The sequence below is a fragment of the Bombus bifarius genome, unplaced genomic scaffold (assembly GCF_011952205.1).
Source record: "Bombus bifarius isolate JDL3187 unplaced genomic scaffold, Bbif_JDL3187 scf7180000007993, whole genome shotgun sequence".
Lineage (NCBI taxonomy): Eukaryota > Metazoa > Arthropoda > Insecta > Hymenoptera > Apidae > Bombus > Bombus bifarius.
Window position 1 is genome coordinate 1 of NW_022884374.1, and position 288358 is coordinate 288358.

General features: G+C 38.5%; 14 protein-coding genes and 2 long non-coding RNA genes across 35 annotated transcripts in view; 7 read left to right on the forward strand and 9 right to left on the reverse strand.

Moving 5' to 3' along the window:
- Nucleotides 1–791: 791 nt before the first annotated feature.
- LOC117205840 (tudor domain-containing protein 1-like) lies at nucleotides 792–15830 on the reverse strand. 3 transcript variants are annotated; one of them, XM_033444603.1, is made up of 16 exons: nucleotides 15573–15830; nucleotides 15296–15344; nucleotides 14828–15105; nucleotides 14561–14746; nucleotides 14351–14483; nucleotides 14105–14271; nucleotides 12904–13998; nucleotides 12613–12826; nucleotides 12364–12537; nucleotides 12133–12247; nucleotides 11848–12035; nucleotides 11527–11761; nucleotides 11285–11451; nucleotides 10973–11213; nucleotides 10692–10878; nucleotides 792–1126 (listed from the first exon to the last, which is right to left on the reverse strand). In XM_033444603.1, coding segments are annotated over exons 1-16 (3480 nt in total). In that variant the 5' UTR covers nucleotides 15623–15830; the 3' UTR covers nucleotides 792–1125. The 3 variants fall into 3 exon arrangements, with proteins under 3 accessions (XP_033300494.1, XP_033300493.1, XP_033300495.1); XM_033444602.1 differs by lacking the exon at nucleotides 792–1126 and having other exon boundaries at nucleotides 10684–10878; nucleotides 15573–15829; XM_033444604.1 differs by lacking the exons at nucleotides 792–1126; nucleotides 15296–15344 and having other exon boundaries at nucleotides 10684–10878; nucleotides 15573–15688.
- On the reverse strand, nucleotides 1031–3303 carry LOC117205843. The gene is made up of 6 exons (XM_033444608.1): nucleotides 2689–3303; nucleotides 2384–2597; nucleotides 2135–2308; nucleotides 1905–2019; nucleotides 1614–1798; nucleotides 1031–1528 (listed from the first exon to the last, which is right to left on the reverse strand). The coding sequence occupies exons 1-6, from the start codon at nucleotides 3051–3053 to the stop codon at nucleotides 1295–1297; spliced, it is 1287 nt and encodes a 428-aa protein (XP_033300499.1). The 5' UTR covers nucleotides 3054–3303; the 3' UTR covers nucleotides 1031–1294.
- Nucleotides 4792–5821, reverse strand: LOC117205846 (oxysterol-binding protein-related protein 11-like). Its single transcript, XM_033444616.1, has 2 exons — nucleotides 5495–5821; nucleotides 4792–5390 (listed from the first exon to the last, which is right to left on the reverse strand). Exons 1-2 carry the CDS (start codon nucleotides 5727–5729, stop codon nucleotides 5038–5040), a joined length of 588 nt encoding a protein of 195 aa, XP_033300507.1. The 5' UTR covers nucleotides 5730–5821; the 3' UTR covers nucleotides 4792–5037.
- LOC117205842 lies at nucleotides 5989–9889 on the reverse strand. Of its 2 annotated transcripts, none has more exons than XM_033444606.1 (7): nucleotides 9377–9889; nucleotides 7905–9318; nucleotides 7614–7827; nucleotides 7353–7538; nucleotides 7140–7254; nucleotides 6855–7042; nucleotides 5989–6768 (listed from the first exon to the last, which is right to left on the reverse strand). In XM_033444606.1, exons 2-7 carry the CDS (start codon nucleotides 8276–8278, stop codon nucleotides 6535–6537), a joined length of 1311 nt encoding a protein of 436 aa, XP_033300497.1. In that variant the 5' UTR covers nucleotides 8279–9318; nucleotides 9377–9889; the 3' UTR covers nucleotides 5989–6534. The 2 variants fall into 2 exon arrangements, with proteins under 2 accessions (XP_033300497.1, XP_033300496.1); XM_033444605.1 differs by having other exon boundaries at nucleotides 7614–7833.
- On the forward strand, nucleotides 9936–14665 carry LOC117205849. Its single transcript, XR_004487301.1, has 2 exons — nucleotides 9936–10058; nucleotides 14398–14665. It is a non-coding gene; the product is annotated as an uncharacterized LOC117205849 (long non-coding RNA).
- Nucleotides 15831–16271: 441 nt separating the features above from the next.
- Nucleotides 16272–26689, forward strand: LOC117205839 (dedicator of cytokinesis protein 1). Of its 7 annotated transcripts, none has more exons than XM_033444597.1 (21): nucleotides 16272–16498; nucleotides 16964–17205; nucleotides 17282–18027; nucleotides 18150–18303; nucleotides 18378–18548; nucleotides 18610–18990; nucleotides 19068–19283; nucleotides 19358–19680; nucleotides 19786–20134; nucleotides 21114–21212; nucleotides 21479–21669; nucleotides 21765–22115; nucleotides 22199–22475; nucleotides 22543–22790; nucleotides 22883–23294; nucleotides 23368–23591; nucleotides 23667–24273; nucleotides 24339–24448; nucleotides 24736–24861; nucleotides 25753–26011; nucleotides 26119–26689. In XM_033444597.1, exons 1-21 carry the CDS (start codon nucleotides 16456–16458, stop codon nucleotides 26575–26577), a joined length of 5988 nt encoding a protein of 1995 aa, XP_033300488.1. In that variant the 5' UTR covers nucleotides 16272–16455; the 3' UTR covers nucleotides 26578–26689. The 7 variants fall into 7 exon arrangements, 5 of the variants coding, with proteins under 5 accessions (XP_033300488.1, XP_033300490.1, XP_033300492.1 ...); XM_033444601.1 differs by having other exon boundaries at nucleotides 16422–16498; nucleotides 18147–18303; XR_004487299.1 differs by lacking the exon at nucleotides 26119–26689 and adding an exon at nucleotides 25207–25655 and having other exon boundaries at nucleotides 16456–16498; nucleotides 18147–18303; nucleotides 25753–25830.
- Nucleotides 26690–27582: 893 nt separating this feature from the next.
- On the reverse strand, nucleotides 27583–30605 carry LOC117205844. 4 transcript variants are annotated; one of them, XM_033444612.1, is made up of 7 exons: nucleotides 30456–30605; nucleotides 30096–30272; nucleotides 29415–29787; nucleotides 28891–29346; nucleotides 28587–28670; nucleotides 28451–28528; nucleotides 27583–28368 (listed from the first exon to the last, which is right to left on the reverse strand). In XM_033444612.1, exons 3-7 carry the CDS (start codon nucleotides 29766–29768, stop codon nucleotides 28276–28278), a joined length of 1065 nt encoding a protein of 354 aa, XP_033300503.1. In that variant the 5' UTR covers nucleotides 29769–29787; nucleotides 30096–30272; nucleotides 30456–30605; the 3' UTR covers nucleotides 27583–28275. The 4 variants fall into 4 exon arrangements, with proteins under 4 accessions (XP_033300503.1, XP_033300502.1, XP_033300501.1 ...); XM_033444611.1 differs by having other exon boundaries at nucleotides 29415–29806; XM_033444610.1 differs by lacking the exon at nucleotides 30096–30272 and having other exon boundaries at nucleotides 30456–30604.
- A 251-nt stretch (nucleotides 30606–30856) lies between these two features.
- Nucleotides 30857–31798, forward strand: LOC117205847. 2 transcript variants are annotated; one of them, XM_033444618.1, is made up of 3 exons: nucleotides 30857–31245; nucleotides 31325–31479; nucleotides 31558–31798. In XM_033444618.1, the coding sequence occupies exons 1-3, from the start codon at nucleotides 30934–30936 to the stop codon at nucleotides 31655–31657; spliced, it is 567 nt and encodes a 188-aa protein (XP_033300509.1). In that variant the 5' UTR covers nucleotides 30857–30933; the 3' UTR covers nucleotides 31658–31798. The 2 variants fall into 2 exon arrangements, with proteins under 2 accessions (XP_033300509.1, XP_033300510.1); XM_033444619.1 differs by having other exon boundaries at nucleotides 31325–31424; nucleotides 31558–31663.
- LOC117205845 lies at nucleotides 31787–33338 on the reverse strand. 3 transcript variants are annotated; one of them, XM_033444614.1, is made up of 4 exons: nucleotides 33230–33338; nucleotides 32973–33111; nucleotides 32554–32915; nucleotides 31787–32460 (listed from the first exon to the last, which is right to left on the reverse strand). In XM_033444614.1, the coding sequence occupies exons 2-4, from the start codon at nucleotides 32974–32976 to the stop codon at nucleotides 31891–31893; spliced, it is 936 nt and encodes a 311-aa protein (XP_033300505.1). In that variant the 5' UTR covers nucleotides 32977–33111; nucleotides 33230–33338; the 3' UTR covers nucleotides 31787–31890. The 3 variants fall into 3 exon arrangements, with proteins under 3 accessions (XP_033300505.1, XP_033300506.1, XP_033300504.1); XM_033444615.1 differs by lacking the exon at nucleotides 33230–33338 and having other exon boundaries at nucleotides 33018–33169; XM_033444613.1 differs by lacking the exon at nucleotides 33230–33338 and having other exon boundaries at nucleotides 32973–33165.
- Nucleotides 33339–33358: 20 nt separating this feature from the next.
- Nucleotides 33359–38348, forward strand: LOC117205848 (coiled-coil domain-containing protein 142). The gene is made up of 13 exons (XM_033444620.1): nucleotides 33359–34072; nucleotides 34733–34950; nucleotides 35013–35145; nucleotides 35374–35522; nucleotides 35601–35788; nucleotides 36191–36382; nucleotides 36466–36605; nucleotides 36787–37071; nucleotides 37183–37299; nucleotides 37377–37530; nucleotides 37587–37704; nucleotides 37822–38009; nucleotides 38094–38348. Exons 1-13 carry the CDS (start codon nucleotides 33902–33904, stop codon nucleotides 38228–38230), a joined length of 2190 nt encoding a protein of 729 aa, XP_033300511.1. The 5' UTR covers nucleotides 33359–33901; the 3' UTR covers nucleotides 38231–38348.
- A 428-nt stretch (nucleotides 38349–38776) lies between these two features.
- On the forward strand, nucleotides 38777–54501 carry LOC117205833. Of its 5 annotated transcripts, none has more exons than XR_004487294.1 (11): nucleotides 38777–39196; nucleotides 40374–40759; nucleotides 43760–44768; nucleotides 45171–46263; nucleotides 46602–49087; nucleotides 49222–49453; nucleotides 49701–49937; nucleotides 52243–52554; nucleotides 52793–53102; nucleotides 53276–53573; nucleotides 54001–54501. XR_004487294.1 is itself a non-coding variant. In XM_033444591.1 (5 exons), exons 2-5 carry the CDS (start codon nucleotides 40617–40619, stop codon nucleotides 48686–48688), a joined length of 4332 nt encoding a protein of 1443 aa, XP_033300482.1. In that variant the 5' UTR covers nucleotides 38777–39196; nucleotides 40374–40616; the 3' UTR covers nucleotides 48689–49130. The 5 variants fall into 5 exon arrangements, 1 of the variants encoding a protein (XP_033300482.1); XR_004487296.1 differs by having other exon boundaries at nucleotides 49222–49337; XR_004487295.1 differs by lacking the exon at nucleotides 52243–52554.
- LOC117205835 (dynein heavy chain 2, axonemal) lies at nucleotides 48910–86817 on the reverse strand. Its single transcript, XM_033444593.1, has 63 exons — nucleotides 86548–86817; nucleotides 85824–86281; nucleotides 81521–81657; nucleotides 81101–81443; nucleotides 80464–80983; nucleotides 78764–78906; nucleotides 78012–78157; nucleotides 77832–77925; nucleotides 76372–76542; nucleotides 76078–76267; nucleotides 75881–75977; nucleotides 75548–75799; nucleotides 74849–74976; nucleotides 74561–74679; nucleotides 74321–74435; nucleotides 74053–74186; nucleotides 73800–73993; nucleotides 73425–73653; nucleotides 73098–73249; nucleotides 72786–73036; nucleotides 71999–72219; nucleotides 71662–71776; nucleotides 71046–71217; nucleotides 70008–70183; nucleotides 69249–69411; nucleotides 66529–66753; nucleotides 66037–66325; nucleotides 65816–65953; nucleotides 65132–65302; nucleotides 64284–64575; nucleotides 64104–64195; nucleotides 63693–63896; nucleotides 63393–63598; nucleotides 63126–63311; nucleotides 62680–62899; nucleotides 62418–62584; nucleotides 62123–62343; nucleotides 61900–62009; nucleotides 61718–61833; nucleotides 61552–61652; nucleotides 61027–61205; nucleotides 60549–60848; nucleotides 60107–60394; nucleotides 59254–59444; nucleotides 58778–58953; nucleotides 58374–58525; nucleotides 57498–57662; nucleotides 57235–57401; nucleotides 56677–56848; nucleotides 55826–56038; nucleotides 55222–55437; nucleotides 54968–55118; nucleotides 54336–54485; nucleotides 54035–54167; nucleotides 53227–53571; nucleotides 52802–53074; nucleotides 52239–52583; nucleotides 51777–51914; nucleotides 51438–51714; nucleotides 50414–50821; nucleotides 49646–50164; nucleotides 49203–49353; nucleotides 48910–49064 (listed from the first exon to the last, which is right to left on the reverse strand). The coding sequence occupies exons 1-63, from the start codon at nucleotides 86795–86797 to the stop codon at nucleotides 48910–48912; spliced, it is 12972 nt and encodes a 4323-aa protein (XP_033300484.1). The 5' UTR covers nucleotides 86798–86817.
- On the forward strand, nucleotides 59689–62785 carry LOC117205836. Its single transcript, XR_004487298.1, has 3 exons — nucleotides 59689–59932; nucleotides 60020–60235; nucleotides 62664–62785. It is a non-coding gene; the product is annotated as an uncharacterized LOC117205836 (long non-coding RNA).
- Nucleotides 86818–88055: 1238 nt separating the features above from the next.
- Nucleotides 88056–96036, reverse strand: LOC117205837. Its single transcript, XM_033444594.1, has 4 exons — nucleotides 95014–96036; nucleotides 89897–89967; nucleotides 88899–88966; nucleotides 88056–88633 (listed from the first exon to the last, which is right to left on the reverse strand). Exons 1-4 carry the CDS (start codon nucleotides 95145–95147, stop codon nucleotides 88076–88078), a joined length of 831 nt encoding a protein of 276 aa, XP_033300485.1. The 5' UTR covers nucleotides 95148–96036; the 3' UTR covers nucleotides 88056–88075.
- A 1763-nt stretch (nucleotides 96037–97799) lies between these two features.
- On the reverse strand, nucleotides 97800–170223 carry LOC117205834 (photoreceptor outer segment membrane glycoprotein 2-like). Its single transcript, XM_033444592.1, has 6 exons — nucleotides 170001–170223; nucleotides 119492–119628; nucleotides 117306–117462; nucleotides 111349–111577; nucleotides 109319–109468; nucleotides 97800–98551 (listed from the first exon to the last, which is right to left on the reverse strand). Exons 2-6 carry the CDS (start codon nucleotides 119619–119621, stop codon nucleotides 98528–98530), a joined length of 690 nt encoding a protein of 229 aa, XP_033300483.1. The 5' UTR covers nucleotides 119622–119628; nucleotides 170001–170223; the 3' UTR covers nucleotides 97800–98527.
- Nucleotides 170224–188376: 18153 nt separating this feature from the next.
- Nucleotides 188377–288358, forward strand: part of LOC117205838 — a 133915-nt gene continuing 33933 nt past the window's right edge. The window contains exons 1-4 of the mRNA XM_033444596.1: nucleotides 188377–188780; nucleotides 280573–280778; nucleotides 286640–286775; nucleotides 287645–287778. Coding sequence (XP_033300487.1) covers nucleotides 188663–188780; nucleotides 280573–280778; nucleotides 286640–286775; nucleotides 287645–287778 — 594 coding nt within the window. The 5' untranslated portion in view covers nucleotides 188377–188662. The remainder of the gene's footprint in view (nucleotides 188781–280572; nucleotides 280779–286639; nucleotides 286776–287644; nucleotides 287779–288358) is intronic.

Consider the following 288358-nt stretch of genomic DNA (forward strand, 5'->3'; position numbering starts at 1 on the left):
CGTGTCCTTAACATTTATTCTTCGAGGGAATTGCAGTTTTGAACTTTTCCTTTTACTTCAACATTGATTATAAATTTGAAAAAAACGTTTTTTTACAGAATGTTATAAGTGTATTTCTTATACTGAAACATTTACGTTTTAATAACGAAGGCCTTGTTAATAATAATTAATTATTATACAGGCTGGTTGGTAACTGGTGGTACAAGCGGAAAGGGGGTGATTCTACGCGAAAAAAGAAGTCGGAAATATAGAATGAAAATTTTTTTTTTTAATTTTTCCATCGAGCAACGATCTACAGTGAGATCCGTTATAACGAGACGTGATATAGTGCACGCGTACCCAGCGAAAATTCAAAGTCGATTTCCTCGAAAACAAAGCCCCAAACGAAAAATTTTTATTCTATATTTTCGACTTCTTTTTTCGCGTAGAATCACCCCCTTTCCGCTTGTATCACCAGTTCCCAACCACCCTGTATATATCACCTGTATTGATGCATAAACGCTATCGTAAGTATTATACTTTAGTTACTATATTACACGAGCTTGTAAATGGTGAGGTGTTACAGTTGCTTACAGCGATCTGTCATCTGAATAGACACATCAAGTAGCTTAGTAAGCTGATTGTGAGATACGTTTTGATGGTAAATCATCCAATCAGCTATAACTTCAATTAAATTAGGTACTGAACACACAAAAAATGCCTATTATAAAATTACGAAAAGTTCATAATTTTTATTACTGAAAAGATTACCACAGTCGACAGATTTATCTTTCAGTATAGAATTAACTGCATTGGACGTACTCTTTGCTTTCGCTTCATATTTATTATAAATTGTACACAAAATACAAGTCTCGCAGGAAGTATGTTGAATATAGAGATTCACCGAAATAAAATATAGTACTGACAAAAGTAAATATAAAAAAAGTGTTCAAAAAGTACTGATCTTACATACTATTTGAGAAGATACAATAATATCAAAGAGTGGAATGTCTTATACAAATGTTAAAATACTTTCAAGAAACAAATTATGTTTTAACTATTTTAACTAAAAATATCTCAATTTTAGCTTCAAACATTATAACTAATATGTTCTCCTTTTGCATAATGAGATGCATGTTTTTTTTTTGTTCCTTTTTTTTGCCCCCGATGTGATATTAAACATTCACCAATTAATTTGGCTTTAACCAATGGTAATTACACTTTATAGACGACACACAGATACAAGTTCACGCTCAATAATTTTTGTTTTAATACAGCTATCTGGAGCAACTAATTCTGAGATTAATTTTTCTATTTACTCAGAAGTTATCTCACAATTCGTCTCGATACATTTACATATCATATCATTAAGGGTTTTTCCGTCACGAAATTTCAGATATACACCATCTATGGAAGGTATACCATCATATGTACATATCAGAGGAACTTTATTATCCACTAGGTTGTCCAGAAGATCAATTATGTCTTGTAGTGGTGGGATATCTGGATAAACACCTTGTAGTTTTAGTTTTGACATAAAATATCCAATCTATTTTAAAAATTAGATTAATAGATTAAATAAATATAAATACTTTTAAAATATATTATCAAATATATATTAAATTATAACCGACCTCTTCCAAACTATCAGGATGAACCTTAAGTTTCTCCGGATCTACATACTCTCTACGACCAAGATCACGGTAGATAACTTCCACTCCAACTTCATGTACTTCAAGAATACGTGCACGACAGTATTTTCCATCAGTGTTCATTGCTAATACCGTTTGACCAACTTTTGGATCTTTTAAAAATGGAGCTTTAGAAAAGAAAGAAAAATAGTTCTTTTTTATTTTATACGAGTTTATACAAAACTTTGTGTTTAAGTTTAATTCTTATAAAATGTTATCAACCATATTACGTACATGTTTCAGCGCATTTTCCAACAGTTTCCATAATAAAGTTATAGCGTGCCACACCTAGAGCATCTAAGGGACGAACAAATAGATGTATATGATTTCGATAACCAGTAATGCATACCTGTAAAAATGGTTGTAATAAAGAAATGATACTTTGACGAAAAGCAATAGCAAAGTAAATAAAGTAATAGTAAAATAATAACTATTTTTATCTAAATTAAAATCAAAAATCATACCTCACGTCCATTAGTCACATCACCACATAGTATTCCCACTTGCTCCACCGTTGGAATATAAGGCTTTACCGTAGCTTTTAACTCATAATCTCCATTAAGAATCAATATTTCAAATCCGTCTTGTTCTTCATTATCTGTTTGGCCTGTTACTTTAAATTCAAGCGCTTCACCTTCCTACAAGTTATAGTTGAGAAATTAAGAAGTAACATACAATATACTTAACAGCATATTAGATACTGTACATCTTACCTTCAGTTTATGTGTAGCATCAGTTAATTCACATAATCCACCTAATGCAGGCATATCTAAAAGCGGTGGTTTGCATGTAGCAAGCTGAAGAACAAACACTATTTTAGCTTGGTCTACCATAGCCATTTTTAAGTATGGTATCACACATACAACATATCCCCTAATCCAACGTGTATCAAAGTTTAGACCAAATACAAAATCTCCTATGTTTGGTCTAAAAATTAATAATTTTTGCAAAATATATTAACATTTAATTTGTTTAATTAATTTGTTTAAATAATGTATGGGATATTGCTATTATTTACCTACGATTCTTCCATACAGTAGTTTCCGGGATTACTGAACTCATTTGCTCGAAAAAGTCATCATAATCTCTCTCAGGCCACAATGTAATACCATATACACCCTCCCTTATTTCTGAAACAATTTCGAGAGTACCCACTTCTCCAACAGTTAGAGTATTAACTATACTATTTTGTTTGCAGAAAGAATAATTCGCTGGATCGTAAGCGAATAAATCTGAAGGAAGCACAGTTTCCTCATCATCTTTTGCAATAGTTGAGGTATTTGGATTTTGATCATTATTTGTCTGCATTAATTCCGATGTTGATACATCATTCTCATTTTTAACTTCAACATCAGCTACTTTGCTGGAATCAACCGATGTCATTTTTACACTTATTATATCCTCGTATTTGAAATTTGTATATTTCTCACGAGCTTTTCGAGATAACCGAATTTTAACACAAAATCTTGGAATATACTTGTATTACTCAATTTTAGATTAAATTATTCCAAACCCATTCTGAAAATTAGCAAAAGGATCCAAAAAGAACATAAAACAGTTTTCGGTTACTTACGAATCCGAAAATGGATAACATAGGTTGGAACATCATCACTATATTCACATTTTGAAACAGTATAGACCTGTGGCTCACTCTAGCGTAAATACCTTGTACTACAATACCTTGTACTACGGCTAATTTAACTATACAGCAGCCTGGCCGAGGAAATGAACAAACTTTATTTAACAAGTTTATTGATTAAACGTAGGAATTATTAGTCAATAATAACTGTGATCGCTCTCAAATTTCGTAGTCCATTTTGATTCATAAGACACACATTTCGAAGATATAAATCGCACGTTTCTTAATACCATAAACTTCAATGAAATTAATGTTTACTGGCATTAGTTAATAACTATTCGTGTTATTGGATAATGAATAGATCATAAACAATCATGTAAAATCCTAGCAGACGTATTCTCGTGTTTGATGATTTGATGTCCGACTTGACGTGTTTTCAATCTACATCCAACACAAACGATATGACCATGAACAAACCAAGGACTTGGTGGCAGTGAGATTTCCTGAAAAACTGAGCATTCTAGAACTCGGGTCTAGATGAATTTAATAATTAATTTTCTAAAATATCGCAAAGCGTCTGCAAGTTTACAGGCCACTTCTGGCAATGGTCCTTTCACTGCTACGCAAATTCTTTTACTCCTTCGTTAATGTATCTCCAGATAAATTATTTTAAATCACATCCTTCATAATGGTGGATTAAAGCCGTCATTTGTATTATTTTTAGTCCTATTAAATCCTTTCCATCGATAATAATTAAACAATCACCAACTGTAACATTTAACATATAAAATAAAACAGATTATTCCGTTGTTTTTCTTGTTCTTACCTAAGTCCAGCATGATCGTCAAGATACCCGGTTTCGATACAGCTTAGCCACGGATAACGATCCTACTTTGACTTTGTTAAATGAAATCCGCAAGATTTACCAATTGCTTTCGTTCTTTTTTTTTTTTTTTAATATTTTCTAATATTATACATATTTCCCCCGTAAAGGCTGTATCGACTGACGCACTGTTTTCCGTCATACAAATCTTACCACCTGCAGCTTCAGTTAAACGTTCCGAAATTGATGCAACAGACATAGTTCTCGCGGGACTTTCTATTAATTACATTTATCTAAATTTTTAAGCTATGAATATGCAAATGTATGATCTTTACCAGGGCCATACAATAATGAAACTGACGGATTCCGTTCTCTAAACACGTTAAAACACTTGCCTGTGCACCTTCACCTAATTTCGTGTCCTTAACATTTATTCTTCGAGGGAATTGCAGTTGTGAACTTTTCCTTTTACTTCAACATTGATATGATTATAAATTTGAAAAAAACCTTTTTTTACAGAATGTTATAAATGTATTTCTTATACTGAAACATTTACGTTTTAATAACGAAGGCCTTGTTAATAATAATTAATTATTATATATGTGAGTATATTTTTTTATTCATATGTCTACGTACAATAATTACAAACATTTGTTTAATTCTATATCAATCCGATTAGTATCTATATATATAGATTTAAAGGTTTGAAACAATGCCGCACCATAGCAAGACCTTATATTGAAAAATATTAGAAATGTGGTAATTATTCGTTTTTATCTAGCAATTAATAAGAAAGCAATATTTCACATGTCGCTGACTTGGAAGATCACACAACTGGATCGTCAATAACAAATCAAAAATATAACCTACCCAAATTAAATGGAGTGCACTTGATACATTTTGATAATAATTGATAAAATAATTCTTTCATGTTTTTGATGAATGATAACAAAATTTCTAATAAGTTACTGATATAATATATTGAGGCATTGATTTAATATATGTAAAGTAGTATGTGCAGTTGCTTTAAGTACTAACAAATCGGGATCTAAATTTAAACTTGAGTTCTCAATGGTTTGGGCTAATGCAAGATTATGCTTTTCTACTTTTCTTAATTGCTCTTGACAATTAGCAAATGCGTCTAAAACTTCCAGTTTGGCAACTGGATTTCTGTTGGTATTGGCAGAATGTTCTCTTGGAGGTAAAGGAGGATGACTACTAGCTATTGCTCTAGTATACATTTCTGTAACAGCTCGCAGTTTGTCAACCCACTCTTGACGAGCTCGGGCGTCTGTGGCTCTTAATTTTATCATATCACCTATATTGATGCATAAAAGTTATCATAAGTGTTATACTTTGGTTACTATATTACACGAGCTTGTAAAGGGTGAGGCGTTATATTACATGACAAGCTCTAAATACCTGTAGCAGAATTAACGGTGAAGGTATTAGAATCTTCATCACTCGGCGCAATCACTGCACCAGCTAAATATATCGAGCATCGTGGTCGTTGATTTCGTTCAGATTCGCTTAAAAAATAGTGCAATTCTCCAGTCTCTGGTCTAAGTATAAACCAACGATATTGCCATCCTTTCATGGCATTAGTATATTTATGTAATAGACCCTCGTAAGGGTGTCTTATTTGAACATTCATCATTTATTACTCCTATTGTTTGGAAGCCTCGTATTATTTAAACTGAACAGTTGCTTACAGCGATCTGTCATCTGAACAGACACATCAAGGAGGTTAGTCAGCTGATTGCGAGATAGGTTAGAATGATAAATCGTCAAATCAGCTATAATTTCACTTAAATTAGGTACTGAACACGCAAAAAATGCCCATTATAAAATTATAAAAAGTTCATACTTTTTATTAGTGAAAAGATTACCACAGTCGACAGATTTATCTTTCAGTATAGAATTAACTGCACTGGGCGTACTCTTTATTTTCACTTCATATTTATTATAAATTGTACACAAAATACAAGTCTCGCAAAAAGTATGCTGAATATAGAGATTCACGGAAATAAAACATAATATTGACAAAAGCAAATATAAAAAAAGTGTTCAAAAGTACTGATCTTACATAGTAATTGACTGACATATTGCAATTTCTAATTTAAGATATCAAATTTTTGAATTGCTAAATAACAGAAGATACAATAATATCAAAGTGTGGAATGTCTTCTACGAATATTAAAATACTTTCAAATAACAAATCATGTTTTAACTATTTTAACTAAAAATATCTCAATTCTAGCTTCAAGTATTAGAATTAAGATGTTCTGCTTTCGCAAAACAAGGCACTTTTTTTCCCGAGCTGATATTAAACCATCTTCAATTAATTTGGCTTTGTCCAATAGTAATTCCACATTATACATTACAATTTCGAGCATACGGCCAATAATTTTTATTTTAATGCAACTATCGGGAGCAACTAATACTGAGATTCATTTTTCTATTCATTCAGCAGCTTTCTTAGATATCGGCTCGAGTAATTTACTTATCATTTTATTAATGCTTTTTCCATCACGAAATTTCAGATAAACACCATCTTTGGAAGGCATACCTTCAAATGTACATAACAGAGGAACTTTTGTTCCTACTATTTGAGCTAGATAATCATTCACTTCTTTCGTCACACGGACATTTTTAGGAACATCTTTTAGTACGACTTTTGTTGTACAAGAACGGAGCTTTTTTTAAAAATTAGATTAACAGATTAAATAGATACAAATACCTTTAAACTATATTATCATACATATATTAAATTATAACCCACCTCCTTCAAATTATCAGATAAAATCTTAAGTTTCTTTATATTTGTAACTTCTGTATTACCAAAATCAACATACAAAACTGTAATTTTATCATCTTGTATCTTAATAACAACTGCACGATAATAATTTTCGTCAGCAAACTGAGCTATTACCATTTGCCCCACAACTGGCAGTTCTTTTAAAAATGAAGCTATAGGAAAGAAAAAACAAAATGGTATTTTTATTTTATACAAGTTTATACAAAGTTAGTTTAATTTTTACTAAATCCTATCAACTATTTTACGTACATGTTTGAGCACATTTTGCAACATTTTGCATAACATGGTTATAGTGTTCCAAACCTGCAGTATCTAAGGGACGAACAAATAGATGTATATGACTTCGATAAGAAGTAAGGCATACCTGAAAAAATGATACTTTGTACAAAAGCAATGGTAAAATAAATAAAATAATAGTAAAATAATAAATACTTTTATCTAAATTAAAATCAAGGATCGTACCTCAGATTCATTTTTCAATTCAGCATACTGTAACCCTATTTGTTCAGGCATTGGTATCCAAGGCTTTACGGTAGCTTCTATCTTCAGATAGACATTCATCTCTTTTTTAAGAATTAATATTTCAAATCCGCCTTGTTCCTTATTATGTGTTTGGCCTGTTACTTCAAATTCACACATGTCACCTTCCTAGTAGTTATAATTGAGAAATTAAGAAGTAACATACATTATATTTAACAGCATATTAGTTATTATAAATCTTACTTCAAATTTATGTTTAGCATTAGTCACTTCACAAATTGCACCAAAAGCATTAATATCTGAAAAGAGTTTATCGCATGTAGCAATCTTATTAATTGGCACTATTTTAGCTTCCTCTATCATAGCCATTCTTATGGATGGTTGGTTAGATACAACATATCCCCTAAGCCAATCTCCATCAGCTCTTCGACCACATATTAAATCTCCTACATTTGGTCTAAAACTTAATAATTTTAAAAACTATATTAACGTTTAATTTGTTGAAATAATGTACGGCATATTGCTATTATTTACCTATGAGTTGAACATTTTGCCATTTGCGAGCACATTCTAGGCAAATCGATTACTAATTTTTCATAGTCAAGTTCTGCTCTATTAGGTAATAATGTAATACCATATGCATTATTCTTTATTTCTGTCTGAATTTCGAGAGTACCCACTTCTCCAACAGTTAGAGCATTCACTATACTTTTTTCTTTGCAGAAAGAGTATAATGCTTTATTGCTAGTGGATATTTCTGAAGAAACCACAGTTTCCTCATCAACTTTTGCAACAGTTGAGATATTTAGATTTCGATCATTATTTGTCTGCATTACTTCTGATGTTGATATATCATTCTCATTTTTAACTTCAACATCAGCTATTTTGCTGGAATCAATCGATGTCATTTTTACACTTATTATATCTTCGTATTTGAAATTTGTATATTTCTCACAAGCTCTTTGTGATAATCGAATTTTAGCATAAAATCTTGGAATATTCTCGTATTTATCAATTTTAAGTTAAATTATTCCGAACCTATTTTGAAAATTTGCGAAAGAATCGAAAAAAAAACATCAAAATATTATCACCTACTTATGAATCTGAAAAACATGCATGACCAGTATATGAAAATTGTGAACCAGCATAGGTCTGTGGCTCACTCTAGCGTAAATACCTTGTACTACAGTAAGGTAAAGGCTACCGCGACTAATTTAACTATACAGCAGCGCGGCCGTGGCAATGAACAAAGTTTATTTAAGAAATTTATCGATTCAATGTCAAAATTATTAATCAAGAATAAATGTGATCACTCTCAAGTTTCGTATTTATTTTCAATACATAAAACATACAATTCGAAGATATAAATCGCACGTTTTTTAATACCATAAACTTCAATTAAATTAACGTTTACTGGCATTAGTTAATAACTATTTGTGTTATTGGATAATACATAAATCACAGATTATCATATAGTATCGGAGCAGACGTTTTCTCGTGTTTGACGAATTAACGTCCGATTTGACGTGTTTTCGATCTACATCCAATACAAATGATATCACCATGAACACACTGAGGAATTGGTGGCATTGAGCTTTCCAGACAAAATGGGCATTCTAGAACCCGGGTTTAAATGGATGTAGTAGTTATTTTTCTAAAATATCGTAACGTATATCTAGAAACATTTAAAGAGCAATTCTTTAATAATAAAGGAACTGTCTATTATCGGAGTATACACATCACTCCAATTATTGCATTCGCAAGTTTGAAGACCACTGCTGGCAATGGTCCTTTCACTGCTACGCAAATTCTTTTACTCCTTCGTTAATGTATCTCCAGATAAATTATTTTAAATCACATCCTTCATAATGGTGGATTAAAGCCGTCATTTGTATTATTTTTAGTCCTATTAAATCCTTTCCATCGATAATAATTAAACAATCACCAACTGTAACATTTAACATATAAAATAAAACAGATTATTCCGTTGTTTTTCTTGTTCTTACCTAAGTCCAGCATGATCGTCAAGATACCCGGTTTCGATATAGCTTAGCCACGGATAACGATCCTACTTTGATTTTGTTAAATGAAATCCGCAAGATTTACCAATTGCTTTCTTTTTTTTTTTTTTTTTTTTTTAATATTTTCTAATATTATACATATTTCCCCCGTAAAGGCTGTATCGATTGACGCACTGTTTTCCGTCATACAAATCTTACCACCTACAGCTTCAGTTAAACGTTCCGAAATTGATGCAACAGACATAGTTCTCGCGGGACTTTCTATTAATTACATTCATCTAAATTTTTAAGCTATGAATATGCAAATGTATGATCTTTACCAGGGCCATACAATAATGAAACTGACGGAGTCCGGTCTCTAAACACGTTAAAACACTTGCCTGTGCACCTTCACCTAATTTCGTGTCCTTAACATTTATTCTTCGAGGGAATTGCAGTTTTGAACTTTTCCTTTTACTTCAACATTGATATGATTATAAATTTGAAAAAAACCTTTTTTTACAGAATGTTATAAATGTATTTCTTATACTGAAACATTTACGTTTTAATAATGAAGGTCTTATTAATAACAATTAATTATTATATATATCACCTGTATTGATGCATAAACGCTGTTATAAGTATGCCATCCTTTCATGGCATTAGTATTCTTACGTAGTAGATCCCCGTAAGGGTGTCTTATCTGAACATGCATCATTTATTATTTCTGTTGCTTGAATGCCCCGTATCATTTAAATCGGACAGTTGCTTGCAGCGATTTGTCATCTGAACAGACACATCAAGTAGGTTATTAAGCTGATTGTGAGCTAGATTAGTATGATAAATCATCAAATCAGCTATAACTTCAATCAAATTAGGTACTGAACACACAAAAAGGTGCCTATTATAAAATTATAAACTTTTTATAATTTTTATTAGTGAAAAGATTACAGCCGCAGTCGACAAATTTATCTTTCAGTATAGAATTGGACGTACTCTTTGCTTTCACTTCATATTTATTATAAATTGTACACAAAATACATGTCTTGCAGAAAGTATGTTGAATATAGAGATTCACCGAAACAAAATATAATACTGACAAAAGCAAATATAAAAAAAGTGTTCAAAAAGTACTGATCTTACATACTATTTGAGAAGATACAATAATATCAAAGAGTGGAATGTCTTCTACAAATGTTAAAATACTTTCAAGAAACAAATCATGTTTTAACTATTTTAACTAAAAATATCTCAATTTTAGCTTCAAACATTAGAACTAATATGTTCTCCTTTTTTGCATAATGAGATGCATGTTTTTTTTCAAGGTGATATTAAACCTTCTTCAATTAATTTGGCTTTAACTAATGGTAATTCCACATTGTACATTCCACACTCCAGATCACGCTCAATAATTTTTATTTTAATACAACTATCTGGAACAACTAATTCTGATATTCGTTTTTCGATTTGGGAAGAATATCGTCCATTGCTATCAGTAGGTGCGATATCTGTGAAATCATGTTAAAAAAACTGTAACTGTATAATGATTAAACAGTAAAATAATAATGATTGAAATATACACAATAGTCAAAATGTACGTACTAATAATGTTACAAATATTTGCAAGTGTATCTGGAGTTGTAAAATCTTTGGGCATAAGCCGTAAATCTTTATGACTGACGAACTCCGTATTTCCAAAATCGACAAAAAACACGGCACATGTTGTATGTGTGTAACTACGATTTATACATATAGCACGATACCACCCATCATCATAAAGTGCAAGACATAACTCATTATCGCGAGGAATATAGTAATCAGTTGTTTCGCAATATGCAGCCATCTTTAAAAGCGTTACACATATATATAAATTTATATTAAGCCAGAATATAAGTTTATGAAATCGAAGATTACCTTTTTTGGCATTATGTCAAAAACATGAGTCATTAAATCATAATCTAAGAGACATATTGCGTATCTGTAACCATTTTCAATAGGATGCAGTACAAGTGCTTCAATGATATCACCAACATTTCCCAAATCAACAGTATTTACATTCTCCGCCATATAACAGGTTTTATCTGCAAGGGGAATTAATATTAATTTAAATGATATCATTTATTAAAAATACTTGTTATCCATTTCTTAATAATTACCAGCTTCAGCAACTTCCTTAGATATCGGCTCGAGTAATTTACTTATCACCTTATTAATGTCTTCTCCATCATGAAATTTCAGATATACACCATCTTTGGAAGGTATACCATCAAATGTACATAACAGAGGAACTTCAGTTCCTACTAAGTGAGCTAGATAATCATTTACTTCTTTCGTCATAGGAACATCTTTAGGAACATCTTTTAGTACGACTTTTGTTGTACAAGATCGGAGCTTTTTTTAAAAATTAGATTAATAGATTAAATAGATACAAATACTTTTAAACTATATTATCATACATATATTAAATTACACCCCACCTCCTTTAAATTGTCAGATAAAATCTTAAGTTTCTTTATATCTGTAACTTCTGTATTACCAAAATCAACATACGAAACTGTAATTTTATCATCTTGTATCTTAGTAACAATTGCACGATAATAATTTTCGTCAGCAAACTGAGCTATTACCATTTGCCCCACAACTGGCAGTTCTTTTAAAAATGAAGCTATAGGAAAGAAAAAACAAAATGGTATTTTTATTTTATACAAGTTTATACAAAGTTAGTTTAATTTTTACTAAATCCTATCAACTATTTTACGTACATGTTTGAGCACATTTTGCAACATTTTGCATAACATGGTTATAGTGTTCCAAACCTGCAGTATCTAAGGAACGAACAAATAGAAGTATATGACTTCGATAAGAAGTAAGGCATACCTGAAAAAATGGTTTTCATAAAAAAAATGATACTTTTTCCAAAAGCAATAGTGAAATAAATAAAATAATAGTAAAATAATAACTATTTTTATTTAAGTTAAAACCAAAAATCATACCTCAGATTCATTTTTCAATTCAGCATATTGTAATCCTTTTTGTTCAGGCATTGGTATCCAAGGCTTTACAGCAGCTTTTATCTTAACCTCTTCTTTAAAAATTTCTATTTCAATTTTACCTTGCTCGTTATTAACTGTTTGTCCTATTACTTTAAATTCACACATATCACCTTCCTAGAAGTTATAATTGGGAGATTAAGAAGTAACATATATTATATTTAATAGCATATTAGATATTATAAATCTTACATTAAATTTATGTTTAGCACCAGTTACTTCACATATTACACCAAATGCATAAATATCTGAAAAGACTTTATCGCATGTGACAGTCCTATTAATTGGCATTATTCTAGCTTCATCTATTATAGCCATTTTTAAAGATGGTTGCAGAGATAAAATATATCCCCTAAGCCAATCTCCGTCAGCTCTTTGACCACATATTAAATCTCCTAGATTTGGTCTAAAAATTAATAATTTTACAAACTATATCAACGTTTAATTCGTTGAAATAATGTATAGTATATCGCTATTGTTTACCTATGATTTGAACATTCTGCCGCTTGCGTGCACATTGTAGGTAATTCGGCCACTAATTTTTCATAATGAGGTACTGCATTATTAGGCAATAATGTAATACCATAAGCATTATTCTTTATTTCTGCATGAATTTCTAGAATACCAATTTCTCCAACAGTTAGAACATTCACTATACTTTTTTCTTTGCATAAAGAATATAATGCTTTACTGCTAGTGGATATTTCTGAAGAAACCATAGTTTCATCATCAACTTTTGCAATAGTTGAGGTATTTAGATTTTGATCATTATTTGTCTCAATTACTTCTGATGTTGATATATCATTCTCATTTTGAACTTCAACATTAATTACTTTGTTGGAATCAACTGATATCATTTTTACACTTATTACATCCTCATATTTGAAATTTTTATATTTCTCATAAGCTTTTTGAGATAATCGAATTTTAGCACAAAATCTTGGAATATTCTCATATTTATCAATTTTACGAAAATCATTTGTTTCAACAATTTCTTCATTACCATAATCTATATAGTGTACTTTTACTGGATCTAAACATGTAACTATACCTCTATGCCATACATTTTCATATTCTACAGCATAAATATTTCCAACGATTGGTCCCACCTTTTGTGCTTTTTGTGCTTCATGTTGTAACTCAGTCATTAACTTTGAAATAGCATCCTGATCTTCTACTTTTTGAACAAAACATTCGCGATTTTGTTTTATAATTATTGTTACATCTTGAAATTCAGTTTTTGATAAAAATGTATTTTTAGAGAATGATATATCATTCTCCATCACTTGAATATCATTGGCACTAAAATTTTGCCATTTTTTATTGTTTTCCTGATCATTTACTTTTTGTGGACTTTTAGCCTTATTGTTGAAAATTTCTTCTCGAATTGGTTGTTTGTGTAAAGAGGACTTATTTCCTGTAGAGTTTCTTGTTTCTTCTATTTCATTTGATTTTGTTACTGCATTCGTCTTTGGCCGCCGAAGAGGTAATTGAATATTAGAAACATTTCTGGGAGAATTTTGCTGTTCGTCATTTGATTGTAGTACAGGCATAGAACGGATAGTCGTTACTAAAGCTCTAAAAATAAGATACCAAAATTTAAAGGTCCAGAAGTATTTCTGCCTTCTAATTGTATCATATATTTTTTAACTATCAACATGTAATACTATGAGAGAGTACATACGGGATAGCTTCACATTCAAGCTTATGTTTTGACCAATTAGTCACTTGGCAAGTTCTACTGCAATAAAAAGTATTGCATCTTTCACATGTATACTTTGTCTTTTTTGAACATACTTTGCATGTTCCAATTGCATCTTGAAACATGTCTTTGCCATATTCATATAGGCTCTATTACATCAAATCGTACATTATTAAATTATTATTGTAAAGAATATTTTTTCTTAATCTTTCATATTACTCTACTTACAGAAATACGTTTCTCATATACTTTATTAATGTGATTGTGTATTTCAGGATCAGGATCTGGGATTTCATACATTGTATAACCCCGACCAAGTGCAACACGTCTCTTGCCATCTGGAGTAATAGCTAATTGTCCTCTAAAATATTTTCAATAACTATTAATCCATATAACAATATATGATGTATGTACATTTTACTTAACCTTTAACAGTACCTTGCCCACAATGTGTTTGTACTTGCATAAGGCTCTGCATTTTCATATGGATTATACGTATATGGGTCAGAAGGATATGGATACAATAAATCATTATCTGCCGTATAAGCATATTTTGGTAATCCTGGATTCGGTTCTACATTTTTGAATACATCTAAGGGCCTGCTTCGTCCTCTTGTTTGTATCCTGCACATATTTATAAATTAATATTACATAACTTATATTACATAATTATGACAAAAACGATGACTATAAATATATACTTACAATTGCTTATCTGTTACTGTAACATTCATTATATTATAATTTTCATATTCTTCTGTAACATCTTTAGTAGAAAATGTTTTTGTATTTGCTACATCATTCCTAGCTCTTTCTTTAGCAAATGATATCTTCAGACGTAGTGGTAGTACATTATGTAAATCTTTTATAGCATTTTCAGCATTATGATATGCACCATAAGTAATATAAGCCCAATTAGCATTTGGGCGGTAAAAATATCCTTTAACTTCTCCATAATGGTTGAAAATTTCTAATAAACCTTGCTAAAATATTATAATCCATTTATAAGATATCTTATATCCAGATATTCACACAAATTATATACATTTCATTATTATTTTTAAATAAAATTTTTGCAAATGTGACAAAAGTCTTAAAAGTATTTAAATCAGTAAGAAATCAATAATTGTACATACTAGTAATAATAAAAAAGTTATTAATAATTTTACATACTTTATTTAGTTCTCCAGGTAAGTCACTTACATATAACGTAAATTCTCCGCTAAAAACAAAATTTCTGCAGTTTATATATGTAAAAAAGATATAGGAATTTACAAAATCAATAAAAATTATTTGATTATTGTTTAAAAATGTATACACCTGACATATAATAATCATGTAAAAGTAAGTAATATAATAATATAATAAAAAAACAAAATATAGGAGAATGTTTGAATAAATTTTAAATAATTGATTTCGAAGTTAATTGTTAAAAATATTTTAATCTTACTCATTAGACGATTTGTTTTCTGTCAATTTATCAACTTCGTGAAATGCCATCGTTTTATTATTAATATTGCTTAACCAATTATAGGTACATTTATAAAAATTTATAAGTGTATTAGATTTTATAAACGTGATTTATAAATTAGATGAAAAATATTCAATTGTAAAAATCCAGAAATGTAGGTAGACAAAGAGAATTTCAAACAGTTTATGCTACGACGTTACACGATATCTAGTATTACTTGTACATATATTAAAGTGCAATGAATAATCTACACCAAACAAATACAATGAACATAAAACTATAAGTTGTAAAATCAAAAAAATATATCTAATATATCAATTAGAAGTAAAAAAACCGTAATAGATTTATTTTGTTACAATAAAATAAATTTATTTTTGATTTTTTGTATTTCGATTATATTTAAATTAGCACGTGTTTTTAAATTAATCTCCAATAATATATAATCTATTGGTAACATAATTATACATCGTTTTTATTCAAATTTATGGCATATCTTTAATTACATATGGGGTTTTAATTTGTAAATATAAAAATCAATGCTTACAAATATCATATGAATAAATTTATTGAAAATTACTACAAATGTGGTAGGGTCAGTTTAAGAAACTCTATTTTTCGCGGTTTCTGATGTGAAAAAATATACAGTACATTTGAATATCTATAAGGTAGAACCTATTTCGTGGTGTACTTGTGGTCTTCGTGTTCTCATCATCGTGATAACATCCAAGCACTGGTCATCTTGTTTTGCATTATAGTTGTGTTAGATGTCAAGATAAAAAAGTCGTATTTTGTTCGCACAACAAATGTGCGTATCGAAATGTAATTAGTGTACATACCTTGTTATAATAAGCTTTTAATTAAAATGACAATGGCATGGAAGCAAGTTAAAGAACATTTAGGAGTTGGTAAGAAATAAATCGCTAATTTAGCCTTTGTAAGATCTAACATCCTGGGAGGTGCCCCAATCAGATAAAATTTTAGTTTCTGTTTGCGCGCGAAATATTAATTTATAATAATTTCGCTGGTTATTTTGATTACAAGTATCTAAATGTTAAATGTGAATATATTACTTAGATTTTTTGAAAATAGTTAATTAAATGGCGGATATTACCGAAACTATAATTGTTCATGACATTATCATTTATATAATAACTACATGGTATGTATATATATATGGATATATATGTACATATATATACATGGAAAGTACATGTCAATTGAATATGTAATATCTTTATTTAATATCTTTCTGTTTCTTGTATCTGTAATGAAAATTACATTAATGTTATATTTTGATTAATTGAAATATTAAAACATTATATTTAGAATAACACTTGCTAGTGCTCTTAACTGTTTATTATTAATTGTAGCCATACATAACTTTGTACATGGGACTCCTTATGCAATGCAATTGACTGTTGGAGAAATGGTACAGATATTAGAAGAATATGGAGATTGGTATTATGGACGTAGTAAATTTAAAGGGACATGTGGAATTTTCCCAAAATCTTATATACACATTTTACAACAATCAGTGAATATGGATTGTTTAATACATGAAATCACTAATGTTTTACGAGAATGGGGACACCATTGGAAGCATCTATATGTAGTTAGTATATACAGAATAATAAAATATTTAATTAGTAAAATTATGTTTAATATAACATAATTTTTGTCATGTATAGATTCACTCTATGCACTTCAGAACAATGCAACAACAGATTTTGGAGTTAATAGGATATAGAAGCAAAATTCTAAGTGGCACATTGACAGTAGATGAATTAAAGGATGTGAAAAGATTAGCAACAGCTAGAATTGATACTGGTAATCAATTATTGGGCATGGATATGGTTGTACGTGATGATCAAGGAAATGTTCTTAGTCCTGAAGAAACAAGTACAATTCAGTTATATTATCATCATGAAACAGCTGCAGAAAGAATAAGAAAGGCAGCTAATGATACAAAACATAAACCTTCAAAACCACAAGCACCAGTATACTCACATATCTTTTTTATTAGTGTAAGAAACTTCGTATGTAAAATGGCAGAAGATGTAGAATTGTTATTAACTTTGTACGATGGGAGAGAAATGAAAACTATTACTGAAAATTATGTTGTGTCATGGAGCAAGGAAGGACTTGCCAGAGACATAGATCAATTACACAATCTTCGAGTTTTATTTACAGACCTTGGTTCTCGAGATTTAACTAGAGATAAAGTTTACTTAGTTTGTTATGTAATTAGAGTAGGAGGTATGGAAGCTAAAGATGCTGATCATCGACGTTCAAGTGTAGCACAAACTAATCAAAAAGTCAAAAATACTGAAAATATGAGAAGACCATTTGGTGTAGCAGCAATGGATATTACTTTATACATTACTGGTAAACTTGAGGGTGATTCAGATCATCATCATTTTATTCCGTTTGTACAGTAAGTATGAAATTTTGTTAGGATTTATATTCTGAATATAAATAAACTGTTTCATAAGAAACCTCTTATGAATACAGTTAAAATAGATCGTTTTGTTGGGTTTCTTTTCATTGCTCCAGATGTTGTGAGAAAGAAAGTTTGGATGGTACATTACGTAGAATTCTTTCCCAAAAAGAAATAAATATTCAAAAAAGTAGTAATGGCAATAGTGGCAGCTCTGCTGGTGGTCAAGGTTTATGGGCTAGCTTAAAGTTGCTTAGGGGAGATCCAAAACAAGTAACTAGAAAATTACTTGATAAATAATGAGATTTGAAAATATATTTTAATATTTATGAAGAATTTAATATTAGGTACGTGATGAAAATCCACATCTAGTACTTGGTAATGTTGCTATTGCAAGAAAAATGGGATTTCCAGAAGTTATTTTACCAGGTGATGTGAGGAATGATTTGTACCTCACATTGATTAGTGGTGAATTTAATAAAGGATCAAAGTCTACAGATAAAAATGTTGAAGTTACAGTTAGTATTATTTAAAAATGAATGATATTTTCAAGTATATTATTAACTTATTTTTTGGTAGGTTAAAGTATGCAATGAGTTTGGTGTACCAATACCAGGAGTTATGACATTAGGTGGTGGAGCTTCACCTATTGATGAATATCATAGTGTTATTTATTATCATGAAGATAAACCTAGATGGTGTGAAACATTTAAAATTGCTATTCCAATTGAAGAATTTAAACAAGCACATTTAAAATTTACATTTAAACATCGAAGTTCAAATGAAGCAAAAGATAAATCTGAAAAACCTTTTGCCTTAAGTTATGTGAAATTGATGCAGCGTAATGGAACAACATTGCAAGATATACAGCATGAGCTACTAGTTTATAAATTAGACCAAAAGAAATATGAAGAAATTGATATTTCATATTTGAAATTGCCATCTACAAGGGGTGAATTGGTAAAACTAATATTGCAAAAAATTTAACTGTTTTTACACATAAATATATTACAAAGTTTATGTATTCTTAATTATAGGTTGAATTAAGTTTAGAAAAAAAACCGACATTAGGAACGCTTACTTTAAGTAGTAAAGACAGTTTTCTGATAGCGACTAATATTTGTTCAACAAAATTAACGCAAAATGTAGATTTATTAGGTTTATTGAATTGGGCATCGCACAATACAAATTTAAGAGAATCTCTGATTGCTTTAATGAAAGTTGATGGTGAAGAAGTAGTGAAGTTCCTACAGGTTAGTTAATTTTCTATATTATGTAATATATGAATACAAAGTATAAATATTACTATACAAAAATTTGTTTTTAGGATGTTTTAGATGCTTTGTTTAACATATTAATGAGTAATTCAGATAGTGACGTTTATGATGATATGGTGTTTGAATGTTTATTATATATTATTGGGCTTGTGTCTGATAGAAAATACCAACATTTTCAACCAGTAATGGATTTGTATATTTCTGAGAGTTTCTCTGCAACGCTCGCATACAAAAAATTGATTAGTGTATTACGTAAACGTATAGATAATGCAACTAATAATGATGGACAAGAACGTGATATATTACTCAAGACAATGAAAAGTCTTCAATACTGCATGAGATTTGTTGTAGAATCCCGTCTTTTATTTACTGCGTATGCTTTACTTTTCTTACATTATATCGATTATATTCATACATTATCATATACTAGAAATTTACTACAAATGTGTTATCATATATATTATTTATTTTACAACAGGTTAAATCAAGATGAAGAGGAATTCTCTCAAACTTTAACAGAATTATTGAGATCTATAGTTGAACTCATGAGGCACGAAACAGATAGTACTTTATTAGTTCAAGGAGCATGCTTGAAATATTTACCAACTACTATACCCCATTTGCTACGAGTATATAGTGGCAAGCAGCTGAGCACAATTTTGACTGACTTATTAGTTACTTTACCAGTAGGAAGATTAACTAAACAGAAAATGATGACAGTGAATGATATTGTTCATAGCCCCCTTTTTTTAAGTGCAGAATGCAGAGCAATTCTGTTACCTAGAATTACTATTTTGGTTCGTGATTTATTGGAAGCTAAAGAAGAGGTAAGATATGTCATGTCATTAATCATTACGATTTATTAACTTTAATGTGAAAAGAGCGAATTATTATTTATTGAAGTACATATAAAATAATTTAAAAGTGCTGTTACACCTAAATGTATCATGGTGATTTCTTAAATGTAAAATTTATTTTGAGTAACGTCATCTTTGTTAAAGCTTCGTTCATATTAATATTATTGTGATCAAGCTTAAAAAGCAAATATATGTTGCACATTTGATATAGCTAAAATGTGAGCGGAGCTTTCGATTTGCATTTAAAACATTCTTACACACAATTTGTGAATAGTGTCATTATTTGTGCTTTCCGTGCAGCCTGACATCCTCCCGCCACGCATCTTTCTGTGAATTTCATCAATCTTGTATTATTCTTTAAGCCAGGATGTCTTTATTTTTGTAATATATTTAATTATATTAGACATATAATATTGTAAAATAATATTCTATTAGATAGTAAATTTGAAATTGAAAGAACAGAAAGAAATATAATGAAATCAAAGACATCCTCTACAAAATTTTACTACAGCATGAGAATTAAATTAAATTTCCTGTTATAGCATGTAATCATAAAATAGTATTTCCAGCTACTCTAAAGGCATTCATAAAGTGTAAGTTATTCCTTTTGTGTCTATCTTCTCATCTTATTCATGTTCAGATTGGATATTATAAGAACATATATTCTCAAAGTAAGAAATTGAATAACTCTTTGAAAAGCATTAAACAAAGTATCTTTATAGGAATTCTAGTATTTGTTGTAGTTTCTCAGCTCTTTCATAACTGTTCTATTGCTTGGGGCACTGCATTCTTCTTGCATGCAGTCTTATAATGCAATTTTCCTTAGGTGATGGACAATGTTAAGGATGTAACTATATTTTTTTATGCATAAATTGGCATTATATTCTCACTAACATAGGGCTATTTCATTTTTGTGTTTGGTTTGGTTTTGGTTATTGGCCTATAAAAGGGGCTGTCAAGTACGCCTGGAAATAGCGTGGCGAAGGTAGCCAGGCTGCTCGGAGAAAAACGACACCGACTCAACCAGCATCGTGGCTACTCTGAAGAGGTAATTGTTGAAATATACATCGTGAACTCGAGCGCGTTACTTGCAAGTAAATTTTGGATTACTGGCACGATGGTTAATGATGTCATGAAAGATACAGTGATCTACTTATGATAAGTATTTTATGTTAGATTTTCAGGAATGGTGTTTATTGTTGTGTTGTTTAATTTTTTTCTTTTTTTTTGTTGTACCTAATTGTTTTTACAAGAATATTTATAAATAATCTATAATAGTGATGAGGAACATGTTTTTATTTTATGTTTATGTAGGTAGAATTGTGTGTTAAGATTTTATCTGACATCCTGGAATTAACATTTAGGAAAGATATAGGAAGCACTATACAGGATGTGAAAGAAATTATGCTTACTGCTCTACGGACCATTATACAGACAGTTATATCAATGGATAGAGAAAATCCATTAGTAGGAAATTTAGTTTCAGTTATGTTAGCAATATTCAGGTAAAAATAGTAAAATTTTTATTTAAAAACGTAAAAATATAAATTTTTTTTAAAAGAACAGGATCTGAGTGTTTAATACTAAATATATATTTCAGACAAATGACACAACATCATTACGAAATTTATATAAATCACTTTGGAACTAAATTTGATTTGCTTGATTTCCTCATGGAAATATTATTAGTATTTAAAGATTTAGTATCGAAAAGTGTATTTCCAGGAGATTGGTGCGAAATGATTATGCTTCAAAATAGTATAATTTTAAAGTCATTGCGTTATTTCTCGGGCACTATTAGAGATTATTTTTTTACTGATTTTGAACAGCAAGCTTGGTCCAATTTTTTTCATTGTGCAATTGCGTTTTTGACTCAGCCAGCCTTACAGTTGGAAACATTCACGCCATCAAAACGCAATCGTATTGTTTTGCGCTATAATGATATGCGAAGGTATGAATATAGATTGGGATATTAAATTAGTTTATTTTTCAAATGTGTAACAAGTATTAAAATATCTTCCTTTACTTCTGTAGAGAAACAGCGTTTGAAATACGATCAATGTGGTTTAATTTAGGACAGCATAAAATATTGTTTGTTCCGGGTTTAGTTGGAGCAATATTAGAAATGGCATTAATTCCAGAAACTGAATTAAGAAAAGCTACTATTCCTATATTTTTTGATATGATGCAATGTGAATTTTATAGTTCACGTATTGTTGAAGGATATGGTGATACTAAACGTGATCCGGCTCACATAAAAGCTAATTTCACAGAATATGAAAATGAAATGATTGCAAAATTAGATATATTGGTATGTTATAATGTACATATTTTTAATTTATTCATTCATTTATCATTTTTTATGTACATTCTAATAGGTTGAAGGAGGCAGGGGAGATGAACAATTTCATTTGCTTTGGATTCAAGTAATGGGTAATCTTTGTGAAAAGCACTCAACTATGCGAGAACAAGGATTACGCTTTGTTGATACAGTAGCTAAACTTATGGAACGCCTATTACAATATCGTGATGTCATACATGCAGAGTCTCAGGAACATAGAATGTTGTGTATTGTAAACTTACTAGAATTTTACTCTGAAATAAATAGAAAAGAAATGTATATTAGGTATATATGCAGTTAACAGTTTTTTTAATTAAAACTCATTACATTGTTTCTAAAAAATTAAACAAATGCTAAATGAAATGTTTATTTTACAGATATGTAAATAAGCTTTGTGAGCTACATTTGGAGTGTGACAATTACACTGAAGCAGCATATTCTTTGAAACTTCATAGCCAATTACTAGCTTGGAGTGATCAACCATTACCGCCACTTTTAAGATCGCATAGATATTTAGCGTGTCAAACGCATCGTGAATTAAAAGAGGCATTATATAATGATATGATCGAATACTTTGATAAAGGTAAAATGTGGGAATGTGCACTTGCAGTATGTAAAGAATTAGTTACACAATACGAAGAAGAGACATTTGATTATTTACAACTTTCTGTATTATTGACGCGCATGGCAAAGTTTTACGACTCAATAGTAAAACAACTAAGGCCTGAGCCTGAATATTTTAGAGTTGCGTATTATGGACGTGGTCACCCGGCATTTTTACAAAATAAGGTATGTCATGAAATATTTGTGTACCTTTTAATTAATTATTTGAGTATTATTAGTTATCGATAATTAATCATAGGTATTTATTTATCGTGGAAAAGAGTATGAGCGTCTCAGTGATTTTTGTTCACGAACATTAAATCAGTTACCAAATGCAGAACAAATGAACAAATTGTCTCCTCCTACTTCGGAAATGCTAGAATCCAATCATCAATACGTCCAAATTAATAGGGTAGATCCATTAATGGATGAAAAGAGGCATCGTCTTAGTGGGAAACCTATAACGGCAGAAGCAGTTTTGAGGTAAAATATGATTAAATAATATACAGTAAGCTTATAACATGAAATTTAAGGTCTGTTTTCTTTCTCACATTTAAGATATCATCGAGTGAACGACGTTCAACGTTTTCGATTTTCAAGACCAGCACCAAAGAAAGATTTAACCTCTACTACTGCAAATTCTGGTGATAAAGAAACGAATACTGTTACCAATAACGAGTTTGCTTCACTATGGTTAGAAAGAACAGTACTCGTTACGAGTCATCCTTTGCCAGGCATTCTTAGATGCTTTCCTGTTACATCTAGTGAAACCTATTTAGTTAGTCCTCTTCGCAATGCAATTGAAACAATGGAAGCTACAAATACTACATTAAGAGATTTAATCTTAGCACACAGAGCTGATAATAATATTCCGCTAAATCCGCTTAGTATGAAACTAAATGGTATATTAGATCCAGCGGTAATGGGTGGTATAGATAATTATGAGAAAGCGTTCCTTAATTCTGAATATCGCAGTGCTCATCCAGAAGAAAGTTCCGATCTTTTGAAACTAGAGGGGTTAATCGCTGAACAAATTCCATTACTGAGTGTTGGTGTCCAATTACATAAAGCACGTGCTCCGCCTGAATTGACTCCGTTTCATCAACGTTTGGAGCAATGTTTTACATCAATGCGGAATCAAGTAGAGGCGAAATATGGGAAAAGGGTAAATTTAGATATCATTTTATAAAAAGGAATTTTTTGAAAAAATTAATTATACATGAATTGCAGACATGCGATCTACAAATTGAAAGCTTAACTCAACCTGTTATGATGAGAAGACATCAAAGTTCGAGAGGCGAGAATAATCGATTATCTGAATCACATATTATGAATTCAGAGTAAGTAATGTATACACTTATTTGCGTAATTTGCTGCAAATATTGTTATTATTTGTAACTAACAATTTCACTGATTCATTACTATGATATTAAACGGTGTTAACTTTGATATGTGATTATGATCACATTTTTTTTAAAATACTATTTACATTAGTGAAGATTAATATGCATGTAAAACTGAAAATACCCTGAAATTTGTAACACATATTTCATATAAGAATAGGCAAAAAGATATCCTATGTAAGTTACCCCATATTTTTTTATTGTAATGTAATTATCTCGTTCAGCTGTGGAACTCACTCCAGGGTATCCTCTCTTACAAGATCCCAAGTTGCAACATTCAAGTCGCTCGCCTCATTCAATTTTAACAACAGTACACCTTCATCTGGTACTCAAAACGTCAGTTTGTCAAGGTAAAGATATTAGAATGGTGATGTGTAAATATAATTATAGCACTAATTAATTTCTGAAAGTCTTTTCATCTCTCATTTTTATTATTATCTCATTTATTATTATTTTATATCAACTATTTGTAGACCTAGCATCAATATGATTTATCAGCGCTATCATATATTAAATATTCATACTAATTGTTTGTTGATAGCACGATTATCATTAAATAAATGAATGATGTACCAATTATTTAGTTTGAAAGCAGAAATATAGTTAAACATTAATTAAGAAATACTTATATAATTTTATCTAATCTTCAATATTATGAATGAATATTAGAATAACACATACATATGTAATTTCAGGAATTTAGCTGTTGGGCCTGATAAACACAATATCCTATTATCCTTCCTTCGCGCATAGCAGTTTCTGTATATGTACATGTGTATATATATGTACAAATTTTTATTTATATCCTACTTATTTTTTTATATATTTATATATATTTTGCCTATTGCCTAATATATGTTAATCAGCTTATTATTCTACAATTATTTTAATTACTTTAGTATTATTTAGTTAAATTAATTATAATTTTATAAAAACGCTTTTAGAAATTAAGTATAAAACATTTAAGAAATACCACATATGTACATATATATTTAAAAAATTATATTTGTACATATTACTTCTTCTTTCTCTTTTACTATTTATTATTTATTTGCATGATATTTTTTTGTACTTTTGTTGTATTACCATGTATGTCCTTGAGTAAAACAACTTCTATAACACAACCGATTATCATGCTAAATAGGTAAATAATGTGTTATTACAGTAGAATTATATTAATACATATCTTTGATATATATATTCATAAAATTAAATTTGTAATAAAAATTTCTATTGTGCAGGAATTGTTCAATACGTTCACACATATTATCAACTGCATCTCTACAAAAGGCATTAGGAAGTCCAAGTCCAGGGACAAATAAAAAGAAAGATTCAAAACGAAGAAGTTCACGCAAGAGTGATTCAGTTGCATCAACAAAAAGTGATCAGCCGACGAGTCAGTGGTATACTACAGCAGATGTACCACAAATTACGTCGTCCCCTGTCACTCCATTAATGTCCAGTTTTCCTACTACTCCAATATTCGAACTTCGTCAAGAGGTAATATTTCAGTATAATGGCAGTTGGTAACATTATATCATAATAATAATGATGACAATGATGATTATGATGATAATAATAGTAATAGTAATATAATTCTTGTTTAGCTAACACCTAAACGTCCTTTGAGGTCGGAAGTAGAAAAGGAAAGAAGAATAAGTAATCGTTTATCTGGGCAATCTCAACATTATTTAAGGAACATAAACAATGGAATGGATTCAAGTAGTTTAGGGAAAGGAAATAGAGATAGTATTGGTACTACAGACAGTACAGCGTCTGAAGATGACCCGCCACCACCCTTACCTATGAAAACACGGGAGGCTGATTATTGTAATCTTCCAGAAGAATTGCCTGTTCAGCATTGTGGAACAGGTAGTCTAAATAACTTTAATCGATCTTTAGGACAATGGTCAAAAAACAAACTTCCAACCCCTACAGACGATCTTGACATTCAAACAAAGCCACCCACTCCACCTCCGAAGCCAAAAAGGCCGCCTTATAGCTTAAACAAACTTATTCTTTCTTCAGATATAGATAATTTTAGTCAAGACCCATCCGTAACTTGATTCAAATTATTTGATGATTATGTGTCTTGCCAGTATACTGAAAATTACATATAATGTTTATACATATAGGCTCTAGTTACAGTAGGAAATTAAAAAGTTACCATTTACATTTTATTATGTACCTTTTCTTTTTGTAAAGTAAAAAACTATCTATCACTGTTAAAGATAACAGAATAGTAGTAGTTCAACATATTTTCAGTAACATGACAAAAGTATTGAGAATTAGATTTAATTTTATACTTTTACCTTTATTCCATCCAATCGAGAAATTTTTGAATAAATTGAATATATTGCTATTAAATATGATAAAGGTATAACAATTTAAAAAAAAAATTTACAATTTATAATTTTATACTTATAAATGGAAAAACATCTTTATATATGCATATATATTATAAATTCTTCACTTTATATTTTATAAATACATTTATAGAAGTATAAGTTTGGAATATATCTGTATTCACAAATGTTAATTAACATATTGAGCATATTTACTAATGCCATTGATATCAAAGTCTTTCATTTATAGAAGACTTTATACTCATTACAATATATATATATATATAAAAGTTATGCATAATATGTTTATTAAGAAGCAGATATTAGAATTTTTACTGCGTATTTTTATAAATTTTTATAATACGTGTTTATTGGATTTTCGCTGTAATAACATTTTTGAACAAACACTGTTACTGTTGCTAATCTTTTTTAACATAGATAAAATTTAGAAAGCTGTTTTAAAATCTAAAATAATTTTTTAATATCTGTTTTCTTTGAAAACTCGATTTTATATATATACCATAGTATTATTAATACCTAACTATTACCTAAACATTACCAATTTATTGTGATGTACTAATATAAATTAAAAGCTTGTTCTTATGGATCAGTTGACAAGATGATGTTTAAAATGTTAAATTATTTAAAACAATGAAGACTTAATTTTATATAATCCTGAAATAAAAAAATAAGTCACTTTGTATGCAGTACACAATCAGTATACTATAGAGTTTATAGCATGTTTATTTACTCCATTTTTATATATCATGACAGAATATTTTATAATGAAACATTTTTATGTATTTTTACACAATTATACAAATTTGTTATAAAGCACTACATCATTCGACAGGATTATTGTGTTTTTGTTTTTGACATGCAAACGTATAACAAATTTGTAAGAAAAAGCAAACGTTTCTTTGATTATAAAATATTATACAATTTTTTAAATTGCGATTATGTGAGTCTCATACCAAAGAGATTAGTGCTTTATTTATTTTGTTAATAGGTTGTATGTGTCATTTAAGAAATGTTATATCACGCATTATTCACATAAAACAAAAACAAATAAATTCGTTTTTTTCAAATTAATGGTAAACAAGAAATTACTACGATTATATATTTATACAATTATACATTTGGCTATAATTGACTTTTTAATAATCATGTAAGAGAAAGTTAATTTATTATAATTCGTATTTATCGTGCCATTTACTCTCCTTAGTGTTCACATTGATTAACTTAAATTTAATTTAGGGACCAATGTAATAACGTATATTGTCAAAATTAAAATTTATTTACTGTTAGATATAATAAAATCCTTTATTTATCATTTATTGACAATTCTGGTTTTTATTAAAGTTAAAAGAATTTAAGAAATTATTTTATAATAATATTACAATTTCTCCATATGTTTTCTTATGATAGTCGGCAGTTATCTTTAGATACTGCAGGAATTTGATCTCCCTTGACATTAGAAGTTTCCATTGTCTTTTGTCTTGTGCTTGAAGGCTTTCATGAAAACAGGAAAATTTTAACAATTTTAATGATTCAATTAGATATTACGATACAATTGTTTCAAAAAACTGCTCACCGATGATGCCTGATTTCTTTGCAAATTTTCATTTGATATTCTAGACCCATTTTCCATCCATGACCATTCCTTTGTGTTCTAAAAATAGAAATCATTATTTAACTTTTATTCATTCTCTTTTTGTTTTAAATCGTACCAGTGTCTCCTGAGAGGTTTTGACATGATCTAATTTTGGATACAACATGTGGTCAATATCAGAAAGTGGTGGAGCAGTGGGATGCTACAAAAGAATTTTTTATTACTTTTTTATTTAGACATAAATAAATGATACAAAGAGTACTCTTTCATTTGTCATCATTACTTCTCTGTTGTAGATATACATTAATAGGAATATTTGTTTCCTTTTTTAAATTTATCAAAATAAAAATGTTATGTTAATAAAGTGAAGAAACAAGTTTAATACATATATTAATTAGAATAAATTATGGATTTATACATACTTCCATTTTTTCAGTGTCTGTAGGCTGAACTGGACAACAATTGGTGTTGTGATTATATTTGTAACATTTTTCACATTTAAGATCCCAAGCAGAACAGGCTTGCATAGGATGCCTCTGATTACATTTGCGACAGTTCTTTTTATTTTGTCTTCTTACCCATTCTTTATTCTTATTTGAATTACTAGTCTCTTTATCAGAATGTGTAACATTCTTAGCAGATACATTATCAATCTTAATATTATTGTCATCTATCTGTTTTCTATTTTGGTTTGTATCCTGTTTCCTCTTTTGCATGGCAGATTTATGTTCATTAAAAATTGATATAAATCCTGATAAATTAAGATTTTTTATATTAAACAGCTTTTGTCTCATTTGTTTATTATCAAATTCAATAATTAATTTGTCCCTAATTATGCTGTCTGTCATATTTCCAAAATTACAAGTTTTTGCTTTATTCTAGAAATTAACAGATACATAGAAAAAGTGCATTAAAAAATATATATAGTTTTTCAAAATTAACTTACTTTCAAATAAACAATATAATTTTCAATAGAGACATTGGAGTTTTTGCGTGACTTAAAAAAGTTATATCTTTCTATAACTTCATTTTTAGGGGAAAGAAAGTATTTATCAAGTTTTGCTAATAATATATTCATGTTATCTCCCTCTTTCAAAGGGTTTGAAACAATTTTTTCTATAACATCTTGACCAATCTTTCCTATGTAAGTCCTTAAAAGATAAGCTTGATAATCCCGTTCTTTGTTTATAGAATTACTTGCTTTCATAAATATCATGAAATCTTTTCTCCATTTTTGCCAATTTTGAACCATATCTCCATTATCAGATAAAGGTTCTGGAGGTCGTGCATATATATCCATGTTGATAGTAATTTATTATCTACAATATCAGCACAAAACTGAAAAAATTTCATTTTAAGTATGACATTACTATATAAATAGTGTTAACGTTAGAACTAACACACCAGTAAAAATGACTGATTTTACAATTTTATTTTAAAATTTCTACTTCTTGGTACTTTATTTGCAATGATGTAATGACTTTTACAACGACAATTAAAGGAATAATATAATGAATTTTATTGTATTTTTTTATTTACTTAAAATCAAAATAATTTTGTATCATGGCTATTTATACCAATACCAGTCATTGTGATTGGTACTTGTGAAAGTGTAAAAGGGTCCTACAATTTGTTTACCGAACCCGAATTTTCCAGCTTTCCCGTTTTGCACAACTTCCCACACATTTTTAGCATTTTTACTGTGTATCATTCAATATGATGGTGTCAATTATCAGGAAAATTCCGGATCGATCATGATTTAAGTTATTTTATTTGACATATTATATTATAAAATTATGAATACCTTCTCAGAAAAGATTTGAAAATATTATTAATTTATTTAACATTTATTTTATATATGTAATGTTTGTTATATTGTATATATTTTTATAATTATGTAACATATAATTTATTATTATACAATAAGAAATTAGTTTTTTCTACATATATTATATTTTATAATGATCAAAGACATATAATTACGTACCTGATTATCAAAAATGTGTTGCGCAGTGTCACATGAACACAATCTCTCACTTTTATAGCTTATTACAATATGACTTCGTCGTATCAATGATTCCTTTTCTGAAGGGTATTTCCCTACCTATTTAAGTGTGCCTTCTTTACGACTTGAAAAAAAATGATTGATCATGTGTGTCAACCTTATAAAAAGCTTTAAGTTGACTTATTAATTTTAATGTTGGTAACAAATTTAAATCAAATTACTATAAACTTTAAATAGCTTTAAAATATAATGAGAATAGAATAATATATTATTAAACATAGTTTTCTTAGTGATTATCATTTTTCTGTGAATATCAATTAATGTCAAAGATGATTATTTATTAGGTCAAGCTTATGTTTCATCTTATTTAATTTATGTTTTAGGTTAAGTTAGCAGTAGAAGAATCTCAAAAAGTATTTGGATTTGGAGTCACAATTTTGAATAGAAAAGTTAATATAAGATGGATGAGGTACATGATTTGGAAGATTGGAGAATTTCCTTATCCTCACGAAACAATGTGATATATAATGGTACTCCGTATGTTCCTATGCTAGTGGAGAATATTCTTATACATATTTCTTTCGAAGATTACGAGACAAATGGGATTAAAACAATACAAACAGTAGGAAAACTTATTCCAAAAACTGAAACGTTTGCTACACTTTTATCTGTGACACCTGGAAATAATTCTGCATTTTCTGTTAGCCTCAAAATTTTAAAAGTTGGAGATATATACATTAAAGATTCAAATGATATATATTGTCCAATATGGGTAAGATTTTTACTTTTAAGGATTATTTATCTCTTGCTTGTTTTTGTAATGTAATTATAACACGAATAATTTTTTTCAGAAAAAATGCAGTATATTTAAAATATATGGAACTTTAAAGAAGGAGGGATTAGAAAATGTTTTAGAGGCTTCTCATTTGGTTCCAGTACAAGATGTTGTGGGTACATGGAATCTAATGGCGTCATTAAGCATAATTGCACGTTCAGAATATCGCCAGTAAGAATACTTGTCTATAAGAAATGAGAATAAATAATTACTAATGCTTATCTCATTACTAATGTTACTAATGTTTAGCTACTACCGTACCAAAGGACAAAGTAATATGTTACAGTTACAATGGGATAAAATGAAAAAGGAAAACAAACGAGTTACAAAGAAAGACATAAACATTTGATAAAATATATTATTTCAAAATCAGTTGTGAACATACATAAATATATACTTGCGATAAAAAGTATACTATATTTTCTTATGTATTAAAGTATGTATAAAATTGTTAATAAATTGTTATGAACAGATACTTTGATTAATGTGCTTTTAGTGTTTAATATTTAGTTAATATTTTTGATGCATACTAAGTATAAGAAAGCATTCTTCAATTCAATTATATGAAAGAGTATTACCATTTTAATGTTTATGTGTATAAAATTTCTTATTACATTTTGAAGGAACATGCCCTATATGTTTGCAAATAGAGCAAACATAATCTTTTGCTGGACAAAGTGATCTAGATGCAGCATGGCTTAAACCACAAAAGTGACATTGTGCAATTTGAACAAGATGGCATTTCCACTTAAAATGATTTAATTTCTGGCATTTTGTGCAAATTTCATTAAAAGCTGGGCACTTCTTACGCATATGATCACCTCCACAATAATTGCAATTGTAAATGAAAATCGTTGGACATCGTCTTGGGAAATGATTCCATTTGTTACATTTTACACATTGTTTTCCCAATGCTGGACATTTTTCAGAAGAATGATTACCACCACAACATAAACAACTGATGATATCAGTGTACAATTTCCAAATAAATGCGATTTCCTTTAATGTTAACTTGTTGAAATCAGAAGAAAATATAAATATTGGAATTAATTGTTTAGCAGCATTTGTAAATTGATGTTCATTAATTTCTGTTAAAATTTTCTTTTTTATTAATTCTTCTTCATTTTCAATATTTTTTTCTTTGATTATCAACTAGAAAAGAGAATTATAAAGTGCTTAAAAATTTACTATACATATGTATGCAACTTAGAACAATTTTTGTTATAAATTTTTAAATGTCTTTACCTGTAGGTCATCTATATATTTATAAACATTTTCTAAAGGTATCTTCTTTCTTCCTGAAAATATGTAATATTCATCAAATTTTTCTATTAATATATCTACATTTTCTTTGTCATTTGGAAAATTGAATACAAATGTATTATGAATATCTTGTCCAACTGGACCCATTAAATTTAATAATAAGTTTCCCCATTGTTGCTTGTCAGAATTGTTTTTATTCTGCGCTCTTTTAAATGCAAGAAAATTATTTTTCCAAGTGTTCCAATTTTTGAAGAATTCCTCTTCCGTCATAAATGGCGCAGGTAGCTTAACGTAAGGTACCTTTGTAGTTCTTTCCGCCGAAACATTTTTATTATGTGAATTGCCTAAAAGTAAATGTATTATATAAAGAAACTACGTATTTATACATAGAAAATAGTTACCCATTATTGCAATGACTGTATTTAAAATTCTTTACAACTTTTAACCTCTACAATCATACCGTCACTGGCTTGATCTCTTCGATGATTATACCAATTCCGTTGGTGCGATTTTTTAATTGGCAAATAAGCGAGGAATCCCCTACAGCAATTCATTTCGTTAAAAACTGTCGTATATGAATAAATATAATTTATAGATACTGTATGAAAATAATTAAATGTACACACTTCCTGGCAAACTATTATAACTGATATGTTACCATTAAAAATAAGTTATCTGTAAGAATAGATTAGATATTTCCAGGCTGCGATGCAGTATTAATCTTATAGAAGTAAAAAAATTATGTTCGTTTTTCAAACAAAACTGAGTGCATTTGAGCTTAAATTTAAACATGTGGTAATTCCCACATGATTTGATCATGAAGAATGAGCTAGCATAGTTGATGCATTGGTTTTTGGACACAGACTGTCAGTCGTTAGGCGTTCCCCTGGCAACTCTACTCAGATTACATACGACTACTTTGCCATGCGATAAGATTTCCTAGTTCAACTTCTATCCTTTAACATTTCAACATTCTTTGTCTAAGTATTTTTGATTGTTTTTCTATCTGAAATATCTGTGAATAATCTCATAGTTCGCAAGACAGTTTTGTGATTCGGTGGAATTGAAAGATTACTAGGACAATTCAATCAGCTTCTTAAGGAATTATTTACAATGAATTTTTAATCATCATCGTCTAAAAGACGTTCGATTTGGAATTATTACATTTGGCTACGATTTAAAAAATAATGTGTTTGCATTCCAAAGGAGTCAAAACGACTGTAGTACATAGTACATGTATGATGAGCGATAAAAACGATACGGTTTTCCGAATGATCGATTGAAAGAGGTGTTGATACATATAAATTTTCGCTAGTGGAAGCTTAGCCACATGGATACCAATTACAGAGCAAATATCGGCAAGTGGCTACCACCTCCAGGCGACGTTCTCGAGAAATGGTTTCTCAACTCGTCGATGGTTACAGAGAGCATAGACAATCTTATTGAATCCATAGCCTTAATCATCCAGGACATCACAGATTCACAGATCTGTGAATTCGAGGTGCGAAACATGAGTCCTTATATGTTTTTCCATGGTAAAGTACTGGTCGTAGTTTAATTTCTCATTATGAACCGTACGATTAATGAAATTAGCCTGCAATATGCCCTTTGGTGTCGTGAATGAAAGATATTTCTACGGAAGCTGCTCGAATTAAATAAAGTGTTCTCTGCTTTTTTTGTTCTGTATCCAAAAAGAAAGAATTGAAATTTCATTTTCTATTTTCATATCGTTCAGAAAATTTCTATTATTTTATAGCATCAATATTTTTAGTATAGATGAAGTTTCATAAAGATGGTTTCGTAAGATCTTTGAAATTTTTCGTAAATAAAGAATAATTTAGGTAAAAAGGTACTTCTATTCCTTCACGAATAGACTGCAAATGTTCATGCATTTATGGAAAATTTAAAGGTTCAAAAATGCACAGAACGCATATAATATGTAAAAATATATATAACATCCAATTTATGCTATAACATCTAGTAGATGAACCGAATTTTAGATTCGATTTGGATTCTCTATTTAGGTTTTATTTCTTTAGTCAATCAAAATTAATTTGTAAAATTGTGTAAATATCCGCAGTATATTCACAAATAATTATGATGATTGTCAAATTATCTTTGTATTGAATTGAACGAATTTTTATTTGTATTTTATATACAGGTATATAAGAGAGTTGCAAACGATCTAGAAGAGATAACGAAAGGGTACAAATCGATCAGTACGACGAGTCTTAGTACACATCTGATTTACAAGTATAAGATGCGTCATTTCTTGACGATATTAAAACGAAAATTGAACGTACTCGTAAGGTTCACTTCTAATTTGATAAACGAAATCGTCGATTGTAAGAGTGACGAGTTGCTTAGGATTATTTTTAGGTGAATACCGTAGGGTCGTACGTTGAATTTTCATTCGACTAATAAAAACCTATTGGTTCTAGGTTGGTGAACATTTATAACGATGTATTAGACATGGATATCGAGGTTTCTGGTCCTTCAACAAGCGTATTCTGTAATGATTGTCCTTATATACTGGAACCAATGAAGAAGATATCCGTTACTCGAATATTGCAGGTGAAAGTTTTTCTCAAAATTGTACTACATCACTACGAAAATTTTGTTCGTTCAATTTTTCTTTCTGAAACCTATAGTGTTTCAAATTTTCAACGAACGAAATCGTGAATTTCTTGGTACAAATTCGACAAAACGAATAGAATGATATTAGAAGCTAAGTCGATAGATTGTTCGATTGATTTTCTAGATCAAAGTTCGAACAATAAATGATCTACGACTTGATTCCAGATGCTGGCCAAAAATAGAGCGGAAGAATCTTGCCACGAACTCATTGACTGCCTTTTAGCAAATTACAAGCCCCGCGAGAAAACCGATCCCTCTACGACAATATCTGGCGACGCCGACGTTTCCGAAAATTCGAGTATCGAGATTTATCGGTCAGGGCAGCCAGTATTAAATTAGTATAAAAGACTATTCTATTTTTGTCGCGTATTTCACGAAAAATTGTTTCGCAGAGCGCTTACGAGACATTTAACGCCGCCGATCGAAAGTTCCGCGTCGAGAACGGAGTTGGAGGTATCAAATATTGAGAGCATTCAGACATTAGTCAATACTCAAAATGAACAGGTACTGAGGCTGTTAAACGTCGTGCAAGATGTTTCACCGAAATTATTTGGCACTGATGCGTTAAAAACTAGCAAAGGTAAACAAGAAAATCTTTTTCATTGTTTAACTCTTGCCTGGCGCAGGTGTGGCCATTTTTATCATGTGTATCGAATGAATTAGAACTTTATTTTACAGTAACAAAGCGTAGGTTTAAATAAAAAGAATTTTTACCTTTACGTGATAATGAAATTCACTTAAAAAATAAAATTGCTTATACAGTTTAATAGAATAGTAACAGAGAAATATAATCTAGATAGTAATTAATGACGAATATTTCGTCGAATTCTCCCTGACTGTATGTGTCAGAATTAATCGGACCTAGCCTCCTGTGCTTGCGGACTAAATTTCATTCTTAATTACCAATCCGTCTAACATTGAAACCACCAACATTGAAATTACCAACCCGTGAAACATTATAAAATATTCACGGTCGTGAAAGGCGAGACAAGATTGAGAAGCAGTGCGATAAAGAAGGTGAAGAATTATTATCAAGAAGTTGCGTGGGGCGCTCTATCAGGTATTCTGGATCACGTGGTTCTCTGGTGGTCTTCGGAGGCTCTGGCTACTCGTCATAATCATGGAGCACAGCAGCTTAAAGACTGGCTTAGTCAATTCATCCAGAAGAATCATGGTATAAAAGAAATATCAATATGAAACACACACTTAAAAGTTTCACGTAATACAAACAATTACGTATATTTATTAAAATTTTAGTACCACAGACGGTGAGACCAGCGTTACAGAATCTTTGTGATGCACTTGGTTACCACGCCACGATTACAGAATGGGATCAGTTCTTTAGACTGGCTTATACATCAGCTTTTAAATGTCAGTCGAAAGCTTCCTTCACGGAGGTAAGTTCTCTTTTTATTAAAAAAAATACTCAAGTAAAGAATAAAATAATATTAATAAATTGCGATTATACATAGTGTTTAGGTTTAGCGATCGGGTACTCTACAAATTAAAATGCTACATACCATGCCTTTCTAATCCCAACACATAGAATGATTTAAAAGGGTTTGTGTGAATTTCCAGGTGTCTGACACGGGCCAAATGTTCGTAGAATTGTTCCAACTGCTCGTTAGGTTGAGCAACGAATGCGAGGCAGGCGGTGAATGGGTGATAGGAGCACCATTGATAGAGCTACCACTATCGGAACAGATCGTCATCCTCCATCGATTAGATCATTCGGTACATACAGCGAGACTATGGATTGTGCAGGAGGCGAAAATCATAGCTCATACGTGGGAACTTGACGTGTTCTTTCTTTTGGTAAAAGGTGACATAGTGAACTGTCTCGAAGAACTTTCATATTTAAAGGTAAAGCTTAGGCTCATTAAACAACTAGTTATTTTTTAATATTCTTCTTTAACGTATAATTTTCTTCATCAAAAGTTTTTACACTGTGTTAAATTATTTTCTATGTTTCAGCTGGCTGATCATACAAGTACATTGTCAACGGATTCTGTCAGTGTTCAGGTATATGTTTGCGCGAAAATGAGAGCGAAAATCGTGTCTGAAGTAAATGTCAACATAGATTTACTCCAGGTAAGCGATGATTTGTAAGCGTTCGGCAGCTCTGCTGAGGTTTCTGTTTTTATATACTTCCTGTTGTTTTTCCACAGAAGTGTACCGGAAAGTGTGTAGAAATTCTGGCAAAAATCTGCCGCGTGGTCAGCCTAGCGAATCTACACATGTGTTTTCCACGGTCAAGTTACTGGAGGAAAGGGAGCGACGTCGCTCCAGTGACTGCTAGTCTTTACGTGGAGTCGTATTTCGGTAAGCAAATCGCTCTTACACGTACGCTTGATTCTCTAAAGCTGTCTATTCCGCAGAGAAAGTATTGCTTCCGGTGTTAGAAGTTATTGAAGACCCCGAGACGTCGAATATGATTCTGAAAATTATGTGCGAGGCATGGCTGGATTACATCTATCTGCATCGTATTAAATTCAGGTAAATCGTCAGCTGATCCTGATCTTTATTTCCGGTAAAAAAAAGTGACAAGAAGAAGCGAAATAGAAACACGATACGATATAAATTAGATTTTACATTTTTAAAAATATCTTTTAGCGAATATGGTGCGTTGCAATTGCTTACGGACTTCGCATACGTATCGAAATGGGTGACAAATTGCCCGATTATTTCTCAGAATGTACGAGATCATCTTTTGAAAAACGAAGTGCTGCGACGATGTGAAGGAGTGGGTCGATTGCTCCTTCGACATCCTGGCGAGGCTATTTCTATGCGTAAAAGACTCAGTACGAAATAGAATTATCATAAAATTAGGGCGACTTGAATTCGAAATGGTAAGAAAAGATCTTTTACTCTATCTAATGTTTCAGCCAGAAGAACAAACGAGCATGGATCGCCCGAATCCCCGGGATTGGAACGCATGCCAGCGGAAATGTACGTCCCCAACCAGGAACAATGGCTGGAGCTTCGTGCCTCGAAAAGATACAACTTTTGTTGCACCGAATGACCAAAACATTTTAACGAATTTATTATATGAAAATAATCATAAGATTTTAATATTTAGATCCAGCTTACTCGTTTCCAAACCAACTATACTATAATAATATAATAACTAATCAACTAAATCAACTTGCTATAATCTTTATTAAATCGACTTAAAGATAGATGTCTCATCAGCTTATTCTAGTCGTTTTAGTAGGTTTTTGTGTTTGTCTTCGTTATTTTTTCACGCTTGCTCTTTCATTTGTCATTTAAACTTGAATAGGAATATCGAGTATCTGGATGCAACTGCAATGTTACGGACGAATTACGTAACGCATATAGGCTAATTCCGCGCGCGTATTGTTCCAACAAAGCCGGAAGATCCCCGGTGCGAATTCAAGCGAGTTATGCGTCTGCGAAGCCCGTTAACGGGAAGGAAACCTTTCGGCAAACCTTCGCGCGTCACGTATTAAGTTACGCATCTCCATACGTTACGAAATAAAAAGGGACAATACGTTGTATAAGATTTAATTAGCTGAACGTCGACTATTGACTGCCTGCTGGAAATTAGTCGAGTCTTTGCTTTAGAATCTAACGCAACGCTTTTTTTAAGTCTACCGTGATGAAACGGTCTAGATTATCGTTGGTCCGTTGATTTTCGTATTTGATCGACGGAAGGACTCGGTTAATTACACCCTGTCACGTTTACGACGCGTCGAAGATTGTAATTAGCGGTGGATGCACGACGATCGATGTGCCAGTTCAGCCGCTTTCATAATTACTGCCTAGCTATGCAGAGAGGAGTTGGATAATCAACAGGGAGCCCGTTGCTTGGGTTGATCGTCGATTCGACACGTGACAGCAGGCCATCGGATTTCCCACGATTATCACTGATGAATCGATTTTTCCTCACCTACTGCGGAAATACTCGTGTTCATCGCGTTGCTTTGCTAATAATCGTTTCTGGAAATGTACCAATGCTCGTGAAAACGTGAGTATAGATAGTTTTAACGATATAAGCGGTTTTGAAATTGGTCGTGTATTTCTTTGACGTCTTCCTAAGTTACATTTTTAATTATTATAATGTAGATTATCGCTATTTTAAGATGCAAAGATGTCGATTATCTTTTTCAAAACGAAGTTCCGCTTCTCGACTTCAACCCATAGACATCGCAGGATAAAAATGCGACGAGGCGACTTGTATTTCATTCTAGTCCGTCGATCCTCGATTCTTCTTACGTAACACGAATCGGTCAACTTGCATAGCTAGTGCACTGTATGTATAATGTATAGTGCGCTAAGCATAGAACGCTCGCGGGATAATAGATATCTCGATAGCAGTGGCCCGTCAAGGCGTTCGAACTTGCTTGACTCACTTGCTTGAATTGCTTGAATGTGAGGATTTGCGGATGATAAGAATAATCCCGATTTAATTGCCTTTATTTTCGACCGTTGCCCCCGTTGGTATTACGTTAATAGCCTATTTAGAAACTTTTATGCGTTCGTTTCCTTCTTTCGACATTATTCACGCGTTTACGATCCTAATTCGTAGCAATTCGAATTTTTCCAATTCTTGGTGCGCGAGTAAGTTTAGGAATGAGCTTTTGTGATTTTCGAATATTTTAGAATTTGATTGATTGCGTTAGAATGATTTCGTATAGTGGTGGATTTTGAAACGTTCAGGTGTTTGGCAATTTATATGATACTTCATCACCATATCGAGACCAGTATCGTTCGTATCGCGTTTCACCATCGAGTTGGAGCCTGTTTACTGCTATTCCATTCTTCATCCGTCAGTAGTTTTTACAATTTTTTGGCCAAAAGTGAGCATCGATCCTGTCATGTGATTCTTGTAAACACAACTATAGAAATGGTAGTTAAGTTCGTTTCCCTTGCTAAATATCATCATAAGTATTCTATTTTCGGTATATTTTACATATTTTTACATATTATATACTTTCCATATATTTTTTCATCTCTAAATTTCTCGAATCTTGATGTTGATACAAGATGGATCTTATTATAATCTTTGAATTCGATGATAATATATTAATAAATATCACAAATATATCTTCCATTTTCATGATTAAAGAATTAAAGGTAAAGGTAATAATATTTTTCAACGTTCTCAAACAATGAGAAATAGCATTAATAACTTTCTGACGAAGGGATGCAGCGTAGAGAGCGACAGAAAGCATCTTGCTGTGCCCAAGAGGACAGGAAGTTCCGATTTGCGTCGATTCCTCCGCGGTAAACCGAGTCGACTCGAACCGAACGGAGTCGAGCTGCGAAACTCGCCAGTTGGCCACGCCAGTTCACTTTTGTTCGTCATTGTGATCATCAACACACTACGAGTATTTTCCTCGAGATTTCTTTTTGTCGTTCGCCAGTGAGATATTGTCGTTCGGACCATGTACGCGGATAGAGGAGTTAATGAAAGGACGTCGCTTACGAGACCTCTGGATTCCCCGGACTACGTGGAATTCGCGAGCCTGCTGAGGACCCGGAAGACTCGAATCAGACAGTTTCAGTGCTGCATCTGCGCCGCTGTAATGTAAGTCTTCCTATATTCTCCAGAAAAAGAGACCTTGCTTGTCTTATATTTCTTTATCTTTTTCTTCTTAAAAAGATGTGGAGAGATGTTGGAAATACTGAGAGATCGAAAGAAGTATGAGAAGGAATTCTCTGTTTTTTAATATTTTCTTATTTCTTTATCCTTCTCTTTAAAGAGATGGGGATGGTCGTTGAAAATATCTGAAAATTGAAGTACGGGGACAAGTTCCCTCTAGCGAAGGTATTTCTTAATATTCCCATATTTCTTTATTTCTTTCTTTAAAAAGATAAAAAAACCTGTTAAAATTATAGAAAGGTTGGACTGTGAGTGTAAACTATCTTCATTCTTTTTATCGTTTAACATTCCTTTGTTAGTGTGACTTAATTTTTATCATTTTCTTGGAAAGAAAACATGAACACTCCTTTATTTATGTGATCTATTGGATCTTCTTATTCTTCGTATTTCCTTATTCATGCAATTTTAATAAAAATTGTCATAAACAATTTTTTATTTATCAGAGTGTATCTTTTTATATCAGATTGGATTTGTAATAGTTTTCCAGTAGGGATGATAAGCGTATTATTGCCTGTCGCTGGAATGTTCGATGCTTTGCATGTATTATGAGATGCGATTTGCAACTGGACGATGCCAATCCAGCGTTCGAAAGCATTAAGAATTTGCGTCTGTAATTAAGCGTGTTTATATAATTACAAGAGAAGGCTGCCTTGCATGCGTGATGCGATGTAACCAGTCGTTTAAACAAATAACATGCGGATGAGGCATACATAATCAATCACAATCAAATAAACAATATAAAAACCTTTTACTTAAAAATATTCGTATAATTAATTAAAATTGCACAATTAAACCAATATTATTAATGAAATTATACAAATCACGAATCAAAAATTACCAGTAATAATACATTTTCTTCTATAATAGCAACAAATTTAGAAATCAAATAAAACTTTACAAACAAATCTTACAAATTACCAATTAATTGATTACCTTTTTCGACGTAAAACTTTAAAATTATAAAAAGGAGCACTATAATTTACAACCAGTAGTTTGTCAATTTACTAATAGTATTAACTGGCAAATTATTGCGCAAGAGAGTTCTATTCGATAATAAAACGAAGGGAACAACAATCAGGAATTCATCAATTTTTTATGATACCGCACGATACCGAGATAATTGAATTTTCCAAGTTAACCCTTTTGTCCGGGACGGTTGAGACGACTTCTGAGCGCATTTTCGATTCGGAATCCACATAAAGGAACGCTGTACGAGTTCACTAGTACACCGACCATTACCATCGTCACTTCGTGTAGGGAAAAAAACCATTGTGCATCGAGTCCCCACCGTAAGCCGATACTTACGTAAAATCATCGCTCACCTCGAACCACCGCCTGACCGGCCGATCGTTTCAGTTCGGTCTTGGAACGCGTGCAACCAGGAATGCTTTCCACGGAGAAGACCTCGTTAACCGGCGACAAGCCAGCCAGGGTGTACTACGTGCATGACGCGTTGCCATTTTATTCCCATCACAGGAGGCAACGGCTGCAGCTACGATGTTTCACGTACACGATCGCGGTGTGAGTCACATTTCCATCGTCTTTGCTTCTATCCTGTTGTCCTTATTTGTGTTCTTGCGCTTCCAGTTTGAATCTCGCGCACCTTGTGATTTTTATCAAATGAGTAGAAATGAAAAATAATATTTAGAATCATATAGAAAATAATATAGTTCGGTTTGGTTTGATGTAGTCTCATCTTTTATCTTTTGATCGAGATTCAAATTTTGATTACTCGTCGATTATATGTACGGTATTTTTGTCGTAGGAGAACGACGTCGTCTTGTTTCGTGCGATGTTAATTTGACACCTTTCATCTTGCGTTTCTGTTATGTTTTTCGATTTCGGTTCATTTGACTATTCGTAGATTGTTGGTACTTTCGACGAATAACATTTGTAAAATGATTAGCTGCAGTCTATGTATCTGATTCGATTCTAACGTTTTGGAGAGTTTTCAGATTATATCGCAGTAAAGTTGATCCGTGCAACAACGAAACCGCGGTTTCTATGCTGCGGTTTCGTCTGGGCGTAACTCGAACACGTGAGACGGGTTTACGACAGGTTCATCATGGGGCAATTCTGTCTTGCTTATTAGAAATCATCCACTCTGTTTCATTTTACAAGCTTTCAAATTTCAATATATTCACTTAAATAGCCTCAGACAATAAGACAGTGGATTATACGTGTAGAAACTTCCGTTGTTTGGAGATTTTCCGTGACACAAACGAGCATTAAGAACAACAGCTCGTCCTTATCTCATATCTCATTTGCAGAGTAAAACACCTTGCAATTCGTTTACGAGGTACAAACAGTCTTGTATGGAACTCGGCGTCTTGCGCATAGGCTGATTAGCGTTACGTGATGCTGGCCTTGATTACATGCGCGATTGTACGGTGACAATACGGTTGGCCACTGTTACAACTTTTCAAACAGCTCTTATTTCATCCTGGTGGTATTTAAATCGATGCTTCTTCGATAAATTCACTTTTACGATTCGTCTGATTTATGTATTGAACGTCATTCTTAAAACGAAAGTTTGTTTTAATAGCCTTTTGTTATTATACAATTTATCGAAAAATAACTATCTTAATTGTCGAGGAATTATCGAAGGATGACTATCTTAATTTCTATGCACTTTTGATAAATTAAACATTTTGTAGGCAAAGTGACGAAATTTTATCCTTTTTCTTCGAAGCGAATTTTTATTTTTATTGAAAAAAGTTATAGGCAATTGACTTAACGAATGAATTGTATAATTCAATAAAGTCATCGATATCACAGAAGCTTTTTACATGTTTTAGAAGCTCTAGAACAGTACAAAATTTACCTTTGGATGTAAACAATCCAGTTTGCCTATGAAGGATAAAAAAATATATATCTAATTATCAAAATATAGCTCTTTAAGCTCTTGTTGCACTTTTGTTTCAGAGCGATCTTCACTATGGCCCTTATAGTGACAGTAAGCTACTCCGTGAGCCACGATATGATAGACGTCGGTCCAAACTTCACCACCTCTTCCTCTGAGTCTACCATGAATCTCACAAGCACTTTAAAATTGGGCATTGCTCCTGGATCTGGGTCCTACACCCTCTTCAGCAATCCTTCCATCGTCCCACCTTCTAATTCTATCTTTGTGTCTGACAAAAACACAAAAGATACTGCTACGCCAAAATTAACAGACGATGAGATAAAGATAGGGCTGGAAGCAGGTCGCCAAGCAGTAAATGAGCGACTTTTTGCAGACGTTACTGCGTTGATGTCTCCATTACCCTCACCATCGCCTGAAATGAGGCATCGTTACGCAGTAAGCACTTGCACGAGTGTTGGAACACTAGCTTTAGCGGCTGTAGCAGAACTTGCAGCGACTAAAAGAATCGAAAGTTCAAGGACAATCTTTGGAGCATCCTCTGCTATTGGAAGCTTCTTCGACGCAGGCTGGCAGTTTCTGGGTATTTGCAAGCAATTCACCACCCCAGAATGTCCATCTAGTAAATATAGAACCTTCGATGGAAGTTGCAATAGACCAATGCAATGGGGAGCCACCATGACACCATTCAGAAGAGTTCTAGCGCCTAACTATGCCGATGGTGTCGAAGCTCCTCGCAGAGCAGTTACAGGAGCCGAGTTACCCTCAGCAAGGGAAGTTAGTTTGAAGGTTCACAAGCCTTCACCAAGTAGCAATCCTCATTTCACAGTGATGTTAGCTGTTTATGGACAATTTTTGGATCATGATATCACCGCTACTGCGATTAGTCAGGGTATCAATGGTACTTCTATTTCTTGTTGTCCACCATCTGTTGGTCATCCTGAGTGTTTTCCTGTTCCTGTATCTTCTGGAGATCCTGTTTTCGATGTAGCTGGGAGAACGTGTATGGATTTCGTCAGATCTGCACCCGCACCCCAGTGCAAACTGGGCCCCAGGCAACAGTTGAATCAGGTGTGTACTTCCGTTGTTTCAAAGTTTAATGCTGGTCCGCATAAATCGACATTTTAACGCTATGAGCATTAATTCTTGACGTATAATGAGATTCCATTCGAAGGACGGTGTCAGTCGTGATACAGGGCGACGAGAAATTGCTATCGGGATGGATGAAAAATTCCCTTGGAACAATGCGCGATAGGCGCGTCGCGTTGTTAATTAACTCGATTATCGTCGCATCGATGAGGCGAGTTTTGATCGTAATTACGTATTCGTTATCTCCGTAATAATGATATCGCACAATAGTGATCTAGACAATGGGAACAAAATTACACTGTTAAATATACTTGTTCGTTTCTCTTTGATTCCAAAAAGTCAAACCTTTCATATTTCAAAGTGAATATATATTATTTTGCACAGGCGACTGCGTTTATTGATGGCTCAGCAATCTATGGATCTGATCAGGATACAGCTCGTAAGTTGCGAGAATTTTCTGGCGGTCGACTGAGGATGCAGTTGACTCCGGACAATCGAACTCTCTTACCACCTAGTATGAATCCTAACGACGGCTGTAATCGTGAAACTGAGAAGTTGAGGGGCAGGTACTGCTTCGCAGCAGGCGACGCCAGGGCAAACGAGAACCTGCACTTGACGACGATGCATCTGCTCTGGGCGCGACAGCACAATAGAATCACCGAGCAGTTGACTAAGGTCAACCCTTCTTGGAATGACGAAACGCTATACGAAGAGTCTCGACGTATAGTGGGTGCTCAACTGCAACATATTACCTATCAGGAATTCATACCTATCATCTTAGGAGAGCAAGAAACGAATCTACGTGATTTGAAGCCTCTCAGGTCCGGCTATAGACAGTGGACCGTAGATGATTCTAATACTGACCCAAGTATAGCTAATAGTTTTGCAGCAGCTGCCTTTAGGTTTGCTCATACTTTGTTACCTGGCTTAATGAAAATGACTGACGAACAAGAAGGAACCTCCTCTTATGTAGAACTGCACAGAATGTTGTTCAATCCATATAGTTTGTACGCAGAGGGTGGAGTGAAGAGTTCAGTCACCTCAGCTACGAGAAATATGATTCAGATGTCATCTACCCATGTCACTTCTCAATTGACCAATCACTTGTTCGAAGATCCTATTGCTAATGTTACTGTTCCCTGTGGCTTGGATTTGGTATCGTTGAATATTCAGCGAGGGAGAGATCATGGACTTCCTGGTTACATTAAATGGAGGGAATATTGTGGATTGGGGAAAATAAAAAGTTTCTCTGATTTGGAAGGACACCTGGATCCGCAGGCCCTTCAAGAGATTTCCTCATTGTATGGGTCGATTTATGATATTGATTTATATACTGGAGCTTTGGCTGAATTACCTAGGGCTGGTGGTATCGTTGGTCCCACTTTTACGTGTCTGATCGCTGATCAATTTGTTAGGTTGCAGAAAGGGGATAGGTTTTGGTATGAAATGCCTGGACAACCACATTCATTCACAGAAGGTAAGATAATTGTTGATTATACCTAAAATTTATATTCTGAGTACTAAGATGTCTGAGGAAGTTCTTAATCTTTTTAGAATCGAATTATTTTTAAAAAGAAGAGATTTTTTTATCAATTACTAATCGGTTAGAACAGTTATTGAATAAAAAACAAAGTACCTTAAACTTGACTGGAATTTATAACTGAATTTTTTGTTATTTTCCATTTTTCAATAAAACTTTCCCAAACTTTTAGGCAAGATTAGATAAGATTGTCACATGCAATTTCACAATGTATAATAAATTTATGTTGTATTGCAATATTTATTCATGCGTTTCCATTCTTCTTCTTTTTTCAGACCAGCTTACAGAATTACGTAAAACCTCATTGGCGAGGTTGATCTGTGACTGTTCCGACGGTGTAATACAAACTCAGGTGGAAGTGATGCGAGCAATAAGTGCAGAGAACCCCATGATGTCCTGTGAAGACATCCCAGGGCCATCCTTTGAACCATGGAGGGAATACAACTCAACATCCCCCAAATTACAAGTTCCTTTCATGCTAGTCAATTGGACGCTATTAAAGAACAATATTAATGACACAATCAGAGATATCGTGACCTATATCAACAGTTCTAGGACTATGATGGACACTGACTGGTTAGCCTTCAAGAATTACATAAACGATACATTCTTTGATCTTCAAAACCAACTATCTGGTTTGCATCCCCTGGAGGTAGATGATCCTACGTCCATGGAAAAATTATCAATGGATTCTGATAGTTTTATTTTAAGAGCACCACGATCACCAAATATGTATCAAGATTGGATCACATTTAAAAATAATCTGGTAATGTCATTGAATGATTCTATACAGACGATGGGCGGTGGACCAGCTGCAGTGACCAAATGGATAGCCTTTAAACAGAATGTTATCGATCAATTCGCTGATTTAAAGAACCGGATCTCGTCTTTGAAGGCAGATATTACTCCGGAATTAGAGACGAAGAAGAAAGAGCAAGAACAAGCTTTGATGAATAAGAATAAATTAATAGGGACTTCGAGTATCAAGAAGATTTCAGCAATTTTTGATTGGAAAAACTTTAAGGATAATATTATATCCTCTTTAGATGATAGTATTATGAATATAGGCGACAATATGCCCGCCCCTAGTGATCCAGCTTGGGCTACTTTAGGAGATGATATTAAAGACCGACTTTTTGCTTTTAGGGACAAGATCGATAGTCGGAGATCTACTACAGTTCCTACTGAATTAGCCATGGGGAAATCAGATACTAATGACGATTGGATAAATAATAAACCTGATATAATTAAGACTGTAAACGATGCTGTGAATAAGATTAAGAACGAAATGCCACCACCAGCTGATCCAGCATGGGCTATGTACAGGGATGAGATTATGAAAAGTTTCTCTGCTTTCGAGAGCACTCCAGCACGTATAGAACTCGCAACATTATCCACCATAAATAAAATTTCTCAACGTGAATATCTAGGAACTTCTTCAGCAGACAAATTTAGTAATATGGAATTATCTAATTTGACTGACGATTGGTTACAATTTAGAGCTCAAGTCAACGATTCCTTAAGTAAAGTGATCCAGGACATTCAGAGCAAGGAACCAACAGAGATTGATCCTATTGCTTGGGCTGTTTTCAAAGATTCAACTAAGTCTGATTTCGCAAAGTTAAAAGATGAAATTGGAAGTATGAAAGCTGAATGGATTGCAGAAATGAGCAAATTACTACCAAATAAAAATTTTTCGAATCTCCAAGCTAAGTTTAACAAATCTGAAGACTCGTCTAGGTCTGATTATATTAAATTTATTAAACCAGTCATTCCTCCTGATGAATGGGTCGACTTTAAGAAACAAATTAACAATACTGTGATGAATATTCTTAATACTGCGAATACAACAGATAGATGTAACTTTGATGACCTCCACGAAATGTTCAACGAATCTTTCACCGATCTGAAGAACGAAATATCAGCTCTGAGGAGTTTGGTCAAGGATACTTATAATAACAAAACCGCAGCTGATTGGATTAGCTTCCAAACGAAGTTGAATTTTACAGTGAAGGATCTAGTGGATAGTTTAAAGAAAGAAGCTCAGCTACAAACAGGGAATGTGACGAGGATTTTGTTCGAAGCTAAAGACAAGTTGTCTGATCTTGAACCACCAGTGAATTCAGGCTTGACTCCGTCCACAAAATGGATTCAATACGCTTTACGAATAAATAAAACAATTTCAGATGCTTTAGAAGGCATCGACAGCCAGAAACACGCAGCACTGATGATTAGTGCCGCTAAACCAGAATCATCATCATCAGATAATCCTAAAAATCTTACGAATTGGTTGATTGTTCCTTGTCTTGCGAGTTCGCTCCATGTGTTCACTGTGGTATCAAGGCTTCAAATTCGCATGTAAAGAAATTACTACTATTTTTTATTATGCTTGTTGTATATATTCTATTATTTATAGAAATTAACTTTTATTACACACTAACAAAGAGATAAGTATAGGAGGAAGGAATCAAAAGGAAAGTGAGAGTGTCATTGGAACTGACGTACCTTTTCAATGATCGCGCTTGAAGCATTAATCCCAATTAATTAACAACAACAACAATGATAATAATAATTAATATGAATCTACGTGGCGAGACTTAATAACAGGGCAGTGCCTCTTTTTACCCAGAAGTCCGATCCCCCTGGACCTGCGTTTAAATCGACCGCTACTACGAACGATGGTCTTCCTTGATCCCCGCTTCTTTGGGGGTAATAATAACAGGGACATGTGTAGAGTCCTGTGCAGAGAAATCGAAAGAAAGTATGTAATTACTTGAATTAATTAGAAAATCGTAATTTCAAACGAAAATTCTTTTCATCAATGTGGCGAACAATTTTTTTTCGAATAATTTTTATATCGTTGTCGTCGTTGTTACCTCTGGTTCTCTTTTTAAGCTCTTCCGCGGGTCGGAAGTGAATCACCGGCATGTTGCAAACAAGTTGCATAGGGGACGGTTCGACGAGGACACTGTTCCTCTTGTCCCAGCCAGCGCCTTCCAGAAAGATAGAGCGTATGTACACGCCGTCCTGTAATGGAATGTACACACGGTTAGAAGCATGCACACACGCCGCCACTTTCCTAGCTATATCACTACGATGAATTTTTTATCCCATCTATTTTTCCGCGGTAGGTTTCTTCTTTCATCGAAGGAACGCTCAAACGGCGACCGAAAATCAGAATAATTAAATTGATTTTCCGCATGTTTGATGTGTTTTGCTTATGTTCTTTTTGATTTTTAAAATTTCTTTTCAAAGTTTAAAATATGAAGTCGATTGAAGTTAGGACGGATATAACAAGATGTATTTAATATGAAATTACCATCGGTGGTTCGATTATGGCCGACTCGTCAATGGTAAAAACACTGAATTCCCAGGACAGGGAATCGATAGAGACGTTCCAGAGCCTGGCGGATGTCTGCAATACAGCGGTAAGGAAGCCGGTTGGGAACGTGAATGCGGCCAGCCAGAACAGCAGCGGCGGATGAGTAGTTCGAGCCCATTCATTGAAGTGTTCCACCCTGCTGACTAAATCCCTTGTCCAAGCACCCAACAGTTTCAACGACGGATACATTGTCAGCCAAATCGAAGGGACTCGACCTTCGTGTACACAGGTAAAGATTTCCTCAAGGTTTGATGACATCAACACCAAACCTTGGATCGCGAGTTGAAGATCTTTCAAGCTACTGCGAGTCTTTTGCAGCAGAATGTTGTAACGTTGTATTTCTTGAAGCAATACCACATCCAATGGTGATTTCTTTGGACCTATTAATTTCTGAGCTGTTTCGTAATCGATGTCGTTTGGTATTCTCGATAGTATGTCCATGGTTAAATGAGTAACCTTAAGAAATGAGAAGTTGATGTTGATTTTTATGTCTGTTAAATTTTTTATAGCGGAACGAAATTTGAGTTATTGCTCGATCTAGTTTGTAGACCTCCAGTAACAATTAGTGACAGAGCTGCTATGTTTTATTTTATCTTATTTCTAGCAGTAAAAATCTAGCGAATCTAGTAAAAGAAATGCTATGTAAACTGTTTGTTCCTAGAGAGTTTAGATAATTGAAATTTTCTATTGTCAGTTTTTACAAACCTTTTCCTCCTTAGTAGTTTCTTCTTTGGCAACTGCCTGGACCTGAAGTCCCATCAGAGTCTCGAACATATTTCTGGTTTCCATGATTAAACAGGTAATATCTGCGTTCGGGTGTTGACCGAACGCTTCCGGTTTGTCGATGGTCGGTAGGACCGTGATGAAATCGTGATAGGATGCCAACGAACCATCCCTCGGTATGTAATAGGTTGGTAGCGATGATAAACGATAATAGGGCACAGTCAGGGCCTCCTCGGTGAAATATTGTTGAATGTACGTCATTAGCAAACGACGGTCCCAGTCGTCGGTCACGTGTCCACCGTAACAAACACCTGCTATGAGATACTTCAATGATTCCCATGGCGTCACTGGGTATTCATCAAGATACACTTGCAAGAGATTTTCCGATACCTATGTTTAAAACGAAAAATCAATCGCACAGCTACTATTTTCCACCTTATAATTTTTCTCATATTATATCTTGTTTCTATATATCATTATAATTGAATTTAAAAAACATTCGAATAAAATTATTTTATTGTTTTGATGTTTAGTTGTAGGAAATAGAATCAGATCGATATTTTGGTCGTAGTTCTTAATTGCAGATTACACACGTCTTTAGATTGAATTTTTATTTCATTATCATGATCTGGTTAAGAAGTTTTAACGATCAAGTCTATATTTGTATATTATTGAACAAAGTACTTATACAATGGACTTAAAATCAAAGTGATGTAAGACAAGATTTTGAGAATTTCAAAAGTATCAAGTACTTTTAAAAATATCAAATTATTTTATAAAAACTGGCAGTAGACCGATTTACGCTATTATAATTTTAGGCTCTCGATACTGGATTAACTCTTATAGAATAGCGATTTAATAAATAAAATTGTCAAGTAATTTCAAAAACAGAAACGTCTGTAACTAAGAAATCGAACAAATGAGAAAAATCAGATTTTAGTAACAGTGTTAGTAGAATATTTCAATCTTGTCGATGGTCCAATCGCGAACCAGTCGATGAAATTACCACGAAGTCGGAGTCGTTGAAGCTGTAGATGACATTCCAGCCCAATTGCTGGAACTTTTTACGCTCGAGGAGAATCGCGTGGAAGAATACTAGGGCGAACAGAAGCTTCTTGTATTTGGACTTTGTTTGGCACAATTCGAACTGGGTCTCGGTTATTAAGCTGTAAAGTCGTTTCATGTTTGCCTTTAAACCTTTCGGTGGTTCCGTGGTCATCTTTATACCCGCCTGCAGGATCGATATAGGGAATTGGGGACTTGGGCTCGAGCTAAGCCACAATCTGCAATCGATTCGAGACCCTTTCATTATCAACTCAAGCGACACTTGCGATCAAACGCGAACCTGAATTGCGGGTGTATTATGGTTTTACTGGCCCCTAAAGTCTCCACAATCTTGTCCAATTTCGGCATCCAACTTAGCGATAAGTGACAATTCGCTAGGAACACCCAAGCCCCCTCTTTTGCACCTACTTCTATCATTCTGCAAGTAGATTTTTGTGAAATTTTTTATTATTAAATGATACTATTATTAAATTTAGTATTAAAATTGATATTGTTACTAAGTTTAAAGTATAAAACTTGTATCAAAGAAAACAAAGTGGAAATCATGTAAGAAATGAGTCTTCTTCTATATATTCATGCTTTATAAAATTTTATTTCTTATGAATACGATAGTTAAATTCCTATTATTCCTGAAATATAATATCGTTCGATTAATTCGGATTTTTTTTTCAAGTACATTAATCTACAGAATGACATGTTCCTTAAAAGTCTAAAATTCTACTTTCTTTTGTATAAAACCGACCTAGTGGCAATGGGCGCCTGTCCTTGACCCAGAGACAGAGTCATAAAGTGGTTAGTCATTTCCTGGCTGTCGACTAGTTGCATCAGGGTGCTCGTAGGATCCACGCCGGGCGAGAGGACGAATATAAGCGGAGTCTGTGCTACGGAATCGTCGAGCACTGCCTTCAGGTCGAGTACCGGTGGCTCGACGAACCTTTGACCGAGATTTAGCACGATGAAGTTCGCGATACAGAAGGAAATTCTGTCAGGACGGCAGCTACGTATTACTAGCATCTTCTGAAACACGTTGCAATTCGTCTCCCACTCTGCTACTAGGGGTGTGTTTTCTGGTTCCGTGTTAACGTACCTAAATATTATTTGATTTTTATTTTATAAAAATAGTAAATTTTTAAATGGTGACTTTTAGACGATTTACCAATCATGTGGTTTCGTATTAATATACCTAAATATTATTCAATTTATAAAATTATTATAACATTTTATAATATTAAATAAAATTATAATTAATATTTCACAAAAATAATAAATCGGACTGTTTGATATAACAATTTACAGGAAACGCACCAATTATGCCAATCTCGTGGGAACTGTTCAAACGAAGAAACAATTCCATGAAATCCAGCCAGCTTATCGAGTTCTGTGATATTATCCCAAGTTTCATCGGGCAACCAGCCAATCGGCTTATCTGGCTGATTCTCTCTGTCCAGAACGATTCCACCACGCAGCAAGAACGCATACTCGTTAGGAATCACCTTATCTTGTGCGTCCAAGATCTTCATACACATGTTAAAGGAAAAGAGTAATTTGTGTTGTTCGAAGAGACCTCGACACGTGTTCCTGATTCAACGAGAGTTGTCTTTGAGTGGTAATAGCGCAATATAAAATCAACATTTTTATACATGAATTTATTTCATCGTTTTGATTTTTGCGATCGAGCCTATGAACGTTACTCACATATTTCGTGACATTCTGTATAGGGCTATACGTACTTGTACAATGCATAAGTGTGATATTCGTTTAGATTCTCGATTCTTTCAGGGAGCTTTATACTTTTCGCACTCTTGTCGATCGACAGCATAAACAAGGTAATATATGCGTCCAAGGCGAATTGGTACATCGGATCAATAAAACTCATGTCGTTCAAGACGAAGAAGAGGATCGCGGCACGATGTGCACAGGACCTGTATTCTTCTCTGGCAAGGTCTATCTCCTTCTCTGTTTGTTCAGACACTACCAACGATTCCTCGATAGAGGTCGAGGTCGCCTTTGACGATTGCAACGTGCTCAGTAAATCCAGGTCGTCCAGTAGAGTGTCTCCGGCCACGTTCAGTAGACTGTATGAAATCACGGCACATATAAATACCTTATGCTTCCTTAACTCTTTGGAAGTTGTGAAATCTTTTTATGTCCTTAGATAGATATATCGTAAAAGTTGCTGACAAAGAACAGCTGTCGTATGAAGACCACAAAGACAGTCGTAATATCCTGTTACACTGTTAATTCTGATCATTGTAGTTAGATGTATCCGTAATTCTGTAATTGAAACATATCTTGTTAAAAACGAGCAAGTGTTTGATAATGCTTCTCAATAGTATCATGTATCCATTCGCAAAGATCGATGCTGCGATATAAAGATATAGATTTAAAAACATTTTTTCAAGTATACCGTGATCTTTGACCCAACTGTTAGTTCTGCAACTTCCACAGGGTTAACTCTCGTGTTACGTGCGCTTTATTTCCAACGTATTATTATCATGTTACAGAGGAAGGGATCAAAAGAAGCAAAGGATATCTTACTGGAGTATTTTGTCTTCGAGTTCTTTGAGAGTTCGTTTATTGGACGAGATCGTGAAGACCAGATTGTCCTTCTGTTCTTCGAGCTGCGGCTTCTCTTTTCTGACCACGATTCCCAAGAGCTGGTCTTCCAGTCCTGCGCACAGGATAATAAGGTTCTAGACTTTGTCTCCTCTGGCTACCTCTTCCTCTACCGCCCTCTCGATCTAGTTCGCCTCCCGTTCATCCTTCTCTCTGTGTCCATCTTTTTCGCTCTCTATTATCTACCCTTTTCCAACTGACGCACGATAAGACAATTAGTTACCCTGTTCCTTAATGGCGAAGTTACATAACGTCGTTTTAGTGGATATCTCCGGGGCGTAATGGGGGTTCGCGAGTTTCGTCGTGATGAAGAGCCGGAACTTGTCGTGGTAGCTGATCATCTTTTCGTTGAACTTGATCATCATCTGGTTCTCTGTACAGTCAGAGAACACGTACTGTAGATGGACGCGATTTAGCGTTGGAAGGTAAAGTTTACACGTTTCGAGTGCCAAAATATGCAATTGGAGAGGCCTTTAGAGGGATAAGGACTTTCAATTCGGAATTATCTCTTCCTGTTGCTCTCTAAAGTATACGTATTAATTTTTGACGATCATACAGCAACTTTCATTAATACGGAAGCTGTTATTAATTTACTAAGAAAAAAGTAATAGGGATTAATATCATATATACGGATTTAATAAAAGGTTATAAACAGAATATTTATTTGTAAATTATCATTGCAGAATTTAAATCTTCTCTATAAGACGAAAACGATTCTGAATACAGCCATTATACACAGAGCGCAGCGTTTTTATTGAATTTACGTTTAACTGCATTGACTGACAATGAGTCTTTGATGCTTCTTCCATTTGAATTGCTATTGAACTCCAATAATTTCATGATACTTTTACATACCTATTTTCACTATTGCTCGTTCAAGGATCGGGTTCAATACCGGATCGATCGTTTCACCGATATTTTCTAGTAGAACTGGTTTACCATATTGGATCGCGTATTCTAATACTCTGACGAAGTCTGGTTGGCCGAAATCGATCACTTTTAGAGACTACGACCGCGAAAAGATCGAAGAGATTTCGCTTAAGAATGTTTGTGTAATTAAGATTCTTTTGTAATTTGTTTGTTTCCTAGATTGGGTCGCAGATACTTACGTTCTTGGCCTCCATATTTTTCAGCCATTTCACTGCTTGGCATTGTGGATCGATTACTAATGGCCACCTTGTACCTCTGACCACAATGATACCGTTCTCAGTACTAAAATCATCGGATGGTAATCCTTGCATGTTCCAGTCTCTGATGACCGCAGGGTCGGCCAGGAATTGTTTCACATCGAGCTGGGGTGACGTTGGAACTTCTTTTTCTTGCACCTTCGAGTTCGTTTGCGGACACCATTGGAAATTAGAGAACAAAAACATCGATACATTTTGTTTATTAAATTTTATATCACTGCTGACTACTTTTCAAAAAAGTGGTCATTTTTCCAGAAGAATGTTGGACGATCACCCCGCTGTCGGAAATCTCAGAATAAAACTATTTTGCAATCATCCTTCTGGAAGAATGATAATCATATCTAAATAAAACTTTATATTAAAAGAGCTGGTATGGTTATTTTCACAACTGCACGGCAACATATATGATACACAATATCTAACCATCTTGGATTTAAACGGACGCGGAAGGTTTTCTGCCCTCTTGGACACATTCGCGAATTATGACGATTACTTTCGACCATTACGATGGAATCACTTAACTCACCTCTTTCATCCAGATGCTTATCAGTTCCTCTCTGTAATTGGATACGAACGGGCCCAAATAGGACACAAAGGCGGTGGATATTAGGCAATCACCTGGCAACCAGTCAAAAAACTCGGCCAGCGAAGCAACCGTGTTCTCCCATCGAATTCGCTCGCCTGAGAGACCGTCGACTAGCATCGCGGCTCGCTCCAGTTTCAACTTCAGTAGTTCCGCCTGAAAACACGCGGAACTGAAAGTAGAATCGAGTCAGCATAGTTGAAATTTAGTCGTTGGCTCGTTCGCGAAATAAGACCACCAGATCAGCTGTGATCGTTCGAGTACACCCTATCGATTCGACTTTCGTTGTGGAATTCTGGTCAGAGCTGAAAGAGCCGCGGAGTTATTTCGTTGGAAAATATATTTAAAATAGGATCGAAGAAGTAAATTGAATTCTTACCGAATTAGAAAGAAATAGAATAGCGCGAATGAAATTTAAAGCAGATATGTAATATTACAAAGCTTTCATTTTGCCAGTCAACCTTTAACTACGATATGATTCGTTATCGCAAGATATCGAAAGAAATTTTGAACTGCGAAAGAGCCGCAAACATGTAAGACAAATATCAGTGGAGGGACTTTCTCGGGTCAGGACCAAAAAGTAATTCGAAAATTCGCGCTGAACGCAGTCCGTGCAAATACGCGATGCTGATGATATCTGGTCTTTAAATAGCGAGCAAACGAAACTTTCTGCCAAAGCGCAAATCCGTGCAAATAAAACTATATGGGAGAGGCACAGCCGAGGCCACTAGACGTTCATGTAGTTTCAGTTTCGAGATGGGGATTCAAATCGAGACGATTATTCAGCTACTCGCCAGCTTAATTAACTCTTCTTTCTCCTTCATCTTTGCGTCGTACATCTCCTGCAGTTTCTTCAGCTTCTCTTGCAATTTCTGCAACTGCTGCATCGCTTCTTCTAACGCTTGTTCCTTCTCTTTGAGAGATTTCAACGCAGCCTGCAATTTTTCCCTCTTCGGTGCTACGATTCTGCGATTTCAATGGCGTATTTTTATCTAGTCTATCGCAATTTCTTTCATTTCCTTCGAACTGAGAATAGAAGAAGGAACTCTGTGTTTTAGAGCTTCTTCTGTTTCCGCGCTTCTTAACCTCTTTGCAAATGCGTGCTATTTACGAGGACATCAAAACGCGCATATACGGGCATACCAAGTAATCCAAACCAAACAAAGTATGCTCGATTTTAATAAATTGCTGCTCCACGAAAGATAGAAAATTTTATTCATCGTGAATTTCCCGTATATTCTCCGAAATATATCTATCTATTATCAGCTACCCTTCACGATACGCGTATCACTAGTTGAGAGCCACTGTTCTATTCCCATTCGAAATATTAATCTTCAAGAGAGATAGATTACCTGTAAAGTTTCCCATATTCTTCCATGGCGATGACCCATATGCAGAGTGATTTGGCTGCCACAGACACCAAACCTACTTTTTCTGGCTCAAATTCCGGGTTTGACGTGTACCTGCTAATTTGTCGAAGTGTCCTGTCGGAGATGTTGTCTTTGTCGAAATCTCGCAGCTAAAAATTAATATGCAAACGCAGAATATTCCGTGAAATTTTGTTTGGAATAGAAAAAGTAGGAAGAGGATCGTTGGTCTGTGTGCTTTTCCTTACCGTGTTGAGGAAGTTCACGTCGGCTAGTTGACGCTTCGACTCCGTCCAACTCGGTTCCGAGGTTTTCAGGATCATTACCGCTTCCATTACCATCTCCACTTTCGGCGGCGGACGCGTGAAAGATCTTATCTCCGCGATATCCTTCTTGCTCAGCGCGTCCAAGGCCTGTGTTACGGATAACAATTGATAGGGTGAGATACGAGGCCAGTATCGTACCGATAAATTCGACTATACATATGGATGAATGCGATTTCGAAGGCAGAACTCGTACGTATTGTGATAAGGGATTCGAATGGGAACAATCGAAATTTTACTTTGTACAGCGTGTACAACAGCCGGCGAAATTATTCTTACTACAGTTTAATTACTACATTTGACTAATATATGTTTGGAAATTCCATCTCTAATCGAATTGAAGTTTCCAATTTTCCCTCAACTAATTGAAATACTGTTATACGGGTCACGATCGATGATCGATCGAACGACGAAGCCGAGAGCTGCGTCGCCGCCATACATCCTCCAGGATTTTTCTTAACAAAGCAGTCCATGGAACGAATTTATGTAACACGTCCGGTGTTACTGTCGTCTATAAAACGTACCGACGAACTTTGGCGAGAAACTTTTTCGGACGGCGTGCATAAAACGCGAAGTTGAAGGAACCGAGCGGTCGTCGCGAGCAGGGAAAAGTCGGACGCGACGGCTGCAAATAATAAGGACGTATACCGGGGTCCGCCATCGAATTCACCATTTTACCGAATATTCGAGGCGTAACACCGTTCGATTCACGGCGAAGTAGCGCGCTGCTTAATCACCAGTAGCAAACGAACCGGAACGATATTACCGAGACGATAGAAGAATTAATGTTGGGGAAGGTACCTTCATGGCCTCGTTCAGAGCTGGTTCAACAGTTGCGAGATCAGCTCGAGCGATTTCTTCGAGCTTTTTGCACTCCTTTTGTTCTTCACCGATCCGCTGCGATCGCGCGGCCACTGTCTTCTGTGTCTCGTCCGCGTCGCGACGCTGATTCACTATTAAATCACGTGATAATTGGAACAGAGACGGATTTCCCAGCTTTAAGTATATTCTGAGTATTTTAAATATTTTAAGTGATGGAATTTTTATTATTAAATCACAATATATATAGTGTTAAGGTTTTATGTTTCTGAAAGGAAGATTAGCACGAGTGAATTATTACGTAAGTCAAGATCACGCGAATTTTCCTTGGATTGATCTAATTGCACTTAATGACGATACATCAGCGTTGAGAGGATGACACGTACCGATCGTTACCAGAAACTCTTCGCATTCCCTGGTAGATTTATGAACCTGCTCCTGTGTGACTTCCAGTTCCGTAGCCATTTCGTTCACTTTAACGCGGGTGTCGTCGATCTTCGAGAGACCGTTGCGAAGTTTGTTCGCCTGGATCGCCAAGTCCTCTCTCTTCTCCGCCAGCATTCTGAAACCGAGGGTCATCCAACTGACATGACGTGTCGTTTACCTTGCTGCCTTCCGTTTTCAAGTTATTTTCCATTTTTATACAAGTTTTATTAAATCACGTGCATCCTCAAAAAATATTTTTAAATAATTGCGACGAGAAGAAGAATATTTCAAATAATATCTACGAGTGTTTACTACGCAGAAAATTACAGAACTTTATCAAAGATTTTTGTGGTCTCACTTTCCAAGGAGATTCGTGAATTTTTCAACGAAAACCCTTGTTAAAGAGATTTTGTTGGCTAGCGTGGCAGAGACTCACGTTTTATAGCCAGCAACTAGTTCGAGGAAATTCACTGGTGTCACGTAATTGTAGCGCTTCATCTCAGCAGCCATTCTGCTGGAAAACTCTGACACGGTCTTATGGATCAGAGAGAAAATAGCCGCGATTCCATCCCGCATTCGCTCTTGAAGCGGTGGCAAAGGAATCGCTGTCGCCGATTGTCGAGGTTCCTGTAGAACATTTTGGTTTTACGATGTAAGCTCTAACATTGATCGTACAATTCATCAAATTTCTATTTAACCTCATAACTATGCTCATATGCTTAATATGCCTAAAAAAACACACGATACCAAGGAACAACATACAAATAAAGAAAAAAGAGCGAGGACAGAAAGACAGAATCTTTAAAGCGAAATGTTTAAAAATAAATATAATGTTTAAAATAATTAATAATAAATAATGTTTAAAAATAAATATACAAATAATTTGATAAATATTTAACTTGAAAGAGACTTAAAAACTACCAAGCAAGCAAATTACAACTAGAAGATAAGAACAAAGAGTAAGAGAAATCTGGGATTCCTGTCGCCGGTGTTCCATGCTCGAACACTCGAAGGAGGATACATGATCGAGGCAAATTCAAAAATATTAAGCGCCTGGTTGCCGGAAACGCTTGGACGATTGCATTTCGGAAGGAAGTTTGCCAGACGGGGTGAGGGTGAGTTGTCGAGAGGAAAATAATCGGATTCCACGAAATGGAGAGGACGTGAATGTGGTTCACCCTTCCTTCTCTCTTTCTCTTTAGAGGCGGTGTCTCGATTCCGGAGAAATCGGAATCGAATGGAATCGATCGGCCGGAAAGGAGCGGTAGAAGGCGCAGTCGAAGACCAACCGCTTTATTTTCGCCGGTGATAGTGAGCGTCAGATTGAGATTCATGAGGAACTTGTTGCCAACTTCGAGGAGGGCTTCCCTTGGCCATTCCACGAACCAATCGATGGTCGTGCAGTTGATCAGGCTCGGGTACTGGCGTAATCTGTTTCTGAACGCGTCTCCGATCGGGCTCATGCATACCACCAAGTGCATATTGGCACGCGCCCGCTCGATCAACAACGAATAGATCGCTTCTGTCGTTGGTACTCGCCCAGCACGTATTACTTCCTTTGTCAGTTTCTTTTTAATCTATCGCACAGAAGGACAGGAATGCGTGTACAAGTCTTTCGATTCGTTTTAGATCCATAATCAAGAATTTCATTATGGAAAATAGATATCGCAAATGAAATTCGATAGGAAGGAATAGGAAGTGGATGAAATTTAGTATCGGCAGGAAACATACTTCTTCTATCTCATCACTCTTGTAGAGATTGGCCACTTCTCCCGTGCTCAGTATACTGTTTATTACTTCTAGAAATTGCTCCTCGGTCACTTGCGTGTCGTTGAAGAGGAACGTCGTGGGTTTCTCTTCCACGCCTGTTTTTGAGTATAGGACCTTCAGGTCTTCGCGGAATTCGGGTAGTTTGTAGTTTTTTGTAACACAGATCTGGAAGGTGGCCAGTTCGCATATGTAGCTCGCGATTCGGGATAAAGATTGTCTTCCGCTTCCGCCGATCCCTATTAGCAGCATGTTACCACGGGGCTGTCGAAGGATATTTCATATCATTTTCTATCGTGATAATTTCATTGTTATCCTTTATTTTTGAAAATAATCATTCGTATCACGAATTTAATCAAATCGATTTCCACGTGACCTAATGCATTTTTTTAATTAGCTTAACTAGTTTTATTATTCTAGATTTATAAGAATCGTTACTGACTTGAGAGATCACGCGAACTATACGGCAGATGTGTTCAATCGCGTCATGGAAAAGAACTAAATTCATGCGAACCACGCCACTGGAAGCGTTATATTCGTCCATTTGATTCTCTATATACGTCCTTACGGCAGTAAGGTTCGTAAGGTCCTCGTATATGTCCCAAACGTTCATGAAACTACCTGCGAGTGTCGTGGATTAAGTCTGGATTAGATTCGAGTTACATTCGAATAAACTGACTTAGGTTTAACCCAAGTTAGACCTGGATTACACGGAGCTAGGGTTAAATAGTGGCCAGATTAAGTTCAACTTAGGAATACTTCGGTATCTTTCTTCAGAATTCATTAAGGATCACACCGCACTAACACAACATTTCATTTGCAACTTTTTTTTACAATCAATTTACATTCAAGAATCAAGTTCTATTTTTTAACATTGTGCCTGTGAGAGGAAATTCCAAGGATTCCCATAATACCTCTCTTATTAAATAAACTATCGTTTGGCCCTTGATGGGTCAATTCAACTTACCAAATAAGGGACATCGTTTTTCGGGGCAGATATTCTGGAAAGTCAATTCAAAGTGTTTCCCAAGTTGTTCGCCAATTTGATCTACGAACCATTCTCTGTCTCTGAAGAAGAAAAAGATTCGTTTCTGCGAGAAAGTGTTTGGGAGGATTTTTTGAGATTCGCTTACTTTTCGTCGATCAATCGATCGGAGAAGACTCTGAACGTCTCATGCACCCATAGACGAAGGAAGGTTTGTCTGGAAAATTGGTAATCCTTATGACTTCGTAGCAGACCTTGGAAAACCTGTTTGGCAAAAATATCGAAGGTTGAGTCACCGAGAAAATACAGGACCCAAAGTAACGCTTCTACCTTCGATATGTCCCTTAGATTGAACAGATAGTGTATCTTCGCTGGCGTGGGCAACATCTTGCTGATCACTTTGTTATACAAGCCGATGGTGGAAAGTGTTATTTCGTTGGCTGATTAAGAGAAACACTCTTTGTTTAATTCCTTACTTACGGTAGTTTTAAATTAAAAATGGAACATCTTTTTCAATAAGGACATCATAAGACGAAATGATACGTCTACTAACATATTCCCTTCACTTCTGCATGGAATTCACCAAAATGTTGATTCAACATCGACCCATATATTCTGATGATTTGCTTCTCGACCGGGAACGTCATATTAATTACATTAAACTTTGTCAATAAGCGATTCGTAATAACGTTCCGACCTCCACCGGGGGGACCCATGGCCGCCATTAATTGTAATTTCTGTATAAATTTCTGTGTTTGTTTCTCTCGATCGTACCTTGACACATTCATCAAATAATATTATGTAATGAAATATTATGAGCTCAATTGTTAAAATTAACGAGATTGTACCAGAAACCGTATCCTATCCACTGCCGAATTAATTCCAATGGCGGCTGCGAGCCGTATATTTCTTTCATAGGCATGTTAAAGTCGTCCATAAAGGTGATCAGAGTTTTACCGCCTGCAGGAATGTACACACGTATGGTCCGTTTCTCGAGTCTGCTCTCAATTGTGTCCTAAAACGCGCGAAACTTCGCCAACTTGTTCCGATGCAAATACATCGTTTGCATTCCTTAACGAGCGAATCTTTCGTAGGAAATCGCGGGTTTACCTGTACGTTCTTCGAATTCGTCTGGGCGGACATGTTCAGAGTCAGCACGCTGTATTTCTCCTCGTCTAGGAAGTTTAATACCGACTGGAGTATCGACGTCTTTCCCGTGCCTACGGGACCTACTATAAGAACTGGGAATTGGTTCTTTAGCAGCGAGTTCACGATGAACTCGTATCGAACTGTGTCTACGGTCGGCACTACTATCTTGTAGAACGGCATCCTGGTATGTCGAATTATTCATAGTTATTTTATTCGTTTTACTTTAATATCTTTATTTCGAAAAATATACGGTGATTTTAATTTTCTTTTTCAGAGAAATAAAATTTTTTTGGTATACGATAGTGTAATACAGGGGCACAAATAGAAACATACACTTTCGTTGGAAAGTCTTAGAAGAACCAATAAAGTCTTGGAAAGATAATAAAATGTAAATTGTTTAAAATTACCTTGACTGGATTCTCCATACCGGAGGCAATCTTTCTTCCCAGGAAACGAACGATCGTAGTCGAGAGTCTACAAAGTATTCGTATACAGTGTCTCGCAGTGGGAACGTGCCTTCAATCTCTCGTATGAAATTATCCACCTTAAATCTACCCTCCTCGTTAACCGACGCACAAATAGACCATATCAAACTAACACAAAATCAAGTCTCTGTAAAATTAGATCTAAAAATTGCGTCTTCTGGATGTGAGATCTTTTTTGAAAAATTATACCAGAAGAAGAACCACATTCTGCAAATATTGGCAAACATGTCTACGTCTCCCGTGAACTCAACCCCATTTTCAGCGGTGGCAAGCACTTCTAGAAGCTTGCATAATGATTGAACGGCGTTTAGTTCGGGAACTGGGACAAGATCCTCGCATTTCCGTCGTTTAAATTCTAAAGTATCGTTCACGTGGGCACTGAACAATTTTTTCATCTGCAGTATATATTTCACTTTAGTTGTCGTATCGATTTCACATCTCTAATTTGACTTTTTCTATCAAAGTTTGTAATAAGACTAGGCGACTTACTTCTTCCACGAATTCTATCTGTCGTTGAAACTTCTGAAGCCAGCTGTGCATGTAAGGTGTCCAACCAAGGTCTTTGTAATCGTTATATACCATTCCAGCCCGCGAAACCGTCGCTGGAGAGGCGACAGCGAGGTCTTGGACCTCGAATAATAGCAATACTTGATTCGGCAAAGTGATTCGATCGTTATTTATAAGAGTTAAAACCTATAGACACGTTTATTTCGTAATAACTTATACAATTTAGTAATAATTGTTAACTTATTATTTGTAAGTTTAAAAAAACAGAATTATAAACTTCTAGACCCTTCCCTTTAAATATAAATTTTCTTCTATTCGAAGGTTATTAACTAAGAGAAATTCTCTAAATAATATCTGGATTTTTGGAGAGAGTAAAGCTTTCAGGACGCGTACCTTGTTATCGTCCATTACGCTGTTCATGTTCTCGATCCAGTCAGCGTCCACTGGACCGTCAAAGAGGATCCATTTCGTGTCAGGGCTATCGTCTGTCAAAAGTAACGAGACTCTGTCGACTTTGTCCAATTTGCCGCGACCAAACCGTGGTAGCCAAAAAATATAAAGAATTCTGTGTACCGGAACAGGTTTTTCGCATGATCGACGATATAACGCCATCGTGCCATTCGCCAGTGGTGAGATTGTATTCGCCGTAAAGTTCAGCGAGGCTCAACGCCTTTGGATTAATGGGATAGACATGAACGGCGGTGTATCCTGGTTTCTTGTCGTTCTTCATGCTCGTCATCGCGTGCTGTAACACCTTCCATGTAACCGTCTTCGCTGTGTTCGACTCGCCCACTATCATCGTCGAGTGCCTCGAATTCATCGTCTCGTACAGCTCGATAACTTTCGTCAGTATCAGGGGAATAGGCTGTAAACAATGTTAGCTGTGCAAACTGGCGCGCGTGCACTTCCAGAAGTTCACGCAGCCTCCTAGATTGCGACGTTAATGGCGTCTGAAGACGATCGACTGAAATTCGGGACCGAATTGAAATACCAGTTGATTTTCGCCCGCTTTGACAGTCCAATTAAGGGTAATCGAACCTTTAGCGTGAAATATATTTTTAAAATTAAATTGAGGAGGAATGAATGCATATATACAGGCGCGTTGATCGTGTTCCTTGTTATAGCTGCTATAGAATTTTATGACACGATAAAATTCGTTTTTAAAAGTTAACGTGCAATGAAAAAATCGATATCTGTAAGGATGTATGGAGCAGTTTTGTAATTTATAGAGTACATTATTCTCAGCTCGAATCTATGGATTCTGATTGTTAGCGTGCAATATGCAAGTACTAAAGATTACTATTTTGACGAACATGGTAATATTTCCTCGATCGAAGGTTCTTTTATTAAAAAATAAACGCCTGTAAAGATCAGCACGTCGTTCTGCGTTCGATGTAAGGGGCCGAGATGTTCGAGATTACCTGGAGCTTCAGTTTGATGGCCTCCTTGATTATGTAACCGATAATTTCGCTGTAATCCACCGCTGGTATCTCCGCATCGGGGAAGAGATCGCTGGTGATACCAAGGAACAACGGTAAGTCGTCCGAGGTGAGTTTAGCAATGTTCATATCCTTCATGGCAAGAATGATCACCTGCGCGAATGATTCACCATATATTTTCATCGTTCCCTCGTTTTACCGATCACGTAACGTCTAATGCCGGATCGAACGATCGCGCCACGTTTATCGCGGTAAAGCGACCGGATAAACGTAGTCGCGTAAGTCTCGAATCTATCTCGAACACGGTGTGTGGCGACAGAGTAGAAACTGTTTTAGAGAGAGAGGAGTGTAAACAAAGTGGTAATCGAGAGAAAAATGGCAAAGTAAAGATATAAGCGGCGGGGATTGACTGTAGCGTAAAACGATGAAAGGCTGAGGCGATGGAAAATTGGATTTTTCTGTCCTTATGTGGTTTTGTTGTTGTAAAGAAAAGAACGAAAAAAGGGAATGGTTAAGCTATCGTTACAGTGGTTTCGTGTTCTGACGAACTCTAACGAATGAAGCATCTGAAGATTAAAATACATACATATACTAATAAGAATTTGAATTGTTATTGAATTATATATGCAAATTATTCATCAAAACACGTATTCTCTGCAATCTTACTTCCTCGTCCGGCAGATTCGGATAAAGCCTCTTCTTTTTTCCTGCGTATCTCGTTAAAGTCACTATTCCCCTCAAACCAAAGTCGTAATGAAATTGTTTGCTTAATTGTTGCTGAGCTAGCGTATATAACGTGAAAACCTACAAAGAAGAAAGTAGAAAAAGGAAAATGGATTAATTCGAGTCTCATAAAAGGATATATTTTACGGAAGGACTGTACGAACCTTCTTGGCGAGAATTCGCGTCTGTTCGAAACCCTCGCAGAACAAATTGATCTCGGCGATCATGCCGCTGTCAGGCACCATCATTGAAATTGGCCTGAACATGGATTTCAGATTATCAGGCAGTTCAGTGCGACCTGCGTAACCTGGATTCATCGTGATGAAGACGCCGCAGGTGTGCACCAGCGATATTTCATAGCCTTCGAACACGAACCTGGTGAGTTTCTGCGAGAGTGCAGAGAGAATCGAGAGTATCTGTTGTGCAACCACCGATAACACCTCGATGTTTATGCTATCGTGGAGAAAACGAATTCAATTGTAGTGGCCATCAAGTGTCATTGCACGAAGGCCAAACAACATCGAAACCAGCGAAATGTAGTTTTGGCAAAGTCAATGTTTCGAAAACACAACTATTTTCAAGATGACATAGTATTGCGTGGATATAACGAGAGGGCATAGGAAATATAAAGAAACTGGATGATCTTTCTCGTTTACCGATTAAATTCATCGAAGCAACCCCATGCGCCGGTCTGAGCCAGTCCAGAGAATAATCTGCCCATGCTTTTGTAATCCAGCCCTTCGGAGCAGTTCTGCACGATCACATTGAATCCCAGTGCTTTTCCTAGATCCTTCACGGTCTCGGTTTTCCCTGTACCAGCCGGTCCCTTGGGGCTGCCGCCACGATACAAATGTAGAGCTGTGGTGAGAGTTATGTAGCACCTACCATCGAAATAGAATTATTCTCAAAGGGTTGCTATTAATTTATTATGACAGTTATTAGATCGAGTCGATAATTCAAATCGTATCATGTTTCACATTATAACCATATTAAGCATGGCGCATACAACATTAAACTTGCTTTAACATTAAACAGAGTATAATCTGTATACCTTAGTAGCCTCTTCGTTTTTACAGTTTTACAATCTAGCGTGAAATAAGATAATTGAAGAATTTATAATAAATATTCGGCAAAATGAGCCAAAAATTCCAGACATTATAGCATCTCCGATCTCTCGTTGAACGTTTCTACAAATTCGAACATGCAGCGATTCATCGTTTAATCCGTTTCTAGAGTAAGGGGCGAGTCGACGACGGCTGCAAGGGTGGGACGCGACGTACTACTACGAGGAATCGTGCTTCTCGGAGGGCGCGTTGCGTTCTTCTTTCCGCAAGACAAATTCTCGGAACCGGAGAACAAATGTATCGGGACGGCCGGCCCTGTCCATAAATTAGAGCCGAGCGGCTCGAACCCTTTTATCGCGATTAAATCGATACCGCGTTAAGTATCCTCTCTGAGCTGGCGTTGCTGTCCTCCAAACCCCTCGATCCGTTTCCTTTGATGTCCCTTGTCGTGCAAACTGCTCTTCCCTCTCGATAACAACCACCATGAGAGATTGTATCGCATCCTGTCCTAACTGACGTATATTACGCGGTTCTGTACACAAGCTGAGCTTATGTCCGCATTGCTGGACCAAGGAAATTGCGTTTGGAGATCCGTAGGATTTTGTCGTTTTCTCTACTTTTCGTCTGGCAACGATAGACTCCAGATATAATTCATATACTACATGTAAAATCGTTGAGATCATATGTTGTTTTGTCAAACATTTCAACCTAATTCAACGCACATCCTCTAGCACAAGCTTTTAAAAATTCTACCATTTTTACTTTTTACTTACTTGTCATTTCTAGTTTTTAGCAATCGTTTTAACGGTTATTTCTCACAGTGGTGGATTGTTCTTCGAGCTAATTAGTTTTATTAATCGGCGCACTACGTGCAAACGCTAACCAACCTTGAACGATCACAGTATTCGATCAACTACGAGAAATAAACAATGAGAATAAACGATAGCAACATATTAATACAACCGATGTCGAAAACGGCGGAAAGGACACGAATTTGTTAAAAAGTCAATGATCGTTTTGATGTTTGTCGAGAGGGTAAGGAGGGTGGTTTAAGTTGCGAAACGTTCTCGAAAGGGTGTAATCAACATTAATCAACGATGGTTCTTGGACTCAAGACGACGAGTATGATCCTCGAAAGTTCGCGAAACTTCGTGGACATTCGCGAAGAAACGTTCAAGCGACAAATTTTCACCGGGGGAACATCAGCGGAGATGTAATTAACGTTAATCAACGAGATTCTCGCAACCCCGTAGAAGAGAAGAGACGAGCTCTTTGGATTTTAATGTAAGTTCATCAATTATGAGAGAAAACTCGGATGTCAGCGTTCGATCAGAGAACGACACATGCGAAACAGTCACTAAAAACGAATTACCTTCAACGAGTCGAAGACGCTTGTCTCCATAGTTTCGTTAATTTTCCTCCTAATAGACGATAATAGTAACGAAATTTTATTGCACGAGGCTTTCCGATTGTTTAAATATCTTCATTTAGCGATCCTTATTTTAAGTATTGTAGAATCAGTGGAACAGGACGAAGTGAATGACTTTGCGTATTCCACATATTGGTGGGATGAATTTTTAGAGAATTTCCTTGGACAAAGAAATTACTATATCCACGAGATTGTCAATCTGATTAGTTAGCAACTCTTCTCCGTTTAATAGTTTGAGATAGAGATCAATGGCGACTTCAGGTGAACCAAACCTCATATTGCGAGTAGTTGAAGTTTCAAGCAATTTAGTCCCGAATTGCAGTCGGTGTCATGTATGCTTTGTTTCATTACGTCTAACGAAGTTAATATTTCGAGGACGAGGGTAATAGAGTGCGAGTTACCGCGAGATTGCGCGTAATTGTAAGCTCGCACGCCATCGGTAATCGTCGCGACTTCTGACGTAATTATCCCATATTATAGCACCGACTCGCGTGTAATAGCCTCTCGAATGGTTCACGCATTCGTAATCGCTTTCACGCGTGATCCTGTTTCCTGTTGCCAATCGTGATGACGAGTAGCTTGTAAGTTTCCGCCTCGAGAAAAGGGTTGTTTTTAGGAGCGGTATTTGAACTGATGCGTTTTGTGTTAAATTAGGGTCGAATTTTGATATATCGATAATATGCATATCTTGTTTTTATAGAAAGTTAAAATAAATAAATTCTGTTGCAGGTACTAGACTTAAGACTATTATTATATGATTTAGATTTCCAGCATAGTAACACCGATTTGTTAAATACTTATTTTCTTTTCCCAAACGATTCGTTTCTTTATCCAATGCTATTCTTTTTTTTTACCATAAATCGCAGGAAATTGAATATCTTACCTATCGGTGAGCGGCGTTATCACCAAACGTCCCGTGTTTCCAAGATACTCGTATCCGTAGACAAAATACGTGTTCGTCTGCCAGACGATACAATCGTCGATATCTTTGTCCCAGTAGAATCTCAGCTGTGACAGCCATTCGAAGGCGGACACGTCTCTGCAGTCTGTAAACGAGGTCGAAAATCGGCTTTGCAACGAAAACGTATTTTCGACAATCCTGTTCGAATCGCGTCGTGCGTGATGAAACATCGAAATCAGTCGACCCCTCGTATATTAGTTTAATTCACGAAATCGCATTAATTGGCGACGCGTCCCCGGACAAATCGTTGACGCGCGAATTTACGGAATACATTGGACAAACGTTGCACCTGTTCACTTAGCAATATTTGCCGATGGCACGGGCTAAATTGTTTCCAGGGATACAAGGATAATACGCGCTCCAATCTATCTGGCTATTCATCTATTTTCGACTCGATACAGCCCAATGAATTTACGAGATTCTGGGGGACAGACGACCATTCGTTGAAAACCGCGTTGTCGTTCTAATGTTCTAACGCGAATATGACATCGTGAAAAAGTCTTAAGCTATACAGCAAAAGGGAACGTTTGTTAAAATATTATTCTGATATTGTGTGATATAGCTGTTTGTGATATGCTGTTTTTAAGAAGAGTTTGACCAAGGACAACAAGAAAGCGAAAAGGATACAAGATTTAGTTAGATTGGAAGCTGACTGGATTGGAAATTGGATAGATCACTTACTAGCTCGGTACATTTTCTCGATAACGTCTCTCGCGTGGATCTCAATCACCGCGATCGCCTTGAACTTTAATCGTTGAAGATGGGTCAGTTCGCCTCTGATCGCTTCCGTATACTTGCTTAATGCCTGGTTCTGTCGTTTTCGTAGCTTTTTCAGCGGCCTTCTCGAGTCCACCATCCTTGAAATACGTTTATTACCCGTTATTAGTAAATTCAAGCGAAACCCTTTTTCTCTTATCGTTACAACATCGCATACTTCTAATCTATCTAACGTTCGTTCTACGCAACCCATAAAATCGTTCGTAAAAAAAACTCAGACTATCCAAAAAAGAAAAGAGTCATTAATTATCCTCGTCAGACAGTATCACCTCTCCGCATCTACATTTAGCCTTCTACCAGTAAAGCGTCGTAGCTGAAGGAAATTTTTTCCCCTCGCAAGCGGCATAATCAGCCTCTTTGTCCGACACCTTTGTATCCCTTTATTTCTTTCAACGAGAGTAACATCCCCGTGGCCAACGAGAAGGTTCTGGGTGCACCCAGACCTGGATAGCTGTTCTACCCGCGGACGAACGTTGGAACAGGGTCCCGGGACGTAGGGATTTCCTTCTCCACCGTTGGGTGTGGGTTAAATTATTCGCAGTACGGCTAGTATATGCAAACGAGGGAGGAAGGGTGTTCAGCTAGGTCGGTGTGACCGTGGATCGTAACACGGGAGCCGGAATATGCAAAATTCCCCTTATTAGAGTAACCGTGTCCCTTTATTCGCGAATCCAACCCCCGTATCTTTCACTTTCCCTCTGTCCGCGTCTTCGTTCTCCGTTCTTCCCTCGTTTAGTCTGTCTCCAACAGAGCAGAGGCAGCCTTGAAGCCGTTAGATTTGGTTTTCCTTCTGTTCTATCCCTTTATCTTTATCACCCCTTTTCCTCTCTTTTCAACCATACCCACCACCCCGTCAATTTCAGGTTCATCGTTCTGGTTACAGACTGCTGTAACCAACGTCGTCGCTAAATTTTCATCCAGAGCAGCATGTGTGAGGCTCACTTGCAGTGTTGAAGGGTACGGGTGCAGTCGGTCGTCCACTGGATCTGAGTGGACGTAATTCCAGGCTGGCTTGGCCACTCTTTCACCCACCTGTCGCGTTTCGCGGACATTTTTCGCAGCGCGCTACGACACTGCTTCAGCACCTCGCGCAGACTGGTCCTCATCGCGGTCTCTGCGAAATCGCCATTTTATTTTTTCTTTCATTTCTATGCCCTTTTTTCCCGTCGTTCCATTGCACGATCTACCCCTACCGCTGTCGTTCCCGCGCTATGCCTTTCCATCCCGTACAAATTGCGTGCCTTTCATGAAAAATTGTTGCCAAATGGCCCCTTGAAAACGCCGGATAAAAGCGCCCCGAACGATACCAGGCTGACCTTTTTTTTTCATCGCCGGATGCACTCGTACAGTGCCAAATTTGATTTTCGAATGAGATGGATGATAGATGTTTGGGTCTTTTTACTTCCATACAGTTTGATTGTACGTAAAGTTGCTGCGTCATAGTTCCCATCGTTAAGATATTAATGGAGATAATTTTGAAACTGAGCTTTAGTTTATCAGTATTTTTTCAAACTGATTTTTATTGAAACATTTATCTATCATAAGAGAAACATCTTACCAACGTCGCAGAGCCATTTCTCGACCTGACCCTCCAGAACAACGGGCGCGTTAAAATCGATACATTCTCCTTCGTTAGAGTTCATCGCAATAGCCAAATTCTTTCCAATTATGGACTACAAAGTCACACGAAATATCATTAGATATATTATAATATACAACGTAATAAAATAAATCTACTAGAATGTACGAGAAACGTTATGAATTTTTCAAACAGTCCAATACTTACAACGAAGACATTTTTAATGAGAAACACGTGTAATTCGACAGATAAATATCCATATATATTTTTTTTTTTTTAGCAATGAATATAAATTCAACTAACAAGTTAAATTTACCTTAGTTGTGGTCAGAAATTTAATATTCTCGAAGAGCTTCTTAATATGTTGTTGTATCAGTTCGGGCCTCCTCGCATTCGCAAGGATCTCCAGTAGATCGTCGTTAGAAATGAAGTAAAATCTTGGAAACACGTGTCGTTTGGTTTCCAAGTACTGTTCCAGAGCACGTTGCATCGATTCGAGCTTGTCATTGAGTTTATTCAGAAGTTCCAGTAGACCAGCTACGAAGACAAGAGAGAAATTAGGTGAGCCGAGTCGGAGGAAAAATGCAAATGCTTCCGGTGGACCAGATTTATATTATTTTATAGCGCGGTCTTCGTGTTGGTACGCGACTTTGCCTCCCTTTTTTCCTTTTCACGTTCCAACAGACGACGACGACGACGACGACGACGATGACGACGTGTCGTACATTTTTCATTCTCCTTTTTCTTTCCTTGCGCTTGTTCAATTCGCCTGAATATTCCGAACAGCCTGTTCGAATTACAATGCATTACGCGCGTCTTATGTTTGGACGATTTTATTGGATACGCCTACTTTGTTTTTCTTTCGCTTATGTTCTTTCTTACAGCCGCTTAAGAAATTTTTCTTTAATTTTGTTCCATGATTTTTGTGAGTTAATTTTTTTAACCCTCCCAATTCCTTTCAGAAATACATTAAAATAAGTAAATATAAATAATTTACAACAAAGTGCGTTTTTAATTTTATCGTTAAGTCGGATACGCAAAATTCGATAGGTGTATGTAGACTTTCGTCACTCACCGTATGCTCGTTTTCTCACAATACATACGTGGATTATGAGTGGCTTCTAATGCCAAACCGTAGGATGCCATCCGCGAAGTAATTGCGATCCACTGTCTTGTCAGTTTGTCGTATTCGCTGGTTTCCTTAGGGAGCTGTTTTCGGATGTCTTCCGTGGTGAATATGTTGTCCATGTACATGTAACCGCGCTGAATTAACAGGGTCGTTTCGAGAACCTCCCCGATGGTCGAAAGGGTTCTCTCCCAGTAATCAACTTCCTCGGCAAACGGTTCAACGAACCTGTAACACTTACACATAGTATCCCATCGAGTTTCCCTTATAGCACGTCAGTTTATCAAACCTCGTTGCCTTCATGGCTGATAATTGAATTTGATGATCCTCCAAAGATTGCATTATTTCGTCGACAGACTTTATCCTGAATATCCCGCTGTCTTTGTAAGGAATCATCTCTAAAGGTATGTTTTTCCAGATCTCGGAAATATTTTTCAGGCCCTGATGAACATGAGACGGGATCCCTTTATCTACTTAGACATTCCTGAATTTTTCTTTTACGATATGTTATTCGAGATAAAGGTGTATTCAATTTATGATCGATTAAATATTTGTATATTTGCCTAACTTTTACTTTCTTACATCTAATATACCTTTTTCAACTTGTTACGCTTACGATTTCGATAGCTAATTCCATAGTAGCAGAGTTTGAGATATCGTCAATTTGGTCTGCATAATTTTGCAGCTCCATCTCCGCGATGGTATCGAGAGTGAAATCCTCAGATGTTTCATCGAAATCACGATCTACAATTTCTTTGACTTTCGTCCAGTGCCTAGGCCTCATCGCTGGATTCTTTAGATTAGTAATTAATGGAAGGGTACGCCTGAATCTATCCACTCTTCCCCTAAAAAATTTGTTATTCCACACATTTTGTTATCAGAGTAAGATGTCAAGAAACAGCGGTCTTCAAAATTTTATATCATTAATGAAAATGTGATTTCAAGAGAAGCAGAAAATGACAGAATAGAACAGGATAATTTCTATTGTTGCCTCGAGTGTTCCACGATCTCCCAGTTCTTTTCTTTGAGCTCCCTGCTAAGACGATTCAGCTTCCGGAAAAGAATATTCGCGGTGTTCTCCATATCTTCCATTTCAATCTTCCAGAAATTCTGCGTCCTGTATTTTTCCCAAGCATCGTTCCATTCGCTAGTGATCTCCCATACCAATTGGATGGCGTTCATGTCCTATTAAAATAATTTTCGTGCGTTTATACGAAAAGAATGGCGAACGTTTATCATTTTACCTGCTCTAATTGTATCAGTTTGAGGGAATCTGGTTGATTGATGTCGAACACTAAAAGCTGCGTTTTCAGCTTGGATTCTCTCTTTTTCAGTGCCGAAATTTCCCGTTCCGTATAACTTATCCAGGCGAACGCATCTGTATTTTCGAAATTAGAATTAAGATGGAGTTAAACACAATTAAAAATTACGCGAAAGATATATGATGACGAATATGCGAGGTTTATTTAGATTACTAATTCAGATAACTGTCCAAGTTACGAATACGTTCACCTTGCGTCGTCCAAGCAGACGTGAATGGCCCAGTATCGAAAAATTTCGCCACTTGAGCTAATACTTCGTCTTCGAACATGAGGGCATCTTGCAATAGGATCTGTTTGAATTCCTCCTAAAATAAATAACTATACCGTAAGAGTTTAATATATATATAAATAGAATATGCAGATATTTATGGAAATTTGTAAACATTTGTAAATTTATAAATCTTAAAATAATTTATAGACGAATACTTGCCTTCTTTGCCTTCAATGTCTCTCTGCATTCCTCAAGAAGAGCTAAATAGGCGGCCCAGGAAGGCTGTATGTCATGCAGTTTCCGCATGAAGTCGTACGTGAAGCTCACTTCGTACTTCTCTAGATCGAGAAAACGGAACGAATAGAAATTGCAAGGGAAAAAGAACAACACGTAACAATTAAGCCTATTGGGCGTTCCTCGATAAGAAGAACACTGTTGATCTCACGGGCTATCGGTCTCGCCACTGCCCTTTTGCACAAGAAAATTAAGAATTGTTTGGAGGTTTACCCAAAGTTTCGTATTGATAACGGATCTTTGGGAATTCGCTTTCTTCTCGAGGAATATCGGCGTTCAGCTTCTCAAACAACTGCATCGTGTATTGCATGCTGATAAGATCCGTCGGCTCTTTCGTTATTCTGCGAATGAATAAATTTACAGTTCCGACTAGTTGCTAAATGTAGTAAAAATCTGCGCAGGAATTTATTGTAATTATTTAAAGGACATAAGAGATATTAAAGATTTGGAAGATATCGAGTTGCATGATTTATGGAGAAATTTTGTAAATCGACTGCATACAGTATAGGTCGCGCAATTGAGATAACTTCGAATTGGGTTTGGGATAAGTTTGATTTAGACTCGTTCTAGATTTGATTCGGACTTGGTTATATCTTCCCGCAGGGAGGATCGCCGGGACACAGTCCGCGGTTTCGCGGCTGAATCCCGCTTGCGTGAGTCCTTTGGGCATAGCGAACCCATGGACAAGAGCTACACAGAGCCGCCATAAATTTCATTGTATTCAATTATATCGGCTTGATTATGTTATGGATCATTAATGGTCTCAGAATGTCTATTTTGGCTATGCGTTCACATTTTGATTAATATAAAGACGATTAATAGTACCGGGTGAAATTTAGGAAACTCCATGGAGATTTTCAGCCTCGTAAAGATTTTTGTTATTATTATGTGGTAAATTTATGTGGTACTAACTTCTTAGAATTGTCCGCGATATAGTGATACACGTGATGAACCATATTTTGGGTTTGCCGTAATAGAAGTTCAATTAACTTCTGTTGCCAAATCGAGCATTCTTCGATGATGGCACCTTTTAGTCGATCGGCATTCACGTCAAGGAAGTGCACAGTCATCACTGTTTCTTGCATCTGAACGTTATTGGCGATGATCGTGTATCTACTGATATCCGAGTCGAACGTTTCCGCGGTAGGCTTCAATTTTTCGTATCTAACCATGGATTTTATAAATTCATATAGCTTTCACAGTGGTCAACGACATAGGTGAATATTTGTGAAATTTTGTAAATACCTCTGAAGATACATGTCTCTATTTATTTCCCAAATTTCATGGAACGGTTCCCAATTTTTCATGTAATTTTGCATCTGAACGAAGCAGGCATTCACCTCTGAAAATTTGTATTAATAATTATTGTACTTAATATAGAAATTACAATAAAGGTCATTCCGAAGGAAAAGAACAAGTATGAACGAAGGGAAGAATACAACCGTCGTTGAGTTTTTGTTGAAGATCGAGCAATTCTGGATCTTTCTCGTATATTTTCCAGAATGGTGGAATTTGAAAATCGAACTTGAATTTGTCTATCAGTCGAGTTATTCTTTTCAAGGGCTCTAAAAGATTGTCAAAGATCACTGCAACTTCCATGGCGATGTTTGCCAGGTCCGGCAGGAATTTTATCTAGACATAGAAGAATCACAATCTCTTCCTCCAATCCTGACTCTTCCCGTTTTAATTTCTATTTCAAATAGGATAATAATAGTAAAAGAATATCGTACAACTACCTTGTTGTCGATTAGCTCTACGTGTATCAAAATGAGCGGCGATGGTGGCGTAGTACCATCACCATGAAGAGCAACGTACATGACCTCGAGAGATGCGACCAAGCACATTTTGAAAGCCTCGCCTATGAGCAGGTCCATCCTGCTTAAGTAAACCTTCCACTCTTGCAATGACTGTTAACAGATTTTTATGGAATACTAATAATTGTCATAAACTAACAATAAAATTAATAACTGTCAATTGTTATAAAATTCAGAATTAATTATAATGACTTTATTTATTTGATATTTGACAGATTTATTTAAAGCGATTGAAGCAGGAAGACGATAGTTATTTGATTAGAGCTATTTCTTAATGTAGTAATGTAACACAACTAAAATAACTAAATTGGTACAACTAATTAACTTCTGAGTGACAACTCACAACTCACAACTTATGACCAACTCTCAACAATCGACTTACCATTAACTAACTCTCTCTACCAAAATGTCCTTTTATACCAGTTTTAGTACCCCTACCACGCACACATGTATCATAGCTGTTAATGACCCAAGATGGTCACGTACACCTTTACAATAATAGGTAATTGAAAAAGGCCACGGGTATATTGCTGGGTCACATGGACCATTGGGATTTCCCATCCTTCCCGGCGCGTCAGCACTTACGCTTTTTGCTGTACTGTAGTTCATTGGGTTTTTCTCAAATGGTTTTTCCGCGATATTATATAATTGTCCATCGAGAAAAACTGACTTACCCATGTTTCCTGGTGTATCTTCATATCACAATGGAAATAACGCGTGTAACAGCAATTCCGGATTAACGAGTACGTGTGTTCCTCACGGCAATCGCTTCACGCAGCGATATATCGTTACGCGAATCGGTCTGGTCAGGGTTTTCGCGTCGGAGTGTCGTAAGAATTGCACCGTATAGCCTACAGGGATAACGCTAGAATGTTTCGTGCGGATCTTACTCTGTGAATGGCCGCATTTGTTGTCGATGCAAGGAAGAAACGAGCAGTTCTGGGTGAGAATGAAAATGTCGGGACAGAACGACGCCGTGTCTCGCTGTTATTTCATCGTGTTCAGCAACGTTTCTCTTCTATGTTCACCGTTTAAAGTATAAAGAGACATTTTAATAAAATATTTCGTATGATATATATTTTTTCCTAGTGGACAGACACTTGGCCGTGTAGACACACGAAAGGATGCTAAATATTCCGAATACTTGGACACTGAATGCCTGGAGAGATTTTATGTCGCCATAAAAGTTCGCATCTACGCGAACATTCTCCCTCTATGGCGATTTATGTTATCAAGATTGCTTTTTACGAGGACGGTCAGTTTGGCTTTCGACAACGAGTGATTCAAATTGAGTATTATAAGCTTTAGTGTTATAAACTGTAGGAATAAATATATAAAATAACCGGATAAAAAAGATATTTAACAATCTTTTGAACACTTACGTCTTCAAGAACATCCTTAAATCCATCCAAAATAACCAATATATACTGAAAGATGGTTCTGTGATAGCCCAGTAGAACTTCGAAAGTTTCGTCTCTTAAATAATTCATTATACGTATCCAATGATTCATTCTTTACCTTCAAAATTTACTATACTCATTTTAGATCTATTCAAATCGTACCTGGTTTTCAGTAACTCTTGCTGTAAATCCTCCAAAGCGTAAGTGTAATTCTGCCTGATTTTGATCATCGGCGTATCGCAAATCTTCTCACATAGTCTCATGATACCTTGATTCGATTCTTTGTAAACGTCAATGAACTCTTGAAGCTGCAAGAGAATACGTGCGATTGAAATCGACCTTTCCACTTCTCGTACATCGAAAAAGCTGTACGACGACATGTACGAGAGGAATCTTTGACAACCTTGACACCTGCTGTGTGTCGGTATATTTAAAAATTTTGCGAAATGTTCGAACGAGATATAAGTGTCTATACATTTACTTATCAACATTCATTCAGTAAGATTCCAGACCAAGGCAAGGAAGCGAATAAGGTCGAACAAGACACCATACCGAAAACGGGTGAATTTCGCACCGTTTAGCAAAAGGCAATGAAGTGTCCGGCTTTGTCCTTCGACCAAATTCCGTCGATTTGAACAGGGTAACGAATGACCGCAAACGCGGCCTCGGATATCCGCTATTGTTATTCCGTTTCGCCAGCACGCGCTCTTCTTGCTTAATTAAACAAACAAAGGCTACGGACAGATCCCACTTGGCTGGGTCAAAATTTAATTTCGCCAGGACAGAGCCGGACTCGTTGCATAAATTTCTGCAGCGCATAATATAGGCGTCGCCCTTTCCGACCGATTTAGGTTGGACGAAGAGGACGATAGCGACGGTAACCAGAAACGGAGGAGGGATAGAACGAAGCGTACATTTGCCGTTTGGTTAAAGCAATCCTCGATGTATGCGTCCACGTATTCAGTGTTCCATGTCAGCCTGTTTAAGCCGGGATTGATCTTCCTGTCTACGTGGCGAATTAGTTCGCGGAACAGATCGCGTTCTGTCATCGACAACGCTGAAAAACACAATATGCTATATGTACATTAATACGTATATGTACTCGTTTATGCGCGCATGTGTCCACTCGACACAGTTCACCGCAGCAGAAACGCGATTATCCGAATCTGTTCGTTCTAGCGTACATTCGATCGTTCGATTACCATTTGATGTATCAATTCAAAATTCTCGTTGAAACGTAGTCCTATTCGAGGATTTTTTAAAGTAGCGCGCAGGCTTTTCAGAGATACAAGGTTACGATGTAACGATGTACGATGAAATTATATGGTTACGACGCTGTTGGTTCGAGCTACTTGGCTGACAACGAACAAACCGATTTCCACTTTTATGTTACTCTCCGCTCTTATGATATAGTCTTCGTAATATAGATAATACGGTATAGATGAATGAAGTTTCAATGAAACTCTTTATTGAACTTTTTATTCGTAGATTGCGTTCCGAACTCGTTAAATTTATCGACGATTCCTCAGAAGGAAATTAATTTATCGGGGACCGATTTTCAGAGGAATTTCGAGGAGAGCGAGGTGCACCGTTTTAATTAACTAGGATAATCTAGCGTGTTCTTGTTCATAAACTTTGTACCCACCATCTTGATATTTTCTAATCATGGCCGGGATTCTCTAGTCGATAATAACACGTAGTGGCGTGTTAACAGCGAGCCGAAAGACGCGCCAGGTATTTCTGAGGGAAATGTACTTGACCAACTATTTCGCAATCTCCAGAACTCGAAATACAAACGGAAAGTTCGTGCACACCACAACGTTTGAAACTTCGAAACATCTGCTAGAATTTGTTCCAACACGTGTCTACGAGTTGTTCAGATTTATACAAATGATGAAGAAGAAACATCAAAAAAGAAAAAAGTAGATGAATAACATTCCAGATAAGAATAAAGTAGATGTGTTCAAATACTTTCGTCAGCCAGTGTATTTTCATCGATTTTGAAATATTTATCAATTGGTGGAAGTGTCAACCCATCGTGATAAATAGCGGACACGCCACGGTCTTTGGAAAATGAAGGTCCAACCGGAATTTGCGCCACGCCACTAATTATTGCTTCGTAACTCGACGTATTCACAGGGTTTGATGCATCAGAAAATGTATATACGTTTAATAGAATTTGCCATGACGTGGAGAACGTCAGTTAGTGAGTTTGGAAGAAGCAATTTAGTGAGTTTTAATTAATCACGCGCCACGAGTTCCGTAATCGAAGTATTCGGCATCGATGAAAGGAAGAAGAAAATTAAGAAATTGCGGAACATAGAAACATAACGATATTTCATTTACAATATCGTTTAATATCACTTAAAGACCTCGAGGTCCGTTTTATTCTACAATCTGCATTAATTCATATACATATGAAATTCCCATGACCGCTGTAATTTCTGATCGAGTTCGAAATATTAGAATAATCGAGGAGATAGTAGACGATCGAGGTTGGAAAAAATTTAGTAGAAAATTCCGAAATTACATGTAAAATTCCCAGTGTGGTATTAATGCATCTTTGGCGTATTGTTAGAAGCTTGTTAATAGTTTAATATTGCAACCAACTAACCTTTAATCACCTTATTGTAGCCAATAACTACAGCAAGAACGCTCTCGTAAACGAAGTTCAGAGTTTCCCATTTATCGTAAACGATTTGAACCTGAACAGGGATAGTGAATTTGAGAGTAATCCAATAGGCGGTTTCGCGGCATAAATTCAAAATGTCCGGGTTGATGTTGCAGCATAGTAATCCAGCAGACGAGTCGCTGCGTCGCATAAGGAAACGATCAAGCTTGACACGTGGATTCTCGCCAACCTCGTGTATCCATTTCATGTATATATCGATAACAAAATCCTCGATCGATTTCTTTAGCAGATCGTGCTGATTGTAGATATCCTCGCTAAGACCGCAAAAGGGCATCCACATGGCCTCCTCGAGCGCCTCTCTTGTTGATTGCAAACGAGCACCTTTCAGTCGTAGGTTCAATGCCCTGCCTGCATAATATGGAGTCATCGAAGGATACTCCTCCTTTTCGTCCAGTATCTCCTGCTTCGTTCGTTGGATATCTTCGCTGAAGAGTTTCCATATCTATGGAGGAAACGAAATCTTTCTTTTATCTCTCTTACCTTAAATTTTCGCTTCGATATAATTTTTATAAGACATCTTATTTAATTTTGAAAATTTGAGATTTTACTAGCTTCGTACCTCGATCGTTTTAGCATCGAACAGAGCTTTCAGTTTCTCGCGATTCATGTAAGTGTAGAAACTCTGAAAATCCTCTACTGCTTCCTGTACGCTGTTCAAGCGTGCGAAAATTGACGTGACTAGGTTTTCGATGATGACTTCTAGATCTTTCATTTCGTTGCGAAAGGTAAACATGTCATCGTGCCACATGCCGTAATGAACATCGAGGATTCTGTCGGACTCCTGCTCGATCTTCTGCAGTGCCTCGTGAAATAATCTTTCGATTTTTTGACACACCCTTTCGCGCTCTTCTCCCTTCGTTCCACCGAACAGCGGTCTCATTATTTCCGTTGTTTCGTCTATTCTGTGCTTAGTATGCCAATGGGTTAATCCCTGATCAAATCGTTGGTCGACGGGCGTGAAGAGGTGCAGACTGATTACCTGGCAAAATCGATCATCGCCTGACAGATCTCAATCATGTCGTGGCACCTGCTAATGAAAATATCAATATGCTGGAATATATTGTCCCTGTCTAAATCCCATGGTATGTCCGTTAGGTTATTATGGGCTTGCGCTATCTGCAAGACAAACACACAGAGATGACTGTTATTAGAAAGAATTGTCTCGTGAAAATATTACGCACGATCGAGTCACTCGTTTAATATCCGGCCTAGTGACGCATTCAAATCGATCCGCGATGGAGAATGTGACTTTAAGCCGTTAAATGAGCTTTTGTTTCACCCTCTATACGCTTATCCCATTTTATTCTGTATTATCGGCTGTTCTGCCAGTGAAAACAGTTCGCCACCATCTCCACGGGATGGTGTATACATTCTTTTCAGTCTATCAGGGGTGAATGAACAGGGAATGTGTCATAATTCGTTTCTACTATCCCCTTTTAGCGCCATCAACTAGTTTATCTCGCGTTAATGCTTTATCGTATGAATTATTAATACTATTTTTATTCTACATATTACGTACATTACATACGCATAAATATTTTTTTCTATTTTTATCTCCCTGTGGATAAAAGTTGAAAGATTGTATTATTCATATCAGAAACTTTGAGTATAAAGAATTAATTCTTCGTCAATTCGTCATTTTACTATCAAGCTGTTAGTCCTTTGAATTCTGACAATAAGTATATTCCATTCATGGTATGTTCTTATCTCTATACTATTATCTCTATTATGTCTATTTATATTATTCTTTTATTCGTTTCTATCACATATAAATAAATATTCTATATTTTCTATATATTACCTCTATATCATGGTATATATTTCATTTTGTTCATTTTAGTGAAAGTGATACTTTAAAAGTAGATATCTTCTAGATATGAAGTATTGAAGAAGCTTTTATGATTCCTCGAAATACCATGCGGGCTATAGACTTTTCTATATAAAATCGTGTCGCATTGTTACAGGGTGCACGAGAATTTTCTCTTGTCAAACATCATTCTAGGAACGCCATTGACACACCAGACGATTCAATTTCAAAGCGTTCGAGTGCATGACGTTGTTACGTCATTTCGTATCTTGTCAACAATCAGGCTGGCTTTCTTTCATTTTTATATTTTTCCCGTTTATATTTGGACGATCAATCGCGGGATCGCGATTCATTTTCGAAAGGGACGCACTTGATCGCTTTTCGAGAGCTTCATAAACAATCGGAATATCGAAATTGCAATATTATTTCGTTGCTCCATTGCTATCGTACTATTTTTTTCGCTGTGGCGCCTGTTTTTTAATAATTTGAGTTGAGATTGTTTTCGCACTATATTGCGCATTCTGTATATTTGCACGCTTTTAAATTTCTCATAAATGCGTTATCATCAGAAATCTGCTAATTAGATGTACAAAATCTTTTCTAATTTGCATAGCTTTTAACATTACGATGCTTTAACATTTACAAAGAATAAAAAGTATCGTTTGCCAGCCTCAATTCGTCGTCAGAACTCTTTGTGATCCCCTAAGAAACGTTGTTTCACTCTCTATCAATGACTCATAGTATGATCATTGAGATTTTTCACGGAAAAATCGAGAATTTCAGACTTTTTGACTACGATTTCTGCGCCCTCAGTTCGCGAGAATAATCACGATGCGATACGTAGCCCATGGCAATTCTAATCCCTGTCGACGCTTATCTAGCCACACGGGAAACGCCTAAGTCGAGGTTACTGTGACTTCCGTTTAACGCGAAAACTTGACCCGGTTCCAGAGGCAACCCTTCCTTCGGCGACAACACGTCACCCTCGTTGCGCAGGATAAAATGTTAATTTTGAGATTGACGAATTATCTTTAAACGTTTCCCTTTTTGCAGCCTTTTCTGTTACGAGGTTGTTTGATGACAGTTTAAGATGTGATTTGCTTTCTTTCTTAATTTTATAAATTTGTCTCAGTCATCAAGTACACCAAGTAGTATCAAAATCGAAATATCGACGAAAATAGATTAGATAAATATTCATGATTAGACTGCGATGTTATGCTAATTCATATTTTTATGAATGTAGATAAACTAACAGGACTCAAATAGAAATTTCGAAACATTATAACCAATGCCCCGGTACTTTGAATAATTTTTATGTTTTTGAATATTGTGTCCAGTTTGTAAATTTTTAAATACAAATGTATAAACATGTACAGTTTACTTATCGTATTTTTTCAACTGAGTTTTTCGTTTAATTTGTGACGATATTAAAATTATCAGTCGCGCAGTGGGCTTAGCAATACTTTTACGTTCATTTGCACGTAGCACGGGTGCTCGCGTGTTGTTTTACCACGATCCGTCGCGATTAAAGGAAGATAAGATTAATTGCAGGCTCGAGCCGCTCGCCTCGACGAATATTATTTTAACAGGGATGGGAGCGTGTTCCCGCGTTCACGGGGATCATTGTGAACCGGCCAAAGGGTGGGTACAATTACCGTGACTTCCGCTTAACGCGGGAACTCCTCACTTTGCCTAACGGCTCTTTCCTAAGTATCCAAAGTAACTCCGCACACGTCGTTTAATAGTCCCTTAATGCACCGACCGTCGACTGAATTTGTACGCGATAACACGGTGAACATTCAAACAGTCTTTCGAAAGCATTATATGTATTCAAAAAGTAAAAGCAAATATCGAACCATCAACGAAATATCAGGCATTTAGAGCAAAAATGGATTCTACTACAGTTTTATGAAGTACATAAGTTTATATATTATTGTTAAGATACTTTTTCAGACACTTGTTTATTTTTAACAAGATCTATTTTAATTATAATATTACGAATAAAATCAAATTGTAATTATATTTAGATCATGATTCTATCAAGATCACATATCCCAAATCCTGTATCCTATTCCATCTTCTATATCTTATATCTCATATCCCACATCTTATGTTATGTATCACGCAACCATTTTCTATACCTAACATCTCTAAAGTTACATATTAGGTTCCACGATTTCTACCTCACTTTCCATACTATTGACATACTCTGTATTTTACATTCAACATCTAATACTTACAATCCCAAAGCTATTCCACAATCCATATTTCCATCCCACATTCCATATTTCATATAGCTTATCTCATACCCTATATTCCACAACTATTAGTATTCCTAACATATATCCGTATCTTTCACCTTACTTCTCACACTTCATTTCATATTTTTTTTTGGTACTCTATATCCCACATCCCGTATCACTAGGAAATATCTTTTATCCTTGCTTTTGTAGCATATACATCTATTCTTCCTACATTTAACGTTTCATATGTCCTATTTCCTCTTCTGTGTCCCATATCCAGTATCCCTGAAACATATCTTCCATTCTTATTCCCACAGCACATATCTCCATCCGACGTCTCATATTTTATATTTCCATATCCTTTATCCTATCATACGTTTTCCACATGCCCTTTTTCTACCTTCTATGCCCATACCCGGTGTATTCTTCTCTGTATTCCAAATCCTGCACTCTACTTTTCCCTATATTCCAAATCAAACTAACAAATTTCCTAAATCTATGTTAGCGATCACGAATTTCAAGTATGGGAAGTGCCGGCCCTTGACGCGGTTTGTGGGAAATTCGTTGGGAAAAATTCCATTTTGTGGGAAAAGAATTTCATCTCGTGGGTTAGTGAATTTCGTTCGTGGAAAAGGAATTTCATTTTGTGGGACAATGAACTTCGTTTTGTGGAAAGTGTCCATCATTTGTGGGTTTTGTGTGAAATTTATAAGAAATGAACTTCATTTTATGTGATAGCGAATTTCTTTTGGGGAAGGTGACGGTTTCTTACGCGCTGCTTGTGCGATACATTTTATCTTTTGTAGGAAACATACTCTTCGTCGAAATTAGAAGGGTGAAATCATTGAACTAGGATAGGGAAAATGAAATAAGGAGTAAATACAATGACCGGTAGGGAATGTAAAGAATGGAGTAGTGATGTAGGGTAGGGAACATTAGATGTATGTATTAGATTGTGCATATTTGGTATGATGCACAGAATTTGAGAAATGGAGTAAGGAATGGGAAACGTGAAATATAGAAATTTACACATTATCATGAGTTCACGAGATATGGGGCTGAGAATATAAGATGTCGGAAATGAAATAAGGAATATGAAAGTATAATAGGGAATATTTCATAAATATAAATGTAGTAAGTGTTACTTATAATGAATTATACAACTTATGGAATATCAGAGTTAGTTCACTTTTGCTCTCAATGCCTCAATACGGAGAAAAATGAATATTAACCTTGTCATACAGTGCTTTATAATTTTCACAGGCGTCTATACACTCTCTGAACTTTTGCATGGAACTTCTAGGCTTCGCAGAAAATACTTCATTAAAGTCGATGTAATCTCGACACAGGATAATAATTTGATTACTAAGAGCCTTGAAGAGATTCTCTATTCTCTCATGACTGTTATAGAACGGTGAATTCAACCAGATTATTCTGAACAGATGTATGATTAACATCAGATGTTCCTCGATGCTTGATGGTGTAGTGCATTTCTCTAATTCTGCAGAAGGATCTATCAAGATTCGAAGATACTCGATGTTAGATTTGGCTTCCTGTACGCCGTCTTCGATCTCATCTATTAATGATAAGAACTGGCGAGCATAAGTCGAATGACTTATTAATAGGAATTCTGCTATTATTTTCACCGTTGGGTTCTGAAGCTGGTGGTTTAGACCGCAGAGATTGTCATCTGTTAGAGAAAGAATTTTTTGTGGTACAAATATGTTTAGAAGAAGGAACGGAAGCTTAGATTCTGGGAGCTGGAGTTATACACATTTTATTAGAATTTACATTGAAATATTCAAATTCGAACGTTCAGATTATAAAATATTAATTTAATATTTTATAATCAGTGTACAGAGATTTATTAAAGTGAACTGCCCAGAAATCCCAGATCTAATATGCTTTACAAGCAAATACATACTCCTGAAATATTTACGAAATGAAATTACTAACATCGATAAATCCAAAAGTCGTACTCGTCTTTTAGACACAACAATTCGTTGGGTGTCGCTTGCTCCTGGTCTGAGAGGGCTATCCTTATTTGGGTGGTCCAGTAGGCTACCACACTCTCCATCCTCTTGACCAACTCCTTATCGGTGCAGTCCTCTTCGGTCAGGTTGCTACCCTCACGAGGTACATATATCACCGTTAAGCCCAGCATTTTGTACGTAAGGTCTGTTAAGTTGCAGAAGAAGGTGTCCATGTTCGTGTAAAAGTCCGCCTTCACGCATGTATCTCAGGTTAAGGAAAACGAATAAGCTTCTCCATCGATATTTTCCCTTATTTTTATTTTCCCTGTTCCTCCAATACTTTCGTTATAACTTATCGCAATATAATTTAAAGAAAAGGACTCAGCTATTCTATTCCATTTCGTTCAAACAATTTCCCACTGAAATTTAATTCTTATGATTCCGAAAACAGAGATTAAGAATTATGATTCGAGAAACTATGAGAGATCCAGAACAGATTAATTCACAGAGATGGAAACCAGTAAAAGTGTCAGGTCCTGTTCATCTCTAGGATCCTCGTTTAAAACCATGTCCTCGCAATTAGAGGAGAACGACTCCTTCGATTCAGTTAGAATCGCGGATCCATTAGAAATAATGAGACGACTTCCAGCCAAACACAATGCAATCGTTTCTGACTCGAGGTGGACCTAATAATCCGTCGTTCATGGCCTTCCGTACATGTGCAAACATCGACGCCGAATTTACTAGCGGCGAGTTGCGCAGTGCATTTAGTCGAAAATTATGGTAATAATAACTTCGTTCCACCCTTCCTGTTTCACCCTCTCCTTTTAGTCCTTCTTCTCTTCTCTCACTCTGTTGGTCGACACTGGGCCGAAAGTTCGCGTGGCGCGCTGCGGTAACAGGGATTGCGCGGCCGAAGTTACAAATTCGCTTGGTAACGTCGTCAAGTCGGGGTTGTTGCGAGCTTAAGCCGAGGAGACTGTGCAAATGTTGGCCGATCGTCCTTTGTTCCAAACCCTCTTTCGTTACTGAAAGCTATTTGTTAGTTTCGATGTAGACAAACTATTAGTGGATCGTCGTTCAGTGCCTATTAATAGTAGAGCCGTAAATAAGTAAAGTCTAAATTGGAATCGAAGACACGAATAAAGTATCAGAGAAAGTTATGGAACTAGGTCGTTGTAAATTTATGAAATTTCCATGAAATCTGACCATTTGAAGTACCGCGTTAGCTATATCATTAACTTAGAAACTTCCTACTTTCAAGGGCTCAGGAACGTGGAAAATTTTAGACATCAGAATTAAAAGTATCGCTATCGAAATTGTTACCCTAAAGTGGCAAGATTATGAAAACTCCGTACCTAAACTATACAAAAGCTTCCGACAAGTTTCTCTCAAGTAGGAAGCTGAATTTTGTAGATTCGAATTTTGGAAAACGCCATTGACGCGGGACATTCGCCCACGAAGATTCTAGAGCGCCCACTGCTACCCAATTAAACTTATAGCTGGCGGTTTTACACCCACAGATTGTTTACCAGAGAGGGAGAGAAAAAGAGGGAAGAGGAGCAAAAAGAGAAGAAAGTCCTGGAGGAGGAGACAAGAAAGTTTCGTAGTTCAGCTCGTTGAAGTATCGTTACGATACCGTGCTCCCCGGAAAACTTTCCCCGACTAATTAAACACGAGTTAAGCCACTGAACAAAGCGGGCGAGAATCCTCTCTGGATGGATACTGTCTGGCCAGGTTTCGATCTTGAGGAAGATCGGCGACAACACGTTTTGAACAACCGACAGCACGTGCTGCTCTACTTTATCGTTCACCGAGCCGAACAACACGCGATCCCGAAATGTGTCCGCTCGCAGGATCTCTTGTGGTTCCCTGATGAAGTAGGTGAGCTCGTATACCGGTACAATAGGGAACGACAGAGAAGCAGCGAGCCTGTTGTATAAATAATAGATGGTCAGGGTGGTCAAGTTTGGATTTAGAAAGAACTCTCGAATTGTCAATTCCAAGTAGTAGGACCAGTCCTCCTTCCTTAGTCCGCCCAAGGTTGTCATGTCTTTCACACAGTTGACCTGGAAGAAGAGGAAGATTTTGTTCATTTATTGGCTGAATCTTTTAATTATGATTAATGTTAATATCAAAGGGTTGATTTTCTTTTTACTTATGATATGAGTTTTAATAATTAATATTATCATTTTCTTTTTTGCGAAGGTTGTAGTTGTTGGTATTTAGGATAAGGCTGAATCTATTCATAATCTATCTAGTATTGTGCATTAAGAAATTTTTCCACGATCGTTATCCGTCTTTATGTTCTAAGATCCGAGTTAAACTACTAACCAGGTTCGACAGTTCCTGTTCATCGTAGATCGGTCTAAGTTCCTCTTGAACTTCATCGACTTCATGTCCTGCAACAGAATATATCAACGTGTCAGTCAATATCCACTCCACCAAATATATAATTTTTTTCCTAACTTGTTTGTTTTCAGAAGCGCAAGATCATCGAATTTGAAAATTGATCGACAGCTGCGTTATCTATGATACTATATAAAATATCAAATTTACCATACTGCATGTATCTAACAATTTTCCCGAGTCTTTCTTCTCAAAGAGTTAAAGAACGACTCTGCACCGGGACCAAATTTTCTCCGATCGTAAAGATCGTTCGTTAGACGGCGATCGAAAGTAGCGATCGCGATGGGTCTCCTTAAATCCGACGGGAGAGTTAAATCGGACACATTCGTTTCTAAGAATCTCTCCTGTCCGTTCCGATATCGTTTTTCGTTAGTTCTCTTCTTCTCCGCCCCGCTTTCTCGAAGGCGCATACAACCAGAAGAGCACCAAGCCCACCACACCCTCTGTGCCACCCTCAGGATACGACTTCGCTGCTGGCAATCTAACAGGAACGATAAATCGCGGCCAGCTAGTGAATCGGCGGAAGAGGAAACACGTTGGGTGATCGAGGCGCCGCGGGAGGACACGTTGCCATAATTTATTAGACTATGATAGCGAGTATTATGTAGATAGTACCGATGCTCTCTCCCTCCCTCTCTTCTCTCTCTCTCTCTCTCTCATTTTCCTTTTGTTATGCTATAGGAAACATTCTCTCAACCCGAGGGACTTATTACTGTCACGCAGCTTTCCATGCCAATGATTTTTCACAAATTTTACATTCTAACCCTGTCACGTTCCTCATGGTATGCTTTTTCCCTTTTACTCTTCGTTCTTCGTCGTTCCTCTTTTCTTCCCTCGTTGGATCTATGCGAGTGACGCGAGGATTTCACGAATTTGTTCAGCAGTCGCGAAAGATGTATTCGTGAAAGGAGCACGTCACTTGCTGACGAGGCTCTGGGTTGTGAAGGTTGGTGGTTGTTGACTCTTCAAACGCCATCCAAAGACTTGTTGTTGGCTATTTTGCACAAGGGATGATAGGGCGGAAATATCTGCAGGAATTTGAACAGGAGCCTATCGCGCGGAAACGTTGTGCTTCGACCGTGGCTATTAGGCATCGGATTTTTGGTTTATCTTTGGATTTTGAATCATATATCTTTGAATCACGAATTCATAACAACAATTTGGATCATAAAGTTTTGGGTTATAGAACTTCGAGTTCTAAATCTTTAGATTATAGAACTTTGGATTACGCATCTATGAATTCTAGACCTGTGAAGTAAAAGATACTTCAGAAAGACATTAAAACGAACAAACATTTCTGAAATTTATTTTATCTTGTTTGCGCGACGACTCTGTTGCATCTGATGTATTGTTTACAAGGCTTCTACATCAAATATTTGTAAAATATTTGCACAGGTTGTTTTACGACGAAAGTGGTAGGAAATGGCGAGAACGGATAGTGTTTAGGATGTAACGACGGAGAAAGCTGGAATATGGGTTTTTTTTCAGGTTTGGAAGTGAAAATTTGTTGCCTTCGGCTGCTCGACAGTTCGTGTGTCATAAAACACAAGCGAGTGTTTCAACTTGCTGACTTTTACGATGCTCTACGTCTTAACAGGATTGTTTCGCCAAACCTGTTTACTGTTTCATTTCTTCTAATTTATTGTGATTGTCTTCCCTTAGATTTAAGTATCTTTTTGCTACTTTTTTACTTGGGGGTGAGTTCCATAATTATAATTAAGATACTTCCCCGTTTTTCTTGCTACTGCAAATGGATTATCCTTTTTTTGCCAGAGCCAAGTACTCATTTTATATTAACACCATGTTCCAGGCGAATTTTATCTTCTGGAAACTTCTAAAAAATTCAAGACATTTTGCATATTTCATTCTCAGCCGAAGGCAAATCTAACCAAAAAGATTCTAATACCATTCGTATGTAACAGCAGTTCGAAATTTTTCCTCTTTCTAAAAATTTTTTCTACAGCTTGGTCCAACTGCGACAATTCGAATTTTAATCGCTATCATTTTGAACATTTTTTTCCCTAAAAAGCATCGTGAGTGAATTCCCGGATCTCGCACGGAACATCGATAATCCGCGCAGCGTTACGCGGAATGCGCGATACGCGCGAAGCATCGGCCGATAATGGAAAATGTATTGCCAGCAGGAAGAACAGCAAGGCACACGTTCCAGCCGCGTTTTTCACCGGAAAAAGAGAGTGACATTCTCGCGACACGCATGGAAATGATCGGCCTGCCGTCAGTACGGAGGATCATCGCCGAATCGGCGAATTACCATTGAATTTTTCATACCAGCGTTGCGATTGCAAGGGAAAGGAATGTTATCGCGATGCTATGAAAAATACGTGAATTCTATTGCACTTTTTTTCAAATGAGAGGTTGGTATTTTCGGAGGTTTATTTGGCCAGTCATTTCATTAGAAACGCGATTATAGGAATTCTACATCAATGTTGGTGAAAAATTGTTGTGATTGCAAAAATATTTGATTTTTATCAATTTATCTGAAATAGGAGTTGGCTTTCGAGCGTTTATCTGGATAAACACTGGATTAACTGCGAAATTATGAGGATTTCTCAGTGACGATTACAGGAAGTCAATCTTTATTAAAAAAATTAATTTTCGCCATATATTTATTATTTTTTTTTTTTTTAAGAGCGGCTAATTTTCTCATAGTTATTCACTCGGCAATTAATTTAGCTGCAAAATTATTTATCAGCGATGATTAAAAAATGTCCTCTTCATTAAAATTCACGACTACTGATCGTAAAAACGCGACGAAAATGTTAATTATTTTTTGCGAAAGGAGGGCGTGGTTTTTCGAGGATTTATTCGGAGGTGAACCACTCGATTAGCAGCACGATTACGCGAATTTCCCAGTGGTGATCGTGAAAAGTCAGTCGTTCTGTTTATTAAAATTCATTAACATTGTATCGATCGGTGGATGAGTGGGGTTGGTCGGGGGTTGGGCTCGCAGGGACACGGCAATAACGATTCGCAATAAAATTCTCGTCCAGCGGATTAACCGTTACAATTTCGTTACGCGTTCAACGCGAAAGTAATTCCTTTTTTTTACCATGGTGCTACCGGGGTGAGACACGATCGAACCCCGGTGAATATCGTGGCAAACATTTTTGCTTGACCATGCTGGTGTATTAACACGCGTGCGAGCGTTACAGACATAGCGACCATTGTCGACGTAATTACGGGCACTTTGCGCGGTGTGCGAAATTATTTCGCCATCCTCTGCTAGCCATTGAGTCTGTGTAACAAGCTACGATTTCAAATTTTCTTTCCTGGAATAAAATCCAATTTTTTTCGCGATAGGAAGGATCAAAGTTGAGGAACATACGACAGGCACAATGCGTTTATTCTTTTGCAATTGATATTTGTGATTTTGTAGATTCGTTTCTGGTTTATTTCTAGATTGATTAGAGATTAGCCATAGATGATTCTCCTTAAAATGATGTTACTGGGTCCGAGGTAATAAGCATCGATTTCAGTCTTTCGCCCTTCGAATACAATCGGATCTTTTCGTGATAAAATGAAAATAGACATTTAAGAACGAAAACGTAAGATAAGAATGTGTCAGTTCCTTGTAAATGAGAGTTTTATAACTTTGCAGCTTTATTTCTCGTCTACTTAATTGACAAAGTTGCTGACTTGGAATATACGACAAGAAATACACTATACCTAGATGATCGTAATTAATGTGGTGTAATAGAAATAAATAGATATACGTATTTAATAATTACCTACTGTGTAATTACGTTTCAATTGAAAAAACAGGTAAACTTCTACATTGAATACGACTAATAACGCTACTGGTATCTCCTATTATACATTTGCTTCTATTATAATACATTTTAGAATTATCATAAGACAGGACTAAATAAATAAAAAATAAAAAAGTTAACAACCATAGATTAACGAAATTTTTCAAACGCACTAAAAAAGATTCTAGCACCTACGTAATTCACGATTTCATCCCCTCAATTACGAAGAGCGACTGCGAAGGGGTTAATATGAAATTAAATCCCATTGGCGATTTTGCGACGAGTCCTCGGCGCCGAATTGCCGTCCTCGATCATCCACAGCCAGTCCGTGACATTAATTGTTCGCAGGGTAGTTTCAACCTTCTCCCTTCCTCTGTTTCTCACCACCCTATGCTTGCTAAATCTCCTTGCAGACACCCGCTGGATATTTCGAATAAAGCCCCGTGCTCACAATTCGAATGCTCGTTATTCGACAGACAGGTATTGGTTTATCCAGTTTACCTACTTTCTAAACTAGCGACGAATTAGCCACGTTTCTCCTTCGAATCGGTTCGAGAAACGGGTCTCGAATTACCATAAACCCGGAGACAAATTAGGAACTCGGATACGCCGATTAATCGTCCACCAGAGCGGCCACCTTCAGCGTCATAATTCAACCCCTGGCGCACTCCTATCGATGCTACCTCATTGTCAGACTCGTTCGAATGATTTTCTCTCCAGTTTCTGTTAGTTGGAGCTACAAGGCCGAGAAAAAATCTTAGACCTTCCATTAAACGCTTCTGTCTCAATAAAATCTTACTAAATCCGTGAACGAAGGGAACCATAAACGAAGAACACCATATCTAAAATTTTATCTTTACATAATTACACGTTTTCTAAAAATATATATTATTTTCATTGTAATATAAAACCAATAACGTCGATCGTTTAAGATCTTTGCACATATGATCGATATAACGTTTTGTTGTACATGATCGATAGGAGTGACTCTAACTTTCTTTCGTGTCATACTGTATAAGAAAGTTTAACGGAATTAAACGATTTTAACGGGGGGGGGGGGATTAAAGGGGCGAATTATAAAATATTGGAAAATATTTGAAATAGCTTGAAAGTTTGTTAATTATAATGATTCTTTTGTGACTGAAAATATAGTACATAAAGTAGTTACAACGATCAAAGCAGAAGGTGTTGCAACATAGGATGAAGGAATGATCGAAGAAGAGTAATATTTAAGAAAAACAAAACTTTCCAATTTACTTGTTTTGAGTATCGGGCATTTAATAACGGTAAATTGAACATCGAGGAGCGAGCTATACATAATATTAGACCTGGTGGAGTTCCTTTCCGCCAATTACCACTCTTCATTTTCGCGGCTCGATATTGCTGTACTTTCATCGTAGTTTCACTTACATCGTAATAAAAATTCCAACGCAGCGAAAAAGAATTTACGAAGAATCTTTGCTAAACTGTTCTCTCTAATTTCATCCTCTTACTTTATAATGTCGCGCAACATTCGTGTTACGATTAACTTATTTAAAATTGGAATTTCAGTTTTAAAAAGACTAAAACGAACGATGTATCTGATAAATGCAACAGATGTAGTTAAATATTTCAGTTGAGATTTAACATTTATAGCGTGCTCTTTACTGGTACACGAGATCTAACTTTTTCTGATTGAAAAACATTTTCTGTACTGGCCGATCTTGAATCTTCTTATTAATTTTCTTTTTTTGTTACTGAATACGTCACAATTAATTCTCGTTGAGAAATGCAAGTATGCCGGCTGGAGTGTTACAACGGCATATCCATCTAGGGGCAGTTGTACGTAAATTCAGCATTCCATTATTTCACGGAAATTCATGTACATGAAATAATCATCTTTCAATCTTGAAAATACTACAAATTTTTCATACAATCTGATACAAATTCTACGCGATATTTAAATATCTTTCATCAAAATTCCATCGAATTTCGTCAAAAGAATATATTAATACCAATTTTCAAATACCGAACTAATATATCGTAAATCAGACGCGACAAAATTGTACAGAAGGTTAGCGAATACCAACATCTCGAGATAATTCATCGCGGAATAACAGGTTTGAAGAACCAAAGAGATAAAGGAGACTCCAGAAAGAATAAGAAAATCGGGGAGGAAAATCGGAAGAAAAATACAGGGAAACTAGAGGAATTGGCAAAGGGAGGAGAGCTGCATAGCGGAAGGTAGAAATGTAGAAAATAGAAGAAACTGGATGGCAGAGGAGAGTCGCTAGAAGAAGCCTTTAATATTTTTCTCGTAAATCTTACGTTGTCTCTCCTCCTCGTCGGTGGACTCAGCGTCCAAGTACTCTCTGTGTGGATCCGAGGGCGGCTTATCTTTAACTTTATCTTTCCGACTTTGCATTTTATTGACGGCTCGGCCTGCCGGCCCCGACACCTCTGCCGCTCGAGGGTCTCGTGCAGCTGATTTATGCGACCCGACCGACTGTTACCACGATCCACCGAACCCTTTCGTCGGTTTCCTTCTTGCCGTAGATATTGTCAAGAGCCACGCCAAGTCGCTCGATTCTCCACTGAGAACCACTCTGACGGACGGGATCTCACTCGATCGTCGCCTGTCCTCCTAATCGAGAGTCGACTTTCTGTCGCTGCTTCACCGCGTGTCTCGGATTCTCCGCTCGTTTTCCACGAATTCTTTCGTGGCTGAATTCACGATTGAAATTTCGCTATTTCGTCGAACAGAATTTAAAGATTATAGAGATTTTAAAGGTTACATCGAGTGAAAAAGGGGAGAAAAGTAATGTTACAAATAGTGTTTCTAAAAATTTGTCTGAAAATTTAGCAATGTTTGCGCCATCTTCTCGTAATAAATAACGTCTTTAAGATGAGTGGAAGTAAGTTATTTGCGTTTTGAGAGCTGAATGGAATGAATTTTTAATGAATATTCTTCAACCGAACCGTTTGATTTTTAAATTCCCATTCAGAGTCCTATCTTTTAATCGCTTTAACGCTTTCGCAGGCGTAACCTAACCCAGTGCATATCCTTTATCCGTAGAAAATCCTGTGACCCTTCTCAACGCAACGACACAACCAGACATCGTGTTATTCCACGGATTTACAAGACGTGGTTTCACCCTCTGAGATTATCGTTTCCGGTATACGGATGCCGATCCCTTGCACCGGCACCAGTAAACTCAACCAGAATATCGTAGATCTACATGCGAGGTGCGGTGCAAACCGTAATAACCAACGAAGAATTCATAAAATCGAAACTTAATGGGACGAAGACACACAAAAATGGAAATATCGTAAACTCAATGCCTTAAACAGAGTACAGTAGAATTTTTTATAATGTGGTGGATACATTGGTTCACGAAAATATTTGAATACTTATCATGAAAAATCTTTATGCTTGTATTGTATGTATTATACAAAACATTTTGAACTTTTGTTCGCGCTGTAATGAGACACGGCTGTCGTAATTGTACTGATAAAATTTTGAACCAATTTGAAAATGTATAGAGGTGGTTCTTTTTACTGAATCGCGAATTGCTCACATGTGCACGGTTCCCCTAAATAAGATGCAAAATGGCGCTACTTTCAGTCGACAATACCGATCGATCCCATCGGCTCCTATTCGAGGAAATATAAATCCTGTTTAATGCACCGGCCGGTGAAACGACGTGGATTTGCGAGCAACCGAACGGCCATTTGGGAGCTCGATGCGAGATTGATGCGCCACTCTAAATATCCTGATCCATCTCCCATGATCCCACGGAATCGTCGGGCCAATGATAAGCTTAAATAACCGGAAATATAGGGGAACAATGGACGTTACGTTTTCAGTCCCGATACGAATGTTTCTTTTTTCTATATTTGCGATATCGAACTTTTATCCGTGTTCCGATCATCGCGGATTACTCTAAAATTCAAAATTCTGTATTTTCACCCCTTCCGTCCATTTTCTATTTTTTTGCTTATAATAAAGCATAAATTGCGGTTATCGAGTAAGCTGCGCGTACAGAAACTTCATTTTTCTAACAATAGTGCTGCGTCGTAAGTGGTAGAATGGTTCTTGGCTGTTTAAGTTACTTCTAAACGCGCAGAGAAAAAAGAGCGGAAGAAAAAAGAAAAATGTTGCAAGCTTGAGTGGTCCAGGTGGTGTAATTGAATTTTTGCGTTCTACGTAAAAATTGTTCAGTAGCAAAGGAAAAAAGAACGAACCTTTGATTATCGGTGTCAATTGCCCGTCAAACCTGATCGCTGTCGGCAGCAACTTTTCAGAGGCGTCAAAGGGCGTGGATTTTCGATGCACGAGCCAGGGAAAGTGACAAAAGCGAGCTTTACAGACTCTCGCACGCGCGTCACACCTCGCCCCGCAAGTTTGGCGTTCGATGAGAAAAATCTGTCGCTGATGAAAGCACCGTCGAGGCTGCTGCCTGCAACAATTTCTCCCTCGAGGAAATTCAGTCTGCCCCGAGACGAACCTACTCTTCCAAATCTTCCCTGCAATCTTTCTCTTTACTGATACATCGTTTCGAAGCCTGTAAAAGATAGCTCGAGGAAGAACCGGAAGAAGCTTTGCGCATAGTATCGTTTCAAGGCGTTTAGAGGTATATCATCGGAAAAATTGAAGAAGATTCGAAGTTACATATGAATACGTGTACTTTAAGGTACGGTTTCACTCACCGAGAACAGTTTCTTTTTCGGCTAAAGCAAAGAATCGTTCCGGGTATTGAAGTTTTCTGATCAGAATCGAACTCTCTTCCGTTGAAGATCTCATCTGGCTGACGAATCCGTTCTCCGTTAATAAGAGGAGACCGAAGAAAATGTTGGTAAATGTATTATTTGTATTTTTGTTTCAGTAGTTTGGTGTGCGTTTAGAGCTGTAGAAGTTTGATAGGATATCGATGGCGAGAATGTGAGAGGCAATTGGAATTTTGTCGCGATCCTATCGAAAATGGTACAGTAGTACAGGAATTGATGATTCTTCTTACGTTTAAACTGTTCTTGAATTTTCTATGTCTGAAACAGGTTTTCAATTTAAAAACGACCAATGAAATTAATTTGATAAACAGAAATAAGACGCAATTATACATGGAATAATTACTATTTTCCAATCGTTACACGAAACGATGTTCCATCTTCGGTTCATCCGTCAAGATTAACGATTCTCATGCAACCAGCAGGTTTTTTCGTACAGTCGAATGAGCGATGATTTCGACCGTACGTACGAAAAGAGAAATTGCATCGAATGAACGAGTGGACGGGAAAGAGCGGCATGGAAGGGCGCAGCCGGTCGATGGAACGAGATTAAAAGAGGCAAAGCTACAAGATTAAAAGGCAATGCCGGACACGGGCCGAATCGAACAGCCCGGACGACTGCTCGCGGAGACATTTATATTCCCGGGAAATCGTTATTGACCGATCAGAGAAACTCGAGCGATCCCCGGCGTGTCGTTCTGCCCCTTTCTTTCTTTCCTTCTTCCCTTCCTCGATCCAACGTCCATACTGTGCGTCGTCACTGTCCTTTCAAAGCTGCACACGTATACACCGCCACCATCTCGCTTTGTTCCAGCTTCCTTCGGGAGTTTCATTGTCGTTTATGATATCCAGCCTTTTGTAGCTCCTCCCTTCATCCTGTCCACCAGTCCCACACCGATTCCTCTTCCATCGACTTCCTTTTCTCTCTGTTGAGACTGTCGTTCCATCATCGTTGTAACGAGCAATTTTACTAGTACCGTGCAGAGAACGTCGTTTTGCGTGGTATTCGATTGATCGGCATTATATACACGATGCTTTGGTTATCTGAAAATTGGAGATAATGGTAAGATATACGCGCAATAAATTTCTCGGTTAATGTATATGGTAGGAAGCGTGTTTGTGTATAGTCGTCGTATGGAATCGAGAACCGAAGCTTATTTCGTGCTGTTCAGTGATTTTATATAACAGAATTGTTTTGTCTTATCTTGTCTGTTTATTGGAATTCTTTAATAACGGACCAAATTAGTATATTATTATCTAAAACCTGTTTTAAAATCCCCTAGGAGAAATAAGATCTCCACAGTATCGTTAGTAATCGTTTAACGATCGAAGAGAATTTTCCAGTCTCTCTATTTGTTATTCTTCTGTCTTTCTTTTCGTGAACCGAGCTATATCGAAAAGGAATTCTGCGAAGCTGCAAAGCCACCACTTCCATTTTCCATCGTGCAACCCCAGTCAGGTTATTATTCCCTTAACGCAACGATCGGATAACGTGGCATCCGAATTACTCGGCCCACTTTTATTGCACCGCTATTTATCACCGGGACGAAACACCTTAGCGTCGAGGCTTCTACTTCTATCCATCATCCTCCATCTTCTTCCGTCGTCCATTTAACGCGTGGCGTGCTCCCCTTTAGCCTTTAAGACACCAGCCACGCGGACCAAACAACTTTATCCCTCAACGAGGTATCATTAATCCTACGAGTCAATGAATATTCGTTCTTTACAACAATTAATAAGAATCGACACTTATGCTACGTACAAATTAGAACGACAATCTTTTCGTTAACTGTTTTCCAGTCTTCTTAAGACCAGTAGCTTATCGAGCTTTCAACGAAACAAGCCAATGAATATTGATTATGTTATTATATTACCAACGATTATTGAGGAGTTTTCTGCAAGTAGAATTATTACGAAATTTTTCTTTGTTTTGTAAATATGAAAAGAACAAAGTCCTCCGAAAATTATTATAATTATCCATACAGAGTTAAAAATTCACGAATCGTTTTAACAAAACCATCAACAATTTTGCAAAAAAGGATTCTTTCGACGTACTAATGGTTCTGTCAATCTTAGATGGAGCAAAGATACTAGTAGAATCTACGAAGCTTCCCATCGCACACTGGTGAATCTGTTCTTGGTTTTCGAAGCTTCATCAGTCTTTCGGCTTATCGGAACCGGAAGGAATCTCGAAGAAGCGATCCTCTGCCAGCTGGAGCAGCATAAAAAAAGACATTCCTTGAAGGCCGCCGGTCCTATCTGGGGGAATGTTTCTGACCGCACATGGATCTTTCGGAAAAAATGTTCGGCAATGAACCAAGGGAACGGAAACCATTCCTTCCTCTCTGTGGTTGGCTCTTGGCCGATGATACTGAAAGAGAATCCTGGAAAATCGTGGCTAGTTTTTTGTACGCGTTTCTAAAGTGCCAAAAAAAAAAAAAAAAAAAAATACTCTGTACATTTGTGCGTGTAGCAACAGGACCTTGAAATAACAAAGCTAAAAAAATGTTTAATTCTTGTACACATACGAAACACAAGTGGTTGGAACAACTACTTTGCAAGATGGTCGGAGAAATTTTAAGCTTGTCCTTCTGAATGTTTCACGATGCTCGATCGGTCGAACGTGATCTGCACAATAAACATGATATTACTTGTTCCTCGACTTTCCTTTTATTTTATTCTATGATCGTCTCATTCGTGGTTCAATTACATTAAGCCGAACGCATGCAAGGCTCGGCTTGCAGCGGAAGGTTTATCGGTTGCTAGAGATCGTTTCGTAATTGCCGCCAGATGAATTTGCTGTGGTGCGAGGTAACTGCGAATATATCGTACCGGGGCCAAGCAGGAAGGCGGAAATTAAAGGAACGAGAACTGTGTACGGGCAACGAGTTATGAAATACGACACGGGTACACGGATCAGTCTGAAATTTACACGAAATTTAATCGGGTTGGGCGAATACACGCCTCCTACTAGTTGTCTATTGCCCTATAAAGATCGTTCGTGCTTTACAATCTTCTGTCAACGTTTCCATTGTTATTCATCATAGATAAGAACAGGTTAAACTACATTTGAGATATATGTATACACGTACAGACGTATGGACGAGTTATATCAATTAAATCATCTGTAAATTACACACTTAACTTTTAATTTCAGTCCCAAATGCACAAAGAGAAACATGCGTGAGATTTCACTTCAGCGAAGAGTTCGTAACATTTTAGAATTTAATCCGGAAAATCTCATATTGAGAAATCATATTAAGGGCAAATTATGAACGAATAAATACAATAAAAATCGTGAAATAATTTACGTAGGCTTTCCAAGTTAATTCGAAGATATACGTACACGTATGAGATCATTTTGCTTTCATCCGCAATCTCTCGTTTTTGTCGCAAGAGGATGTTCTATGGTCGCGATGGGATAAACACCGGGGGTTTGTGAAACAATCGAATGGGGCATTCGTGGGAATTTATCAGTGACGCGAAGTGTGTTGTAACGCAGCGATTTAAAATGTTAAACGCGTATCGTGGAATTATTGGGGGCAGCATCGAATCCAAATTATCAATAATGGGCTATTTAAAACGATTAGCGAATTTCCGCCGAGGCAAACCGTACTTTACAGGAAATCTGTATAATGAGATTGTCATATCGATATATTTTGTATCGCCTCTTCTTTTTTTAATTTTAAAGTCGCGTTCAACTGCGTATTGTACTTTTCAAAGTGTTACAGAGCAAAGTACCCGTGCAAAAGTTATTCTGTGTACGAAACACGAAGAGAGTAGCTTTCTTTTTAACTTCGAATCGCTTTTCCGAGAAAATCAAGTTCGAATGTTTATCAAACGCATATGAATTTGGAATTTATGGACTTTTAACGAGATACGAATGAATAATTGGCAAAAGATTATCCTACAAAAATAAGTTAAAAATGTAGAATACGAATTTTTCATGTAAAGCTAGATTTTCGACAAAATCCAGTTTGAACATTCGTCAAATACGAACTCGATTTTCACTAGAACGAAGCTTCAAACGAAAAAAGTTCAATTCCATTTTTTACTTATTTTCGTCTATAAAATAATCTCCTGTCGATTATCCACTTGTCTCCAATCTGGAACTAACCAAGTTGGTGAAATAACTTTTCAAACCTAATATTCTCCGAAACGGGACATCGAATGAAAGAATTACATTCTATATTTTTGTCTTACTTTTGCATGCCACACCTCGTATACAAACGATAAACGGTGAATCACTGAAAATCTTATTCGCCTGGTAACAATGGCAAATGGAAATTACTATGTAACTCCGATAGTTCAGTTAACCAGAGGTTCGCTAAAAGCCATCGACAGACGTCTCTTCTTTGTTTCTGACTGTTATTTTACCATGGTAGACAGCGAAACTTTTTGAAATTCCAGAAGAACCAACGAATGGTCCCAATGGTTCGTGAAAGTATGAAAACTTCGACTAGGAATGGCGGAACAGTTTGCTATATTTCGTCTGACAAAAGCACAAGCTTCTGGCGAATACGCAGGCGAAGTTCGTCGAAATGGTCGGACACTTAGAAAATTGCGATTCTTGTATTAATGTGTCTTTTTATACAGACACCTTGACGTGTATCAAGAAACATTCTGAAAGGCTGTCTTTAAAAGTAAAAGTGTACAACTAAAGTGAAAACTGCGTAAATCTTTCTATATGTATCATATGCATATATTTTTAGGGATTTCAAATAATCTACCTTTCTTCCTTGTCGTTATTTTCTTAAATGAAAATTGTCTTTTTATAAAGTGTACGAAAATTTTTATAGATGATTATACTATGTTTATCTAGCTAATCGATATAACTTGCGAATCATTTGCAAATATTGCTGTCTATCAATTCAACGAAGAAGTTGAACGAATTTTCAAAATAGTCGAAAGTGTTCAGGTTTTAACATACTCGAAACTTCGGATTGAACCAACGAAGTTGGCTCGGAAGCTTAATCCACATTAATCCAAACACACAACGCGTTGCACGAAGAACAGGAAGAAGAACACACGTCAAATCAATTAACGCGCGGGGGATACTTCTGTTTCAGAAGAAAATAGGTCGAAGGGCCGGCAGGCGACCGAAAGCGAGCGTAGCCATCGTATGTATGCTAATTGAACGAGGGGCAATCTGGAATGGACCCAGCCAGTGGCTTCCAGTTGATTACCATGGCAAGTACTCGGGCGGAGAGTTCCTCCACGAACGACAATGTGAAAACAGCTTTAATGTTCCTTGCCGGTTTCCCTCAGGATGGTTCAAAGAGAAAGAGAGAGAAAGACGAGAGGATGAGAAAATCCTGTTCTGGGATTACCGTGTCATAGAAAGTATCAAGCTTTTCGTCTAGATTGAAGTTACAGTGAATGCACACCCATTTTAAAAAATCTTGGGGTGGTTATTATTATATTTTGCCCCGAAACTGCATGGATTTAAAGTAATTTAAATAAAAAGATCTGACGTGGAACGTTTATGTAGAATATCTTTAGTTGTAAAGATATGAATCTTCATAAATATCTGCAATCTCGATAAAAGAGTAGTTTTGAAGACCTCTGAACGGTGTCGTAATTTAGTAAATATAACACTAAATCGAAGATTTATTTTTACGTTCTTCACAGTATAATTTTGCATAAATACGTAGAGTGTATCAATGGTTCTCGTATCAGAGTTAAAAGTACGCTTCGTTGGCCGGAAACCAGGTTGGTTACGGATAACGAAATGCTGGAGGGATGGTTGTATAAATTAAGTTTAGTGATTAACTGAAACATTGAAATATTGTTGCGTTTAAAAGCGAGATGCTTATTAAATTCGGATGGTTGAAGCTATACCGCTTGCTGAAATATTTACAAGCGGGAAATGAAACGGTAGAAGATTTAATGAGCCGATTCCGCCGCGGATTAACATGCAGTTTTTATATTTACTCGTTTTGTTAGGTCCTTCGTTTAATGCAACTTCAATCTACAAATCAAACGTAGATCGTAATAAATTTTATTATCGCCAAGCGTTATAGTTGTCCTTGGTATACAAATAATAAATTCTCTTAATATATACATATAAATATAATATATCGCCTATCGATTACGATTCCAACTACTGTACGATCACCACGGCTCATCTCAACACAGTCGCATTAGAGTATCTTTGTCACGGCGTATCACGCTCGGAGAGAATCCTGCGGGACACGGAACTGGTCTCTTTCCGCGGTGGAATCGAATTTCAATTTAGCGAGTGGCAGAGGGCGAAAGAGTGGCAAGACCAGGTTGATCGTGGAGGTCCGCGGTTGTTTGTCGACAGGCGTGCATCGTTCTCTCCTGGAACGCTTTTCTTCGGCAATCGATTGCCGGACAGGACCCGGCATCGAGGGATTTCCTCGAGTGCTTCCGCTGTCTCGTGCAGCTTGCACTCTCTCGAATCGGTTCGCTGGCTATGGGAATGGGACTAACTGTTTTCTCGATCGTGTCCGTTGATCGAATTCAACGGAAACAATGACCACCGGAATAACCGGTACACGTACGGTCTGCTCGAACTCGTTCCTCCGACGAGTACGTTCGATTTTCCGAAAATCGTTGACCAGTTTGGTGTATACGGGTCTCTGGCCGTCGATCCTGATGACGGTTCGCGAAGTACACGAGCGTCCATGGTGTAACCTGCGTGCTAACATTGTGAATTTCACGCGGAATCTACCGTTCTGTTGACGAGCAAGTGAATTGTTTGATCCTTTGCGCGTCACGGTTCGAAAGTGCTCGAACTGTTGCCCACTTTTTGGCGACGTGTAATTTCATTAGGAATTAAATTGGTTTTTCAGGAAAGCAGCACATTATTAACGGTTCGTCTATTTAGTAACGAACAAGTTTTTATTCTTCGCTGATTTTTAAAATGGCACTTATTTTAGTGATAAGAGAAAGAACGTAATGTAATAGGGTTAGTTGTGATCAGTTGAAGGTAATGTAGGAAAAGTATGAAAACGTCGTATAAAGACTTTACGTAATGTAAAAAATGAGAGTGCAGTATAAAAATTCATGATAAAGTAAAACACGATGGTTGTGTATGGAAATTCCATGTAAAGTAGAGAATAGAGATGCTTTGTAAAAATTCTAAGAAAAATGAGAGAGAGAGAGAGAGAGAGAGAAAGAGAATTTTATATAAAATGGGAGAAGGAAATTATATAGTATGAATATTCTGTGCAAAATAGAAAACAGGAAGATTGGATATGAAAATCCTCTAGAACAGAATAAAACAGAGATTTTGTTTAATGTAAACAGACAAAGTTCCTACATAAGAAATACGTGGAAAGAAATCACCAGACACGAGAGCAGACAAGAGACGAGAATAGCAGGATCGAAGAGAGAGCGTCTCAAGAACGAGTGAAGTGTTTCTGAGTCGGTCAAACACTGAATCCAGGTTTCTCGAGGCTTCCTCTTATATACCAAATCTTCCTCAAAAAAATCGACGTCACATGGATTACAGCACTGTCTCTTACAGTGTTAACTATAGTTACAAATATTATAAAATACCACCGTTTACTTAATAATAAAATATTCAAATATTATATATACCGAAAGTATCGTACAATTCTAAAATCGATATCCAAAGAAATTTCAAGCTCGAGAAATTTTATATCGAAATATGGATCTTATATATTTTTAAACTTTTACTGGAAATTTTGAAACGGGTGTTTAAATTATTCGAATTTTAAATAGTACGCTTTTTCTAAGTGAACGCATAAAGAACATACGCATAATTAATGTTTTGTATAATATTCAACTTTTACTAAAAGAAACGGGACCCAAATAACAGACGATGTATTTTCAAGTGTTCTCGAGAAATAATGGCGAGATTTTGGCACCATAACGACTTTCTGCACGACTTCCGGACAGGGTGGTGGCATGCGCTTGCTCCGTTAACATTAATACGTTGGACGTCGCGTAAAACTGGTTGCTTTACTGCGATACGAGGGAAACGTGCGGATCGTAAGAACTTCGTTACCACTGTCGCGGGAAATTGCACCAACTCGCGAAAAAACCCGTCGCACCCTGTAAATTTGCCATTATTAAATTCGACAAGGACGAACGAGGCAGGAAAAGCGGTCCGCCTACTTCCAGCCAGAGCGAGTTCTTGCTTCTAGAAACGGGGGAAAGATCCTTTCTGCTTCTTTTTCACCAATTTCTTCTCTTCTTTCATCTTTATCCAATATTTTCTTCCTATTCTAAGTGTAATATGTCATATATTCAGCGTTTTAATATTCCCACTGATGTTCCTATTCATAAGTATCACGTGTGCAAATTTACTGGTTTGCAAACTGTACAGGGACAAACTGCAGATATGTTCAATGATAGACGTGCAAAATACGGTCGTACTTCTTTTAAAGGGTAAATACACCGTTTTTGTGGAAAATTTACAAATATTCAGGCAAGTGTGTCGCATAGAAATGAAGTTTTAAGTTTCAGTAGGTAAGAGAAATCGGTTAAATATGCTTTTTACCTTTTATTTTTGATCAAAGAATGTGATGATTCAAAAGAGCCTTCGAGTCAAGATTGAAGCTGCCCTGATAGAATCATGAATATTGATGTTTGTCCCGAGTCGTCGCGGATGAAAATGATGGAGCAGCAAGCTGGTGTAATGAGTTATTCAAATTTTGTTTATGCCTTGTAAAATAGAGAGTATCAAACTAGGTTGCGAACCTTTGAATCCTGAAAACCTTTCACAGCAATATTCCCAAATTCCGAATTGCGATTTAACCACTACGTCTGAGTAAAAGAATAAAATAATAATAAAATAAAGTAGAATAAGCTCGGCCATAACAATAATATATTGGTTAACATATTTAACACTCGTTACACTAGCTTCTCTACTAAATATACGCTTGCAATAAATATCTTGTAATATCTACGTATTTTTAGATTTGTTCCAAATTTTTTGCTTTCTAAAAGTATTCCAATATTTTCGTGAGTTACTGTAGCTTGACTAATCTATACGAAGTTTATCGATCGTTCGTTTTACGCGCAAGAAAGCCTCGATTCGCTTGACACGAGCGACGGAACACAGCTGTAAGCTGCAACGAAAGAACCGCACCCTCGTCAGTTTGTACGCGCGAAACCGCTGCGCGAAACGAGGCGTATTCGCGAGAATCCCCTAGGGATTCTACCGTTCTTGATCCCTGTTAGTTTTCGTTGCTTCTTGCGAGCTATGCGGCTAGCAGTTTAAATCGAGTCCGCGTCATCGGAACGAGCACGCAATTATGCTTTTTTCCGCTAGTCGGTCGCTTCTCCCGCCTCGGGACTTCCCGATTCCTCCACGAGAACCACGAATCTCGAGCTTTCTCTAAACGTGATGAGGGTGGAGTGAGGTTTTTCTTCACTCCCCCTCCCCCTGCTGTCAGCCTTGAGGAACAAAAAGCTAGATTCTCGAATTTTCTTTAGCAGACGCTCCAGTCGAACTGTTTCGCCTGTTTCCGACGGAATTTTGGCCATTTCTCTACGCTTTTTAGCGTTTCATATCCTTCTCGGTTATTTTTGTCGTTGACAGATATTATGGTATTATTGATTCAACTTTTGTCAGTTAATTAGTTTCAAATTATTTCACGATCGTATATCGGAAGGAACCTCTGTATTTCTTTGATGTTTTATTATACCTGAACTTACAGATTGATTTGACAGTTTTTAAATTTTCTATTCAGATCTTACTTTATCAGTCACGAGGAAAATATTCTTTCATATAACAAAGGATTATAAAATTTTGACTATCGTGTTTTATCGTCCATCGATACGATTCTTTTACGTAATAAAAAAAAAAAAAAAAAAGAAGAAAAAGAAACGGAGCAATGTAAGCTTTATTCCATTTAACCATCGGCATCCAACGATTGTACTCTAGTAATTACATCTGTTCTTCAGTTTCTCCGATTCCTTTATCTATCGCATCGAATATCTCGATTCGTCGGGGGAGGAACACGATCGAGCACAGTGAACGCGGCTTTTTATCATCGTCGCGGTCCCCGGTCGAGATTTTCGAAGCTTCCGTACCATCTCTCCTCCATCCGTTCCTTTCTTTTGTTCAGACCCATCGATCGTTCGACTCGATACGACGGGGAAAACGAGCGGTTTAGTGGCGCGACTCGATTAACCGATTCCCAGTAATCATAGTGAAAGCTATCGTCGAATCTTGGCGACGTACTTCTGCGAGAAAGAAACTCTACGGACTCTTATCTTATCGTCCGTTGCTCTGGTCTGCGTCTTTATCGTCTTTCTCGTTCTAAACGAAACTTGTTTGTTCCTCAGAGGCCGTTTCGAGAGTGTATCGTAATCGATGATCGATTAATCCCCGCGGAGGACGCGCGCGTTGCTTCGTTAAACGCGCCTGTCTTCCGGCGATGGCTTTTCATTTCGATAAAAGCTTCGAGAAACGTTCCTCGATTCTTATAGATCTCTACGATTGAAGTTAAACTTGATCGATGCTTACACGGAACCGTATTATATATTTGCGTTGAAAGGTGGGGGAATTTTTGTTGGGCTTGTGAAGGAAGTGTCTGACGTGGAAATATGATTCTTCTTCGACGGCTTTGGTTTTATTTTCTGGTTTGTTTCGGCTTCCAGAGCTCTCAGTCCGTATCGCTGGAATATACAAGCGGACGTAGATCGATCATCGTATCGCCTTGTCCGCTGTTTTTCTATGGGGAGATTGAAAATGGAATCGTTGAATTAGGGGGAAGAATAATTAGAATTAATTTAGACTGTTGGAAGAAAGTTTCGATTTCGATAAATAGAAGAAGCAGTAGATAAGAAACGAAGACTGGACGAATTTTTGATAAATAAGTCTCGGTTAATCTGTATAACTAGCCTTACTAATAAGATTATAATTTTTCTACCCGAATTGTTAATTTCGCGCAATTTACCCGTTGCACGTGTTTCTCCATAATCCACCTACCCATTGATTAATAAAATAGCAACGTTCGCGCGGTGTCTGCGTGATATAAGTAAGAAATGTCAAGAGATAAAATTTCAGCCAACACTCGTAGCTACAAAGTTTTTAAACTTTCCTTCATCACGTGGTCGCCTTTCTAATGAAAGTCCGACGCGGGTCTCCGTTTCTTTCAGTGGCGCGCGTGCGCTTCCATTCTAACTCGGAGAAATTAGAAAATTAAACAAATAAAGCCGGAGCGGCGCCGCTTGAGCAAAGTGTTCCACCGACAACACATACAGCTGCATATACATAGATGCAGAGGCGCAAACTTCATTCCGTGGATATTTCTAGCAAAGTTAGAAAGTTACTGTAGCTTCCCTTTAACTCTTTTCAGCTGGCAGCAAGTTGCTCGGTCTACACATGTAGGGTTTGAGAATTAGCAACTCTCCGGCGAAAAACGAGACAGCAACGAGCGTGCTCGGATGAAACTGTCTGAGAGAGACATTAAAAATGTACGAACGAGTAGTCGAAACGTTAAATGCAGTGAGGACAGTTTTTTCTGATTTGTTAATTGAATTTTGGGGACTTGTTGAAATTTTGGTACACGCGTAAAGTGGTTGAAGGAAAGTTTGATTTTTATCAGTTGTTGTTTGATTATGAGAGAAAAGTACTTATTATAAAGAGGTGTAAAGTACTTATTATAGCCACGAGCTAGACAAATATTGTCCGAATTAAATTATTTTATTTTTCTCAATCGATCTAAAACCTGATCGTCCGAAATTTTCCTCGTTCATTCGATTGACACCGATTTTTCGCACATTTACGAACAGCATCGTTCGTCGAGCGACTCGCTGATGGCTCATCCGGGGAATCGATTGATTCAATTCAGCCGGTCCACTAACCCGATCGATCTGGCAGAGATTAGGTCCGCTGGCTAAGCCAAAATCCAGACGGCCATAGAGCCAACCCGGTGAAGCTGCCCACCGATCTCCAAGCGCCACCGCGTTCCTCGCGGCAGTGAAGTCGAACCTCGACAATACGCTCACCGAAATCTGAAAAGGAATTTCCGTACGTTAGTTGTATGTATTTGTACTATAAAATTTGTTCCCCTTGTCAAGCCTTTCCTTATGTTGCAAATTTTTCTTTGCACTTGCAATGCTGTTCGTAATTAATTTTATATATGTATCGATATAACAAATATAATAAAATACAAATATAATGAATAAATGTAAAAATATGTATAATATAAATAATAACGACTACGTGTTATAGAACTCAAGAATTTGAGAAAAGAGCTTCAATTTTACTTTGTCTTGAAGCAAGTTTTTAACAAAAAGATCTGCCAGAATATGGGCAATTTCTATTGATACAGTCTATTTAACAAGAATGTGAGTGGCGTAATTTAGTAACTGTTCGATATGGCAGTACAAATCCTATTTACTATATATTAAAACGCTTTCATATTAATAATCGGCTCGACCAGCACGATTGCCTAAAATCTATAGCATTAATTTCCGATTAATAATAAAATTAGCTAACATCGAATTTCAGGACTTACATCACTGGAATAGCGATGTTGTGGTAGTTGAAAGTAAACCGACCAATAAAATGAAATTTTTGAAACATAATTAAACATAATGAAAACAGCAAAAGACTATTGTGCTTATAACAAAGTATAGGTATTAGAACATGAAAACCCCGCCATTTTACGTTCAGCAAGATACCAATATTTTAACAATAAGTAATATGGTGCAGATAATTTCCAAAGCGATGAGAGAGATCGATAAAAGACAAAACGGAGCGAGGACACATAATGAGGTGCGGATTAAATGTAATGTGCAGTGGAAGGGGTGATAGTGGTCATCAGTCGAGGGAAACATTAATGTTCCTTATATTTCATATGTTATAGGTTGAACACTGCGCGTCATGATTCTGAGAATTCGTGGACAGCTAGCAAGACAAAACTTGGAAAGCTTAGTGGTCAGTGACCAGGGAGGCGTGGAACAGATGATAGTGGCCGTCAGATGAGGGAAACATTTATGTTTCCTTATATTTCATGTTATATTATAAGTTGAACTGTATAAGTATTCGCGACCAGTTAGCAAAACGATTGGAGATATAATATTCACGAATTTTTACGTTGATTATTTTATCACATTATCTTGTTACGTTATCTTAGTCGAAGGACATCAGATTTTAAAGAATTTTTCTTGGATCAGAATAATTTGCCGCGCGAGCTTTTCTTCGCATAGTATAACATCTTGTCAATGAAGGTATAATGTCTAAGATGGTCTTGTTAGATTTCATAGAATATTTTTGTCGGATGAATACGATCGAGGGTTGAATTACTAGAGCAACGAAACGATGGAAATTTGGCGTGAAAAGCAGCCTTTCACCTTAAAATATTACGCGTTTGCGGGCTTCGATGACACGTGGTATCATCGCGTCCAGGCAATCAATAATTCCGAACGAATCTGATAATCCACCGCTATTTCAGTCCGCCTCTCGTCGACTCGCTTGCAGCTCTCCACTGTCGCGCTTGTTTATTCTAGATCCGCGAATAGCTGCAGCGATAAAATTGCTGCTATCTACGCTTGTAATTTTTCATTCGATCATCTGTCAAAAAAGAGCTTTGGAAAATCCGCGAATTACGTCGACTTAATCCCTATGGTCATTTTTCTTCAGCAGATTTTTAGGAATTCCCTCTGTTTAAATAGATCAATATTTGATTCGCAGTGTAGAAAATCAAATATAGTCTTTGACATAAACGTATCTATAAATTACAATGGAAAGAATAATCTACGTTGGTTCGACGTTGTCCAACGATCATTTCGATAACAAATTTGATCCATCGTGAAACGCACTTGATCCCAGCCATCCCGATTCGACTAAGCAATTGTTTGCGCCGGCCGGCGCGTTATTATTGATTTACCTGTAACACAAACAGAAACGCGATCAGGACTACGGTGGAATAGAGCGTTCCGTTTAGCACGCTGTTGATGGCGACGAGACAGCCCCGAGGGTTTAGGCTGTCGTAAGTGGAGTTTTGTTCCGAATTTGGCAGCTGAAGCGGATCGTGATAGCACGGACCCTTTACGTTGATTCGGCAGCAACTCCACGGCACCACCGGCGGTGTCACGCGACCATCCACTTTCGCGTACCTGAAACAAGATTCCTACGTGTCGGATCGCCTCCACACGTACAATCCATTTTCTCTCTTTTACGTTCCTCTGCTTCTCTAGCCCTCCTTCTTATCCCGGTCTCTACGGTGTCGTTCAGAAGAATCGTTATACTTTGGTAGAAACGTGTTTCCAAGATGTTGGCTGCTACATCGGTACAGCTGGACAAGGGAAAGATGGTTATGCCGTAAATGGACTGAGTTTGTTTTAAGGAAGTGGCGATTTTGAGTTGAGGTTTTTCTTTTGCGGGAATATTTTTGTCCCCGATTATGAAAGTAATATCAAAATTAGAAAGTAAAAAAGATCGTTACGTACGGTTGTAGAGCGATTAAGAAGGGAGTTAAAAATTAAAAGAAATTGTCACGTACTTTCGCAGGTATTGACAAACGCTTCAATTTTTTTCAATTACTTCTTGGATAGTCATAGCAAAAAGCCAGGATCAGTGGACGCCAGGCGTAGGAAATTATCGGGGAACGTTGATAGCGAACATTAAACGAGCCACCGATTGGCATTCCGCAAGTTGTTGAACTTGCTAATTCGAACTTGTACGCGAACAGGTCTGCGAAGTACAGAATGAGCTACGAACCGTGTCGCGTACCCTCCTGGACCGGCGACACCATCTCGACCGTGGCTTTTCGTGGCAAGTTTTCGTGCGAAAAGCGGTCATCGACCACAGGACTTTCACGTGTCCTATACGGTGGCTACGTTCGGGTAATTAAACGCGGTGGCATCGATCTGCGGCTTGAATCGGTTCATGGACATCGATAGAGGCGAGCTTGGATTTCGCGATGCGAAATTGGAGAAAGATCATTTCGGAAAGTTGCTTCCATGAATTATAGATTCCGTCGAGAGCTAATCGGATGTAGGAGTCTTTTCAAAATTGCTGGCAAATCTGGGATCACTGTAAGAATTCTTTAAGGAAAGAGCATTACCATCGTTATAATAATCGATATTTTTGAAATGTACCTGACAGATGGTAAAGATAGATTTTTAGTACTAAAGAAAAAAAAATGAAAAGGCAATATCGATAACACGATATTAGTTGCAAAACTATTGCGAAAAGTAGATTTTAAATTAGATTAGGTATTTTAAGATGTTTCAATTATACAGGCTGAAAGCGGCGATAAGGAATTTAAGAAACTCTTGCCTTAAAATTTAGGTATCCAGGACGTTCGAATAATCGATCGAGTAAAATGGTAGTTCTCATAATTAAAACGATGTTATATCACGTTAAACCGTTAACAAAGAATCAAAGAAACGACTGTTTTGAAATTTAGGTATCTAGGTCATTCGAGCAATCGACCGAGCGAAATGCTGCCTCTCATAATTGAAACGATGTTATGTCACGTTACACCTTATCGAATTAACCCGTGGCGTCAGCCATTTTGTCGCGTGCATATGATATAATCTCAATGGATTTTACGAGATCAACGTGGAGAAGGGGGTGGTTGACGCTTGGGGAATAGTTGCGGCGACGAGGAGAGACCCGGGGCTCGATCCTAGTGGAAGGTATAATTCTGCAATTAACATAACGAGAAATCGATAACCCACTGTTCTATCTGCGATTACCAGCCACGACACAAAGGCTTCTATTCGGAACGCGCTATTAACCCTTTATTATCGAACGTATTACCGCTACCACATAATGCACACATACGTCAGCCTACAGAAACCTAACTATTAGGCAATTACCGCGAAACTACTCTAAGCAACGCGAACTCGCCCCGACTGCATGAATTGTTTCATTCAAATGTTTCGCATCCGTTACTTCCGCTTCTCTACTCGCAGCCAGCAAAATTCGTTAACCTCAACAATTCCAGGTATCAAGCGCACGGTATCTGTACCAAAAATCCTAAAGATAGTTTGCTAACTGTCAGAAATTTATTACAATCGGAAAACTCTATAGAATAATTACAGAAAGTGCAAGATTTTTGCGGAAATTTCTAATTTTTAATTCTTCGTTGGACGCTGATTCGAACGAAGAACATTGTTGCCAGATATTTTGCAATTTAAGCGGTAATAATGATCATGAATTGTGTACTTCGGCATTCCACAAGGCGATCGATCTTCACAACAATCGAGTTTGAAATACGGTAATTTGGTACGATAGAAGTTTTACAAAATGAAACTAGAAAATTATAAATATACAAAACGATATCAGAGAATTAAGGGAAATACGCGTATCATTAATTAATTATTCATGCATAAATATTTATTTTCACCTAATGTACCAAAAAGAAGCACATATCGCCTACAGAATGATCGTGTAGCGGCACTCGACAGCAAACTTTCCAACGGTTTCTGTCCTGTGACTTGCTACACAGAGACCCTATCCTTCGGACAAGATGATTGCCAGATCATCGACGGAGCCGAACGTACGACGACCGCGTACGACAACATAGACGCGGTGAACACACCGTTCCGCGTACTACCGTTCTGGCCATACGATGTTACACTGTGGTTCGCGATGCTGGAAGCGCAGTTCGGAACTGCCCAGATTACGGGCGACAAGACGAAATTTCAGACCGTTGTCGCGAATATTACCGCGCCGCACGTGCAGCTATGCGCGTGCCGCCGGGACATACTACTCGCCCCGCCGGTAACGTACCACGACGTACGCCGGAGGGTACCTCAAGAAGGAGCTCATTAAGAGATTGGGAGACTCGGACTCCAAGAGAGTGCGAAAGATGCTTGAAGATGAACACATAGGCGATAGGACGCCGTTCCAATTCTACCTGGATCTAATAAATCTTGCCACCCCGTCGACATCGAATGACTTTATCCTCACGCTCTGGGAGAGCCGACTACCGGTACATGTGCAACACGTTCTGGACGCCATGGACGAAAAGAAAGCTGAAACGCTAACCCGGATCGCCGATAGTATACACAAGATCCTCCCGGAGGCAGGACGGATTGTCGCGGTCAGCGCAGAAAGAACGGCAACGGACAGCGAACGACTAAACCGCGTCTTGGACGCGATGGAAGACGCCCTTTACGAAGACGAAACCGGAGTCGTCGTAGATCGACTTCGAGAAACAGACTGCAGCAGTTCGGACTCTGTTACTACCACGCGACGTTCCTAGAATGCGCGAAGAAGTGTCGTTCCCCGTGCACCTGGAATACGGGAAACGGGACCAGCCGTTCGTAAGCGCGGCAAGCGACGACGGCCTAGTATCCCGCCGCATATTCGTCATGGACAGGCACTCGAAGATCTCCTTCCTAGTGGACACCGGCGCCGATATATGCGTGTATCTGCGCAATAAAATACGCGGACCCGCGAACAGAAGCGGATCGCAACATACGGTACCATCGTGATTAACCTGAACCTGTCCCTAAGACGAGCCTTCAAATGACGCTTTATAGTAGCCCATCATCGGCAGACTTTTTGAGCTGCTATGGGTTGCTATGGACCCGCGGAACAAACGACTCCTCGATACGACAACCCAACTGTCATCAATGGGATACGCTGCCACGGCCGACCAAATATCAATAAAAACTATAATCAGTGAATCAGTTTACCATCGACTCTTGGTGGAATTTCCGGACCTAACTCGTCTACCGGTTTTCGAGCGAGAGGAAACTCGACACGGCAATCGCAAGCTCTACGCAAAGTGTACATCGAAAGTTTGTTAATAAATATATTGTTAACTATACTCTAGTTTTTCTTTAGCACATATCACGACTTATCCACCTCAATCCAATATTAATATTCCGATGGCCAGACAGGCCAATCATCCTCCTATGTGATGTAATCATATCGCAAACACGAGACATATAATTTTAACGATATGAAATAAATAGTGCGGAAATGATAGTCAAAATTTATTTAATATATTCACAAATTCTCATATGGATATCTAGGTTGGTTTGAAGAATATAACGGTTCACGACCTCGCTTAAAAATTCCTCCATGTTACACACAACTTTCTTTCTAAAGAAACAAACGAATCTGAGCGATCGAGGAGCATTAACGTGCAACATTTCACCGGCCGTAAACCATTTCTAAATCCAGATGGAGAATGCTTTCGCATGGGCGTAACGTGTGGCCGGTAAAAGCACACACGAAGGAGCCCTTAGAGGGTGAGTTAGGTGGGCCAGACCTGAGGTGAAAGGCCCTTTCCACGGCGTGGAAATAATCTGGCCATGGAAGGGCACTTTGCCGAGGAGCCAGCAGTGTTTTAAATCCTTTTCTAGGAGCATCTCGTGGAGGGCGTAGAATCACGTTTCATCTCCTTCACGCTCTTCCTTGTGCTTTTTCTTCTTTCGATATACAGGGTGTTAGAAAAAAGTGGACGATATATTAGGTTCATGTAAACTAGTTGGTGGAGTGCAACGAATCACGTAGGAATTAAGCGTAATTTAATCAGCGGATTAAACGTATGATGATATTTTCAACGCACGATTAAAGTTTGAATCCAAAGAAACATCCTACGTGCATCAACCTATAAGTATAAGGCGTATATTTAATAATCAAGACCACGAACACGTTCTTTTAACACAACGTATAGTTTCATTAAGAAATGGAAACCTCTAAGAAACAACGACGTCGATGTAGCGAGTATGAACAGCTTTGCAGAATCGTGGATGGCCGCTTTAAAATCGTATGACGGGACCACCCCTCTCGGTCAACTACTCCCGTTAAAATTTCGTTTCTACGCGGTGGGAACGCGTATAGTCGTAATTAAAATCCTGGCATACTTTCTGCGTTTCCATTAAAGTTCCTGGAAAATTTGTTCCTCGCCGTCGGTGGACAGAAATGGCTTGGGTATTACGTGTAATTATTGCGCGGATGCTCGTGGAAAAAATGTTACCAACACGATGGGATGGGTGTCGTGATTTGTTGAATTTCAATGCGCTTGATCGTGTGATTTCTGGTATTCTATTTTATATTCATAGAATAGTAATATTCTCCTGTGTTTGCCTGCAATTCAGGTTAGGGTTCATGTTCCATTCATAGTTTTATACAGGGTGAATCATGAATTACTTTACATTCTTTTGTTGTCAGTGAAGCGACTGGAACTCTTTCCGTGTCGTATCATATAATTGAAACGGGTATTTGGGACGATTGGAGTTCCCTTTTTATCAATCCTGCTTTTCCCAAGAAAATGAAAATGATAACAATGAAATTGTAACCTGTTCCCGCTCAGTTTTTAACTAATGTTCAGACAAGTTTCCGTAACGTTAAACACGCAGCATGCAAAATATACAGAATAATAAAAATATTAAACATATCAAATAAATAATACATAGTAGGATATATGTATGAAATAAATAATCGAAAATATATAAAATAACGAAAGCAAAATTCCATTTTTTTTTGTTACGTTTATAAAAATATGGATTTGTACGGACATTAAGTTTGCATTAAATTGCAGTTCGTATCTTTTCGAAGAAATTCAATTTCCGGTTACAATTTTAATTATAATTATAACACGTATGAATTCTTATGATAACAGTTTAATAGCCACGATAAAATTTCGATATACTACTTTCTTGGGAAGATGTTCCACTTGGGTTAAGCAGGATCACTTCCTTGGAAGTAACACGACTATCGTAAGACGATAAAGCTCACATTGTCCATGAACCATGGTGGAGGGTAGGTGAGAAGATAATAGTCGATAAACGCGGATAAGATATAGATTTTATGGTGTATCCGATCGATAGGTGCTATCGACCCTCGATTGTCTTGACATAATTAAGCGATAATTACCTCAAGATATCCGGCGAGTCAAGCACAAGAAACTCCCGTTGCAGCCAATATGTCTTGTGCCAATCGTCGGACGAATCTATTCCACAACACTGCATGTTAACCTGCATGCTGTCTATTTTTCGCTTCCATGACACATCTGTGAAGTATCTTTTCATACCTATTTCACAGAATACGGAGAATTTTGACGATGAATTTTGATGAATTTTAGAAGGAACTAATTCTTTAGAATACGATCAAACACGATTCATTCGTATTATCTTAAAAAAATCATAATTATTAAATGGCACTAAAGGAGAGACGCAAATAATATTTAACCTATGCATGATCATTGAATCTCCCATGGGTCACCAATAAAGTGACTCCTGGGAACGAGACATACGGTGTATGAAAAAGAATGGCAGAATCGTCGGGCGTACATGAATCTCGATTATTCTCACACGAGATGGGACGGTATTCTGTGGAAGCGCCGACAAATTCCACGGAACGGTGGCCGGTAGCCTGGAATATTTTGCATTAGCCTACGACTTTCCGATATTTTATATCCTATCGAAGGAATTTGTCGAAGTGGTTGGATCCGTGGAAAATTGAAATTTTCATTTTCATTTCGCGGTCGAGACCTTCGGCGTATTAATTAAAAACCCATGATCGAAATAATCAAATGTCGATTCTAGTTAAATACTGGCGATTGAAGGTTCACGCGAGATCGAGCAGTTTATAGCGATTTCATTAGCGGTTTGGGAGATTTCAAAGTAACCACGTGGATCTTTCCATTTTAACGCAAGTGTAGAATAACGAATACAAAGATTCCCCATAGATAATTTTATTTTATTACAATTCTGTTTTTTTTATAACTTTGTCATGCTTCATTCTACATTTATTTTGTCAAAGGAAGATAAAGAAATAGTAAACGCACGATGATCTTCGTATGGTTCGCGGTTCGCGGATAATCAAAGTAAAATATATGTTTATCGTGGACCAAACAACTGTTAATTCGATCACCACGAAACATTTCACTGGTACATTGTTTCTTTTTGTATAATTTGTCAGTGGTATTAATGTTTGGACTATTCTGAATTCTGTCATTACCACTAAATTCACGAGATACAAAATATACAACACATGTCCTGCACCATAAACGATTCTTCACCAGCACTCACCCAGAAGCACTAAGTCGATCGCGATCTCCATATCTCTCACAATTTACAGCTAATTAGGGTAAATTTGCGTAGAGCACGCAGCGGAACGCGACGCATCAGCCTGCAAGTTTATCGGGAGCAAACGTTTCGAATTTCGAGGCCCGGAGCAAGAGGATCCACAGAGTCACGTATCTATTCATTAAGTAGCTAGACACCAAACGAGATTTCCATCGGTAATTTCGAACGGGACAGCCGGTGTGCGTCGCGTTCGACCGTCGATTTGCATATTACATAGTCGGATACTATTTCGCGGAAGCGCACCGTTTCCACCATCTGCCTGCCATATTGAGACAACACTCTGCTGGATCTAGCGTGCCTCGCGTGCCTCGTATATATCCAATCTTTCCGCTATTTTTCTCTTTCTTCTGTTTGCTTTGTTAAATATTCAAATTCGGAAAAACGACGGGCCAGCGGAAAATGAAGAAGGGAGAGGAACGTGGAAGGGGAAAAAAGGATAGGCGACAACGGATAGGCGTTCACGAGGCGATCACGCGGACAAAATGAATTCGCGTACAGCCACCTGCCGATCCGCGAATATCGCTCGCATACATCGTTTGTCGATGAATATTTCACGATTCCGGCGTTTGCCTCGGTTTCGCTTTGTCTCTCTGTTTTCGGAAAATGGGTTATCCGCGCTCGGCCACCGACGAATACCGTTTGCCTTGCTTTCGTTTTCGTTAATGGAGTTATCGTTGGCTTCGTGCAACGCCTGCGAGCGTTTATTGTTCCAATGGATGGAAATTAGGGAAATCGCGAAGCTCGAAGATATTATAGATCTGTTTGGGATTAATCGTTCGGCGAAGAAAGAAAATCACTCGAGAAATTAAAAATTTAGAAATGAAGACAAAGCGATATAAAACCGGGAGAACTCAATGTCCATAAAAAATAAGCGGCAGAAAGTAATTTTCCAGTTAGAGTCAAATCAAATAGACATAATCGATTTTTCCCCAATTTTCCCTCCCCAATATTATTTTAAACTCTGGAACTCACCCTCGTGAAGAGTTTGCCTAAGTTGAACCGTTAAAAGATCCGCTGTAGAGAAGCAGATGCTGGCCATGAAGCAGCCAACGAGCACCACGAACAAGCCTATCAGAGTCCATAGGAACAGTCTCAGGTTCATCCCTGGCCTGAAACAGACGAATCGTCCGTTATCACCAACTGGATGGCTTAATCTATAATCTTTATTTAAGACAGCCTAGAACCGGTCCATTTTTAACTCAGCAAGGAACCAGTCGCGATTAATTTCGTCTTCCAATTTTCACACTTTGATGCAAACACGGGTGCGTCTATGTGCGTGTACGTGTGTGAATTGAAAGGAGGCGGAAAATCATTCTAACCACCGACTAGATACCGCGGAGATACATTAACGAGCGAAAGGGTAATTAAAACAAATGAAGTTTGGCGGAGTATTGGTGGAATTACTTGAAAATTCTGACAAATCGATCGGCCTTCGGCAAGCGGCCGTTTTCCAATTCGTACTCGGCCGGTCGACAGAGAGAAAGAAAATTAAGAAAAACACGCTAGGGGTTAATTCTCCGGTCGTTCTCCAACGAGGTTACGCTCGAATCCACTTTTCGCCACCCTCTTTTTCCTCCTCGCCCTTTTTCGTTGTCCATTTATCGTTTCTTTTCGTCTCGTCTATAAAGAGTCGAATGAACTGGATGTTCTCTTCGATCTTCGTTGTTCAGGCTAGATACTTTTCTTAGACTTAGATGATTGTGAAGTTTAATCGATAAATTCGTTGATCGATATACCATTGAGATTTTTCGTCAATTTTATTCGACGAGTATAGCGCAAAAGAATTCTTCACCTTTCTGAAAATATATACTCTACCATATACGTTTAACGTTACTTGTTTAGATGAATTTGTTTAGATTTTCACCATATAATTTTACGTACATCCGATTTTCTTCGGGGAAAAATCCTAGTTTCCAATTTTTTAGCACTTTTGTCTCCATCTCCCACGGATTTTGTATAATAGCAACCGAGACGCACATTGTGCTCGCGTAGATCCGATTACAAGGACCAATTGATTGTATTCACGCACACTCGACATCCCTAATGAATGCTTCAATCCGGTGAATTTCCGTTCGCGGCGCGGTTTCCGCAGGGAAATATCAAGAATATCCTGTCGTTGTTCTCGTTAACTAATTTACGCGAAATCACAGCTTCGATCCGGCTAATTCGCAATTTGGCCGGTATTGTACCACGAAATTTAACCTTCCAGCCTTTTTCAGTCTTCTGATTTCTCTAATTGTACTAATTCGCGTACCGATGAAACGTTCAAATAACTACATGGAAACGTATTGCGGCAGAGAACAAAGTTACAAATTAATTAATTACGAAGCTAAAGGGATGACACTGTGAAGAATTGAAATACGCGATTAAATCGAAAAATTCTCCGAACCTTTACACATGCCACAAACATGTTCAACCTACTAATTAATACGTAAATTTGTTATGGACAGAATCGACATAAAATTACAAAAAGCGACAGAATGTAATTTGAAAATTTGTGTTACGACAATAATTGGTTTACCGTTACATTTTAGTATTTCTGGAATATTTTATCATAAAATTAAAATTCGGAAAGAGGTTACTTTTTGGTGATTCGTTTTCGAAGCCGGTACACGTGCAACGAGTGAACAATTTGCAGAAAAATGAACTTATCTTTCTTACAACGTTTCTCTTCCACGAGGCTATCGCAAAAACCGAAGAAATTAAAGGAGGAATGTCGCTCGCGGTACCTTTGATCGCGTGGATGTTGTGGGTCGTTAATTAAGCCGCGATGTCATCTTCTTCTTCGTGTACACTTCGTGATTGCGCGTTTCCACGTTGAATATTGTAAGTTAGAGTGATGTACGTTGATTACTATCACGATTACTTATGTATTGCGTACAAAATGTTTACCAATGTAACGATTACGAATGCATTTTTAAAGGAAAATAAAAAAAGATCAAGATAAGGTTACAGACGATATAAATGAGATTATATACGAGATATGAGACAGACAATGTAGACGATGTAACAGATGTAAATTACAAAAGTACCATTCAATTTACTTCTGTTAGTCATTTTAATATTAGGTGAAGTAAAAAGTTCTGAGCGCTTTTTCGCTTTATTTCGACGATGAAATTAACATAGTCAAGATTATTCGATTTAGATTAAATATGCGCCGTTTTGTTCGATTACTTTTGTCCATTTTGAAGGCAATTTCATAATTCCGCGGTTGAAGAAGTCCTCGTCCCTATTGGTAAAAAACTTGACCAGCTCATTTTCACAAGCCTCTCTTGAGGCCAGTTTTGTACCATCAAGAAAATTTTGCAAAAACTTAAAAAGGTGATAATCGCTTGGTGCCAGGTCTGGACTGTACGGCGGATGCGATAGAACCTCCCAGCCAAGCTCTCGGAGCTTCTGACGCGTCGTTAAAGATGTGTGCGGCCTGGCGTTGTCTTGATGGAACACAACACCTTTCCTATTGGCCAATTCTGGCCGCTTCTGGTCGATCGCCTGCTTCAGTCTGGTCAGTTGTTGACAATAGAGGTCCGAATTAAGTGTTTGCCCCGATGGGAGCAGCTCATAATGGATGATTCCCTTCCAATCCCACCAAACACACAATAAAACCTTCTTGGCCGTTAATCCACGCTTGGCGATCGTTTGGGCCGGCCCACCGCGATTGGACCACGATCTTTTTCGGCTGTTGTTCTCGTATGTGACCCATTTTTCATCGCCAGTCACCATCCGCTTCAAAAATGGGTCGATTTCGTTACGTCTCAACAAAGAATCGCAGGCATCAATTCGGTCCAAAAGGTTCTTTTGCGTCAATTCATGTGGCACCCATACGTCGAGCTTCTTCTTGAGACCAGCCTTATGCAAATGGTTCCAAACGGTTTTCTGGCTAATCTTCAGTTCCTGGGCAATGGAATAAGTGCTCACATGCCGGTCCGACTCGACGATTTCCATGATTTTATCCACATTTTCGACGATTGGCCTACCAGAGCGTGCCTCATCTTCGACGTCCATATTACCAGAACGGAATCGTTGGAACCACCGCTTTGCTGTTGCATTCGATACTGTACTGGGTCCATAAACAGCACAAATTTTTTTGGCCGCCTGCTCCGCCTTTTCACCTTGGTCGTAGTGGTACTGAAGAATGTATCGAATTTTCTCTTTTTTTATCTCCATTTTCGAACGCTGTAACACACAACTGGCTTCACCGAACACAAAACTGACAAAGAACCTTTTTGATGCGTAATATCACCTTGAAATCGGTGTATACTATGACTCGATGCGATGTGCACATCGTGAGATATGGCTCACTAAAGACATCTAGCGAAAAACGCTCAGAACTTTTTACTTAACCTAATATTCCAGAAATTTGTCTAAAAAGCTTCTCAAATGATACAAATTTTCTAACCTAACCGCAAACGCTATAAACTAATCAATTATATTCTTAATTGTATCATCGATTCATTAATTATTCATTAATCCCTACAATCCATTATATTAATAACTCAAGGATTACATAAAACAATTAATCTTCTGAATATAATATACGAATAAGGAATAAAAAGATTAAAAAAAGAGCATTTCGTTAATTATGTCACACGTTTCCCCGGTACAGAAGGCACAGAAAAGTGAAATCTTATTAATTCAACTACAATTACCCTTCGGCATAGTGGAAGTAATTATAGCACAGCTTCACGCCCACCAGATTATGAGCGAGCACGTAAAGACCGTATAACGTCAGGGTTTTAAACACAAGCCCGAAGAGATTCTCGTCGTCGAAGCGCAGTTTCGTCGCAATCACGAACGAAGCAATCACTCCCATGAAAAACAGCAAGAATCCGATAAGAAGACTCGCTAGAATCGCGAGCACCACGTATCGATGCAGATATTTCCTCTGATTTTTCGTGAATTTTATATCGAATACTGCCATTTTAATAATGTCACCGTGTTTCCTTTCTTTTGTCCCATCAACGCCCTCTCGTACGATTTAATATTATCGGCGAGTTTTGTTTCTTTGATAATTATTAAAATTAGGTATTAAAATAGAAATTAGTCGTCTATTTGAAATTGACATGGATATTTCTATTCGCTGGAAGAACCATGGCTATTCGGCGTAAAATAGAATAATTCTGTTGTTAAGAATATTGTTAAATAAATTATTGTAAGAGAACCCAAGGATGACTGGAATAAATCGAAACGAGGAAGGATCTATAATCTACATCGTCGTCGCTAATTAGTCGTTGCCATGTCGCGTAGTTCGTTCAGAATTCTGGCACTTGTGTCGAGGCCGGTTTGCTGCCGTGTTAAGGATCCGGAATTTCCTCATTCCTGCGACGGAAACTGTACCCGCCGAGGTATTTCTATGGTATCTAGGGAGTCTTCGTAGTGAATCGCGTCCATGTCTACAGGGTGGAACACGCCACCTTACGACAAATCCCTTAACACTTACAGCAGTTCACAAAAATATTCCAAAACTTACGAAAATCTTTTATGAATGCGTTGCTTATGTTATTGTGTACCAATGAAATTTCAAAATGTTTTATATAACACGTTCAATACGGACATATAAGTTCTTTACGGTAAACATTCAAATACATTTTTTAATTTACTACGTGTATCTTCCATGCATTCAAGTCTCTCCTGTTTATTTCACTATCTTTGTTTATTCCTCTTTAAACACAGTTTCCGATAGAAATTATAATACCCACTCTATAGTAACTTTACGTTAAGCAACTATTACGATATAAAGAATCTTGAATTTGTTTCAACGTCGAAGAAATAAAGCCACGGAAACTTCCAAGAAAATTTTAGTCTTCTGCTATTACCTACTACATTAAAACTACCACTTGCGTGAAGGTTAAAACGCAAATTTCCAGTATGCTTAAGCTATCGAAGTTTCTGGTGGACGATGCAAAATCGTAGGATACACGGTAAAAGCGACGAATTGAAGGGAACACGAACAACGATCCTCCCTTTCTCTTACACATTCTCCCTTTCTCTCTCTCGGGGTGAAAATCGTTTAAAACGCGCCGAAAGTTTTTTAATTCCGCGAGAGGATCGTGCAGCCAGGGTTTTTCATTAACAGAAACTACGAAAAATCTGACGATGGGCGGCTAGCAACGGCGTGCTGGACGATTACTTCCAGGTCACCCGGTAAGTGCTAACGCGCGATACCAGCGTTGCTGTAACGGGCATCGTTGCAGGACGAGAAGAACGAGTAAACGAGGGAGTATGGAGGCATTCAGTGTACTCAAGGGTGGAAGTTGCGAAACGTGTACGGTCTCTCGCCTTTTGCTCCCACCCTTTTCTGTTGCCTATCAAAACAGTCGTTTCGTACGGAAATTTCACTATCCTAGTCCGAATGAATATTAATTCAATTCCTCCTGTATCTGATAAAAATCTCAGCGTACACTCCGGTGGGAGGAATTCGTTGTTGCGTGCAATCGGATGGCAGAGTTTTATTTCCCCTTTGTTCGTGGCCACGACGTTTTAATTAATTTTTCCCTTTATCGGAGTGACCGTATTTATTTAGAATTTCTACGTACCTTTTAGCTATCGTATCGGATCGAGGTCTTTTTTATGGCCATGTTACTGGAAACTGCAATGTTTTGGAGAGTAGAATCGAATTAACTACCCATCTCTTTCAAATGGATTATTTAATTCTTAATACGTGGACACGAAATATTAAAAAGACAATGCGCTCTACATATGCTATTTGCGAACGATTTTTTAAAATTAATTCCATCAACAAACGAACTTCTATTAATCTGTAACAAAGTCAAGTCAGAATTTGTAATTCTACCTGTCAATAATTATTCCAACAACATTGAAAATATTCCAAGCAATCATTCACATCGAAACTCTCGATATTCGATATTTACGTCTTACATTTCATAGCACGTTTCGATTAATCGAACGATCTACTGTGGCTGGTCGTATCGATAGCCGCAATACCGGTTGGAAACGCGGGGTAAAAAGCTCCCCTCATAACCGCGATAAATTCATTGACAATGTATGGCCACGGCGCGCCTCGTCCCTCCGGAATAATCAATTACCACAGGATCATTAATTAACTGGGAAAAGTGCAACGATTTAAAGGCAGAGTAACGATGCAAGTGGTACGGTGCCACGGATGAAAGAGGAAGTATAACTGGATGAGCATAAGATGCCCTATAATGAATCACCCTCAGATGATTCAAGGATTTAATGGGAAAATATTTTGTGGAGATAGTTGAAGAATTTTTTTTTCAAATTTGGAAATTGATGCGATTATGGAATTTAGCAGAAGTATCGATTAAATAAATATTTTGCGAAACGTATCGTATTTCTTTAGAACAGAGAATTTTGATTCGATTACTATTTATCTGTATCTACATAATCTTAGACTTTATAATTATTTCTCGAGTGAATATGTAATAAAATTATCAAACGTATACTTCACAATTTCCATCCAAATTCAGAACGAACTAAATCATCCGTTTGCTAGGATGCAATAAATTCTCCATAGAATTCATCCCATATTTGCTACTAACAATAATTCATATTCCTCACAATCAAACCATCAGAGGGTTCTAATCGATCTATTATTCAATCTGTTTATTTCATCAGGCGTAAAACTAAATCTATCACACCTCCGAATAAATCCAAATTCAAATTTGCCAAAATTAACTATCGATCGTTCATCCGTGATAATTCTTGCATTGCGTAATTCGTCGTTGCTTTTTCCCTCTTTTCACCTATTTTTTAACCTTCCCTTTTTCCTCTGTTTATCACGGTAGACACAATTCCCGTTCGCTGGTTAACAACGGCCAATGAAAACGTTTCATTACGCATCGGTGTTCCGTTGTTCGTCGACCAGGACCAGCTTTATCGCGTTTGTTTGCTCTTCTCAGCACGCTGATTTCCGGAAATCCGCGGGAAATCATCGAGCCACCAGTTTAAACGCGGCTTCAGCGACATTCCCGAGAGGATTCGAAGGATCCCACGGTTTAATCGAGCATTGCGACTGCTAAGGGCCGATTCAGCGGGCTCTTTGGTCCAAATTCTGACGTTTCAGAGATTCGATTTTAGGGGCAGAGTTTTATGGAGATTCTGTGTGCTGAGATCTAACCTTGTTACCTGAGATCTACCTAGCCGTATTTGAGCTTGCGAAAATTGAAAAATGTTTAATCCATATTCGAGGATTTTTCGTTATACAGGTTTTTTTATTCCCGAGGAATTCTATTATTTAGAAAGAGATGTGGGAAAGTAATTTGTTATATGTCCGAGAAGTGAACTTGATGACAGTCACTGCACAGGATTAATCACAAGCATCGCCGAATAAAATTGATTTGTTTTATCTCTCAAAGATTATTCTTTAACAATCGTACCGTTATTTTCCCAGCTTATAAATCTTTTATCTCAGAATATCCCATGCCCTCGATATTTACAGAAATCAATGACAAAATGCACAAAATATTCGCGCAAATAGTGGCGTCGTAATCATACAATTTCACGTTACAGGTTTTGTTACCTGCTGTAATAGGAGAGAAATAACGTAAGCTGACAGATCGGAAGCGATCGATTCAATTTTCAATCAATTTTCTCCATCGATATAGTTAGGATCGAGGCGACAAACGCGTGTGGCAACTCAAACAATCAAACGGAACAAACGGCCCGCCTAAATCGTGCCAATCGATCGGTCCTGGTTGACCAGCGGATCTATGCCTCAATTAACACCTGGCTGGTGCGTGCGCACCGGTCGCAATACATCGGAATCAATCCTCATTAGCATAGGTTTTAATTTAATTGCCGCGGGGAACGAGCAGCGCCACGATACCTCGTTATTTTTCTCGATCGAGTTCGTTTCTACCGGACACCCTGTTACTTCGTGTCCAATCCGGTGACCGTGTTCACCGTGAAATGCTAAATAGCTTGGATTTATCGCTTGCAAAGAAATTCTCCGAGGAAAGTTGCACCTTTTTTTTTACCTTATTTTACAATCGAAATTTTTATCAATTTCTTCTTGCGCTTCAATATTACGCCGTTAATCTTCTTGTTCGACTGTATTTGGCGGTTACATTTTTTTACACTTTTGATTTACATTCTTTTGTAGATTATATCAGGACATTTTCGATTATCAATGTTCTTAGTTTATACTTACAATGTTGTACGATGCTAGTTGAATTTTCTTCTTTTCCCTGATTGACCAAAGTTTTCGTCAACGCAGAACGTTCTCTTTTTTTCTTTTCTTAGGTATTATTTCATGATCGCACAGACTGACGACAGACGGCAGTAAATTACCACGAATTCAGCTATTCTTCGCGCGAGCTGGCGGAGATCCGCGCGCATTTTATGAAATCTCGCGGGCTAATAGCTACGGGTGGATAAGATGCGGGCCTCACGAGCTCGTAAAGAGGAAAGACGGTTCTTATGTAGCAGGGCGGGGGGTAAAGAAGCCGGCTCGCGAATTATCCTTCTAGCGAGAATGGTGAAGCGAATTCAGGCGGGCGATCGACCGTGACGAGTCACGCCTTTCCGTCAGAGAATCGGGAGAAGGGAATTTTTCTCAAAAAATATTCTCTTTTCCTTAGATCGGGATCCTCTGATCTCGTGATTTAAAACGAGCCAACTGGAAATGTCGGAGAAACGAGATAAAAGGATTCGACGATCGAGAAAGATTTCAATATTCTGCTATTAATTTCCGACAAGATTTCTCGTAATAGCGAATTCTCCCAAAATATATTCTCAGTCGAAGCGTTTGGAATTACCACGCATTTGAGAATTAGAAAGACGAATAAATTTAGAATTTTCTTTATCTTCGATCCAGTATGGATTTTTAATTAAGAATGTAACAAAGTAAAAAAGGATATATGGTGTTTGTTACGACCGTTCGCGGAGAGACGCGGTCGCGAGGAAAACGCGTCAGCGAGAGGCGTAAATTCTCGCTACGATTCGGGTTAATCGACGCCGCGAAGTAGTCGTTCCCCTGTTTCGGTTAAGATAACAGAGGTGGTTAAATGAATATGACACAGTAGAGTAAGTTATATTTCACCGTTTATTCCAACAACTTATAACGAAGGCAGTTGCGCTGGTGCGTATGTACGAGATGAGTGAGTGACTGATCTACGGGTGTGTATACCCGGTTAAAGGATGTTGACCGTTCGAAGGATGTAAAATCAGTACTGTCTTGGGAGACGATGCTGTGTCGGAGGAAAGCTAAGGATGGGTGTGTCTAGCGCACGGGGCCATCGGATTTGTTGGTGACGATTTTAGTTAAGAGAGTGAGGGAAATAGGCTTCGTCGTTAATTGGTTAAACGAAGGGTCTTAACCGCCCTCGAGAGAAAGTGGGTAGTAGGAGGAAAGTTGCATCATCCCTTGTCACGCCGTGGTAGACAATAGTCTTTGGAAATTCTTCGGAAACAGACGTTTGTTTGGTTTGAAGGACCTTTACTAGGAAATCTATGAGATTTATGGAAGGTACTTGAGACTGTTGAGGGTACGCAGTGAGTATCCGAAGACATCTGGTTGCCATCTTGCCCGCGGTGTGTGGCCTCGGCTAGGTAGAGTGTTACGCGACGTAACAGTATTTATTTTGCGAGGAATTTATTGAGAAATCTACAACAACAAAGAGAGTTTACAACATCTACCTTAAATTGTAATTTTTATATGAAAAAGTCATATGTTCTACTAATCAATAAATGAATAAATCAAATAAATGAATAATGTCTGTTTTCTGGTATTCCTGGCAAGAGTTTAATAATTAAACAAATTAGAAAATATTAGACAAAAATGAGAGATGTTAAAAAGCTAAAAGATTATCAAATCACAAAAATGAAGCTTTCAAGAACGAATCAAGAAGAATCAGCTAAATGACTATAAATTTAACAACAAAAGGACTATAGTGAACGTACACGTATAGAGGCAGTCCGATTATAGAATACTAACAGAGGCTTCCTTTTCCTTCATGCAACAGTCGAATCGTGTCACGATTCCCTCGTCGAATTCGACTCGCATTATGCACGCGTAGAACGTGGAAACGCTGACGAACATAATCGCATTAAGGTCGCGACAAATTTCGACGCTGCCTGGATGCTTATTGCTTTGCACGTACCAGGATGCATACACGAATACGTTGAATCAAGCGCAAACGCGATAAGGGAATCCGTGCTCCTTCAAAATTTCGACGAAACAACCTGCACCACGAACTTTCCAAATAAGCTTTAAGCTTATTAGCTGTATTTTAAACGGCGTTCGTTCGTTTTGTTTATCTATCGCGAATGTAACCGGAAAATTTCTGGAAATAGATCTTTCACGGAAAAAGGATAAGATTCTTCCAGACATTTTGATAGGATGACGATTTTTCTATACGCGCGACACGTATAAAAAGTTCTTAGAGAAAGATGCATAAGTATTTTATGAGAAAAAATTCACCTTTTAGATACAGTATTCTAATATATCGATGTAAAATTTCCTTTACAGTTGATCCAAGTCATAACCGAAAGAACTGTTGCGATAATCAGGCAAGTAGCACTTTCCATTAAGGTAAATAAATAACTAACTGACCAATTGAAAATCAATCACAATCAAATGAGTTTTAAACACGCGGTATAAAGTTATAATTTATGGAACGTTTGTCACGTATCGCAGAATGCGACATTCGTTTCTACAATGAGTAATGCTCGTTCCGAGCTGCGCTGTTACTGTAGAATCCCGCGTGGAAACTTTGTTCATATATATCGGATGTTATTGATATTTTAACTATTCTGCTGTTCATTTCGTTTCCGATAAAGCTGTCTCGATTTGATTATAAATTCTGGTTAGCGTTGTTTATTTGAAGGAAATTTGTTTCCAGTTGTTCGGCGAAATTAATATTAAATTTATTAACAAGTTGCTCGAGGATTCTCCTACAAATTGCATCTTGACATAAACGGGGCTAAAATTAAAAAAAGAACCAAAGGAATGAAGTTAATGGAGCTGGAACTTGCAAGCATAAGTTTTCAAAGCTCTCGGTCGACTGCTTGCTTTTAAATACACTGCCGCTCAAAAGTTTGCTATTATTGTTTGATAAGAAAGGAACTTGGATTCGTTAATGGAAAAAGTACGAATGTTCTAGCCTTTGAGTAAATTAGTACACGAAGAAGATTGAACTCTACAGAGTTAGACAAAAAACATACATATTTAAAGAAAACGATGCTGATATTTCAACTGTTGACCCCCGTGGTTGATCGAATATCGTTGTATCTTGCGCGTGACGCGCCGATTAACTAAAAATAGCTATCTATCGATGAGTGTCGATACTGTGACAAATGACGACCAAAGAGGACAACTAGCAACTCAAAATGACGATTAACCATCAACTAGTTATGTCTAAGAGACAACCAATTTCGCAGTCACCTCCTCCAGTCGGTCTGTAGCGAGACGTACTGCTCGAACAGGTGTAAAAAAGTTAGTCGCTGATGGATGACGGTTTGGCAATAGGATGATTCCGCCAGGTCAAAACTCGGTGTTACGTTACGATACGTTTTTTAACAAGAGAACGAACAATGACCGGCTTCTAACGAGACGAATTTCTACTAACTGCCGTGCATAGTGTTATGTCGGCCGACTCTTTATCCAGATCGGGACACACACCGCGGTCAAGATAGCACCCAGATGTCTTCAGATCACTTACTGCGTACCCTCAATAGTTTCAAGTACCCTCCATAAATCTCAGGAATTTCCTAGTTAAGATCCTTCAGACCGAACAAATATTCTTTCACTGAACTGTTTTCTAAAGTTTATTGTCCACCACGGGTTGACACGGGAAAGTTGGTTTTTCTCAAGTATGAGGCCTCCCACTAGCAACTTTATATCGAGGGAGGTTAGCATCCTTCCTCACCCACCAACATAGCAAATAACCAATTAACAACGAAGCCTACTTCCCTCACTCTCCCAGCCAAAATTGCCATCAACAAACCCGATGGTCTCGTGCGCTGGACACACCTATCCTTAGCTTTCCTCCGCCACAGCATCGTCACCGAACTTGACTGATTTTCCATCTTTCAAACAGTGAACATCTTTTGACTGGGTTTCCACCCTTAGATCAGTCACTTACTTAACTTATACATACGCACCAGCGTAACTATATTCTTTACAAATTTGTTGGAATAAACTGTAATTTATAACTTGTTAGATCAGTGTCATATTTAATTTAACTACCTCTATTATCCTAATCGAAATAGGGGATCGATCATTTCGTGGTGTCGATTATCTAATCGTAACGGGAATTTACGACTCCCGTTAACGTGCTTCCTCGCGATCGCGTCTCTCCGCGAGTGGTCGAAACACGTAGACTAAGGAAATTTGTCGAATAGCGAACTAAAATGTATATGATGCTTCGCTGTATCGTAAAGTCACCGCGTTGCATTCTTCAACACAAAAAAAATCATCTTAATCCGAAAAAGATGACGCGCAGAGTTCCGAATGTATCTGTCAAGGAGTTCGGTTTCCACCCACAGAAATCATTCGTTGCTGATCGTCGCGAGTTATTAAAGTCAAAACTAGATTGTCACCAGACTTCACTGGCATGTTCCTCAAACGCTGTTAAATATTGAGCAGTCGCCGGGTGGTCGCTTAACGCGAAGGCTATAGGTTCGTTTGACCGTCCTCGATGGTTCCTCTGGAAGACCTTGGGGAGCGTATCGCGGGTGGCAGTCATTTGAATTTCGAAACATCTCCAGAGGGGGATTACGTTTCGCTGTACATGCAACTTTCCGCTCCTACGAGTTCATGCCGGTCGGGACGCGGATCCATTCGATGATGAGATCGGCTGGAAAGCAGTCGATCTTACCAGACGAGGAGAATAATTCCGTTCCACTGTTCTTTCCCTGTGAAATAATGGCTTTCGTCGGAGGGACGACAACGAAAGAAGAAGCGAAACGTAAATAGGAGATGTTCCTTTAAAAGATGAGGACAGAGAATGTCTGGTTGATGAGGTGGAGGAAAAGGGTGAGTTTCAAAAGGAGGAAGGGTGAATTCTGGCAGACTAGTCTGGAGGCCGCGTCGTTTGTTCGCAGGGTGAGTGAGAGTGAGAGTGAGAGAGAGAGAGAGAGAAAATAGAAGCTAGTCCGCGAAATGTAGCGTTTCCACGTGAAACGAGTATCGGCTGGTGTTTCGTCCATTTCACGGTCCACAGTACGTCGACGTTACGTTCTCATACGGTTCTATGAACAGCAGAGGATTAGTGTGGTTTTGTCGAAGGCGAACGTCGACGAAAATCGCTCGATAAATGTGAGTTCATATAGAATAAAGTTTGTCTTTATTTTATGGTGATTTCTGCCGCAGACGAGTGTGCGACTCTAATGGGATATCATGCTGGAAAGATAAATTGTAATCACTGGATTGTAATATTCGTATACAGTTGTAAAATATAATATTCGATCATTTATCGACACCTTTTACGAATATATCGTGTGTGTTATACGAAACATTTTGAAATTTGGATAATTTGGAAATCCTGTATAATAAGACGTATTTTTCTATAAAAATTCCTGTCTTGTAACGATTTTGATACAAAAGTTTGAAATTAAATTTACTGGGTCTCGCGCAAACTGTTTTCAAGAGATACAAAAACCGAGCCGCGTTTCTGATTGTTTTATCAGCTCTCTGTTACGTATCACATCGGCGATTTCCGATAACTCGTTCGGTGTTTAAGCTCCGCATGCGTCTACTTCTTCTGTCGCTACTGATTCAACTGATTCGAGGTTTTTTTTCGTTAAACCGAGAATCGAGAATGTTGAAGGTTTCGTACAGAGAGGCCACTCCCTCCACCTCTGCTTCCTCTTTCTCTCTCGAGTGTTTCATTTTGCTTTTCTCTTGTATTTATTGTTTCACGTGAAAGCACAATCGACTACGTGAAATATTTTTCCACGCTGCCATGCCAATTTGCAAATCAATCTATCCCCTCGTTAAATATTTACCTATCCGAGGATGGCTACAAAATAAAACCTTCTAAATTCTATAAATAACTTATTGAATTAAGATCAATATGTACTCAGATATCCAACTCCATTTCAATATAAAACTTCTGCTTCAAAAGTCAGCGTACGTATTTCTCCAACGCTTTTCATTCTACTCTACTCTTATCTTTATTCCTTCAAAACACGTTCAAAAAATCTCCAAATTTTATACAAACACTCCCTCGCGGGTAGAGGAAATCATATTCTTTAAAGCGCATTTTGTTTCGTCCCGATATCACGATCCGTTACGGAGATACAGCCTTTGAAAGCGCGCGGTTTGAAACGCACGAGACGGCGTGAATGGCAGCCGAAATTCCCGGAAATAGCGTGACCCATTTTTCCCCCACGGCATACGCACGCGGCGTAGTAGTAGTAGTATTGGATAGTAGAAAAAAACCGCTGACTCGGCGTCCGTCACTGACCAGCGCACAAGTGCCAGGCGTGAGATAGGTCAGTGCTCGGGAGTGAGGGAGAGACGCGAGTCGCGCGACGAGGATGGAGACAGCGAGACGGCAAAAATTACGTTTGGATTTAAAGGACGATATCTCGGGAACGGAAAGTCGTATCGACTTGGGACAAAAAGCATTTTAAACGACAGAATTCCGTGCTTCTTACCAACTTCGTAACAGTTGGCTCTGAATTTTATTCCTTGAATTATGCAGCTTCTCGTTTTAGATATTTTTAATTCGTTATACGTAGTTGTTGACGTTATTTGATCGATTATTTATGACTGTAAATGGACTTCTCATGTGCAGCATTATTATCAGCGATGGGAACAAGGGTGATACAAGTTTGAGTCCAACTGTAGAGTTTGGAACGTGACAAGAGTACGGCATAAGCTCGGTTATTAGAAATTGTGATTAACGAAAAATTTGCAAATGGTATCTTGTATGAAAGATTGAGAAATAAGAATAGTGTTACGTCGCGTAACACTCTACCTAGCCGAGGCCACACACCGCGGGCAAGATGGCAACCAGATGTCTTCGGATACTCACTGCGTACCCTCAACAGTCTCAAGTACCTTCCATAAATCTCATAGATTTCCTAGTAAAGGTCCTTCAAACCAAACAAACGTCTGTTTCCGAAGAATTTCCAAAGACTATTGTCTACCACGGCGTGACAAGGGATGATGCAACTTTCCTCCTACTACCCACTTTCTCTCGAGGGCGGTTAAGACCCTTCGTTTAACCAATTAACGACGAAGCCTATTTCCCTCACTCTCTTAACTAAAATCGTCACGAACAAATCCGATGGCCCCGTGCGCTAGACACACCCATCCTTAGCTTTCCTCCGACACAGCATCGTCTCCCAAGACAGTACTGATTTTACATCCTTCGAACGGTCAACATCCTTTAACCGGGTATACACACCCGTAGATCAGTCACTCACTCATCTCGTACATACGCACCAGCGCAACTGCCTTCGTTATAAGTTGTTGGAATAAACGGTGAAATATAACTTACTCTACTGTGTCATATTCATTTAACCACCTCTGTTATCTTAACCGAAACAGGGGAACGACTACTTCGCGGCGTCGATTAACCCGAATCGTAGCGAGAATTTACGCCTCTCGCTGACGCGTTTTCCTCGCGACCGCGTCTCTCCGCGAACGGTCATAACAAATAGAGAGATGTTATTTATGTTGATTTGAAAGCTCTGCTGTCTGTTCGATAAATTAATTAATAAAATGGTTCGAAGTAAATTATTTTCTATCGTACGAAAACGAAGCCTCTTTGATCAATCGAAAAATTCGATTAGTTCATTCGAGGAATTTGGAATGTTTTAGGCGTTTGAACCTCTGTTGATAGAACATCAAAAGAGTTACGTTATACACAGACGATGAATATAACTGGATAAAATTTTCAAGAGAAAGATTACTAGAGAAGTTCAAAGACAATATAACGAGGGAATTGGTTTTCATCATTTTCGTACGTGAGCCAACTATATTTGAATTTCTATCTAATCTTTCAATCACCGATTATTATACAATCACAACGAGCGAAATCATTCAAAGTTTCTCAGAGAAAGAAAAATTCCAGAGGATCTGCAAGCTACGGTTCGTCAACGCTCATAGTAAGACCCATCGTAGAACGAGAAATTCAAATCTTACAAAAGCTTTTACATTCCCTCACTGTGTCTGCAACTCACCTCGCGTTTGTGATTCGCTTCCTGGCTCTAGCTCACGTTGATGGTAAAGTTTTCATCGGTATCACTCTCGATGGATGCGGCTGCGTCTCCGTTTTCCGCGGCGAACTTCGATCATTCCCAACTTTGTCCCTGCCATCGATCTCGTCTTGGCGTCCCATCGACATAAATTAACCGACATGGAATTTCGTGATATTCTCCGTTTCCCTTAAAGCGTTTCCTCCTCTATCTCTCTTTCTCTCTTTCGCCACTGTTGGTCAACTACAAATCACAAGATGTTGGGTCGTGGAGAGCTTTTCGTTCCTTCGACGATGCAACAAACAAATAAAGTAATAATAATTGGCCTACGGATATTTATGTAAATTCATATTTTTGCACGATCGAAGAAATGAGATTTCGGAGGAAACTGAGTTCTTTTTTTACCTTAATAAAACATGTTTATCACATTTCGCCAAATTTCTCCGTGATACCACGAATCCTAGTCTGCCAATGCATTTCCCAAATTGTTTCCCGCTTGCTTCGCGATACTTTGCTATCGACACTTTGGTACAAAGCTTTGGCAATTCGCTTAGTTCTCTGTACAATACGAAGTTTACGAAATGTTTACGAAGGCTAAGAAGCGTAGAAGATCGATACGCTATTTCGTAAATATCCATTTCGTAGAGAGACGTTCCCGAGTCCCGTGAATTTTATTGCATGGGCGAAGTGCTCTCGCCAGTTGGTTTCCTCGGTGTGCAACCCTCGACGACCGGGGATGCTAAGAAACAACGGCCGGTAGATTATCGTTCTCGCGTTTCATTGTAATTCAACGGTCCTCTCGTGTTAAGCGCTGCACTAGCTGCTTCCTGGCTGTGAACGGAAGCTATTTGGGACCGAGCAACTCGAGAAAATAGGCTAAACTTTTTCGTGTTCCTCTAGGAAGCCGTTAGATCTCATTTTGAAGGATTCTGATCCAACTTGATGATTTATAATTTCAGATAAAATTTGTGGAAAGCGAAAACACCATCTTTAATCGAGTATTCTCGTCGGATTCGATGGAAGATTTTCGAATCTTCACTTTATCGGACACTGCAAATTTTCAATTCCTTTTTCACTTTGTTCCTTGAACGTAAAACTAATGCTTTTTTTTAAACAAAATATCCACACTTATAAGCAGTTAATCAGGAAGATTTCCTGAAATATCTTCGAAGATGCGTCCTTCATTCTTGCTTTCCTTTCTCGTGTAAGACCGTAAATCATCGATGTCCGCGTATTCTCGTGATTGCACTCCGCTAATCGGCCAGCACTCTGCTCGGCCAATTATCATTAAATCGCATGTGCACACACGCGACGTTCAACCGGCGCGAAACGTGGAACGGCTGGGAAAATTGTTTAACGTTGGAAAATTGGTGCAGCGTGCAAGTGTTTCTGATTCAACGACGTCCACGAAAATTGCCCCGGATACGGTACATATTTACCAGGGAGGCCAGACCAGAAATTTATCGTTCGATCGACCATCATCGCCAGAGAAATACACTTATCCTGATTTATCGCGCTCGCGAACAAATACGCGCTAGCAAACGTGTAACACGCGTCTCTCGTTAATCCGCCTCCTGGCAGCTGACGATTTTTTCGTCAATTAAACCAGCTACAACACCCCTTCCCCCACTCCTTTTTGATCATGTGTTCGTTCATCCTTCCGAATACAGCTTTTAATTCACTCGTTTAATCCCCTTTGTCACTCGAAAACTCTCTCTTCACTTTTTGCTTCATTGTTTTTTATCTTGTCTTTTTTTATCGGAGTTATATCGATAGTACGGGGGAAACTGTAGAGCCTTGTACAGAGATTAAGAGTTTTCTGTCTCCTGTTACAGAATTATCCTCTGTGATCCCGAATTAATCTTTAATTACAGGGGGACACGAAAGTCGAGCATAAGTAGCAAATGTACAGGGCAGTTTTTTGACTGGTTTATCATTACTCTTTTACTTAGATTTATTCTCTGTCGAATAGTTTGGTGATTTTGTTAGTGAGTAGACCACGGATATTTATGCAAATGAATAATATTTCGTGGATAAACTTAAAGAAATGGAACGTAACAGATTTGTCTCGTTTACTAAATATTACAATAAATATGCATCGTACTTGGGAGATTTTATATATTACCTGTATTTTTCTAATTTCAGAATTCCCATAAATAGTTTAGGTAGAGATGAAGGGTACAATGGTAGGTTTCGTCAAGATAGTCCATCTCTTCTCCACATTAATCATCCACAGTCGCTAGGTTTTGGGAAGAGATTAGACATCAAACCGCTTCCATCTTCTCTACGATTCCATCTCAGTAGACCATTCGGAATGTTCTTCCTTATCCGTCATAACGACGATCGTTTTCCTCGATCTTCCCAATTTACGATATTCATCGCGACTCTATGAACTCGATAAACCCTCGTTCTACCGAGATTGCATTACACGACCATGACGAACTGAATATTTCACAGAAAGACGACATTCGTGTAACCTAATAAGGACGATCGTTCCTTTTATCGGATGTTTAGTTGCAGACAATAAATCATATTTATAGAAAAAGAGAAAATAGATAGTTAAACAATTTAATTTAATGTTCGAGCATTCTTTTATAAAATGCGTTTGTTTACGTTTAGCAAATAAACCAGCGTTTTGCAAAAGTTATTGGAAAACAAATTAATATTAATAATATTGAACCAAATAAATAGTTCAAATTAATACCAAATGTTTCTAAATTTAATGCATTTATTCCTTAGTAAAAAATTACGAAATGATACGAAAGTAATCCCAATTTAAATTAATCTTAAATTAGGTCTATAATACAGGATCGTTACTGTGATAATGACTAAGTATTCCTAGCTTAAGAGTATTAGAGCCTTGAATTTTCAAGTTATAGTGAAGACACATCATATATCTTTTACCGCAAGATAAGTCTAAATTATTATACGCGAACGCTTCATTAATCATACGAATACAAGATTGTTTATCGTTTAGTCTATCTAAATAAATTTCACCATCATCAATCTAATACGTTAATAGATATTGATACTTTTCGTTATGTAATACCATGCATTGCAAGGTAGACTTCACTACCAACTTCAAGAAAAACAGTATTCCTTGTACTTATTTCAATTAATAATTATTCTTCTCTTTATCGTAAAATTGTTAAGCTTCAAGTTTTTAGGTTTTCAAGTTTTCGAAATAATACTAGATCTTAAGAATCTTTTCTATAGAAAAATTTTATCTTACCTTACCAAAGCACGATTCACGATCAACGACAAACAATCACCCCCATAAATATCCAACTCGTCCTTTTTCACTTAGAACCGGACAACCTATTTCAGAAAAATTCTCAAACAGCTTGTTATCTTGCCCACCATCAATTTCAAACAATAACGAGGCCAACTAGCTACTTTTCTACTTAATCGGAAGGAACGTAGCGCGCACGCAGGCTGTTTCCAGTTTTCCAGAGAAACTCTCGTAGAATTCGTAGGAATTGTACTACAACTTGTGCCTTTTGTTTTTCTTCAACCTGCTCGTCGTACGTTTCTCGTAGGAGAGAGAGAGAGAGAGAGAGAGAGAGAGAGAGAGAGAGAGAGAGAGAGAGACAGACAGACAGAGAGAGAGAGAGACAGACAGAGAGAGACAGAGAGAGACAGAGAGAGACAGAGAGAGAGAGGGGGGGGGATGAAAGAATAAGGAAAAGGGGTGGTGAAACGCGAAAGGAGTTGGCTTGTCCGCGTGAATTGCGAGCACGCAGACGTTACAATATCCAGCGGCAACGATTCTTCCGCAGGCCGCTAACTGGAACTCACTGCATTAAAGTTTACCCCCGCCGGTTCTTTCTTATCATAATCGCATTTGTGGATAATGGGCCAGGGATAATTTGTTATCGCGAGATGTCATGGAGCAGAAACTTTTTAAATTACTTCGTTCCTTCGGACCAACTTTTCTTCCCGCCGCCATGCACTCCCCCCACCCTCAACCTCCACCCGTTATTCCACGTCTTTCTTTCTGTTCTCGCACAATTCCACACCCTTTAGTCTCGTTCCGCTCTGTCTAACCCCGCACTGACTTTTCCACACGAGTTCAGTTGCCAGAGATATGAAATCACCGGTTAGTACATTCGGGTTACATTGAAATCATCCACTAAGATTTCACCGATACAGATTTTATTCAGTAGAACTCGCTAAAATTAGTCTACACCGATCACCATACTAAGGAACAATTACAAGATATTAATGTTAATGACATTACGATACGTCACATTTTCTACTTATTACAAGAATATTTTTGCACAATATTTACGCAGCTTAATTTAATTTACGCAGCAAATTAATTTAAATTAATAAAAATTATCGGATAATACTTATATCAGCCTAATTGTTTCAATATCGTTGTCGGTAGAGATTGTTTGTGAATTTCGCTCGATTCTCTGTTGTGAAATTCGCTCTGTCACTGATATCGACGTAACACGAAACGTTCACGCATGGAATACAATACGGAGATATTTTTCTACCCATTATTCTACCTTAACCGCTGCTCTTTTCCCATTTCTTCTCTTTCTTGTTCCAATCCTTGTCTCAAACAAGGCAGCGGAGACGCATTCAACTCGAAGACGTCGCGTTCTTAATGCGTCGCGATGCACGGGCAGCTGGTTGTTTGCCTCGAAAACGCGGCCCGTTTAGCCAGCGTGGTTCGACGCGTAAATACTCGCCGCATCCGGCCACTAGCTTTTACACGGATTGTTTCGTTGCCAGACGGAAGAATCGGTATAAAGTGGAGGACTTGGTACGAGGCGAAGACAGTAGGAGGAAGTTGCAGAGTCGAGAAAGTTTCGGCAATTCGCGATGGTTTCGAGAAACGAGCTACCGTCTCATAACTTCCGTCATGGCAAACGTTTCACAAAGGAACACGCCGTTTCCTGGATCCTTTTCCACTTCGAAAGGACGACGCACTTCGTGAAGGTTCACTGGGACGTGGCCGATTTTAGGAAACGGCTGAAAATTGCGCGCTTGTTTCCGGTTTCCGTAGTTTCGTAGATTCCTTAAATTCCTTGGCTGCAACTAGCGAGAGGTTTACTTTCAGCAGTAGTACGAGTCAATAATTCACCGGGCAATATTGCCGGTGCTTGCGTTAGTCAGTGGTACGACCAGATGATTTATCGAACGCCCCTCCGGCGCAGTTGCTTATCTACGTCGCGGCGGAACTAGTCAATGCTCTTTCTCTTCCGCCGTGTCTCTAAACCGTCGCTTTAACTGTGACGGCAGTCGATAATTTAGCGTACACGCTATAGCTTCATTCTTTTTCTGATATTTTGTCATCGTATGTTTTCTGCTAAGGAATATTGAGCTACAGCTAATTTAATCCGCGAGTGTAATTGATCTCTGTATTGAGAATCTTGCCTCGATAAGCAGTTGAGAAACGAGCAAATCGTTCTACGTTATCTCCGAATTACTCCTACATCGAAAACTATCGTTCGCTGAGAGCCTCTCGAATCAAATATCCACCGGAAGTGAAAATGACCAACGACGCGGAATATCGTCAGGGAATATTGTGAAACATTCCCGCGTACGCGCGCGTCAGAGAGAGAGAGAGTGTGTGAGAAAAGCTGCATAGTGACCTTTCCAAGCAAAACCGGGAAAAAAGAGAGAAGAAAAAAGCCGGGTTGGAAAAAAAGATAGAAAAAAATGAGAAAACAATCGCTGCCGGACGAAATACCTTCCAGGATCGCTTTTTCATCCCTCGATCGTGGCTGTCGAACCGTCGGAACGAGACGCAGGTGACCGGCCGTGAATCGAATAATCCGGATAACGGCGGATGCATTTTTTTTCCATTTTCCCGATAACCCTGAAAACAATGTTGTATCAGTGCACGTGCGCGCGCGCTCGTCTGCAGGAACGCACTGTAGCTCGTCACGAGCTACGTGAAATCGGTGAATTACATTTTTACACCTTTTGACGAGGCTTTTCCTCCCTTTCCTCTCTCGCTTTCGTTCTGTCTCTGTTCGTGGATTACGATCCGGTCGACCGACCGGCAGAGAAATAACGCGGATTTCTCGTCTGTTGATTCGGCCGCGCTGATTGTGCCTGTGATTTACATCGGACGGCCCTGTAAATTTTTCGTGCGACGGTACGTTCGCCTGAAACTCGTACTCGTCCTGTATTTCGATCGCAACTGAAAGAAACACCGTGTTTTTTCCCTTTATTGCTGCCCGCTCTCGAATCGTCGAATTAGCGATTGAACGCGGCGGCGAGTAATTGAGTCGTACTACTTGCAACTCCATACTGATTTGGTGGATTATTCCTGCTATTTGCTGAATGTAATTACAAATAAAATACATGACAGAAATATCATTGGAAAGTAAGAATGAGAAAGAAGAAAACTCGTTTTTGTAGCGTAGAGATATCCGTCGACCCATATTAATTGCTTAATTGACCAAATTAATTGGATTATCGGTATATCGGTATTACCTGTTTAATGTAGTTCCAGATAGAATACATACCTTAAATATAATGGAAAATTAGAATTAAGAACAAGAGAAAACGTTTTTCTACTATAGCGTAGAGGTAATCGTAGACTCGTACTACTTGCAACGACTTTTCTCCGATTAGCGAAGCAATCCAAATCGAAACGATTCGAAGTTAAGGAACTTGAAACTGATTTGCTAGCGCGGAGTTGTTTTATTTTATTTATTTAAAAAAGATACGCTTCTACCATTCTTCCACGCATTGAGCTCTTTATATAACATCAAAATACACGACCGCGATCACCCTGAAGGTATAGTAATCTGAATTCGATCGTGGTCCACTAATATCGCGGCCAATTTCAAGGTGAATTAAATCAACGTGATCGAAATTTAAATTGGCCGGAGCGCGGCGTTACAAACTGCGCGTTATCGAGAACCACGGTTCCTCTCTCTCTCTCGGCATTAGAATATAAATTAAAAAACACACGTGCATATACTACCACTCTTGTTCTTCCTGCAAAACTAATTGAGTTTCTTCTCTTATATTTTAAATAAACTTCCCATCCCTTTAACCTGTGGTTATATAAATTCGCATCAATTCAAAAAAAGAAAAATCCTTAGGAAATTTTCAATCTTATCTTTCCTGAGTAATTTTACTGGCTCGTTTATGACAGTCCTCGTCGGTTTATCAGATGGAAAAGGCAGGTCGGTTTATCGAAGTTACGAAAGTAAAATGCCTTCCGTTGGAACGCGAGGGAGTGGAAAAATCGCGAGGGGGAAAAATTACACGAACGCGAAATCACTCGACCCTCGGTTTAATAGAGGCAATGGGGGGCTATAACAACGGTTATGGCATCGTTACACGAAAGATGTTCATTGCAAAGCGAAGGAACTCGCTCTTGAGGCATGATTTACGTGGGCCAGCTTCCAGATATCGAGCCACGCGTTCCAGCTTTCGCTGTAACCAGATCTTGAGGACACTATGCCTTTTAATTGCCTCGAATCTGGTTACCATTATTCGCCTGTTACCTTACCTCCACTCTAGTCGAACCTGCCTTGCACTTTCCACTGTTACTCCGTCAAACGAAATGTTCATTACGAAATGAGAGCTATTACTTAGATTCCCTATCGGAGAGTTTCAAATGCGTGGCATTTGTGATAACGGGGCGAAACGAGCTCAAAGAAAATTTAGTACCCACCATTATTACTAAGCTTTGTAACGCATGAAATTTTTGATAATGGGATTACACGATGTCAAGAAGAATGTGGTTAGAAATTGAATTAGAATTACGTACGATTAGAGAATTTGTCTAGAATTTAAGATTCGTTTCGTTCAATTTTAGTTACAATACACTCAGACATCTCTTTTAAAATATAAAGCGCGATGTCTATGTGTCTAGAAATTTTTTCATACCTCTGTCTATTAAGCAAGAAATTGCGCACATTATACTTTAGCATCTTTACACGGACACTTCTCAAAGTTACCATAAACTCACCGCAAAAGTTTTTCATCCCCAATTATCCCAATTATCAAAATTGTTCACGAATGAAAATACACAAAGTGAGGACGAAATTCGGCGCTCCCATCTTGGCGCATAGGGGCAAAGTAAATATTTGAGAGGCTTAATTAACATTTCTAAGCAGGACCAGACCAGCTATGCGAATAGAAAAAAGCGAAATCCCTTGGCTGCGTGTATGTCTGGTCTCTTTCGTTATCCTTATTTACCATGGCGCCGACGGAAAACAACGACTAATCCGTAAGAAGAGAATTAATTGGCTGAACAAACAATTAGCGAGAGGAAAGGTAGTTGGGGATGGGGGTTGGTTGTGTGCTCGAGTTTAAAACAACGAGCCTCGACGAAGCCTGAACGGAGAAGTTAAGATCGTGAGATAAACGCGTAAACCACAGCCGCGATCTCGTAAATCAGCTCGCAACGCGGTATAAACGGATTATCAGCCGGGAAAATTTACTGCACGCTTGCCACTTTTCTTTGCGGTGTAACTTTCGGGGAGAAGAGGGCGTAACGAAACGCGTGCATCGAGTTTGACGGCCGTGTTGATTCGTTGACGGAAGTTTCCGCGGCTTGGATATAGGGCTGCGGTATTAGAAATAGGATTATACAGGGTTGGAGAAGTTTGGAGACGGTGTCTTCGGGGATTATGTTGTTTACGAACTCTCTATTGTTACCCAATCTGCCTATGGATTATGTAGTAGCTTGTAACGTATGAAATGCGAAATTTCAAGATTTTAACGTTACAAATTCTTTATATAAATTACACATTACATTATTATTTATATCAACATGTACAATTATACAACGCACGAATACGTTATTGTCCATAACTACCTATTTCAATATTTTCGATAATACGTAATTAGCCATTCGCTTCTCATTAATTTATATATTTCAGTAATAGCTATCGCGACAAATCAGCTGCAGTGTTACTTCGATCGATGTTTAATAAACGATAATTTAACGATAATAACGAGCAACGAATACAGAAATTTATATAATTCAAAGAAAAAAGCCAGGCATAATATATAATTTAGAGAAGACAGTACTTTTATCACTGTAATTAATGCAAATTAATTCGTAAGAATACCAGTAAAATAAAGCAATTTCAAGAGAGCCCTCCCTGGAGATTTTCTCGAATTCTAAAATGTAGAAGTTACGGGTATCCTATGAAACTAAATTAAAATTTCCATCTAGAACAGAGTACTCGTCAAAGACTCCTGTGGGTTAATCGAAGCCTCGCGATTCACCCAGACAGTCATAAACTCGAAATCTACCGCACCGACGTCCAAATGATTCATCTCTGAACCCGAGACGCCGAAGGAATCGCGCAATAACCTTGTTGGACGTGTTTCAGCCACCGACAGTCAGAGAACACAAGACAATCTTACATTTGCATCGCAAAAGTCGTCGTCTCCATCTTCCTGGGAGCAAGTCCGTGGAAGATACACGTTCATTTCGAGGAATCGATCCTTACTCTAAGGGAATGAGAGAGAAATCCTAGATCGCAAGGGTGAGATTCGTGATATCGGATGTTATCATCACTTTTAAAGGAAACGACATACGTTCGTACGAACATACGCATTGCTACTGCAAGAAGTATAATAAATAATGTCACGATATCAGTTCTTCGAGGAACTTGAAACACGAGATCTGCCTCGAAGAAGTAGATTGCAACGTCTAGGAAGACGTCTACGACTGCGTCAATGTCTACGTTGGCGCGAAGCGTACGTGCATAGTGCAAGTACAACGGTTGCACGATTGTAGCCGAAAATCAATATCGTGACACCCCGCCATCGTGAAAATTTGAAATCTAAAATATAATAAATAATATGTAACTGAATTTTGAATGCAAATTGCATAATATAAAATCATGAGCTTCATAAGACAAGAAATCGATGGATTTACGTTTCTCGAGTTGTGCCACTATCGATGCCAAGCAGCGACGTCTAAACTCTAACTATTTCTCAATACTAATTAGGCGATGCGAAACGAAGAACTTCATTAAACGAGCAACTGTTCGGTTTGATTTACAACAAGCACATATGTTACTTTAAATTTCTTATCACTTTCGAGATTTCACTATATCTTTTTCTCTATGCGTGACGGACAATACGTGACCACGTATCGCGCTTGAATTCCACGTATCTGTAGCAGAGATTAGACGAAAAGAGCGAATGCTATAAAGAAAGAAAGGGGGTAAAGAATAAGGGAAACGCGATGCACGGGTTGATTTCTTAGCAGCGCGTCGCAAAAAGGCTTGACGCCATTCCAAGAAACAAATCGATCCGACTATACTCGCTCGTCGCTTTCCTCCGAGTCCTCTGCTTCCTTTTACCCTCTCGCTTCGATATTCTCTTCCGTGTTTCATGGTGTCACATTTTTATTATTTCTGCGACTCTTGGGGACGAAGCGAGTGCGAAGCGAAGCGTTCGTGCCTCGTACGTGGAAACGCTTCGGGGCCCGCAGTAGAATCGTTCTGTAATGGTTGGACGTTGTTTTGAAAACGGACGTAGGGAGAAAGCTGGCGTGATCGCGTTTTCGTGACACGTTTCCTGATGCACGCTATTGTGTCTCTTGTGCCATAGTCGGACAGGTTGCACGGGAATGATATCGTTTTCAAGAGTCGCCGCGCAACGTGCGTCCGACTATGAACGGGGTTAATCTACTGGCACGAATCCATCGGGTTATACGGTGCTTGGGTAAGATTTTACTGCACTTTTTCTCTCGTATTTTTGTTGCGTTTTATGAGGCTAATTATAAGATTTGACAGAATGCATACGGATTATTTAAATTTAAATCAAGTTTCTAATTTCTCGGACAATACTCGTTTGATTCGTTTAATTTTCATTTTTACTTTGTATGCTACTATATTCTTGATTGTGATTTGTGAGATCTCATAGAATGTAAATTATTTGTCTTTTACTTAATCTGTCACAGACGAAGCACAGGCTTCGTATGCTACGTATGATTTCAATTAGAAATTCCGTTACTTGGAGTAGGTTTACTAACAGTTGCTAAATTTTTTACTTCGTTTTATGCATCCCAATTCCTATTTTCTAAAATCTGTATCATTCCGCACGGAATTGCCAAAAATTTCGTCTCGTGATATCTCACGAGGGATACGAAGCATATTGTAGACAAAAGACACGGTAACATGTTTTAACGTAAACGTACTAAGCCAAAGAGAGAGAGAGAGAGAGAGAGAGAGAGAGAGAGAGAGAGAGAGTGTGTGTTGACAAAACGTCCCCAACGAATTTCACCCTCGTTTGGAACGGGCCACTCAGAAGCCATTCAACCGTCTGTCGAGGAAGGAAGGGTCGCGATGAAGCTACCTCGACGACGAAACGAGAAAAAGTCCGTGTCGCGTGGCGGCGCGGTGACACGACGCCCTCTTTTGGGGATGGAAAACGCGCCGCTCCCCAGAGTGTCGTTCTATGCTCGAGCCAACATAGCGTCCTGATGTTTTACGAGGTGGCGACCCGGTGCCAACTATGTCTCGTTATATTAGATTTTACTGGCCGCTCCAGGCGGTGCATAAATTCGTTAACCAATAAAATGCTCATCGTGTACCGCGATAATCGGGTCGGCTGCCTGTGATAATCGAAGTCTGTTTCGCGATTCTTAGCGCCAGGCGCCTCTGTTTTCCTCCCCTCGTCTTGTTATTCATATGGTAATATGCGTGAGCAGGAGTTTGCGAAGCTTTGATTAGAGTAGCGGAGAAAGCTACTTAATAAAATTTTGTAGTTTCGAATAATTGGATCGTATCTCTAGATTGGAAATTGTCTACCTAGATTTTTGTATTTTTGATTATTCTTTCTATAAGCTGTTGAAACATAATTTTTTTTTTTGAAAAGCAGATTCTTAAAGTATTCTTTCTACAGAAGAAGAAATATTATCGTTTCCATAAGCTTTTAAAAAATCTTTTGTCAGGAAGATTGAAAAAGTTGTATGAAAGTTCGAGTGGAAAATGGAGTGTAGTCCAAAGAATTAAGACGGTTTTCCAAATCATCGAAAGCAGTTCAGGCTTGAATTTTTCGTTTTATCGTAAGAAAGAATCTTCTTGTAATTTATGTTGATTTAACTAAATGAAAATCACTGCTCTGACCATCGCTGTTCGACCCTCTTGTAACCCGGTACCAACCATCTGAGAAAACGGAGACTCGCAAAAAAGTACTTTGAAACGTGCACCTAGTATCTCGCTAGGTTTAATTAAAATCACACGTACTGTTCCAGAACAAACAGACGTTCACCTTTGCGGGATTTGGGTGAAAGATTGGGTCGAGACGAAGAGACCTTCGCTTCGTTCAAATTCATCCATCTTCTTTAAGTTTCGCTCAGACTAATCAAAGTTCAGGTTGATCGTTCAGACTCCATACAGATACTGGTAATACGTATTTAGAAAATTTTGTACACGATGATAGAAACAACTTTTCGCTTCAAAAGCAAATAAGAAAATAATTTTGGTAATATGGAACTGATCGACAATGTACTGAATTTTAAAGGCGCTTTCTTGTAAAAAATGGCAAATTATCGTGTTTTGCTCTTTGGTCTTCGAATAAGCACGACATACGTTAACGTGAAAAATAACATCATTTCAAAAGCTACGATTCCAACGTTGAAAGATATGAGTACTTCGTGAGAGAAGCACAAGATGAAAATATAATTTCTTTAGATGGTCTAGGATATAAAGTTTTATTCTTCGAAACACGTTATATTTTTTAGACTCGAACGCGTATTCGGGAAGCTGCTCGGTAGCAAGCAAGACGAACAAGGAGATGCGGCCCCGAGAAAGACAATTTTCCTTCCATAAAGCTTTCCCTTTCCGCCGGGGAAAGGCTCTTAAGATCGTAAAAACCGAGTTATGCCGTTGTACTCTCGCTGCGTCGACGCGTAATCCTTCTCGACTAGCTGCAAATACACCGAGATGATAATTAAAAACCGCCCTGTGTTCGTAGTTTTTCTTTTTTTTTTTTCTCTCTTCCATGAATTATTCAGCGGCAACGTCGTTTACGCGACTTTACACCTTCCTTCCGTTCTTTTCCGTCGCACCATCTTCGATTCACCTTCGGCCATTTAATAAATTTTCGCCTCGAGTTTCTTGAAAATTCGTGTAAGGTACAAGATTGAGTCTAGTTTTATACTTAGTAGCTTTAATTTACATGAGTTGTAGCATATTAGTGTGTTACATTTCCCTTGTGTTCGTTTCTTTCGTACTACACTGCGTTTACCACAAACTGTTACGTAAATTTTTTCTCAGCTCTTTTCTCTCTAAGCAGGAGCTCTACACTCGATTCTGAAACTGTTAGAAGATTAAGAAAAGATTCGATTCGTTGAAAAAATTAGAACAATATACCCTTTTAGGGTAACAAACAGACTGTTGAAGTGCAATTAAAATGCGAGCAGGGTATGCAGGGAGAAAAGCCGGGTCACGTTTCAATCGTCGATAGTTCCAGGACGCTTCTTCAAAGCGATAGAAATTCAGATCTCTGGTCTCGTGGAATCGAGGTTCGTCGCGACGTTACAAGACAAACAGGAGTCGATAAGCCGGAGCCATGAGCGTGATAAGGTCGCCATAGAGGGGGCGAGATCCGCAGGCTGCTCGACTTATTCGCTGTCCGTGATATAAAGCTCGGATTTCCACCGAGTCGTCGAACTCCGGAACGTGAAGCTCGGAGAACCGAGGCGCTCGTATTAAAATCCCTCTCAACGCGCGCGAATATTCGAGCGGGTGAACCCAGTGAAAGCTGTTTGATCCTCTCAAAGAACACATTCGCTGGGAAATTAATCGAGAAAGAGGAGGAAACTGTTGTTTATTATATGATCGAAAAGTAACAGTCTCACCTGTCAGAAATTTTATCAAGAGAAAGACTCGGAGAATTATTTTATCGCACTACGTCCGAAAGCGTCGAGTTGTATAACAAGCAACTGTACGAATCTTAAAATTCTCTCAAAAACTGAAAATCCTCGATACAGAAAGTTCAGCGGAAATTATTATTTTATAGTGCAAGCTAAGATGTACATCATAAAGATTAGTCAATTCCCATGTATCATCCCCAGAGAAAAAAAGACAGCAAAATTGTCAACCAGTCGTCGACATAACAACATTCATAGTTGTTGGTAAGTCGCGTGCTCCTACAGCGCTGAGGAGCACTCAAGAACCAAGATGGAAGAGAGTTCTCCGAACTTCCATTAAGTTAAGGATTTCGCGCGTGAGAAGAGAGTGAGCAAGATTCGGAAACATATACGATAGAGCGAGACGTAGACAGTTGAGGCTACTCGATGGATACGAGCAAGAAATTCTCACTGCAAACTCATCTTTACCTTCCCTCTTTGAATTTCCTCTTTGAATTTCTTCATGTGTCATTACTAGACTGTGGATTATCATGCAAATTCATTTTTTTTTCAGAATGTAGTTAACAAAGTACAGACGCGGTATAAAATTGTCTCACTCACCAAATATTATAGAAAACATTTGGGAATATCTCGTATATATTTTCATATTACGTGGATTCTGTGTAATTTTGCACTTTCAAATTTATCATAAATACATGAAACTTCGTCGCGTTCTAGTCATTACTCATCCAACCCCTTTCTTCTTCAACCCTAAATTCCCTCTCCTTCGTTATTTCTTTATAAAAGAATTCTTTCCCAATGTACTCGAACTTTTTACACATTCCCCAGTATTATTCGAAAGCCATCTATCCTATCTAAACTCGTTTCACGTGTATCATAGAGTTTAAGGTGAAATTTCCCAGTTTTCCGTTCGCTTTTGTGCACCGTCAACTCTCCAAGACTCTCTTTCTTGATTCTATCCCTATTTCAATCCCTTCGCCCAGCAGTCTCGTTTCCACCCCAAGTACCCATCCTCTCGATTCCGTTTCCCCGTCCCCGCATGGTCGATGTTTCCTCAGGTGAACGAGAATCGCGTTGGCTCGTTACATCCAGCTCGAAGGAATTCTCTGTTCGCTTAGCCCACCCATTTCCACCCCTCCCCTCTTCTCGTCTCTCTATCGCAGAACACGAGAGTGTACAGCCCGATCATCAAATTGGGATCACTCTAAATTTTCAATACCATTCATTTTTTTTGGTGAAGTTTAGAGACGCGAGCAAATTCTATTGGGTTGGCAACAGTTCGAAGTTTTCACTTTGCACTCTGGATTACTATCTTGCATGGACATACAATTCTGATCGACGTTCCTTTGACGGTATGGATTAATTATCGCGTTTGATATTTGTTAATATTTATGAACGGAGTATTTATTAATATCTATTAATATTTATCGACAAAAATGTACACCATCATATACATATTTATTAATAAATTTAGGTAATCACGACTGCCATTTATCTGATACTGCATGATTCCTTATAGTCGATGAAGTCAAATTTCTGCATGTGAATCGGATTTCGATGGTTAGTGATCGTAGAAAGGCGGATCGTGACGTTACCGCGATTTTTCCCGCACGAGGTAACCCGTACGAGGATCCTAGTTGCCAGGCAGGATTAAACGAAGTTCACGTTCCTAAAGTCGCTATTACCTCTGACACGTCGAAAGTTTATAGCCTAGAAAGAGGGAAGGGGGAGAAGGTCGGATCGATTTTGGCCGCCTTTCGGTTCGCCAACACCCTTCTCCACGTCCCTCTTCTCTCTACTCTTCGTTCCGAGTCGAACGTCTGTCGTCTTCACCCCTCTCTCCCGTTATGTATAACGTTTACCCTCGCAGTTTGCCCCGGCCAACAGCCCCGAGAAAATGTAATTCCATCGTACAGTCGAACTTTCGGGCTTTAATGTTTGCCCGATTTATCGTCCAACCGACTAACAGCCAGCTTCGATCACAAAAGGGAACCAAAGTACTAAGCTGCCTGTTTTTATCCCTCATCCCTGTTTACGGTCGTTCGGGAACAAGTGGTAAGCGATATGAAGCTTCCGATTGATCTTTGCGGACGTCCCAATTTTCTGATGGTTCAAGGAATTTCTTGCTTCCGAGGATTTTTCTTGGCTCAGATTATGGCTAACATTTTTAATGGGTTATTGATTCGACCGGTATACTCTATTTATCGATCCTCTTCGATATTTTCAGAGATAGGATTATTTTTTGATATTTTTCTTTCTCTTTCTCTCTCTCTCTTTCTCTCTCTCTCTCTCTCTCTCTCTTTCCACACAGATTTAACATTCTTACGAAGAGTTTAATTCTAATTATAAGAAGATCCATTTTTCTACTTTCTCAAATTATTTCACTGTACGTCATCCAACGTAAAGAATATAATTCTATTTTCTACGAATATATTCCATATTTCTATAATTATAAAATGATGCGTTTCAATCACATGGCTAAATTCTGTTCCGCAGCTACATCAAACAGAATGAAAATTAGCTATCCGATCAACAGATTCCAATAATCCCACACTACAGAAATCCAAGTGGTCTTTAAGCCTGGCCTCGTTAGGGCTCTCGCGATGAAGAGGGTTATAACTCGACGAGACCACAAGAAACCTACCTCTCCAACCCTCCGCCTCTTAACCATCTTCACCACATGTAACCACGTTTCTCCGTGTGTTTAAAGCGCTCAACGTTGCAGAGAGGAAAAGGAGCTTCAAGTGTTCAAGCAGGGAAAAAGCGATCGAGTCGCAAATACGATATCGGTTGAAAGTTTGAGGAAAGATTCCAGTTGCTTTGCTTCGCGGAACGATAACAGGTGGCCAGGAGAAGCTTCGCGGAAAGGAAATTGATATTATGTTCCTGATAAAAATGGCAAGGAGCACGATGTCTCTACGTACGATACGTACGCAATAACCAACTTTCATAAAGCCGGCAAATATTGACGTTTGGTGATTTCTATTTCAAGAAGAACCAGTCCACCGTCGTTTCTTTCTTGTTTCAAAAGATATACACCCCCGTTTTCCGGTTATTTAGTAAATCAAATCAACTTAATGCGCGCAAACAGAAGCCTGTCTTCGATTCAGAATTAGCAGAATTTCCGAACGTTTGGTTTCGCGAATCGCTGTTGGTATATTAAATCATAAATTCCAAGGTAAACTTTTAAAAATCATTTTCCTCTTTTCGCCAAATTTATAGAATTGATCGATGTATTTAACTGACCAGTGTGTATTATAAAAAAACATTAATATAATATTTTATGTAATTACGTGATATTTTGAAAATATTAAAGTAGCGAATATTTTTGTGAATGAATATTTTTTACATATTCTATTGACTTACTTAAATTTAATTAAAATTCAGTTTGATGTATGCGCGTAATTATAATTGTAATATCCAGCGGATAACGAAGTTTGAAAAATCAAATTGCATTGCGAAGAAAGAGCGAAACGTTGCGGTATGCAGGTTGTATAACGTGAGTGATTCAAACGCGCGTATATCAAAGGGACAACGAAAAGTTATTACCATCCAGGCAAACTATGCCACGATGTATTGTTTAATTTAATTAAAGAATTCGCCAATATTCGTTGATTCATTCATGAAACGTGCGACTGTATCGAGAAATTCTTTCTTCATAAAGCGGAATATTAAATCGCCAATCTTCAATATTGGCAAATCGAATTTCGTTTCTTTTCCCTCGAAAACTGTGACAACGAAACCTTCTTTGTCCCTTAATCCGATCCATCTAACGCAATTAAACCCACACTCCGCCGTGCTTTTCGCATAACAAGCGACAGCTTACAACTAATAAACGTACCAGGTTGATGCACGCCAAGTATAGTTTATTTAAATAATAGGGGCGTGTAGTAACTCAAAAATGATTAGAAACCCGACGCTGGAGACGGGTCGGGTCCAGAAAGAATTTCGGTATTGGCCTGTCTCATACATCATTATTATGAAATGAGTAGACACTGTGTATCTAATCTCTAAATATGATTCAAGTACTCAAAAGTGCAACTATTTCTGGATTCTCGCACGCTTTTGTTAAATAACGCTTCAACTACGCTCAGATGTCTTAACTTATATTTAAACAAAATAACTTCCACGTCGGTTAATACACTTTCACGATAATTAAGCAGTTTCGTTATCCCAGATTGCCGAGGATTACTAGTTGTGAACTAAAATCTCTTGGGATAAAGCTGTTGTAATTTGTTCCAAGATAATCGGTACATCATTTTAAAAAAATGACAACATACATAAAGTTCGACGATGAAATTGGTGAGCTGCGTTCTTTTTTATACGGTTACCGTATAATAAAAGAAATAAATAAGCAGGAAGCAACAATTCGAGGGAATCGAAACCACGTAATAGAGAAAGGAGAAAAAGACGAAGAAAGAGGAATGGAATCTGAGTGGCGGATCGCAACGAGATTGCTTAACTAAGACCTTAATGAGCAGATCTTCCTTTTCACTTGGCCGCGAGGCGGAGGATCGTAGTGGAGATGTATCCTTTGACAGGGATCGCGGTACACCGGCGATGAAAAGCTAACGAACGCTTGTCAAAGGACAAAATCCACCATTCCGCATTCTTTACGCAGGAAAAATTACCGTTTCGTTTCATTTCCTTGCGCCAGTATTTCGCCAGGAAGCAGAAAGTCTTGCAACGGAGGGGATGAATTGTACGGTCGAGAGTTACGATCACGACGATCGCATTATCGTTGTTGTTCGGATAAAAAGGGATGGCCCCATTGATTTATCCTGTTTCGCGAAGGATAAAGGGATTGGGATCGTTGCTCGTTTTCGATTTCTAAGTGATTTTGTGGAGGCGACCGATGATCTCCCTGTTGCCTTCGAGTGGGTTTAAGATGGTAGTTTGTATTGGGATTTGTGTCACGCAACTGGAATTATTTTTCAGTGCTTGCGAAGAACACTTCTTTCTTATATTTTGATACTTTTCTTAACAATAATTTTATCATATTCGTTTTATATTCTTCGAGTGATTTTCAGATAGAACTATTATATTAACTTAACGAGATATTTTATGATATATGTATAGAGAGAAGCTTAGATCTCATATTTCTATTAATAATTATTTTTTGGTAGCCAGATAAATAAATAAGATGATTCGTTTGATATTATGTAAAATATTGCGAAGAAGTCGATTATGCTTTCGACGTTTCAACAACTTTCTTTGAAAACTATAAGACTAATATACTTATTGACTTTAGAAAAATCGTAGAGTTTATGTCAATATGCTATAAATTGGTCAAGAAGCCCTTCAAGAAATTCTGCCTGTTTCCACAGAAAGTAGGACTCATAACTTATCAGTGATGACAGAAAAATTCTAACAACCCAACAATCCGGCCGTCCCCAAAATAATCTTAAAACATATCGTCCCATAAATCTCGAAAAGTCGACTTTACACAACTCCCTCAATTTGCGAATGTATCAAAATTAATCAAAGGTAAGAACAAATTTATTTCGACTCTTCAAAGAAAATTTTATCATAAAACAACCCTCCTCGACGTCGCGGTTTACACTTCCTTCATGTGTGTTCCTATGAATAATCCTGTGTACAGATTTACGATGGACATACGCGTGAACCGTGTAGCCAGCATCCTTTTGCTTCACTTCCTCGTGCTACGTGTACGTTCGAGTATATTCAAAGTTCAGTCTCGTTCTTCCTCCTTTCTCCTTAAATTTGAAAGGGTTCAGGACTGGTCGGGTTTATTAACGAATTGACACAAAGAGGAGCACTGGAACAATAACGATCGAATTAGCACGTCCATCCGCGAGATTCGAATCCATAGACTCGTATCGTTCCATGGAACATCGTAGCCACGATGGCCTCGAGTAGCTAATTAATGGTATCAGCGGCGTGATAGGATCCCGCGTACCTCCGATGCTTTTCTTTCTCCTCTTCTCAACGTTTCTACAGTTGGTTCTTAACTAAGATTCGGACGATGGTTTGAATAAAACGAATACAGGATAAGCTAGCGATGGAATTTCTGGACAGAGGGAAGTTGCTAAGTAAGGGCTGTCAAAAGGTAATGAAGATTGTTAGTTTGGAATTTGGTTAAGATCGTGTTCTTGGAATTATCTAGAAGACCGCCGAGTAGATTTGAGCTTGAAGTGTCCAATTTGAATGAAATGTGAGACAAATCCAAGGAAAGTGGGCAGCTTAACGATTGCACTTTTGAAACTTTCCTATGAGATCTATCAGATCGAATTAAATCGATGCAAATGGAAAAGATAGGAAAAATAATCTTTTGCAATATCATAGACGATAGTCGATTCACCAGGGATCAAGTACGTTTTGTTCGATTTGCCAATAGCTATGAGCCGCGAGATAGGGGATGGAAAACGTCGAGTCCTTTTCATCGACTCCCATCGATTAACCCTTGCAATACTCTTTGTAGAATGCAGGAGCGAAGCGATCTTCGAGAAGAAAGCACGTTGAGGGCGAGTTTCAGCTCATCGGTCTTATTTACCCCTGGTAAGGTAACTGTGGATGAGCTCAAATATCTCGAAACTTACTTCATTATTTCTGTCATGGTCAACGGAGCCTCTGGTTTTCGGGCGTCGTCGTGGATTTTCTTTTTCTTAACTGGACAGGGGCGGATTAAATTAACCACTGCCGATACCAATGTGGCTGACCGCTCTTTCATTGAAAAATTGTGTTTGCTGTTCGGTTCGCGTACAAATTTTATCTTCTTGTTACAGTTATGGCATCTTAGACCATGTCAGAAATAAACAAACGTCCGGTCCGTTTTAAACAATGGCATACGTCAGATCTGCAGGCTTCAATTACTAAATAAAGAAGTAATTTGCCAATGTCCAGTCGCAAGACCTCGATAATTCATCACCGACTAATGAATTATATTTCGTTCGAACGAGGAAATCGATTGGAAAGGAAATTTTAAGGATCCCGTTTTGTGCTCCTTCGTGATTAATGGTTCACGTTTAAAGGGCTACTTACCACGGGTAGGTTAATAATATTTTCCGAACGATGGAGAAGAACACGTTTGCTATGGAATTAAAGGAAACGTTTCCACAAGTTACTTACGATCGTGTTTCGAACTCCTTCGTGACGTATGCGCGCACATCTTCGAAGCTATTCCTTTTGGTGAGCGGTTCGACTTCACGAGAATCGAGCGTGGTCAGTAGCACGGGATGTTACGAGGCTTCGTGAAACCCGCGTAAATACAATAGCTGGCCAATGCCAGACCTCGGTGAAATTAATTTCAGCCTGACTTCACCGAATTTGTGAGCTAACTTTTATCGCTTTATCGACGCCCGCCAGAGTCGCTCGGTGAAATAAATTTCCAGAGCGGAATTAATTTTGTCACTACGTTTCGACCGGTCTTTCTCTCTTTCGTTTCTTTGGTAAAACGCGTTTTCGACTAATGACGGTGGAAATGCATTGGAAATGAAGGTAGCATGTTGATTGTTTCAAGGAATGGAGATGCGGTTTGTGGACATTTGATTCGATTGCGTGTTTGAATTCAGGATAATATGTGACGAACATTTGGAAAATGAAACGTAGATTGCGTATAATTTCCAAGAGTTATTTTCTACTAAAATTGCAGAATTTACACACTGCGTGGTATGCGATGAACAGATTGGATAATAAGCATTAATATTCGATTTCTAAAAGATGAACGAAAGATTGAGAGTAAAATCTTTTACGTAAACCATAATCGTTTCCGGGGAATGAATTAAAAAAAATAAGTTTTCCTTTTTTTGTCATTGAGAAAGTTCGGACGGTTCGTTAAAGCAGCAAAGACACTCTAATTTCCCGACACGATACAGGGTTAACGCTTGACGGGGGTAAAATACGCGCGAGACGACGATAAATTCAGCAATCACGAGCATAGTTGCCGCGCGTCGCAAATATTATCAGTCCTCCTTACGCTAATGTCTCGGAAGATTACGCGCAGGATTAACCCTTCGTAAATAGAAGAACTCGCCGGATTCCGGCGATGTAATTTATGACGGGCTGCCAGGGTTGAAAGGCTGGTGTCCTGGTGTATCTAACTAGATATGAAAGTTTAATGATCGCTTAATGATAGATGGTGTCGTTAGAAGGGTGCCTTGAAAAGACTGCACGATCTTTCCGGTAGTAAGACGCGCTTCGCCCTTCTCTATCGGTTTCGTTTCTTTGGCTGTTTGAGTTGGAAAGGGTGCAAGAAAGTGTGCACTTCTTGAGGCTGTTATTTTCTGACTTTTGAAGAGATTACGCTATTCTGTAAAAGAGTATGATGAAAAATGAAAGATAGAAGAATTTTTATCCCTTTAAGCGATTTGGAATATATTATGTTTGGAAATTCACAAATTTTTAATGTTATACGTATATGGATAAATTTTTAAAGGAAGATTAATGATTTAACACGGAAAAAATCAGTCAGATCATCTTGTCGACGTTTATTCGATGCATTTTGTACAATATTTAGAAGAAGAAGAATTTTGTACAATATTTATCTGCAACAAATTTTAGAAAATTAAACATTTCATTATCCGCCTTCTATGAGCTTTACTGCTTCATAAAAATTTTCTATATAAAACTTGCACGCGATTCTCTCTTTCCATGGTAAGTAGCTTCGTCCAAAAAACGTGTCAAAAATAGAGTGCATGTGAAAAAATAAAAAAATTAATTTGAAACGTGAAAATCCGCTACAAATACTCGAATAAATGTAGATTTAATTTTTGCTCAATCGATCAGTAACTTCAAACACAAGATAAAAAATGCAGAGAATTAGGTTGAAAGTAAAATTGAGGATAATTCTACGTAATTCACTGAATTGCGAAAATTCTCGGAACTAGATGTTACGAGTTTGTTTTAAACGAAATGTGTTTCGTACAATTTTTCCATAAAATAGAAAATAGGAAAATAAAGTATGAAAAATAGGAACATAAAATAGCAGAAGCTAGTCAACAAAATGCAAATTCCTGGAAAAGCGTACAAAAATTCGAGTACAAAGTGACGTTTTTAAATTCAAAAGTACATTTGTAAAAGGGCGCCGTGTACGTGACGTTTGATCAAATTAAATTGTGTAGAAAGGGAATTATTTTTTTTGTTTGAACCGCGTTAAATGAAACTCCAGTAAAATAAAAATTGGGTGCATTCAGTAATTAGAAAAACATGAGTTTTTAATACCAGCATTTGTAAATATTCTCAGAATATTTATCCACGTTTAAGTTCCTTGAAACGCTCTAGACAATCATCTTCGACAATATTGCGCATGAAAGAATCATCTTAAGATCGAAGAAAGATTAACAAAGTTCTGACCAATTTGTACAGTTAAAGAAAGAATGAAGAACACAATGAATAATACAGAATAAAGTACAAGAGAAAATAGGTGGGTTCGTTTGAGGCGCTTCCTTTATTCCGTGAAACGATATGAAAAAGTGGTTCTGCCGGAAGTTACACGGGCCATGTTCACGTTACACGAGCTACCCTTTGTGGTGGAAATTGTTTCTTTTTAAGTAGGGGTGCAAAAGGGAATGTCAAGCTCTCTCGCTACTATTCCCGGTTGAAACGCGATGCTACCATTTTTCACTTCCTCTCTCATTCTTTTTAACCGATTCAACATTTGCTAGTCGACCATTCAATGAACACGAAAAATAACCGCCCCAAAAAGGAAATCGAAATAACTTTTCAGTTTACAGCCTGTTAAAGAATATCTATTGTAACAATGATATTTCGCTAACACACTCAGGAACCATTCCTATCAAAAATTTGTGTGAAATAAAACATCTGTTATTCAACCATTCAACGAATACCGAGAAAAGAAATAACCCTCCAATTTACGGTCTGTTAAAAAAAAACGAGTCGTATTCTATTTCCTATGACACTTTCAGAAACCGTTTCTACCAAACTTTTTTTCAACGTTAAACGATCGTAGAGGGTTGGAAATCGTGGTAGAAAATCGTAAAAGGCAGCAAACGAACCGCGCAGAGGACCAGGATCCAACAGGAAATCCGGCCGATGCGTAATACGCGATTTCGTCAGGTGGAACGGCTTGGGAATCGAATTACCCCGCGAGGAGTATCTACAAAATGGCCGTGCAGTTGTTTCCCGGCTCGTAAGTGGGTGCAGGAGAGACAAGAGCGGAAGGAAACGACGGAGAGGGCGAGAAAGTAGTTGAAACGGTCAATGCGAGGAAGATACGGGGAGACAGTCATTCCGACGTCGTCTCTCGGCATCGGGAAACCCTCTCTCGCATGAGAAATAACTCGAATTTAAACGGCTCGCATGCCGCCGTCAGCCACCCCTTTTACGACCGCTGGAGAAATAAACGGGAAATGAACGACCAAAAAAAAAGTTAAGGGGAGATGGAAAGAGGCATAATGGCAGCTAGACGCTACGATGACTGAATATCCAGGAGTTTTTCTTACGCCAATTCCTTCCTTTAGCCACTTAGTTAACTGGAAGAAGATACACGTATACATAGTATACTATTAATATATATATATATTTTGTTTTTGTATAATTTTGGTTAAGAGTTTGGGATCGCTGCGTGTTCTCTAGAATAGGAGCAATTTCAAGGCAAACGTTGTTAGAATTTTCGTACTTTAGAAAGTTTACAGACAAAGATTTATTAAATTGCAGGAAATTCCTATCGAGATCCGAGGCGTTAGTTTTAAATTGATAATAAAATTTTATAAAAGATGCGACGTAGATACATTGACAAAATTGACCAAAATTTCCCCGTTGTCATTAGAAAACCGCCAGGGAAACGTTTCGAGGTGCGCTGCAGCGGAGAATTCACCGCTAAGTAGAATAGTCCCGTATCTATCCAGCCACGGTAGAAATTCATCGATAGCGGGTCTCGCCGGGAAATGTAATTTCCCGGAACCTATCGTTATCGGGACACGAGTAACAGCCACGATTTACATAACATCACCCTGCTGGTACAAAATGCAGAAATCGAAAAGGAGGGACGAAGAGGACCAGAGTCCGAATGAAACAACCTGTTTGAAACGAAACCACCCCCTCCATTCTCTTTCCAATTTCCCAATTCGGGGCGTGCAAAGACGACAAGGACTACTGCATTAGCCTTCTATATACATGTATAGGTACGCTGAATTGCAAGAGTATCGCGTGAAGCAGCGCATATCTAAATAGACCGTGCCAGGAATCGAGCGCTATCTGTTCGAGAAACCTGTGAATAATTTTCACTGCAAGCGCTCCCAAGGCCTCCGGGGGTTTTTAATCGAGCGTCGGTTATTCCAGACGCGAGACCTTATCCTCCTGCGTTTCGTTCGCGTAGAAAAAAGTAGAAAATACTCGAGAAAATAGACGAAACACGACGTCGCAACCTGTACCGTGGTTATCTACGTCTACGTGTAAGAGAAGCAGGGGTAGCAAGGGGGATGGTTACTGATGCACGCTGAAATTTTAACGAAGCTTCGCCGGTAGCCTTTCTGAATTCACCGACGGACCCGTACTTTTTTTCCTTCTCTTCTCGTCTCTTTGAGATCCTCGATGACCTCGCCTCCCATCCACCTTTACGACCGCTGTCATCACCTACGCCAAGTGGATACGCAAGCCGGTCCGAGACCAGCAAAGTTGGACGTGCTTCGAATCCGCGTTTCCAACTCATTTACGAGTGGTAAGAATTTAATGGAGTATTAACACTAGCCCAGGGGAGAAATGGTAAGGTGGACTTTGCCAAATCTTCTGGTATGGGAGGGACTTCCGTAATTTAGGTGACAGGAGTGCTGGCGTTGTTTGATTTTCGGTGTTAGTGGAGAATTTTTATATATTTGAAGATCACAGGTGAGAATTCATATTTTCTGCCTCTCCTTTTTCTTTCTTCGCAAAAGAGCAATTTCTAAATTCAATTATATTGTTAAGGAATATTACATCGAAATTATCATCGTTCCAGATGCACCAGGCTCGTTAGAAAAAGGATAAAAAGTCCATGGTAATAATAAAAAAGGAATCGCAGCGAAACCAAATAGCCACAGAAATATCGATTATACAAGCGACCAAAGCTTCATTTTCTAATCGAAGTTGTATCTGCTTTGTGCCCAACATTCTCATCTCAAACCTTTGGGCGTACATTCCCGTTTGAACGGTAATTGAAGAGCTATCGCGATATTATTAAAAACAGAGAGCGGAGCGTAAAATGATATGAAGCATTAATGGAGAGCGCGGGGTGAGCGGCTGTTCGCGATGGATGTAATAAATTTTAATTAAACGGCCTGCGATAAAAGCGGCGCGATAGGCGGTCGAATCAAGGTAGAGCGATGAAAATCGTCGGTCGATCCATTCGCGAAGCAATCGTAGGGAAACAAAGGAGTCGAACAGAGGGCGGAACTCGAAGAAATTAAGCAAATGGCAAAGAATAACCTGGAAGTACGAACTACGAAGGGAATGAGGCGTTGAAACGAGTCGTGGAAAAAAGCATCGAGGAATTTCAGTGAACCATGCTGGTTTATCGAACTACTTAACTGGAACAAAGAGACAAAGCAGCTAACACGAGAGTCGAGCGAGGGTGACGAGAGGGAAAGTTTTTAGGACTCGAATCGAGATTATTGGAACGATATTTCTCGTCGATCTATTCGTTTTGACCTTTACATAAGACGAAAGATTTGCTGAAGGAGCTGTAACCTGTTTCCTTTCAACGAGATTCGCAATCTTTCTATAAAAGAGGAATTCCTAGTCTTGTCAATTATCGAGAAAACGTTCCGCTGGCTATGCGAATTAAAATCATTTATATTCCACAGAGACGTACTTTAAACCAGAGACAAAGAACCAGAAGCCTCGTAAAGACCTTTGAAGACCGCCGAGCTTCTCCGCCCGACTTTTTCATCAAATTTCACGAATTATTTTTAAATCGTCGCGTGGCAAACGGAAGAGTCTACTTAAAATCCATTGTCTTCTATAGAGAACCCATCTCACGCTGGACTAACTGACAGATCTAATTTCTCCATTGAAAATCCTCTTTAAAATGGTGTTTCCTTTCGCATTAAATATCCACCCGATTTCAATCTCTCTGATTTTCCCTCGGTCAGAAGTGAATACGCGTACGATTCAAATAGAACAGAAGCTGTTTGGCAACCTAAACCCAAAGAACCTCCAATTTCGTGGGGTCTTGCTCAGTTGTTCGTTCATGAAACAATTGAATCGTCTTTGTATAGCTACACGTGTGGCTATGTGTGCGCGTGTATAGGTAGCAAAGGGGAATCTTTCGTCGAATTACGAGGATTCGTGGCACGGGTCAGTGGTCGTGCAATTTTCGTGTCTCTCGGGTGTCTGCATCGACTTTCTCGAACTCGTGGCAGTCCCACCGAGACTTCCGTCCCTTCCTGCAGCGTTTATGCGTCGCCTGGGACGCGAGTACGTTGAATAACACACGCTATGAGTAGAATGGGGTGACTAGGCTCGAGGAAAGACTACCCGAGGCTGTAAGAAAAATAGACGTGCTTCCATAGCGCCAGAAGCTCGCTTATTTGTCCAGGCCAAGGAATATTTTGCTATTCTCACGCGTCACTGATGGTTTTGCTACGATAAAGTGGCTGAGAGATAGCGGAGGGTTCGAGTGGTTCTTGCGTGATACTTTGCGTCATTATTGCAAAAAATCTGATTCAACGTATTTGGAAGATTTAAGCGTTCGTACTGTTTGCAGTATTTGCTGGCTTTGGGGCGAGGGATTGCTCGAGGGAAAATACGAACCTTTTTTAAAAAAGAAGTAGTTTCTTGAAAAATATAAATTTCTGGAAGAAGGGCTGATATTTTAGGAAAAATTGAATTTCCTAAACAGGAATTGTTCCTTTGAAACGTATAAATTTGTGAAGGAAGGGATGTATATGTTTAAGAGATACGAATTTTTCAAAAAAGAATTACCTTTTCTGAAAAATCTGAATTCCGTTTGAACGTTTTAGGAGATATGAATTTTATAAGGAAAGGATGATTTTGAAGAAAATATGAATTTCTGTGGAAATCACTTGAAATTATTATAGTATTGGTAGATTGTGGTGTAAAAGATACGATTTTTTCCATTGGACGTAATTACGTTGTTCTATTAATCGACACGAATTTAAATAATTAAGGGGGCTAAGCAATTAATCGAATGAATCTGCGGGCGGTTGCATGATTTACAACCGCGCCATCGGCTTGTTAACCGACGGATATTTAATCAAGCAAATCTGTGTAATGCATACGGGATTTCCTTTAAGCTCGTTGCATATTGCACGGCATGGCTGTGCAAATAGAAACATGCTATTCCTTCGATCGTTAATTCCACAGCAACCCGAAATAGTAAATACAATTTTCAGATGCTACGATAGAAGAAAAAATTCTAGACAAATTAAAGAGTTCATAAAAAATCGATTCTTATTTACTTCTACCTGTTACTTGTCGAATGGTAAAAAATATCTTTGTATTTTTCATCTTGGTTGAATGGATTTCAACTATTTTAAACAAAATATCATATCATAAGACAAATTAAACTAAAAATAAAATAATCGAATTAATAAAGTTGGTTCCAGGAAATTTTCACGATACATGTTCGGGTTAGTTTTCGTCATTTAGATCAGTTCGTACTGACTACTACACGATGTGTTTTTATCGAAAAGACGGAGAAATTTTACAATATTCTTTTTCGTTACGAGATCCTCGATCATTAGTGTCATTGTGCATAAATGACGAACCGATAAAATCGACGACGAAGGCTAGTTGATTTTTCAAATAATTGTCGAAGTAAATCAGAAAGACTATAAAAGGAAACATCGCTCTGATAATGAAGCAAGATGAAATCGCAAAAATCGATCAGCCGCCGATGAAACGGGAATTAAATTCATTCCATCGTCGATATTACTTCAACTCTTTACACGGCGCGCTACGGTTATGCGACCCATTAAAGCCGGGCAGTGTGCTTAAACTCTTTTCGATCGAAATATTAACGGCTATTGGTGGATAAAAAGCGTGGACGGCTGGATAGAAAATATATAAATGATTCGATAGCAGACTGAATTGGGACAGGGAGAGGTGTACAGTACAGAGAACAACGGAACGCGATCATCGAATCGATAGATAACAATATCTAGTGTTCGAGATTGCATATCGCGTTACAGAGAATCAGTGTATATCGGCTGATTGCCTCCGCGCCCATTTATGACGGCAATTTCGCTATTTTCTCGATACGTCGGGCTTGAAATAGAGTGAACCGATTGGGGATGAGGGTGGAATAAGCGGAGGGGTGGGAAAAGAGCGGACGACGGTCTACGCTGTGGCGCTTCGAAGAATTCATTCACAGTATCCTACGTGCAAACAATGAACATCTACGTTTGTGAATTCCTAAAAAGTGCGAACATTTCAATTATATTTTTGTGGAGATAATTTAGAAAACGTATTGGTCTCGAAATATATAACCAACGACGACTTCAAATATAATATCGTACAAAGTAAAAGGTACTTTCTGTTACAACGCTTGTCGTTAGGATAACGTAACTTGACGTTATACTTTTAAGTCTGCAGAGAGTAAAATTCAGGCTCTCCTTCCATTTCATTTAAAACACGAGTAATTTCCTGGTGAAGGCAATCCAACGAACACATTCTTTCCACCGCTCGTGAACGAAATTCCCCTATTACCTCCTTCTTTTTTCCCCTTTTTTCCTCTGCCCTGCATAACGATATTCCAGAAAGTCGCAATGTCGAACGAAAACGTAACTTACTCTGCCGAAAAAAATGCACCCTAAATCACCTGTCCCATTAGCGTGGACAGAAAAAAATGAGATACACCTAATTACTTTTCGCTTTTTCCCCAGCATCCGCTCTTCATCCAGATGAAACGCGTTGATTCTCGTTAAAGTAACCCAATAAACGTGAGGCTCCTCTCTCTTTTTGCTCGACTCGAGGAGCGGCCACGGGATAAAATTCTCTCGAGTCCTCCGGCTTAACACGTTGCGAAATATTCGACGCATGTTTCGTAATTCTCGCGTTGCGCAGTCCTCCGGCGAAATAAGGGCGAAAAGTTGCAGTTAAGCGCTAATTGCTTTATCCTTACCTCGACCGTAATGCGGATCGCGCGTCGTCCAAGCGAAACTATGGCCAACCACCTCCGGAACCTGCAACTCTCTCTACGGATCGATCGCTTCCTGTCGACGTTCTGTCGCGATACGTGATATTCTTTTGAAATTAGACGAATTGAGAGACGAAAGCTGTTCGTTCTATATTTCTAAAGAGATTTTGGCGGGGCTTGCTGTTGTTAATCCTTTCAAGGACTAGGAATGGTGGAATACACGCATACACACGCACACACACACACACACACACATATATATAATATATACATATATTTTTTTAGTATTTGATATTTTTAACGTGGAATTTATTGGAACGCCGTGTCGTTCATTTTATGTCGTCGTTACTGTAAGAGCTTAAAAATGTGTAGAATAGAAATATATTAAAAGATAAAATGAAAAATGGAAAATAGAATGCATATGGAAAGGTACAATAAAAATGAAATATAAATAGTATATGTGGAAATATATAAAGAATATATGTATGTTTCTATATGCAAGGTGAAATGTACAATAATCTTCATTCATAAAATATAATTTCCACAAATATTTAGCGAACATAAATTTTCGGATACAAACTATTAATTCATACACGTTAATACACGTTTCAACCAAAATCAATTATTAACCTATAATAGAAGCTTTTTAAACCAATCTAAAAGAAACGAAACCTGTGAATTTGTAATCCTTGAATTAGTCCAAATTTGTTCAGGCAATAGAAAGTATTTTTTATTTTTTTAGACAATATAGAATCAAGTCCAAGAAAATGTTTACGAAATATTCGCCATTCAACGATCCTTTCCACATATTCCGCGACATTCAACCAGCTTCTGAGTCTGAATGAAGACTACCTGCATCGGTGCTATCATTATCACCGCGTTTGTTACATTTCGCGTTATTCCTTCAACAATGTTCTATGTTAAACGTATACCTCTGTATCGAATATCGTGTCACGTGTTTCACGCGAGTTCTTAAGAAGATTGATCGTTATCTGTGTGAGAGTACACTGAATATACGTGTACGCGATCTCGCACCATGCTCGTGAAGGTGAATGGGGTTTCTGTATATACGTGCGCGCGTTTTCAATGGAGCGTTGTTTGCCCAGACATTGCGTATTTTGAGCACGTTGACTTGATTTCGACGTAGTAATTGAAATACTAGCTGATGAAATATATCTTTAATTCAACGCCATTCCCTCCCAACAATAACTTCTACGACGTTTTGCATTTTTTACGTTGTTATGCTTCTAAATAAATCTCCGTTAAAAGAGAAAAACGACGTTTTGTTTCTGTTATACGTATTTCCGGCAATATGTACGATTAAAAGATTATTCATAATCATGATTGAATTAAAGAAAAATTGTAAGCACACATATATGTAGCAGTAAAAGTTGAAAAATTCAAATGAACATATCGTATGCTACTGTACGAAATCATTTCAACAAATTACTAGAAATATTGCTGATCAGCTAACAAAATCTTCCTCCACATTTTTCAATAGCAACTGTCTTCCTTCTGGATACTTCATTTACGCTCGCGGGGTTTTTTGAACCGTCCGCATTCACGAAAGGTTACCTTCCTTCAAAATTCCGCTCTATGCTCGAACTCAAGCCCCGCAAACTATTACTCAAACTATTCCAACTCATATTCAACTTGTCCACCCTCATACGTGGCCCGGTGTTCGAACATGTTTGAGAATGCATCCGCCCCGCCTCGAGTAACGTCAGCGGGCTTGTGTTTGCACACGCAAACATCAATATTAGCACGTGCATCGTTCGCGCGATTCGCGTTTGTTTGAACCGCCGCGATTCGCCTGCGTTTCTCCGTTCTCTTCCGTCGTTGTCTTCGTGTCCACACTTTCCATCACGAAATCATACTCTATCGACGTATACAAGGTGTTTCATGCAACATGGTCAACACTATACGACAACTGGGAAAAGTAACTGCATATGGACGTTAGGTTCATGAAAATACATCCGCTTGTATGAACGAAATGTCTGATTGACTGAGCTTAAAGCCGAATTTCCGCTGTATCACATTGCAGGAACACGGTGGATGGACGCGGATGAAACGAGAATGAAAGTAGCTGTTCATCATTCGTGTTCGTCCAAAGTGAAACAATGTAAATTCCGCTTTAACCGAACTCTTTTACCTGAACTATCGCCGGGTGTCAACCCACTTATGTGAACGTCTAACAATAAAATGTAAACAGTAGGGGCACGCGTTACGTGACAGACTTTCATACTTCGCAGTGGATACAAGTTTGCAACATTGTTATGTATTCAAGGGTAGATGTTCTTAGGAATTCTCTTATACGAGCATGAACTTCTATTAACCGAGTGAAAAGAATTACAGATGGAGAGAAATGGGTGGATACCTATTATGCAAATGACCTGGTTATATAAACAACTCGTATAAACAGAGTCCTACTGCAATTAGATGCTACAAAATATTCTAAAGTTTCATTAGTATTGTTACAAAACTCGACTACCACGATTATAGATGTCGATGAAGTTCGAAAGACATCTGGAAATACATATATTATTTTACATATAAATTGTACAAAATACAAATCATATTGTGTTGCTGTAGAAAACAATTTCAGAGAATTTACAGATATAGCTTGGTCCAGTTACACGAGACACCCTCTATACGAGATTTAGGTATGTATCCACGGTGTGGTCGAACGAATACACGCGAGAATAGGAACGCGCAAACGCGGAGAAACACGAGCCAGCCAGCGAGAACGCTTTAACGAACCAGCAACGCCCGAAGCGATCGCGAGAGACACCGTCCTTGTTTCCCGCGTAATGAATACGAAATTGAATAACATCCGGCGTCGAACGTTTACCCTAGCTTTACAAGCTTTCAATGACGCGACGAGGGAGTCGCGAGCTCAACTCGTATCGTTTCGTTTCGTCGCGCCGCGATGTTTTTGTCAGCAGATCGTTTGATCGACAAACGAAGGAGTTTCGTAGATGCGAGGTATACTCGAATTTTGCTTCGTCATGATTACTTGCTGCCAAGGATGTAGGTACTATGTTATGTATCGTGATTTTAGATACTATTACCACGTTTCATCAAAGGGGTAGTTTTCGCTAAATTCGCGAATATATTATGTAGCCTATTAATTTATAACTAATGAATATTTTAATGGGAACTCGCCAACAATAAGAGTATAACGTAAGATTTCAAAATCTAAGTAGCTATTCGATCGTAACACGCGAAATGACCGATTTGTAACAAGATTCACTGAACGAATTAATAAAATAAAGAAATTAGCGTTACATATAGAAGAGAAAATTTTCAGTTTAAGACTTATAGATAACAATTATCGAGTAATCAATTTTTGTCGGTCTAATGACCAGTTTAACTTTTCAAAGGCAAAATCATAGTTGGATTAAACTTGGATTAAATTTGAGTTAAGCTTGGTACATGGATAATTTATTTTATAGCGTCTGGGAGTACCTGGGAATTATCTTGAGGCAATAAAAGTTTCTTTCTATTTGTCTGTGAAATATTTCTGTCTTAAGTCGAGACTTCGGATTTTAGTCGCGTCTCCTCGATCTGTAAACTCTACTTTATTTTCTTGAATAATATTTTACGATTCACGAAGTATACTAAAGAAACAAAGATTGTGTTCTAAAGAGAATTCAATTATAATAATGTGCTGGCCAGAATTAGCATCTTATCGACGAGATGCTTTTACCGTGAATAATAATCTTATTGAAATCCTGTCTTTTAAATTAATCGAGCTACCGATATGGAAATTTAATAATATATTAAAGAATCTTTGATTATTATTCGTATTGTTAGAGTTATGGAAATTCCAATATTGAGATATTTGATACATTTATACATCTCATCTACATATTGCAATGTAACATGTTAATTTTAATGGCCTGCCTTGCCGTTAAAATGTTCATGATATATTTCTTATACGACAAATAATCAGTCCACAATTCTTTTATCTTAAGGAATTTATTCATCAATAATCCACTGAAATAAAGAGAATTAATGCTGGTATCTGTAAACATTCACGGAAAACATAAAAATACAAAAATGCATAGAATACGCGTAATATGCAAAAGTATGTAAAATATGCAAAGTTCACCACTTATTATGATATTTAATAGGCAAAACAAATTCCTGTATCGGTTCTATTCCTCTGTTTGTTTCCTTCACAAAAATATGAATTTGCATAAATATCCGCAGTCTGGTAATACTAATTCCGAAATAATAACAAAATCAGGTTCAGATTCAATGTATGTACAGCTGAGTTCACGAAAATTCAGTAACTCCAAAGTTTTTGGAATTAGCGTATAATTTACATTCTCCACTACTTTCTAAACTTTATATACCCAACTATTCACGTATCGTGACAATACAATTATTACGCATCGTAAAACACGAAATCGCATTTAACACCGTACTGATATCGTTTAATGTTTAACTAATATTAATTCGCTTACTTGGCAATCTTCACTTCCCGTTTAATATCTGCCTTAATATCCACGTTTGGATATGGTTATTCCGCGTCACTTTTATTCCCACGTAAACACACGTTGAAAATAGATTGTAGCGGTAACAAGTCGTGGCAGGTACGGTGGCCCAGTTGTTGTTTAGCGTCGTTTAACTGCAATGCTCTCAATCGACGCCAGTATCGATGGAACAGAATAACGCTTGTCCGTCACTTAGGACGCGTCGCGATCGACTAAATGTTTCGTATTCGAGGTTACTTCGGGCGAGGGGCACCCCTTGTCTGCGATGAATGCGAGCAATTCTGCTACCTGCGGTTTGTTGACGTCACGCGGATGAAATATTTCGTGGGATACGAAACCGTTCGTATCGTATATCTCCATTTGTTGTTTGAAACTTGTGCTACGCGAAAGACACGTGCGATGATAGAGTTAAAGGATAATTCGATTTGGTCAATTTTCTAGAACGAACCTTTAGCGATAGTATTGTTGACTTTATAATATTAACGTAACAATGTCCGTTTAACGGTACTATTTTTATCAGTATAAAAGAATTGTTTAAGGAATACGTGGAATCTTTATATCGTTTACGAAATATTTTGATCTACTGACAAACGTGGTAATTTTAGTTGCATAGGTGACAGAAATCATGTGATAAAAAAATATTTGTTATGAATTTTTATCTAATTTATATTTAATGTTTCTAGAAAACTGTGTTTATGTTTCATTTAATTGATTTTTCAAACGCGATAAATCTAATTTTATAGGCGAGGAAAGTTGTTTAATGAAATTTTTGTAATGAATTTCTCATCGAGTTTATACATCGAATTTTTATTACGCGCCGACAAAATTTTATTTATTCCATTTAATTTACCTAAAAATCCTGTTTGATCATTTAAATCTATTTATTCTGTAGAACATTTTGTAATTTTAGTTTCACGGATCGTATAATCAATTTTTTCGTAATAAATTTTTATTGAATTTTTATTACATTTATTTCTTCTATAACGTATTTAAAAATTCTCTTTGGTTTAATCTATTTGTCTTCTTTAAAAGAGCTCAACAGCTTCTGTTTTACAAATTTTTCACTTTTTTTTTGAAATACGACAGTATCGAATGATAATTAAACTGTAAATTAATCCTTCCGTCGGAAAAATTAGTTTCGTTTTGAAAAATCGAGAGGCTCGGTATTTCTAAGTACTTGGTGAGGCTTGATAGCTATGCTACAATGTACAATGTACACAGGCGAGTGGAGACAAAGCTGCTCTGGAGAGATTCAAATTCAGGATCCTTCTCTGTCATAGACAAGCGTATTACCTCCCAGTCTCCAGCTATACGGGTAGCTCGCGTTATCGTTAGCCGGGATTTTGCTCGTAAATGACAGCTGCAAAAAGGAGAGTGACCGTGCTTCTTTGTGTCCAACATAGTGGCGATATACCAACGATATTAAACCTATTTCCATTTATTTCTCTATCCTTCTTTACGTCCAAATTTCAGATTATTCGCCGAATAATCATACAAATGAATCGAATAAGAGTAATTTAACCCTGTTGTTCGTATTGTCTCTATAATTGATCACAAATGAATATTATATTTCAAGAATTATTATTCAAATGCAGATTATTTTGAAATATTTGGTTATAGTATCATTACTTGGTAATATCGTTTGGTATAATTAAACTGAAATTTAAATTGAAGCGCTTTAAGTTCAATTTTCGACGAATTTCAAGTCCCGTTAGAATTGATAATTATAGTCGCTCGCAACCCTAAGGAACAGGCGTTTTTCACAGAAAAAGTACGTGAGCGGCAAAGCATCATAGGGAATGTTCAATTCAAAATGGCGCACTGCCAAATAATTCGCGGAAGCTTCGAGTCAACGAGAGAAATGTGAAAGAAATAAAGGCGACGATTTTCACGAAACAGAGGCACCCAGTATCCATACAAAGATACGAGAAACACGAGTACGAAAGAAACGGAGAAAGAATGCCGTGGATTGCAATCGATAAGAAGGAAGAGAGGCGGAGAGATAAAGGATGCTAGCCACACGGTGGCACGCAAGCGAAATACACTTTTGAAATACAGACGGAGGATTATAATCTGAGATTTCCTTCTCCCTGGAACGAATAATCGACGGTTTCCTGGAATTCGAGTCAATGGAGGGAACCGCGATACATTTTTAACCGAAAAACTATTCGCTGGATTGTTGGAAATATTCGAGGAAAAGATTCAACAACGATCTCCTCGGTAGTTTTCTACTAATGGAGTATTAACGCTACATAAATTTCGCAGTTGTTAATTCATCGTCAGATTAATTATAACAAACCTAATTTAAATAAAAGTAATTGAAATTCAAATTAATTCAAGATTGTGTTTTTTACGTAGTCCGTGGACATTGTATCTCGTTTCATACCTTCTCTTCGTCTATGTAGCTTCACTTCGTTCTTCGTAGTAAATTTTTAATGGACCATCGTACGACGTATCGAGACTCGTTACTGCAGCCACCCAGACGGATCCCCGCCGTTATTTGTCTCCGAACGCGAGTTTTATAAAAAGTCGCGGAATTCGGTATAAAATTCAGTGGAAATTAACGCGCTCGCGGTTGGGGTGATTTCAAAGAAACCGGAGCCCCTTTAGAGACGATGGAATCCGCGATAATTATCGCGGCCAGGGATTTTTTCTCGCGCCTCGATATTATTTTCAACCCCTATCCGCGTGTTTCTCGCTCGAGACGCGTCTGTATCGCGCGCTGTAAAGGATAGAGGGGCCGGAAGCGTCAGCATCGACGTGAGATTAAAAAGTATCAAACAGAAAAAAAAGAGAAACGAAACAGGCAGGGAAGCAGAAAAGAATTGCATCTGCAAAGTTACACATTTGCAGCGCAATTAACGAAAGTTTCAATAGTACGATGCAAGAAAACAACGAGTCAACTCGGCCGATCGAAGCTTCGTTGCGATACCATCGAACGTTGTCGGGGCTGGAACCCATCAAAATCGAGCAAGAATGCTTTTAGCCGACGGTTTTCCGTCGCTCGACCGCCGAGCCGCTTCCGATGATTCAATTTCCACGCGGAGTATTTGCGAATAAACGTTGATACACGGCAATCGGAATGTTTAATAAACAGCGATGCGGAGTACGGGCCTGCTATCTCGAGGGGTAATCGTCGATCGATTTTTCCCGATTCGTTTTCATTCCCGGCCGTGTCATTGTTTTCACTTATCTTGTCCGTTTTAGTTGCAGCTTTCCTTTGACAATTCGTTACGATTCAATCGACGAATATTATCATTGTGCATTAATAATTATCTACAATATTATTCCATCATATTAACCCATTTGAATTTCACAAAATTCAGACACCTTCCCCAGTCAGCAATAACATCATCAAATTGCATCTCTATCCGATTCCTATCCAAAATCCTATTACCTAATAATTCATGAACTAATGCTATTAATAAATTGACAAGATATGAGGTTACAGGCGTCTCATTGGTAATATCGAAATTTCACGTTTACAGCGGAATATAATCAGATGATACGTAATTTGTAAAATTTACTTGTCAAACTTCGTTCGTTCGATCATCAAACGCATATCCCTGTTATATAAGAATTATTATTCGGCTTAGACTTGTAGCTTCTTATCCATAAAATTTCGCTTAACGATTTCAATCGAATTATATGTATAATTAAACGTGTCTTCTATCCTCGCCAACAATAAATCATAAAATTCAAAGAATTCGCAGCGAAACGTAAAAAGCTCGTTCGTCTATTCATCATCGCCTACAACATATACACACCGTGCTGATAGCACGGTCAGTAACAATGCTCGAATCATAATTGCGCGTGCACATAATAATTGCCGGGACGTTTATGCAAATGCATAACTAATAACTGGTCCGAGGCCGCGACCGTGCATTCATCGAAACGTTATTACGGTTAATGGACGGCCGTGTCGCATGTTTGTGTCGCAAAACAAATCTTGCTGGCCGCTTTGTGTGCCATGTATCCGCCTATAGTAATACATTGGGGCGCGAGGGGTTGGAACGGAAGGGTGAAAGGGCGAAGGATGAGAGAAAGGAGGAGGGTTGGCGCTGAGATCCGCAAGCATCTCGGTGACGATACCGGTTGGCAGACGAAGAGCGCGGCCTGTTCAGCGGCCCACACGACGACATTCAACGGGAATGACAATGCACACTCCGCTGCACTTGCTGCTTAATGTCATCCTCAAGCCGTGCCTAGTACCATTAGTGCACGCGTACATGCACCCCTCCCCAAGCCCCATCCTCCTCGCCAATGTACGAGAGAACGCGTCATTGTCGCGGCTTGCGGTCGAACCTGCGCGCGCCAGGGGCTGCTTTCCATTCTTGGGACAATGACGATGCCTGCAACCCTTCAACTGAGACTGGCCACTGGTTCCAACTACGGATGTTAAGGCGTTAGCAATGGCTGGCTTTAAGCCAGGTTTACGATGCTATCCTTGCTATCGATGCAGTTGATGCTACGATGCAGTTTCCTTGCTATCTTTGAGTGTTTGATTTTCTATATGCATTTTTACGCTAACATTGTACACCGTTGGTTCAAAACTTCTTCGATTAGCTTCTCTGGAGACTTAGAGATAGCTCAGACCCTCGCGAGGTTTCGTCTGTATAACGTGGAACCTGTCTGTGCGGCCTAATCCGAAGCAGTCAGTCAACCCTAAATTGACCCTGACCGTTTCTCCCACTCGGTACGTGCTGGGTAATTCAGTTGGAATTCAGACGCCTTTGCGAATGTTTTAAGTTTTCTCCTTACGCTTGGTATTCGTTCTGACAATTCTGTACAATATATATCTATATATAGAATTTGTAAAAGTAGAAGGATAGTAGAAGTGAATATTTCAATTTTAGGGTGTTGCTTCGTTGGTTTGAATTCAGAAGGAAGATATCAAGGTGTTGGTACGGAAGGAAAGAGGATAATGGTTCGGGTAATTACACGATCGGTAGGTGGTACCTGCAGTAAAGTAATTATGGGGCGCAGTCGATGTTGGGCTTTTGAGACTTGATAATTGACGATAAGAACCTGCTTCGGGGAAAAGCTTCTTGATAGCTGTGGTACTGGTAGTGGGTCGAGGGCTTGGCTAAGTCTCTGATTAATGTTATTTGGTTTGTAATTCGAGATCTGTTATTGAGAAATTGAGGTTCTTGATGAAAGAAGGGTAGTCTGTAATGTGGATTCGAAAAGTAAGTGTGGTTAATAGATGGTGATTAGGAGCTGTGAAGAATTATTAACGATACGTCTTAGAAAATTCAAGGTAACTGACTTTAATTGTTTTATAAGATCTAGGAAAGAGGATATTGTTACGCGATTAAAAATTTATCGAGGCGTTTATAAATGTAACTCGAAATGAGTCGGATTCGATATCATCGAATGGAAAATTAAATCTCTCATCGATCGAGCATCCTGTGATCAACAGTGAGGAGAGAAGATTTTTCTTCTGTAGCTTTGAGTACGTTCATCAGTGTAAGGATTAAAATTACGGTCTTTGATCATCTTTAAGCCATATTACTAACATTAGAATTAATTATTAACGATTAAAGTATGGAACTTGTGCCGAATTTAAATGGAAATTATATGGAAAATGGATCAAACGTGCATTGTTGTAAAAACGTGCATTTTCACTATTCTAGTAGTTTATAAAATTATTCTAGTATTAAAATTAGAGCACAGTTTAATTCAAATTAATTAATTAATTAATCGAGTTCCAGGAAAAGAATCGATTCTAAAGCTGCACATTTGTTAATGATTGACCAAAAACTGTTGCGTTTAATAGAGCTCAATTTGAAAAAATAGGAAGAAGAAAATCGAAACTCGAAACTTTCCAACGAAGTTAGAACTCGCGTCGGAAACATCAAATACAAACGAATCGCATCCGGAAGCTTTCAGTTTGTCGTCATTCGATTCAAAAGCGCCGAATTCGGAAGATTTCGAGCTGAAAGCTTTCTACTTGTTGCCAACCACTCTGCAATCCTTAAATTCGCACGAACTCACTTGGAAAACTTTCCAGTTCTAACTACTTAATTCGAAACATGAGAATTCGATGAAACTCGAAAATTGCTCAATTTTCTGCTTCAATCTTATTTTAGCTTATTTCAACATGTTGCGTTTTATTAAACTATACATTTTGATTATAGGAAAATTTCTTTTTGTGTGTTTTTTTTATTCAAAGCTTCGACGTGGCTGTTGCAATTGCAGATAGACATCGCGATTTAATTCACCGGAGACAATTACCAGGGTCGCGTCGTTGCAACAACGAGTCTTTCTCGCCGTGGAGCCCTGATAACGCTTATGATGCATCGTGGCAGCGATAAGGCGGTTGTCCTTAAAAATGTTACATCGCAACCACTGCCGTTGCGCGTTGTCTCGAAACGAAAAAAAAGGGGAAAAAATGAGAGAAACTTTCATGAGAAGGCTGACGGAAGATACCATCAGAATTTTCAAATTCGAACTCTGATATTAAATAAATTATCCAGGAAGTTGACTTATTAAACAAAACTTCTGATAATTGTCTCAAATGGAAATTAAACTTTCTTTCTTACAATTACAAATTATTATTATTCATCAGTTTTCGTAACAATACCATTATTTACAAAAATAGTATACCAATGTAAAAAATATGGTATGTAATATAATATGAAATAAACAATTTTGATTTGCAATCCTTGAGTTCGAACGAGTTCGTTTTGCAAATTTTTCAATTCTAATTTTTAATTCGATACGTGAGAAATTGGTAAGATTCGAAAAATCAGAACATTGTAAAATAGGCTTAATTCCATGGACAAGTGAAAAGCCACTTGAAAAGTACGTAGATACGTGTTGTACGATGTGATACCATTAACTACAGAGCGAACACATAAAAGGAGCTTGATCGAGGTGATAATTGAAATGCCACGCGGTAGAAAATTCCACTAGACCTCAACAACACAATCCATCAGAACGTAGAGTCGTACAAATATGCATTCGCCTGTCTAGTTAACAGTAATGGTGAAAACATCGGCGTTCCATGAATAGTTTATTATATAACCTCTGGTCATTGAATTAGGACCACTGAAAATTTTCATCAATCTCCCATCCTCGTCTTTTTTTCTAATAACAATAATTTCGATAGCCAAAAATGATTCGCCATTTAGCATCGCAATTAGAAAAGAGAAATTCTTGTAGTATCTGGTTCTTCTTCAATGACCAAGGAGTATATATAATTGCAAATCGAGAAGATATCATCGTGTTTCGACTAACCATTGAATCGTCAAGGATTCAGTTAAGCAGTTTGTTCCAGGCCTCGGAATTTCTCTAATTCGTGTTGAATATGCGATTGACGGCCTAACGCCCATTCAAGTTAAACTTAGTTTCCATGCAATCCAAGCTATAACCATTTACGAAATAATTCGTACGTAACCGGGAACCGGAAGCAGACCGAACCTCGACCTAACTTAAATGAAACCGTGGAGCCATCGCAGACATCGCCTACCTTTAACTTACCCCTAACTTCCATCTAATTTGAGGCTAAGTAACGTGTACTTGGGTGTCGACAATTGGCAAGAATCTACCGAAACACAGGCTCGAATATTTACTTCGTTTCACAAGATATATCAACAATAATTCGCTGTTGCTTTAATTCTAGGCCCGGGGCAGGATATCGAAACATCGTACGTACTATATATTCGATGGTACAAATTATCATAGTCTTTGCTTCGTTCCAACAAGACCTACTAGAACCCTCCGTAGCGTTCTGTCAAACACTCGAGAATCTCCGATCAAAACCACTTTCTATAATATGCAAATTAATCGCATTTTTATCTCTCACTAATTGAACCAAACCTTCTGAAACTATTCTAAATCTTCCATTCCGCGCACATTCCACCTACCTAAAAACGTTAATTCCAGTCTCACATACAAAGAATCCATCCATCGTTCCCTCTGCTCTCGGCTCAATGCCACACCCCCTTCTCATCATCTCCGTATCCACGTTCATTCTTACAGAAAATCATCAGCCACCCTGAAACCCTAAACGTTCTCAGGATCCGGCTGCATTTGAACGAAGAAGAACCGTGCGATTTCCTAAATCCACTGCCTCGGAACTCACACCCTCACTGACACTGCGAACAGAGAAACAGCGTGGCTGGTAGGACGAGATAGAGACAACCAGAGCGGAGATATCCCGGGCACGAGCGCCCGACAGAAATACAATAATCATACAAGCCGGTACATGGCCCGCATAATGGGTTCGTCGAGAGGCCAAAGGAATACGAGTATCGGAGGCGGGCGAAGAGAGACAGGGAGCAGGAGCGCAATCTCGTCGGGCGGTCGCGCATAAATTCCACTCGGATCGACCGTTTGAAGGGCCGGCCAACGGGTCGCATTCGCCCCCGGTCTCGTGGTCTCTTCTTAATATCTAAAGAGCTGGCGCCACCCTCGAGGATACTCCATCGAGGCTGGCGTAATTCGTCTCGGTCTTCTTTCGTCGCTCGTCCCACCAATAGATCAGTGAACCTTTTTCTTAATTTCGCCGCTTCGGAGCTTAAAATCTGCTTCCCTTTCGGATTTTTACGGCGTGCTACGGGTTTCGTCTCTCTTACACAAGGGGGTGTAGTTGTGGCTAGTACTTTGGGAAAGAGAATGATTTCTCGAAGAGAACGGAAGGAAGATGGTGGTAAAATTTCGAGATATTTTAAAGTGAAATTAAAGAGTTACTTTGATCTCTGAGAAAATGGTTTGTTGGAAATCGAATGAAATGCCGGACGATGTTTATAAAGGTAGAAATAGTATTGTATAATTACATTTAGCTAAGTAGGTTATTAGATTTCTAATTAGAAACGAGATGGACCTTTCGTGAACTGTAGGAAAGGAACAGTGGCAGAATTGTGAGAGATTTTTAGAAATTATTGTAAGGTGTGACTTTGATCTTTGATAAGGTAATTTATCTTGAATCGAGTTAAGTGTTGAGATATTTACAGAAGTGAAAATTACATTATGTAACCGAATTTAAATTGGTAAGTTATGTATACAATTATATAATTGTCATATGGTTGTGGTTAGGTTTAACGTTGTATACCTGTGTTTAGATTTAAATTTAGAGACAGACTCGAGACACAGTAAGGTCTGATAGGGGTTTAGATCGAACAATTTGTCCACGGTTGTCGCTCGTTTTATCTTACGTGTCGATAATATTATTAACTTTGTTCGATAGAAATCACGGCGCATTTATGACGACGAATTAACGGGAACAAGAGGGGGCGAGGCTGTTGGTATAATCAATAAGTTGAGCTTGTTATATGAAACCGATTGATATACACAGAATGAGCAAGGTGTGCGGAATATAAATGTTTCCGCACCTAGTGGGAATAAAACCACCATGTTCAAATCAGTAGCCCTGAATCACGAAGAATTGCCTATCTGAAAAACTCCATTTCAACCTGTGTCGATGTTGAATAGCTTCCGTTACAAACTTTTGTAATCTTTTTTTGTGTTATTTAAGCATTCTTCTGACTTGAACAGATGCAATATATTATACGTACAAAGGCATATTTAATTTTAATCATATAAAAAATAATATTGAGAGATAATGTTCATCGCACGAAATACAAGTTAAAACAACATAATATTCTAAAACTATATTGTAATATTTGGTCCAAATCTTCGTAAGCTAACAATATTAATTGAGGATTAAAAATTGCTCTCTGATATTCTGGAAAATCTTTGAGAGGTATCGAAACCGCAAGTCGCGTCGTAATGACAGAAGTGGGTCGATAAAAAGGGCGCAACTAATTCAACTCAGAAATTCAAGAGTGAAAAGGGTAGCAAAACGCATAAAGAACGGCAGCTACCAGGAAAATTGAACGGACCACCGCTTCTGGAATTTTCATCGAATTCTCCTCGTGTAACGAATATCGAATCACTGAATCGTTCATCGATTGATCGACAACCAAGATGGGGGTAGCTGGGATTGGGGATGCGACCAGCTGGAAATCCGGTCGGCTAAGGGTGCTTTTAAAAATTCAGTCAGTCCGTTCGAGGGATGTTTCAACAGAAAAAAAAGTGTCGCTGTTTCTCGCCGAGGATGAAATGTTGAAATTTACCTATCTCTCCCCCTTGATGTCTCTTTTCAAGACGAACATTCCAAGGAATAAGTGTTTATCCTCACACCGGATCGTTTGCCATCGATAATTTGAATTTTTCATTCTTTCTATATTTTGGTTTTAATTCTGCTTTGCTCAAAAGGATTCAGGTAACACGTAGCGATAACAACTATTGGACGATATTCTAATAATACTTGGAAGTAAATAAAGTAAAAATAAGGTGGCAGAACAGAGGGTTAAAAGCCAAATCCACGACCTTTATCGCTAGAATCTTTTCTGCTGTGCTAGGTATTTCTTGCAGTGACTTTGAGGATGAGTTAACTCAATCTATAGCGAACCCTAATTTCGCGAAGCTGTCGTTGTTATTGCTGCACGAGGTTGCGTCTATTACCCCCGTGGATAACGTGATACATCGCGTCTGGCTTTAATGTCTTCTGGCTGCCAGTGAAGCGATGAAATTCGCGAATATCGAGGCGCTCGATGGGTTGTGTAACATGTTCAACGTATTGCTGGTTGAATAGTCGGGAAATTCAAAATGGCGGTCGTGGGCAGGTGCTCGATGTTCTATGCGGGATTGTATTTTACCAGATTAATTCTTATGAAAGCGGTAATTGTAAATGGCCTAAAAAAGTATTGCCTCGCCATTGTATTTGCTACAATAGCCACATATTAATTAATTGGATTTAAGTATATTAAATGTTGTAGTATTGGGTGGTATTTTTATACAACTACAAAAATTTGAAAATTAAATTTCGTTATCGCGCTATATACGAATTTCAAATGAAAAAGTCTTTCGCGGCCTTTTTTTTAGTGCGATTGATAATTCGTTTTGTTTCCTACGAAAATTCACAATTAAATAGAATAAATGGCTTCTTTCCGTTCAAAGAATATTAATGAGACAATTTATTTTCTAGAATATCTTTCTCGATATCTGTCTAAAGTGATTTAATAAATTATAATTCCTATTATCAAATGCTTCTCTTAAACGAATATTAAATATAACGTTGCATCAACACTCAGAAGTTATACGTTATTCTATTCGAGATCTCCACATCGTATATTAGAGCCATCGTCGATCGCGATCGCGACAAAGCTTGCTCTTTATTTTTTCGCCGTTCCTCTCACGTTATGTACGTTTAGAATTACGTACATGTCACATGCAATTTACCGACGCGTCTGTTTAGCGACGGACATCGTGACAAACAAGTAATTAACAATATCAGCCAGTTGTGAGCGGGAGTAAAGAGCAATTTGATCGTTAAATTCGATTTAAAAGGCTGTCCAAGCTGACACGACCCCCGCAACCGCGCTTTTGCACGCGTTTCCCTTATTTTTTCTCTTGTCCCCATTGAACGTTTTCAACAATTTCTCTCGTCATCGTTCCCAGCGTTCGTAATGGAGAGATAAATAAAATATACGCCAGTCGATGGAAATCATCGATCGCTACAATGACAAATGCCTTTTCTCCTTCGAACAATTGGACACGCGACGAGTCAAACGCGGAATTATGCGTTGACAATGTTTCGAAACTTTTCAAAAATTTCATGATTATAATTGATGATTGATGTAATGATAATTGAGAAAAAGCACGAGCGTAACCTTCGATTCACGATACGTGCGACGAGCTTCATGGAAATTACAGTGACCGACTGTTAATTTTTTGTCAATTTCTCAATTTCATTGCACAAGTGTACGACTAATGTTTCATCCTTATCGATTTAAACATAATCGATGTTGAAACCAATTAAAATTATAATTATCGATTTAAACTTAACTACCACCAATAATAGAACTACAATTTCCAAGTTATACAATTTACTCCATCCACCACATTGTCTATATTTTCCAGAGTGCTCCTCTATTCGTTCGATTAACGAGAAATTCATTTTCCTCGTTGTATATCGCGTAGCCGGTGGGTACTTTTCGATAAAGATTTCTCGTACGATTAAAACGTGTTTGTCGAATTGGACGTTAAAACGTTCCGTTGTGCGAAAGCGACTAGCTGAGACGTCGCAGTAAGCATCCTTTGTTAGCATTCCACAAGGGGATAAAAGTGAATTGAAATGTCGAAGAAAGCGAGTGGCAAGAACGTAATTGAACGTTTATCGGCCACAATAACTCGGTTTAAAGGGGCCATACCCTGTTTATTCGACGTTGAACCGCGAGCTAAAATTCATATCGAACTCTTACATTGTTAGTTCATCGTGAAGCGATTTTCAATAATAGACTCGATATAAAAACCAGAAAAATTGCGATGTATCAGTTTCATTTTTTCGCTTTTTTTCAAAACGAAATAACTTTCTATACGTACAATCTAAACTCTACCAATAGCGTGGTAAACTACGAAGGTTTCACGGATTACTAAAATTATTCGATACTGGTTCGACAAGCGGCGAATAAAGTATCGCGAATAAACACCAACGAATATGTAAACAGACAAATGAAGAGTGTCAAACTGAAAAATGCAAACAAACAAGGATAGAAAGAAACTCAAACGTAAACAGACAAACTGAAATTGTAAACGAATAACACTATTACGTAAACGAGTGGCGAGTGGGGAAACCGGGAAATTTTTCACGGATAAAAATTAATCGACATTTTGAGGACGAAACATTTTTTTAATCGCTAAACGGAATCGTTTGTTCGAGCTACTTCAGATGATCGTATAAGTGATGACAGAAAATCTTTTTCTTAATTCGCAGCCTTATATCACGTTATCCGCCACGTGAGAACAACTGACAACTACTTTCCATTAGTAAACTTTGAATAATGGTATATTCTTGTAAAAGAATATTTATAGAAAGATGTCGCGTGTATCTATGAAATCAGCCAACCCCCAAAGGGATCATTGAATTATTCGAAATTAATGTTAGCGGGAGTGAAAAACGTGAGAGAGCGAAACAAACGAAAGAAAAAGAAAGCGGGACAAAGAGTAGATAGGGATGAGGGAAACCGCACTCAAAGAGTAACATCTCCCACGAGATCGACGTTCCGCGGCGCTTTTCCACGTTGGATTACGAATAACGGCGTTGTTTCAATTTACCCGCGACCACCAACGCTGTCACGCCTTTCGTTCGAATGTCAAAGTTACTGTGAATCTCGCTGCTGCCTTTCGGATCGGTTCACGACAAAGCCACGCTGGTGTTTGAACGATCACCGAAATCGTACTTTGAAGGCTGTTCCGCTTTTGTCCTTGTACGATGCTAAACCAGCGAATCGGTTCGATGGTCCCTTTCTTGGTTTTTGCTGCGGTTGCTGGAGGATGAATCTGTGCTTTGAGTAACTTCGTTTGTTACTGGCTACGTTACGCGAAAGTTCTTTTATTAAGAGAAAGTATCACACTCGGTGTCACTTGAGATTCTGAATAATTTGTATGCTAAAATTTATGTACGCCTTTTATTTACGGGGCTTGTAGTTAAATCTTCGAATATAAATCGCGTGCTGATATACAGCGAGGGGTTCATAGCGAGTTGAAACGAGGACATGCGTCGTATCTGTTCAATTTTTGGCTTTTCTATGTCAACAATTTCAGTTTCTGCAATTCCATTACCTTCTAGTATAATATCGTGTGCATTACACGTATTCACATTACGTGGTAACATATAAAACATCTGTTACCTACGATTGAAACAAATATGCTTCTGCTTTCTACCAGAGTCAGTTTATTAATCCATATACCACGTCGTTGGGATCGACACACTTTTGCCATCACAATACAATATTTTCCTATCCCTGAAAAATATCGCTGTCCTGGATTTTACAAGATTTTCGCACATCGTCCTTCGTTTTAGAAAAGTATAGAAAAGAACGGTGGATAGTGCATTTCGTTATTAACATTCTTTCATTCATAATATTTACTTTGATCGAAATTAATAACTGCTATCAACGTTAGACGGAATTCCACCATAAGAATTCCATGAATTACGTTCATTCGTTCGGTAGCAACGACGAAAAAGTTGACAACGAACCCGGAATTAACTTCTTTAAGCCAAGCCCTGCTGCTTTCTTCGCGGCGACTGTCTCATTTAAGTCGTGAAACTTCATAATGAATCTAAACTCGCCGCTCTTAACCTCTCGACTGCGGCAAAGTGAATCATACTTCTTTTTTTTCGAATGACGGTTTAGTCTCATTTAGTCGACGGGAAAGCACGCTATCGCCAGAAGTTTCCTGTGCCCGCCCCAAACGCGGTTTCCAACGAAAGAATTTCAAGCTTTTGCACGCTATTACAGAAACTCGATCCAATTTTAAAGCACTTCTAAGACATCTTCGACTTGGCGCAAAAACACAAAGATCGTTGCAAAGACAGCGAAGCTTGACAAGAATTTAGACATTATTTCAGCTTTTCTGCCGAAAGATATAAACTCAGATATTATGAAATATACTTGATGAGAGGCTCTTATACAACCTGCTTTAAAATGAAAATTTTTAATCAAAGAGCGAAACTTATTCCAATCTGAACTTTCTTTTATATAACCTTCTTTTTATAAGTTTGCCGATTCTAGTTTTGAGTTTTAGCTAGTCCGAAATAATCTAGGTAAGCTTGCATATGTTTCTGAACGTTGTACATTGAATAAAGTAAAATGTAATTGTTTCGAGAATATTATCAAACCAATTAAAAAGATAATAGATTTTTCGAACAAGATTACATATTATTAAAAACAAATATCAAGTGCTTTATCAGGGTAAAATGATTAAAACAAAATTGTTGTGGAAGAATTTGTTATATTAGCAAAAATACCGAATGCAATAAAGCAAAGAAAATCACGCTGTTCTCAACTAAACCTCAAAAGTTTAACCTCCAACTCTGTTGAGAACAATAGAACACTTCACGAGAGGTTTGGGAGGGTGCAGAGACTAGCAACGCGTATGCGTGCATCGCGGAAACGAGAAAGGGCCACTCAACCTGCCGCTAACAACTTTAAAAGTTCCGACTAAACGAGAAATTGCATTAAATTGCGTTTCAACCGAACCCTTTCCACCGTAGCCCGTCCTCCATTCTATACGCGACGCTAATGCTCCTCGCGGTTGTGGTAATCCTTCTGCGAATCACCCGCCATGTTGTGTTACATTCTCCCCAATTTTTGGTCGTCCAACGATTCGTAATCTCGAATTTGCGATGATAAATCAGATTAGAACCGAGGATTTCTGGATGCAGATTTCAGTGTGACGTGTTATCTCGCGTCATTTTGAAAAAAAAAAAAAAAAATGTTGAGAATTGTGGATCTTAATTGCCGAAATAAAAGTAAAGGAACACTAAGGTTACACTTAGAATTCATATTAAAATAGTTTTAGATTTATTTAATAAACGATTTCCAGGATTTTCGTCGATATACATTTGCACGCGTCTCAGCACTTTCTTTGTCTCACTATCTTCCATTCCACACTGCCAACGGAACCGTTACATTCGTCTGTTTTTCGAGACGCCGCGCACACACATACTTCCACACACTCATATTCTCATACGTGTGTCACTTCTACGCGGCCAATATAGTCTAGCACACAAAATGATACATATCTTAATAAAAAAAAGAGAACATGAAGATTAGAAAGTATATCTTTGAAAGGAAACAGTCACATTTCCAAGTTTGATACCATGTCGAATCCTTTATTTATCTAATGATAATATCCCATATTCTTCGACAAATCTTCTTTCAACTTTCTCGTGAAAAAGAAATGTTTCCAAAATTTCTCTTTATACGTCAACGACAAGTTAATTAGTTCGATAGCAGGTTGTTTCCAGAAGTAGTTAGAATCGAGAACCAGTGGAGCAGAAAGAGAAAGGGAAGGAGAGTGAAAGAGCAAGAGAGGAGGTGCAACGTTCGGTTGAATTACGCTTATAATCGGCGAATACCGCTCGAATCGAGCTTTGAGTATTAATTCCACGACGGGCTAATCTCCCCCAACTTTTTACGACTCTGTTCGCCGTCGTTATTTTCACTCGACCCGCCCGCTTTTCAAGTGAAAATACCTGCTTCGCGGTTGACGTTGGGCCAATTCGTGTGCCTCTACTTCCGCGTGGATTCACGGTTTTTATTCACCCACCACCCGCTCACTTGGATCAAAAACCATTCTCTGTGTCGCGTTTTTTCGCTAACGATCAAAGTCTCGTTATGCGAACGGTAATCACATGGTTGAGATCGATTTTTTGGAAAGTATCAAGAAAGATTGTTCACAGCTTCAGTTTAATTTTTGGTTTAAGGACCAGATAGAGAAATGTTGGGAAAAGTTTCGGAAATGTTATAGCGTTGAGAAACGTATAATAATTTGTCGAAATTTCAGAATACAAAAATCTACTTTCTATAAAATTGTCCAAGAGAAATACATTACGAGATACAAATGTCAGCCGTAAAACTTTCTTGAGAGGTCTTCAATAAGATCGTAGGTCGCAGGTTGTAATCCAGAACCCCGTGAATGGAAGGACGCGTGTCAAAGTGCGATTTCAACAGTGAAGACGCGCTAATGCCTCGTCTATTTGGCCTGCACGCGTCGATTCAGCTTTGATCCACGAACGTGTCTCGCCACGCTGACTACACGGTTAACACGCCCTGTGCACCTGTAATTTAACTTCCTGTACTCGTGTGCGTACCACAATCTTCTACATCGATGACGTTTGACACGAATGAAATTCAAGGTCACGTTTCGCGACTTCACATCGTAGTTTTATTTCCCTCGAGTAATATGCTTAGCCTGAGATGGTCGCGACCGACGAACGTCTTCTTTTACCAAGATAAAGTCAAGAGCTAAATGAGAAACACTTTTACTCCTACGAAACCGTAAAATTCGTTTCAAAGAATGAAGCGTCCCATCCGAAAATGAAGTGAAATGTCTGTATACATGAAACTCCTATAAAAGTTGTGCATAAAAATTTCTTCAAACATTTATTACGTTGTAGGATTGAAGTGACGAAAAAGAATATTTAACAACCTCTTAAAATTTACAAATCCCATAAAAATAATAATAAAAAAGAACAAAAGTAGAGAATTCAATAAAATAAATGAACAGAAAGAAACATTCTATATGAATTGTTCTTAATAGATCAGCATCGATTAAACACTTAGCACCATGATCAAGAGTTTAAAATTCTCTTATTGTCCGCAATAAATAATTCTCGATATCTTCGGACATTAGAACAGTAAAACACTAGGGGTCTGTCCTTGATTTAAGAAATCCATCGTAAAATCTCAGACCTCGCTCGAATCCCTTCAGCCCCTTTCGTCGAACTATTTGTACTCCTTGGAGTTCGCTCGAATTTCCATGTAGCCGATAACCTTTAGGGTGCGAGGAAGCATGGGGGTAGATCGCTATCAGTGGAACGGGCCGATCGTCGGCTCGACTAACGAGCGAATCGTCGTGCCTGGAACGTCGTCACGCGACCTTCCTCGCCATCCTCTATATTGCCAACCCCTTTTCTTAAACGTATGCATGACTCTCGACCGAATCGGCCCTGTTAACATATAAATTGCCGCTTAACGGCGAGACAATCAGTCGCCGTGGAAGCCATGGCGCGAAGGTGACGATGGTCGGTTAAAGAGAAAGGATATCCAAAGACGAGAGAGTTTGAGTCACGTGACGAACGAGCAAAGGAGACGAAGACGGATCGTCGAAGAGGAGAACGAATAAACGTGGAGGGGGGAAGGGTTGAAACAACCGACAGACAGAGCCCGAACAACGAGAGGGACAAGCGTCTGGAAGCGGTAGGACAAGAAGAGAAATAACAAGAGGAGGAGGGTAGCTCGGGGGGTTGGGATTCAATTCAATTTCCTAAGAATCTCTTTAGTGTTTGAGATACAGCCAGCGAAAGGATGCGCGCCAGCCTGAAGGGGACGAAGACAGAAAGGTAGGACTAACTAAGAAACGGCGGAAAAGAAGGGGTGAAAACGAACCAAAAAGAGACGAACTGCCCTCTCTCCTACAGGTCCACGGTAACGGAACACAGGTAAAACGAGATAGAATCGTCGAAAATTCAATGGTAGAAAGAAACAACTGTGGAAGAGCGCAGAAAGAGAGGTGGCCACAGAGAGCGTGCGGAGGGTGAGAGCGTGTTGATATCGAGGGCGACGAAGAGGCGGATAGCGCACAGCGGAAGAAGAAGGAAGAAACCGAAAAGAGAAACTATCTTCCTTCTCTTTTCACTCTTCGTTGCTGGAATAGTGAAAGCGAGAAGAGGCAGCGAGGAAGGGTGACTAAGTGACCTAGGGTGCCGGGAGTGCAGGGGAGTAAGGATTCTGTGCGCGGGCGCGAGGCTGGCGCAAACTCTTCGTGCAGCATCCCTCGTCAGTTGCAAGTCAGGAACTGTCGCGTCCGCGTGGCGTGTGAGTGGCGAGAACGTCCGAGTGCGCTCGCGCCCCTCAGTGTCGCGGTGTATTTTTGTGCACGGATTTCTTCAGATTTCTGACAGTAACGTAGCCAACTGTTCGCGGAAACAGAAACCACGGAGTCAGAGTCGAGTGGACCCGATGATATTTGCCCGCGCGGCTCGCGTCCCTTGACACTGTTCGCCACGTTGCAATAACGGAGAACGGAAGTTGCGGAGAACATCCACATTGCCGATGATCGTCGTTCGAGGATCTACGAGCGCTACCAGAATCCCCAGAATGGATAAAGACGTTCGACGGAAGTGCGGGAAAGTGCGACGTGCCCTGTTCCAGCTGCTGCTGATAGTGGGGGGTAAGTTTCTTGGGGGGTGCGAAACCATTCGAGCATCGACGAGATTTTAACGAGACCAGTCAGTGACGAATTCTAAATGAAATGTACATGCAATGGATTTGATAATGATTCTCCATGGTCCCTGTAAGGAAAGTTCAAGTTAAGCAAGTTGAAAGAGGAAAGTTAAAAACTATGCACGATCAGAGGGGGTAAATAACCCTTGGTTCGAAGTTGATCCTCGTCTGGAAGAAGCAACGCCGATTCTTGAAGTTGCGTTTGCAGATTTGGTTCGACCCCATCGTTCCGTAAGCAGAATCTGCTGATGCAGCAAAGAGCAAGGATTACTCGCGATCTTTACCCAAAATGGGGGTAGTTTAACGTGGCTCTACAGCCTGCCAGCAATTGCATCGTTACCGTGACTTTTGTCCGCTCTTCCAAGATCTTACTAGGATTTCGAGTTTATGCTCCTTGGAACAATTAATACCAATAACGGTAATATTATCTAACCGGTGGTATTTAAAATTCTTCGATCAACTTTTGCTTTTATTCTTCGCCTTTTAGTCTAATTCTTTAGCTTTTCTTAACATAGCAATTTTGCCTTTCGAGGAACACATTTTATTCAACAGACATTTATAGTCCAATCTCTTTTATTGTCCCTTTGCAGTCTGGAAAAATCCCTCGAATATTTCCTCCAATTCGCTTTTAATACACCCTATCTTTGGGCATCTCGAATGTTGACCGAATTTTTCGTACATTTTCATCGGATTTCTCTGGTTTTAACGGGATCCTCTAGCCAGCAGTTGGTTTGCAGAATTTTCTGAATCGGCTCCTATTCGATCCATGGCTTTTCCAGTAGACTGATTCGAGTCTCGAGAACGAGACTGGATACGTACCTAGACAAATCGCGACGAATACGCGCCGGAATGTACACACACGCCGATTCTCGAGACTCTTTCTACATGCAGACGAGTTTCCAAACACTCGTCTCGTGAAAGTTCGATATTGAAATTCAGTCCCGTCGCTTGCTTACTCGATGGAATGTAAATAATATTTCTCGCGACCGAACCGCGATTTCTCTCCGTGTCATTTTTATGGAGAATGGATGACTCAACGCTTCTTTCGAGGATGACGACCAGGATCGAGAATCGTTTACAGTATGTTTAAAGTTCGATTTTATGAGATCGATATGGAACAATATGAACCATATCTTTTTGTAGCTTCCAGAGATTCTCCACATTTTTCTTCTCGTGTTGTTTCACTTTTGCGTGACACTTTTATGCAAATGACTTTATGAAGATAATTGAATATTTTTGGCATCGTGTTTGAAAGCTTTCGCGGTTGTGAATTTATTTGATCAACGCTAACTTCCTGATTAACGAATTGTCATAATATATATAACAGATTATTTTATAATATAGATAATACATGTACAACACTTCGTTAATTTCAATCTGCTAATCATGCCAGTCTTTGTCTTTATTCCGTCACTTCCTTAACCCAGGTCAGGTTGTTAGAATGTGAAAGGTGACGAGATTGAATAAATCCACGCTCCCCTGTTCCAACACGGAAGCACACAACAACGACGTGTTTTATGCTTTCCTCGAACTTCTCTTAATGAAGAAATTGCTCCTTCCTCTGCCTTATCTATGCATACACCGCCGATGCTCCGATTCGTTCAACGTTCACTCCAAAAGAAAGCATAGACTTTAGATAGAGCACTTTGACTTTAATCTGGTAATTGCGGTTGCGCGTTGTCCCCATTGTCTCTTCTTTTATTTACAACTCTCTCCTTTCTTCCTCGTGGTTTTTCCAATTTCTTGTTGTCGTTCTTGCGAACAAAAGAAAGAAAGGAAGAAAGAAAGAATGGAAGATGAACGTAGAACGTAGAAACGGAGCTGTGCACGCGATACTCTTATTTCGTTTTCGGGGAGAAGCTATCCAACGTTCCTCAGCGCGAACGGAAGGCTGGCCCGGTTGTTTAAGGGGAAACTTCCCGAGTAAATTCTTAATTCAACGTGGCTGCGCGAGGCGCGCGTCTCGCCCGAGATCCCCGCTGTTCTAATTCAATTTCCTCGTTTTCTCCTTCGCCGTCACGCTCGAAAACGAACCGTCTCGAGCCGTGTGGAATAGAGAATCTAATTCGCCGATTGTGCAACCTCTTCGTGGATCCTTCGAAAGGATTGCTTCGAACGGGTCACGGTTTTCTGGTTATAAAATAAAAGCATTCTTTCATAGGCACTCGTTTTGATGGATTCTGATACCTGTCTTTTCTCCTTCGTTTCTTTTTATAAAAGTCACGCTGAATTGTATCGGTGAAATTGATTGGATTTTGATGCGAAATATTTTGAAATTTCTTTCGTATGGAGCGTGGTTGATTTGAGATTTCTGACACTATGCCCAGTTAAATAGGATTTCTTGATAGCAATTGACGGGACGACGTGGAACATTTAAGTAAAAGATCTACAGGACATTTTACAGACGATGTTTGCGTTACCCGTAAAAACGCAATAAACGACGTGGACACGTTGCAAATGCAAAGCCATAAATAGCGTACCCACGACCATTAACTTTGCCATTCGGTGTTCGCTATTTGGCCAGAAATGATATTCATTTATTTTCAAACACAGAAATACAAATCGCTATGTGCTGCTCATAAAGAGAGCAGATTTTTCTAATCTATCTATATACGGTATATTTCAAAAGTGAAATATTTTTCATTCCAATTCATCCTAAATCCCTATTCATCCAATCAATTAGTATTATGAAATAATAAAATTCTACAAAATAAATTTGAACTTATATCCTTAATAGAAATTCCCCGCATAAATCTGTGAGAATTCAACACAGTGAACAAAGGATCATGGAACAATTCATTCGATTTTGTCGAAAACATCTGCTGTCGAATTGTTCTTCATTGTTCTCCATTTCGACAAGCGTCTGCAGAGACGACAGTAAACGAAATTTCTTAATCTAACGACGTCAATTCGAAGCTGCTAATTGCATCCGACCGTTGGCCCCGGGTCCAAGCTTTCTTATTACTGCATTTGTTGCGAACAGGCCAAAGTTGGCTCGCGCCTCTGCTCAGCCAATTATTCTGAATTACTTGATCGAATTATCCGCTCGTCGGTTACATCGTTTAACGAGCCGCGCGACGAGAGCTCTGCGGTCGAAACGCCGACAACGAATTAATCGTCTTAGCGCGTGAACTTTCAACAATCTCGGTGCTTATAAATCGTCGATCTCTGGTCATAGATTATTAATTGAAAATAGTTTATGGCAAGTAGAAATCGAGCTAATATATCGGAGATAGATGGCGGTGCAGGGACGTTAACGGAAAAGAAAATTTGGAGAGGAAAATTTTATTTTTTCCTGCGACAGAATTAAGGCTCGAATTATTTTAGTTCGTAGCGAAAAATTCTGTAGAAACGTTTCTTCGTGGCAGATAGTGAAAATTGCATGGAACGATTGAAAATAAAATAGAAGACTAAATACTAATACTAAATAATACTAGAATCATACGTACTATAAATGAAGGTTAATAGTGCCAATTATATCGTCACAAATTCACGCTATAAATGTTACACGAAATACTTAAAACCTCAACTCAATTTGAAAACATCAAGACTTTAATACCTTGTGATTCGGGATCCCCATTTCGCATCCATCCTTCTCCATACCGCAAGCAGAGCTCCTAAGATTCCGGCATAGCCTACACAGGAAGGGCTGTACTTCTCCTAACAAAGGTCAGAACTCGGTAGGCAGTGCGGTTTCTCTAGCGGAAACCGCGGAACTGGAGCACCAGGGTTAATGACCAGCTCGACGATATCGGAGATCTGGCAAGGAGAAGGAGAAAATCTGTTAGCGGACGTGGCCTAGTAATAATCATCCGGCAAGCGAGATGCATTGATTGCTAGGTTCGTGTACTTGATTCAGAGACTCGAGTGTCCACAAGCGGAAGGTCTATTCTACCGTCTTTTCGAGTCGTCTAGGATCAAACGATGGCGCAGTCACGAACGCGAAAGTAGACCAGGCGAAAGATTTGCTGGGAGCCATAGGGTATTCAGGATGCGCCTTCGTCGACGATACATTGTTTCCTTTTTGATTTCTCTTCCTTTATCTGTCTTCTTTCTATCCGCGCCTCTTTTCTTTCTTTTTCGTCTTCGTCGCTCCTTCGCTTTGAAATCGGAGCACGAAGGATGCAGAAACGAAGAACGAGGGGTGGAAAGTGGTAGGTCGGTATTCGCGCAGTTCGAAGACCTCATCGACTTCCACCCCCTTTTTCCGATTGTTCCACTCTCTCCTGTTTCAACGGTTGGTTCGTCATCTATCTGCTTTTGCTCTGTTCTCCCTCGGAAGAAGTCTTTCTACGTCGGTCTCGTTCGACGCACTAGGAAACGAGCAAGGATTCCCAGAGGCACGTTGGCCTCGGACATTCGATCCTGCTTGCTGGTTTCACGGAAAACATGGACGAAGAAGAACGAGAGAGGAACGTAAGAGTGGGCAGAGAAAACCGACTCCAAGCGGGTTTTATTTCGTTTTCAACGGGTCGAACGATGTCTCCTTTTAGCGATTCTTTCATCTTCCGACCGTTTTGTAAACCCTTCGTGCTCCGTACCCGTTGTACGTGTCCGGAATTCCTTCATTCCTATCCCCCTTTCAACCCTCTCACCCTTATCGGTCTGTACGAACGAAAGACGAGCTCCTTTCGAGGCTCGAGTTTTATCGCTCAGACTACTCGGTCGCTCGATGATTCATCGAGGACCAGATTTGCATATTCTACCCCGTTCCTTCGTTTCCCCGTGGTAGAACGTTCGAAGGATAGTCCGCGGATGACTATATTAAGTCAGCGACGCGTTGATTAATCACCTACCCCTTGGTTTGCCCAGATATGATGTTTCCAGGTCGAGGCTCACGTTCAAGCCGAACCTTGCGACCGGGTTTCGTTAATTAACGAGCCTCTGTACAACCCGGACGCTGATTAAGGGTAAAAACTGTACAAATTAGAAGCCTCTCTGATAATTACTAACCGCATCGACAAAACGAAATGGCCAAAGATTCTTGAAGCGAGATCCGCTAATTCGTCTAGATTTCGTCGCCTCTTGCCGTGATTTTTACGCGATTCTGTAGAATCGACCGTAGAATGCCTCTCTTTTGAATAATATATTTTGAGAGAAAAAGATAAATAAATGTATAAAATGCAATTACATCGTTTCTGTTGTGTTCTTCTATTTTTCTTTCCCTGACGTTCCTCGTACGAAGCTTGTCTCGCGCATTGACATTTCCATCGGTTACGAGACTCGCATGAATATTCAAGACGGGTGCAAGCTGCATCCAAGGAGAATGCGCCTTTCCGATGCAGTATGCAAACATAATACCATCGTACCCCGCCAGTGTCCTTCTTTCCTTAGCATTGCTTCCCTAGGAATTTAGGATTATTCTCTGTCCGATATCCTGACGTCTGATCTAATCTCAACGATCTTCCAACAATTCCATTTCCATCTTCATCAACACGCTTAATAATATACCGTGTCTTTCGGTTCGTTTATAGCAGTAGTCTGACCAGAGATCATCCTATTTTACTAGCTTGTTTCTCTACAACAGCTTCCGGGGTATGTGTACAGCCGTGTTGTCTGACCAGTTGTCGTCTTGTTCTACTTGATCGTTCATAGCATAGTCCTGTACTACTTGCTTGTTACTTTATGTTGATCGTAGATTTTATACAGAATGTAGCATTAGTGTCTGTCCTGTGATGCAACTACTTGCTGGTTACTCCACAGTTACTTCTATGTAGGTTTCATGTAGGATTACTGTCCGACCATTGATTGCTCTGTACTACTTAGTGGTTGCTCAACGATAACTTTTACGAGATCGTATATAGGACTATTATCTGATCAGCAATCGTTTTATTCTATTTGCTGTTTACTTCACACTCGCTTCCTCCCACCGCTCGAAGAGCAGTAAATAATGTTAGTGATAGTAAAGCGCCGATAAATGTTAACTCGAAGCAATCAAACATTTCTAGAAATGAACGTAATCAGCGCCAACAATGTACCGTTTTCCTATCCATCTCTCTAGCCACTTCGCACTCATTTTAATCGAAGCACGGTGACACGAAGGGACAAAAGATCAAAAAGTACATGCGATCCATCCCCATGATACAAATTTTTGATTTTTTATAAATAGATACCAGAAGATATAGTGTATTGTCGAAAGGAACTTCGTACAAAATTACATCAATTAGTAAAGTAGTTTCGTAGCAGAGAAGATTAGCAGTACAGAAGTAGTATCACTGTAAAATCGTCAAAAACTAATTCGAAATTGTGACAAGGTGAAACAAAGCGGATATAAAATACGAGAATTAGGTGGAGGGACCATCGCAAGCCGCATACAAACCAACGGAAGGTAACGAACGAGAAATAGGCCGATAACGAGACTCGATCGAGGTATTGTACAACGAAAGGTGGAAGAGAAGGAGTAGTATCGTCGACGATGGTACCGGGGTGTTTCCTTTACCGCGTTACTAGTCCGGAATCGGAGCTCGTTACGAGCCCTCCTCAGGGCAAGGACGAGATTTTCATTGTAATAGAGGAAGAAGCGATCGCGGATTTTACTCGTTTCTTTATTCATCGCTCGCAAATTGTTCACCTCGACTAGTAGAGTCGTGGCCGCGAGCAGAAGAGGAAGAAGGCAAACTGGAGACTAACGAAGAAGTCAATTAGTTTGTTACACCAGTCGTGCACGATTTTATACCGATCGGAGTGAAGGAATTGCCACCCCATTTCGCTTCTTCTGGTTTGCTTTGAAATTTTAGAATTGTTGAGGAAAAATTTATGGGAGAACGTTTCCTTGTCTATGACAGACATTTTATTAAAGAATTCGATATTGTTGGAAACTGTTATCTATTAATGGAACTCGTATCGCAATTAGGTTACGTTTCAATTGTATTTTTTTGTTGTCTTACAATAAAAGGCACGTTCCTTTCTTCCTGATTTAACGCGAGTTTCCCAATATGTTGTATCTATGAATTATTCCACTACTTGGTAATAACTCGACACAAGGTATACAAGCAAAGATTTCGGAAGAAAAGGATCGATGAAAGAATTTTGGTAAAATTTTCTTGCTTCTTCTAAGTGGAACAATTTGCCGAAGCTTCGTCAACTGAAAAGAGAGCTAGTTTACTCGAACTGAGCAAACGAGGTGTCCGGGGTGTCACGATCTCCAACAAAGTTCTGATATCAGAGGTTCTTTTTCTGGTACAGTCGTGCGAACGAACTAGGTTGCTTATCGATAGACACGTGTATATCACGGCTCGTTTTAAGAAACGAATGCCAGTCGCGTGAGTCGAAAAGGAACCGATTCTCCTTCCTATCACCGATCGATTCGTAAACATCCCTCTACCTCTCTTCTACCAACAAGCACGTCTCTGTCCTCTTTGAATAATTTCTTACTAGGACGAAACGAAAAAAATCACAACTAAGCGGATTGTCCTTTGATTACGGAAAAAATATTGCCTCTAGATCAAGAAAGTTAATTTCTCTCGAATGTTTTATCGAAATACCGCAAGGGTTTCTTTCGAAACGAAAGAACAATTCGATAGATCTCACCAAAATTTCTAACGCCTCGATAAATTTATCGATGGAATTCAAATTTTAACAGCTTAAATGTCGCTATAAAACGCGACGTTGCGTATCGGAAGTCACGAATAGCACAAACCAATTTTCCTTCTACATTTCGTTCCTCTCTGTTCGCGATACGATCGTTTCGCGAAAATTCATTCTAACGGAGTACGTAGAAGACGAGAGACAGACGTACGTGACGATTTTTCGGAAACGTCGTTCGCAAACAATTCGATGCAAATCAAAGCGAACATTTCTACAAGAAAAAGAAAGGAAAATAGAAAAAGAGAGAATAAGTCTACGTGACAATTTTTTAAACGTTCCACGGTAGAACAACCCTCGAGAGAGTAAACAGCTTCCCCACCCCTCTCCAAGAGCGAGAATTCCGCGGAATTTGCAAAAACTCAACGCGAGAAAGCTTCGCGTTTCCTATGCCAGTCGAGTCCATCTATCATGGCCTGTATGAATTCCTGTAACGTTCCCTGGTTTCGCATACACATTTCTAAAACTACCCTCCAGCGGCGTATATTTTCAAAATGGTAAATCGCTGCACTCGTTCACGACGATGGTTTGCGACGCCTAAGAAGCTTCCGTGCGCTCGAGTCTCGTCCTTCTTACGTTTTGTTTGTTACATACCGATCGCTTGCTCGACGTTCGATTTCGTAGGATGACTGGTTTCCAAGTACCACGAGCAACCCTCTTTCCACGTCTGATCTTGATTTGTCGCCATTCGGTCGCGTAATACGTGCAGAAGCACGCAATCCGATCTGGCCGCTAGGCCGATAACAGGCGTAAGAGACGCGTATAAATTTGTAGACAAGCTTACAGCCCCTTCGTATATACTTTGGAGGGGGAGAATCAGGTGTGTAGATTTTCTATCGCGGCTAAAGCTTATTAGAGAGTACATTATCGTCGATCTACCGCATTCGTGCAACTGAGAAGATTTTATAAGAGAACTGGGAGCAAGGGTGTTTCTTTTTCTTCTTTTATAGGAGGAATTTTCAATTTTGGAGAACGGGTATTCGAATTTTTTCACGGAGAGGGTTGACCGACACGAATAGCGTTTTCCAATTTCAGAAGGTGCCAATTCAAATTTTCTGGAAAAGAGATTTCATCGATAGGGAATTTTCTAGCTGCTGTAGAAGGAAATTTGAACTTTTTTGTGGCAAGTGGTAATCAATGAACGATGTGTTTATACTTTCTGAAGGGTGAAATTCGAATTTTCCGTGGAGAGGATTGATCGATGAATGATGCTTTTTCATTTTTAAAAGCGGAAATTCGAATTTTTTCCATGCAGAAGATTAATCGATAAAAGTGATGATAACGTTTTCGTTGTTCGCCTGACACGTCCCAAGAGCGAAAACGAGGACAGGCTACATAAGTAAGAAACAATTTAGAAATTCGAAACACCATAATTCAAATGCCAGCTAATTTTCTAGCGAGCAAAGGTAATGCTCATTACGCTAATGAGACTTCCATACCGTATTCCTTCTTACTGATATTTATACTACAGAGACTGTATATCTCTAGAAAACATAAATTTCCTACGACAATCTGTCTCGTTCTTTCTATTCGTTCTTTCTATAATTACTTTTTAATTTCTACGAACAATTGCATACCGTTTAATCCAATTAATTTCATATGCAATTACCAATAACAAATATATTAATTTTTCTTTATTCCTTCTTTATTCGTACTATCGCAACTCCTCCACGGTATCCACAGATCTCTTCCAAGTACTAACTACGGTAAGTTCATCTCTTTGGGCAATCGTAGGAAAAAACAGAACTGGGAACGAGTCCAATTAAAGCTCTAGCAACTCCCTCGCTAATTATCAACATAACGAAGCGAAGCGAGTTTCCTCTTTTTTCCCTTCTATTAAATCGAGCCAGTGTACGATTCGACTTTAATGTAAAACCCGTCTTATCCTCTTCTCCATGTTTCAATATGTCGTTCCGAATTAAGGATCGACGCGATTCTCTCCGCAATCTGCTCGCTTGTTTACCGTCACGCATTTTGCGGATGCCTTCGGTGTTCCACGATTCCGATTCGACCAGAAGTGTTGAGCAAAGACGACGTCGACGTTCGTTTCTATTTGTTCCGTCGACTCATGGGCGACGCGCTAGAGAAACGGGAACCTGTTTAAACCGGAACCTTCTCCAAGTTTTACCGGAAAATGCTTCTGTCGACTGTGTTTCGTTTCTCTCAAGGTTGGATTAAAAATGTACTCTTTTCGAAGAAGAAAGACAAACTAAAGAAAAAAGAGTAAAAAGAAGATTGAGTCGGATGTCGATGGTTGATGAATTGCAAAGTTAAAAGTATAACGTTCAAGAAATGTTGTTCGCTCGTCGAAGCGGTTCGATCGTTACCAATTGAACGAATATTTCTTGAACGAAACACTAAACGCTTTTTTACGTTATCCGAATTATAGACGATTGACTAATCAATTCGCTTTTGCACCGTTGTATTTCGATGACATGGTGAACGGTGTATTTTGAATTTTTCTAATTTTTCGAACGCGTCCATTAGTAGGTCGACGGTTTAAAGAGAGACGTGTTTCGTAATTAATTAACGGTCACCGGTTTGCGTATGATTCAACCAGTGTCGGAACTCAATTAAAGCGAATTATTCATTCATTATCCAGCGTGTTTCCTAAGCTGATTCGTTACACAACAAGCGTTATCATGGAGAGAGAAACTACCCCCCGTGTTCCATTTCGAGCCTCCATTTCTCAACGTGTTGCGAGCGAAATTTTGCGTGTCATCGAGGATGGCTGGTTGTTTCCGACGGCGGAGAGTTCATGCTAGTTTTCGTTAAATGATAATATGTTACACGGTGGTACCGTTGCCTTTGGATATACATATATATTTCCGCTGGAATCGCGCACACAGAATCGCAACGTATTCGAACACTTTTACGAATTACGTATGTGAAATATTATGTACATTGTACGAAGCATTTCGAAAGTTCATCAACCAACATTCGACTATGATAATTATACTGATGAAGTTTGACAGAAAATTCTATGGAAATTAAGAGGCTTTTAATACGCACATAATATTTTCTAGAGATAGCAAGAGTATTCGATCAGTCAATTATCGATTATATGGATAAACCTCGTGGGATATTAAATGTTTTAACGCTTTCATGAGTCACTGTATGTTACGTGTGACTTCATTTTGATCTTGCTACGTCGAATCTTTTCCGCCTCTCAATTCTTACAACATCGTATGTACTTGTTTTGTCGTGAAGAGTTTCTTTGAAGAAGAAATATTTCTCGATTGCTTTACGAAGAGAAAGTTTTCTCCTTTGAATGACGGTGTATCTTGACTATGTTCTGAGGGAAATAGGTATCAGAAATTGTAACAAGAAAATATGATGCGCACGACAACAGAAGAAGAGAAATGTTTATCGATAAGAGAAGAAAAAGGGAGAAGCCGCGGTGCAAGTAGTAGTGGAACGTATCGTGTCAGGCACAGGTTGATATTTCTTAAAAAAAAAAACAAGAGATACAAAGAGTTTTCAATCCCATGCTTTTTTTATATATACAGCGTAGAAAAAAGAAAAGAGAAAAATTGTAGATAGATGTCACGTTGGATATGTATCGGTGTAATACGGAATCACATCTCAATTAGCAAGAAATTAGCTACGATTATTACGCGATTAATGGTGTAATTAATTGAATCAGAGTAGCAATAAACCACTCATGGCTATTAAACCTGAATTACCGAGTTATGATCATTAGAAACCAATTATGGACGATCAGCGTGTTCGCTGATTAGTTCATTAACTTATTTCATCGTTATGCCTATATTCGACATTTAAAAAAGCAGATAAATTGTAGCAGTTTTTCCTCCATTGCTAACTTTGGTTTCCTTTAAAAAGTCAATAAGATTACCGTTGTCTTCATCGAAATTCAAGTTCGTCGAACTTGAAATGACCGCGATGGGTTCTACATTTCGAGCAAAAAATTGAATTCTTTACGCGTGCCTATAAAAATACGAATTTGCATAGAGAAACACGCTCTGATCCTCTGTAAAAATTCAGAAAAAGCTTTAGCCCCGAGGAAGATTCGCATTCCGCGGGTCACGGTGAAATAAACGATCATCATTTCGAAATTTGGCACGACACAATTGCTGGCGCGGAAATTCGTAGAAGCCGGTCGAACCGGGGAACGTCAATCGGCCGAATTCGATTGAATTCATTCGCGGGAATTGAGAGGAGCAACGCTCGTACCAGAGTCGATTATTGCGAACGAGCATGGTCAGGCCGTTTTGCGGCACCCCCTGCGGTTTTCATATTAATTCTCTTTTTCCGGTATCGGGGAGAAACGTTTCTTTTTTTTTTTTTTTACTCTCGTTGGTTCATCGAAGAGGAACGGGAACGCGACGGTAATTCGACTATAGCGAGCGCGTAGTATCGCGAGTCGGACGAGCGTTTTCGATTTTTGCGCCAGGTGTCCTTCCGTTCCTCGTTTCCGAACGATTTCATTGTTCCAGGTGAATTCGATCGATTCTGCTGGATCATAAAAGGTATCGGAGGCTTTTACATTGAACGGAATGGAATTCACGCTCCTTTTTGTCATTTAAAATGCTGAATTAAAATTGTAGGCCACTTCTTTCCTTTACTTTCCTCCTCTTCTCCTCTCCTTTTCGTGTTTCCTTTAACTTTGATCTTTGATAAATAATCTAATCTTCGATAAATCTAAAATCTTCAAAAAGATACGCGATATTTGAAACAGAGTAAAAATCACACGAAAAATATGCATGCAAATTTCTCAGTTCAAAGAAGAAAATCTTCTCGAAATAACCAAGGATGTAAGAGGAGATGATGCTGATATCTGAAAGGATCTCTGTAGAAAAGAGAAATTTAAAGAGAGGCAGTTGCGTATGTAATTCCTTAAACGACCCACATATCGGTTCCCTCGAAACCAGCCACGAACTGTTCCGCAAATGTTTCCAACGTTTGGAGAATTTTCGTAAGAAGAGACAATTTCGAATCAAGTGGATGTTTTTATCGTCGGAAAAGAGCCACCGGAGATTTCCTTTGCAGATTCTTTTTTAAACACGTCTACGTCCACGGGGACGTTCCCTCTTTACATGGTTTTTAATTTCATTCGCGTCGAGCATTTTAGAAAGGTTTCTCACAAAGGCTAGCGAGACTCTGTTGCTGTGGGAACGTTATTCTTTCAACGCAACGACGACTTATTACTACGATGAGTTTTTTCGCGTTTGAGAGGTTTTTAGCTCTTTGAACTCCTTAGAAAAGGGGGAAAAGGTAACAGAGACAATGAATGATATTCCCTACTAGAACGACGCGTATATGACATTTCAGAATCCTATCACTCTCTCTCTCTTTCTTTTTTTCTTTCTTTATATCTACCTCTCCCTTCTATTTCGAGCGTTGGAAAATTGAAGTTGCAACGAGATGGAACCGATTGCTTTCTTCGATCAATTCACCATCGGTTTTTGCTGGATTATGGTAGCGTAATCTTCTCGATATCTATTCACGCACAAAACCACTTCAATCTGGACACGGAAAATTGCGAAATGAGAAGATACCGAGCGCTGGTGAAATTTCTGAGAGATTCTTCGCGAGATGAACGGGAAAAAGTAGACACGAAGAAGCTGAAGTAATTTAGCATGGATCTTTAATAGAGTCTGGCGGTTTTGTCAATGGAAATTATACTTCGCGGACACCAGCAACGAAGAAGTGGAAACAGTATGGCCTACGCGACCATTTTCTGGCTCTGTGAACCGCAAAAATGTCGTGAATTCGTCGGGTCGCGAGCTGGACGATGCGCGTGCCTGGTCACGCTCGGTCGAGTGGAACCGAAACCGGAACCTATTTGGAGAATTACATCCGGAAGCGTTTCCCGTCTCTCCGTGCTGTCTTACCGACTTATTTATGTGGCCGTCTTTTCCTTAGATTCCACGGTTTCTTTTCGTTTGCTCTCTCCTTTGCTTCGCTTCGCTTTCCTCCCTTCGCTGTGGCAATCGATGGGCAAAAAGCTGGATTTCGTTTCTCGTTTGGCTTGTGGGAAAAGCGTTTGCCTTTGCTCTTTGGCGTTTAGACTTCATTTCTGAATTATTTATTTTATTCATCTCCTATTCCTTACAGCTTCATAATTGATGTGTTCTAATAAATAGTTTAATATTAACGCACGCAAGGAACGAAAATTGTAGTTTTTAATGAATTCTGGAACTTTTTAACGAGTTCTGAATATTGTTAAGACACTCGACATCTTTTATTTAAGTGTCGTCGTAACTGGTAATCGAAGCAGCAATATTTCTTCGAATATTTTACTGAATTAATATTTGTTAAATATTTGGCCAATATTCCTTAGTATATATCCTGTTAAATCAATATTTCTCAAACTATCGTATTAAATTAATATCTCTTATCGTTAGAATATTTCATTTTATAAATGTATACAATACCGTAAAAGTATCCTAACAAGCCCATTCACTTTCTTCCACGAACGATGTTGAAAACTCACCTTAAGAACGCCCCTAAATTTCCAACCTTTAATATCCTCTATTCCCAAATTCCCGTAACAACCAGGAAACAGCGATAACTAGAGGAAATCAGCGAAATCAGCATCTCGATCACTCCTTTCATTTTCCTTCAGAGAGTCGCGCAGGAAACCAGAATCAACGGAAGAAAGCAAAATTATTCCTCCGATAACACCGAGACACCGTAATCCACGACAATGAAGTCAAATAAGAGGAATAAAATAGGAAAAATCACAGGTATGAAACCAAACGTTGATGGTATTGCAGAGTTAAAAAAAAAAAGAAAAGAAAATTCGAGCAGAGTTAAAAATTACGAGGAATTCCACCATTAAAAAGCGCCACCGATCTGATTCCGCTTCTCAATTTTCCGGCTGTGTCTCGCGGCGACACAATGGCAGGCGCGCGACGACAACCGTTCGTAGAATGTTTACAATAATCTGAAGGAAGAATCTGCGGGGGCCATCTATAGAAATACAAGAGAAGGGAAATGTCGCAGTACGGAGGGACGGGGTGGCGCGTGGATTGTTGGATGGCTCCATTTTCCATTGTTCCCGTTCGGAGAACGCGCTGAGATCGCGCGTTTCTTACATTGCAAGCCTGCAGCTTTTATAACGGTTGCACCCGTAGCGCGCGCGACCGAAGAAAGACCCGACGATAAAAGAGCCGTTAAGCCTTCGGGAGGAAGAGAAACAATGGGACAGCAGAAGGGATGAGGGGCAGAGACCCGGTGTCCAGGCAAGATCGAGAGAGAACAACGGATCCACCAGGAAACTTCGGTTCGTTCCTCGAGTCTGGCGTGGAATGGCGCGCGAAAAAAACTTGTTGCTATTTCCTGCTGAAATTGGGGGCTGATATGGTGTTGCATCGATATTGTTGGCCATTCTGATCATTAAAGTAACTTCTCTTGGTGCTTGAGAATGTTTCGTGAACTCTGCGAGTGAGAGACGAGGATGGAAGAATAAGAAAGTCGTAGTTTGTGTGCTCGCGTTTGGTTTGACGCGATTGCTTCGTGGTTGAGAAAAATTATGTCTCATATATACGCATACGAAACGAAAGAATAGAAAAAATTATATAAAATTAGGGAATAAAGTAGCTGGGTGTAAAATATATTGTGGAAAAGTTGGTGAATTACGAATTTGTAACTTGATCAAGAATTTAGTATTTGATGACGATATCAGCAAAATACTTCAACGTGGTATTTTCAGTGGGATTTCTTAGAATGTCTGACGAGCGAAGAAGCGATGTTTTAAGCCGGCGAATAAGAGCAGGATATAGAGGTTGGAAATCAATAGAGAAACAGACGAGAAAGGATACGGAGTGTACGAAAAATACAAGGATATAGAGACGGAGAAAGCCAGAAAGGGGAGACTCACCTTGGAGTCGAAAGTTTTTCAGCCAGCTGCGAGAGCCGTTTGGCTATTACCGAGGATCACATACTTCTTTCACTGCATTCTACTCCTATTTCTTGCCAGAAATGGTGGCGCTATATCACTATTTCTACGAAATCACCGTTTTCCAACAAAACTTTCCCCAATGTTCAAGCGAATTAAAAATTTACATGGAGGAACAAAAAGTTGATTATATAAAATGTATCTTTTTTTCCAAATTTTCTGTAACCTCGATTCTTCTGAATTCTTTGAGATATTTCTGGCCGAATTACGATCTTCTACTCTAAGGAAATTTCTTGAGATTGCGAAGAATACGAGAAAGTCGTTATCCGCATACGCGATTTCTTATTTCAATTTCTCTTTTCAGAATCAGTCAGCATACTGCGTGATTTGTACTCCGAGAGTTATTTTCTCTAGAACGAATTTAACATTTTTTTTTTAAAGTGCTTATGTTCAAGTTACGGTTATATTAGAATTTTCCTTGTCGACGAATTATCATTTATATTTTCATAGCACAGGGGCCTGGATTTTCTATGGATTCACTGAAAAAGAAGGAGGTACTGCTAAATGTTCTTCGGCGTGTTTAGGGGCAGCCGCGTAAGCCACAGAGTGGAAAATGTAAGCGGATCATTGTGAATTTGTTGAAACGGTGGGAAGTGGTGTAGTAGACAATGCAGCCGCTTTTCTTCTTAAGCGAGTTATTTTAATTGAGTAGAAAAGACGAAGGCTCCAGTTCTCCCTATTCATTACCGATCTACTAGAACTTTAATTTTTTACACTCTTCATCCTCTTCGTTTACCACGAATGTACTACGATCTAACCAAATTCATCTCGGCTTTGCATAACTTCAAAATTCTACGAACTTTTCTTGAAAATAACCCCTAAAAGACAGTTTGCGCATCATAATAAACTAACGACTGATAGAAGCGAGGTCGCTGTTAAAATACTAATTTTTTCTTTCTATTCATCCAACAAGTATTTTCTCGCGTTGAGATAAACCGTTTAATCAACTACACCTATTATTTTCCCTAGCACACAAATACAAACTTGTTAAAATTCGAGAAATCCGATTTATCTTTCTCGAGAAACAACCGCGCGTTATCCGGCGCGCGATTGATAACACGCAAACAGTCTCAGTAAAAATACGGACACAAGGATAAGAAGATCCACCCTCTGGAAGCCGGAGTTGCTCCGTAGGAGTTATCCGTGGCAAAACGATAAGGAGTGGCGCTCGAACTCGGTAGAGGGGGTGTAGTTCGAGGCATGCAGCTTCCGTTCGCAATAATAAATGTTATCACCGCGCGGCACGAGGGTTGCAGCTGCAGAAGAAACCAGCTGTTTCAGTTCGTGACGATAAATAGGGTGATTCCTTTCGGACCGGGGAATTTATTCCGGGTCGCAGTGGTAGCCAGTAGGTACTTTTAACAAAATAATGCTCTTAGGCTGGGGCAACAAATTCTCGAGGGTGAAACCCGGGGATGATACGTGGACGAGCCGATGTCGTAGAAGGAACGGGGTAGTTGAGCGTCGGAGACGGGGATGGCAACGTCTCCTGCTACACCAGCGGGCCACATTTAAAAGTATAATTTTAAAATGGCGTCGGGAACACACGAAGTGGCTCATAAGCATAATTTATGCGCTCGTTTCACCTTGCTCCCACCTCTTCCAGCCACCTTCTTTCCCTTCCTCTTTGCAATGTCGAGTGTCTCATTGTTTCTCCAGGCCACTTTTAATAAAGGATTCACCCTCTCCCCTCTCCGCGACGACGAATCCCGGGGGTAGGTTTTTTGTTTTCCGTAGCACCCTGACAGCCAGCAGTCTCTTAGCGTTCCTTTGAATTCGTTTATCCCGCGACTTTCTTCTCCGTCGTCGAGAAACACTTCCTTTCCTCTTTCTGTTCCGAAATAGAATCGATTTTTAAAGATGGATCTGCTGTATGCAAGCTCGAACGTTACAGAATATTAGAGGAAAGTGGGGAGAAGGTACGAAGCTCGGTATTATTCCTCGGAAAAAATTAAACGAGTCTTTAACGAGCGTAATCAATTGGTACGATCGAGTTAATCGATACGACAATTACGTCAATTTCTGCGCCGTTAACCGCACCTACGCTATTTCTATCTCTTATTTCCGCTGGCTTTCACCGGCAAAGCTTGCAAGCGGTAGTAGAACGAGAAAGAACAGAGGAATGTAGTAAAGGCAAACGTAAATAATCAACAGCGAGAACGTTGGGCGAGCGTTATCCGGAAATAGGGGTGAATTTTCGTTGCGTCTCTTTCTCTCTTCTCCGTGCGTTTTACCGTGAAACTAGGCGTCGTTTAATAAGTAGCTAATCGTGAAAACGCAGCCGCATTCTCTTTGTCCCGTTTTCGACTGACGGAACGCATTTGAACGTTAGAAAGAGCGAGATAAGGGGGTGAAAAAGAGAGCAACGGAGAAAGTGAATTCGCGTGGAATTGTGGGGGAGTTAGTTAATTATTCACGGCCAATTTTCCGTTGCTTTGACGCGGCTCGCCGCATTGACACACTGAAGCTCGACGTAGCTAGACATGGGAAGTTCGGGAATTAACTCGGAAACTCGACGAAGAAACGCGGAACCCCTTCTGTCGAACCCTCGGGATGCAGAGTTTTGGAAACGATGGTCCGGTTGACAGCGTATCGAGGAATCGTTCTCTGTTTCTCTTTCACCGAACGAACGTTCCCTGTTTCCAAGTTCCTGAAGACTACTTTGACGAAACTGCGTGGCTTAGGGGATGATGAATAGGGGTTGGAGATGATTCGCTGGTGAATAAGGAAGCAGGATTATTTGGTTGAGACGCAGCATATAGTTTCTTGTTTCTTGTAAGATATTAGTATAATTCATCATATACCGTAGTGTATTATCACTATAATCTTCTCCAAATTCAATTTAACTCCAACTCGTATCGTAATTTCTGTTTTAATTTACCCTACAATTTATATCATAGCTTTCTGCATGAAATTGTAAATGTATTGTACATTTTATATGAAATTACCTAGACGATAAGTATACACGGCGAAGAAGAATTTTCGTGAAAATAACCATCGCGATCATTCTACTTAAAATCTCACTATAATATCTAAAACTGATACCACTCGATGCTGAAACGTACGGTATAGCTTTACAGCTGCTGCAAATGCGAATACAACATAATATCAGCTTCCGTAGATCCGGAAACGAGAAACAGAAATAGTAGCTCGTACTGCGTAACGTTTACCGAGACAAAACAAGCTGGAGAACTGGGTTTTCGCGCGAGATTCGATTGTCAGAGGAGTCAGTGTAGTGCCAGCTAGTACTGAACAAACGAAAATTGAAATTGGCGCTGGATGGAAACGTCACGCGAGTCGCGCGTGAGCATTATGGCGAGCAGTTTTCCTTACTGGAAATAATATTACCCTCGGGCGTTAATAATTCCCCCGTTTAATTTCGTGAATCAGACCGTGACAAACGTCGCAGAGGTGCACGCGGATGGAAACGTTCAGCTTCACGGTAACGTGTTTATTATGTAATTCTTCGCACAGCCTTCTTCCTCCGTTCCTCGCCTCCGACAACGAAGAAATAATTGTTTCCGACCTCTTGAGGAATTACGTAACCGTATAATTTAAACAAACGAACAATGCGATTCGATGTAAGAGAAACATAAAAAGAAATGACGAAGTTTCTATAAAAGTGTTTGCGTGACAGAATCGATGGAATTACAAATGTCGAATCTTCGTATCTTTTTTTTTTGTAAAAGTAGCGATTAATATTTTGCTGCGACACGAAAATACACGTATGTGGAAAAGTTTCAGTATTACGCGTTTCCTTCAGAGCCTAACGAACCTTCGAAATGATTCTCCATTATGCAGAAGCGTTTTGCACCCTTCGCATCTTCGATCAAAGGGATATGTCATTCACAAGGCGTTTCTAATTGGTCGAAACCGTCAATCTTTTTCCTTGACACGATTTCCAACGGTATTATGTGGTTCGAATCGCTTTCACTAAACGGTGTTCGCCGTTTAACCGCGTCCTACCCCTGGCAGTCCTGGTTTTCAGTTTACTCTCGTCTACTGATTCATCCCTGTCCCCGTTGCCACGGCTAACGCTTCGCTAACTCGAAGTAATGGGCCGGCGGCGTGTTAATCGTACCGCGCCTAAGTTAATTAGTCGAAACTCATAATCGTGCTGTTACGTCTACGGGGATAAAAAGGGATGATTCGCGAGGTGTCGCGTGTGGGACAGTTTCACTGCCACGATTCCATCGATAGTCCACCGACTTGCATAAATTTACACGTTCAGTCACGCATCATGCAGTTGCGCAATCGTCGAACGATAACACGAGATTTCGTACGGTTAACGAGTAATCGAGAACCGAGACGATATTTATACAAATATTCCGTCTTCTTCGTTTTAAAAGAAATACACTCGCGCTACTTTTCTAGCGAACCTCGATTATTCGTCGTTTGATCGAATCGTACAGCCAATCAATTCAGAATAACAATTTCAGATCCTTAGAATTAAATCGAAGCAAACTAATTGAAGGACTTGCTCCGTCGCTTTTTTATTTCACTACTTCCCCAGACGATTCCTTCAGCTTTCGCGTTCCCGTCGGGAACTGGCGCGTCACCCTTCATATTTTCCTCCACGTTTTTCAGCGGAGCCTGTTTTTCCATCGGCTCCGTTTTCTTCCCGGAATTTACCGACGTCACCGAGGAAACGTTCTCTGATTAATCAGCGACCCTCCGTCGCCCTGATCGCTCAACGAATTTACTCGAGTGCCCCGGATGAAAGCGTCTCGTAGAAAAATCGCAGAGTTTCAAGCTTTTTCAAACGTCGATGGAAATCATCCCAATGGAATGCACGCTCGGTGCCTCTTTTGTCGAGAAGAAAGGAACAGTTTTGAAAAATTCTCCTCGCTTGATTTTCAAATAGTTAGAATTAAGGTTGATGGAGCGGTGAATATTCAAGATGTTGGTTTATTGTCTCGAGGGAAACTGTCTAAATTGTAATTGCCAGGGTCTGTTCTGCAGATATACTCTAGTTTCTAATAAACTGCTACGCCCTTCGCCGCCGCACCATCTCTCAGGTTATGTATAGAGCATAGGTCGAAACTTTAGGGATCGAGAGTTTTATTAGGGTTTAAATGGCGAGCGGAGTGAAATTGTATTTATGGCCGGGCTAAATTCTTATAGATAGAGATACTTTATCTGAATAATATTTTAGAGACTATATCTTTGAAATAGTAGCTGGACTTGGTAACTTACGTTCGATGGTCTCGTAAATTTCTGAATTTTTCCGTGGCAATGAAACGATGCTTGAAAGTGACCTGAGAAACAGAAAAAAAAGAACGACGGTAAAAATAAATCGAAGATATTTGACCAGTTTGTGGGCAAATAAAACGGTGGTAATAATAAGCTGAGAATGTTTGACTGATTCATTAGAACAAAACTTTAATTTCAATCCAACTTATACTTAATTTCTACTCAGCTATGTAATTAAACACCCTGTATATCGGAACATTACAACACGTTTCACAAAGTAAAAACAATCAACAACATAACACGCCTCGTGATTACACTTTTACATCGTGAAAAAAATTCAATTCACCGCCCTCTTACGACACCGATTTAAATTCATGAATTCGTTGGCATACAGGGATTCCATTTCCTAGAAAATTATTAATTGCACATCTGATTTACTTTTCGCGGAAGCCAATTAATCCTCGCGGCACGACTTTCAGCTCCGTAATTAGTTTCATTTCTACATTAATAAAAACCGCGATAAATCATAGAAAATTTTAATTAGAAACCCAAGCGCTCACACCCCTACCAATCTGAACTCTCGTTTGCTCAACATTATTGTCACGTAACCGAATCGATCTCTCTCGCTGTGACGATTGCCGAGTCGAAGTCACAGTTCGTCGTTATGAATTTTTACCGACTCACCGCGACAAAATCCAGCCAGAATTGTAATCTGTTTCCTTTCTTAGACGAGTCTCAGCCTCTGCTCTGCGGAAAACAGGTGGTTCCCCCCTGTCGATCGCTAACGAGTCTCGTCAAATTCACGCGAGATACATTTCGATCGTAACTGGGTCAAACTGTGTCCTCTCTCTCTCTTTCTCTCTCTTTCTATCCGGTCTGGATCGTAGCTCATAAATTTTTCAGAGGGTCACGTCGTGCAACTTCCTTCGCTTTATTGGCAGCCAAGGAAGCGGAATCGTTCCACGGGTTTCCTGTTTCACGAAAATTCCTTCCCCGTCGTGATGCGCGTGTTTCTTTTAAGAAAAATATTCGAAAAATTGAGATTAGTCGAGATATAAGGGGAGAAGGTTGAAGAAAACCAGATAACAGGTGGTTGTTGCATTCTATAGAGTGAATAGTTATTTTTGATAATGGCGAGGAGGAACGATTGTTAGTTCGCTATAAGTTTTGATGGATGTGTTCAAGTTTGTCGTTTGAAAGGGAATATTCCTTTTCCAAGATCGATGGTACTTTTATCATTGGAAGCAAATTTTGGGAATTGGAAATCGTGGAGAAATAAAAGCACTGGAATTGTTAACACGTCGGATAATTATTGCGTGGAAATCGACGCTCGTTCAAAGGAATTTCTAGATCCATGAATTCCTTGGTAAAGGTAGGGGGCAAGACTGCTGGAATGGAATGGTACTTTACGGTAGAGGGATTGCGGAAACAATAGGCCGGGAACAAAGGCGACAAAGTTTCGCTTGGTGGACTTTATTAAATGAACGATAATGAGCCAGCCGCGTGCATTTAGTTAATTAGTCGTAACATCGAGCAGATCTTGCCTCTCGATCTTGGTAACTGTGCTCTTCACGGTTTAAGCTTGTCTTCTTACGCTCGATCGAGCGTACAATCTCCCACGAACTGAATAATCCTTGTTATAACGATTAATACGTGCGATACTGTAGTTCTCTTTATGAATATTTAACGGTTAAACAATCGAAATTAAGATAATAAAAACGTACGTACTGTAACAAAAATAAACGTTCGGTGTTGAATGAATATAAGGAGAAACGTTTGATCGAAAACATTTTCAATTTTTCTGTCAAGTCGCAGAATATCTTTTTGATAAAAATATAAGACTACAACAGAGTACAAGGTTTTTCGAGAGAACATTAGATCGTAGCTTTTTGAAGAAAGTACAGCAGTCGAGTTACAAAATTTGGATATAAAAGTTTGAATATAAAATTACAATTTTTTAACGAGGATACAACTTTTGGAAAAAAATAGCTCCGACTTTTAAAGATAGAAATTTGAATATATAATTTGACCGTAAGGAGAGGAAAAGATCATCGAGTTACTTCATCTTTGCATAGAAGTTTACCAAAAATACATATAATTTAATTAATGATTTTAAGCAACAGAACATGAACAATTATGTTGTTCCAAAGTAACTAATATTCTCTGTATGTATCCATAAAGACAACGACAAATTTTAGCAAACACGACGTGCATTTTCTGCAATTATGTCAAATTCTCCGGCACGGACACCTCATTTAAATCGAGTCGATTAATCACTCTGTTGTCGGCCACAATCGCATCGCGGAGAATTAATTTTAAATCCGACGCCTTCCACCGAGGAATTCGCGTGGTTTCACCGCGAAATTTTCCCCCAGGAGAGTCGCGTAATGATTTAAAATAGCCACGGCCAGCGGCCGAGTATTTTCCACTTTTTTCTCTCCCTTCTCTGTTGTACTTTCCTTTTTCTATCCTTTTTCATCTTTTCTCTTTTCGTTCTTTTAGCTGGCAAAATTTATGTTCCGCACACTGTGTAACGCGGCGGTTCGTTAGACGAAGTTTTAGCCGCTGGTTTGTGATAAGATATTTCTCGCGTGCACTCTTCTATGTCCCCGATTTTCAATTAACGGGTAACGAACGAGCACCTAGATTCTTTTGGCAACGAATCGCATGAAAATGAGCACGTAGAATGAGTTAATACAAGTAGAACAGAGGTTTCAGCGTGTTCTCATTTTATTTCAAACTTTCGCGTAATGAAGATGAAAGGGAAAAGTTTCTCGCGAAAATATGTAATTTAGGAAATAATTATGCAATTATCTCTTTCACGGGACTACACCTTTTAAATATTTATTACACCCTACTTAGTCATTAAACCCTCTTAACTATTTTCCCAAGTATTCAACAGTTTCAAGTTCTTGGATGGAAATGAATATTTCTTACATTGAAGAAATGATTCGATATCCTGGTAGCGAATCTCAGACGATTCGTACCAACTAACTCGTTAGAATCACCCAGCTTCCAAATTCTTATCGCTATTCGCGAATTTTCATCAATTTCAGCGTATTAAATTATCGCCACTTGACATTATCGTAAAAAGCGGTCGATTAAACGCGCTAGCCGAACTCTTCGCGACTTTTTGTACCGATCCTAGTGTTTGAAACATCTGCACCGCTTACACGGTCAACCTTCTCCAGTTTAGAATTGAGGAACAACCTGCCTGAATCTATCAACGCTTGTCGTTTAGGTCATAAGTGGGACCAATACTGTGCATTTCTCTTTTTCTTACAAGTTTTTTTTTTATATATAACGCGTTACATTATACGTTGTAGACTCAAATTTGGAGCCTTACAACATAAAATAATAATTTTTGCAATCGAGTAGCTAAGCCACGACTAAGATAACTCCATTTTCTCAACGCAGTATGAAACATAATCACCTGTTCCATCATCGCCGCCCTAAAAGCAGATTACTTACTCTGCTGCACTCGGTTATTGGGTAAATTTATACAAGCCGTTATCCCACGATATAATTCCATCCTCATACTATGCGACTTAATTAAATTGACTTAAATACACGCAGAATAATCGCCAAGGTTTCCCAGACCTTTAGAAATTCTACAAACAATTGCGGTCTATCTGTCACTCGACGGGAAACTCGAATTTTCAGCAGAGAAAGACAGCTTCGACTTATTTCATTTTTATTAGAATTCCGCGACGGTCGTCCTTTGATGAATCTTTGATGCGTATTTCGAAACTCGGATATTCGAGGTTTCGGCTTGGAATTTATCGCTATAAATACGTGAATAGGGTAGCCACAGTAGGGGGATTCTTGTACCATAACGAACGATGTTCGCATACAAATTTTCTTAGAAATCGTTTCATTTCTCAGGCATTTCTTGTGATGCAGTAATTTCTTTATCTCAATCACGCCCTATGTTTCTTATATTTGCTAAATACATTCGCTTTTCATTGATTATAAAATCGAAGAATTGAATTTAGCAAAATTTATAAAAGAAATAAAATCTTCTATTCTAGTTACAAAATTCCACACGCACACACAAAAGAAATATGTATATATATACGTAATAGAGAAATTCGTGTCATTTGACGCGCGAGTTTCTCGAGTTCCGTGGGTCTAAGGGCACCCGATTGTCTGCCGGACCTTCCACGGGAGAAAATTGCTTCGGCGAGGCAATCCATTCACTCGCGAGATTATTTGTCCGCGAAAGAGACACGGAACCGCCAGAGGTCGGCCCATTAAAATCCGAATGGAACGGTCGATAGGAAAACACTTATCGTCCACTCGAACGACAAGATGTTGGCCGGAAGTGGAGGCGTCGAAAGGCTCCTTCGTTGTCGGTCCTTTCGCCGAACAACTCCTATTTCATCGCTCCGTGCAACGTCTTTCGGACACCGCTCGTTATATTTTATTTGATGCTCGGAAGAGCCGAGGCTTCTCGCGGCTTTTCGAGTCCCCCAAAGAGGAGGGGAAAGCACCTCGATTCTTAGGAATTCAATCAGCTCGGCCAATCGAGCCTGACAATCGAGTAATCCGGATTGCCAGCTGCACGGCTCAGCGTTTATCCCGGTTATGGGGGTAACGGCTCGATTAAGAAGCAACCGTGTCGCGTCGTTCGGTCTCGTGGCGGATAAAAGATATTTAATAGAGTAGTCGAAACTTCGTGATAACGAATACAAATTTTTGTAATAGTATATATAGGGTTTTATTTATTCAGAAATATTAGAAATTAGGGTTTCCAATAATTTCTGTCCTATATGATAAGTTTATTGATAGATGGATCTATTTATAATGAATTAAACAGAAAACGATGATTACTTAACGTAAACTAAATACAGTAATGTCTTATAACTAAGACAACGAAACGGATAATTTACAACTCACAACTAATAGTTTACAATTCATAACAACTCGACTCTCAACCAACGACTCCTCACAACTCGACTTTCAACTCACGACTCTCTATTAATTCGTCCTTTTCCTAAGGGAATTAAGGCATCCCTTTGTCTTTTCTCATAGCTCCACCATCTATGATACGTGTTCCGTAACTGTCCACGGTTATATTCACGTAGGCCATTTTTCCGCGTAACTATTCGACCGAAGGACCGACGACACATTGATGGGCTGCTCGGTCCATTGAAGTTCCCAGACTCTTTTGGCTTGACGGCGCTTGACTTTCTCGCAACATTGTTTATAGTTCACCCGATATTTCTTAGGCAATCCGTCCAAGATATTACATATATGTGAGTTATTTTTACGTGAAATGTATATGTAAATAAATTACAGAAAATATAGAGATGAACGAGAATTCCGAGAGCTGATGTAAAGTATAGGATTTATAAACTTTAATAAGAAATTTGAACGAAGAAATTACGTAAGAAAACCTCCAAGCGTAATCAAATAGTGAGGTATAGTAACCGTTGTATGCAAATAAGGAAGTATAATGAGCGACAGATTGAATTTATACATGCCTTTCGTGTGTCGTAAGAATGCCTGATTGAATACGGAGTTGTTCTACTTGCGCGCGCCACGACACATAGTAGACGTGAGTTGTCTGGACGGAGACAGGGTCATTCTCCTTGGAAGAGATACAAAAGGCTGCAAAGTTACCTGCACAGTATCTGACGATCCTCGTTGCACGTTGTTTGCAGAATGTGATCAAACAACGAGAAATCGTAGAATCTCGTCGATAACGAAGCTCTCATTCATCTTGATAATTGTCTGATCAAACACGAATCTACTTCTGCAGCAAAGAATTATTTGTCTTAATACGAACGGAAGAAGTATCTCGTATGAAGTATGATTCATTATATAATAAAAGGATTTTCGCAATCAATTTAAAAACTTCTTTGTTTCATTGTAACGTACGAAGAATAAAATGAATGTAATTCTTTGACTATTTCGAAAAGTTATGAACTTCGTTCGAAGAGGTACGATATTAAAAGTACCTTTCTGTAAAACAATTTTATAGGAAACATTATACTTCATAAATCTACATAAAGATTTAATTAGTTTAACTAAGAGAAAAAACCGATTGTAAAGAGTCGATATAAAGCATACGCTTTGTACAGTGGTATTGTACCGCTGTTACTTAACAAAGATAGCCATAATGAAAGGGTCAAGCTATACTGCAAACACTCATCCCTTGTCTACATAATACGAAACATACATTTAACGCGAAAAAAACGAGTAAACAGCTTGGAAACTTTATCGTTTAATTATCAAAGATCCCATATCCATACTGGAAAACCCATTCTAGTCAGTTCAATTTCCCTGGTCAGCCGTAGGGACAGGAAAAAGAAGGGGTAACTCGGATCGTCGGTCGGAGCAAGCGACCACGATCGAACCTCCAGCTTACCGAACTCGTAGCCCGATAATTCCCCCTTCCGCTTAATTTGCCGGCGACTTATTGGCCGCTGCAAAAACCTGTTTTACACTGCACCCTCGACGTTACCGGCGTCAACCCCCTCAACCCTCTTACGGTTAATAGGATTCAACCGCGGCGATACGTACAGCGGAATTATTCCAATCGGGCGAGTTTATCAGCCGGCGAAGACGAAATCCAATTGCGCGCGGACGCGATATGTGCGCATCCATTTTCGCGGTGGTTGGTTCGTCGAAAATTCAGAGCCGATTTGCAATTTTCTTCCTAGATCTATCAACGATACCGAAATCCTTGTGAACTAATCTTTTAATAGAAATTTGCTTCGCAGGTTTTGAAATTTTTTGGAAATTTAACACGAAGCTTCATTCGAGAAATTTACAAACGAGAAAGAAACCACGTTCGTCGTTTGTTGAATAGTCGGCTATCCGTGCATCAGAAACGATTGACAACAAAAATTCACGCGCGCGATCCTTCGAATAGTACTCACAGAAACGTGCGCGTGAAAATGCGGGTGGAAGGTCGAACCAACGTCGATAAATTTCCAGCGCGATATTCATGGGGTTAGGCGCATTGACGAGCGTTCATTCGTGTCTCTTTTCGAGGCGTTCTCGTCAAACAAAGAACCGCGTCAGATTAGAACACATCCCCGCAAGAATATCCTCCTTTTCTGGTCGGCACTTTTATCGCCCGACTTCCGTCGCATTCACGTCCACGTGAATGCGTAAACTTCCTGCCTACTACCAGCCATATCGGCACGCTTTTCTTCGTACCGCCGATCCTGGAATATTAATTCTTCACCGACCTTCCTGGCAAAGGTAACTCGAGTGCAGCCTGTTCGACTTTGCTTTCACCCCTTTCCACCCGTATACGAAACTCCAAGGAAGGAAACCAGCATTTTTCTCTTGTTTGACGTTGTGTAGACAGGGGTGTCAATTCGGAGAATGAATTATTGCGTTCTAGTTCCGTGAACTTTCTCACAATCTTTTCTCCAAACTTCTTTTCTTTCGTATATGTAGTTCTTCTTTTTTCTTTTCGGTAAGATACTGTGGCAGGTATGCTGTAGACACGTCACCCTGTTCAACGCGCTGTTCTAAAACTCTTTTCTAAGTCTCGTTTTAAAGTTCGTGCTCGCAGATTTTTATAGACATTTTCAATTTCTGGCCGTTTCGTGCTTAGCTTTTCCAATAGACGCGTCTCCCGTCTTCGGAGAAGAAATATTCTTGTAAATCCTTTTTTTCCCCCCGCGTTCTTTAACTACTAACGAAAATCGATATCAATCATGATAGTTGAAAAATTCTTACATGGGGACCAATACCACCTTTCGTTAATCCCTTCGTGAACTTCGTTCTCTAACTTCTAAAATCCAGTAAATTCCAATCTCCTCCCTCAATATCTACACATCACCCATACAATCCAAACGTTCGAACCAGCCTGTCACCCTGTTTATAGTTCCATACCGTTCGTCGTGCGACACAACCGTGGACCGCGGTCGAGCCACCCTATATTCGGTCGCCAGTTGTTCCAGCGGAAACAATGGGCGCGGTTACATCGTGTCGCGCAGTCATTTATTTCCGGCATCGGTGCAGGCCGCTTGAAACGTGAGAAGATTACTCAACCTTCCTCCAACCCTCTTCTCGTCTCGTCTCCGTGTTCGCGGTTATTGAAGATAATTGGGAGAAGTCAGGGGTGGAAACACGACTCTCTCTCTCTCACACACACATACACACACGCTCTTTGCCTGTGTGTACAGGTTCGTGTCTCACGCTGATTGCCAGCAACCACGTGAACCGTTCGCGATTTACACGAGACGACGACGCTCGGCTTTCCTCGGTTTGCGGATCACGGGCGTCGTACCAACATCCCAAACGCTCTTAGGTCCGCTAGTTTCCGGTTGCAAGCTCGCAAGCACGTTGCATTGTTTGTCAAAATGAATCTTCCGCCGTTAAGAGGTGACGGGTTGTCGCGAGAATTCGACTACAGTTTGTTTCCGGTTTACTGAAGGTGAGCTGCTCGAAACAACGTTTATACTAGGGTTTCTTCGAACACAAGAAGATTGCGTTGCAAGAGAATAGGGTGTCGGTGGTTTCGCTCGGAATTAATTGCTTCTGTTTTGTGGAAACGTTTTTGGTTCCCGCTTTTGCGTTTGTCTTACAGACAAGTGATTTGGGAAAGACGCGGACGAAATTCGTTTAAGAGATTTAGAGACGTGGAAGCTCGCGCAAATGGATTTATTAAAATACTGGACCAGGTTATTCTTGATAACCTTTGTCCTTCTTTTTTCCTAGTTTCTTTGATATTATTATCGTTCTTCGTAGTTTGATGCTCGGTGAACTTGTATATTTTAATGGCTTAACAGCCATTGTCACGATACGAAATGTACATAGAAAATTTTAGATACTTTTACTTGTAATCTATCTGTTAATAAATAGCGATATGAATTTAACGCCCGGTGAATTGTCAGATTTTCTTTGGAATACAGAAATTTGATACCTGAGTTGGTATTTCATAAAAGAATTGTGATAGGAATTTTAATTTATACGAAATATGGCAAAGCGTGAATGAAAATGAGAAGAAAGGACATCAGATTGATAAGTTTTATCGGAATAAATTATCCTTGTAACCATTTAAAATCATTATTTCGCTGTAATTTAATATTAGTTCCCTTTGTACAGAATTCGAAATAAAATGCGTTATTTCAGCTTTGAGACATTAAATATAAAACTGATTATTAATTTTGTATCTGCAACGTATCTTACATCTATCGATATATCCAACCATCCGCTAATAATAATAATGGAATCAATGAAACGGATTAACGACCATAATTCCATACCAACCAAAGAGAAATATTTAGCAACATTTGTTAAAACGTACATCAAATCGAAAAGATCATATGCAAAGAAAGTGACTACAATCATGGTTCTAATTAGAATAGCATTCCGACAATCCCAATTAGGCAATTGCTTATGACAGTTAATCCGAGAATTTTAATGTTAATGTGACTAGGTAAATTACTCGTGACAACTAGTATAATAGACCAGTACGTAGCCAGACAAATTCCGTTTAAAGAAATACCTTCATAAAATTCACCTCGTTTTTTTCCATTACGTTCCCGATAAAAACAGCTTCTCCGCGGTGTAACTCACATTTTGAAATATAAATTACAATTCACAACTACCCCTCGCGCAAGCCACATTACCCAACCTACAATTCCAAACCCACGACTTTGCTGCGATGGGAAACCATTGTGGTCAAAATAATCTCAATTGCACCATCTAATTCACACCTCCGTCCACGATTTCGAACCTGGTGAATAAAATATTCATCTTGCAAGGGGATGAAACGCGAGCAACTTGCGAGGGAAACCAAACAATTTCCATAGCGCTCTACGGAACGGTTTCTATCAAACAAAACCCACGTATCAACCAGACCAAATTATTTTTTTATAACGACATCCGGTATCACGAAAGCTTGTCGCGTTGACTTTCCCCAATTCCACGTGTTTTCTGTACGCAGGAATTTTTTGTTACCAGGCTTCGTTCTCGTTTCTTCCATTTCTTTTCTGCTTGTTTCAAACGGTTGCGATGGATCACTACCGCGACAAGGGAGCAATGGATACGGTTGGAAACGGCGATGCGAGGCGACGGCGACCTTAATCCGCGCACCCCATCCTCGCCAGGCCGGATATCTATGTAAATAAGCGGCTTCACGACCATTTCAACGAGCAACGATCAAGAACTCGCTTCTGTCTGCTCCTAAACGTTTCTGGATATTACAGGGTGGCGAGGGAACGTTCCGTTTCTCCTGGGAGGGGTTGCAAGTTGCGTAGAGGTCGGAGTTTAACTCGAAGCACTTTCGAAACATCTCTTTCCATCGTTCTCGATAGAACGTTCGTGTATTTGGCAAATGTTTGAGAGAATAAGTTGTAACTTGGAAGATATTAATAGTTAAAAGTTTGAATACCTAAATTGTCGAGAATTTATCTTTATATTTTATTTCGAGAGATTTTACAAAGGAAATATTAATCGTTCCTTTGCGTTCTATTCATCGACGAATTTCAAAGCGATTAGGGTGGCTTGCAAGTACGTGAACTCGTCTAATCTAAATTTACGTATAGTTCTATATCTACATAATCTAAATCTCAGCATAATCCTATATAATCTATGTAATCTAAACTTGTATAGTCTGAAATCTTACAAGTACGTAGACCGAACAGCACAATTTCGCCCGAAGCCCATCTAAATTGAGTCTAGAGAAAATTGGATCGATTATTGGTCTGCAGCTTGGTGGAATTGTAATCGATCACCCATTGATCCATCGCGGACTCTTGATGTAATCCAATATAAGCGGAAAGCTCTACGATCAGGCGTATCTACTACCGCAATCATCTATTATTCCTCGTCCACCTACACGCGTCCATCCAGGCCAATCTATATCCACTAAAACGTCACGTTATGCTAAACATTCGATTCCTAGCAAGAACCTATTTCTTCAGAACCAACATTGGATCGATAAGAACAGTACTTTACAAGTTACTATATATTTATCGCAAACATACTGTTCACAATGGTCACGAAATTGTTTCAACAGTCAATTACTTATTATGTTAACAAGACTCGATTAATTAATTTAATGATACCACTTTTAACACTGATTATACTTATTCCTTTTTACCAGCTGTATGTTAACACTAACGTCTTGTAACCTTCATATACATTTCCCGATTGCTTTCAAATTCTACAAGGTTTTTTTTCATGCCAGTTACCCTCGATTTCACAAGAAATTTCATTTTACACACGCGAAAGTAGATTAAGTTTCCTCGAATCCCATTAAAACTTCTCGCCTTCCATAACCATCGACCATCCGTTAACGAATCGAACCGGTTACCCTATTCCACCCTCCCGTCCCGCAATTCTCCATAATTCATCGATCCGTCGAACCACCGGTGTTCTCAAGGATTCCTCGTGGAAAAACTACCCTCTGCCTCTCGCACCCTTTCCCACCTACCTTCTGGTTCCATTTTCACGATGCTTAAGTGGTCACGTTCGACGAAACGCTGGGAATCGGAAACTCGCGAAGGAAGTTGCGGAATCTTCGAGAAAGAAACTGCGTTCCGATAAAATGACTGGCGTGTCTATATATCTACGACTAGTAGAAGATATCAGCCAAGGATAGAAGGATCACTTTGACGCGACGAACGATTCTTAGTCGTGTTTCAAACGAACAGAAAAAGAGAGAGAGAGAGAGAACATTCTCTTGGGTCCGTGTGTCTGCGAGGCCACCGCGTGTAAAAGCATCAGAGAGACGAAGCAACTCGTTGAAAAGTTTCACGTCGAGCTGCCACCACCTCCGACATTTCAACCGAACCGCTTTCTCGTACAACACCCTGTACGCTGAGTTTTCCGTGACTCTCTATCTTTCTCTCTCTCTCTCTCTCTCTCTCTCTCTCTTTCACTCTTTCCACCCTTTTGCTCCCGTTCCCAGTTTCTTCTTTTCTTACGCTCGTTCCCGCTCGGTGACTTCGTCGACGACACACGGCAACTCGCGAGATTTCATTTGCAACACGGATAGGGTAGCTATTTGAATTTCCTCAGGGCGAAGCTGAGATTTTTTGTCGCTCGCTCGAGTGGCAAGTTCGATAGCGCGAAGGCTGATCGCTGAGACGTCCGTTTCAACGCGGAGATTGTAATTTCTTTTTGCTCGGGAAATGTTGGTTAGATCGATCAAGTTTGATAAACGCGGTATATTTGTTAAATTTTCGAAATATCGCGTATATCCTGATTTTTACAGATTTCGAACTTTCACGACCATCAGGTTTCCATCGTGTTAGTAGTCACTCCGAATGTCGATGAGTGACGTTTGGATAAAATCGAAAGCGAAGTTATAGATAATGCGGACGATGTGTTGCAGATTATTTTAGAATATTTGAAAGATTGATATTTCGAATTTTGAAAATTTCCTGTAACATCACGTGAAAGAAAACATAAAAAGTGTATAAAAACCCAAAGAAAGGAATTGTGAAAGATTCAACGAGCGTGGATTTCAGAACAAACAAATAAAAAAAGGACCGAGGAAAAAAAGGGTTGTCTGTCACGAAAGGAGGGCACAAAATCGATCGTTCACGTTGGATTTTGACGAGTCGAAATTGTTTGAACGTCTGGTTCGTCAAGCCTTGTTCGACGTTGACGCCTGTTATCTTCGTACGAGACTCCTCTTCTCAATCAGCAGTTGACGTACGGTCGACTTGTTTCGCCATTAAATTACATCCGCATCGGTTTGCTATCCGGGATTAGATTGTCAACTGAGAATTATTGTCCCCCGCGCTGTCGCAACATGACTGACGTATTGTAACGATTTACGATAATCGACTGTAACAGGCTAGACACGTAGCGGGATCTAGCTGATAAACCAATAATAGATCAGGATATTTTAGCTGGCGGTGGTCTGACGCGTCTCGCCACGTATTCGTAGACTATGAAATCGACTGACGATCGTTTCTCGATACGGCGTTTCACGACTCGTTCGATTTATATAGCGTGCACCGGAAAAAACAAAAAAGGTTGCGAAGACTTGCAACGTATGAAGTTTTCGTAATAAGAATTTTATTCGTTTGCTTGAGAAGAAAATTGTAATAAACCGCAGATTTGTATATTTCTATCCAACGTTTAGAATCTGATAAAATTACGTTATAGGGTTGTTCGGAAAGTAATTTCGTCTCTTTCGTTTAGATGTCGTTAGACGTATTTTTAAACAGTCAATTTCGTTCTAATCTATAGGATGATTGCATATTACATTTTGACTACTGACGCTTCAAGGAAAACTTGTTTCTGAATCTGACAAGCCATTTTTGTTTGTTGTCGAAGCAAAAATGGGAAAGCAAAGTGAACTTTTCTGACTTTTGCTCTTTTATTACTGTAAAGGTAAAAACGCAGTGCAAGCGAGAAAAAATTGTGTGACGTGTATGGTGAGGATGTGTTGACTGAACGCCAGTGACAGAATTGGTTTTCGAAATTTCGTTCTGGCAATTTTGATCTCAAAGATGCGTCGCGTGCTGGAAGGCCAGTGACGAAGACCAAATGAAGTCATCGGTGGAAGCAAATCGCCGCTTGACAGCACGAGAAATTGCTGTGAGATTGAATTTACATAACTGAGTGAAGCTATTTTCTTCTATTAAAAAATCGTCTTTTATTTTCATGTAAAAAAAAATAAAATTACCTTCCGAACAATCCATTAGCTGAATTGACTGGTGTAACAATAGTATGATTAATGATTCCCTAATAATCTTATAGTGTTGTGGCGAGATTCGATTGGGCGCAATGGTTAAATGTCAAACATTATTCTCTGGATAGGCAAACACGAGTTTAACCCCTCAACCTACGATTTACGTTCGAGAATTTTGGGCCGAAAACGTAAACAAGCTATTATATATTATATTACATATTATATTTGGCCCGATTATCGTACTACTGGCTATGTCCATAATATTTACGTTTGGTCCGATCATCGCGCTACGGGCTATGCCCGTAGTTGTATATTAAGGGGTTAAAGCTGCAGGTTTCTGCGTTACATGATTGCAGTCTGATTGATGGATTACAACAGGCGAATGTACTGTCTTCGTCTTAAGCTGCTTAAATGACACGTGATATGTTTGAGCGATGATATTGCAGCCGGATATCTTAGCCGATATTTAATAGCAGTAAGTGGATAGTATCGAATTATGTAAATCAAAGTTTTTCGTTAATATTATCATACATCTATTTATCATCTTCTCCCTCTCTATCCTATACTAATACACAATTATTTCTTAACATACAACATCCTAAAATGAAATACCACAACACGTAATTTTTACGTTAACGACAGTCTCACCCAGTTTCGGACTTGCTCTCTCAAGCGGCTTTCAGTATCAAGGAAACGAACAAATTACGGCCGCGGAAGTGTTAATTGGAGTATTCAGACTTTCACAACGACCTAGTTTACGATTCAGTAAAGACGTATACTTTCTTCCTTAATTATATCCCTAATTACAAGCCTGTGAATTTTCATTTCGACTCAATCGACCATCATTGCAGAAAAGAAAAAAGATACTCAACTCTTTCCATTTTTTTTCCCTTACTACTTCATCATTCACACCACCGCTCCATCTCTTCCAAAATTAACCCTGCCACACTTGAAATTTCCAATCCCAATAAGAATCATACTGGACTCTCGCAATCCCAGAAACCTTATCAAGATATCGATATCGAAACCCAGAGAGAAAGACAGAGAAAGAGAGAGAGAGAGAATCCCGTTTCTTCACTTTGGATCAATCTCCGTCGATATGAAGCAGCAGTTTTTCCTCTCATGACCATCCTTCGTCCTTCTCCTCTGTATTACTCCCTTATCCCTTCAGAAACATCCAGAATCGAGGAAAATGACCCGAACCGAAGCGACTGTTGGCGTCCAAAAATCAATATCCTTGGATATCAAAGTATATACGTATGTTGGTTTTGGGAGACGACGATCGTCGTCGTCGTTATTTCTATAGGCCTTACTCGTTCGCGCGCCGATTTTAGAAATGGGATCCGACGTGGCATAAGCCGTAATTCATGCCTGACCGTAGCTGGCCTAACGTCCAGCAACGACCTATAGTAATCTATCGTGAAACGGGGCTTTCGGGCTGCACAATCGCGCCGATAACGCGCAACGACACGCCGATAACAGGATTTAGATGGGGGTAGGGAAAGAGTAGGGTTGAGCGAGAGTAACCGTTCTCCGGAGCTACGAGAGAGTTAAGTAGAATTCGCTGAAAGATCCTATCGATTGGGTCAGCTGTCTCTGATACCATGTTTCGAACTAGAAATTCTACCTTAGTTTTGCGAACGATGTTTTGCGGTGTATCTTGCGTAACATTGATAAGATTGGAATTTTAGCGAATTTGATCGTTAGGGTGTGATATAAAGCGTCGTAAGTTGCTACTTACAGCACGCAATTAAAAAAAAGGTGGAACCTAAACGGAGATTTGTTTTTATCTAACGAGCATCGATCAGCAACGAGTACAATATTTTGGATCTTTAATATTTTTGCGTGTTACATGCGATCTCTTAAAAAGATCTAGAGCGAGACTCATTTTGACGTTACGATTATTATTGTTTTATCTGAATACGATTTTTAAGTGTAACCCTTGGCATTTGCGTTCATATTTATCAAATAAAAATCTTGCCGCAATTTTCCACTTTTACGATATTATTAGCGATTAAGAAAATATTACGTCGGTTAAAAAAACTAATTCGCTACTATCTGATGTTCTCCCACATCGATTCTCCTATAACACCAAAAAGGAAAGAAAAGGGAGGAATCGACGAGCTGACGAACCCCCATAGCTAGCCAGTTTCCTGTGGGTCGAGTTCGTGAAGGGTTTCATTTTGGCTGGCAATTTCCTCGGACGATCTCGTCGGGATACGACAGAGTGGCTGCTTAAAATTCTGACTTGGGGTGGGGATGTTATTAAGCATACTCCTCATGACATGTTCCTTTCTCCTTTCGTTCCCTTCTGCACCTCTGTTGGCGACCAAGAAACGTTCTTCCTTGTGTGTAACGGAGGGAAGAAGGCGAGCCTCGAGAATCCATTTGAATTTCAATATTTTTGAAGCGCCTGCGATCGATTGCCGACTTCTCCGGTCGAGAATCGTCATGACGATGGATTTTTGTTGCTTCTTTCGAATACTTCGTAGATCGCTGTGTACGCGTACGTAATTTCCTCAATTTCATAGCGAAATGTTAATCGATTTCGGTGTCTGATTTCTGTCCGAGTACAATTGTGCCAAAGGTACATTTAGAGTCCATTTAAGTATGCTGAGATAAAAATTGGAAAGATTCGAAAAATATATACAACGAAGAAAATTGCAAATAGTTAAAACGCAGAAATAGTATAAATAAAACTCAACGAGAAATGGGTTACATTTTATAGCGCCTAAAGATTTAAACACATAGGCCAGATGGAAATAAACTCAGAACACTTCTTTCCATTTATTAACGCGATAAAGAGGAGCAAATGATCAGATGCGCAATCATCACCATGAAGAAAAGTAGGCTCGTTTCTTTCTCTTTTCCTTCCACTCTATGAATGGGACTGTTTTTATCCGCGTAAACAACTTTACGGTTATAGCTCGCGCTTAAGGGCGGGTGAAGGGCCTGGCCGGAGAATTCTGTGGGAAATTCGGCGATAAAAACGGGACGCGCGATGCTTCCTTTCCGAGCTAAATTACCCGGGCATACTTTACGGGATCTAATTTCGAATACCGTAAATAACTTATGAGGGTAACCGGAGATCCGGCTGCCGCTGCAGTTTCCCCTCTACTCTTCCGGTTTGTTCGCGTTGGATTCGTCGCCGGGCAAAATTCGTTAACGTAAACGAACCGCTATTGCACCTCCGCGTACATACGTACATGTACACAAATGTGTATTATAGCAAATGGGAATACGGATCGTGATTTGTGTCTTTGGGTATCGATGTTATCACTTATTAACAGATGACGAAATTACCCTGGGCTCGTGGTTAAAACCCTTAATAAACGTTACATTAATTCGGAATTAATAAGCACCGAATAGCGACGAGGATATCACCAACCAGTTCCAAAATATTTCAACGTCCACGGGGATGATATTACGCGGCGGAAGTTCACGCGCCGCGCTATCTGTCATCGCGAACGTGCCACGCTCCATCGAGCTTGCTTATTTTCCGCGATAACGCCGCCCAGTGATCCTGTGTCCCTTGTTGCATTGCTGCTGGAATGCGAACAGACGCGAGCATGCCACGGCTTGTAATAATGTACAGTCCTGCAATATGGCCCGTCTACGAGCGGCCATTTAATATTCACGTCTCCTTCACACTATAGTTTCCTATCTTCTAAGACCTACACTCAGTATTTTCGCATCAACACCGTTTTATGATAAAGTAACGCTCTAAACCTAATTCTGACAGTTATACGGAGGTGAGAATGTTAATTCCAAAGGTGGAAGGATAGTTTGAAACATCTTACTGACAGGAAATGAACGAAGAAACTACGTTTTCTCAGAGTTAGAGACTTATTTCCTGGACCTTAGAACGAATTCTCAATTGCATCATTCTCCCATTGGATGGAAGAATTGCATTTGCTTTAACACGGAAGTCCTTCTTTTTTAAGGTTTTATTACGATATTGGGCATTTAGACTGATATTTATGATCGTTTATGGCTATACTTTTATTTTCATAATTAGAAATACTATTACAAAATTAGAGCAACATTCTAGGAATATTGAACAGCATGATTAGGTATTATGCAACGAGGAAGTATGGATGAAAATAAATCTTAGATTAGCGAGACATGAACTAATGAAATTTGGATTTAGAGTCAAGTGTTCCGAGAGTTTAGCTGACGAAGAATTATGAAGGTTTTACGATATACCATTATTAATGGGCTATTCGGACAGATATTATTAATTCTACGGTATTAGCACCCAATTTTCGAGTATTACACAGATAGTTCTAGATCCTTCTTAATATTTACCAACCCTTTATGAGAAGAACCGGTGTACTTATGCACGTACATAAGTATCCTAATTGAACATTTTCCGCATCGCTGAAATGTACGAGAGGAAAAAATTCAGTTTTGCCGAATTTCGGCGAACTTAATAAGAATACCCGGGAAATTATACTGCAATGCAGTTCTGCGTACGTAAAACTGCTTACGTAACCAGATCTTCCGACCTACGAGCAAATACACCTAATTCCTCTTGATAATCCACTTTCCAAACAAAACTGTTCTACTCGATCATTAATTTAAACATCCATTAATCTTTGAAGATTCAACAAACATTTTGGCTCTTTATTGTTCAAATACTGCAACCTCGTCAATTACGATGATAAAACTAATAATGCTAAATTCTAAGGTAAATATAAAAGGCCAATGTTTCTATGTTTTTCAATTTACAGACTTATGAAACTAAACATGCGTCCCTCGATTATCGACGCTCTCTCAACGGTTCTACACACCGATCAGCTCGTCGACCAGCACAACGAGGAATAAACTCATCTGACCCATTTCCGTATTCCACTCCATTTTACTCCCAGAACCACCCCGTGCCCGGCTCATCCCCCTGAGACACACCGTTACTCCAACTTCCTCACGGTTCTCCAATAATTTTCAAGATAAGTGGCCGAGGTTGACCGCGGTTAACTCGGTTCCGGTCCATCGTGGCCAAGTTTCGCAAGGGCTACTTCCGTTCTCTCGAGTTTCTTAATTTTTTATTAATAGCCCAACGCCTGGCTTCAAGTTTACTCGAATCCTTATCCCGATGGATCGAGTTTCGCGGTTCCGTCTCATCCCTACGAATTTGTTCCCGCTCGTGGCCTCTCGTGTCGATCGACGTTCTTCCGTCTTTCCTCGTTACTCGCCACGCCAAGAAACTCGTAACTCCGCCCATCCGACGATTTTCACCCGTTTACCGTCCCTTTCGTTGATCTTTCGAAAGCTTTAATTCCGACTCATCGCCAGTCAGTCTGCAAGTTACTGGATGAAAAACGAGCAATCGCGCAGCCGTGTCCCGTTGGAAATCGTATCGATCAAAGATAATCGGGAAATTATATTTGCCCTCTGCTCCACGAGAACTCTAGCCTGTCGCAAAAATGGTCCCAGACGCGTTTCAATATTTACGCAGCTCGTAAGGACGAGCTGAAATTCATCGTCGAGGGTATTTTGCTTGGAACGTTGTCAAAATCCTTAGCTGAATACTTTCCACGGTGTACGAAGGCTGGAAAGTAATCGAAACTGTTTCTACTGGGATAACGAGTATCGGAAATTGAAGTTACGAATTTTAAAGCTGTACGGAGCTTTTCTTACATTATGTCAGTTATTGCTACGTTCTTCTTTAGTTTGTATACATCTGTTCAACGATTAAACAGTAGATGTTCGTGCAAATTTATACCACGTGCTTGCTAGAATACTGACAGCATTAGAAACGATTTAGGAAATTGCTATGAAATAGAAAGGAAAGTATATTTTCCTATTAAATAGTTGAATAATTAATAACCAGCTGTGTCTCGAAGTAATTTCACATATGTCAGACGTGTTTTGCTGTGTAAACGATGGACAGGTTAAGGAACCCTTACGATGGAATTAGAAATAGAGCGCAAAGGTTGAAATGGAACGGGTTTGGAGAGTAAGACGTGAGGAAAAAGAATCAATTGATTGGGTCGATGGGCTGGGATTCGGGGCTGGATTTGTCATGTGACGCGGCGAAGAATCGCTCCAATTAATTGGACTGCCTCTCGACCTCTGGAACTCTCTTAGCCAGGGCTTAAGCGCGTTTTAATTAATCGTAGATGATTTCTTTCTTTCTCATCCCGGCTATGTACGCCTTTGCCGACAATTCGGTTTGATTCCCCGAGTGGTCGAGCAAAATTCTGTTTTCTTCTTGAGAATTTTATCCAGCAAGAGAGATTAACTCTCGAAATACAAAGGTTCGTCATTTTTATTACAGATGAAACTTTCATTCGTCGCGAGTAACTTTTCATATTTCACAGTTTACTAGAATTACGCAATAATTTTTCTCATATATTCATATATTTCGTAGTATCTTAAAAACATCCTAGTTTCTATCGATGTTTGTATTTTAGAACGAAGAAGATAACAAAGAGAATCTTATAATCACGAGTACGATTAAATCGAAATAGAATCTTCAATCGTAGAATGGGAAAAATTGATAGGAAGATGAGAGAACTTTGTAGTTGAAAAGACTATTGTGTTTTATTTTTATTCGTTCCTATTTTGACAACAGATTGATGGAATTCGATGTTTCACGGGTAAATGGAGGACCGTAATATTTCAATAACAGCCAGGAAACAATTCGTCGGCCGGCTATGGACGTGGGCTCATCTCGTCTGAAAAACGATACCCTCTCGATCGATAGGCATTATGCGTATTGGTTGTTCCTAGCTTTTCAGTTTTTTTTCAGTATTGCCTTCTGACCCTTTGTCGGAAACTGTACCTCACTTTCATGGTTTTCAACAAGGACGCCTGGTAATCTTCTGCACTTCCTTTTGAAGCCCGCGATTCGATCTCGTTGATTGATTCTCTAACGAAGTGCCTCAAATAAGTAACAAACGCGTTAATTAAAATTAAGAGCGAACAACGTTCGTGCGCTCGAACGTTGAACTTTGAAACTGGAATAATTTTCGATGGCAATTTAATTTTTTCGAGGATAAGAAAGGTAATAGAAGGAAGATTTTAAGATAAGACTTCTGACGGCAGACAGACTTCAAAAAATAGATATTCAAATGGTAATTGCGAATCTAAGCTGTTAACAAGAAACGTTGAAACGTCTCGAAGCGTGTTCCATCTAGGCTAAACATCTACGGTATATTCAGTTATGGCGCGTCTTTGAGGAAAGATGATTCAAATGATAATTAGGAGATAAAGTTCTGAGAGATTCGTGGAAATACTATAACTCGTGCTTAAATTATTCCACGTAATATCCTCTATTAAAACATATTACAGAACATATCAAAATGAATGGTATTTTCATGAAACGAAGATGTAAATGGCACAATTAGAGAAGCGAGTGAAGGTTCAATCTCAAACGACAAAAGACACCATTATATTCAACTTCGCAGTGTCTCTTCATTCCCTTTAATTTACTTGCAATCGTTATGAGCAACCAACGAATACGCGCTGCTTTGCAGTCCATAAACATCTCCCAGAGTTTAACGTTTCATACGTTTTTAATATATTTAACAATATACGTAATATTTTCCATATATACAATTCTAAAATTCTATACAATTCTTCGATTATTAACGTTAGTACCATTCTCGTTAATACCATTCCTTCAATAATTGTAAAAAAAAAAAGATACAAAGGAACGTCAACGTCGAAATATCATCGAAATGATTTTTTATCGAAAAAATTGCCACGAAAATTCCCTTTCCCAAGAAACAGCCAGTCACCGAAAACGCGAGTGGAACGATAACGAAAGCAAGATACTTTCAACCCCCGCGACTAAGACTGTCCGTCCACCTGTCTACGAGGCGGTTGCTTCAATTTCTGTCAGTCTTCCACCCACCATCGCCCCCGCGGAGAGGCGTTGTTATCGGTTTTTCGTCTGCCAGCGAACAGAATCGTACGTGCCTCGACAAACGTTTTCACCCGGCGCTGTATGGCCGAAGCGTATACCTTTTGTCCGTCGTTTGTCCCGATTCTCCGCGTCGTTCGTGCGCGTCCATCGAGTATCCACGTTCCACGGACGTCGTGCTTTCTCTTTTCCTTTTCGGTCAGCTCTCTGTTCATCCTTTTGACTCGACGATAAGCACAGCCCTTTCTTTACCTGGTTGCTCCCTTCATCGCCAACGCGAGAAGCTTCCCTCGAGGACGTTTTCCTCTTGTTCCGCGCGAGTGGCTTATCGTCAATGTTTAATCCTCCCCTTCCTCGGGGTGGGACTATCTTTATTTCCATCGCAATACGCCGATCGAAACGACAGTAAAAGCGACGAGAGACGACGATTGAATTGTAAAGCACGCCGTGGGAGTTTCTACGGGCGCGCAGGTGAGACGGCGAATTAGACGTTTGCGGCCAACGCTCGTGCCATCGTTTCCTTATAGGCTGTAAAAGATTTTTGATCGCGTTAATCTACTCGACAATTGCGGATGTCGGTTTTTACACAGAACCCGATGGATTTTATTTGCTTCAAATTGCGGACATTTATGCAACCATAGAAAATTTGAACGCGCCAAAATGTACAGGATGTATATACATACGCAAAAGTACAGGGAATATCTAAAATGTCTGTTACAATTTATTTTAGAGTACGAAACAAATCTCTATTTAGATCTCGTTTCTTTACGTACGTATGTTCATAAAAATTTGCAGTCATACGAAGCCAATAATACTCGTACAAAATAACAGTAAAAAAGCTCATGAATGCCTTTACGGATATACCTAGTCGTTATAAAGAAACGTCGATGTAAAATTTTCCTCTTCTAATGGAAATTTTACTATTTCTAACTGTCGGAAGCCATTGATGGCATAAACTACTCGGTACGCGTAGATAAAAAAACAATTTAAATGAAACGAAATACGAAGTAAAAGGTATCGTGTTACGAGTCGTTAAGCAGAGCAACAACTTTTCAAGCTTGGTTCGCATTTAGAACATAAAACTTTCATCACGAGTGTTCATGGTGATTAAAAGTGTTTTCCCTTTAGCATGCGAACGTAGACGAACGACAAGCGTCCGGCATTCCCGACGTATTTTTCACCGGGACGCGAATATATTTTTTATCGTGCTGCACGACGCGTTCTACGTACCACCCTCTTTAAGTTCTCCGTCCCTCCCTTATGCTTTATTTATCCAGGACTGGAGTTCGCTGCCTAATATCCACCGGCCGTAATGAAGATAAGGCACGGGGAAACGAAGCGAGTGGCTGCGCTTGAACGTCGAAACTTTTCGCATAGAGCTTCGCGGCAATTGCCGCAACGCTTTCCGCGGAAACGCCTCGAGATAAAACTTGCGAATAACACCGAACCGTTATTTACAATTACGTACGCAGCCAGCCAATCTGGGACCGCTGTTTTCTCTTCGTTTCTTCAAAAGCAGCACGCTCGTTTCTTTCGAATTTGAACAGTTTCACAGATTTCAGATTTTTACCAGATCTTTTGATACTACAGAGTTCTTCGATAATTCGATGATTAATACATATGCGCGTTGATCGTATGTACATGGATATCGATCAACAGCATATTATATCGTAATATGTATAGCATTCTTCGATACTAGAGTAGAAGAAAGTTTTTTCGATAAGGGAAAAATTATTTTCATCTCGTACAGTAAAACAGGTCAAACGTATTTATGGCATAGAACGACGCGATGATGGTTAGGAATGTTTAAAGCAGAATAATGTGAGAAACTGTGTGCAGAATAAGAAGGATATAAACGTGGCGCGTAAAAATTCCGAGGTATTGTGAGATTTACGACTCTATTTCATATGTTAAGAAGTTCGCCGACTTCCACCAGCCATCTAAGATTCCTGGAGACACTCAACTTTGAATAATATCCTTAGCGCCGAACGATTCCGGTTTTCGTGTGTAATTGAATCCTCGTAAAATTTGCTACGTAGAAACTCGATTTAAAAATACACGCGAAGTTGTCGGGTGCTTCGAAAACTCGGAAATTCTTTCCACGTTGATAACTATCCTTTAACGGAAACATTTCTCGAATCATAGTAAAATGTAGTTTATATTTTTGTTCTGTTTTTCCTCGATCTGTGTCGCGATCGAAAGAACCTTAATCTTCGACCAGGTCCACAGAGGATACCACGGCTCCAGATTTTTCTCCCTCGAATTCCAGACGAAATTTACGAGCCAGTTCGTTCGGCTGGACCCTCAGATAGAGACCCTTTCAGATGGAAGCTGCTCGCGTGTTTATCTACGGCCATACACTCGCCAACCGTCATTACCGATATTTGTAACACGATCGAGCTGAATTTATAACTGTACGGGACATTAAGCCGGTCGTATGTGAGCTTAAACTTCCTGAAAGCTTGCTGGTAAGCAAAATCTGATGCAACTGTTTATATTTTTTCCCCAAGTATAAACAACCTTCTCGTACTTTTATTCGCGTTTAAATATCAGATAAGAATGTAAATAGAAACGTGATGCAAGCTTAGGATATTTTAAAATATCAAACAATAAGGAGTGTAACGAATTCAGTTCTTGGGCTTCTGAGTCGTTAAAAAATTTTCGCCGTCCTATCTTCTTCTCTCTTTGTTTAATCCTCTGCATTTGCATAATAAGATTTAATTTCACTGAAGCGTAATATTATTATTTTATAAACCCATGGGACAAAATTTAGGATTCGGCAAGTCGGTTCCCGGAATGTCAGGAAAAACACTACTGTCGTTAAGAGCCGGATGCAAGGGTATGCAGATGGTCGGTCGTAAAACAGACCACCATAAAGCGCCACGCCTCGCAATTACTGTCGTCTGACTCGCAGTAGTCGTGGAACGTTACTGGTCAGACACGTGCTCTCAAGAATCGAGCTTTATCTACATCGTTACATCACATTGTTCTTTCCGCCTATTCGAACTTACTATTTTATAACGCGTAATAGTACAATTTGCTATTGTATAACTTGTACTATTACGTAGTTGTATTGTGTATACTGTTGCTAGCGAAGTTAAACGAACATAACTGATGTTGAATAAGATCATTCTCGATTCCCTCTTTTCTATTTGGATAACATAACCATCGTGTATACCTGATCAACACGTGCTATTATTACTAACGTTATATTACAGATAATTTTATCTCTTGTCTGTAAAAATTTCAATTTTACGGTTCACTTCGCTAATATTCCCTAACTTATATCTTAAGGCGGTAGCAATTAGTTTAAGCAGGATTTATGACAGGGACATGACGTCTCTGCTATTTTACAGTTTACGTTTGTATACGTATCGTTGCCATGTACTATTTAAATTCTACAGCCAGGAAAATTTTGAATTTTAATAAAAACGAACGAGATAGTCCAAGTTCCTTCTGGCACTGACGTATCGCAAACTTTCGAGTGTCGAATCTATGCACGCGGCCGGTGAATATCTTCATCTGGGGTTTTCCCTGACTCTAGTGGTTTCGTAGTAGTGTTTTCGTTGCCAATAATTAAGAGGTTAAGTAATTCTTGGTATATGTTGATAAATTGGTATATCTTGTGAAAAGGAATGAAGAATGCAGGTTCGAGAGTCTACACGCAAATCATTCGCTAAATTATACTCACGTACGCGTTATTATCCAGTCCATTTGAAAGTCGCCAACAGTCGACTATTCGCGATGCAACGATATAACTCGAGAACAAAGTACACCAGAACGCGTGTTTATCTAACTGTTTTCACAGCTTTGTTTCGTTCGTACGTTGCTGAAACGTATCCCACATATTATAAAACACTGTGCACGAAAGCACACGAAAGGATAAGGGAACTGACATCGACAAAAAGACAAAGAAACCTTCGTAACACCTCCATAAATGCGCTTACGAGTATTCCTCGTCAAAGATAGCAACATCACTCGTTTGTAGCCCATCCGTTATAACGTTACTGTAATTACATAAAACTTCGTTTAAAACGAACAACATCGTTCTACTTAAAAGAAGACGTAAAGCATAAAATGAACACGAAAGCGGAGCTTCATTAATTAACTTAGTCTTCAGTTCGTTGAAATTGGTTCGTCTATTAACGTCGGCGTTTTTAATAAACGAGCGTGTCGATCTAGAAAAATTCCGCTCGATAAAAATACTCGCAACAAACATTGCCCTTTCCCGTTTCCTTTTTTTTCTCCTTTTCTTTCTTTATCGATATTCCTCCGCTTTTTCCTCTTGGTACTTTTTATTCCGCTTCTCCTGTTCGACGAGTAATTATTCTCAGTGACGACAAACCACCCCTGTCCGGCAATTTCAGTCTCCCTTGGTGACGTTCTTGAAATCGCGGCCACTCGCTGATTTTTCTGCACGATTTCCCGCGGGAGAAAAGCCGGTACGAAAGAATTCGCGGAAACAAAATCCTGTGAGGATACCGGCATGGAAATTTAGCCGTGAGCACGCCCTTGAAAAAAATCAAACTCGATTGATCCGATACCAACGCTTTGTGCCTTTTCATATCTCCGAGCCACGGCCCATTCTGGAGGGAAAAAGTTTTTATTGCAAGGTTTCCATTTCATTGCTGACAGTTAAGGCCAATAGTCAAAGAAATTTCATCGGTTAACTTCTAAAAGCTTTGCTGAGTATTGTAAAGTAAACAACTCGGACAAACGAAAAATAGAAAAATGGAAAATATTCGTTTGAAAAGATTTAAAAGATATGTAAAAATTTGCATAAAAAAATTCTGCGTCTGGTATGGTTTATCTTCGAGGAAAATATCGCGTGAGACGGTCTCGAGAGTATCGGAGTGCGATCTATCGACGCCACTAGGACAGAAATCCCCCGAGGGGTGAGCGCGAGCATACGATTGCCTTCGATTCTTCGTATTTTTACGTGCGTGCGTCGACGTCTCGGATCCGTTCTCGCGAAAAATTGCACGCAGAGAGAAACTTCTCAACGACTCGAGAGTGTTACGCTCAGTTTGGTCGTGATAAACGAGCGGGGACGACTCTTGGAAAATGTCTAAGCCCTTGTTGACTGTCTTCAACAGCCTGAGGGACGTTCTCGCGACGAGTGAAGCGAATGTGTGCTTTGTGTCTGGGCGCGGATCAAAGGAATCGAGGTTATCGGTATGTTTCCTTCGTTCTTTGATGTTATTACGGTAGTAAATGTTACGTATTGACGAATTATTTGACAAAGTACTGTTCGAATTATTCTTTGACAAAGCATTTATCTTGAGACTTTATCGTAACTTCGTTTGAACATACATCAAAGAATATTTTATATTTAATACAGCGATATATTCGCGACAAAGATCTATTAAACACGATAGAGACGAAATCTTTGATAAGAATACTGACCATCGTTCAGCGTGACGAAAAAAAAACAAGCCGTATCGTCGACCAATGGAATCGTTCGCATCCCGTCAGATCGGCGATAATATCGTCCAAGTTGTTACCAACTCTCGCCTTTCTCGATAAGACCCTTCACTTATCCCGACGAAAAATCTCCGGGCCAGCAGAGGCAAAACTTCGACGAAACTGTCGTTCCCGTGGAAACACGTACGTGTGCCGGCTGGTAGACGAGGAAAACGTCGCATAAAAGCGACGACCAATCCCCATATGGAGGATGAACGGTCTGATAAGGCTGCTTGCTCTCGTTCCACGCACAAATCCGCACCCCTCTGCCCGTCTCCAAACTTGCCTGTAAATATTTGGAACGGAGAATCGAGGACCAGACCTTTCTTTTGCCGATTGGCAGATTCTATTTGCGACTGATTGTCGAAAATGGTTTAGATTGGGGAGTGATTCGAGGACGAATGGTAGTTTTTGTAGAGTTAATTGGGATGAATTGTGTTTTATGAGGTTTTATGAGGTGAATAATTTATTCGTGTTGATTTATTATTCCATTATTCTTATTTTTATATTACGGTAATATATTATTATAAATATTAATAATTTTATTTAGAATCTATTATTAAACATTTTGACAGATTTCTCGTCTATTATTCATCCTATGAGTTTCATAGTTCACGCACTACTCACTATAAATGGATTATGTAAATTTCGTGATTATGTATCTAATTTCTGATTACACGTATAACTATCGCATGTATATTTAAGCTTAAGAAATTGTCGTTGAACACGCCATATCTAAAAATTTATTAATTTAACGTGTATTTTATCTAGCTTTAATGTTGATACATTTGAAACATTACCCTAAACCTCTCGCCAAGTATCAAATTTCTTAAACAAATTTCAATCGCAACTCCAAAACCATAATCCTCGACTAAACTGTAACCTTGACTGTAATTATCGAACTACGATCTCAAGATCGAAGAGAACGAGCACCAAGTTGCACAATTATTTCCGTCTATCATCAAGTTTCGAAGTATCATCTCCAACTGCAATGAAGATATCATTGAGTAAGTCCGTTCCGGAGGATTTCGGTGCGGAAGTCGTAGCCTTATCGTCGCCAGTTTGTTTCGCGTTGGATGCGAAGATAGGACGGCGACTTTGCGGACATTTCCCAACGGAAACGGCTACGGGAACCCGAATGGCATAGCATCGAAATGGCGATGGCGATCGCGACGAGCTCACAGCCTTCGAGCAACTCCCACGCGATATGCTGGCCAAGCGCCTGCCAGCCATTTCTGTCAGACCGATCGCGGATATTTCAACGAAACAAATTCACCTCTATCCACGTCGTCGATTTTTCTCCGGTGGTGACGCAGGAAAATCACCACCTTTCGCCGATACAGGCTGAAAGCTCGCGATCGAATTTGTTCCTTGTCCCCGTTCTGGATTGGCTTCATTTTCAAACCAATCGATCCAGGGCTTTGCTTCGTGTGCTATAGACGACAGAATTGAAATTCTTCTCGAATTCGTGGCTTTACTATGTTTTCTTTGTTATTCTTTATTAGGGAACGTTGTGTCGTGATTATTTTAGACTTTATCCTTTCTTGTTCTATTTTCTTTCAACAAAAGAGATTCTTCTCTTTCTTTCGACGACAAGTGGATTTTAGAATATTGGTAGGAAAGAGGAATTTCGCTTTATTCGTTGTTCGTTTAAGGGGTGAAATATTGAGTGAAATAATAGCAGTTGCATATAAATATATTGATAATGTAAATGTAAGTGATAAAATTTTACAATTATGTAAAGCGTCAATGATTTTATTTAGGTACTGTGTTCTTCGCTTCATTTTTAAACTGGAATCATCCACGCGTATCTCTCTGGATATACGCATTTAAATTTGTTTCGATTTCTAAGAGGACACGACCAGCCTCGTAGATTCGAATAGACTTCGTTTTAAATTTGAAAAATTAACCCTTTGTAGAATCGGAGATAAAGAAGAAATAGCGCGAAACGTTCTTTGGAATCGATTCACGGATAGGATAACGAGGTAAAGGGGCCAGTGAACCGACGTGGCAAATCTTCTCGCTTCGCTTCGTTATCCCCGGCTATTTTAATTCGCGCTTTTTGTTTCACCGTAGGATTCCAATTCTCCTTCGATCTCGTTACTTTAATTCGGTTCGCAGACGAAGAAGGAGGAAACGCGCGTTCCGGACACCGATCTTCCTGTTCGATCAATTAAGGAACAGCGGTCTGGGATCCCGAGATAGCCAGGTTACTACCTCTCATCCGATCGATATTCGATTTATTCGCGAGCGCGTGACCTTCGTCGAAGTGTCCGAAGGAATTTATGGCCAGCTAACTACGTTTCGCTGCCTTTCCTGCTAACAGAATTATGGGAAACGAGCGTGAGGAAGATTAAGAACGATATTACGATTCATGGAAAAATTGATAAAATTTTTTTAGTTCCCGAAGCTCCACAATTTAGAGGAATTTATGGTGAACTAGCTGGCCAGAAAATGAAATATCAGAGGCGTGAATTAGTTTCAGGGCTTTCAACAGAGTGCTCCAGTTGTAAGTTGTAGAATTTCGCGGTTATATCAAATTACAATGTGACCATGTCTCGATATTTATGTTTGACGTTTAATATGTTACGTAAACGATTGAATTTTAAAAGCAGCGAAATGAAACCCGTAGAATTCACAGTCGATAGGTAATGCACACTGTTTGGTGGGATCAAGAAGATGGATTCTATGAACCATTGTAACTGCACGAAGGTGTTACGGGGAATCGTTATCGACGTCAACTACGTACAGCTTGAAACGTACTCTAGACCAGGAACGTCCACAAATATCAAATAAACGACACAAAGTCATTCTCTTGCATGACAATGCACGACGTTGCAATAACCGTGAAGCAAACGTTGTTGGAGCTCGAATGGGAAGTCCTTTCCCACTCTGCGTATTCTCCAGACTCCGGTTCCATTGGACTACCACCTTCGCCGGTCAATGCAGCACGTACTGGAAGGCACACACTTCTCAAATATCGGAGAAGTGCAAAAATTCACCGATGAATGGATCAATTCGAAAAATAAATCGTTCTATCGTCGCGACATCCATCTCTTGCCAGAAAAATAGGAAAAAGTTGTAGAAGACGAAGGAAGATATTTTGATTAATGTAACTCCTTTGATTCTCTTGGAATAAATGTACTTTTAGTCAAAAATATCTCTGAAAATTAATTCGCAATTTTAATATAAAAGAATCTTTACATTTTCCAAAAAAGCAACACCTCGCAGAAAAGTAAATAAAAATACCGTGTCCACGACAACGTTCGATAGTTTACGCACTTTATAAAAGCACTAAAAGTATACAGTAACCACCGCGGAAGTATAAGAAAATATTATGCTAAAAAATAAAAAAAAATCTTCCCAGTTTCTACATGTAAAAACCATCGAATGAAAAATTTTCCACTGATATAAAGAATGAAATCTCGCGAGAGATTGCAAGATCGGATTCACTGAACCGTCCGATACAACGCCTGTAAAAGTAGCGATGTTAATTAAAACTTCGCAACGGGTACTCTGGTTGGTTCTCTTTGCCACGGAGCGAACGTCGTTGTGTTTTTCAACGTGGAATCGACGTCTTGTCTTCGACGAGGGTCTGCTTGCAACGTGGCAGACTTGTCGTAGCGGCGACGAGTACACGGAATCGCGGGAACGTCGTTAGGCTGTTTGTTTCGTTCGCACGTACTCGTGACGACGTGTCTTCGTGACACAGGCTTAATTAAACATGCGACGCGACGTCCAATCAGCGGGTTAGGTTGCTCGTCCGCCTTGGGAAATTCGAGATAATTGAGTCGACAGATGGAAAATAAATAAAGACACTTTACTCGGACGTTTCGCTGCATTTCTGCCCGCATTTTCTTCGAGTTTTGTAAAAAACAAGACAGCACGGTCTTTGGTGAATGTTTTTGCAATTATATAATTATTTTTCCAGAACTCTTCTTCGCATTTTTCTGTGCTTTTTCTGTTTGAAATTGTGTTTGGTGCTTGTCAGCGAACGTTGAACGTAGTATGTTTCTTTAGAACGTAACTTGACTAAAAAGGAACAAATTTAATTAAATTAAGCAGGAAATTCATAAAATGGTTGTACTATAAATCCATGTTCTTGAATGAGATATTTCTTCAATTAGCATTACCTCGATTTCCTCTTTCTCCGATTTTTACATTCTATGCCATTGTGCATCTTATACTTACAAGATGCCAATTTATTAATAATTAGACCGAAGTACTTCTACACAAAAGAAAACTGAAATGTTTGCATCTGATCGATTACATTAAATAAGGACAACTCGTTGCTATATTATAGAAAAATTTCCCCATATTATATTCGCTAGATTTGAATGTTATATAACATTATATAAGCGCTTCATTAAGGAGAATATATTCTAGGATACTCAATACAAAGACTAAGATTCCAGCACAGTATTTATTCAAATCTGCAGTCTAAGAACTTCAAAGGTACGTCGTCTCCCAGAGTACCTAATCAAGAAGCAAACCTAATTTATGTCATCCTCACCGGGTCGCGTCCCAAAGGAACAAATCGATGTTCCAATCCCACACGCGTTCGATTCAATTTAGATTATGACAAGAGACCCTTCAAACGCTAATTCGAATTCTCGAATCTTGTATAATTTACCATTGTCGTACCTCGAAGCTACCACTCGTATTCGCAATTATTTATTTTAAATTATAAATTAACTCAAAGCTAACGTAACGCTAATTCAGATTTATTCGTACGAACTCGAGTTAACCTACGATCGTCGTATGCCAAAGGTCACCACCACTCGCCTCCGCAATAATTAAAACCTCGAAACCGTCACTCTGATTCCTTGGTCGAACAATTAATTGCGTTCGAAAATCCTGTGCGTTTTCCTTTCAGTAACTCGGCCAGTTACCGCGTTGTCCGCTAATGAAGCGCAGAGTTCCGGCGGGGCGAGGGGAGAAGGGGAGGTAAGGACACCGAGAACGTTGCTCGGTTTCCGAGTCTCGTTTCTCGATGGAGAACTTAATCAAAATACGAGCGGCTAATTATGTCTGCTCTCCTTACGAGAGACTGCAAACTCGAGTGAGACGTGGAAACATCGATGAGGAGCTTGAGAACAGGCTGAAAGCGTGGATTGAACGAACGTAGAGAAACGTAAGGGGAGAGATAAGGGCAAAGAGGGACGGAGATGGGAAGCAAATTAGGGGTGTGGAACGGAGAAAGACGTTGCAAGGATGGAGGAGAAGGAGAAGGTGTAATTGGAACCGCGGACGCGGAAGAAGCTTCGTTTTCGCTTCGTTCCTCCCGGCACAGGGTTTCGACGGGTTCTGGGCCTCGAAATTAAGAGAACTCACCTTAATGCTCGACCCAAGCAACAACCGTGTCGAACGTTTTAACTACGTGCAAACACGTGAAACTGGAGGCAGACTGAAACAGAGAACTGGAACGAGCTATCGAAACAAATTAATCGTATCAGAGAGAAACTCGATTTCTGTCGGAGTGGTTGACTTTTGCGGTACGTGCACGATTAGGCAGGATCTTTTTGAACTGGATTTTGGTCAAACCGGTGATTTTTAATGCACCAATTTCGACGTGTGCCTCGAGTGGCATGGTTCGTTGCTCAAAGTCTCGTCGATGAAACGTAAACGGGTCAGGAGCTGTGGCTCGGTTTGCTCTCGGTACGCGAAGCATGGAAAAACTTGTACAACGGTAGAGGTGTAATGGTCGTTGGAATGTGAATCAAAGTGACGGAACGAAGGCATCAAAGGTAATGGTTCCACTTGTATTTCGTTCACGAGCTATTGTGGTTGCAGCGATACGGATTTTGCCAGTTAATGTATCGCTAATTTTATTTCCCTTAGTTTTTATTTTTGAATTTTTCATTGTGTAATAATCGGGCAGATTAAATGTAAATTTATGTTCATAAATATTAGGTGTATCTTCAGCAGGTGTATTTTCAGAAGCGTGTGTTTACACATCCGCGAGTACTAGAACACTCGCTCAATTTCTGATCACTTTAACTTTGCAATTATACTTCTCCTAATATCACGGAATAATGTCGAGAAACGTTCGATCTACACGTAGTTAATCAACACGAAAGAAACTCGATCAACGATTAACGGTGTGTTTTCGGTGGCTATGGTAGACAGAACGACAAACGACGTGGGTCCAATGAAATTGCCGCTCGAATTCAAGGCTAAATTAATCAGCAATTATCGAGATCCACGTTTCAGTAGCACGAGCGCCGTAGTTGCCCCGGTTAATTAGCCAGCGATGCCTCGCTATCAGCGTACGAGAAACTCTGGTCGGCAATTATAGCCGTGTCTCGAGATCCCTCGAGTGACCTGTTTTCCTGATGCACACGTTGCATCGAATCCGCTTCGATGTCAATGGATTTTGGGAACTGTGCTCTGATCGATTGCAAGTGGAAACCTGCCACAGGCCTCGGAAATAATTAAACTTGATACGAACCTGTTGCTGGATGAAAATATTATCGCTCACAACCAACGACTAAGTCGTACAAGAAGAAAGATTATGTTCATTCGCATACAGAGTATATATCAATTAGGTAGAATTAAAAAAAATCTGTTTCTATCTTCGATACAAGTATAGAAACCGTCCTAACAATTTCAATGAACAGAGGTATAAATTATTGTAGGACCTTTACTACAATTAGTTTATTTACAATGAATTAAACACATGTTGGTTAAACAGAAAACGATGGTTATTCAACATGAACTAATCACAATAACGTATTATAATGAAGACAACTAGGTAGTTAATTTGCAACTCTTGTCACCACGGATCCAACGCTCTCTCTCACGCGGACCACACTCTCTCAACAACGCTAACAACACTATCTCCCTGACTTCTCGATTCACAGTCTCTGGTTTCTCAACTCACACTGACTGTTAATTCGTTTTTGTCCCTTAACAACCCCTTGTCTTTTGTCTTAGCCCCACGTCTATTGTCTTAGCCCCACCACGTACATGTTCCGCAACCGCTTGTTTATAATTCGCTCGATATCTTTTAGGCCTTTCGTCCACGATACCACATTATCCAGTATCCTTTCTCTTTGCATGGAATTTTCGCCCCTAAAAGAAATTAAATTTCCAACCTTACGTTATACTGTTTAAAAAGTCTGAGTTGCCAGCGATTTTACAATTTCCTAATCTAGTTCCTAAAATAAAATCTCCGTTTCACGCGATCTTATCAAAACCAATTACAGTATCCGAGCCCTAAAACCCCTTCCCCACAGAGGTATATATACACAACCCTAATTCCCATTCCCCAGCTAGTAGAAACCCCCGAAATTAAATCTCCTTCTCGTTTCTTCCACCAAAGCACGCTCTATTAGCCAGCCAGACCAGCCAATACGTACGCAAACAATCGTTCGAGTTGGCCGTCTCTCGACGAACTTCCGACTTAGTCGAACTTCCAAGTGACGGGAACAATGCCAGACTGAGAGTTTCGTTCCTCGAAGCGAACAGGACATCCAGATGCACGCGAGATGAGAGGCTCTGCAACGATCGCGGAAGCGAGTCGCGAAACAAATTGCGAGATGAAGGGGATCGATGTTGGTGGCGATTGATTAGCTTGTACTCGTGGAATCAATAGCTCGTACACCCCGTAGGTACCGAAAGGAAGAAATCGGTCGTCGAGATCTTTCAAAGTTCTTAAGGAGATTGTCGAAGAGACTAATCGGATTTTTCGAGCCCAACGTCGAGCGAAGCAGATTTAATGTATCGCAAGCTCTAAGAGGGTAGCTTGTGTTTCTCGGTGGCGGGAAATAATCGTAGACCGTATATTAAATTGTAATGCGAGAAGCAGTAGCGTGATGAAACTGATCTATTCGTAGGTTTATATGGAAGTTTCGTGGGTTTGTAGCTACTGTTAACTGATAGATTCATGGATATTTTGCAGGTGCATTTTTGGATTTGAATGATTTTCTTCTAAGCATATAGAGTTAAAGACATAGTGACTATAACTGCATAGTCAGTGAAAAGTTTCGTGAGCAAGTAACGTAAGAGAAAGAACGTCGAGCAATCTACAAAGTGGGTCGTCGTACGTAGAAATGTCGTTCTGTGATCAGCCTAACGCCAAAGAATCTCGTATCTACGAACTCTAGAACACGCGCAATCTCGTCAAATATTTCTCAGAATCTCTTTCTTCAAATAAAAGAACAAAGAAACGATTATTGAGAAATCAACATATAACAGATAGTAAGCAGAACAGTCCGTCTATGAGTGGACCTCCGCTACAGAATTTCGTATCTACGAATTCAATACTCAGCTCAACTGATATTTCTTCAAGGAACACGTACACGACGCATCTGCGCGAATTGCTCTGAATCTACGTTTCGACGGTTGAACCGATTTGCAAATTGAAAAATCGAATTATCTCGAAACAGCGAGCGGAATCGCTCGGTAATCGCATCGTCGTTAACTCGTCCCCGGGCAACTTTAACCGAGGCGTCTTTCGCGGCAACAAAAGAAAGGTAGATCAGAGGACGAGAAAGAGGGGTAAAAGATCAGCGGAAAGAAATAAAGGAGGTGGCTAGATACTATGCTGCGCCTTATAAAAATGCAATATCTACGGGCGGTGACCGCGCGAAATGCTTCAACCCCTCTTTTCAAACATCCACGCCGCGAAGCTTCGTCTTTTTGTCTCTTCTTAATTCTATCTCTTCCCCTTTGTATTCTCTCCTTCTGCTTAAAACCATCCCTGCTACCATCACATGCCATTTATTCTTCTACCATATACCGTCTTCTTTGTTCCCCAAAGCAATCCTGTTCCTTTTTCCCCCGTCCTTCTCCTCTTTCTTTTCTTTTTCGTTGCCGTAGCTTTATCCTAACGTCCACCCACGGTGTCCGTGACCTTTTTTCTTCCCTCTGAAACCCGATTTCCACTCGTCATCCCCACCACTGTGCTTGCTCTGCGCCAAGCTAATGGCGAAATTATGATCAAGCCAAGTTCTTTTCAATGGGACGACGTAATTACCGCGCCGGTTGTTCCTGGATACCGGCGTCTAGCTGCATTATTCAGCAGCCGCGTGTAATCGCGAAAGCTTGGACCAAGCCTCGCCAAGGGGAACGACCATTTAATCGAGAATACAGCGCGATTACTTGCACGCCCCCTTTCACGAATTTCTGTCGGTTAGACCGGTCTTTTTGCAAATCAGTTTGGTGGAGGTGACGATTGTTTTGTACTTGGAGCATGTCGAATTAATTGCGGTTTGTCAGAAGTTTTGTAAGGGTTCCTGTTATCGATGCCGATAGTGTTTATATATTACGCGTATATTTTTGAAATCTGAATAATTTTCTATAGATGATTCCTATGAAAGGAACAAGTGAAAGCTTCATTCTTATTTTACATTTTACAAGCTTACGTAGTTTTCCATATACGTAGCTTCCATTTTATTTAATCGTGTTTCAGTTGTCAACTGTTCCTAGCGATAAGTATATCCGACAACCTGTTATTTTTCAACGATTTAAAAGATAATTTTCACAACACCTAGAATTCCACATTAAGATATATGAATAATGAATTTCAAGACTCCACTGTATAAAAGAAATCTTGTTTTCCTTTTCATTTCCAAATCATATTTAAATGATAATTTTCACCATTGCTCGAGTTCTAAATTAAAATTCGCGAATAACAAATTCCGAGTTTCCATTGCATACATCAAATTCTGTTTTTCTTTCGTTTTTAAATGAAATTTAAATGATTCCCAGCGGAATATCCATTACCCTACGAATTCGAGATTGAAATACGTGAATAACAGATCTCGTAAGTTTCCAATTGAATAAAGAAAACCTCGTCTTTTGCCTTGTATCGTAACAAGAAAACACGTTCGAAAGTCGTGCGTCGATACGCCAAATCGTTTACAGAGATGCTGTTTCCTTACACTTTTACTACGCCTGTAAACGTTTTTACTTCCGAATCAATAGCATCCTTCGATCACCCTGACGAAACATCGACCGTTCGAACTGGATTTACTTTGAATAGCCGCTTCGGCCAGAATGAAACATTCCGCGAGGATTTAATTGAAGTCGCTATTCACCTCCCGCCCCATTCGCTTCCTTTCCACTGTACTAGCTTCTTTCCGCTGTTTGTTAATTTGCTGGCTGAACAAACTGCGCACTGATTCGATTCACACAGCCAAAGGTATACAAATTCGTAAAAGATTTCGAAATAGCTTTCGAGCTTTTGTTCATTTACGAGAAATCTGCATTTAAACATAGAAAAAAAGAAAGAAACGATCCCTTTGAAAATTCTTTAGTAGCGGATCATTTACTTTTTTACATCGAGAAATTGTAAAATCGATGCTTTTTTTGCTATTTCGTTGTCTTTCTACATACGCGTACATATTTATTGGGTTGGCAACTAAGTGATTGCGGATTTTGTCATTAGGTGGTATTGACAAAATCCGCAATCACTTAGTTACCAACTCAATAATATTTCCGATATGCCTGTAAAGCGCGTAAATCGATTCGCCGAGTTCTTAAATAGAACTGAAATTATGCATGTGTATCATATATATATATCGTATTTGCGCGTACCGTGATTTTCCAATAAAGCGTTTTGTTACAAAAATCCGGAATCCAGAAAGAAAATTACTCGTCTTTTATTTGCAAACGTTTGTAGAGAATCTATCTACTATCTCGATATATCCCATTACAATTTATTACTAAACATCGGTGCAAATCTCGTCTATTGAAAAGGATGAAATCGGAAGCTCGATAGTTTCACGAAGAGAACGACGTCAGATATACGAAGTTGTTCACGATGGATCCCGTAGAATTTTATGGGAAACTCCAGGAGGATCAAGCGATACTAAACGACAATCCCTGCTCGCGAATGTTTTACGTATTCACGATTGGTGGTGAAAGAAAGAGCGTATCGCCTTCAGAACGTTTATTATTTCCCCGTCTGTCTGCTATTTCTACAGAGCGAATCTATTGAAAGTAAATGTTGAATAAGAATCAACAGTATTACATCGGGTCTGTCGTGATTCCGATATTTCTCTCTCTCTCTCTCTCTCTCTCTCTCTCTCTCTCTCTCTCTCTCTCGATCCCGTGAGACGCGAATCGATGTCTAAGAACCGGCAAAAGGGTATTTGAGAGAAGAAGAGAACGATTGGATGCGCGATTGGAAGGATCTCTCGATTGGCAAGCTGCTCTTTTATATCACGATACGAGCAACTTGATATTTAATGGAAGAATGTCGAGTCTATTCGATTACAAGTATTTTTCAAGCTTATTAAATATGCAAAGAGGGATTAGCGAGAATCGAATGGATCTTCTTGGGTTCCTTGTGCGGGAAAGACCTACTTCTACATTTACGTTACGGTAATAAATACATTTACATTAATCTTCGTGATCTGTGATTATTCGAGTCGCTGGTTATTTTTACAATTATACAATATTTTTAATACACCGATACGGACGAATACAAATGAACGAATAAGAAGGAATCGACAAGGATTAGTTGTGGTTTGACTAGATCTTCCCAATCTTTAAATGTAAGGACGTATCGGAGAAATGATATTACGATACGAAAAATCTAATATTCAATGGAAAAGTATTAACGTCACCGAATCGCTAGCTTTTAAGATTATTAAATATGTCTGCAAAATTTAAATAAATTTATACACGGGTAAGGTTTGGTAAGGGTTGGCTTAGATTTGGTTAAATCCTTTGTTGGTCGTATTCTGCATATTTTATAGAAAAGTATCGAAGCTGTTCGATCCAGATAATTTTTAACCTCGTGAAATGTTCAAACAAGGTTTGCTACGTAAAAGCTGATCTATGATTGGATTTGTGTATTAACTCTTAAACTGAAAAGTAATCTTGAAAGTTAAATTTTTATGAAAAAGTACTAGAACTGTTCAAATACAGATAATTTTGAAACTCGAAAGAAAAAAGACTAGGTAGTATTAAACCACTTGAAATAGACGTATAAAAAGAGATCACAGTTGGTTGAAAATTAAGTAGGTCTTCCTCAAAGTGGCAGGAAATTTCGTAAAACGTTATTTGGGGAATAAAGTGTCAGTCATGCTAGAGGCACATCGAATTTTTATGAAGTGGAATTTTATGGATACTAAAGATTCCTCATTATGGTAAAGTGTGATTCAATTACGTCTGGTTTACGGTCCATCCTCCAATCACGACTCTACATCTGATTAGATTCATCGAGCACTTATCATAATTGTAGAAACTATAGAAACTCCTTAAGACGTACAGAAATTTTACATTTCCATTCTCTAAACATTGAAACCTTTTTGTGGAATTTTTAAAACTTTCGAAAATACAAATTCAATCACGTCTCTACCCTTTAAACGTATCATCCCTTTAGTTTCGCAATTAATCAAATTACAATTTAATTCTCCATCGCGATACCTTTTTGCGACTTGCAAGAATATGATCAACTTTTTTCAACAATAAATGCAATTTCCCTTCCAAGGTAAAAGCGTTTCGTTTCTGAAAGGGTTAACCATCCTCGTAGTATAAAAAAGAGAGCTAAAAGTCGTAAAAATCATAAAAACGGAAAAAAATACGCTACTAAAGGGGAACGAAATCCACTCGAAGCTCTAATTGCTAAACGCAACGGCGAAACCACGACAAAACGATAGACCATTCGGCTGGTAACGTTCAGCCAACTCTTTGCAACTGCAATCGAGGTAGCAACGTTAACAATTAATCCTTCGCCGACTCTCCAATAACGATTAATATTCCCCGGACACGGGGCTCGCGATTCTAGGAATTTCACAGCGATAATGAGAGCGACCCCAATCCCCTTTCAATCCCCATCTCTGGACCAATTCAGCCAGGTACCGATCGGGAAACGCGGTGGAAAGTTCATCGCGTGTGCCAGCCAGTAATTTACAATTACGGGAAAATTCGCGTGATCCAAGCTTGCCTCGGTTGAACGCGTCGAGTTTGTTAACGCAGTTAACTCCCAGTTAACTAGCAGCTCTATTGGTCCGTACTTGTTTATTCGTCCTCGCAGCGTGTTAATTAACGCGACTCTCTACCAGCTTGGAAGAAACACGCCATATCTACGCTTGCTCGAACCTATTCCGTGCCTATTCCGCTCCGACGACCATCATGGATTGTCGTCTCGAGGCAGACAATGTAAATAATCCTTGATTCGATTTCAATCTCCACGCTGTCGGATTATTAAGTTGATGTTTCACTAACGATAATAAATTGTAATTAACAGCGGCATCTTCCCTTTCAAATTGATACTCCAGAGATCGCACTACAGAGAAATTCTAATTAACAATTCTTACAACAACAAAAAAGATCTTCGCAGCGATAAACATAATCGAAATCTTAAAGCACGAATGTTTATACATTAAACAAATAAAATAAAGTCTACGACATACCGTCAGATAGACGGAAGAGACGGAAACCTGGTTGATCGGCAACACGGACCAGACAGCGAGGAATTTGTGAATCCAATTTGACGGGCTCGGGATTTCCGGGGCACGCAACGACATTGGAGACGCTGATTCCTAAAGCAATTTTCATCCGGTCGGTGGAAGGTTCGAATGAATGGCGTTTAGACCGGTCCACTAGCGATAACCGGATTTCTCCCGTGGGACGCTTCAAAACTGTCGCACCCCTTCTTTTGGCCAGCTGAGATCTTGTTGAGTAGATACACGTATACACACGCTGCACGTATACACGTACAGAGAACAGAGGAACTTGAAGAAAATAAAAAGAGGAACTGGATGGAACGGGAATAAAGTTCGTAAGAACGGAAACTCTGGGGAACTTGTTCTAAACTACGACACGTGACGCGGAGGAATTAAAGAGGCGCTGAAAGTTGAGAATCAAGAACCCACGATGGCGTGTCATTGATTTTTACCGATCTTACGGGATTTTCAAATTGTTCGCTCTAGGTCTTCCTTTATTAATTTAACGTGTTTGAATTATTAGAGCCAACCATAATCCAACGAAGAATTTAACGAAACGAAACATTCGAGAAAAAAGAAACGGAGCTTTTTCTCTTTCGTTCGACGTAGCTTTTAATTCAGAATGATCGGCTCGAATTGAAACATGGAAATAAACAAATTATTCTGTAATTTGCTCGGAAATGTTTAACGTTTGCAAATTATTTGGACGCTGACGCGCACAATTTGTCCCGGTGCCATTTTTAAGCGAACCAATTTGGACAATTCCATTGGAACGTGTAAACATTCAGCTTTGAACTTCGCTGCGCCGATTTTGTTAAGTAAACCACATTGTTTGACCACAGTGAACCATGTAAATTCACCTTTAATGGAGGAGAATAATTAAGCGAATGGTAAACGCATTTCGTCGTAATAATAGTCGCGTCGCTTCGATTTCCAATTTTTCATCTTTCTTTTTTACCTGCATTTTCCCCATTCCAGTACCTTTTCTATCGTAAGAGTGATTCCATTGAAATATACGAGAGAGTTGGTTCCGAAAAAGGATCGACGAAGTCTGTATTTAAGAATCGAGGCTGGTTTACTATAACTACGATATCGAACGATGTCGAGTGGTGCAAGAATATGCAATTGTCTGATACGGAATTAACGAAGCTACTAGCACGGAAGAAAAATGCATCTATCCTCTGCTTCTGTCGAAAATGACAACGTGAGTTCGCGCTCGCCATCCATATGCAGATGCGCTAGTTACGATAAATAGTAACTAGAAGATAGTTCTTGATACAATCGATAGGTTTAAGATGTTCTTTTGTTTTTATCCCTAGGCCATGTAAGAAAGTGCAATAAAGGCTTTTCGGCTCAGAACGGTGTGATAGATTTATCCAAAGAATAAAATAATAGCTATTGTGATCCTACCTCTGAATATAGAAATAACAACAACTTCGTTGATTAATTTGTGACAAGTAAACTACAGATGCTTATGCAAAGTAACATTCTCCGAACTTAACTACAAAAATACGATCTAAATAGAGGATTGTTTCATCGATTAAATATTACAACCATTAATACGTCTAAGACATTAGGTTGTCCGAAAAGTTTCTTTCGTTTCATAAAGTGATAATAGATGAACAACAATTTCTGTTTTATATTAGTTTATTGAATTATACACGAATATGATATTAGAAATAAATCGAAATGGATCACACATAATTCAATAAAATAATATAAAACAGAAATTGTTGTTCATCTATTATCACTTTATGAAACGAAAGAAACTTTTCGGACAACCTAATATACTATAGAAAATATTTAAATTAATGAATATCTATAGAAGAATGCCAATTTGGATAAATAATTTTATTATAGAATACCGAAGTAACTCGTAAATTTTTATAGTAAAAGAAATAAAGGAATATTCGGCACCGTAAAATAAACGCGACAATTTCAAGCCAATTCTCATAAAGTAAATCCCCAATTTACCTCTATTAAATTAATTCGACAGAATAAGCCGAACAAACCCACTCTAGCCAGCCAGTCTCTGAATTATCGGAAATAATTAATACCAGTATCCGTGGGAATAGTTTGGAACCGGATGCACAGACATCGAATAGTCCTATATTTAGAACTGCATCGTATCGACGCCACATTGTCTCGCGTAAAACGAGAGACTTCGAGACGAGCGTAGCAGCTGTAGCAACGCAATTACCGATGTTGCGTGTAATTAGACGATCAGCCGAATCGTCGATGTCACGATCGAAACAAGAAACTGCAACGGAACGCTCGAATGTAACCCAACTGTTATCCAACTCGCCTGTCTTCTTCGTACCGCGATAGCTTTGTATTAAGCTTCATGTTTATTGACAATTATATGATGTGTACGTTAAAAGCTTTTAATCGTCACTCTCGCAGTGCTTAAGATCAAAAGAAAGTTACTAAACAAAGCAAGAAAGTATATGAAGTGCGAACCGAGATTAAAGGATAACAATTTGAAAAATAGTGGAAGAACGGAACAGAGTAAAAATTTCCCGAAGTGTACTACGGCTTATAATTAAAATCGGAGTCACGTTAAACACTTGTTAAGTTAAAAAAAATCGTATTAGACATCTCGGCCAGTAATTTGCGAAACAACGTCAGAAGTTTCCCAGATTTCCCAGCTTGTTTTCCAACCTGGAGAAAAATCCTCGCCATTCGTATCGATTGTACATTAAGCCGTCCGGTCTTGGACGATGGAAACGTAGTTTACGCGGTAATAAAGCAAGTTGTACGAAGGAGAGACAGATTCGGAAGTGCGGTCATGATTAATGTAGCATACTTTTTTCTTAATCAGCCACACGCGGCTTGCATTCGGTCATGTTTTATTGTTTTAACTTAATACTCGCCAAACAGGATGACTAAACACGATGGAATGGACACTTTTTATCGGTTGAAAGTATATCGTTCGAGCGAATAAGGATTTGCTGGAAACTTATGAATTGTGTAGAAATAGAACTTTCGAATTAGTAATCGCGTAATAATAATGTGGAGTTACATAGATCGATAATCCCGAGGAAAATAAGCCACTCGAGAATTCTATGAATTATCAAACACGTTGTGGTTTCAAAGTACGCAAACACAAATTTATCGTTTAAAAATATTCTATGACAAAAAAAAAGAGAGAAGAAAACACTTGGAGCCATCAAAATCAACGTCTCCATAGATTCAGCCCGAATTTCCATAAAAGACTAAGGAAGGCAAACATCGAAGCGATAACCGTTCGAAATTTGACTTTCCACGAGTCGAATTCAGTTATCCAGGTCGGAGACCAATAACCGTAGGGAATTTCATTTTTCTCTGGGCGAGGGTCGAACGATCGGCATTCAAAGGCCAATAACCAGAGAGGCCGGGGAATTCTAACTTTCCTCTCGCAACTCGTCCGAACGATGTGTCTCAGTTTGTATCCAGTTCGCGGTCGCAGCATCTCGAAGTCACAGCAAGCTACTCAATTATCCACGAATGGATTATACCGGTTTCTGGATTAAACTTGAAACTTTAAGAGGCCGGCCACTTCTAATAGTAATAAAGCATGGCGCTCTCTTGTCAGGGATTTTCGGATTATCCGCCAGCCTCGGATTATCCATTCCACTTCTTATCGTTGGATTATCGATAATCGAAGCGGCATTGTATCGCCCGCGATGCAAGCATCGATACACACGCGATAGTCTTCATTGCCACGACGACTATTTCGATTTCCGACCACAAATCCGCTGCACCTCGAATTTCTCATTCTTCGATTACGTGATTTCCAGTCTTCTACAAAGTTACTGTATTTTCAACCAATCGTGAGGAGACGCAATCGCGAGGAAACACGTCAACGGGAGTTGTAAATTCTCGTTACGATTATAATAATCGACGCCGCGAATAGATCGATCGCCTGATTTCTGTTGAGATAATAGGGGTGGTTGAGGTGGTATAACGCTGCGATTAACAAGGTTATAGAATTTATATTGCCAACAACTTTGTAAAGATAATTACACTGATGCATATGTATAAGTTAAGTAAGTGATTGATTTAAGGATAGAAACCCGGTAACGACATGTTGACTATTCTAACGATGAAGAATAAGTAAACTTCAGTGACGATTCTGTGTCGGAGGAAAGCTGATGATGGGTGTGTCTAGCGCACGGGACCATCGGATTTGTTGATGACAATTTTGGTTAGGAAAGTGAGGGCGGCAGACATTGCTTCTGATTGGATAATAAGAAGGGTGATGGACTAGGAAGGGTCTTAGCCGCCCTCGATAGAAAGTTGCTAGTGGGAAGCATTATACGTGAGAAAAACTAACTTACCCGTGTCAAGCCGTAGTAGACAATAATCTTTAGAGAACGATTTAGAAAAAAGATATTTGTTCGGTCTGAAGGACCTTAGCTAGAAAATTCCTGAAATTTATGATAGGTCCTTAAGACTATTGAGGGTACACAGTAAGGATGAGCGGATATCTGGTTCTCGTCTGGCCCGACGTGTGTGGTCTGGTCTAGGTAGAGTGTCGCCCGACGTAACAGTTACAGTGTACTCATTGATAACTGTTGAATATTTTGGATCGTTAGTGGTATCATTAGATTTACAGATCTTTTGGGAGTTACAAAATTCATTGGTAATCTTCGGATACTTTCGATTATCGCGTTTCGTGAGAAATCGTTGCAGTTTGTAGGTTTCTTCGATGTCATGGTAGAACTCTTTGACGATTATTACGCGTCTTCGTCTACTTCGTTTCGGTCTTCCCATATATGGGCAATCATTTAAATAGGAAACGTGTCTTCGTTCCTGCGTTATCGTGATTATAACGTTCAGCGGCGCGACGTTCGTTCATCCAGTTGAGAATGTCAGAAACAGACGAAACCATCCTCTTCCTTCCGCTCAACCAACCCTCGGACATTTCGTCAACGGGAGGGAAAATGGCATCCGGGTTAATTCACGTTCCTTTGCCGGTGATGTAGCTGGTGGTACGATCCCTGTGCGGTCAGTCAAGATGCATATTCGGACGCGCGTGTTTCGGTGATGCATTATGCGTCGTTCCCGTGACGCCTGGTCGACGAGGGAATTTGCGGCCGCCATGGTGGCTGTTTGCATCCGGGAGAATTGCGGTCCACTTCCGCCCGATTTATGTAACCGAATAACACCCTGTTTTCAGTCATCTTTCGCTCCGATTATCGCTGCCCGATGCGAGCCAATACAATTTCGTTTTACGCTATTGATCGAAAGCTTGGAATCGTTGCTAGCGAATCACACTAGCGCTACGAAGTTCAAGAATCCGAGAACAATTTCATTATTTTAGCAATTTTTGTTCGTTTGAATGATTTAAAATACTTCCTCTTCAAATAATTTTCTTTTACATTAAAAGATCGTGACTGTTAAAGAAAGGTAGATATTTGACAATTGAACGGATCTACACTTTGCAGATTTAAAATAGTTGCACGTGCACTTTGAAAACCTCGAAGCAAATATTGCACATCCCACTAACCGCATTTGCCAATAGAATCGATTTCCAAGTAGTTGGTTCCAAGGCATTCTTTTCAGTATTCTTCGACGACTAACACGTAAACCCGTGGAAAGGAAACGGAAGAGCTTTAACCGACCGAATTTCAGCCAGTCCACACAGAAAATTCCATCTCCTAAACGACACAATGCCTTCCGATCGCGAGTTTCGTATCATCCGGCACATTCCAACGAAGCGTCGTTCAGAAACGGCGTCGTCTGTAAACTCCACCAGGGAAACGCGTATTCGTGGGCGGGAATGAGCGCGGAAAAGCGACGATCGAACGAGTTTTACGCGCCAGACGTTTAAATCCATTTCTTTGCAGATCTCCTTGGTGGTTTCGTGAAACCACAGACTACCAAGAAACCCTGGACAAAGGAATATCTTTCTTGTTGAATTTGCGGAGAAAAGATGTTTGGATACGAACCCTTCCAACCAACGAAATACAAAAAAACAAGAAAAACACACACAGCTTTTTCCACCCTTAGGAAATGTCTTCGTCTATAGAGTAAAGTCAATTTAATCTTCCATAAAATATTTTAATTTTCGAGCGAAATTACTTTGAACGCTTTGCGAAACTCTATCGATGACACGTAACGAAGGTTTGCTTCTTCTGAGCAATTCGCTGACAGCTTCCACGTTGATAGAATATACTGCAAGGCAGACCGCACGCGACAGATTAGTTTTTATGATGACGTGGACACGAATGACAGGATTACCAGGATCTTGAGAACATCTCAATCGCAAAATTATTGTTTATTAAATTACAATTGTAAGCGTGGCGTTTATTTATATATTTCGAATAGAAGATATGGTACACCTCATTGGGCGACGCGAATTTTTTCCACGCAAAAGTGGAGATTAATAGTCGAAAAAAATACGAAGAATAATGGCGCGGATGGAGCGCTGTGATGCGCCGATAGAGAGATTCGAGGTTCCACGACTTAATACAATGATCGCAGACCTTCCAGAAATTGTCAACCTGATGAACATGGCTAAGAAGGTTTAGCATCTGCTTTGAAACAAAGCTGAGCCTGGGAGGGGCAGGCGGTGACAATAAGACGAACACAATACCGGAAACGAAGTTAGCCATACGTGCGTGTGCTTGTTGCGTGGTACAAAATTGTCGCCTCTGGCTGATTCGTTTGCGAAACTTTGCCTTTGCTTGTTGCAACACGGATGGAAAACTAAGAAGACGCTCGCATTAAGGATTTTACTGTTGCAAATACGCTCTTTGTGGACGGTTTATGAGATTGTGTACGGAACAATTGCTACGAACTTTGCTCACGAAATTCTACTCGAGTTTAAAGTTGCGGAAGCTCGGTAGACGCTCAAATACTTCACGTTGATTTGAAATAATTAGGCACTTGAGGAAATGTAGATACAGGAAGATTTTCATATACGAGTTGTTCATATTATGTACAAGTTATATGTGGAAGAACAGCTGAGTTTCTTTCCAAGGAGAAAAGGATCGTGTATGGTCAGACGCGTCAGACAATGCTCAATCGATGCAAACTCCTAAGTAGAAAAGGATCATACGTGGCTAGGCACATCGAGAAATGCTCGATTTATCGTAAATTCTCGTCTATTACTTTTTGAAGAAATTTTCATAACAAACTCAATTAACAAAGTTAACAAATACTCAATTCGCTATAAATTATTCTTCGCAGATTCCTAAACAAGTTTTCGATGAAACATATTAACATTAAAATCGACAGGGAGGACTATGACAAAGATAATTACGCTCTAGAGACAAAATAGCTAAATTATTACTCAATTTGCTATAAATTATTCTTCGCAGATTCCTAAACAAGTTTTCGATGAAACACATTAACATTAAAATCGACAGGGAGGACTATGACAAAGATAATTACGCTCTAGAGACAAAATAGCTAAATTATTTCTCTACCGCAAATACACGTGTATGGACGATAGTGTAATTCTTCGAGTTCGCCAACGATCTAGTCACTTGTTGAAACTTATTGAAATATGTGCCAGTGACAGTGAACTCGTCACGACGGAAAGTTCCGAAATTTTCCAGCCAGTCTCACGAAAGCTTCGCGGTCCCCTGTTTATACGGAAAGTTTTCACCGAGACGTGGCGGTGGCCACGAGTCAATAATTCAAGCATATTACAGCCACGGACTATATTTCTTCGAACCGTGCGGCAAGTTTCACAATAAGTTACCAGGAACTCGTTCGTTCCGCTGCGCTGGCTTGAATAATTCTCCCGGAGGGTTAAAACGAACAGTGCCATGTGCAACGTCGCGAAATATTCGTGCTTCGTTTGTATACATGACTGAAACGACCGCGATTTTCAAAACGCCTGTCAGTTCGATAAATACTCTAAAGTTGCAACGTCTGAACAAATACTGGAAGATGGAAAAGAATAACTTCGTAACGATGGTTTAAAACATTTATTCGAACATCGTCCTTCCTCGAATCCTTTAATTGAAAATTCCTCGACGCGTTCCAAAAGCACACGCACCGGTTCCAATCTCTATCTGTACAGAATATTTATATCACTTGCTTACAGATCACCAGTCCAACCAAACAACAAGTTTTCTACAACCCTCGAGTCACAAAAGAAAGATAATCGTGGAACAAGAGTACTATGATAAAAAGCGCTCGGGTAAAGAAGAGTCGTTCGAACTGAAGCCGTAAATTGTTCATTAAGGTGTCGGGCCAGGCGATAGGAGAGAGAAATAGGATTCAACAGAGTCGAAGTGCTCGTGGATTTAATCTGAATCCCGAGAGAAGGAACGATGGCGCGTGCCCTGGAAAATAAGGGAACCGGAATCGCCGGTCGAGGGAAAGTTTTCTCGTTAGAGGACGGTCCCTTTCCCGCGTAGGCTGGGTCCGTCGCGAGCCGTCCTCGATTATCCTTCTTTAAATGCATACCGACGAAACGATCGGGACAAACGGCCTAGAGGACGACTTAATCCGTTGGCAGACTTGCTAATTTATGATAAGACCGAGAAACGTAGACTGCCAGCACTTCAATCGCATCAGAGGGTTCTCGTTACTCGCTCGTCCCAGAATGTTTGCTTCGGTTCCAAGCAGATTATTGGCTTCCTTCTATGTTTCGAGTAATGGAGGAAGGAACGTAAAATTTGTTCTTTCTGCGTTGTTATTCAAGATCGAATGTTACTAACAACATTTAGAGTATGGATATGGATAAAAATAGCTGCTATTTCTGACGGCTAAAATATTTCACTTGTTTTGCGCTCGCGTAATCGACTGTCTAAAAATTAAAACATCGACAAAACGATACTTATCATATTTTATATAACGGGTGCAAGGATTTTATTTCTTTCAAAGTGGAAGTTTGGAATTTCGATACTCTCGAGGCATTCGGTTCTTTGAGGCAGAAAAGTTGGAAGTAATTCGTTCGGCGAGAAGGAAGTCGTCGAGGATAAAAGAGCTAATCAGTCGAGACAGAATCGAACTCTGAGGCCAGGGCGTGATCTTCTCCGTGACACTTTGAGTACAGTCACTTCGAGTAAAAAAGTGGCTCTTCAGCGGGAACGGTTCTTCCGTAAACGACGAGGTCGCATGTCCAAGATAACTCGAATCTTGGAAGATCTGAATCCTTTGCCTCTATTTTTTCTTTTTTTTATCCTTTCGAAAGAATTCTCTCACTTTTTCGAACGGAACATGATTTGAAAATCGAAATATCGAAATTCCGAAATTTCAGTAGCGAGTCTCGCAAAAACATACTTCCACCATTCGCGTGAAATAGGATTTTTGTCGACGGTCCGAGTTTCAGTGAAACTCTGTCTCTAACGCGACATTCCAGCGCAACTCTCAATTAAACCAACTTCAGTAACAATCCCTATCCCGAAATTCGAAATGCCCTGTCTCCTAACAAAAAGTGAGCCAAGAACCCTCGGAATAATCCTCTTTACTCATAAAAGGTCCATTAACTGTGTCCTCCAGCTAAACTCCAACTTCCCACGAAAGCCAGCTATCAACCCGACTACGTTAAAGAAAACACTTCCATCCCCTAGAAACGACACTGGCAGGTCGAATGGGTGTTACGAGACTCTCCCTTTCTTTTTGTCCTTCCAAGAGGTAATCCTCCACGAAGGTTCAAACAACCACGTTGAAGGTGTGAAACCTTTCGTTGATTCAGCGACGATTTTCCTGGACTGGTAACATTTGCAAGAGGACAAGAAATGGCGCATGTCCAACCCGTCTGCCAATACCAAGTATCTCGAGAGCGTTACATCGTTGCCGGTCGATTACAGCCGCGATATCGATTGTTAGGGGGCAAGAAGCCGTGACAGGAGAGGCCTCGTCTACGGACAAGCGGATAGAAGGCTTATCAGCGATCTTGTTTTCTCGAGAATTTCCAAGTGTTCCGAGACGTTCAACTGCCGTAATCCGTTTCGCGTTTGAACTAGGAATTGTTTCCAACGCTGCACGCACAATTTCCGTTCGCCGTGTAATTTGCAATCAGAAAGTTCGCGAGTGTTTCGGAGATGTTGGAACCGAGCGATTGAAACGACTTTTGGTGACATGTTACGCGGAGGAGTTAATAGTCGATAGATCAAAAATTCTTTCGCGCTTTTATATAATTAGATAGCTTTTAAATAAATTAAATTATAGCTCTTAAACAATTTCAGAAGCAGCAAAATGATGACTTAAACGCCTTCTACTTGTATATGAATCGCGGTATAGTTTAATTGGAACGAAAATTCAGATATCGATAAAACATCGAATAAAACTAGTCGATTCGGAGTGGAACAACTTTTACACGAAGAGAATAATTGTACGTTTCAACGGTTCGAGTACGAAGAAATTTCCTTCAACAGTCCCCCCGATTTATTCATTTATTGTTCACGATAATATTATTCACTCGCAGAAGATAGCGTAATTTAATTCGCAAACAACGAAATCTCCAACCTAAAGCCCTAATTCAATAAATGCGTGACCCACTCTTTTCGCGACTAAACACCCAACCTTTTCTTTAGCCCCCTCTACGGTACATTTCTCACGCTCGTCATTTCACTACCTAAGAAGCGTTATTTCTCAAAGACAGTGCTGAAACGGTTTCTGCCGCTCTCAACGGACCCTGCCGCGATCGAAAATTCAAGCCTAGCTGTGAGTTACGTTCAACCCCTGGTACTTTCGAAAAATCCTGCGCACGGAGTTGGCGAGGCTCCAGGGTCTTCTCTTAACCTGATTAAACGTCGTTTATCGCCCCTGTGTATGAGACCATACTGTACAGTGAAGGGAAACAGGACATTGAAAACGGCAATCGAGGGTTGCAGCTCTAGGTATGAGAAAAATAAGGATTGTAAAATCCTTAGGGATCAGAGCTGGATAAAAGTTTGCCTTTGGAAGATGAAAGGAAAGTATAATTAAAGGGAAAAGATGGAACTCCTGAAGATGGACAACTGCCGAATAGAAACGATTAATAACGTAATTTCGCCGATTTTATCGATAAATATATTTTTCATTTTGTTTAGTTAGAAACAGTTCAGCTAATCGGTGATTGGAACCGTAGTTGGTGTTGGAGGGAATCAGGGAACGGTAAGAGTATAAGAGACGAGACCTGAATGAAAGTTTGCCTTTAGAAATTCAGATAATAAAGAAAGATGAAATTTTTTATAGTGGTAATATTCGCGATGGAAATTGGTAGGAAAATAATTTCGTTGATTTTATTACGTTGAATGTCAATAATGGATGCGTCGTTAATCTTATTTAGTTAGGGACAGTTCGATGAAATGGTCGGGTACGAGTGATTTATCGTCTCCGGATAGAGAAAGCGCGGTTGGCTTTTTCTTAGTTGCCGATGAGCCAGCACCATCCACGGGTGACGTTCGTCGGGTAATGGAACGTGATTTAAGATGCCTCGAGGTGAGGGGTTGCTACCTCGAGTGTTACTTTTAATGGGTGCCGTTGAATATGGCCGGTGAATGGAACATTGGATCTATTTATCGAGTTCTTCAGCTTCGAGTGTTTGGTTGCCGAAGTGCTTTGGGTTGTAAATCCTTTGTCTCTGAGTAGTTTCTCAAAAGCTTAGGAAAATATCGCACAGTCTAATAAACTTTGTAAGTTTTAACAATGCGAAGAAATCTAGAGGAAATTTTCATAGGAATTTTCAAATAACGTAGAAAGAGCACCTACATTTTTCTTAAATATTTTACTCTTCAAGTTGTGAAAAATTAAAAGTAAAACCTAGAGTAAGCTTGGAAATTTATTAAACGAAGGGGATATATTTTTGAAGCAGTCTATAAGAATCCACATTTATAATTGTTAAGTGTTTTCAATTTTCTTGGAAGATTTTGCGATACGAAACAAAAAACATCTCGATATCTCATACACCTTAACATACAAATTCTGGATTAAAGGAATTTTTCATGAAAAAAGTAGGAAGTTTTTAAATATTCCATGCTTAATTCGTCCCGTATTCCATAAATCATAACTTCCATATTTTAAAGGTATAAAATATATTTAAGAAATCTTAAATGTAGATATTAATTTCCGTAACTTATATCTGTATTTTAATATACGAATCTTAAGAATCGAGATAAAAAATTCCCGAAGAAGTTTCTAAAAAATAAAAAGAAGAGAAAAATACAGGAGCAGAAATTTTCTCCTAATTTCCGCGTGTCAAAAGCGCAAAAAAAACATTTAGAAAATCTCCACAGAAGATAGCGAATGTATTAACCCCCGTAACTACCCCGAGTTCCAATTCACGTCGAATCAATTTCCAGCGATCGACGTCGCTTTCACGCAATCAGTCTTCCACCCCTAAACGATACTCGACGACTGTAACATCCCGTGGAAATCCCTTCAGCCACCCTAAGGCATTCTTTGCGAAACGAGAAGACAATTAAATCGATCCCACACCCCTTCTCGAATCCGACGTGCTCGCGTCTCGGAGGGACGGAATCTCCGTCGAAAAATCCATCCAGCCGCGTATTTCCCTCGATTTCGAAGACAGAATGCACGAGAACGATCCATTTCCAGGCTGCAAATTCGTTTCCGCGATACAAGAGCCTCTAGTGAGTTCAATTCCGCGTGGCCACGAGCTGATTTTGAAAAATGCAACGAGCGCAAAGAGGGTGAAGCAGAACGAAACGAGGCTCGTCCCCGTTTTGTGTTTGCGCACGATCAAATAAGAAAGCCGGCCGGCAAATTGAATTTCCCATTCGCGGACGGTTGAGAGGTGGATGGGGTAGGACGAATAAGGGGGTAGTTTCCCCTCAGCTTTTTTCCCTGTAACAACAAAAGGGAGAGGGAGAAAGAAAATAGAAGTTAGCTTGAAATGAAAACGATTCTACTCTTTGTTCCTTTTTTTTCGTCTTCCCCCACCCCTTTTTTTGTCTCTTCCGTTTTGTTTCTTTCTCTGTTGGCTATTTGTTTTCACGGTCTAGATTGGGTACGTCTTTCCGCCACGATTTTAGAAAACAGAGAGAGAGCAGCAACACTGACAAGGGTAAAACGTGGCGTTTAGATGCGGCAGCTGTTAGGTTACTTTGTTAAGCACTCGTCACACAGCCGGAAGCTCACCGAGGGACCACGAGGGTTTTTCTCATTTCTTCGCCGGTTTTTCCGCCACTTTCGGCTGCTGCGGACCGTTAATAACGAACGATGGTAGAGCTCGATATTAAAGCTGGAGATCTCGCGTGCACCCTTTGAATCCCGTTGAAGAACTCACAGACAGTTCTTTATCCCTTTTGCAGCCTCCTATTCTTTTTACGATGCAGAGAAGATTAATATTGAATTATCGTTTTTTAAAAAATATTCTACAAATACTTCGATATTTACAAAACAGAAATTTTATCATAGGATCTGCCGAGCGAATAATTTTTGCCAAATATTTAACGATGTACATTCTATGAAAGTAATAATTGTTGAATAAGAATAATCAATTTTTAAGGGATATTCTGTGCAATTTCTAATAATTAATTTTTTTGAGATACCATTGACTTTGTTAATAATACAGAACTTTTTAATTGGCAAGAAGAAAGTGTTATCAGATTGTAGTTTTAATAGAACTAGTAAACAGTAGAAGTTTCGTAATAGCAAACTTCGTAAATCAGAGTAATCAAGTTCTTAAAAATACACTATAACACTTTTACTTGGCGAACAAGGTAATTCCTATAACATTAATTATTTAGCAGGGACGATCTTCGTAATCATTTTGCCAGCCAGCCATAGTGTAAACGAAGTTAGCGTAAACGCGTCTAAATGCAGATTTTCCCGGAGAACGTGGCAACATATCCAACACACCAAAGTCGTGCGAGTAATTAGAAACGCGTAATTAAGACCAGCTTAAGGCGATATCGCGTCTAGCGACTACGAAATTCCCGTCCAGAGATTATACGGTTGAAGCGGTGGAAACGTTGGACTGGCGAAACGCGGCTGTCCGTTCCCTCTCTTCGTCACTTATATTTAAAACGACGAGACCATTGTAAACATGTGCTTATCTTGCAAAGAAATCTCCCTAAGAGCCTCTACTAAAGAACATTTTATTGGAAGTAGCCGGGAAGTGTGTCCTAGGCTCCCTACACAACTTCCATCATGAATTTTGAAACCTAAACTCTGTTTCATAAACTATTTTAGTTTATTATTTTAATAATTAATAATAATTTTTATATTAATATTATTATCTTGAGTTTTATAAACTGTTTATTACTTTCTATATTGCACGTTCTTATTTTTATTAAAAAGCAGAACACTACGCGATATCCGTATTTCTATCGAAACAACGTTCTACCGTTTACGTCCGACGATTGACGTGTAAAGAATTCATGTCGTTGCAATTTTATTTCGCCCATAAGGAATGGGGTTAGGAAGATTAATATTACGAGCGAAACAAAGAATTAAATTTGCAAGAGTTTCTGACGTAGTTTAATTATAGGACGTAGAACTTTTCTAGGTTTTTCGTTGCACGAGTAAGTTAGGAAGATGGGAAACTTGGTCGCGATGTGAACGAGGGTTTAGGTGTCACGCTCAAAATTCTGGAAAATAGTGTCGGCGCGGCGCGTCCTCGCGAGAAAGAGGATGCATCATCCTAAAAATATCGCCAACATCGCGATTATTTTCACCGTATCTTAGGAAACGTGGACGTTGGCGATAAGAAATGATAGATGCGGCGTAAGATACCGCGACAATCCAGCGCCGGGACGAGAGAAAGAGGCGGCAAAGGAAAGACTTAATGGCAGTGTCGTGGAAAAACTCGGCGATCTCCGGAACGCTTTGACCGATAAAAATTTGTTAGACTGGGACGAGATATAGGCCATTCCATTCGATATATCAAGGTGGAAATATCTCTGAACTAGAAATTAGAATAAGATTTCCACATTTTCTCGTGAAAATCCTCTCCTGACGATAAAACATGTACAAATAAAAATATAAAAATAGAAGGTAAACCGTATCGTAGGTACTCGTGTTTTTTGTTTCTGTTTTATTCTTCTCGATGGAATAAATCAGCACAGAACGATCAAAGATAATGGCGTTTTAAGTGACTGTACGAAGAAACAATAGTCGCTGCGATGGTAACGCAATAGCGACATCGCGATGGAATAAAGAAACGTATCTTTGGAAAGACGTCGTAAAACAGCGATTATTTTCTATCGTTTGTGCTTAGAACGAATAAGATGATCGCGAGAGATCGAACGCACAAGAAACAGAAACCGAACACAGAGAAAATCGTGGAATAACACGTCGTCGATGTTATAGGATTAAGATCGGTCTCGAGTCATTGGAGACGCGGCTTTATGCACGCACGGTTTTATGACATTTTTACGCGGTCCGATAAAGGAATAACGGCCAAGCGAGGAAATATACAACGCGATATATAACGGAACAAGAAAAGAGGCGATTCTCCGTGAAAAAGTGGATAAAAAGCGTGAAATAAAAGATATACAATTTTTTTTTTCAGAGAGGAAAAATATAGGTTTCCGTAAAAGCGAGTTTGAACGCATACACGATTTTCGAGAATAATCGAGATAAAAGAGATTGAGCAAACGATGAACGTTTAGAATAGACGGTGGAGTCTATATCGAAACGTTTTATCGCTCGAGTATCGGAGTCGCGACTGGCGATGTTTTCACATTCATATCAATTCATTTTTCGATTTAAAAATTCCTATCGTTAATCGTGAGAACGTTGATAAGTTATTCTAACATTTCCTTTTGTAAACATTGAAATACATAGTTATATTTGTTTTAAATATCGTACAATATTATACCTTTGTAATACATGTATAAAAAAGCACGTAGTTTTTCATTAGTATCACTAAACATTCATAGTCTAGTAATTATATTAGCAGCCCTAACACAAGCTAATTAATCTAATCCATATTTGGCCAAATATGTTTTTAAAAAATACATAAATAAAATGCAAAAGATGCGTTAGATATATGTACCACGGAAACCAGCTGATTATAGATATAGACAGTATATAAAAAAAAGTATCAAGTTCGTTGGAATCTTTCTCGTTCCTTAATATTATATTACGCGTTAAGCGAGGCGCACGGATGACTCCCAAGAATGCAAAGCAAACGAAAGCCACGATAAACCGACAAACAACGAAAATTTCGTTAGGTCTCGTTACGAGGGTAAATTGGCCGCGTCGATTTAATATCGACACCCGGCAAAGGGCGTCGATCTTTACAAAGGCACCGAATGACTTTCAGATGAGCTTTCCGGAGATAATAAGTCCGGTTTTTCGACAAAGAAGGCCTCGATCCCCTTTGGTAGGTGGGACGACGTAAGAGTTTAATGAATTTCACGGCATTCCGTTCGACGGCCTGGAGATAAGTTGTCAAAGAAAAACCTCTCGCTCGAACCTCTATCGGTGGGGAACAAAGAATAATTTTTTATAGGGGGTAGGAAACTTTTCTCGCCCCCCGGGATACTCTCGACCTGGGCCAGAGGAAACGAACGGATACCGAATTCCTTCTCGATGATGCTGCAGAGAATCTTCTTGTTAAAGGCGAACAATTTCCACGGGAAGTTCCTCCTGCTACGCCAGCCAGAACAATCGAATACTTTTTAGATTAAATGAAATTTTCCAATCATTGGTGCGAAAAAAAACTCGACAAGCCGGGAGTTTCATCAATTCCTTTCTCTTCTTTCGATTCGATTGAAAATATTCGCCTTTTCTCAATATCTTTCTACGTATTCCAGAAATCTTTGATGACATTCTTTACTGTAAATGTTTTTTTCGATTGTTACTATATTATAGATAGAGAAATATCAAAGATGGTCACTTTTCGAACATAACTTCAACTTTTATATTATCCGACATATTGTAACAATTTACGATGTCAAAGTGGAACTTACTATGATAGTGGAAAATACGTATTTCCTAACATCCACTGAGAAGTAGAGCGCAGAAACGGATTCACAGCTTTCTATTTGTACACTGAAGCAAAAACTAAAGACGATACTTCAACAAACGATATCAAGTTGCATCGACAATTACCAAATGGTTAACATTCCCAGTTCAATGATTCGCCTGTAATTTAAGTAGAATAAGACGAAGGTATAGACAAAATCCTCGTAATCGAGGAGTGGAATGACGTTCCAGGGATTGAATCGGGTTTGGGAAGTCGCGAATTTGGCTTAAACAGGAAGTTTATCGGCTAATGTACGGCACCTGCGATAGTTGTGCACGAAAATTCCATTCCTTCAACCGAAGGTTCGAGGTTTAACTCGCGCTACAAATTTCTGCTCGAACGCCAATCGGGGAGCTCCTTAAGGCGCGTTACGCGAGATACAGCTCTGGTTACACGATTGGTTCTAACCTGGTAACTTCGCAGTTTACATCCAGCGTCGTTATCGTCGGCACGATTGCCGCTAACACGGCTCTGCGCGCCATACATATACGCGTATATCGCGCCGCTATGGGGATTCTGGACGATTACAGCGGCTGGCGTGGAAACCGGAGAAACGCGATGGGGGTTGTCGTGACGATTGGGCTGCGAAGTTTGCGATGTGTAAAGGGCGAGATTATTTTAAACGAGGAGGTGGAAATTCCAGGAAACTGGTTCCGGTACGTGTTGCAGAATTGTTATTTTCTCTCGTCGAACTGGAATAAATGAGAGCGTAAAATGAGAGGACTTACTTACTCTTTATATCCAAATCATAGTATTTTCATAAAACGTTAAAAAATTCCGAGGACCGGAAATAACTAAATCTACATCAATGTATTATCAAAATGATTTCTTATCAAATAGACTCTAATAAAAATTTTCAAACCGTTCTTTTCTGTTCCACTGTTTATTATCCAAAACGTCCAAACAAAAACGAGGCTGAGGTTCTAGTCGACGTTATCATTTTTCCACTGTTCACGTAGAAATCGGAAATCGGATCGATCTCGTGCGAATTTTTAACGCAGCCGCGGGCATCGCCGGTCGGTTCAATCAAGATCACGTCACCAATCCGTTCAATCATTCATCCTTCTCACTCTAGCACGCATAGATTCAGAAACGCGATTGTTCACGAGTAACGATCAAATTTTCGTTCGAGTAGTAATGTCAGTTGATTATGGCGACTCACGGTAGAATTTGAATATTTATCACGGGAAACTTTTATGCATATATTTATGGTATATCGCATTTGGTTAGCATTTATGCATATATTGAGTGCGTTATGCAAAACATTTTGAAACTTTATTAACACAACATCGGTGACCTATATAGCGAGAAATGAAGCCCAAGCTAAGATTTGTTGCGCCTTTTAAACATCACAAGTACCTTACCTTAAATATTTCTCGTTTATTTTAACATTTAAATTTTCCACAAATGCGTAAAAATTCCCAGTCTAATTATGAGACGTAATCACCGCGATTACAGCAGTAAAGTCTGGAAAAATCCGAACATGTTCATAGAAGTGACAAGTTTGCAAAGATAATAAATTGTTCAGACATTTTTGTAAATTTCTACAATAAATGGCATATTTTGACCTAATGGAACAAAGAATAACATAAAATGCAATATGTGTTTGTTAAATAGTTGTATTAAAATATTGTCAAAAGACAGTTGCTACTAAAAAAGCAAAGGTATTAGGAATAAAATATCAATTATTTTAAACGGACTCTTTTTTTAGATAATCAGTAATCATTGATTCTAGAATTTCAAATTTTTTCGATGTAAAGACGATATTAGAACCAAGTACCAAATATCCGAAAATTAATTTATATAATAACCAAATATTTTCCTCTCCAACGCTTTCGCATAACATATTGCAGTACAAAGTCTAAAATCCTATTAAACTTTAGCTTAAGAACACTTTGTGCAAAACACTGCCGTATGCTTCAACGACGTTAATTATAGATTTATCGACATTATAGCTCTATTAGCTACGCACATTCATCAGTGCATTAGCAAACTCTTCGAACTCTAATCTTCCAAATCTTCGCTTTTCTTTCCATGACGATTTCAATCCCAAATCTCATACGATCGTAAACTGTTAATCATGCTATGCGTGTTTCAAATGACAATTTGTTATATATTAATTAAGTATTCTGATGTCATAAATTAACGTCAATTATATATGCAGTATTAATAATTAAATTAAAGCAAGGGAGTTCAGCAGACGCTCGTATCTGGAATCATATACATTAAATCGTAAATGCTATAACAAAAATATTTTACAGGAGAATGGTGAAAATTGTTGTGTTGGCTAACTAATTTTCTGAATCGACATATTCTCACGATTAGATACGGTACTGATATTTTCATAGTGCATTGACTCGAAAAGAGTTACAAGCAGCATTGTACGATGGAACATACAAAAGATGAAAAGCGCGATTGTTCGTTACAATAACACAATTCATCGAGGAAACCGTGCAACAAAATTAGTTTCGTGAAAATAGAGAAGCATGCGCGTCTACATTATTCTACCTGTGTGAACTTGCACAAGCGTTGAAATTGGTTGAATTAGACTCTGCAGGAGCAAGAGGAGGCATACTGGGCAAGAAATAGCGAGTATAGTATAGCAGATGAATCTTCGCAAATATGACACCCAAATTTGGACAACTAATTGTGTGTAACTTGCACCGAAGCTCCGTGAATCCTGAACCCGCGTTAATTGGACTGTTATATATATGCGAAGTAGTTGCAGCAGAAGGGAAATTTCTAAATTACGTTAATTAGGATGCATCTAGGTTTACTCACGACTTCAAAAAATTGCACCAACCTTCGAACTACATAATAGAACCTTCCCTAGCGTGTTGTAATGTTAATGAAACCCGCAACTCTGAAACAACAACCCTATCCGGAGTTTTGCTTAGACACGAATGATTGCCTTTTGTGTTTCCTATGTTATTCATAAAATAAGGAAAAATGAATTATAGACCTTTTCCTAAAACTTTGAATTTTTTCTTCTGCTTTTGAATATAGAGGACATACAGAATAGTAGTTATTATTAGTAAAGTTATTAATATGAATTACAGGGAATACAGTACCTTTTTATACATATGGTATGATGGAAGTTATGTTGTATAGAAGATGAGAAGATGGCTAGTAGAACGACAAAGAACCTTTGATACTTTTGAAGTCATCAGTGTTTACGGTGACAGCAAATTTTAAAACAGTCATTAAACAGAATTATGTTGCCATAGTACTTATGTTAACACATTCACTGTACTACCTACAAATAATTTTAATACAGTACCTATATCTATTGTTCAACTTCACATATGTATTTGATATAAATTGCTATGAAATATTTTCTCATAATTTCATACAAGTTGGTATCATGTACATATACCTGATCATTTTCAGTTTTTTATCATACATAACCTGAGAGTGTTGATAATTAAGTCTCTGACAACAAATTCATCTCCACGCCAATACTTCCTTGTTCATACTTCATTCAATCCAAATGTATTTAATAACTGCATTAGTAAACGTACATAGTTAAGAAACAATTAAAATTTTGTTAGATTTCCCAAGAACAAAATTTCAGCTTCTATATACGTCAACTCTGTTTCACACTACAATATGGAAATAGATAAATGGATACTTAAGGTTTTCAGTCAACATAATGAAAAATGTAAAAATATTGTTGAGTTTATAATTATTTACCGATACCATATAATGATAGCTAAAAATGTAATCATTACAGTTTGATTTACTAGTAATGTAGTAATTAAAGTACATTTTGTTAAACATAAGAAAATAACCGGATACATTTGAACGCTTATGTGTTTCATGCATATAAAACGGAAACATAACCTTAAAATGACACAAGAAATTTGTTGTCAGGATTTTGATGTGATAAGGATTCTCGGGATATCGTAGGCGTTTTCGTGATAAATACGGGCGATGCACTCTTACAGCATATTACTTTTATATAGATGTTATTATTACTTTTATTACTACTTTTATTAATTTTACACTGAAACACAATAAACTGCACGTTTACGCTTAGATCACCATCGAAGAACTCGAGAGCACGAAAGTATCCGAAGAAATCCGAACGCTTTTCCGCACGGCAACACCAGCGCGCGAGATACGATTGCGAATTTGAATATATTATAATGAATTTACGCATTTTAGACAAATATAAATCCTTCTATTTTTCAAACAAACTGTACATATACTCTATATATATATGAAATTGAAAATTAAAAAATATCGAATATGTACATATATATAGCAAAGAAACCGATAAATGTATTTATATGAAATTTAATTTACTAATTAGTCTCTATAGTGTAGTATAGTAAGTTTTTATGAAAACTGAAGTTTTTATACTTGTTAGTTTATATAGTAGAAGCGAACAATAGCGTAAAAGATATATCTATCGAATAATTATGAGCTGCACTACACGGAACATTCGTGATAGACTGTACTTTTTTTTTACTAGAATTTAGATGACTTTCAATCCCCATAAATCGACTATATTACACTATGCGGCGGTTTTGGCGAAAACCAATATTGGTCCACTTACTATTTATCCATATTCATTAGCGGGTCGTACCGACGAGCCGCCTACCAATCAGCGCCGATAATTATCCGCGTAATTAGGCCGAGGCCAGCTCAAACAAGGCTATTTCGCCGGTCTATCCTATATTTCACTTAGTAGGCAACATGAAATTGAAGCAATCCCAGCATCCGCGAGTCGCGATTACTTTTTCACGTGCACGGAATCTGTTATGCGATCAGAGATTGTTATAATTATCCTCTGGACCGATACTATTAACGATTATTGCGATTGTGCAAATTGACATTACTTACGATTTACTACCAGATGCGCCCAAATTTTTTTAATGGTGGTTTTCATACTAATTTTGTTTCTCTCCTATTTGGGATTTAAATTGAATATATTGATTAAATTTTTGTATTTTTATGACTACAAAATAATGTTTCTACGAACTTTGAATTTAATATACCTGCGATGCTTCCCATTAAACTTAATTAAATTTTATTATAGGTTGCGTGTATTTAATATTCAGAAAATTTACAATAAAAATATCAAAATCTCATTATTGGCTATCATGGATAATCAGAATATTCACATTGTTCTTTAATCAGTTGAAATGTAGGAAAAGTGCCATAAAAGTTGATTGGAATTATGAACTATACATTTATATTGAATTATTAAAGACATTTATTGCTCGTAGACAATTTTTCAATGCATAAATTATTTTGAAACAAATGATCATAATTATATTCTCAGAATTTTGAATTTATTGTATAAAGTTTTAAATTCTCATAAATATGGAACAATGAAACTGGTTAGTCATCATAAAAGATAAGATTTACCTGAAAAAACATTTTATATCCATCAACCCGGTATTATTGTTTACTACTAATTAATTTTTCCAACTGTTCGATCAATATCATAAAAAATCACAAGTTATGTAGAAAAATTATTTTTGTAATCGTTCTCCTGAAAGTATAATAGGTATGTTTGATTTGATATCCCGCTTTTCGGTTGAATAGAATAATAAACAAAAAGTTTGGAGGCCACGCTTCGTCGACTGTACCATTGATGTTTATCAATTTAAGTGATTAACGAATTCTCTTTACGGAATACAGATGCATATCGGTGGTTATTCATGAGAGAGAGAGAGAGAGAGAGAGAGAGAGAGAGAGGGGGGGGAGAGAGAGGGAGAGAGAAGGAGAGAGAGGGAGAGAGAGAGAGAGAGAGCGAAAAATATTCAATAATAGAACGAAAAAGACGAAACTTTTTTACGAGAATTCTGTGACTGCATGTTAATCGACCAAAAATCAAAATGTTCACTGAGTGTAATCATACGGTTTTCTTTTCCCGAGCTACCAATTAGAGCTGATAAAAACGCCTCGTAAGTTTTTGCTGACTGTATTTCTGCTGTTCCGTTTCGAATAATATCGATATCTCGACCATAATTAAGCAAATTCGAGACGTTTGCGCCCTGGGATTTATTTTAACGCGATCTTGGGGCAAATAAATTGATACGTGTTTTTAGAAAGTTAGTTAGCAAGAGAGACAAGCAAAGGTTAAAATGTAGAAAATGTTGCGAAGAGAAATTATTTAGATAATTGAATCGATACAGCGTAGGTATCCGTCATAATAGACAATGTGTTAAATGAGTGAGTTTAGCTTCTACTTTAAAATAACCATTTTAGCAACGAGTCGTGTAGATAACTTTCATGTAAAAAACATACATCACTTGCTAAACCCATGCTACATTGTTAAATCAATGTATAATATGTATCGTAGCAACTAATGAAATAATTGACTCTTTTAAATTAAGGTTATATTTATTACTGTGAAATTAAACAATTGAACAAAGCATGCGATTTTAACGTTAGTAATTAATAATAGTACATTATCTTATTCATTCAGAAAGCGATGAATAATATTTTCCAATTTATCGTCAATGCATCAGGAATGTGTCCATCCTCTGCCTCCAATCACTAATTATCTCGTGCAAATACGTGAAAAGCAAGCGCGTTCGATTTTCACCACAAGCTAACCGAATTCCAGTTAGCATACTGAAACTGGCGGACTAATTTGCACGCTATACGTGAATGTGAATCGATCGAATGCTTGAAATACTTCGATTGTTAGTACGGCTGTCAACATGTGATCCGTCATAGCTTCTTAGATATGTCAATTTGGATCGCTGATAGATACAAATCAAATGCGCGAGACGTGTTCCAGACGTCGTATTACATCGTTAAAAAGCAACCAAAATTTTTCTTATCGCAACTGAGACACATTCGCGCTAATTAAACTCGGCACAAACACGGACATCGGTCAAACTCTTGACGGGGAACTGCGAAAGTTGTCTGAATTTAAAACATATACCAGGAGGAGGAAAGGCTGTGCTGTCTAGTCGACGTGGAAAAATTGTGAAAACGCGTTTCTAAGTTTTTTCGACTCTCCTGAATTTTTCTTTCATACTACATACCAACTGTATACTAACAAACAATACGATATTAGTTACCCTGACAAGGTAAAAAGACGGAAGAATATGCGCAAATATTCCAAGATCCTTCACGCTACGCTACAGAAGAAAGGATTAAGGAGACACGAGGGAGATGATAATTCTTCAGAGTGGAGTTATTGTTCCGTCGTGGCACGTAGAATTGGCAATATCGTTCGGCTCATATCCCACTGGCTGGATGAAGAAATGTAGAAACGGGCTCCCCGTGGGAACGTTCATAGCTGAATAAGTCTGTATCGAAACGAAGGACTAGGTTATCCATCTGTGTGCGTTTAACTGAATCCATAGAAACAGCGGGCGTAAAAACACACACGAGGTCTCTCACGGGGGTGTCGCGCTCGTTTCCCTTTAAAATCGATATTTAACGGGCGACGAAGGGTCTTTTTAACCCGGCACAATGGCCAGAAAGCCGATGGGAATATCGGGGCCGACGATTTTTCGACGACCACGTGAACGTCGAATTATCCGGGAATTAAAAGCTGCTCGCGAAAGCTCCGCCACTCTGCGAAATTTAAAGGCGACTGCTCTCTTTTTCCCCGGGCGGGTCGATTCCCGGAGATTTTCAACTACCAGCTACCGATTTCTGCCTCGAAAAATACTCTCGAAAACGATCAATTTTTATTTCCACTCCGGATGGAGCACTTCCTGTTTATTTATTCGTGCAAAGAAGATTCGCTGCTTGAAATAATAGAAAAACGTTTCGTTTTTTGTTTGAAATTTCGCTTCATATCCTTCGCTGAGAAAATATTCGACAAGGTTTTGGAAACATACAAAAAAAAAGGAAAAAATCGAAATTTTTTTGTAGTCAATTAATTCAAAGTCTACAACTATTCTAAAGAAGCAGGTGAATTCTTTTATATACACGGATGCAAAAAAATGTATAAAACAAATTTCAAAATATATTTTATTCTCTGCCATTCCATCTTTCTTTACAAATCTTTGTCCTTATTTCCAACCACTTTAAATGTACATACAATCTACGCTACTTACCTAGCGCGCTCAGTGCACGATTCAATCTGAAACTTCTATTCTCGTCCACGAAGAAGGCAATTTTATGTACAAGCACACGGATAAAACAATAATTAAAACGTCGAGAGTGGACGCGTCTGCAGTGATAGTTTGATAATGATAGTTTCGCTTTTGAAGCGTGACCAGGGAGAAAGCTTTCTGAGTTGAAAACTCACCGTAGATTCGTATTCTACGGTCAGATTCTATTTCACGAATTCGATACAAAGGAAAACAGACTACACGAAATGGAACATCTGCGACTAGTCTGGATTCATACTAGGAAAAAATCAATTTCTTTTCTCTCGGTTCATCTACATAGAGAACAAAGCAGCGTGTATTTTTTCTTTTTTTTTTTTTTCGAACTTTCTTTCACGATGCGCCTCTCTGCACCGAAGGAGAATGATGAAATTAGAAAGGAAACAAACGAATAGGAGGATACGATACGTCTACACCAGTCGACATTCCCTTGAATCGGAAACCGAATAATGCCGTAGTAGACAAATGGCAGGGCAAACAAGAACGCAGTCTCTCGATAAAACCATACGAGAGTGCATGGAAATTCCGAGATATAGGTTTTCAGGAAACGAATGCCAGCTTTAAAATGTTTCTTCGAGGAACAGCGAACAGAAATGGTATATTTAGGAATATCTTTACCTTCGGATTGAGTTCGCGTGCTTCTAGAGTATCGATGGAATGGAATTTATAGTTGTTCGGTGGAAGGCGTTTACGATTGGAAAATAATTTTTTTTTCGTGATAGCTTCTTTTTGGAAATAAACGTTCCTCCGATTGTACGATAAGGAAGAGCAACTGACGGTACACCGCACAAGCCGTCAATTATAGCCAATTCCAAGTCCTAAAAATAAAGTCTCATCCGGATATCGAAATGAAAGAAATTATCATTGAACGAAGCAGTCCTCTAAAAACATGAAATTCAGTGTTAAATGTAAGTTACGCAAAGACTTAAAAATACTCAAAGAGAAAGCAAAAGTCAAAGAAGAAATCGGCAGGTACGCAGAAAAATACAAGGAAAGAACGGCAACACATCCAAACCAGCTGGCTACTGAAGCAGGCAAAACTCTCATAAAGAGAAGATTAAAAAGAAAACACCCCACTGACTTCACTAAAGAAATAAAACAGTCAAACTCGAAGATGTTATCCCGCTGGGGGTAGCCATCCACACGTTATTTAGCAATTAAGCTAGAAAAATTTACCAAATGTCCAGCTGGACAAATTGCAAAGTACAAATTAAATAATAATAAAAAAAATGTAAATTTTGTTCGGATATCAATACGTCTAAACAACGAAACGAAAGGATATTATATTTCCTTTGAAAGCGTTAAGTTATAAATATTAATTTTTTCCGTTAGATAAATTTTTGTAAATGTAAAACAAAGGACAAGATATAAAGGGGTGTTAAGGTAAAGAAAGGATTCGGAAATACAAATCGTTTACTTTATTTTACACACAACAGCTATGCATATATCTTACACTCTGAAGACCTTGACAACCTTCTCGCACGCATGCTAGTTCTCAACCGACTCTTCCAGATTCTTCTAACATCTGGCAACAGTCTTTTGTCTCCACTAAGCTACATACTCTACATACGTCGAGGCTTTTGTCACACACCTTTGTTTTTTTGACTTCCAACTGATTACATTTCCATACAGTCTAATTACATATGCAGAAGTAGATTTCCTATCTAAATGATCTCCTGCCCAATCAGCGTCCACATAACAATCTATCGTTTCACACTTTTCATTCCTTTTATACTGTAACCTTAAATCTCTAGTCCGATACAAATATTTCAATATTCGCAAAGCATATTTAAAATGTGTCTCGCTACAACAATCTTGAAATCTACTTAGATAATTTATACTATAGCTTATATCGGGTCTAGTATTTGTACTAATATACAGCAATGCACCAATTAAATTCCTGTATCCAATGTCCTTTCTATTTATCTCAGCTTTTTTCAACCTTTAAATTTGTCTCCATAGGTGTACAATACAATTTGCTGTCTTGTAATTTATATTTGTTTGCTAATGATTCAATGTATTTTGTTTGGCTTAGTCTCATTTCATTTTTGCTATAATCATACTCTATATTTATTCCAAGATATTCTTTTACTTCACCTAAATCCTTCATTTTAAATTTATCTGTTAATAACCTTTTTTTTTATTCTTACTACAGATTAACAAATCATCTACATATATTAGCAAATAAACAACATTTTCTCGCTCTCCATGAGTATATAAGCACAATTCTACATTATTCTTCTTAAAACCCAATCTTGTTACATACCTATCAAAACACTCATACCAATCCCTCGGACTTTCTTTTAACCCATAAATCGTTCTTGATAATTTACAAACTCTACTCATTCATTCTACATATATTCTTTGCAACATCGCTCTCTTTTCTCTTTTATTTGCAATGTCCTATATTTTTTTTTATCTCTTTCTTTTCCTCGCTTCGTTCTACTTTTGTTACATTTTTCGCCCTTGCTCCTCACAGATACTTCACCTTTCCTGCTTCTATCTTCGTCATTACCCATCTCCAATTTTCTATTCCCTTTTCCTCTTCTTATAATTTTCTTCATTCTTACCATCTTCACTATTTTCACAATAAATCGCCTCCTCAAATGTACAAGGAATGTCTCTAGAATAATTTGTGTGAATCTCACTGCTGTTTTCCTTTTCTGATCTTCCTCGTTCCTCTTCGCTTTCTGATGGCTTAAGTGGTTTTGGAAGCTTTTTTTACAATATATGCTGGTGGCTCGTAATCATCATTTCCATCTGAATATTATTCTTCTTCCTCATCTTCGTCAGAATCCAAATCAAGTTTGGCTTTATTGTCTGGTTGTAATCCATCTGGTCCCATTTTTTCCCTGCTTCAATATGTTGTTTTAGATGTGTGACATAATCTGTCCTATCTCTCTCACGATCCCTATCTCTTTCTCTTTCTCTATCCCTGTCACGGTCCCTATCTCTTTCTCTTTCTCTTTCTCTTTCCCTGTCACGGTCTCTATCTCTTTCACGTTCCCTATCTCTTTCTCTTCCTTTTTCATTCATACCACTACATTCGGCACTGTTTAGTAAGTGCTCCTTCCCTTTCAATATACTTTTCATTTTATATGTTTCGTTGTCTTTGACCGCTATAGCTGAAAGTTTATTGTTTTTATCTATTATTTTCGCAATATTTCCTTTTGAAATAACCATATTATTATTATCAGTTAACTTGCCTAAGCTAATTAAGTTTGCGGACATTTCTTCATATAAAAAACTTTACTCATATTTATTTTATTTCGCTTTCCAAATGCTTCGAAATAGCTTAAGCATTTCCTACTTTTGTTGCCTTTATCGATCTATTATCGCCCAAATATATATTTACCGGTTCTTTAAGGTCGATAGATTTGTCGAAATAATCTATATCGTTAATTATGTGATCGGTACAACCGCTATCTAATAGCCATATAATCTTATTATTACTTATCTCTTTCATCCTGCTGCTGTGTGCTGCGTGCGCTGTTGCCATCCAAGTTCCTGCTCCTGAGTTGCCATACTCACTCGTGTCGGTTGCTGTTTGACGATGGAAGTTTCCACGTCTCATGCTCGTATAGCTTTTGTTTCCTCTTCCTCTACTGCTACCACGTGTTGACCCACGCCAATAACTGTTACTGCTTCCCGCTTGGACGCCATTTTGACACTCTCTTGCAAAATGTCCCACTTTTCCACATTTGAAGCATCCTTTCTCCTCGATTTGATTTATCTTTCCTTTCCACTATTTCTATCTTATTCCTCACGTACGCTACCGCTTGATTCTCTTCTTTCACTGCGTCTATTATATCCGCTATGTAGCTATACTCTTCAGGTAACGCATTTAGCATGTACTTTAGCTTTTCTCTCTCACTCACTTGTGTGCCGGCACTTTTTAATTCGTTTACTAATTTTTCAAAATCACTAAAAAATGACTCTGAATCACTGTATTTATCGAGACTTATCCTCTCCAATCTCCTTCTGCACACGATCTGTAGTGCTGTCTCTTATGTACATTTCGTCAAACTTTCTCATTATTTCATACGCAGTTTTTTCCTCACTAATACATTCCAATTGTATTGTATTTGATATTGCACTATAAATTATATTTATCGCCTTCAGATCCTTTTTGTCCCAGTCTGGATTGTTTGTTTCGGTTTTCACTCGAGTTATAACAATATCACATTCTTTATACCTCAGAAACATCGTTATTCTTTTCTTCCACATACCGTAATCCTCGCCATCAAATCTCGGTATTATAATTTCCGATCTTTCCATTTTAATTGGTTTTCTATTCTTTACTCAAGCGTTCCTACGTATTTTTAACTAAACTCACTCGAACTAACTCGCAAGACTAAAAACCACGCACTAAATAGCTTGTAAAACTAGTAACCACGCTCTGCTACCATGTTAAGGTAAAGAAAGGATTCGGAAATACAAATCGTTTATTTTATTTTATACACAACAGCTATACGTATATCTTACACTCTGAAGACCTCGACAACCTTCTTGCACGCACACTAGTTCTCAACCGACTCTTCTAGATTCTTCTAACATCTGGCAACAGTCTTTTGTCTCCACTAAGCCTGGACGCCCTCTAACGCTTACACAAACATTCACATGTACAGTGTAAATGTATCATCTACCCAACAAGGGGTTAGGTTAGGACCACGTTAAATCGGAACAGAGTGCGACGGATGGATAGAGCTGGGAGTAGAAACCGTGGAGTGTTGAGATTAGACGTTTTCCAAGCTACGCGTAATGCCGGAGGGTTGCTTATCCGTTTAAAGAGATACTTGGCGGACTAAATGGACTTTGCTTGCGCGATTAGATTAGCGCTAGAAACGGGACTTAATTGTCGTACGTTCTACATTCTTACCGGGTGGAATAACTAATTAGAACTATAAATAACTGGCTGGATGAAAGCGCCGAGGCTCGCGGAGAACAATGTACCAGTTTACAATGCCTTTTGCTCGTAACCCTTTGACATTATAAAAGTTGTAAATTGAAGTGTCAAATTTTGACGTTTATGTAATACATTCCGGCAACGTGTAATCATTTCTCGAAATTACAAGTTCTTTGTTCAATACGAACATAACATGGTCGTGGATAGTTACAATATTTTACGATAAAACACGCGTCATAAAGTGGCGCTTTATACCGTACTATGGTTACACTCCGGGCAGCTAATTACAAAAACGTCCGTAGAACGACGGGTTTTTGTCATTCGACGGTTTTTATCCAGAACTCTCAAGCATTTCACCTCGTATCGCCAATTAAAACGACAAAACGAACGCGTCACAGCGGATGGAAAAATACGCCATATACGAAGGTTATCCGTTTTGCCATTTTAACTGGTAACACAACCCTGCGGCCAGTATTAATCTACGAAACCGATACCCGTTACGCGATATACAAATTTGTAAGTATACGTTACGATATATACGTGTTAGTCGAGTATTTTTTTACATTTTTTGCTCTCCTGATCGAAATGAAATTTTTTTTCTTTTTCGATAAAAATGGTCGATCCTCAAAATGATGTATTGGTATTTAAGAAAAAACGTATATATCTACGTGTATACGTTCAGCGATTCGAATAAAATAGGATTGTATTTCACAGCTACTGTTTCTGTTATCAATGTTCTCCCTAAACTTTATAGAAATCACCGTTACGCGATGCAGTCGCATTTTTTTACAAAATTGTGTCGCATTATTTGATTATAGGTGCAACAGGACTGAAAGATCTGACAATCAACGTGCCAGCGGTGGTACGATCGGGCGACACAGTGACACTGTCCTGTCATTACGATCTAGAAGGATTGACATTGTACTCCTTGCAATGGTACTTTGAGGATACGGAGTTCTATCGGTACCTGCCAGAAGGAGATCCTCCGTGCAAAACCTTTAACATCGATGGAATGCACGTGAATGTGAGTGTTCTTTTCTCGTCTTCTAATTTAACTAACTTTTAGATTAGATTATTACGTTCTATGCATTTTGGTTTTAAACTTTCTACAAATGTATAAACATCCATAATCTATTTGTAACGTACGGGGAGCTCAGTTGAAAAAATGTATTCAAGTATACAGGTTCTTTTCTTTATTTTTCCACAAATTACGTAAATGCAAATATCGATACGTGAAACCCAGATTTACAAGTGTTTTAATGTTTGAAAACACCGTATCGTAGCAGTTGAAGGGATAAAACGAAATTCATCGGGAAAGAAACATATGTACGTTATGCAAAAACGACAAGCTTGGTATTTTTGTTTCTTCAATTGCTACAGTGCAGGCGTGTCTGATGAAATCAGCATTTTATTTACAAAAATGTTGTCCATGTAGTAATATGTAAATAATCCACAAATCCGAAATCTCTTCAGCAATAAGAATGAAATTATTCCAGCAACTAACAGATGTCTCGGTAGGCTATTTAAATCTTATCGACTTGTATGAAACAGAGAGCCAGAGATGAAAGCTAGCGCAGATATATGGGCGTTATGTTTGTGCAAGAGGGTGGACATAGTTTTTCCGTCGATACGAAACGTTGTTAATTAATTGGGAACAGTGTCTTTCCGGAGGCGGAAGCCAAAAACGCGGCTTGTTGCGCCCGAATCCGTCAACTAATGCGCGCAATTAAACTCTTAACGAGCACTTCGATAAATCTTTATGACGAAAAATCTCATGAAGTTCGTGCTATCCCTTTGGTTAGATTTCGCGTTACTTTACCTACAGACCCGTCTGAGGAAATAGTATCCTATCGATGATTCAACTTTTAAATATCCACGTACCTAATTTATTGTAAAACATTTGATGATAATAATCCACGAGAAAGCAACTTTGGCTAATCTTTAAAAGAGAAAAGGAAAAGTGAGAAGGATAGTCTCTTCGGCAAACAAATCTGGTGATTTCAAGATTGCAAATGATTTCTCGCCAAGAATTCGTCCCAAATATATCAGAATTTTAGGAGAATCACCAATTTTTCTTGTTGCTTCGCATTTATATCAACAGCAGTATATGGCAGAAAAATATTCCGTTTTTCCTTTTGGAAGAAAAAATTCCATGATGATCGTTTCGTTCAGCTGATGCATTTTCGCTGCAGGTTGACGTGTTCGAAGAGGAAACAGCGGCAAAAGCTGCGAACTTCTTTTGCAAGCCGATACAAGCACGTACTAGCGACGTCCATTTATCAGTCTGCCGGCTGTATTTCGAAAGCAAGTGAAGATAAGACCGAATAGCGGCCCGATTTTTCCGCCTTCGAGTGAAGCATCCTGTTTTTCCCCTCATCGACTGTACCGCCTGCTTCCCGCGATATCGTCGCGCTTTTCAAACTTTCTAACCGCGTTTTCTGCGGAAATTTTGCAACCCTCCCGAGAGTTGCCGTGTAACGAGCAAGTGTTCGAGGGATATGCGAGTTTTTAGAGGTTTCGAATGGTATAAGGGTTGTGTTTGTCAAGAGTGTGTTGTCGAGAGTGTTCGTAACTTGTCTATTTTTTTTCTTTTTCTTTTCACAGGAAATATTCGAAGATTATATTTGAAACATAATTATATCTCAAGATAGGCTGTTTAAATTCATTTAAGGGAAAGGAATATTAGAAATCAAATTCAGTTCCAAATTTGAAATTCGATCATTTGCCTCGCGAAGTTTAAGCTCGTATTCTCAACTATTTCACGATAGAAGCTTCCTCACTGTCTCGCTATTTCGATCAACCACAGGATCAAAATCAATCAGAACTGACCTTTCTCCGACAATCTCTCGATTCGTGAGAAATATTTAAATGGAGGCGCGAGTGGAAAGAAAATTACTGTGATGAAAAAAAGGACGTCGGGGCGTGGAGTTGGAGGCGAGTAAAACAAGAAAGTCGGCCGACCTGGGATGAAATCCACTTGAATGGGGATTCCAAAGGGTCGTGTCGCGGTCGTAGCTCGCGCTATAAATCAGCCCTATCGATTTCTTTCGTCCGGTCTACGGTTCGGTTTCGCACTTACGCGCTCCCCCAGGGGTTGGCAAAAAGTTTCACGTCGATGTGACGCGCGCCACTTTTATCGGATCCACCTGATGTCACCATCCTCGCCAGAGTAAACTAGTCAGGCTTGTTCATTTTATCTTACAAAGGATTGCCAGCACTTTTAGAACTTTGTGATCCCGCCGCTTTTCGTTAGATCGAAAAACAGTAGAGCGCTTAAACAGCGTTCTTACGCCTGTGAAAGTTGCGATGCTAAATATTCGATCTGTATTCTAATACGAATTTTTATATTAAAAACGCACGAATGCAGGATGGATAATTTGTATCGAATAATTTTCTAAATATTTCATCGTATATCATTTCGAGTATCTCTGTTTCTCCCGTGTTTTCTCTCCATTGTATTTTGTTCTCATTTCCATTTCTCATAGTTGTACGTTGTACGTCGTCGCTTAACGTTTTATACTTTACAAACTGATATTAGCAACGGCGATTTAAAAAACACAAAATGGATAGAAACGATATACAAAGTAAACACGAAAAGGATACGAGTACGTTAAAGCGGCGCGTTTAGATTCCATTTTCACGCTGTACCCAGCCAGCACCACGTTGCCCAAACATAGTATCGTCAGTCGAAATTCGTTCGAAACATTTTCGAGGCAATAAAGAGGCAAACGCGACGCGTTTCGGCTCTATTTGCCCTCGAGATCATGCGAAAATGACAGCTTCCAGATAAAATTCTATCTAACACCTAATTCTAACCGTAAGAAATTCTATCTAATGCGCGATTCTAATCTTCTGTAAAAGCTATATTTAATATGTAATTCTAATCTAAGAAAGTTCTATCCAATATATAATTCGAGCCGCAAAGTAACCAATTAGTTACGTGAAACTAAAATGAATTGTAAATATTAAACAAACCATCTTAAAAAGCCTTGGTAATTTATTTAGGTCTGAAGTTTTTCTCAAGGAAAGCAAAGAGAGTCTGTAAACTACTTTTTAGTTGAATCGATAGGTTGGCTGCTATTTGCGAACGATGGCAAATGGATGCCGACAAGATAGAAGAGTTTCGAAACCAAGGCAATCGATTCGATTCCACTTCGACTCGGTAGCGAGACATTGGAAAACAAATTTTTCATTCGCGCGATGCATACAGCTGGCCGATAGGTATCTTTAATAAAATTTCCACACTCGTTTCCGAGGTGCTGTTCCGCTGACAACGCCGTTTTGTAGAGTCGTCGATAGCTAAAAAGGCCGAGACGGTGCATTAGTTCCAAGAAGATACGACTGGTATCGACATTTGTTAAGATACAAAGACTTCGTATTCGTCCTAATTATCGTTTCAATTCAGCTTTTATCAATCGTTTCTTTCTGAAAATAATTAGGTTGTCCGAAAAGTTTCCTTCGTTTTATAAGGAAATAATAGACGCACAATGTTTTTTGTTTTATATTAGTTTATTGAATTATGTACGAACATAATAATAGAAATAGAACGAAATGGATCATACTTAATTCAATAAAATAATATAAAACAAAAATTGTTGTTCATCTATTATCACCTTATGAAACGAAAGAAACTTTTCGAACAACCTAATATCAAGGAAATCCATAGAATTCTCTTCATATACAATGTAAAAAGAACAGAATTTTAATAACGTGACAGTAAAATGTAGCGAAACGAAAAACCGCGAAAGCTTAACAAAATATCGGTCTCTAATGGATTAGTATTACCAATATTACTATTTAGATCGTTTTATCTCCAACCACTATCGATTATCTGCAGCGGGATTATCAGAACCAACAGCCTGTTCTTCCTCGAAACGACAAACCACCGCGATAACACTGTCTTCCTACGAAACCTGATTTATTCCTCCAATACAGCAAACAAATGGTAAAAGATCGTCTAGCGACAAGGATTCATAGAAGCAGCACGCGTATGAATAGCCTGTACGAGGTAGAGAATGGTTCGAAAAACAAGGTGGCGTATCGACGACACGAGACTTCAGTCGTTCGTAAATCTTCGTGGAAAGCTATCGGTTCCTCGTGATGGACTATACCATGAAATAAAAATAACCATAGCTCGTCTAATATTTAAAATAATTGTATGAAAAGGAAATCCGAATATTCGAAGATTATTTGACCAGAACTGTCTTGATTCGTCTCGTATCAAATGACTCTCGTCTTCTGACGAAAATACAAAAATATCGATCTTTCGATATTTCGAAAGAACAACGAGAATCCATCGATGAAACGTCTTTCTACGATCTGCGGACGTTTCTTTCGTCGGTCCGCCGATTCCATCAGAAGCGGAGGAAATGGTGAAAAGAGCTTGTTTCCGTATCCGGTGTAGTTTGTAAAGCAGGCAGAGGGAACCATCGCGATGCATATAAATGATTGCAACGACGAGGGGTCGGTCGAGGGGGTAGAATATAGTCCGATCGAGATTTAGACGTGGGGAGAGGGTTAGATGGAAGGTCGATAGTCGCGTGGAATACAAAGTAATTCTGGGAGGAGGGGGGGAGGGAATCGAGCTGGAAAGTAAAACGAGCGAAGCGAGCGGAGAAGATAGGAGAAAAGAGATTCGGGAAATTATACGCGTTTCCGTTCGAAATTTATACAAAAGAGACAGAGTGAATAAGGTTCGTTTATGCAGTTGCTGAGAGATCGTTATCAATGTTGGAAATCCGTAGGTGGATGCCCTGAAATTTAAAAGAGTCTCTTGTTTTATTTTTGTAACGTGGAATGATTGTCAGGGAGTAATCTGTTGGGAAACTACGGTGAATAGATGGTACTACGTATATTCTTTTTTTTCTCCGTAAACAAATGCAGAAAGTAATCACCATGATATCGTCTTGTTATTATTATTTTTCCATCTATGCAATTCATTTCTTCTATTGTATTTCCTGTAATTAAGTACTATTTATCCTGTCAATGGAAAGGAACACAGTCTGTTGTTTCGTTGTTCGATCACAGAAATATCAATTTATCGTAACAACTGTCCGAAGAATTACGAATGGCTGTAAACGAACTGTAAGCTGTATCGACGATCTTCAAATTCGTAGGCTGCTCCATCAAGCAGCGGCAGTCCATTTTTCTTGCAGGAAACTGATTTTCGAAAAGTTAAATAGAATGGCAGATAGTTCGCGAGAGATACGAACGTTCGAAAGAAATTAATCGAATCCGTGGAAGCGAGTGGAGCATTTTCCGGCGAGCCGATAGAAGAATACATTTTAGTCGGGCATCAATCCTGTAACCGAGAGTCGAGTCAACTTCCTGGCGGAACGATATCACCCGAAACGAAAAGAAGAAGAAGGAGGTGCAGAGAAAGTTCCTGGTAGTTCCTTCGACGCTATCAGATTTCGAGCGGCTCGATCGCCTGTAAAAGTATCCTCGTGGTGGTTTCAAGCGAAGCAGCTCGTCTCCTCGACCTCTTCCTTCCGAATGGAAGCATCGTTCACCAAAGCATCGATGGTTTCCGGTCCCGCGAGTTTAACACACGGTAGACGGAAACCGCGAGTCGAAATAAAACTTCGATCGACGTTTTCGGTCTTGGCGAGTTTCAGAAGAAATTTAGGAAATTTTTCTGAACGTAGTTTTGTATAATGATATTGTTAGGAAAGTTAGAATGACAAGTTTCTATTTAGTTAAACAATTTTAAACGATACCGTCTGCGCAAAAGACGAGGAAAATCAATTTCATATTCTCTGGCTGATAGACAATTGTCCAGCTTTAAGGACAGTCTCTAAGAACGATCCTAATCGTTTATCTATGATAACAGCACTGATTCTAATATTCGTTATCAACGATGTTCGATCTGGATTTATTTTACAGGTTTCCAAATCGAACTCGAACGACGTAACATTAGTTAACGTGTCGAGGAACCTGACGGGGTTGTACAAGTGCGAGGTGTCTGCTGGAAGCCCTTCGTACCACACGTTGATCAACAGGGCCAGAATGGAAGTAGTAGGTGAGTAGTGGTCGGCCTGGACTCGGTTCAGAATTAAAAAGTTTCACCGAGTAGACAAATCCTTCTGGTTGCTGAATCGCGCGAGCGCTATCCCGTAATGCGGCGCACGTGCGCCCCTACGTGACACCCATTTTCATGTTGGATTCGACGGCTCGCGGAAGACTTCCAACAGGAACGCGACTCGGCCCTCAACTACTACCGGAAGAACTCTCTTTCTCCTCGTTCCTTTTCCAGAATAGAAATTCGAACATTGATGCCGCTTTAATTATCCACGGGCTGAGAAACTGGTTCCATTGTATCGAAGGATTGAACGGTTTGAAATTGAGAAACGTGAAGTAGTTATGAGTAATGGAATAGTTTTAAACTGGATTATTGTTAGATTCTGTAATTTGTACGAATTGTTGTTAGTACGTATCGACTGTGCGTCGGAGGATTACGAAACATAAATTTTGAACTCGAGTCAACTCTATCGAGATTTGAAAAGTTAGATTGATTAAATATATCACGAATACGTAAATTTCTATTGCAAGTTGATCAAGTCTATCGAAACAAGAAACTGAACATTACAAATTAATTAAATCAAATTTTGCTTGACTTTTTAAAAATGGAATATAATGAAATATATATATAACATAAATTATATATAAATTATATATAATATATATAACAACAATAAATACTCTATCCGACTCCAAAAATAATATATATATATATATATATATATTTACAACCAAGAAAGATCTGCCAAAACACTCGCAACCCCTTCCAGCTCACTCTTCGCATCGACGCCTCGACGTGTAGAGCTGGCTTTACGCCAGGCGTCGAGTTAGCAGTCGCGTGTGCTAAACAACGTAATTATTATGCCTTAGACGCGCCGAAAACGGACCCGACGATCGGTATCGAGAAAGAAAGGATCGCAGTGGGTGAGCTGCTGCGGGCGAACTGCACCACAGGCAACTCGAGGCCCGCCTCCGCCATTACGTGGAAGCTGAACAAGGATCTCGTAAGTATATCGTCGGAGTTCTCTCACGCCTTATTCCAAGCCGCTATATATGTATGTCCTCGAGCCGTAGTTACGTGACCTTACTGGATGATTAAAGTTCCACAAGGAACACCCTCGCTTCGACTTCCATCTCGCCAACCTCTAACCCCTCGTTCCGTTACGTTCCATTTACCTTTTCACCCCGTTCGCCGTTCAGGTAAGCTCGTTGACACGAGGTGTTTCTCGCTGTAGGAATAATTTCAGAGGGAAAGGCGAAGAAGGGTGATTCGAGGGATGTGAAGGAAGGTGAATGAATTTAAGGAAGTGCTTGAGGAGATTGAGGGTGCGGAGTGAAGAAGATTTTGTATTCGGAAGACATTTCTTCCGGGAGAAATATATGAATTGTATTAGTCGATAGATTTTTCGATCTAAAAATATCTCACGAGTGTCGTGTATATATCCTGATAATAAATATAAGAGTATCGTGCAACTATCTCGGATATTGCAAAGAAAAAAATATTCCAGAATTCATCTTAAACATTTTAAACACGAGGATATGTCAAATAAGTAACAACTAATTCGTCTGATCGTGTTTCGTTAT

What these genes read in the sequence shown, in the direction of transcription:
- LOC117205848 (XM_033444620.1), top strand. Translation starts at nt 33,902, where the DNA reads ATGGATACCAATTACAGAGCAAATATCGGCAAGTGGCTACCACCTCCA. An exon ending in TTACGTGGAGTCGTATTTCG is followed by an intron (nt 37,531 to 37,586) that starts GTAAGCAAATCG and finishes TCTATTCCGCAG; the next exon opens with AGAAAGTATTGCTTCCGGTG. An exon ending in TTCTATGCGTAAAAGACTCA is followed by an intron (nt 38,010 to 38,093) that starts GTACGAAATAGA and finishes CTAATGTTTCAG; the next exon opens with CCAGAAGAACAAACGAGCAT.
- LOC117205835 (XM_033444593.1), bottom strand. Translation starts at nt 86,797, where the DNA reads ATGGACACCTTCTTCTGCAACTTAACAGACCTTACGTACAAAATGCTG. An exon ending in CATGCGAAAAACCTGTTCCG is followed by an intron (nt 64,196 to 64,283) that starts GTACACAGAATT and finishes TACTTTTGACAG; the next exon opens with ACGATAGCCCTGACACGAAA. An exon ending in CTAGTTGCTGGCTATAAAAC is followed by an intron (nt 58,954 to 59,253) that starts GTGAGTCTCTGC and finishes CCTCGGTTTCAG; the next exon opens with AATGCTGGCGGAGAAGAGAG.
- LOC117205845 (XM_033444614.1), bottom strand. An exon ending in AATATATAGATGACCTACAG is followed by an intron (nt 32,461 to 32,553) that starts GTAAAGACATTT and finishes TCTCTTTTCTAG; the next exon opens with TTGATAATCAAAGAAAAAAA.
- LOC117205834 (XM_033444592.1), bottom strand. Translation starts at nt 119,621, where the DNA reads ATGAACCTGAGACTGTTCCTATGGACTCTGATAGGCTTGTTCGTGGTG. An exon ending in GACTCGCCGGATATCTTGAG is followed by an intron (nt 111,578 to 117,305) that starts GTAATTATCGCT and finishes ATCTTGTTTCAG; the next exon opens with GTACGCGAAAGTGGATGGTC. An exon ending in ATCTCTGCCAGATCGATCGG is followed by an intron (nt 98,552 to 109,318) that starts GTTAGTGGACCG and finishes TCCAATTTTCAG; the next exon opens with ATAACCAAAGCATCGTGTAT.
- LOC117205840 (XM_033444603.1), bottom strand. Translation starts at nt 15,622, where the DNA reads ATGGCATTTCACGAAGTTGATAAATTGACAGAAAACAAATCGTCTAAT. An exon ending in GAAAACAAATCGTCTAATGA is followed by an intron (nt 15,345 to 15,572) that starts GTAAGATTAAAA and finishes TTTTGTTTTTAG; the next exon opens with CGGAGAATTTACGTTATATG. An exon ending in AATTGAAAAATGAATCTGAG is followed by an intron (nt 12,248 to 12,363) that starts GTATGATTTTTG and finishes CCATTTTTTCAG; the next exon opens with GTATGCCTTACTTCTTATCG.
- LOC117205846 (XM_033444616.1), bottom strand. Translation starts at nt 5,729, where the DNA reads ATGATGAATGTTCAAATAAGACACCCTTACGAGGGTCTATTACATAAA. An exon ending in CACCGTTAATTCTGCTACAG is followed by an intron (nt 5,391 to 5,494) that starts GTATTTAGAGCT and finishes GCATCAATATAG; the next exon opens with GTGATATGATAAAATTAAGA.
- LOC117205844 (XM_033444612.1), bottom strand. Translation starts at nt 29,768, where the DNA reads ATGGATATATATGCACGACCTCCAGAACCTTTATCTGATAATGGAGAT. An exon ending in ATTATATTGTTTATTTGAAA is followed by an intron (nt 29,347 to 29,414) that starts GTAAGTTAATTT and finishes GTTAATTTCTAG; the next exon opens with AATAAAGCAAAAACTTGTAA. An exon ending in AAAGAAATCAGGCATCATCG is followed by an intron (nt 28,369 to 28,450) that starts GTGAGCAGTTTT and finishes TTTTCATGAAAG; the next exon opens with CCTTCAAGCACAAGACAAAA.
- LOC117205837 (XM_033444594.1), bottom strand. Translation starts at nt 95,147, where the DNA reads ATGCAAAGTCGGAAAGATAAAGTTAAAGATAAGCCGCCCTCGGATCCA. An exon ending in AATATTAAAGGCTTCTTCTA is followed by an intron (nt 89,968 to 95,013) that starts GCGACTCTCCTC and finishes TGTGCAAAATAG; the next exon opens with CCAACAACAAGTCTTTGGAT. An exon ending in CACAACCCAGAGCCTCGTCA is followed by an intron (nt 88,967 to 89,896) that starts GCAAGTGACGTG and finishes ATTCTGTTGCAG; the next exon opens with GACATGAAGTCGATGAAGTT.
- LOC117205847 (XM_033444618.1), top strand. Translation starts at nt 30,934, where the DNA reads ATGGATGAGGTACATGATTTGGAAGATTGGAGAATTTCCTTATCCTCA. An exon ending in ATATATATTGTCCAATATGG is followed by an intron (nt 31,246 to 31,324) that starts GTAAGATTTTTA and finishes AATTTTTTTCAG; the next exon opens with AAAAAATGCAGTATATTTAA. An exon ending in GCACGTTCAGAATATCGCCA is followed by an intron (nt 31,480 to 31,557) that starts GTAAGAATACTT and finishes ACTAATGTTTAG; the next exon opens with CTACTACCGTACCAAAGGAC.
- LOC117205839 (XM_033444601.1), top strand. Translation starts at nt 16,456, where the DNA reads ATGACAATGGCATGGAAGCAAGTTAAAGAACATTTAGGAGTTG. An exon ending in CATCTACAAGGGGTGAATTG is followed by an intron (nt 18,991 to 19,067) that starts GTAAAACTAATA and finishes TCTTAATTATAG; the next exon opens with GTTGAATTAAGTTTAGAAAA. An exon ending in GTTATGTTAGCAATATTCAG is followed by an intron (nt 21,670 to 21,764) that starts GTAAAAATAGTA and finishes TATATATTTCAG; the next exon opens with ACAAATGACACAACATCATT.
- LOC117205842 (XM_033444605.1), bottom strand. Translation starts at nt 8,278, where the DNA reads ATGACATCGATTGATTCCAGCAAAATAGCTGATGTTGAAGTTAAAAAT. An exon ending in GCAAAATGTTCAACTCATAG is followed by an intron (nt 7,834 to 7,904) that starts GTAAATAATAGC and finishes AAAATTATTAAG; the next exon opens with TTTTAGACCAAATGTAGGAG. An exon ending in AATTGAAAAATGAATCTGAG is followed by an intron (nt 7,255 to 7,352) that starts GTACGATCCTTG and finishes TCATTTTTTCAG; the next exon opens with GTATGCCTTACTTCTTATCG.
- LOC117205833 (XM_033444591.1), top strand. Translation starts at nt 40,617, where the DNA reads ATGTACGCGGATAGAGGAGTTAATGAAAGGACGTCGCTTACGAGACCT. An exon ending in CCAGGCAACAGTTGAATCAG is followed by an intron (nt 44,769 to 45,170) that starts GTGTGTACTTCC and finishes TATTTTGCACAG; the next exon opens with GCGACTGCGTTTATTGATGG. An exon ending in ACCACATTCATTCACAGAAG is followed by an intron (nt 46,264 to 46,601) that starts GTAAGATAATTG and finishes TTCTTTTTTCAG; the next exon opens with ACCAGCTTACAGAATTACGT.
- LOC117205843 (XM_033444608.1), bottom strand. Translation starts at nt 3,053, where the DNA reads ATGACATCGGTTGATTCCAGCAAAGTAGCTGATGTTGAAGTTAAAAAT. An exon ending in ATGCTACACATAAACTGAAG is followed by an intron (nt 2,309 to 2,383) that starts GTAAGATGTACA and finishes TATAACTTGTAG; the next exon opens with GAAGGTGAAGCGCTTGAATT. An exon ending in TGGAAAATGCGCTGAAACAT is followed by an intron (nt 1,799 to 1,904) that starts GTACGTAATATG and finishes TCTTTTCTAAAG; the next exon opens with CTCCATTTTTAAAAGATCCA.